At 46.0% G+C, this 288,358-nt stretch overlaps 1 protein-coding gene across 16 annotated transcripts; it reads left to right on the top strand.

Annotated features, from left to right (window-relative positions):
- Positions 1-85,870: 85,870 nt before the first annotated feature.
- On the top strand, positions 85,871-250,082 carry adgrb2 (adhesion G protein-coupled receptor B2). Of its 16 annotated transcripts, none has more exons than XM_069195386.1 (33): positions 85,871-86,901; positions 126,170-126,932; positions 151,445-151,525; positions 154,220-154,417; positions 161,016-161,180; positions 170,051-170,215; positions 171,926-172,090; positions 173,385-173,486; positions 173,965-174,071; positions 175,696-175,890; positions 178,252-178,320; positions 180,684-180,792; positions 181,032-181,178; positions 184,583-184,658; positions 188,102-188,204; positions 193,129-193,172; positions 209,868-209,994; positions 217,927-218,030; positions 219,513-219,615; positions 221,333-221,483; positions 222,454-222,523; positions 223,396-223,462; positions 225,062-225,147; positions 228,486-228,584; positions 230,804-230,975; positions 232,726-232,821; positions 234,514-234,553; positions 236,624-237,282; positions 239,996-240,031; positions 240,967-241,068; positions 244,316-244,367; positions 246,359-246,412; positions 247,395-247,487. In XM_069195386.1, the coding sequence occupies exons 2-32, from the start codon at positions 126,185-126,187 to the stop codon at positions 246,394-246,396; spliced, it is 4,476 nt and encodes a 1,491-aa protein (XP_069051487.1). In that variant the 5' UTR covers positions 85,871-86,901; positions 126,170-126,184; the 3' UTR covers positions 246,397-246,412; positions 247,395-247,487. The 16 variants fall into 16 exon arrangements, 15 of the variants coding, with proteins under 15 accessions (XP_069051487.1, XP_069051485.1, XP_069051482.1 ...); XM_069195384.1 differs by lacking the exon at positions 244,316-244,367 and adding an exon at positions 243,196-243,265; XR_011190951.1 differs by lacking the exon at positions 244,316-244,367 and adding an exon at positions 249,887-250,082 and having other exon boundaries at positions 85,874-86,901; positions 247,395-249,572.
- Positions 250,083-288,358: the final 38,276 nt, after the last annotated feature.

Raw genomic sequence — 288,358 nt, 5'->3', positions numbered from 1 at the left:
ATTCCAATGTGGCCAAACAAGTGTATTTGCTTTCCTGTGCTTTATGCCAATTTCACTGTACTGTGAGACTGGCATCTCTTTCTACCATGGAAGAAGGTAATGAACCTTCATTAAAAGGGTGTGAGGTGCAGTACTAACAAAACAATGGTACATCTTGGATTACCTGCTGATCACAAATGCAGTAAGATCAGACCCTGTGCTATGAATATGGTAACACATGGACAGAAATGTTCTACTACGCAAACGGACTTCACGTGTCCTGGTTTGCCTCTTGCATTGTCATTGGAAGATTCTCTGGAGCTGCACCTCCTGCATGTTGGGTTTCATTTACTTTTTGAAAGCATCCGCAACAGCTTGGCTTGCTGGTGATTCGTCCGGTGGTATGGTTTCACTTGAGAGGGGCTGACGCGAGTGGGCACTCTCAGCCGCTGTTAATTAGAGAGGGCCGTGTGGTTTGGCAGCCAGCGAAGTGGAACGTAAACAGAGGAGTGCTGTGCTCTGTCTACCCCGAAGCAGGTGTCCCAGTGGTCTGCATTTTGTTTGTGCGAAACCGCTTCGCTTCACTTCGTGGGTCCTTTGTCATGGCCGTGACCAAGGCTCCAGTGTGTGCTAAACGTGACCCAGGCGAGTAGGATAGAAGGCCTTAATTTCTCCGCCGCTGCGAGTGAGGAGCAGTTTCCATGGGAACTGGTGTGCTTCTGATGAGAGAGGGAACTGTAGAGGAGGGAAGGAGGGACAGAGGACCTGGCAGCTCCTGGGGACTGCTCTGCGTCTCCACGGGCACACTTGGAGCCCAGTACGGGTGGCACCTCACCAGCACAGAAAACCAGTTCACCCAGTGTCGACTCTTCTCTGGGGACGGTGCCTTTTAAGACACGCCGTGGATCTGAAGATACAGCTGCTCTGTTTGTTTTAATTTTTGCATTTGTGCATTCATCACGTTTTTTTTTTTTACTGAGCAGAGGAAAGGCTTCAGAAAAAATCCAACACCCCGTCTGAAGGAAACCAGCACAAATAAATTCTGTTTCATCTCTCTCCCCGCCCCAAGCTGTCCTGCAGTCTTATGAATTTTATTGAATGTATATTTTTTTCATTAATCTTTAATGTAAAAGTTTTGAACAACTATATTAATAGTTATTGCATTGCTGCTGCCAGCTAGGTTATACAGTATACTGTATATCCGAAACTAACATACAGACTATCAATTTAAAACTTAAAACACTACTAACCGCTGAGGATAGAAAAGCATCTTTTCTTCTGGGAAGTGGTAGTATAGAAGGAGAATTGTGTTATAATCCTCATGTAACACTGCCTGCAATCTCATACTTAATTAGAAGGAGTTTATATAATTATCACTTTGTTCTGTCGCCATGTGCCATTGACTTCAAAGGCAGCACTCTTCCTCCCTGCTCAACAACCTTTTCATAGAAGTCACAAATAATGTTGAAGCCGACACAAAGGAAAGTATGGGAGGTGATTTCTGTTTTCGCTGCCTCTGGACAATTAAGGTAAAAGTCGGTCTGAGCTTTCAGTGTGAGATCACAGGCTTCATCACCCCTAGTGCTGGAAATTGTAGCATTGTTATAAGAGCTTTAGATTATTATAAGAAGAATAAAAAGCAAGACCAAAGGCGAAGGCTGTCCCATGATGTTTATGCACAGCTTTCTGGGATACACAAGGCCCCTTAACATTGACACAACAGGGACAGGTAAATACAAATTAACACATTCAGTTAAACACAAATAATAGTCTTGACTGCTTCGCAAGATCTAGTACAGTATGAGCTTGGCGATCATTCCTGTCATTAGAGTGATGTAACAGAAAATGTGGAAAGATGGGATTTCCTAGGATTCCGATTCCTATCTTTGGGGCTGAATGAAACCCAGAGACCAGATTTTTTAAATGATCTTTGCAGGTTTATTCGTATATATTGTACAGGAGGTGTAGTACTGGCACAAGGATTTTCTTAAAGGTCACCTTGAAGGCCTGCATCATTAATTTGATTGATGCTGAGTCCTGGTCAGATTGAAAAATCTCCAGGAGTGTGTTTTAAAAAAAAATAAATGAAGTTTTTGTCATTTTAAATTCTTTTCATGCCTCCTGTCTCAGGTGCACATTGTGTTAGTGTTACAAGCTCTGGCAAAAAAAAACAGAGTCTGTGGATCTGGGGAACTTCCTGCCTCTTGTTTGTGACAGTGGAAGACCTCTAACCTTTAGACTGCTGCATCTGCATTTTAATTTAAGACAAAACATGTTTGATCGTAGGCAATGACAGCGTGTATCTTAACTTTTTAATGTACATTAATTTCGAACATACTGTATGGGAATAATGCCACCAGACATTTCTCAGCACTCTACCAGCTGTGGCATCACTGGCACTGCCCTGTGTCGATGCACATTTTACCTCCCACCAAGGTCCTGCCAAGTGCAGTACCATGGAGAGGAACATTTTTTGTAAAACACACAGATTGTCAATAGGCATCCCACAAGGCTCTGTACTGGGGCCTCTCCTCTTCTCTCTGTATACCAGTTTACTGGGCACCCTGACATGACTTCTATGTGTCACGCCCTCTGCAGCCAGAGGGCGCTCCTTCTCTGTCCTGTCCCTAGTTTCCGGTCTGCTGTCCTTCCTGTCCCTCTCTTTCCCTTGGGCTATATATTTCCGGGTCTTGCACTCTGTCCTCGCTCAGCATTGAGGTTCGGATGTCCTGAGACCCGCCTAGCACCAGGGCGCCCCACGTCCGTTCCCTGAGGGCATAGGTTTCTATATGGCACTCCTGAACTCTTTGCACTATGAGCCCGGGCCTTTTTCCCGTCTCGCCGCTACGCATATGGGTCTTTTTCCACTCTGCTGCTCCCCACGGTTAGTCCCTTTGGACGTCCGTGACACTATGGATGATACCTACAGTAATTCCAACTTTGTTTCCCACCCACTGACCTCCTCCAGCATCACTGGCCTCCTCCCGCATCACAGCATTCTAAATACATTGGAAGACTATGGGTGCACTGCGGGATCATGCATCTGTGGTGTTATCAGGGCTAATTGAAAGATGTCTTAGGAGAATCTTTCCATTGCTCGAACCACGGAAGTTTTAATAAAATGTACATTAACCACTGTACCAGTGTGCTATTGCAGCACAGAGCACAATGAGCAGACACAAAACTGGGGTTTCCACTGTTCTCCTGGGGTGTTTCATTCTCAGTGTCCACTTTTCTGTTTGTGAAATAATCTTTACGTGCCATGTGGCATGTATTTTTGTGTTGAAGATGGTGACTGAGCACAGTGATATAAATGGCATGGAAGGTATTGCATTACAGCTACTGTAGGTCTTAAAGCTAGTTAATAACTAAATGTAATAATTATCTTTTCCAAATGAGCACAGCTTAGTTTTAAATGCTAAGCACGTGTGAGATACCAACATTTTTCACTGGGTGGGTCATCATGGTGACTTTACAAGCAGGGCGTTATTTAACCCACAGAATATCTTGATTAATTGACTAATTTGTGATCCTCTTACCCTGTGGGACGGCTTTAGTGTAAATGGTCCTCTTCTCCTCTTCACAGTGAGTGGAGGAAGGGCCTTCAGCAGAGGACAAGGATCAGGAGTGTGACATTGTCTGCTCATCTGGGCCGTCATGGCATGTTCACCAAAGCGTGCCAGCACGCTGTATGTGAGACCACAAATTCCTTCTTTTTCCACCTTCAGTGAAGTGTCAGCTGAAGGAGCCTACAGTGATTGTTTCTGAACTGTATTTTAATGAGTGACAGCTAAGGACATAAAGTCTGTAAATGAGAGAAGCCCTGGATCTCTTTCTGATGTTTCTTGAAACAAGCCAGTTAAAGGTTTAGACGTTGCCTGTGCTCAGGGCACAGATCTGAGTGAAAACTACAAATGGTTGGAAGATTTTTTATAATTATAAAGTTGCACTTGAGTTTGTTTCTCCACTTTAGAATAAGTGAAATGTATCCAATGCTACTGTGGTTGTCCTCAAAATCCTATCACATTTTTACTTGTACTTCTCCAGGTACATAATAGTTACAACAAACCTATTTGGAGTCTTTGTTTTTTTTATGCTTAGGAACATTTTTTCATCATTTCCTTGGTAATCAATAGCTAGGTTCTTTCCCTGCTGTGTACAGCACTGCCTTAAAAATCAGAGATAAAGTGTTGAAGATGATGACTGAGCACAGTGATATAAAGCACATTCACATACAGTAGCTCTTTTTTTTGTCCATCAGAAATTCCTGGATTTAAAATTCTGTGGAAGTGGGAAGAAAACTTTAAGATTTTTTCCAAAAACATCAGGTGAACATTTTACCCAGGAGCAAAAGGCAAGTAGCAAAGCTAAGAAGTGACAGCACACATAATGAAGTCAGGAGCCTTGCTGTAGTTTGTTACAATCACACTGCGATTTCTGCATTAATAAGATACTGGAAACAGGCAAGACTGCCAACACAGCCCCCCTCAGTATTTAGACTTATTCAGTAATGTTCTTACATATCACTTCCAGGTTCATTGTGTCATTGGGTGAACCAAAACTTCAAAGCCCCAGAGCTGAGCAATGAGGGTGTGGTGGCTCACAATTTAACATTTCCACCTTTCTTGGAGGGGTCTATGCATCATCACTTTCAGGAATTCAGCAGGCGAGAGGCAATGCAGGAGAGCTGCATGTTTTATTTGTGCTTGCATGATGTACAGCACACCTCAAGGAGACGGTGTTTGGTCTCATCTAACTTCACGGGATCCACAATTACACAGCGACAGGCAGCCTCTGGAAATCTCGTTTTTTTTTCTTATGAAAGCCTCAGTGGGTCAGGACAGAGAGTTTTAGCACGATTCGTTTTATTAAAGCAATCTCCAGGTGGCTAAAACAAATTCCAACAACACAGCAGTGAAAAGCACATTTTAATATACCTGAGAGGAGAGGGGTTCCCTGTTGGTTTGGTCTGTGCTCCCAAAAAGCAAATTTATTTTCTTTTTAATATATTATCAAAACCAGTTCTAATCATCCATTGCCTCTATTCAGTGTTTGGAGATTTATAGACGATGTTCTCATCGATTTTAAAACCGCTTTATTCTCACTCTCATCACAAGTCTCCATGAGAAACGCTATAGAATGGGGGTGGTAAAAATTAAACAGGAACTTCCTGAGAAATGGCTAATAAAGCAAAAAGAACGATCTCAAAAAAGCAAAGGCCAATCTCAGGCCCAAAGACAAGAGTTGTTGTGGCCCATCTGCCAGCATTACTTCATGGCACAGCCTGGCAGAGACTGCCAGGTACTGCTGGGCAAACCTCATGTGCAGGTTCCTACCATTCTCCTGTAGGGCAGCAGCAGAGCATCAGGGCTCACAGTGCAGAGCAGGCCTGTTGCTCTTATCACTCAAAGGTTCCCGAGTTCTCCAGTGTCAGGGCGCTGGCGCCTAGGAGCTTCTGTGGGCTCTCAGAGGCATTCCTGTAATGACACTTTTCAAATCCAATCAGCTTCTTGTAGGAGCGGGAGTCTGGAACAAGGTACCCAGCCATGTGATTAAAGCCAATACTCTGGCTTCCTGCATGGAAAGGCTGGATGAGATCCTGAGATCAGTGAACTACTAATAACCTGCTAATGGGCTAGTTGGGCTGAATGGGCTCTCTTTGTTTGGGTTATCCCAGGAAAGCACACAGACTACCGATGCTATTAGCAATAGAAGAGCCCAGCAGCCAATCATCCCTTGCTGTACTTCATCTATAATTTCTGTAGGAGCTATGGACATATTCTAAATGTTATTCTTGAAATGACTGAATATGAATTTTTGTATTTTACTCACTCACCTGCAGCTCTTACCGCAACAAGACGTCTGATGAGCCTAATGCTGCTCACTGTATGAAGTACTTCCCTTCAGGCAAGTGTTTTGAAAATAATCCTGTCCTATTAAATGGTAATGGAGGAGCTTGGGCTTCCACAATGCGGTCCAGCTCTTTTCATCCCTGCCAGGTTCCCTGTAACAGGTTATGCATAAGACAGAGAATGGACTTCATTACTGCATGTTCTGTAACAACTTTTAGTACATCTGAGGACAGATGCACCCACAAGAGTTGAATTGAGGTTAGAAAAAAGCAACACGTACTGTATTTGTACTATTCTCATTTCTTGTCGCTTATGGGAAATAGGCCAGCAAAAACTGCCATAATAGCGGCTGCAGTGAGCACAAATGAGGATGACCTGCAGCGACCTCGAGGAGCTCAAAGGAATGAGAAAATTAAAGCAAGCCGTCCTGTTGTTCATGCTGTTGCTGTTGTTAATAATAAAGCTATTATTACGACTCGTCTTCTAACTGGAAGACACCCGAAGTGAAAGGCAGCACAGAACTGGTGGCCAGTTAACTGCCAACTGCTTAAAGCAAGATGACTGCCTGACCTTCACTCCGCGGTCAGCTGTCGTGATCTGTCGTCTTAGGAAGCCCTAGATCTGCTGCCCTGAAACATTCTAGTCTGCCACTTTGCCATCTAGTTTGCCCTCATGCTGTTATGGCAAATGGGAACTTAATTGGAAGCCTTTCAGAACTGTTTGCATTTTTTGTTAAATTGTGTTGATCGTGATAATGAATATTGCACTTTCCCAACAGTTTTTTTTACTCCATTCATACTTTGATCACCAGAATATGTGTAACATTTTTCTTTAATTGATTCAACCACGAGCTCCATGAATTCTTGTGCAGTCTTGATAAATCCTTGAGAAATTGATCTGACTCGGCGAGTGCAGGTTGTTTTTCTCAATAGAAAACTCCAAGGTTAATGCTTCTTGCACAAGGCCAGGGAGATAAAGTCTCTCAGAAGGCCAACAGTGCCAGGACATTGTAAGAGCATGGGAATAATTCCAAAACTGATCTAAAAGTTCGGGACACTAATGTTTTAAAATCCATTTTGGGGCTTTTATGAGGTTCAACACACTGCACCCAGATCCTTTGTTCACTTCAGCCTTCAGTTTGTCTCTCAGATTGGCAAAGCTGCTGTCTGGCTGCCTGGGGAATGAGCGGATGGTTCCAGACCAGTGCCTGCACACGTTTTGCAAAGGATGTTGTGTTAACATGCAAAACAATACGCTGATTTTCATCTAAAAAAAAGGAGTCTTTAATATTGTGGAAATTTCTTTAAAAATGTTTGTGCATTTAGCTTCTAGGATGTTATTGACATCTTTTTAATAAGGGTGTAAAGTTGTCTTTGGGCAGCTTTGACACAGTACTACAGGAAGTAGAACTGTGGTTTACAAACTTGAATTGTATTATGTAAATTCTGTAAGTCATCCATCAACTGGACATATTACTGGCTTAATGTTAGGAATCCCTGGAGAGAAGATTCACGGATCCTGTGCAGACGCAGGCACGGGTGATAGCTGAGGCAGGCGAACAAACCAGAACGAGAGGCAAGGTCGTAGTCAAAAGGCGAAAGGCAAGTCGTAATCCAGGAAGTTCACCGGTAGCAGACAGTCCGAGTCGAGAGGCGAGGTGCAAAGTCGAAAAGGCAGAAGGGGAATCCAAAAACCAGAATAACCGAGGTACGGGGAAAAACGCCAGGTAGAGCTCTCAAGGAGTAGACTCAATACCGAGCAGTGGGAAGCAGGTGAAGATGGTTTAAATAGCAGTGCGCACCGCAATGAGTGTGCGCAGGTGGTTTAACTCATGCGGCGGCGTTTGTTAATAATCACCCGCTGCTGGGTCTGATTAGCTCGCTTACGCTTTGGTCTTGACTGCCTGGTGGTCGTGACACTTAAAGCTCTTTCTACGTCATATATAGTATGTATACTGGATTAAAGCAAAAAGTATGTTGGATATATTGGATAACACAATACATACAATATAGAGCATGTGAAGCTCATGAAGAAGAAAAGGAACAAAACTATACAGACAGAGGTGTGGAAGTGACATAATTTGTACATTATTGTAATTGAGATTTTAGAACAAGTAAAAGGCCCTAAATGAGTTACTCTTCTAAACTGATGCCCTGCTTTTCTACCCCTTGTAGTGTCTCTTTCCAGGGGACAGTGAGGACCTCCGCTCCCCCGGCCAAAGTCTAAACTCGCTCTTCGTCTGTTCTAAAACACAGTCAATTCCTGCCAAAAGGGGCAATTGCTTCCCAGCCTGAATTTAGGTCATGGAGGGGACGGTGTGATTTCTTTTTTATCTGGATGACATCTTTGCAATTACTCCCGAAACCCTGTCCGTCTCAGGGGAGAGATTTCCTGCTGCCTTATCTGTGCTGTCAATTATGTGTGTCACTGGTTAGTGACATGTCTACGCCTACAGATAAGGTGTGACACAAGTGGTGCTTCTCAAAGACTGCTTGTAGCATTCAAATGGTAACTGAGCAGCTGCAAGAGTTGTGAGCACACCCCCGTTCAAGATCCTCTCTCGCCAATTTAGCAGTGTGGCTCTACAGCTGTGCTCTGAACTACTGCATGAAATTTGGGAAAGGCAGCACCTTCAAACCTGCACTGCAGTGAGAAGAAATTAACTTCTGCTCATCGAAACAAAACGAGTTCACAGGCCTTATGTTGAAGCAATATGTCGAGTAGCAAACACAATTGCTCTCCAGGTATGTAGTTTTACAAGCAAAGGAGAGACATGGGCTTTAACCACATTCTTACAGAACAGTGTCTGTGGTGCATGTGGAAAGGGAGGTGGACGTCACTTTCAGGATGCAAATCTATAAGCGAGCCTAAGAGATGTGGTGAAGAAGAAAGAGCAATACTGCTTTCACTCTCTTGCAGTGTTTGCATACTTGTGTATGGCGCTGTACACACTAATAAGTGTGGGTGTGCTGTGTAGGTGGCGTTCTGGGAGCCTGCTTGTTTAGGCGACTAGATGACGGACACTGAGGAAGGAAAGATGTGCGCTCTTCGCCCTGCGGGACACTGGAATAGCGGAGGTGGCTTCTGTTTAGTGAAAGAAAGTTACTGCCACAGATGGTGACTGGGGGGGGGTGGGTGGGGGGAGCTTTTCATTCTGCTGGAGCTACCCTGGAGGGCATCACGTCCCAGAATGCCTTGCAGGTACCTTCTTCCCCAAGGTGACATTGAACAAACTCCAGTTGCTGCGAGGAGCTCGCAGGGTATATTGAATCAGAGCGGGGAAAAGTGATGGCTCAGCACAAACAAAGACCAGGAACCCAACAGTCTCTCATTTCACCCTCAAAACGTTAATAATCTAGTTGGCATTTCTTCCTGAATTTTGAATATGTGCTTTTAGGACAATGGAGCCCAAGTACCCCAGCTGGCCATTGAAAACAGAAAGATTTATTTTAAATTGCGTGAATCACGCTTGAATTTGTGAAGCGGCCTTTTTCAATTTATTTTCCTCATGCTTAATAGAAATATTCCTGTCATTTGATGGTGATTAGACCTCAGGCAAAGCTTAGAGGACTCTGCTGCTTTCCTTGTAGTTTGCATACCGTGTGACCAGCTCTTGTCCTGAAACTCGAATCAACCTTTAGGTTTTTTTCACCAGAGCTTAGCGCTTCGCCTTATGTAATTCAGTTACTGCCCCTGTGAACTGCTCAGAACAGGTCCGTCCAGTTATTGATCATGTGAGTATATCTGTGAGACCAGCAGGAAAGACCAGCACAGTTACATAGTTTGGAATGCGAACTAAATATCTTTATTTACACACCTAAACGTGAATTAAACCTGACTTTTTTTTCCAGATTAATATTGGTGGAAGCTAGGAAATTGATGACCTTCTATCTTTATTTTTCATCCCTTTATTCTAAACCACAGTCGCAGGTAACTTATTCTCAGTGGCTAAAAACCTGGGGATACAGTAAGTGGCAATTTGGACTAATGATTCTTTAAATATGTTTGCGTCAGGTGCAGTGAAGCTCAGTGAAAACCGGAGCTTCAGTTTTGCAAACCCAGGGTGAAGGATAGAGAATTATGAAGAATCATGTTCAACCCCACAGGAGAATTCAGCAGTGTAAAGTAAATTAAAGTTTACAAGGACACCAAATTGTAAGGAAAATACTGTATGCACAGTATTTGTAAATACAAGCTTGATGGGTCAAATGGCCACCTCTTGTTAGAAATCATTGAATGTTCTAAAGTTCACAGGGAATCCCTGCTAACATTTTGAAGGAAAATCATTATCAGATTTAATGAGGCCAGGAGGAGCTGAGAAGGAGATTCTGTGGCTCTCCAGCTCAAGGGGGTCTCAATTCTCAATGTTCTAATCCCACACACTGATCTGGGACTCAGGTTCTATATCCATATGATAACAGCCTATCAAAACCTGTTAAACCGTGATCTGATTTATTCCTCCACTTTAACTCCCAGAATGAGCCACCAGCCTGAATGTACTGTATGTGAACTGCTTTTCTCTTTTAAAAAGCCACATGGCATACCTGTGCTGCATCTTTAATCTTCCCTCGATCAGACAGCAAATAAATACATTCTAAAAGAAAGGTCCCATTTGACTCATGTACCTCCTGCTCAAACTCTAAAGGTTTAAAATGGAGAATAAAAAGAAAATGTAAAAAAAAGCACCAGGCAGAGGAATTGATTTTACTAGAAGGTTTTATCAAAATTCTAATCCCTTCAGAAAAAGCACTTTTCTAATCAGCTGTCTTCTGTGTCTGGATTAATGGCTTTTGTCACGGCATTCGGAGAGATTTCTCCCAAAGACCAGGCTGCTTTTTCCCTTGTTTGTAGTCTAGATAAAATAAGACATGTCTCTTATTAAATATCGGGCTGGCTCTGACAAAGGGAGAGCAACTCTCAGTCCTGCTGCAGCAGAGAGGACAGGCAGCCAGTGCAGGTTACAGCCAGGATGATCACACTAAAGCCAGCATACAGCTTTCCTGCTGTCTTCTCTGATTCTGCTGCTGCTGTTTTGCAACTGGTGAAGGGATGAGGTGACCAAAATCTGCTGCATTCATTTTAAGGGCAAAAGAAGATGAGGGTGGCATGAAGTTACTCCAATTATCCCTTAATTTATGTTGATAAATATAGACCCACCGGTGAATCTGTAAAGTATGTCTGGACTGCGCTCTCCAACTCTCTCTTTTCAAATTAATTACCTCAATGCAGAAGTTTAAACTGATGTAGTTTGAGAGCAACCCCACTGCCTACCTAGAAAGTTTAACATAAAAAAAGCTTCCACCCTCAGTCTTTGAAACGGGCTCCGAGATCTTGAAAGGAAATCGTGATCTGTGTTTGATTTTAGTTGTTACAAACGTGGTCTTCACTCCCCACGCCACTGCGGAATCTCTCCGTCCAGTTAGTCCTCGTTTCTTCTCCTCCACTGCTCAGTGGCTCTGGGGCTCATTAAAAACATCGGGCTGAAGGAGGAAAGGTCTGCTGCTTCTTATCAGCCTCAGCTAATGATGTCCAGAGGCAGAATTATTGAAAATGTTGTTAAAATTTTGCTTCTTTAAAGTAAAAAGACTAGACAATCTGGAGCAAGACCAACTGCACACAACGGATGGAGGCATTTGTGAGCATGTGGAGATGGGTAATCTGTGCTCAAAAGAAGAGCATAATTAGTGCAAGTAAAATTTTTGGGGTATCGAAGAACCAGGGGGTTACCGTGACCACTAAAGGCTTCATTTTGAACACAAACAAAAGGAAGAGCTGTCTTCTCTTCGTCAACAAGAACAACAAGCCTTTCAAAGGAGAGCTTGGTACTGCCCAGACCAGAACTGAACCTGCTCTGTCCCTGTGTGGAGACCATCTCTGGTGGAAGAGTCAAATGTTCTCTTCTGGTGGCAAAACTGCCTAGAATAAAATAAAGGAGGAATGAAATTGAGGAATTCGTTATGTTATCACAGAGGATGAAGAGGTTTGGGATATGATTAGCATATGGCATATATATGGCCCGGGATGTTTTGGATTGTTCTGTGTTAGGTTATGCTATGCTCTGTGAAGCTGTGTTGTGTTGTGTTGTGTTAATGGCATTGCTTAGTTCAGCATAAGTTTTACACACCACCGTGGCTCTGTTTCTCTAGAGCGCTTCGGGATCAGATAGCCGTGGGGGCAGCCTTAGAGCAGCCCCTATGTTTTACCACTCACAGGCTTCCCCTGTGCCCAGGCCACCGTAGAGGCCATACACATGGGCTCTCCTTCAAAAAGAGTCAAGGAGGCATCAGGCTGTTCATGTCAGCAGCCTCCTTCTCCGCACAGCTCGTCGGAAGAGATAATACATTTCAGCCGGAGCCTAGCAGTGTGTTGCTCCAGGAGCAAGCGCTGCAGTATTAAATGCCGTGTTTGTCAGTGTGTTTCAGGAGTGCTGGATAAAATCAGCCTTCCAATGTGCCTAGAGAGAGCACTACAATCACGCACACCAGACAAGAGGTATAGCTCACAGGACTTTAGTGCCGTGTGGAGTGGTTGAGCACAGAAAGGGGTGATGTAACATGGTTAAAAACTGAGAGGTTTGCTGGTATCAAGTAAAGATAGAAAGATAATTCAGTGTAAGCATATTCAATCCAGGAAAAAAAATGCAAAATGACATTGTTTACCCTTATAAATGCCAGGAGTTCTACTATATGCTTTTCATGAGTGCATCCCAGAGCACTTTACATTTAGGAGGGATCCCCTTTGCTCCCACTGCAGTGCAGCACTTACCTGGGAGACAGCAGCCATCCTGCACCAGCAGGCCAGGGGGAGGAGTGGTGACCTGCTTAAGCCATTGAGTTCAGAGGGAAGACAAGCCCAGAATACACTGTGTTGCAGTGTTTTCCATTATGTGTGCTCGGTTTTAAAACACTCGCTAGCTTCGTGCCTACTGTATCTCTCTGGCATGAAAGCTGTGCTCTGCATTTGGGGTTAATGTCCATTTATTTATAGTGCAGCCTCGAGTGGATTGCAGCTTTTTTTTAACGTCTTAAAAAATGGCAGGAGCACAACCGTCATAAATCTGCTGAAACAATTCTACTTCAGTCAAGCTGTGCATTAATACCTAGAACAGTGGTGGGCAGTGATAGAACTGATTGTAAAACAAGAATGCAAGCATACTCTTATCACACACCTTGGGATTTAAAATATTTCCTTGATGTAGCTGTTATTTTTCACTCACTAAAGGACCTTGTTATGTATAAATGACTAAATATGAGATGAACATTTCTCAATCAATTGACCATTGTTATTTATTAGTAAATTGATTAGCAACGCAATTCTTTGAGTTGACATATTGTGTATTATAGTAAGCCTTTGCAGTTAATCTGCTTTATTGATCTGCCTATGAGAGATAAGCATATTGCTTTCTTTCAAAAGGCTGATTTAACAGTCTCAAGTTTAGAGAGATGGACAACAAGATTCTTTGCTCACCCAGGTGTCAGAGAAGCTGAAAAGGAGAAGTGGAAGTCTGTCTCTGACTAACTGAGGTTATTCATTTGCAATCTTCAAATATGTAATATGAATACAGGATAATCCGGAAATAATACAGAAATCAACCCCAGGCCCTTCAGATCAGGACACAGCAGGATAGAATTAGTCTGTGTTAGCCTCTGCTATTTTTCTTAATCCAAGTGATCATACTGTATATGAACATGAAAGAATAACATTTTGGGATTCCTTATTTTAAAATGGAAGTAAAGGGGTATTTGCAGACTATTTCGAAATGCAGAAATATGAAAGCGGTGCGGACATTATTTTTAATTTGTTTTATCTTTTTTCATAACTTGAATTATATGTAGAAGTATGTGCCCCTGACAATATTTTTGTTTTGAATTGTTATATGTACTCTTGTTTGTATTGTAATTTTTGTTCTTTTGTTAAGCATAAAAAAAAAATTTGGGATTCCTTTTTTTTGCCGTTTCCTGGTTTGTCCCTCAGAGTATCATGATAACAAAACAGTACATAGAATTAAGAATGTTAAATATAATCTTGAAGCTCCAGAAGCTAGTCATTAAGGGCTTTCGTAGTTTCAGATTAGTCAGGTATAGTAGAAATCACCTTTTGGACATCTAAGACAAACTAAAGGAGAGGAAGTAGTTTTGAAAACAATGACTAGGAACACTTCACTTAGACTGTCACTCTCATTTTTCGGTTTTCACAGCTTACAGGTAAGATTTTAAATTACTGTCTCATAGGTGAAAGCATTATTATCAATAATATTTTACAGGCAGTACGCAAAAGCAAGCAGTGTGGTACTTCTCAAAACCATGAAGACAGCTATGCTTATTATAAATATTTATGCAAGTCAACTGCAGCGTAGATGGAGAGATAGATCATTTCTTAAAATCTCATCTCCGTATTATTTTGAAACCTTTGTGCGACAGTACAGTATGTCCTACGCTGGCTGCCAGCTATATTACAGTATTTATATTCATAGATTCCATGTTAATATTTTAAACATTTATATCAGAAACAAGTCAGACACATGCTTCTCTCCAGCACCTCTCATCTCCAGGGTGGTATGAGGATCTCATTAAAAGATATTTTTCCTACATAGTAGAAGAGCAATAATTGATGGTTTTTTTCCCCCAGAGATACTACCTGTAGCCTAACAAGCCAGTAGGCATGGAGTATGATCTTATGTTGACTTGATGATAAAATGCTTGTAAAAAAGGTGCCAAATAAGGGATATTGATAGAAACACCGAAAAATGCAGATAAATCGCCAGTTTATTTTTATAAAGTGTCCTTCATGCAGAGGTGTCTGAGAACATGCACAAATAATAAAACACACTAAACAAACCTCCTCAGCAAAGTGTGCAGCTGTTACCATCAGTCTCACACACGCACTTTAGTAAGGACAGGTTTTCCGTCTCGAGTCCAATTCCTAGTTTTCCACAGGTGAGCACTGGAGACTCTGAGGCTCCGTCCCCAAGGGACCTGGGAGCTGACCTGGAGCTTGTGACCCCAGAGAAGGACCATGCAGACATGGAACCTCTGAGAGCCAGCTTGTCTCTTTGAAAGCACAAGCACATCAGATCACACCTAAACGCTGCTAATACTCTCTTAAAGACACCTACAATACCCTTGGGACTTAATGTATTGATTTGTAGAATTATTATTCCTATTACTATGGTTCTTATCAGCGCTAGTCGTGCTATTACTATTAATTGCCATGAATAAATGTCTCACACCTTGTGTGACCTCCAGAGCTGTATTTAATAAAGTCTCCTTACCCCCCTCTTGTGGAAGTGGGGCTGTGTTGTAACAGGTATCAGGTATTGGGAGTTATTATTCACTTAACCATCAGGACTGCATGTGTTACATTTAAATTACTACTTAAATGGCCGCACGCATCTCCCATCAATATATTAATACTGTAAATAGACTGTGAGCATATTGAAGGAATGCATTTAGAAACCAGCAAACTGTCCCCTCTCTGTCACACTCCTACACATTTCACTAGGCAGGAGCCGTGACAGAATGCACCAGCTTGAGATGAGAAGATGATGTCTTGCCAAATTTATTTATTTTTTTCCACTTATTTAAAATTTCAGCTAATGTGTGAAATGTGGCGTGCTCGCTCCTGTCCAAGATGCACGTGTCCGAGAAGAGCTGAAATTAGCTCTGATAAAAGCAGATTTGTTTTGTGGGGGGTGGAGGGAGAGAAGCAGCACCTTTAACCCAGCCTCCCCCTCCCACCCCCACAAACACAGACACCTTCAGCCATGCAGTGCAGGTAACCCTGTCAACAGTTACTCCCACTTCAGGATTACTTGTGCTCAGTCTTCACAAGCTGCAGCTCAATTGCAAATATGGGATCCTAGTACAGCTGTCCATGACCCCATCTGATCAACAGCCCCTGACTCTGGCCTGGGGTCATGTTAACCAGACACCTTCTGTTGTGTGTGACACCTCAGAAACAGCTGAAAGGTGGGGGTAATATTATCAGCAATAGCCACTGAGCCAGAATGGCCAATCATAAAAATCCCATCTATGTTAAAAACATAGTTACCAGAGCTGTACTTGGCCCCTAAACGATTTGGTGACACTGCTGTAATCCGGGGAGGTGTGAGAAAACAGCCTTGTGTACGTCTTCTCCCAGTGTTTCTCCCAGAAATGGCTGTTTTCTTCACAAATAAACTCATCCCAGACCTTCACTTGTTTCTTTGAGGGGTCTTCTTGGGTGGTTTGGTTGATTGTGACAACCCAGGCCCTTGACGTTGTTGTAACAGACAAATAAGTTCTGGATCCCGAGATGAAGCTTAAACAACCGAGCTTTATTGCATGCAAGGAACAATAAGACCGAAGTATTGTTCCAAATACAGATACAAAACTTCCAGTTTATATAGCCCTTATCGGCCGCTTCTGGCGTAGTTCGTTTCCATGGTAATGGGGAGAGGTCACGGTGTCAGGTCAGTTCCTAGACTTCGACCACTCTTAATGGTCAGTTTTAGGTTTCCTTCCTTGGAGGGTTTCTAGCTGGCATCTGGAGTCCTTAACAGTTATCCCGTTTTCCTGCCATAACTCTAAGCCTGGAAAGTCTTGTGTCACAGGAAGTCCGGTCCTTGTGCAGGAAGGAATCAGTTAACCCCTTCTTCACATCTTATATCTTTCTTCACCTTGAAACACAGTAGTAACATCACACGCCTCTTTGTCATTTGACTGCACTATGACTGTCTGCATCCCCACAGCTCCGGCTGGGATGCGAACTGGATGAGCCCTGGTGTTTGTTGGATTGGGAGGTGTGGCGTGGGCAGGAGTTCAGTGTACGGAGCAAATCGGAATTATCGATTATCCTGGCTTTAGCACATATGACACAGTATCGACAAGGGTGCCCAGATTGTGCTTTGAAAGTCAGAACCCAAGACACACTCTTCTGTCTCTGAAGTACAAGAGGGACTCGGCCAGCTCTTTTCAGCAGCTCACGCCTAGGATGGAATTCAAAAAGAGGCAACTGTGTTTTTTCTCTACCGTCTGACACGACACTTCCAATCTAATATACAATATCTCAAACTGAGACAAGATAGGCTTGACCTCTCAATCAAAATATGACAGACTGCAGTTGATTTCTGTTGTGAAAAAAAAGTCTTTTGGGATACAAAAAAAAATAAGATGAAAGAACCAATTAGCATTTTGAAAGCACTGGGAGGCCTTGGCAGCCAGAAGATTTAACCGGTATGTTTAGCACAGTAAACAATGGAGTCCAAGATGATTTTTCCCATTATGTACCATAATGAATTTTTACCAAAAGGACAGTCGTTCTTTACACTGGAGGAAAGATACAAAAATAAAAAGCCCTTATCTGCAATACAAGTGAGGAGCTTGGATATGTCCTGCTTGTGATGACAAATTGCTCACTCGTTATTGTGTGTATAGAACAGGCCAGAAAGAACTTCAGATTCAATTATGCTTTGTCAGTACTTTCCTGACAATTAATAGCAGATTCAATAAGAATAGCAATATGTCAATTGTCAGGTTTAATCAGTCCCTGGTGACTGCTAATTGCTTTGGAGGAAACCCTGTGGGACAGGAGACGGATATTCTGTAAGGTATACACCACGAGGACTCCTGAAGAATGCAAACAAAAAATCCAAAGACTGCAAATAGCTCAAAGTCCTAAAAGGCATGCTTTACTGTCTCAACACGAGAAGTATGTATTATTAGCCTAATGGACCTCATGTCTTCTGGGAGAGCAGGGAACTTGAATGGGAAGGTGTTCATTAATTACACGGGACTGCCCAGGGAGAAGGTCATTACTGTTAATAAAAAAAGGTTATCTGAAGCAACCACAGGAAGGGCCTATGTTCCCCTGCTGCCTCTGCTGCCCAACACTCCACCCCTCTGTATAAGATAGTATATACTCCCATATACCGTCTGTACTGCTTGGCTTTTCAAATACAACAAGTATTGGAACCAGCAGCATTATGTGTCTACAGTGTATCACATGTACTGTTTACAAGTTCATATAAGAAACTTTGTTTAGTTCTTTCACTAAAATATCTCAACTACTGCCAGGATGAATGAGTGCAGTAAACACAGGCTATCAGACAAGTCTAGTTTAATAAATATTATTAATCACACCTGAATATAGTAAGAATAATTACTAGGCATGGAAAGTGTCAGTACTAACACCTGTAACTGTAGTTACAAACGATTTATATTATTGAGAAGCTATAAAATATTTAAATATGTATAATATTAACACTACTTCACAGACTCCAAGAACAGAGTCAAGGTGAAGAGTAACAATCTCTGGTCCCTTTTCAGTTAGAAAATGAATCTTTTTAATTGCTACGCAGCTGCTGCAGACGTACTGTGTGCTGTGAATGAACACGTGTGACTTAAAAAAGACTGACAGTTAATTGTGGGCAATTATAGAATAAATGTACTTCTAGATATAGTTGTCAAGCACAAACCCAGCCTTACAGAACTGGTTTTCCAACTGGCTCTGGTTTAATGACTGAAATAATGGGCTTGTGTTTTAAGGGTAACCCAGTGTAGATTGTGTGGCAGACATGCTACATGATTAGATGTGTAACCAGCTTTGACAATGAATTCACTTAAACTCCTTCACAGACAGTCAAGATTATTTGAGGAAAAATGTGTGTTTTAACCTAGCTTTCTTCCCTCTCTTAATTGCACAAACATCTGGAATCATTTGCACAAACCTGTTTTGCGAATCTCCCAGAATGCACGCATGCTGCGTCTCGCGCCAGGCGGCTGCGCAGGTGCCTGATGGCCGCTGCCGTCGCTGGGGAACTTCGGGGAGCTGCAGATTCCTGCATCGAGCAAATTGTGCTCTTGAGGACAGAAATCTAAAGAAAGGCTTTGATAACCCATGGCTAACAGATTCTTTTGTTTTACTGAAGGCCAAATACAGCTTCACCTTAGAGATGGAAATATGCTTTAATTAAAGACTGTCTGACTGACAGTGGAGAGCACAAAGCTTCAAGTTGGCTTAAAAGGTCACTTGTAACAGTTGCAAGGAGACTTGACTGATACCTGGCAGGCCCAAAGCAGTGATGATTATGGTGTGAACATTTAATTACAAATGCCTTAATTATAATCAGTACTGTTGGTGGTGTGTTTAGGGGTGAATTGTATGCATTAATTGGAATTTGCAAAACAATGTTTAAAAAGAAGAACCCTTGAAATGACATGCTGTGATCAGTTTAAGCCAACTGTGTGGAGCATGGCCAAAATACGATAATTAAAAGAGGTCTGGAAGACAAATAAAAAGATTGGTTTTAAATTGATATCTCCAGATTTTTTACAGATATGGCTGACTTCCAGGCTCAGCTGTGATTTCTGATTGAAAGTGTGCAAAAAATAAACAGTTTCGGGGATGAAAACGTGTTCGCTTTTGTGCTTGGTGCTATAATGAATTGATTTAATATCTGGTAAGTGTGAAAAGAATTTGGACAAAAGGTCACTAAAAATGAAGGTTTTTGCATAAAATCCATAATGACTCTACTTCATTTTCAATTCCAACTCATTTCCAGCACCCTCAGACATATATTAATATTATGTGTAAATATAATACTATGGTTCTTTCCAAAACATATTATCAAGTTATTTTAAGCATAAAAAATGGATTATTTTTTAAAATACCTCCCAGACCTATTGGCAACCTAGTCTAAAATATCAGTTTTTATTTAATTGTTTTTGTGTTTTTCTCTTTAATGCTAGAGCTCAAATCCAGAGAGCTTCCTCTTCCAGTAATCCATGATAGTATATACAGTATGATGTGCATGTCAATTATTTCCACTGCTAGCAAGTACTGGAAGCAAGGCAGTAAGTCCCTGCTTTACTGTTAGCTGTAATTAATATATTTACATACATTTAATTATTCTCTCATTCTTGATAAGCTGGCATAGCAATCACTCCCAGTCTCGACCATATCTCTGCCTGCAGCTGTTGAATACTCTAACACAGGGCACCCAGAGGGATCAACTGCTATTAATCTGCCTGTGATTGATGACTTTCATTTACCGGGATTCAGATGTTCATAGCCCATTCCTCTGGGTCTCACCAGGTTCTGGTGAGCTTTGAAGTTCTGGGCTGGTAATTGAGTTTGATACTGCATGATGTACAGTGGCAGCATTGCTACGACAGTCCTCTTTTAAGGCAGTGCAGCTCAACAATGTAGGTCAACAGCTGTGATCTATCTGTCGGTCTGTCTTTCTACCCGTATGAACAGAAGACAGCAAAAAAAGGAAGTGAGAGAAAGAGGTAGGCTGATTTGTAATTACGGCGCTTGTATTGATCTGGAAAAGTTTAAATTGGATATTATGTTTGCATGCTGGACATCACTGCATAGGGGCCTTCTCTAAAGAACCTGGGTTTTTTTAAGTAGTTCTAAGGCTTAGCTGAAGTTTTATGAATCAATGAGAACATTCTGCTTGCTTTAGATAACTCTTGTTTAGCGCAGCTGCACATGAGTTCATCTTACAGCAAATGTGCAAATAAGATAATGAAGTGACAGAAATTAACAGTGGTACTGTACGTGCTCTGTTGGAAGCATGCTTGTCAAAAAAACAATATTGTCCATTGTATGTGCTCTATAGCTGTATCCTCAGTGATACCTGTGATTCAGCCTGTGATGACAGATTTAGATCTATCTTAAATGTTCCCCCTGGGGATGAACAAAGTATGTTGAATAGAATTGAATTAAAAAAACATTCAATTTCTTGCATGACTGGGAGATGGAAACCTGCAGCTTGAACAACAGAATGTTTTGTGAGGCTGGGCTGTTTTGTATTAATGTGCCGCTGAGAGAATAGGATCAAAACCCAACAGGTGAAACATCTCTGTTGGGCTTTTTCCTTGGAAATAATTCAAAATAATCTAGAGATAAACTAAAAAAACATCAAGTCATGATATATTTATTTATAAAAAAGAGTATTCCCTAAGCTTCAGTGTTGCAGCTGTTAAAAGAAGGCTGAACAGCCTCATTAAGTCCAAAGTGCATCCTTCCTTTCAGATGGCTGTCAGGCTGGCATTGAGCCCCCTGGGTATTCTACCCTCCACACAGGACTGTGAGCAAAGAGAATCACCAAAGGACAACAGAAAATATTAGAAATCTAGTACATCACCCAGAGCCTCTGTGGAGGTGATACAGAGTGCAAGTTCAGGATTAGCCTATTTAAAGATTCAAATTGAGATAAAGAAACCTAATACCTGGAATGAGCATGTGCACAGCATTGGTAGTTATAAATTGGACCATATCGGGGTTATGACAGTACTTGTTATCTTTAAAGAAATTAAAATAAGTATTGAGTATTGAAACTCAAAGTATTGAAAGGTCCATTTCAAGGTGCTGTTAATACTTCTCTCAGAATGTGTTGCATTTCTGAGAAAAGTGAGAAAGGTGAATATGTATGCAAAATTGTGATTGTTGATAATCAAATTTTTACTTTTAAAGGAGAAAATTCTGGTCACTTAGTGAGGAGGAGGGGGTCGGAAACTGAGACTCGTCTCCAGTCCCAGTAGCGCATGTTGCCTGCGTTGGTCTAGGACCTGCAGTTTGATGTGCGACTTGCGTGAATGGGCACGGACTTGTGGTTAATGGGAGATGCCCAGAATTTTGTGGTGTCATGGAAGACCAAGGGGGTCCTGAGATTCCAGTGTTAAGCTCGGACTTCACTGGCTCCTGGCGGTTTCTTTCCATTTGGAAAACAGCTGCAAAGAAAGACTTTCCAGAGCCCTGGCAGCGCTGCCACCGATGTGCAAAAAGCACGCATGAGACAAAATGGCAGCAGCCAGCAGCTCTGTACCTGGCTGTGCACCAGAATGGGCTCTGAGTGGGGTCTCAGTGTTGGGGCAAGAGCATCGGGAACGTCCTGTGGATTATCCACCAGCTGACTGGGCATAAACTGTGAGACGTGTGACCCAAGACGTACTGATGTTTCTTCTTGCATTGTGTGTCATTCCCTTCTGCCCAGTAGGACGGCGTTTCAAGTCGTGAAGGTGGAAGCAAGTGAGAATAATGGTGGTGTACAGGAGGAGGTGTGAGTGGAAAACCACAGCACTTTTCACACTGATCAATCAGACAGGAAGAACCTCCTGCTTCATCGCATCGAAATGCTCAACATATGTGTGTTGAATGGACTTCTCTGTCCTTCTTTCCCTTTTTAGCTCCTGTAATGCTCATGCATGATGGCAAAATACCAGTCATCAATCTGCCAAATTACTCCATGATTAAGGACTTGCCAGTATGCCATGATGTAGAAAACACCCCCATCCTAACAACAGTTGTCAAAAGGCTTCACACCATCTGTTTGGAAGTTTCACTCAGCTGACAAGGGGAGCATTCAGTTGCCTATTCTTATTGAAAATTGGAAAAATATTAATTTTGTTTGAAGTAAGAAGGACGGGTGCTGGGTTGGCAGTGGCCTATGACAAACACGCTGTGGTCTAAGCGAAAGATGGAGGTCTGATTTCTCATCGCCCCAGGGTGTGGGGGTCAGTGTGCCCAGTGCTGCTCTCAACAGCTGGCCTTTGTGACAGGTTGCTTTCACACAGTGGTACCAGCACTCAAGGAACACCTGAAGGAACACCATCTCATCTGGGTTTTGCTCCAGCTGAGTTTGTTACTACAAGCTAATTGATTTCTGTTTTCTACCTGAGTTTAAATTTGCTTTCAGCATTTAAAAGGTTAAGAGGGATATAATTCAACCCTGTAGCAGTTTTTGAGTTTCAGGTGTGCTGCCCAAATGACTGTCTAACATGACGCATATTTTTACTGTAGAAGAAGGCTCCATGGCCAAAACGTTGTGTTTTCTTTCTTCTTTCTTACTTGTTCCTTTGCAGCCTACGCATGCTGACGCAGCTACCCACCTCAAGATATTTTTACTGTGATAAAACTCTGTTCTTAGTTATAAATAACATCTTTTTAATTCATTGTGCATGTTGTCCTCACCAGCATATGTTTTATTTTAAACCACTTTTAGTACAAATGTACTATGAATTAGTTAAACTTGACAGTGATGTAAAATCAATTCAAATATGTAAACACATACTCTGTTTTGTTGGTTATTCAGATAATCTGTCCTTCATTCACCCTTTTCATGTGGTTTTGTAAAAGAAGTTAAAGTGAATGAAATGTATGAAGGTAAATGTACAGTTACCTGTTCATTAACTGACATGAATTAAGGTACATCAACACATTTAATTGAATCCAGTGGGTTCTTTATTGTTATCATGATTAAAGAGCTTCTCCTGGGCTGATGGAGCTTGCTCTTGTGTGACTTGGGTGTTTGCGTCTAATAAAAAAGCTGAGCACTGGCATCACTGTTTTTCACAGTCAAATCTGCTCTTATGCAACAGCTGAAGTTGATAAGGATTAGGGCCTCAGCAACAATCTCTAGTTGTGTGGTTTCAAACCCTGTTCCATTCCCAAAGTTTACTGTGGTAAATGTGGACAAGCTTTCTGCAAGGCGCCATAAACACAACGTTGCAATTTCCTGCTTTTTGTTTCATGCAACACCTCACTACTGTATCAGTGTAAAAGCGTCACTCTGTGTATGCGCCACTTGAAAAAACAACTGCAAACACGAAGACCACTAGTTGCACGAGACGTCCAACTCTTTTTTGGCATGCAAGGGCCCTTTTCAAACTACAACATTTCATCCAAGCTTCTTTTATTGCTTGAGACTTCTAACATGATTTCAAAGCCAGCAAGCCATCTTCACCTTACAGCATTAGGTCAGTCAATGACAAGGGCTGCCTTTGTCTTCATCCATCTGAAATGAACAAAGAATCCGCCCTGATCTTTTTAGACTAAAGTTTCGTATGTATTCAAAGCAATGAATATTTTAAGCTTTTTTCGTGCCCAGCACTCCAATTATCTCACATTGCAGAAAGAGGATTACTTTCAGCTTTGCAAGATCCCATTTAGATGTGTATTAATCTGTAAAATATTTGATTGAGGTTCAAGTGATATTGTAGAAAGACCTTCGCATTATAAAGCCTCTATCGCAAAGCTGCTTGTTAAATTACTCTAATACTCTTAATAGTAAAAAAAGACAATAATAATAAATACAAAAAATATGTCTGTTGCAAATTTTATATTAATAGCCTTTTTATTTATAATGAATAGAATTTGTCACACTTCAATTCTTATAACAGGACCATAATGGCACAATGTTACATAGATTCAAAGTGCACTGAAACTGATGCATAGTGTAACATACAATAGGGGTTGTAAACTACAACTGCTGTTGGCATTTTCTGTGACATTTAAATCATAATTGACTACCTTGGAGGATAGAACAGATTAAAACAGGAGCTCCAGTCTTGCAACTCAGGCAATGCTCTGTGAATGTGAGATTTTTACACTGTAACTAACACACCCAGAAGGCAAATATGCCCTTATTCTCTATCTGTATCACTTTCATAGATAGCCTGTGGGTTGGGGTCATGAATGGGAGAATTGTGAAGATGAGACAGAACGGGGAAGAGAAAGAGGCTGAAAGTCAGAATGGGAGATACAGTAGGTTGAGGGGCGAGTTTGTTCCACGCAATGACTGAGCGATTGAAACAATCACGCGCTATGTAAGAGAACATTAATGAGGTTGTAGATGAGAGGAGGCCATTCTGCCCATCGGGTCATTGGGATGTTAGCAGCAGTGATGGGATGTTGTGCTGCCAATGCCTGAAGATGGGATACCAGCTTCAACAATGTGGCTGATTAATTTCTTCCGTCCGCAAGGCTTTGTGAAGAGAAATGGCCGCTGTTCTCAGACTTAAATACACATCCTCTCAATTTCCACATTTCTCTGTTGCTTCTGAAAAAGGCAATTTCCTATCCAATATCATTTCCATTTTTACTACATGCACATAATATGAGCTTGTGATGGCTGGCTGTGCACAATTAGAACACAATAACCTAAGAAGAGTTATGAAGAGGTTGCATGAGGAGGTCATTTTGCCCATATGGACTGCTAGATTGCTAGGTGCTAATTGGTCTGAGGATCTCATCCAGCTGTCTTTTGCAAGAGGTGATGGCTGGAGAGCCCGTTCCATATTCCATAACCTCATCTCACTTACTGAACTTGTTTACTCACTGCATGTACTGCACTTGACAGCATTCTGTGTCACCTGTAAAGGCAGATTTCCAGTCCTGAATTTCCTTTGCTGCTTCCACAAAGTTTGCCACTCCTTTTCTGGTATCTGGGTCTGGTTCTGTGAATTCGACACATTGCTAATCAGAATCTAGGTCATTGGTTTAAATTAAGAAGAGCAGGGACACATTCCTGATTCCCAATGGGTGTGAGGAGTACAGGCGATATTCTCCAGCCAGGAAGCCGATCCTTGAAGCTGTGGCACCAGTCCAGTTATCGGAGCACTGGGGCAGCTGCACACCAGACCCCCCATTTCTCATGTGGCACCCATCACTCTTTTACAGGCTCAGTCCACTAATAAAACTGACAGCCTAGCAAACACAACTTTGTGTAAGGGCTGCAGCAGGCATATGCACTGTTAATTTATTCAGGGAAGAGAGAAGGAGGATGTAAGTGAAACACGGAAGTTGCAGTGGACGTGCTTAGACACGAACCAGCATCTCCAGAGGCCAGTGATGTGGTGATGCACACAGTAACCAGGCCTCCAACCAGCCCAGCGCGTTCATGAGTTTTGGACCAGCAGCGCTGCCAGGGCTTTGCTGGGGATTCTGCCACCTTGCAGGAGCGTTTTATACCGAGCACGCCCCTATGCTCAGGCACCATATGTTAGTCCAAGACCCCATGACGGCTACCACTGTGGTGTGTGTGCAATGAAATTCTCAATTCTGCGGCAGGAACAGCCAAGTACCTAGATGCAGAAAAAGCATCCTTCACGGATCACGCCTCTTTTAGAGTTTTATTACTCCCCTCTCAAAGAAAACTCAAACAGATCCAAACAATAATGAATTATTCCTGCAGGGATTTTCCAAAATACCCTCTCCAGTTCTCGTTGGGGTTAATCCATCTGTCTCACTGCAATGAGGCCTGTGGCAGCTCATTAAGTCTTAAATGATGCGACAGAACCTGGCAGAAGGAAGGGCTGGCTGCGCCGTTATCTAGTCAGCCAGGCGGAGTGTAAGGTAAGAGACTCTGAGAGCCGAGCCAGACGCCCCTTTCCTGGTGCTGGCTTGCAAGACCCATTCAGCACCTTCCCACCTCTCCATCGCAGGAAACAGCTGCGAAGAACACCAGCTGTCTGAGACACGGACGGACGTGGAGCCCTTGTGTCGTCATTCTCCAAAGCCTGTCCCGACCCTCCAGTGGGGCCTGCGGCGGCGTGGGGGAGCTCCAGAATGACCCTTTCCCGATCCTCCGACACAGATTGTGTAACGAACAGTTCTTTCCGGACCCTATGCGGACGACACAGTCCGACGGAGTGGGAAACACTAGGGAAACGTCATGCAGGAAAACGGGGCTGAAGACAAGGGGGCGTGTCCAAGGTGCGCTGGTGCACGGGGGAGGTGTGGCCGAGGCGAACAATCCGAGAGAAGTCCTTAGGGAAAATCCAAAACGCAAGGGTAAGTCCAAAACCGGGAGATCCATCAGAGGAAGGAATTAAAAACCACGAAGGCCGGGTCGGAACCGGCGGACGGGGAACAGGAACGGGAACGGGAACGGGAACGGGAACCGAGGTTAAAACCTTAACGGGACCAGGCGCTTCCAGGTCCCGGACTCGCACGATACGGAAATCAGGTGCAGAGCCCGGATGAGCGTCAGCGCCTGGCTTTTAAGGTGGGCTGGGAATGTGAAACAGGTGCACCGAATACAGTCTTGAGTGAAAGGGCTGGAGCACCCTTAAAGAGGGGGAACCAATATCGTGACAGATTGATGCTAAAGATCACCTGAAGGATCCAGGAATGTCACGGTAGCCTTGTCAGACTCCCGTGAAATGCCCTATGCGTGACGGTACAACCCGGAAGTGTTTGGAGAAGGACATCAGGGAAGACACAGCAGGACGAGGTCGGGTAGACAGACAGGAGGTGGTGACTGCGGTGATCCAGGGCTCGTGGGGCATGGTGTAGGCAAACGGGTCCAAGGAAGTCCAATCAGGGCGCAGTCCAAAATTCAAAAAGCCGGGAGGTCCATCCGTGACGGAGACAGTTAAAAGCAGGGATCGGGGAAGTGGAACCAAGAACACGGAAGATCAAAAACATAACGGAACAAGGTGCTCCGAGCCCCAGACTCAGAGGTCGGGACGCCGTGATAAAGCCTGTGCCCTCGGGCTGCTCCTGAGCCGTGGTAGGCGGGCCTTCAGATGTCCGTCTTCCAAAGCTGAGCCCAGAACTATGGAGACGCTGGGTTGAAATAACAAAAAAGGGGGACAAGACGCAGGTGAAGGTACTTAAACTAAACGTAATACAAAGAGGTAGGAGTGCCCTCTAGAGGAGGGATGATGATCGTGAGAAGGAAGACGTACAGTATAACACTTCTGGGAGGACGCTGGAGATTGACATCATTCTGTTACGGCCTTCTTTTATACAAATAGTATTTCAAATGAATATATTTACATTTTTTGTAGGTCTAGCTCTTTGTAGTTCAAAACTTGATTCTTACCTGCCAGAACTGCAAGAATATTTACCGTTGTGCAGAATACTGCAGGGCTATCAAATGGTAACACATGCAGTAGACATGTGTGAACCGCATTGTACTGATGCCTCCATCGGCGGCAAGAAAAGCTTTAAAGGGACTTGTGATCTTCCAGGTTTTCAGATGTCTGCAGACCCAGTCCCATTCCTTCCCTCTAGCATGACTGCCTTTAGCTCGAGCTGTGACCTGGCTGGTGACCTGTAGGACTGAACTGCTTCTTCAATGAGTTTAAGTTTTGAGATCTGAGGGATTTTTCTTGCCACTGAAAATGATGGAAGTCTGTCTTGCATTCCTCAGGCCTACATAAACATGCCTGCCTTTAAAAGGGTCTATGGACTTAACTGTGAGAGTCCTTAAAGAGTTCTGCTCTGCTTAAGCAGTGCACTCCATACAGCTGTAATCCCTTGACTCTGAGTCACAGGTGCCCAACACAGCAGAAGAGTGATTTGGGAACTGGTGCACTGGTCACACTGCTGTACTCTGCAGGTTTACCTGCTCTTCCCTCCACAACAATTTGCTTTTTACCATAGATCTCCAGGCTTTTAATTAGCCGAATGGATGATAAGTTCTAACTTTTTTTAGCACAGAACTAACAGCTAACATTAATTATTAAGCAAAGTAATTAGAATGCAGGAGCTCTTTGGCGCTCACCGGCCAGCCAATAATTCAAGTTGGAGTCCGGATGCAAAAATGTGACAGGACAGACAAGCCTTACCTTCCCTTTATCCTGCGGATGTGTTTCATGCAGCACCTTCAGAGGCAGGGACAGCCGCCTGTGAGCAAGTCCAGGCATTCGGGTTATGCATGAATCCACAAAAGAAAGCCTCTCCCAGGCTCTTTCATTACTCGTGCATTATGATTAATAGACTGAATATTACGTAGTTAATAAATTGCAATAAAATATACTGAAGTTTTCAACTATATTTAGTTTCACTGAAACTAATCCGGTGTGTAGTGTCGTTTGTAGCTTGTGTGTTTGTAGTTGGCAGAAACATTGATGAAAGTATGACGCTTCTGGAAATCAGAATCAATTTCTCAGCTCTGTAACCTTGTTATCCTGACTAATTTGATTTTTTTTCTGATGCTGTCTTTTTGTTGACTGGTCTGCTGGGTTCTTCACTATGTAATATAAGCTCAGGACAAAAGTTGCATGTTTAATGCAAGGGGCAGTTAGAGAACTCAACCAGCAGCTTTTGGGATTTCAGGTCAGATGCTCTCTTTTTCTCCTAGATGCCCAACCGGTGTGTCTGCTTTATCCACCAGATGCCCCGCATCATACCTGCCTTTTGTATAAGATGCCCCGCCCCCTGTGTCTGCCTTTGAGGGCACATGCTCTGTCCACCTGGTCCCTGCCTTTAGGATGCTCTGCCCCCTTGTAGGGGCACTGAAAGTTGAAAGGTGAATTAGCTTCTTATATTCACTCCATAATAAGCAACACACATACACAGACACCTAATTACAACTCCTCTGTTTTTTTGGGACATCCTTTACTTAAAATAAGTCATATATAGTGAGAAGTATTTCAAGAAGGGAAATTTTTTGGTAACCTGGTGTGAAGGATGGTTGAGAAAAATGGCTCCCCTCCAGGCCACTAGATGGAGCTGTAGAAGCAGACTGTCTTCCATTCAATCCCTTTTAAAGTCTGTGTTATGCATGTAACCTTTGGTGAGACCACTAACCTGTGTATTAATACATATCCTGTATATGGTTTTGACATGTGTGGGAGAAGTCAATTGTTGGGAACCCCAGGGGGATATACAGGGGCAGACACTGCCAAGAGGTAAGTGTGCACATTTATTTCCGTACATCACGATCTGCACAGCCTCCCGCACAGGCCTGCACTGCTGCTGTGGAGGCTTGGTGTGGCTGTCCCAGCACCCTGTTACACAGACTCTTGCAGCAAAGAGAAAAATTGAGGATTTATGTCTGTGTGTGCAAGGGGCAAGATTTTGTGTTTAGCTCCCAAGGGGAATCTAGTTTTCTTGAGCACCCTGAGCATGGGTGATACAAATACTGCGCAGGGCCACAGTCCACACCTTGCCTGTTGCTTGGCAGTACAGATGAGTCTGCTACTGCATCAACAGGGGGCGCCTCTTAATTTTCTTCAGGGTGTAAAGGATGAATTTTAGGGAAATAATGGCTCAGGGCGTACATATCAGGGTTTTGCAAACAAGTCCTCTCCTTCTTGTTGAGGTGCAGTTCAGCACTCCTCATGACTCGGTGTCTTTGAAACTGTGAGTTGTGTGTATTGTAAGGTGCATCAGTGAGACTGTCCAGCACTGAAGCACCCAGCCTGGGGCAGATCAATCTACAGTATACTGAGTCATGCAGCTTAATTTACAGCGCTCCTTAATAGCTTTTCTTTTTACTTTATGCACACTGTGAGAAGGGTGCGTTACAACCTACTTACTCAGCTCAGCTCGTTGCAAAGAGCAGTGATGATGATTATGCAGTTTTTATATTGTAAGTAATGATAAGGAACAAGTAATAGGTTTATTCCATGCTGAAAAGAAAACACAACTTTTCAGCCATGGAGCCTTCTTCAGGACACATATTTTTACTGTAGAAGAAGGCTCCATGGCCAAAACGTTGTGTTTTCTTTCTTCTTTTTTTCAGCATGGAATAAACCTATTACTTGTTCCTTTGCAGCCTACGCATGCTGACGCAGCTGCCCACCTTAAGTAATAATAAGGTTTATAAGAATCCTGAGGCTTCAGAGGATTGTAACATTTTTTTTTGTTCTCATGATCACTAACAGCTACTTCTGTATTTACTCAGAAATCAAATTTTCTACTTTAATTTGAAATCTGTCGTATTTTTATCTATGAAATATAATAGAGGCGTGGTTTGCATGTACTGTGTGCCGGCTTTGTATTTGGTTACAGGTGGATCTGGCAGTTGGAAGCATGCCAGTTTTATAAAATGCACAGCCAACTGTATCTTTGAAATCCATACAGATGTTTAAAAGGATTGATGAGCGTGTGTAGCACTGAAACTGCCATAACTCTTCCCTCATGCTTTTCACTAATTTGTTTTTGCTGTCTAGTGCGCCATTTTTGTTTTTACTGCATATTAAAAAGTTTAAATGATGATATACCATGGGTTTATTCGAGAGATTAATTAGATTCTGCTGCACATGCATTCAGGAAAGATGACTAAGAACAGTATTCATTTTATACTCCTTCTGCACTAATTTAATGAACAGTGCAATATGTCACTCATTAAAAATAATGACATTTTGCTGCATTATATTTGATTGTTTTCTCAAGAACAATAAAGAATCTCATAAATATGTAACAATAACAGAAGAACATCAGACTGTGAAAGAGGAAATCTTTGGCATTTAGTTTAAGTCTGCGCTAATTACACCACCGTAAATGAAACATATCATTGGATCCAATGGGTATTTAATAAATAGATAATAATAAACCGCCAGTTGTAGTCACTTCTGACAGATGGTTCTCTGCCCTCTAGAAGGAGGGAAGAGGCCTTGTCTGAAGAGCTGGGTGTCCACGCCTTGTCCATGACAGTACGGCAGTCTCCACAGCACATCCTGCCTGCTACCAGCCCGCCGGAATTTCATGCCCCCGATAAGGGATAAGTTGCTCCTTTTTTTGCAGTCGGTTTGTATGTCATGCTGACAGATGCTGTTGGAATTGAGACTCTTGTGCTCCACAGATTTGTGAGTGTGATTGTGCCCATTTGCTTACTAGCCCTGGGATACCCTGTTCTACAGTGTGTGCAGTCAGAAATATTCATGTACATTACCTTGTTTATTTCAAGTCTATTTTTTGTGTGTTGTACACAGTCCCATCTGGTGGCTCATTGATGTAACTGCATCTTCATTTGAAACTCATCATGGTTATTTTTCGTGTGTGTGCTGTTTGGCTAAATTTAGCGTCAAGAAATGGTGGATGGGTTGCGTGTTTTTGACAAAGGGAATTTCTGGCCAGCTTTTATCAGCACTGCAAAGTTCAGTGCATCTGTTTTCCAGCCACGGTCTTTCTCCTCAGACGAGGTCATTAAAATGCATAAAGAGCGACCGATAATTTAGGAGGGAAGTAAAAGTGTAAATTGTTAATTAGGAAGCTGACAAAGGCATAGAGAAAAAAAGACCCAGTCTCATTAAGCTATATTGCCTTTTTAAAAGCGGACCACCTGTTGCCATGTCTCTCCTGTTAGTCGATTATTTGAAAAGGTCTCTTCTCTGAAGAGAATTTGCCAGGAAGGCTGATTGAAACCAGCTTTCACACTGCTAAATCTCCAACATGACCAGGTCTTTCCTGTCTCTGGGCTCCCCAGCAGACTGTCAGACTGTCCCCAGTCAAGTTCGCTTTGCCAGACGCCTCTCATAAGTCATGCTTTCTCATGCTCAGTTTGACCACATAAACTCACGTTGACCCACAATCAGATCTTCAAATCAGCTTTGACGTGTCCAGCATCTTAAAAGACCTTGCAGGCGAAACCAGGAAGCTCTCCTCGTCCCGAGCCGCGGTATCAGTCATCTCTCCTTCGTTTCTCCATCTGTCCTGTTGGAATAATGATTAGCCTCCTTCTGAGAGTGTCTGTTGCTTGTGTTGACCTTGCCAGGCGGCTGTGACTGAAATTGGGCTCAGAGTGCCTGGACAGTCCAGAAGGCAGCTGCTCCACTGAAGAGTCCACTGATGCATCAGAATATGTTACTTACATGTTGAATATAAACAGACTTTACTCTGATATGAGATACAGTTCATGACTTCACATTCATAAGAGCTACTGTATCTAGAGTGTGCCCTCAACACAGGAATATCAAACCTAGTGTCTCAGGGCTCAGTGTCCTCTTTAAAAAGCATGCTTCCTCCATAGTGGTAAAATAGAGCCATGTTATAAACCTTTTCCTACTAGCTTTCTTTCAGAATTTATCAAGCTCTTACTTTTTTACTCCACCTTCCTGGGCACTTTTGCCATCAGACCATGGCTTGGATTTGACGGACAGCTTTCAGAAAATGAAATACATTTCTACTATAATGGCTTTTGCAACATGTCTCCACGACCTTGAACAAAGAGAGAGAAGACATTTGTCAGCCCTGGCAGATTCGTGGGTCTCCACTCTCCTAACTGCTCACAATGTGCTGCTGTGAAATGGAACCTGGTCTTTTTTCACAGGTGTTTATCTCGCACATTACCTGCCTTTATTACATTCGGCTTTTATATGTTCTGTGCTGATTCAATCCAAAAAGGCATAATAGCTGAATGCAGCAGGCAGCAAACATCGTATTTGGTGTGAAACACAGAGACTTCTCTCATTAACCTCTTCTGTCCTGGCCCTGGGTTAGGGTTAGCAGAGTGTCAGCTCTGTTCTCCAGCTTCTCCATGAGCAAACAAGACAGCAAGGAACGAGAGAGAGAGAGATGTCACTGTACTGACCACAAAGTTCAGAAAAATCTGCTGTGAAATTTGATGTTACAAAAGAATATAACTGTATTATAGAGCAGGGATACTGAACTCACTTTTTATTGATCAGCAAAGGGACGGCAGTCAACGAAGAGATGAAGGCACTCTTGCCGGTTTCCTTGGACTAACAACTAACATTTCAGTGCCATTGAGGCACCGTTGTCAGAGAAAACAGATCGCAGTGGTCTCTTTGGCTTCTTGAACTGCAAACTTGCATGTTTTTGTATAGTGTGCGAACGCCCCACTGTAATTCAATTTAATACAGAAAATGCTGCAATTTCTGGCGAGCTGTATCCTTAGTTAATGCAGTAGATGTGAAAGTGGTTTCACATGTTGCTTGGAAGATCTGAAATATACATTTTTACACACTTATTCGGTAATCCCCCACTCTGGATGTGAAAATTGGCTCCACCGTTAGGCCTGCTTTCTCTTCAAACAGAATTCAAATGTGCCCCCTTCACAGCTCTTGAATGCGCTTCTCCCGTCACAAGAGAAGAGATGTCGAGTAGACAGGCTGGATCAATACCTCAGGTGAATGTGTTTGAACAGAGCTGAGATTGAAAGCTACTCGACCGTGATTTATAAGGTTCCACAGGAGCCAGACTGTGCTGCGCTTTACTGAATCCCGAAGATAGACGCTAGCCTCAGTAATGGAAAGCTCATGTGGACAGCTCTTTTAGCAAAATGAGTGTGTGTCTATCGGTGTGTGTATCTTAGTATCCGTTAGATGAAGGTCTTATGAACAGTATACCGAAATCTGCCTGCCCTCGTATCAGTAAAATGCAGTTGTTCTCAAATGACACAATGTGCTTATTATTAATCTTAGTTTTATCTGCCTGCCTACAGTATGTCCATCTAGCATATTTATCAAAATCATTCTATTACAGTATGTGAAGTTGTCAGTTTTACTAATGGATCACAATTTAACTAGGAAAATTGGTCTACTGCTTTATTATACTCATGTCCACAAATTTTCTGTGTCTCCTGAATTATTTTAATCAGAAGTCAAGAGGCTTTACAGCCCTCTCCAAGAATCTCTTACAGGGCTGATTTGAATGTACAGCAGCCATCAATCTCTAGAAAAGGGCTTTTGCCAGCAATATAAAGGGCACAGGTTTCTTCTAATGACCTAATGGATTTACTGCATGAAATTTTACTGCAAATGTCTTGGGAATAAAGAGCTTTACATTCCTTCTGCCAATGTTTTAACACAGTCTTTCTTTTCATTATCAGGCTTGTAAAACTTTACATGAGGCAGATATGCCACTGGGTGAGCTCAGAGCAGGTGGTCTTTTCTGTGGTTAATTCTCGTTTCCTTGATTTCTTAGTGTGTTTCTGAACTTTTTTTTAACATAGGGGTTGCAAAAATGTTCATATTTTCATGTTGCTTGCATGTTGCGGGTGGAGAGTATTGATGTTTCTCAACAGAATCAAACCAGTTGACTTTTTTTAACCACTCGATCCCACCAGTAAAACATGGGTCTGGCAGAGTCTGAAACTGGAGTGTTTTTGGCTGTGTGTTTTCTAACAGACATTTTCATAAGCCATTTTTTTAAATGTCCCAGACCGATCAAGGCCTGTTCAGGCATCTGAAGTCAGAGCACAAGACATTCTTTAAAAAGTAAGTTATTCAAGGTAGTGATCTGCAAAGCGGACAGCTCAGTTTCCACCCTGAGATTTCATATCTCAGACACATCAGAGGCAGCATAAAAGCAGAACAAATAAGTTACTAAGTTTAAAATATGCATTTATATAACACACAAATATGAGAATAATCTATTATTAATAAACATGCAGCTAATTATTAGAGGTTAGTGCTTGTCAAGGTATCGATTCTCTATACTTCACAGCTTATGAAGGTTTTCTCAAAGGAATTTGTAGGCTCTAGTCTACAGTACTACCAAACTCCCTCTCCTTCCTGGCTGGCGTGTGCAAGCTGGAACTGTCCCAGAGCAGCAGGAACAGTCCCAGTCTGCTCTCCGCCTGCCGGTCTGAGACTACGATCCCACATGAGCCCCGGCACACCAGTACCGGCCCGCCGAACTGCAGAAGAGCTTTAGAGTTTCCTGATCCACTTCGTCTAGTATTCTTTTGATACCGAAGCCCATCAACACAAGAAGATTGATCAAGCTTGGTCTTTAATATACCTTTGGTTGGTGCCATGTCATGATCGTCATCCCTCCTCTTAAGGGCGCTCTGACCCTTTCGTATTTTAGTTCATTACATGCACCTGCGTCCTGTTCTGTCTGCCAGTATTTAAGCCTGGCGCTCCCACTATTCCTGGCTCAGCATTGGGAGATGGACGCCCAGAAGCCCGCCTACCACCGGGTCCAGGAGAGACCCGGCAGCATGGGCTTCATCACAGCGTCCTGACCGCCTGAGTCTGGGGCTAGGAGCGCCTGGCCTCGTTACCCTGGTTTTTATTCCCTGTTCCTGTTCCGGATCCCGTTCCAGATTTTAACCTTGTTCGAATTCCCGGGTCTTGGACTCTGGACTGCGCCATAGATTTCCTCCTTGGTCTGTCTGGATTTGTTTGCCTGCATCACGCCCCCCTGTCTGTCAATGCCTCCTGATCCTCTGCGTCTCTTCCCTGTTGTCCTTCTCCACTTACTTCCGGATAATACCATCTGCATAGGGTCCTGAACTATGCCTCATGCCACATGCTTCAGAAGTACCCCCTTGCCAGTCCAGGTTCCACGATCTCGGGCATCACTAGAGTGAGAGGTCATTATGGTGTCTGCAGAGCTGTGGTGAACTCCAACAAAGGTACAGACCTGATCAGCTATCGGCTGCCCCTGTGACCACACTTGACAAAGGGGCATAATGGAGAACAGAAGAGTCATTCAAAGATTTGAGCCAGGGAAGAGACAGGAGTAGACAAGATACAGACTTCAGCCCACTTTCTGAAACCCATCAGGCACTGAGCTCTGAACAGACATACTGTATTCTCGTACTTGTGGAACTGCTTTAGTTTCCATCTGAAATCCAGCAAGGTGAGTTTGTCGCTCTTATTAGCATCAGTTAGTTAACAGTAATTCACACCAGTAACCCATTTTAACTGCTGTTGTCTGCTTTGTGGCATCAGTTTAGAGAGCAGGCTCACCAGTGGAGGACTCCTTAGTCCAGCACAACTTTTATTCTTTGGAAATATATATCTGCTCCTGGGTATTCAGCTTTAGGGACTAGGTGGGAGAGAGCTGAGCATTCGATGATGGACTCTTCCAAGTCCCGCCTGTTGCAAATGCAGGGGCTGTGAAGCAAATGGCAGTGTGGTAATTATTGTGTAATAGACACTCACCTTTTCAGCTCCCACTTGTTCATTTCTCCATCACCGTGCTGCTCATGGAAGATCCATGAAGCCATGAGATCCCTCTGTATTCCTAGGCTTTGGGGTGATGGGGGGGGGGGGGTAGAATTGTTTATCCTCAAGCTGGTGTCGGGACTGACTCAATTATTTCTAAAAAATGTAACTACAAACCTCCCTCAGTTTGCAATATTACATACATACAGTATATCTGAGAGTAGTGTGTGTGTGCATATAACAGGGTGGAGATTAAGACCACTGATGAACTTGGCAGTAGCTTCTCAGCCCTATTCCCCCATCTCATTTGCTCAGCTGTTTTTAGCAAATGTCAGTTTCCAGTGTTTTGGGTCACAGATGCCTCCGTATGGTGCATTCCGCCTGTGCGGAGCAGATCCTCCCTTCCCCTCCGGAACAGAATCCGAAGACAGGAGCAGTCTGGCACCAGGGCGAGAGTATGGAGCTGTGGGGCCAAGATTTTGTTTCTTTTACCCACTACCTATTAATCGCTCCCCAAACACCCAAAACAGCACAGGAGACCAGCAGACAGATGGGATTGTGGTCCTGGTTAGGAGGGGTCTGGGGCCACACTGTCTCTTGCTCTTAAACCTGGATCACACCAACTAATCCATTTTACACTAGAACACACAGACTCCACCCTGGGCTGCACTGGCAGCTCCAGATGAAGACAGATTCTTCAATTGATTGAATGTCAGAGAAGCACCTGCCTGCACAAGGTCGGGGAGTGTCCTGCGATCGGCCCCATTTGGAGGTACAGGACTTATGTGCTCTCGGATGCGAGTGTTCCTTCCCGGTGATTCCCAGCATGCTATGAGCATTCAGGCACAACTTGTGTTGCCAGCCCTTCTAACTTCAGCACAAAATGTGCCCTTATGAGGTTTGGTGGAGTGTGAGATACCCTTACATCACACTTGGTTGCCTTTATTTGCAGATATCGTTCTTATGGAGAGACGTCTGGCTGCCCTATATATTTCTAATGGTGTAACTGACACTGTGAGGCTGGGGATCACTGATCTGCCATTGAAGCTTTTTTTGTTTCATCTATCTTTTATCTTTCACTCCATTGAAAAGCAGGTTTTCTAAGTCTTTTTAAAAGCACAAACACCTGAAGAGCTTTGAAAAGCTATTTAACTGGTCCAATTAATTCAGCAACCACAGTCAGAGCTTTGCAATCCTGCGTGTGTGAAGAGGGGTTACCCACACAGATACCACCTACTGAGGTTTAATTGCAGGCCTCATTGTGCTCAGTGGCCATTTTCGTTATAGACGGGATTAATTAATTAGAAGTTTCCTTGGCAGATCTCACCTCTCCTCTGGTCTTCAGACACACCCGCTACAACTCAGGAGCATTCGGAGGTTCTCCGCTGTGCGCCCCACGGCGTCCCACAATGTCCCACTGACGGCCACTGGCTCTTCCTGTGTCGGACGCACAGCACTGCTTAATTAGATCGTTGCGTTAGCAGAAGAATACCAGGGGCCAGCTGCTCAAAGGCCGAGCGCAGTGAAAGCCAGGAGCAATTAAACATGTAATCAGATGCATTAATTTCTTAATTAGCAGCTGTCCTGTGGTGAGAGAGCCATTCTTCTGGTTCAGTGTCTGTTCAGGTGTCCATTTTCTGATTTTTTTACATTTTCCGTTGAATCGAATTTAAGACAATCCCTTTTAGTTTTGTTATGTTCACAATTTAAAAATACATACAAACTTTTTTATTTCAGATGTGGATATCTGGACATTTGTTCATAACTTTACTGCATGTTTTACTAACTGTTAATGCCATTAATCTAAAAGTCATTGTACTATACATGTTAATACAGCACATACTGTATCTCAAGTAAATGACAAAATGTTACATTTCTATTCTACACACAGTCACACAAGCAGACATCTGCTTCGTAGATACTATCTAAAGCTGCACACCTAGGTAATGGCTCATCTTAGAAATCTCAATTCTGTTTGCTGAACTGCTTGGTAGAACTGAACGGCATCATTAATAATATCGTATCGCTACCAGAAACAGGTTTTGATTTTATTTTTCATCTTTTTTTTCTGAACTGATATTGTAGTACAATACCCTCTTCACAGTACACCTTTGCAAACTGAGACCCAGTACAAAAAAGCATCAGAACCCATTGATTCATTTCAATACTTCTACAATGCTACACTTTGGCTCTTGCTACATGAAAAGCAAACTGAAAACTAAGCACTGTATGGTAATGTGAGGATGTCCTGTACCTTCAGATAGCTTTGCTGGTAAGCTTAGTTTCAGGACAGCTGGCCATTCTGAATGTTTGAGTGTATAATGAAAAGAAAACTGATGATTCCAAATAGACAAAATAAGTACAGTAAGTTGGCGAACTAACCAACAGCAGAGATAGCTGGCAGCAGAGAGTGCATGCAGGTAGGAAAGGGTTATCTAGCTTCAGTGCAGGACTGTATTTAGAGATGGGTGGATGGAGCCTAACTGGCTTCCAGGGATCTCTGTGGTCCTGACAGCTGAGTGAAAGGATGTGATTGGATCAGGTGGATTAATGGAAAAGCCTATTCAAGTACTGGCATGCCAGGACGGTAATGCTCTCTACGGAGAGAGAGCACAATAGGGGTGCTTCTTTTTTTGTGGAAGAGATAGATGCCAGTCTGTGTGTGCTTGATGCACAGACGCAGGCCTGTGAAATTTGATTAAAATTTGAAATACTGCAGACGATTTATGATAAAGATTGCACACGGCTGTTTCTGAGAAAGCAAAACTAGAGCCTTAATGGCACAGGGGATGCAAATAAAATGGCAAACATGCTGAAACATTATTTTTAAGCACTTGAGCACTCACTGAGTTCCTGATTTAAAGGATGTGATACGCATATTGAGAAGGTGCTGGACTGAACCATTAGAGGTTTAAATCACCTTATTAGTACAAAAAGTGAGAGTGTAAATACTGCTGTTGGTTCTCGACTGATGCTGATGCCCTTTTCCAAACTGTACTCACTTTCTCAAAACATTGGCATTGAAGAACATTCTCTTGAGTTTGATTATAAAAAAACACAGTTGCTTTGCACTCCATACACAGCACTTTCTACCTTAGACAGCTGGGATGATATACAGTATGTGGGTGACAGACAAGCACAACAGCACAACAGACAGCCAGAGATAAAGACAGAAGGGGGACCTGGCGCCCTCAGATTGATCCTAAGGAGGTGCTCCCAGAGGCAGCTACTGTATGTCTGAAGTTCTGTGTAATATTCTCTGATTTTTTTTCTGGTGCTCATTAACATTAGCGCTGCTTTATGGCTCAAAATGAGCATCATAATATTTCCGTTCCGCTGCAGTGAACAGCAGGCAGTTGATGGAGTGGAGCGTAAGAGGGGGGTGCTTTCTAATTTCCTCTTTCGTACTAACAACGCAGCTTACATAGACCATGGCAGAGGTGCATTAAGCTGGAGAGATGATTAAAAACACACACCGGACAGAATAAGTACAAGGCAAACTAGGCATCTATGACATTTTTTTCCGCTTTATCCACTCATCCTTTTTCTAACAATACAGGAGCTTATTAGTTTAAGAGCTGCTGATGAAACTGCCCTCAAGCCTCCCCTGTTTGGAGTTAATAAAGGGTTTGCTCCAAGATGAAAGCAACCTAAATTTCTCACTGCTACCGTTGTTAACTTGTTGTTCATTGATGTTATTGTTAAGTGATTACTTCTCTTTTGGAAATACATCAGAGACCAAACTAGAAAACACTGGGCAAATATTTTGGAGATATTTTCAAGGGGGATTTTGATGCTGTTCACTTCTCTGATTTGACCATGTGACCGTTTTCTAGGGTAAACTCAGGATGTAGTTGAAATAATTTGATTATGTGCTGTTTGGTGTGCATAGGGCTTTCTTTATCAAGGCTTGGTGGAGTATGCCATGATAAAAACACATACATCACATGTTACACTTGCATGCTCTGAACGTGGCGAAAGCAATGGAATACTTCCAAAACACGGGGGCACATGTACCCGGTAAGCTTACACAGGGGTCACCGGACAGCACAGCAATCCCTCGCCTCTCGGTGTTGCACACCAGCACTGGGAGCAGGACAGCCGCTGAGGCCCTCAGAAACAAACCCCAGTGCAGTGTGAATGAAAACTTTGCTGCTGGATCAATCGGTACATTAGACGACTTAGACAGAATGATTTGCCACTGAAGCACTACCCTCTGAAGTTGTGCCGGAGTAAAGCTGCACTCTAGTATTTGCCATCTTCCCTGTGCCATGCTTATACAGTAGCACATGCTGAATGTACAAAGTAGATTTACAGTGCCTTTGTATTCACCAGGTGTTTTATTGGATGAGGTTCCTTGCACTCTTCTCACTCTGTTTAGAAGGCGGGCGGTATCACTGCACAATGCTGGGCAGAACCAGGCTGCTGGTCACCTCTGAACCTCAGATCTGCTCACAGCTGGAACTGGGGTCTGAGACAAACAACTTTGAGGTGGCCGATTGCGTTTGGTTGATTTAGCAAAGTCATAATATATTTAATCCAAATGGTATCAACACAGCCTTTGACATACAGTAGGGAGAAGGTCCCCAGAGCAGGAGGTGCAGTGATACAGTACTTGCAGGAGATGTAGTATTGGAAACAATTATAATAGCTTTACTCTGCGAGAAGTTTGTCAGTTGCTCCCAGACATTGTGCTGTAGGTAAGTGGGTAATGACTGGAATGAGGGAGGGGGACATAACACAAAAACATATAAACAACGCAAAACAATAACATAATGCCGTTTAACGTTCCAGAAAGGCAGGCGAGTGGGAGTTCAGGCCCGATAACCTGGTCTGGTTCCAGCGTCGGTCACGGCTCGCCCAGCTGAATGGCTCAGGTCTCCTCTCCTGACTGTGTCACAGTTCACTTCCGCTGGAGGAAGCTGGGAAGTGGGCCAGGACACCATTGTGGCAGCAGCTGGACCTTGGCCAGCCACCCTGGAGGCAGCGGACCCTCTCTCCTTGGATACCAGGAGCTGATGCATCTGGCTGCTCTTCTCCATTACTAAGAGAGGGTGGAGCTAGAGCAGGCAGATCCACTAAGATGGGGCTTTATAGCCCCCTGGGTCTTGCTGGGAGCTTTAAAATGGCAATAAGCTGAAATGCCCCTTAACTGTTAATAATTAGGTAAATAATAGAGCTAATGAAAATTTTCTAAGGCAGATCTCCAGAAGCAGGGCCCGCTGATCTCCCAGCTGTGGTCCAACCACCAGCTGAGTGTGAGGGCACATGCTGAAATGATTTTCCCCCCAAGCTGACACAAGAATGAAGAAGGAGGAACCAAGAAGGACATGAGGTGAGTTTGGCCCCTTACCGAAAGTTCCAGATGTCCATGTCTCCCAGGGGTTTCAGCCTGGTTCCAACGTCCTCAAGTCAAGCTTGCACCTCGATAAATAACATATATAGCACATGCAATACTTTGGATCTCCAGTATCCTCTAAATCCAGGCATTACATTTGTTTTCACAGCAGTTAAACTATTTTTAACAAACTAACATATCAATAGGAACAAGTAATAGGTTTATCCCATGCTGAAAAGAGAAGTCAGGAAACACAACGTTTCGGCTTTGGAGCCTTCTTCAGGTGTGGAGCCACATTGTTGTTTCCTTTCTTCTCTTTTCAGCAGGAATAAACCTATTACTTGTTCCTTTGCACCCTACACATGCTGACACAGTTGCCCACCCTAACATACTAATAACACAGTTATTTTTTTAATAATGTAATGATACAAAAGACTACACTCAAACCTACAGCCCTTTTCAAAAACGTTGAGAAACAAACTCAAAACACAACAACTACTGTACATATTGTAAGAAACTAGACAACCTCTCTTTTAAAACAGTGTATTTCAGATCCCAATTTTGCATTCATGGAATGTAAAACCATTTTCCTGATGAAACCATACTGCTAATTTGTAATTTTTACAGAACAATATCATTACAAAAACACTTGCCAAAATATAAGTAACCCATCATCCTTACTGTGAAGATGCAAAGTATTACTCAAAGTATTCAATTCACACAAAAAATAACATACCCAGAGATCAAAACAGAAAGACAAGAGACACATAGGTCAGAGGTCAAACTACAGACTATGCGTGTTTAGCTTTTTACTTCTCTGATTGGTAAAACAAGCTGAACTAGCTGTCAATCAGTGAAATCTGACCATTGAGAGATTTGGGGGAGAGATTATTGGTGTTAAGAGTGAATGCCAAGTTTTATTTATTTGTCTGCCTGTCAATCAATACTACTACTAATAATAATATAATGGGACTTTAAATATTTATTATAACTTCTTATACTGTATGTTTACTTTATCTTTTGGAAGGCTAAGAACACTATGTTAGGACCTGGTTTTATAAAACCTTGTGCAGACTGTGTTCTATCAGTCTCAGATTGGGTATTTACATATGCTACAACTTCAAAAAATTACTTTTAAATGTTTGCCTTTTAGTTAGAAATCTTCATTATATAATTGACTTAACCATCACTCAAGCAGGAAATTCAAGATTCTGTGGCATCAAAGTGGAGTTTTGAAATGCACTGTACTCAACATCATTGAGAGCCCAGGGCGGAACAATTTTTGGGTTTGCCACACTTGGACACGTACTGTATCTGAAAGGACCCATGAACGCATTAAAAAGGTTTCCAGAACTGAACAGAAAACCACTGAGGACTAGCGAGGAGGCTGCCTTGAAAATGATAAGGATTCACTATCTGGTTTAGTCTTCTTATAGAAGGCTCTTTTGTTCTCCTGGAAATATGAACTGGAGCCTGAGCTTTGAAAGTTCCTACATGGCAGTTCATCTTAATGAAGTGTTTAAGGATAAACATATTTGTTTTGTACTCTAAAAGCACGCTGTTATAAGCAGGACATTTTAACATTCAGCGCCAATGGATTGCTGAAGGGATTACCATATTATTATACCAGGTTTAGTAGGAACAATCTGTTGACTGGAAGTATTTCATTTAAAAAACCTGGAGAAATGACTTTAAAGCAAAGAGAAGAAAAATGATAAAAATGTAGGTAATTTGAAGGTCATATCCCAGTACTGCTTTTTAATGTAAATTTACAGGTTGTACATTCAAATCACCTGGCGCCAAATGAGCATCGGATTAGCATAACAGAGAGCAGGGATTGTAATAGACGTCCGCAGGGTCTGAATAGAGATTTTCAGTCCTGTTGTCACTGTGCTGTAGAAAAAATGATTGCGATTGCCAGGTCTAAAGAATTGTCATAACACACGGAACAGCTAGAAGCTGTTCCTACAGGCCACTGCAGGGCAAGTCCACTGGAGAGCAGAGGGGCTGAGGTACTGGAAGCAGGTGCTCGGGAATCTTCTGATTACAGAGTCAGGAATGTCCAGTCCTGAGGAACTGTTGTGTGCAAATCTTTTTCTTTTGTGAACAAAAGAAAACATTGGAAGTCAACTGTATACAAAGTGTCTTCCGAGTTTGGACTGTCCCTAATGTATAACGAGTTGTTTCCTCATTCCAGCCTGGTATAATTGTATTCATCCAGGTAGCTAAGCATGTTGAAATAGCAGAGGAGGGATGATTGGTGGTGGTAAACAGGTTGGAAACTGTCAAATAAACGTACAGCAAGGCTGCAGCACACGAGAGACGATGATAGTACAGGGAAGTGGAGAAAAGAATAACATTTCACTATCATCTGATCAGTGCAACATAACCTAGCTCGGGGAAGCAAATTTATTAAAAAATAAATATGCTATTGCTCACAGTAGCTTCTTTGTATCTGTCTGGAAGACAAAGCTTGGCCCAGATTGATATATGAGCCACAGAAAATGAGACTTTCATACTCTGAGCGATTGCCTACAGCCTATCAGCGTTATGGGACTTAAATAAGCCTTGTAAAAAGAAAGTGGAAGAGAGAGAGTGGGGTGGAAGAGGGGAGAGGCAGAAGAGGGGTATTCGTATCTGCCAGTTTCTGGCAAAAGGAGAGGAATGTATTACTCTTTCATCTTACATGAGAGGCACAGCAAGGCCACATACTGAGAGAGAGAGTGGTGAGGAAAGAGAAGGAAGAGAAGAGAAAGTGCTGGCTGTATCATCACTGCTGCTGCCACTTCACTTTCATTTTTTTGTAGTGCTGTTTTGAGCTCTTAGGCAGCTCTGCTCCAACATGAGAGAGGCTGGGAATGAGAGGCCTCTTGGGCCCCACATGGTACAGCGCTCCACTTGGGATGCAGCAGGTGATTGATCCCTCCCTCTTCTTCATGGGGCTTCCACAGCATGGCTGGGCGGCTGGTTCCAGACTCCTTCAATGCCTTCTGTAAAAAAGTGCCCGTTTTCAATACACTTTTCCCCATCGTTTCCACTTGTTTCCTCTGGTTCGTGTCTCTCTGGTGGTTCTGAAGACATCTAGATAAGAGATAAGATAAGATCACTTTATTGGCCAGATACAATTTCTTGCATTAGGAATTTGTCTTTTTGCAGACCCCAGCTTGCTCTCCAAGAGACACACAGACAGGGAGAGAAGCTGGGGGTCGGAGCACAGGGTCAGGCATTTAGACAGCACCCCTGGAGCAGCTGGGGTTAAGAGCCTTGCTGTGATGATTAAACACCTTCCTCATGCTCCCTTCTGCTGTCTAGATTAATCTAGACTTAATCTCTTAGAGCTCTCAGTGAAGTCTCAGTGAAGTTTGTCGTAACTACAAACGTCTGGTCACCCACAGTCTTCCATGCTAAATGTTCACTAAATGTTCTGCTAAATGTTCTGCCAGGGTCAGACAACGTCCAGAAACACCTTCATCAAGCACGCTGGACTCCTTCACGTGTTCATTACCAAATCCTTTCATGTGAAGGGTATTGCAGAACTAACTCCATGACATGAAATGTGTATCGGTCTTTGTAGCGTTATTGCTGGGAGAAGGAAACCATTCTTGGTGATGAAACAGTATTTCTTCCGTGGGAACTAAGGCTCGGGCGTGTTCAGCAGTAACTTTTTTATTCTCCAAAAAGCACTAAAGAAAACAGGGGAGGGGAAGTCCTGCCTGGTATGAAGGGTATTAGCATCAGTTTCTCTTAGTAGAACAACAACAACAACAACAACAACAACAAATAAATAAATAAACAAATAAGTCCCAATAAATTACCGTGTTAATTGTTTCATCGAAGCTCTGCCACTATTTGCAGGTTTCAGTAGTTCCAGATCCTCTTTGACCTGTTCATACTAAAACTGTGTGACCTCAGGCAGTGGTGAGGAGACCCCCCTTACACCCCCTAGTCTGATTTCACCCACACCTGAGAGACCACGATACCCCAATTTGTCACGACGAACTCTCCTGCCAGACCGCCTGGACACTAAATCCACAGAGGCAAAGATCCCGGAGCCAAGAAGCCTCCCCCCCATCTGAGTAAATACAAGGAGCAGCAGCATTCACCTGGGTTTCCAAGTGTCCTAGAAACGTCAATTCTTGTTTCTTTTGTGTTTCTTAAGCAAATGTATTTTTTTTTTGGTCAAAACGCTTAAATAAAAATTATTGGTATTCATGCTGTATATAAAAAAGATAACACATTTTCATTCTAGATGATATCAGCCATTCACGTGTGAAAACTTTATGGAACGCTGACGGATATTCAGATTTTTTAATTGTATATTGTATATTCAATTGTCCTTGTGTTAACAGCCCTGCCAGCAGTGTTAAAGGACCTGCCCTGCCTGTGCTGCCAGCAGACAGGCATATTATCCCTTTCACAGAGAGCAGAGAGTACAGTGATAGACCAGGACTGAGAGTGAACTGAAGAAAATTATCTGTTAATAGTACAATCTGTCCCTAAGGAGCTAGGAATCATTCTGCAGTCTTTTAAACCATCTCTACTAGCTTCCCCCAGAACCTTCTCTATCTGAATTGCAAATAAGCCCAGCTGAATTTGTTTCCTGCACAAATACCTAGAGGAAAATGATAGGCCATCTCAATTTTGAGAAATTAACATCGATAAGGCTCCACAACAATAGCATCGTATCGCAAGAGCCGTGGGGCTTCTGGTGTTTTAATGAATGCACGCTCTTCTGAATCATTCAGAAATGTCTGAATGAGAGTCTCGAAGGTTGACGATCTCACACAATGCAATGCGACAAGACAAATATCCTTGGGCATGTAGACAAATGCGAGTTTGTTCATTTGAAAATGGAATGTCACAATGCAGAGCGTGTTTTCATGCATCTCTAGTGATTTCTCATCCAGGAACACTGAGTCCGATATTCTAACAGTTCCTGTGTTTGTCGTTTTGTCCGTGCGTCTGTGTGAGTACCTGCACTAGGTAGAGACTATTTAATTCTAACTCATGCGGCCAAGATTCTCTACCTGCAAATTGCTTTTCTTGTGTTGTTTTGTGTTTCTTTTGATCACTTCCCTCTCTCCTTCATTATAGTCAAAAGATGTGCAGCACACAAGCTGAAAACACAAATTACCAGCATCCTCTCTTAACCGGTGATTTAGAAATAGTGTCTCCTGTTTTGTCAGAAGCGGGCATTACATTATGGAGAAGAAAGCAGAACAGTGTTTATCGAAGCAGATGTTTTCACAGAACCTCTCAGTTCCATCCTGAAAACAAATGCCATATCACAACTTCATTGTTTAGACCACCGAAGTTCCACTGAAGTGTAAAAAAACTGGAACAGAGTTTTCCTTTCCACTTAAGGACTATTGATTTGTGTCAACAACAGTAACCTTTTCCTGTGAATTGCTTACTCTTGGCCTATTTAAATCACTACAAACCATGTGCCTTATGCACTGACGTGATTCTTAAGGAGGTGGGGTGGGGGTGTGGTGCGAATGTAAAGATCAATGCCAGCCCAAGCGATGCTCATATGCCTGGAAAATCTGTAAAAAAAAGGCCAGGTGATGCTAACAAGGCATCTCGCCCATCATAAGACTTCACGTCTGGCTTCACTCTGGCTTGAAACTCCAGCTTGAACAGGCTGACTGCACTGTAAGGTGATGTACTGTATACGTTGGATACAAGCTTCTGTATGGTTGTGCTATCTTTAACCTTTTCTTATGCATCTTTTAAAGTTTAGAGTGAGCATTTCCCGAAAAGATCAGCAATGAGAGCCGCCTCTCCAAGCAGCACTCTGCTTGCTCCCCACAAAGCTTTGTTTGGTCTCTGTCCCTTGGGGCCACAGGCAGGGCCGAACACTGGAGTTCAATCATTTCCATGAGTGCAAATGCGTCCCCCAGTCCCCTTGCTAATACAACAGCATTCTAGAGCTCCTCTCAGCTTTTTCAAGCTCAGAGGTGGGAGGAAGACCCCTGTCGGCTCACTGTGGTGGAAACACTCCTCGGCCAGGAGGCTCACTGGAGAAAACAAGCTGGGCAGAAAATCCCAAGACCTCTGAACGCTTATCAGCACGTTAGTTTTTCATGACACCACTCCTCAGTGGGACTGATTGCATAATGGCTTATACACTGCTCCAGCCGGGAAGCGTCATCAAATTTTAAACTAGCAGGCACTGTTCAGCAAAACGCTAATCAGGATGAAAAACTTTGTTCAGCACTTGTCTCCAGTTCTGGAAATCATTGCTGTAGGGAGGATAAAATTGTCAGTGATGGCTTCTCTCTGCTGGGAGGATTTTCTCTGAGGCTTTAGAGTAGGGACGTGCGCTCCTGTATGTGCTCGGAGCCCCCAGGTGACCAGAATCGAATCCCAGCAGGAGCAGGGAAAGCTGCACTCGTCCCATGCATCCGTGAACCTGCTATGTAATATTGTGAGGACAAGGTTATTACTTATGATATCTAATAATCTGTTACTGGGAAATCAAACCACTGCGCAGGATGGGTTGTTTATGTTTAAAATTAAGAAGCTATGCGACAAGTAAACTGGAGCCACAAATTTAATACCAGGAGTAATTAATAGCTGTGGCAGGAATGTTTAGCATAATCTAAATTAAATAATGCAAATTTTGCGGGTGTTGGCAGTTTGTTAGTTGAGACTAAACTTGAATCAGTTCTAGCAGACCCCTTTTAGATTAAAACATAAATAAAATTGATTTACCTGAGACAAGCAGAGCTAAATAATGCATACTGTATTTTAATAACCAAGCTGGTTTGTGCAGAGCATTATACTTTAGGGAAGAAAAAAATGTTCAAATTATGAAACAAAACCAAACCATTAACTGGAAGGGATTCTTACCAGTATTTCAAAGTTATGGAGAACTAAGGGGTGAAAAGGTGAAATGACAGTCACGTTTGCAGCAAAAGACTTTACTTTCAGACACCAGCAATTCATTTTCTTATTCCATGGAGAGAAAAAAATAGCATATAATTTATGGCATCTTAAAATGTTTGTATTTAAGACACCTTGGAATAAAATGAAAAGGCACTGACTCTAGAGCCCTGCTTGACAAATACTGTTCATCACTTCTCCAAAGACACCAGCTGCCCAGTCTGCCAACGAAGCATCGCTGTTTCTTTCACCCTCAGCACATCAAACTACAAAAGACGCAGAACTGGCTTTATCCTTCTTATTATTACCCTTATCAAATAATCTTGTCTCTGCATTTTATTTTATCCTGACCAGTATGGAAAAGACATTTTATTTTTCCTTGAACCCGAGTCAGCTCTTCAGAGGCCTCTCCGCCTGAGAAGGCACAGGCAGACTGTGGGTGGCAGGGGCACAGCCTGTGCCTCCAGGGATTCATGAAAGGCGTCATCCTCTGTGTGGAACTGGAGGGAGTGCAGAACACTGCAAGGTGGCATGACATGTTCGTCTGACTTTGGGGAGCAGGATTACAGCGTGTGTATTCCCCAGGTGCAAAAGCAAAGAAGCGCATGTTTCAGAATGATGGATGTGTGGCATGTTGTTGGGTGATTGATTGATAAGTTTCCCAGAGGCGCTTTCATGCATTAAATGTGGCTTCTGATAGGAGGCAGACACCCAGTATGGTGGAGTTTAAAGATAACTAGAGCAGAGACAGCAATGTCGTAGACTGGTGTGACTCTAGGAACTCGGAGACGTGAATATGGCAGAGCAAAAAGGAAGTTAACAGTCAAGCCTGTCATTACATGCCCTAACAAGTGTCTGTGGATCACCTGTCATTCCAGGAGAAAGAAAGACTTTCTTCCTGCAGACTAGGTTAAGATCTGCGCATTGTAATGTAACTTTAATAATCAGTGTCTTTGCGTGGAAATGACTGGGAAGCTAACCTTGCCCAGTTTCTAAGTGGATTCCTTTTCACTTGTTAGCTCTACATCGTCTGGTTGTGGAAAATTAATCTATGTATTATTAATCTCCCACTTTTTAGGTTATTGACTTGAAATCGCGTCCCCCTTGTTGCAGGCAGTAAGTCTAAATCAAGGAAAATAAAACGGTAATAACTCTCACCCCTCCCTGCACAGCCATACGCCAGGAGGATTTATGGAGGATTTGTTGTTTGTTAGGGGTAACACATCCTGTTCAAGGTGCACCAGAATGCATGCCAGGATTAGGACTGAGCAGAGCAACAGCCACTCAAATCCTGACTCAGTTTTGTGTGAGAGAGGCTAAGAGCATAATTTTATAGGACACTTGCCAACTAAGATTTGATGCATCCTCTCTCGATTTGGGAGCTGTGACAGCAACACATGAGGAAGTTAATCTGGAGCGAAGCCCCTGAGTTCCAGTTGCAGGGTGTGCAGCGATAAGCAGGACACATTAGTCCAGAGGCATCGGTGAAGAGAGCCATTAATTGATTGGCCTCCCACACACCAGAAGTGTTGTAGACTAATATATCCTCTTAAACTGGAGAGCCACGCACTGAGCCCACAGCTCAGTTTGGCAGGGACTGCGTGTCTGACTAGCAAGGAAATATTGTTTTTCAAAATGGCATTCAGAAGTGAAATATTGAGTTATCTGTTAAGATGTATTTTAATGATTTAATTGACCGCATCACATTACATGGTTTTGCAGAACAATTTGCCTATTCTTATCTAAAGAAAACACAGATCACATCATACAGCTTGTGGCAGAATGATTTCTACATTCGTGTTTAGGTCCACAGCCTTATATTTGGATAACAGGCACCTTATCAGCTTCTGTCAAGAGAAAAAAAGACGGATGAGATCCTCAGATCAGTTAGCTACTAACTACCGAATGAGCTAGATGGGCCACACGGCTCCTCTCATTTGTAACCTTTTTTCTGTTCTTATGAGTCATCGTATAACAAGAGAGCCTAGTGAAGCAGAGAATGTCCCTATTCAGAATAATGGATAAGAAAGAAGAGACTGTTTACAGACTCAACACGGGGCCCCCTGGTCAGAGTGGGCACAGGGAACGAGGCACTTGCCTCATATGATACAGTGTGTGAGGGGCGAAATGCACTCTGTCTGCTGAGGATTAAATCTCACGATTATGTTGCCATCCTGTATCTGCCATCCAGGAGTTTGTCTTCAATTGACAAACAGCTGTAAGATCTCTGGATGGGGGCCCAGGGGGCTCCTGGAGCCTTCTGGGAAGCAGTGGGAGTATGTAGCCTAATGACTTGATGGGCAGGCCTGTCCTACCCCATTACCGGAATCAGAGGGAGAGGTGTCCTCGAGCTAGTCTCTCGTGCGAGGCAGGTGGCGGGCTGCGCCTCCTCGGAAGGTAATGAATTCATTTTTGAGGATGGAGCCTTTCATGTGTTTTTTCTCGTTTTTTTTCCTGTTGCTTTGATGTGAACGAGACCTCCTTGTACCAACCACTGGGAGTACTACTATTAATGGCAGCTCACGCCGAGCAGTTTTCTCTCTCCCTGGAAAGGACATGGAAACTGCAAGACTTCCATCCACATGCATTAAAGGGCTGACTAATTAAGAAGACCGTGCATGGACAGTCTGTTTGTTACTTGTGTTCTAGAGACTAGCCTCATGTACAAGCTTTATCAATCAGGTGGCTTCCTTAAATCAGGTCTGATTTCGTTCCCTTCTTTTGTCTACATGCCATATGCCAGCAGCCATATCACCCTGCAACTCTGGACAACAACTGGCAGCCCTCTGAAGCTCAGCAGGTGTGAGCCTGGTCAGTACCTGGATGGGAGACCTCCAGGGGAAAACTAAGGTTGCTGCTGGAAGAGTGGGGCCAGCAGGGGGCGCTCACCCTATGGTCCATTTGGGTCCTAATGCTCCAGTATAGTGATGGGGACACTATACTGTAAACAGGCGCCGTCCTTCGGATGAGACGTAAAACCGAGGTCCTGACTCTCTGTGGTCATTAAAAATCCAAGGGCGTCTCTCAAAAAGAGTAGGGGTGTAACCCCGGAGTCCTGGCCAAATTTCCCATTGGCCCCTACCAATCATGGCCTCCTAATAATCCCCATCTCTGAACTGGCTTCATCACTCTGCTCTCCTCCCCACTGAGAGCTGGTGTGTGGGGAGCGTTCTGGCGCACTATGGCTGCTGTCGCATCATCCAGGTGGGGCTGCACACTGGTGGTGGTGGAGGGGATCCCCATTACCTGATAAGCTCTTTGAGTGGAGTGTCCAGAAAAGCGCTATATAAGTGTAAGCAATTATTAATTATTACATGTTAGGAAATGTTGAGAGGATTGAGGATCTTGGCACATTCTAGGGAGAAATAATTGCACACTGTTTAAAAGGATGAGACACGCTTGTAGTGTAGACTTAGTAAACTGATGACTCTGAGCTATCCCCTTAGGAATGATTACTTACAGTGTGAATGATTAGAATTTGTGTAGTGTGCTGCATAGTTTTTTCATGGTTTTCCTTTTTCTAAATTTTGAGGAAATGATTGTTTTTGCACATGGCACACACCATGCAAATCCAAGGCCCAAGCAACAGGCTTATGGTCATGGTACAGGACTCTGTGCACAGTTTGACTTCTGAGTAAATCCGTATTTATACCAGATACACTTCCAGGATCACAGCCGTCTCTTACACTGGCAGGTTAAAAGAACTGTGTCGCTGTCATCTTGAACAGAGAAGACCACGATTCTGATTCAAGTATTGATTCACTGTCTCAAAGACACTGACAAAGACAACCCAGTGGCACCCACTAAACAGAGGACGCAAGTGGCTACTATGAGGAAGAGCATTTAAAACCGCACCCAGCAGGCACTGCTTTACGGAAAGGGTTGTGGGAGTCTGGAATGTACCACCCTGCCATGTGTTTGAAGACGATACCATACCCTGGCTTCCTTCAAGAAAGGCTGGCTGAGTTTCTTCACATCAATTAGCTACTAAAAATTAAACATGCTAGATGGGCTTAATAGCCTGCTTTTACTTGGAACCTTTCCGATTTCCTATTTTTTCTCTGCTAAAAAAGTATCTCTCTCACAGCTGACGGATTAGTATCTCGCTACTTAAGATCCATGAAAAGAGAAATGATGAATAAGATGGGAGCTCTGAAAAAAGGGATTAACCCTGCCTTTATTTTGAAAAATAGCTCCTGGTTTCTCTGAAGGTCAATTTAGTCCTCCAGGCACAGAAATCGTATTGTGTCAAGAGGTGCTCTGGAAAAAAAGGGACTGTTTACAATCACACTCTTTTCCCCCTGTTCGGCAGTAATGAGACTCAAGAAAATTACCTCCCCTCAGAGTTTGTTTTGCTGTTTTTTTTGTTTCCCCTGGTGGTTCTTGATTCATATTACAGCGTGTTCGGTAACATGTCACAGCGGTCTGGCCAATTTAAAGTGAATGGCAGAAGCAGAAGTAATTGCAACTTCATGAATGCGACGCGTCTGCTCTGAGTTCCTAGGGCAGGGTTTTTTTAACGTTTACAAGGCAGGGCCCTCTAATATGGGCAGTGAAGCTAAAAATATTGCGGTGTAATTATACGCAGTAGTAATTACTGTGTAATGTGTGCAATTGTCATCTATGGCCGTGGGAAGAACAAGCCATGAGCAGGTTGTATGCCCTGTCAGCAAAAGCGATTTTTAGAATTAGCAAAGTACTAAGACACACACTCCCGCTAGCTGCTTCTTTGAAAAGCCTATTATGAAGGCTGTCATTATTAAAGACGGCTGTATTGACTGTGTACTGTACATGTAAGGCTGCTTTCCCTGTTTAAAGAAGCGACAGACGCCTTCAGAGAGGGAAGACAGCCAGGAGCAGATTCAGAAGCAGATATCCTTTCATTTTGCTTTTCTGGTATTAAAGAAAAACTGGTGTCCAGTGTGCACTGTGAATGCTGTTTCATAAAGATCTCCAGAGCATTCGCCTGGGAATGTTCTATGAACAATAAAACACAAAGAATCGTTTTAGCACTTTGAGGAAAGTGCTTGCTGTCTTTTGTTAGCTAATTTCCCATGCTCTGAAGTTCCCAGTTACAGGAAAGCCATTTTTCATCCCCTCTTGTCCTTTGTTGTGTTATGTATATTTGTCTGTTCTGTTCTGTAATTATTTTTTATTTTGATTATTTTGTCCAGAAGTGTGATTCACAAGGACATAGCCATATGTGTAAAAAGAAAAATAATAGTGCATGTCTTGCTGCATCTTTCTTTGTGGTACTGTAAGTGACTTGCAGGTGGTGGATGAATGGAATACTGTATTAACACATTTCTTCATTTGTTTGTTAGTAGTTTGCAATAAAGTATATTTTTGTTCTCTATATTATCTTAAAATTGTATTTATTATTATAGAGGGTGTTAAAGAAGGAAGACTGCAAATAAGATAAAATCTTGTATATTAGATCCCAGAGTCATGTTCAGTCTAATCAATGCGCAAAGGGTTTCAACTGCATAAACAAAGAAATGTCAAATCAATTATGAAACCAGCTCACCTGTTTGCAGTGCAGCTACTTCAAAGGTGTCAGATCAGAAGAGCTTTGCAAAGTGACACCTTCCTTTCCACATTTGAAATATGCTGCGGTCTCTCTGATTAACACACAGCTTTGTTTTGAATCTGCAGACTTTTATGACCTTATTTTTTGTAGTGTACAACCCTAATGCCACAATTTAAGCGTAATAGCCTACAGTTCTGTTCATTTAAATTTGAGCTGTTTTTCTCTTTTTACATGGCTTTTTGTAAGATTTTTTAAAACTTAATTAATACTGTACATCTGAATTTATTTATTACAGCATATGGAAAGCAAGTACTGTAAAAATGAAGGCTCATGTTGACATCCAGTGTCAGCTGAGAACAGAAACATGGCCTTATGTAATTGTATTTTTTGGTTCAGGGTTGTAGAACTCAGGTTAGGCTTTAAGACTATTTCAGGGTTAGACAGGAATGAGAAACAGTTTCATTCTTTCACTACCAGCTACCACAGAAAGACAACAACTCTATAGTTACCTGACAGAGGTGCTGTTTGATGACCAAACGTCTTTTGCTTCTAAACTGTGGATCATCGAAAAATCAGTTTGTAACGTGTTACTGGTGAGTGGCTCAGACATTTGTAGACTGGCACATTCTTGCCAGAAGTCAGAAGCAAAGCAGGGCTGGGCCTTGTCAGTACTGAAAGGTGAGACCTACAGGGAGAACCAGGCTCTCCACACTAAGTGGTGATGGACCAGTAGGTGTTTCTCTTCCCACTTGGAGCCGAATTTACAAACCATTGCCCTAGTATCACAATCTGGGTCACTGTGATGGGATGCTGCTCTTGCTTGGTCATTATAGATGCCATGGAACTGTTCATAAGAGTAAGGGTGTTAACCCCAGTGTCTGGGCTGAATTCCCATTCCTTTAAATTCTGAGCTTGAAAGTCTACGTCTTTCAGCTGGTGAGGTGGTTTCTCCCTCCCCCTCCTGCTCTGTCATGTGTCACCCAGGTGGGGCTGCTGTTCAGTGCTGCATGAAGTGGGACCCATCCTGTGTGTGAAGTGCATTGGGGTGGAAGGTGCTTTGAGATTGCAAGGAATCGCATCGTTCTCCAGGCATAGAAGACTGCAGGAAGAGCTAGTGCCATCGTGGTGAAGATGCACATAGAACAGAGACGCGCACAGCGGTGTCTGGTTCTGATTTGGTGAGCGCAAATGTTGCATACACTAGCCGGTAAGCTCGTGTCTGCGTCCCGCGGCTCTGTTGTGTCGTGTCATAATTGAAAAGTCATTCCGCAGGGCACTCGCTCACCAAATTCAGAGCCAGTCGTCTCTTACTGTCAGAAGGTTTGCCAGTCTTCGCCATTCCTGCACCTTCACGCATCAGACAGAAAAACCAACCCTAGAAGTAAAACCAGTCTCCAGTCGTGTCTCAAGGGCTCTCCACACGCACATCTTGAAAGGGCTTTACATGAAGTGTCTGTTGTAGAGTCTGTCAAAGGGAATGATCAACGATAATTTCCATCAGGCAGGCAGTAATTAATAGAAAACAGATGATGTGATTATAATACACTCACTGTATTGCTTAGTAATACCAGTTAAAAATACTGCCGGGATTGAAGAGAAAGCTACACTGTACTACAAATGTGGTGACAAAGAATTTGTAGCTGTTAACTACACCCCGGCACAAAACACAACAGATACTGTCTTAAGCAAGTGCCACTAAATAATGAGCGCTTCATGATTGGCTATTCGGGGCCGAGAGCTTGGCTTTGTGCTCCTTCCCACTGGAAACCCGCCATTGTGTTGCGGTGAGGAATGGGATTGCTCTCTGGTGCCGGGCCCCGCCGTGCACAGCAATGGAGGAGGGAAGATCCAGAGACGTACAGTCCTCCTACAGAATCCCTGTATCCCTTTTTCTGCTTCTAATGGGACACCCCCTCCCATTGGAATGGAAATAAAACACACCCCTCGCTTTCAGGAGCGAGACAGCAGCGGGTCGACATACAGTATCTCTGTCCATCACAGCAAGCCCCAGGGAGGTAGGCGTTGTTTTCTAATTAAATAAAATCTACATCTGCTGCCCTGCATGGAGAAATGTTTACTCCACATTCCACTGTAAGGGTGTTAAAGAAATCATAACAAACTGAAATTCATTCAATACATTCGGTAGTGTTACCTGTGACTGATCTGTGGTTTATAATTCACTGTGAAGTTGGCAATATTATTCTGAAACTGCACTGATAATTCAAATTCCTAAGGGAAATTCAGAGGTCTGTATTTCACAGCTAGAGATTGGATTCCATTAAGAACCCCCTATGGCTCTTAACAAAGCATTTTAATTCTAAGCACAAGTCTCAGTGTTTTTTTTCACAGGGGAAAAAGCAGTCCATGCTATCTGCAAGTCTGAATGGACTTGAGATGTACAGAGTGAGATTATTCAGTGAATTCCATGTAGCTCCGAAAATAAGATACTATAGTTTATGCAAAACTAGAACAAGATTTTTGTACTAATCTAAGTAATTGATCTGTAGTTTATAGAACAAGAAATTGACAATTTTGTTTGTTTTATCACTGCACCCAAGTTAAAAAAGATTACCTGAAACATTTAAAATAAACCATACTACCTCTATGAAGATAAAATCAAACTGTGATGGCCACAGTATTTAAAACCTCATTACAATAAACTGTTTAATATACATTACTGTTTGTAACACTATAAGTTATGCACATGGTATAAATATCTACCATTCGCCCATTATCAGAAAGCTGCTTCATTTTGGCAAGGTCACAGAAAGTACAGTACTTCACTCTGGGCAGGACACCAGTTCACTACAGACACCCTCCTGGGAGTTAACCCAGGAATCACAACTGGCAAAGATGGGAGGAAACCGTGGAAAACCCAGGTGAGCACGAGGAGGAGATACAAACTTCACGTAAAAGGCTTTCCAGTCTGGAAATGAACCCAGGCCCCAAGAACTGTTAGGCGGTGGTACTAAAGTCCATGCCTCCACGATGTTCCACATCACCACTGTAATCTGTATCTCAGAGTAAATATCCCATTGTCAAAAGGTAGTCTCCGCATGAAATATCAGAGTGAGGACAGAGGCCACTGAGAGTCCACTCCCATGGACATTTCACTGAGAGACAAAGGGAGACCTGACACGTTAGGAATAACTTCTTAATGAAAGAGATGTTTCTGTTCTGCCTTCTGCAGCCTCGCTCTGCGGTACAGTGACGCGCAGGACCCCTCTGTGAATGTGAAGGAGCTAGCGCAGGGGCTCCTCGGCGCAGAAGTAGGCACAGCGGCTGTTCTACCTGGTGTGAGATCCCCCCAGGGCCTGGAGCACCGGCTCAGACTCCCTTGTTAACAGGCCACCCATGCATAAGTTGTTGTCAAGGTAACCGTACTATATTAAGGTAAAGACAGGCAGTCTCTCGTGACTTTGAGCTGAATTTCATGATGCAGCTGAAATCCACCCCCCACAACCACACACGCACTGACACCTAGAAGAAAATTACTATAATTATTACCAAGACTTAAAGCTTTTTTACCATTGTCCCTAACACACACACTTAAAAGTTCTCCTTTTAAAAGACCTCTTCTTTTAAAAAGGGATACAGTATGCAGGAAGGACCAGACTTGTAATTTTAACAGTCTTCGTCCCAGGTGTGTGTGAATCTTTCTGTATTTGCCCACTCTGTGTATGTAACATGTAGATTTCCTTAGCAAATCAATTTCTGTTAGTTTTTTTTTTGATTCAGCAGACATTTACTCATAAAAGTGTTCAGTTTGAGCATATTTAAATAAATTCACTTTAAAACCATATGTTAAAAGAATATGTTTACAACATGTGTAATTCAATAAAATGGAACATCATTGGATGAGCTTGACTGTTTTTGCAAAGCACTGAATGTATATTTCTAAATGATTCTAGCAATCTGTAGATGTACAGAATATAAGTCTCACACATAGATAAGAGAAAGTTTTGGGGAGCTCAATAGCAACTGACTAAACACAAGCAATACAGTAATACATTTCTGTTGCCTGTTAAAATGGTGAAAAAGAATCAATTTAGGCCTTGCTCACAAAGACCCGTCTTTGTCTCATTTTAATGAATGCAGGCACTTTTTCTCCCATTGTTGAGACTTGGGGCCCATTTTTCCTTGTGGGAAAATTGCCCATCTGATTCTTTCACTGTGAAGTGGGAAGTTTGCGCACGTCTTGCCCACAGAGCAAAAACGTCTACCTGTAGGGGTGCTAATTATGGGAGCTTTTTGTGTGTGTGTGCTCCCTGCGCACATGGATGATAGTAACAGGTGTTTCCGAGATGAAAACGTCAATGCCTGTGTTTACGCACTGCATAACAGTCACATTCCGTTACATATGACGAACAAGGCCTCGGTTGCTGTGGTATTTAGAGTCCCGCAGGGAACATACGATCAGGCTCCACGCACAGCACTGCATAAAGCATCGACTTTATATCTCCAGCAACTGACTGATGGCGTGGTGGTAATTAAGCAATGAAGAGGCTAGCATAGTGAGGAGTAAAAGGAATGTATTGTAATTGAGATTAATGAGAGTGATGTGCAGAAACCACCGGGCTTTCCAACGTGCTTCAGAATAACTTTAAGGCCCGCTTTTCACATCACATGGTGGAATCTGGGGGTTGCGGACCTTGGTGGGGCTGCTCTACTGAAGGGAGTGAAGAAAGGAAACGCCCCAGGCCCAGCGCAGCTCTCCGCCTGCCCATCACACTGTCGAGTCTGCTGGAAGAGCAGGGTGATATTTTTAACAAACAGACTAAGCCGAGACGTGTTGGCGGGGAGCACTGCAGGGCTGGCCTGCGCGTTCTGGAATTATCAGAATAAATATGGGAGCATAAAAGCCAGCATGACAAACACCTTTAGCAATTTAAAATCCTTTTTTCACTTCCCAGCTGTTAAATAAAAAGGAATGTGAAAAAAGACATAGTCTGACCTCTTTCTTATCTCTGCTCATGTTCTTTGCAAAATAACATTCACATACTTGAATGCACTTTTGCATCGATATTCAGAGGGGTTTAATCCATCCTACAGATGAGAGTCAGCACAAAAGAAATAGGAGGAGAGGGTGAACTTGATCTTGGTCCTGCTGTAATGCTTGTGAAAGAGAAGACTTTGCCTTGTGTTGGTGGTCCATCTGGGGGCAGCTGGGCTGAATATCGACCAGAGAGGATCCAGTCTGTCATTCCTTCTGCATGGGTGCTGATCCAGGCATTGTTCGCCCACCCTCTACTCTCTCACACATGCCTGCAGACACCCCACAAAACAATAAGACATTTCATTCGGTCAGATTCCTCTGTTTCCGTATTTCCCAATGGCACTCCTTTTTCTCCTGAATCCATTCCATATTCCAAGATGGGTGTGGGCTGGGATTGCTTCCGTGTGCCAGTCATTCCAGGAACTAAAGGAAAGTCTGAGAAGGCCAGGATGGAGAAGAAACGGTGTGCATGGGACCGGCGCAATGGATTCTGGGTTCAAAGGAAGACATGACTACGTTTTTCATGACCTCCGAGAGAGTGCAGGGGAGCTGAGAGCACCCTAGTCGTGGTGGTGGAGACGGTTCTGATGGACAGCATCCCTCGACAGCACTCTGAGCTCTGCCGGCAACAAGCCCAGGAGGGGAAACCCGCGAGAGATGCAGTGGGGTTTCCAGAGACCTGTTAATGCCGAGCCTTGCCAAAACCCTTATTAGGAAGCTCAAACCAGGGAAATATATTTAGAGAGAGAGAGGGAAGACCTGAAAGAAAAAAAAATGAAGTGCCTTTGAAAGAGCAGTCCCACTAATAGCTCCCATCTTTATGAATTACGTTTAATCCCGCTAATGGATCATTCACTTAGAACTAGCTGGCTTGGTTAAAAGCAAGCGAATGACTGAATGCATAAAATAGTGAAAGCATGAAATGTACAGTATAGTGATTTATGAGTGATAAACCACTGTACCTCTCATGAACCTCTGGTTTCATATACTTCTGACTCTCTAGAAACTAATCAACAATGCACTGACACTGTTTTCTGTTAGGCTTGTCTTGTTTTCAGAATGCACAAATACGCTCTCACTTTCTCTGTTTTGTTACACTGTCTTTTTCTGTCCTGCTCTGCTTCTCTCTAGACTATCTCTCCTGCTGTCTCTCTCACGTGCTCTTCCTCTGTTATGCTCTATGTCTCAGCAGGAAGGGGGATGTGACCACAGGTTTATGTCCAGATTGAGCAGTATTTTCGCCCTCTCTCTGCCCACAGCATTCCCTCTGCAAGCCAGTCTGTCCTTCCAAGAGACAGTCCCTGAACTGTTGTCGCTTCACTTAAAATCAAGCCATCTGGTCGAGCTCTGATGGAGTGAACAGTGTTCTGGCTTGAACATGACGCTTTAATGCCACAGATTTTGAAATATTCAGTTTAACCCAATAAAAAGTCTTTGCATAGAACATGCTTACTGAAGCATTTCACCCCAATTAGCATGGCTTCAGTTTGACATACAGCAACATAGTACAGTATGTTCTCTGTCACACTAGTCCATTTACATGTATTCTCTGTGTAACCTAGTCAGGCACACATCATTGGTTCTGAGTGATGATGCCCTTGAAGTGGGTTCTGAACACCCCCTGGAAATGAGACAAATCACATCCCACTGCCTGGAGCTTCAGCATTGAAGAGCACTCTCTCTAAATTCACCTTACAACCTTTGCTCAGGCGGAACCTGACTTTAATCCTCCTAATCCCTGACCCAACCCTAATCCTACCATTCAGCTGATTTGCACGCACTGCAGACCTGGGGACAACACAATGTTGTTGAAGAGGTTATACTGTGAATGGAGGCAATCAACAGGACTGAATCGTTTGCTTGTCGTGTGGATTCGTGTAGTGGCTCTGTGGATTTTCTTAACTCTGGTCCTAACGCCTAAATCTACACCAGAATTCGATCTTCTGTGTGCAAGCACCAGAAGACATTAACATGTGGATACTTCTCTTGAGGCTGTAAGCACACAGACAATGCCAGGCTCTTGGCCTAATGCTCAGCTGGGGAGATGATCACTGACACAGTGGTGCTCCTCGTGAGTCAGGCAATCTCCACAGTCACTCCTGAAATACAGATGCCTTGGGGACAACCATCTATCTCGTTTCTTACAGTTTCATTCAATACAGCACCAGGCCGGAGCAACAGGTACAAGGTGGGATACTCCCTGGACAGGACACTAGTCCACCGCAGGTGTGGGGACATTCCCACACTATACAAGGCTTTTTTTTTAAATAAACCACACAGTGGAATCCTTTAAATAGTAAACGTGCCAAACATGCATTCAAACAGGTCACCTCTCATTCCTGTGTGGCATTTGATTTCAGTGGAGTAAATGTGACAAGCGCAGCTCTCCTCTGACCCTGCAGGGGCTAAAGCCTGGTCTCTTGCAAGCTCCAAGCAGGCACAGCGCCCCTCCATGGACAGAGCCTCACACTGATCAGTTTTCAGAGAGGTGACATCACTCCAGCGACTCGCTCAGTGCACTGAGCCCTGTTACATACAGTACAGAAGGGTCAGTAAAATATCATGAGAGTCAATGGGAGGACCTCACATACAGAGTACTACAAACGTCTGCAGGTACTACTGAATTAGTGAGGACTGAATTTAGAGAAATAGACCTGAGGACTGCTGATCAGTTCTGAAAGCTTCCAAACAATTTTTAAGTTTTGAATAGTACTTACAGTACAAACAGAACAGAGTCTAATTGGAAGTTCTCACAAGTATAGAAACAGATTTTTTGTATGTTACAGCTCTGAAGGTCGATGCCATTGTGCACTGGAGAAAAACAACATAAGAACGGCTTGTTTCAGTTATATATTCTTAATGCTATTGAAAATCAGCTTACAGAAAATATAACCTTAACCTTAAATTCTGTTTTTTAGAATATCAGTGTAACAGCCATCAACCCATCCTTTGTGAAGTGAAGGTCTAAAAGGAAGTACTGGGTGAGAAGCCAGTCCAAAGCACGCCAGCACAGTGTGGTTTCATACTGTACCTCTGCTGCACATCACTGGCATTTCGGAAAAACACCTTGGCTCGCTCCACCTGTTAGTCTTGTCCGTGTGCGGAGCCTACGATCCCTTCAGCCAAGCAGATGAATGCCAGAAATATTATAAGAGGCCAGTCTAGCAATTACAAAATACTCAATATCATGGCCCTGTCTCAAGCCTTTGTAACTGACAGAAACCACCTTGATTTACATGCACTGACTGAGCAATCATTCATGAAAAATGATGCTGCAAGCCAGTTCTTTAGCTACCCTTACTGTACCAATGGCAAGCAGAGGAGAAATAGACTCCCCCCTCCTGTAGCCTCCCAGAATATGAAAATGCAAGCACTGCCATTAATTATTAAACAGGTAATTATGCAGGAGGTCAGTGGTGTCGCCCAGTCCATCAGTAAGAGAGTTTTCATTAGCCAGCTTGTCACGGCGTGGGCTAAGAATTTCACACTTAACACAGGCTGTCACAGAGCCCCTAACTTCTGTGACTCGATGAGAAAAGAAACGAGAGAGCAGATCTAACGGATGAGCTTTCATCTCTCTCTCTCTCTCTCTCTCTCTCTCTCTCTCTCTCTCTCTCTCTCTCTCTCTCTCTCCTCTGAAACAAGGCCCCAGAGAATCACAATATATATGTCAAATGAAATTGATTGGGTTCAGGTTTTTAGGAGAATTAAATTAGAAAAATCAGGTCTGGGATATTAAACCACTACCATAAAGAGAGAGGAAATAAACTCGAATCTCTGAAGCTTGGCAGAAGACAAAACAACGGAACTCAAGGCTGTTCTTCATTTAGCCCTTGATGACTCTCTTTGTGGAATAAGTCTTGCGGAGAATCTCATCTTCTTGATGTCTGCCCCTGTAGAGGCACCTGTTGCTGCTTTTACCTGGTCTTGCTTAACCACGGCACTTCGAAGGGTTTTGAGTTAAGCTGTGCTTTTTTCTTAAGCTTCTTGGACTGACTAGTGACGTTCCAGGGGCAATGCTGTAATCTCTTTTATTACAGCTCCCATCTCTTTAGTGTGCTGTTCTTTACAACCAGACTCTTCACTCTTTCTCAGTAAGATGCATCTGAACTGTGGCAGCTGGGAGACCATTCTCTATCAAATTCAAACTTGGCGTCTACAGATGTCTTACACCGCTTACAGGAACACTGGGACAATAACTCTGAATGTTTAGCAGAGTTGACGATACAAATCTTTAAATTCCCACAAAGTATTGACAAACACAACTTTGTTGACTACTTCAGGACCAGCAAGGATCTGAAAACAAAAGTGAAAAGTAAGCCTGTGCTTCCCATTCAGGAAACCTCAGAACAGATCACTAGATCGAATTAGGAGGATGGGCTGAATTGTCTCCATTTTTTCAGAATTTATTTCTGTATCATGGTGACTGGTCACATATGGCCCACACATTAGACAGGTTTAGAAGCTTTCATACGTTCTAAGGCATTTTTGCCCATTGAGACATGGAAAAAGCAAAACAAAGAAAATAAAGTATATTTTAAAATGTTCCACAAAAGCATGGAGGCATCACCTGACAGTGAGTTAATTCTTTCTTCTGCTTGTTCAAAAGCCTTTTGTGTAGCAGTAGATCAATCAGGCCATTGATTGGTAAGATGCTAACATACAGTATCTGTGCAAATTGGAACCCCTGAAGCTTCCGAGCCACATGACTATGAACTTTGTTGTAGAACAAAACTGGGAATATCTTGTTAAAAGCTTCAACAGCTGGACAGTACTGTAACAAATTATGCCAAATGCACTACCATATATCAGAAAACACTATGATGAGTCATATTAGAAGGCTTTTATTGTTGTTGCCTGCCTGGACTTAATTAAGCATGCATAAGACAAAGGGCTTGAAGATGTATTTCCTCTTTGTTGTAGCGGCTTACTGACAGGCACAAATTGCCCCCATTTGCCAGGTTCCTTAAGAGGCTGAGTGTTGAATTCACCCTGTCCCCTCTATACAGAGAAGCCACAGCCATCCTTCTCGAGAGTGGAGCTCTCTGAAAGGGCCCAGGCCACTGCAGAGAGAGGATTTCCTCCGAGCTGCTTCTTTAAGACCATAGTTTCCCTAAAATTTATGGAGAAGTGTTAACCGTTTCAAATAAGCGTGTGGGCGGATTTTCAACCGGGGTTTCGTCAGTTTAATTGCAGGTTTTACAGTTAACACTTTTTAAAATTATATTTGCAGTCTCTACACTGCGCAGTTATCGCATGTTGCTAGCTGATATGAAAGGTAACTGAAGTCGATATAATGTTCAGAGAGCTGTTAACCAGACCCATGAAACTCCGCAGACGCATTGTAACATTAATTCACCAACCCAAAAATCACCTGCCAAAAACAGGAGAACCTGCTGCAACACTACATTGCAAAATCGTGAACTGGTCCCATTAGTACGGGCTTCCGTACATGATGACATGAAAAATACTCCAGCGTGATTGGTCAGAATCTGAGTTTCCGTTGAGACCATTTACACCACGCCTATTAAGCCAACGGTTTACACAGGTGATAGGAGATGCTACAGGGAATTTTTTAAAAAACAAGACAATTTCAAATTGATGATCGAGGACAAGCGGACGATAGCGACAGCGACGATCCGATCTGCGTTGCTGGTGGTGACGTCAGCTCTGGCCTCTGTTAGAGCGACGGACGAACTGCGGGTGAAGTTTCCGGATGAGAAAAAAAGTAGGTGAAACAAGCATATACATTTTGCTCTTTACTGAAATACAGATTAGCCCTGCGAGGACCAGTGTGCGGTCCGGTCCGGTCCGTATCCCAGCCCTGCTGCTGCGGGTCATGAGGAAACACGCCGCGGACAGGCAGCTTTGCCAGGTGTTCGCCAGGTGTTTGCTCCCGCACACCTGAGGCTCAGGCTGAGAGAGGGGCACCTTTTCAGACACAGGCAGGGTGAAAACGAGCTCGGGTCCAGTGGCAATCGAATCGGAACCGGTGCAGCAAACAGGTTTTGACATCGTGTGTGATTTTTCTGCCCTCGAAAGCGGGAGAAGAAAAGAAGAATGATTTACTGTATACTGTAGGTGCTTCTTATTGTTTTGATTTTTTTATGTTCTACGTTTTATTTCTTTGTTTTATTTTCATGTTTCTATGATTCTTTACGTACATTTGTTTTTTTCACGATAACCGTTAAAGTGCTGGATGATCAGCGACGACACGGTGAAACTCGTCAAGGTACTTGCTTTGCTGGTACTGTTTTCTACGGACTAAGTCACACTCCCCCTGATCTTGGAGACGCCTCTGTGCCCCCAGGTGTAAAACCAACAGACTCGGGAAATCTTTCATTCCCACTGCAATCACACTCTTCAGCAATGCAAAGTCACTGCCTTGTCTCTTGTTTCTTTTCTCCTGTAACACTTCTGTATTCTCTTCCCATTCGGTGATGTTTATTTGTCATTGTGTTGTGTTTGACTTTGTCGTAATTTCCCCGGGGGGACAATAAAGCTTGACTTGAATACAGTCTTGAGTAGCCGAGTCCGTACATCCTCTGTCTCACTGCTTGTTCAAGTACAGGGCTGCAGGGGAGCCTGAACTTATCGGGCGCAAGGTGGGGTGCCTCCTGGACTAGACACCAGTCTACTGCCGAGTCACAGAAAAATAACCTGGGGCTTCATGATATTTTAAGTATTGTTAACTAAAATAGTTTACGGCTTTTACTGTACAGTATGTGTGTGGTGTGATTTCTTCAGTACTGCTTGGACAAGCTTTTTTCCAGAATCTTCAGCATCTGTTCTAATACCATTCTGGTTTGTATGTTGTTTGGGTGTGTTATGATAAAATAAGATGGTTTTTGAAGGCTGATATTGTGCTTGTGTGGTAACTCCGAGTTCCTATGATTGCTACTGCTCTGTTTTCAATGGGTGAGACTCTAAACAGTATAGGGACTTTCATTAAAGCACTGTTGCAGCAGCCACTGAGGAACAATAATCCAGGGGAAAGAAGCAGAAGTTTTTGTTCAGTGAAGTGTATATTTTTGCAGGTTACTGTTTTCAGTATTTTCATGATTGACGTAATCAGCTACTGTACATCGAGCCTAGGCACGCAGAAACACTTTTTTGTTTCTATTTAAGTGGGATGTTGTCTTTTTATTTTATATCCTCAAGCTCAGAACCATCTGTGCAGTTCAGCAAAAAATCAGAAACAGACTGGAAACAGACAAAATTGGGAAAAAAACTCATCCTTTAACCCCCCGAATGCATCTTTCTAGTTACACGTGTTGCTTTGAGCGGTATATTAACTGCGGGGGATTGCTTTAGAAGTAATTTCCCTGGTCGGTATCTTAAGAAACGACCTCCACTTAGCTGCCTGAATGTTAGTGCTCTGTGTTTTCAAGTAAATAAGCTCCCTGTCAGTCACTGCTTTTGTGGAAGGGGGCCAGTGCCTTGAAACGCATCACTACAAGCCCCTATCATTCTCCACTTGCAAGTGTGGATGGTGTGCACACAGCCTAGTTACTCCCAGGAGTGCTACTCAGAACATCGGAGTCTTTCCTTTATTCTTTAAATGTGTTTCTGGGGAGGAGCGGGGCTTGGGTCCTGCTAGGCATGCTGGGGAAGTAACAGGCAAAACCCCAGTTTCTGTCTTCATGCCCTGGGCTGCTTCTCGTCGGGTGAATGTCAGAAGGGTCCAGATAAGGGCAGTCCGTTTGGCCTTGCTGCTTGGACGTACTGTACTGTAGTTTCTGTGGTCATTCCACAGAGCCCTTCCTGACCACATTAAAAGATGCAGCTTCTCTTGATGTTTTAAATCTCACCTTCTAACATCTGTTTGCATTGGCCATTTTTTTTTATTTCTCATTTGTATCTGTTTTACTGTAATTTCTGTTTACAGTACTGCTTTTTATTGTATAATCTATGCATAATGCCTTGGGAATGCTCTGTGTTCAATATTTATATTAACCCTACTTAATGTTACCCAGGTGGCCTGTTTTTTACACAAACCAAGATGAAAGAATTTGTCTCCTTTTTTTCTTGCTTTCTCTCCTGCTTCCATTTCTCATGATGAATGAGAATAAGGCACAAGTGTTTCTTAGCCTTATATATATTTTTAGGATAATTAAGATGCAGGATAGGGAGTCACAAAAGCATTTCTGGTTGAGTCTTTTGACATTGAGGCACCTGTGATGTTGAGGTCACACAGAAATTCTCTTGAGTCCTTATCTGTTCAACTTGCTTTCCAAATGTTTTTCCTGCACTGCCAATAGCAGATGTCTAGACATTGTGAGAATAGCACTATATGAGTGTAAAGCTAAATAAATTACATGAATTTTCAAGGGAAATCTAAGGTGAGAACAAAGTTTCCCTTATTGTATGAATCGACAAAGCAGAACGGCTTTCACTTTTAAAGTTCAAATGAAAACAAATTGCTCGCGGATTGTTTCTGTGTTTATTAGCTTCAGTGTGCCAGAGCTTTTCTCATCTGCTCTCTGAAATGCAGCTGTACTGTCACTGAATTGCATTTTAAAGAGATGCAGTCCTGCACATGCCCAGCAATTAAATTACAAACTGTAAACCGGACTAAGGTGTAAAGTGTTTCTGAATGTTGTTTAATTAGCTCACTAATCAGTCTTTTCTATAGGGCCCTTCCCTACTGATGGAAGAGATTGCGTAGTAATTCAATTACTAGTCTACCTGGGTATTCTGTTATTATTTCCAATTGATTTCCTGTGGTTTTACTCCTTTTTTCCCTGGGGGCTGTTCTTAGGGAGCCGTTGTTATGAGAAAACAATACTGGGAGGGATAAATTAGTGCGTGCATGTTCTCCTCTCACTAATTATCGTAAAACTGTTGTAAAAGGTAAAAAAAAAAAAAGGCAAAGCGGGCATCCGGGAATTACTTTAAACGATGTCTATCCCCGTGTATGCAGATCACAGGGAGCAGAGGAAAGGGCTCTAGATCTTAGTCCGTTATTTCCAGTTTGTCAAAGCGCTTGGCTACGCACACACTACAGCATGCTAATTATTACCAGGCCCTTCCAATATTTCCTGCACAAAGAGGGGGTCAAGTAAAAGATTTGCTCTTATTTAAACATTCATGCTGATGGCATGGAAAAGAAGCAACACTCTGCAGCTGGCTAGGGAGAGACAGCCCAGCTGTGGATGGGGCGAGAGATCTGGGCAAGAGGGGGAGACACGGAGCTCCCGTGCTTTTTCCCAGCAGCCCGGCCCATGGGCCCCGGACTGATCCGAGGCTGCTGTGCGACTCTCCCGGCGTGCTGGTCCTGTGGAGGAAAGAGGAGTCTTAGCAGGCTGCTTTGTTAGCGGTTGCAGTTCCAGAGTTTAGAGCTGGTCGCAGCAGCACACGCCTGAGGGCTCTTGGGGGCTGGCTTGGCTGTGAGACTGGGGGGGGTTCAACTATTTTGTTCTTCCCACAGCCCATCCCTGTTCACCCAGTGCTGAGGTACTCTTGAGGTGTGCAGTCAGTAGATGGCCATTGCCAGCTTCACACAGGAGTGAAAAGCAGCCGGGCTAGACTGGTGGTTAAATCAGTCTTTTATGAGTTCAACGGCGCTGTACCGTTCCAGGTCTGGGCTGGGAGGTCCAGCTCTCCCCTGCTCCTCTGTCCCTGGCGGAGCGAGAGACAGGCTGGCGCAGGCTGCTCACTGATCCAGGAGCCTCCCTTGTTTTCTGGGATCGGGATGCGCTGCACAGTCTGGATTGAAGTCTGCCTCGCATACCCGACGTGCTTTGAAGTCCCACCCCCACCCCCACCCCCAGCACCCTTTATCCCACTATCCTCTTAACTTCTCCACATGTTCAGCAGAGATAATTTCTCTGATTACATCCCCTGATTAAAAACAGTGGTGAATGTGTCGACTTCAAGCTATTAGTTTCACACTTATTTCTCCCTGATTAATCTGCTAATTAAATGTCCTTTTCAGTGAGTGTCTTTGTAAATGATGCCACTTGTCAGTGTGGGGGTTGTCATCTGCGTGACTGCTGCACTTCCTCGGAGAGGAGCTGGAGAGCTCTGCCGCTAACCGGAGGGCCGGGGAGGAGAGGGGACCCCGTTCAACAGCAGCAGCTCCGAGAATGGCCCGGGATACATCCTGCTGTTCCTGTGCTTTCGGAACAGTAGGCAGTGTGTAGAATTGATATAGATTCATCTAGGCTGCTGACATGATTGAACCTATGAGTGACTATATGTCCCACAAGCAGACTTTTGTGGTTAGTTCTTCATTTGCACCATTTTGTTCCAAAAAAGTAATATTTTGTTAATTAGCCCTGCAGCACTGGCGTGTGCAAGATCAGGTCAGACGCATGGGAGCGCGCGTCTTACATGTTTACTGTCACACCTGCTCGTTGAGGGTCGATCTTGAGTCTTCTAGTTCGTTTCGGTATTTCTGTACTGCCCTTTGAATTGTGGTTTCCACAGTAAATAGCCTTCATTTCTCCCAAAACAGTGGGCAGACACTGTGAACAAATCGACAGAGAGAGCCCGACAAACAGATCGAGGGACAAGACAGAGAGCAAGGGTGGGATAAAAGTGTTATTGCCATCCTGGCAGAAGTATAACTTCATTTAATGACCCAAATGAGCTTTCATCTTGCAATTATCTTTTAACTGCCGCAAAAACTTTCTTCTCTATCTGGTCTAATTATTTCATTAGCCCAGCACTTGTCTGCGTCTCACATCCGTTCCTAGGAAACCGCTCTGGCATTGGTGAGATGAGATGCTGACTTTCAATCAAGCGCTTTCACACATATGGTCTCCTGTCGCATCTTTCCACACTCTGAAAGGAGCCTGAATGTGTCACTCCCGCTGGCCTCTGTTTACTCAAGCAATTATTTAATGAATCAGTCAGTCGGCTAATCGGCTGCTTTTTGTATACAGCTCTTAATGCACGACCATCCTGGAGCATGTGCACTTCACAGCTTCAGCCGGGGAGCTAAATTGAGCTTTAAACATCACAAAGAGTACTTTTCGAAACTGCCGCTACCCTCTCACCGAGCTGAAGAGCTGAGATTCCAGTGTGTCACCTGCGGAGCCCTTGGCTCGCAGGAGCGTGGCGCCTCCTCTGCAGGGAGCCGCAGGGCGCCTGTGTTCGAGTCCGCAGGGGCATGCCGGGGTGCCAAGCGTGCCGACCTCACTGCTCCAGGGGAGCCCCAGTCCCAGCTAGCGGACTGGACTGCTGTCTGGACCGTCGGAGTCCCCGCTCTAGAGCTCCGTCCACACTCGGAGCCGAGCAGTTCGGGATCACGCCGAGGGGATCGGATATGTTACACTGTTGTGTTATTACACTGTTATTGTCATTGTGTTACTGTCTGTTGTCTCATCTTCTGTTCTGTTTATACACTGCACCTGAGTGACTAATGAGAAACACTTTTTACTATACTATGCACCTGTGTAAGCATAATGACAAATAGTTGAATTGAATTGAATACAGGCGGCCCTGTCTCTGTCAACAGTGAAACACGCCCCACAGCACACAACGTGTGTTTAATAACAAAGCACAGGAGGCTCGCTTTTACCAAGATGGTGGTGGAAGTATGGAACAAGCTCGCCAGCCATGTTTTTGGAGCCGATATCCTTCAGAATACAGCTGGCTGAGATCCCGGGATAAATTAACCACAAACTAGCACCAGGGCTAGAAGGCCAAGTGAGCTCTTTCCACTTCTAACCTTTCTTGTGTCCTTATTTACCAAAGGCGGTCTCAGTGCTGGTTTATCCAGTGTAGTTTTGGCTCAGCTTTTCAGGTTTTTGTTGGTTGTTTGTGCACATTTTGTTTCTGGAAGCTCGCCATTTACAATTTCAAGTTAAGCATTGCCACTACAGCACCTTCTTCGTCTTCCAGGGTTTCCAAAACGGTTTTCTTCCAGAACGTGCAGCAGTGGGGGGGGGGGCGTAAGGACACACCTGATAAGTTGCGTCTCTGAAGGAGACACCTGTGGAGACGAGACACATGGGCTTCCTTTTAACACTGATTCCTAATGATCTGATTTCAGGCTTACTTAGTTCAGAGATCACAAAAATAACAACAAAACACGAAGCACTTGAGCGGCACGGGGAAACTCTTTGTCCTCAAGAGACTCGTCTGCAGGCTGGGAGGACTGGAATCCGCCTTCTCTCATTCATCACACTGAACTAAATCCTCCTCCGAGGGCCTGCTTATTTCCCCTATGTTTTGCGCAGAGCCAACAGATAAACTCGGATCAAATACGTCCCCAGTCCATTTCGGACAGTTTCTACAGCTTCACTTTCTTTTGTTGGCCAGGCTCCCTCTTTATCCTTTAATTGGGGGAGGGTAACGTGGTGTTCTGCTCTGTACACGATCAGACTGTTTTGTCCTCCGTCCGAACCCCATCGTTTTTTTGCCTGACTTTGCACTCGGTTCAGAGGGGTAGCATGTAACAATAACACATCTCCAGTGGTGGTGTTTGTCCATTTGCCTGTTGTTTTTCTATTTCCCTGTGAATCGTAATTAGTGAACTGTGGAGCAGCGAGATCATGGCTCTCATTAAAAAAAAAAAGATGTATTAAATCGACTTCAACTTGCTTGAGTGTAAAAAGGTTGGACAGCCGTAATGAAGTCCCCTGTGCCCTGCATTTCTTAGGTATGGTGTGAACATTTATTAATAATGCATGACTTGGGAAAAAAATACTGGGGTGTAAAACTTCATTTGTAAGGGAGGCTGATGATTGAAGGGGCAGAAGCAGTCACAAAACATTGACTCTAATCTCTTGACGTTTGCCCAAATCAGTCATTTCTGCAGGGAAAACACCCTGTGCCTGCATGAGAGCTGCAGACTGTTCCTGTGCCTTCCCTACGCCCAGGAGAGTGCCAGAACAGGTGTCTATAATGTCTACGCATATCTGCTCAGTGCTGACAAGGCATCCAGATCTGCATGGGTTCTTTCCAGTGAGCTTGGCTCCTAAGAAGAATTTCATTTTCAGATAGATTTTCCTTTTTTTTTTACCTGTAGTAAAAGATGTACTTTGCACATATATTTGGTTATGAGCTACAAATCTGTGATCTAGGATGTGTGTGGGGGTTCTTCACATTCTGCCATTGAGCTGCTTCACTGGGGCGACGGGTCGATCACAGTCAGTGTCACCCCTGCTTTTCCTCACTGCCCTCCCCTCATTTTCATTGGATGCTGCCCTGTGCCTCCCAGCCTAGCTGCTGCTATTTCATCTCCTCCTAAATACCTTTTCATTCCTAAATTACATTTTTTTTAACATTCATTTATGCAGTTACTGCAGGGTGAGCCACTGGGGAGTATGGAATCTCGGGTGATTAACTCACTCCTTAATTCACTAATCCTGACACCTGGGGCTTTAGTGCAGATGCACTCACAAAGGCACTGACGTCCTCCACCCTTGCTCGTGAGATGTACAGTAATAATGGAGGGCCAGGAGGCACAGTGCCCATGCCGGGGCTGTGCTGCTGGCTGCTGACCCCTCTCCTTCCTGGCCCTGTGGGTGCCCCAGTGCCCCTGTCTCTGCATTGTAAGTTTTTCTGGCCTGGAGGTGTCGCACTTCAACAAGAGGGTTCAGGCACAAGGTCTGCCTGTGTCTGCAACAGGCTTCCCAGCCCAGGCTGGGCTTCTTCCAGAAAGGCAGGTGATCAACTGATTAACTCTGAAGAGCTACAGTACATGGGCAGACCTTGCTCTTCTGCTTCCCCTCTCTCAGTATGGTTGTCCTTTATGGAGAGTGTTTGAGCTGACCGCTTTGCATTTAGGGATTTTCTAGGAGAGGAGGAGAGAGAGAACAGGAAAGCAGGCTGGGGGTAAGGGCAGACGAAATAAACTACTTCTTTAAGAGCTGGCAGGGAGAAGCTCTTCCGGCAACTGTGACTTCCAGCCGCTGAGCTGTAATCCTGCGCTGACCAGTGCAGTCTCCTCCGCCCGAATTTTGGCCCGCTGATGGATTCGTCTAATTCAACCAGGCATGGCTGACCAAGGCAAATAAATATCCATTTTTTTCTGTTCAAAACCGCTTCATGTCACGTATTTCTTATTACATTTATAAGCACTATAGTGTAGAAATTGTGTGCAATGTGCCATTTAATCATGTATTTCTTATATACTAGAATGACGTGCTAACAAGACTGTTAGCCTAACATACCTTACATTAAACATCTGTTAGGCATTTGCAAACGTTGATGTATGGCGCTTGTCAAGTTATTGCACTATAAACTGCTCCTCGACATTCGTATTTCTGTGCATCAAGATGTTTTATTTTTAATCAGATCAAGAGTCACCTGGGCTGAGCATTCATCATGGGTTTTAGGTAAGAGAGGTAAGATCACTTTATTTGCCATATATTTCTTGTATGAGGAATTGATCTTTTCTCATACCCCAGCTTGCTCATCATGAGACACACAGACAGGGAGAGAAGCTGGGGGTCAGAGCACAGGTTCGGCCATTTAAATAGCACCCCTGGAGCAGTTGGGGTTAAGGGCCTTGCTCAGGGGCCCAACGGAGTAGGATTCCTCTGCCAGCCGCGGGATACGAACCGGCAACCTTCCAGCCACAGGCGCAGATCCTGAGCCACAGAGCTGCCGCTCCGCACTTGTTTGGGCAAACAAGCCAGCAACCTTGACCTGAGGAGCCGGCACGCCTTGCTCTTCTGCCCTTGCTGGGGCCCCGTTAGCCGAGAGGTTTCTCCGGACTCGCTCTTTCCCTCTAAAATTCATCACCGCTTGGCTCGTCTGCCTCTCGGCTGGAGTCTATCTGCCTTCGTTAACAACGTTATGTAAGGGGCTGGGGGGGGACAAAAACCTCATGTATATATTACATTACTAATCCCTTGTAAATCACTTATTATGCAGTTTTGTAAAGCAGAGATAAAATGATTAGAGATCTATTGAGGGAGTCATGATCTGATACTCCAACCTTGCAACATGATTGCAAAGTAACGTTTAGCATTGCAAATGACTGGGGTGCTCTTTACTCGGGGGGGGGGGGGAGAGTTGGACATGGAGATGAGGAGTGACCAGTATTTATGTAGGCAAATGCATTCTCTTAAAGCGCTTTGATAGAGTGCAAATCATAGCTCCAAGGACACAAACAGAGCTGGTAATGCGATAAACAGGCTGGTTTATTAGATTTCGATGAAGCCTGGTCCAAGTCAAACATGCGTAACGTTTCGGTTCACTTGATGCAATCATCTTGCACCCTGTGTTTGCAGAAGGGCTCGGAAAACACCTGTTCTCAGCGTGCCCGCTTTAAACTTTAAATCAAGAAAAAAAAACGTGATTAGAAAAAAAAAACTTGTCTTCTGCACCTCGATCAGAACCCGGCTGAAGGCAACCATCAGGATGAGGCTACCCCAGTGCTTATGGTATTGCACGACTTTGATCCTGCCATTACAATAACTGCTTAATTGACCTTAAATTGGCTCTGCTGCCGATCATTTCAGTTATTAATAATTAAAGACTTGAAGTTAATTGGAGTGCAAGTCTTTGGATAGCAAAGCCAGTCTAACCATGCCTCTAGCGGGAGTTCCCAATTCCAGAAAATGTTAACTGTCTGCTTTGCACGACTGTGAAGTAGGGATAAATTAGTCCAGTTAAGCCTTGATGGATCAATTAAAACACTGTTCCCAGGAGAAGAGGTGGTTATAACTTGAGGAAAAGCTGAAAACCCACTGGTCTCTGGGCCTGGATGGCTGGCGACCAGTAGACTGCAGAACACAGAGGTTGAGGGGTGGGTTCTGCTTTCAGGTCACATTAGTTTTGTTGAGCTCAGGATCAGCTCTTGTGAGGGAGACAGACCCCACTCTTGTCCTCACAAAGTGAGAAATACCCAGAGATGCCAAAGGCAACAGAGTGTAGAATAGCCAGTCAGCCTGTCCAGTGCATGTTGGGAAGGTGGGAAGAAACCAGAGCACCTGGGAACAGAAGAAAGTTCTTTCCACAAAGGGCTGTAGGAGTAAGGAAACGAACGCTGAGGCATGCTGTTGAAGCCCATACCCTGGGTGAGATCCTGGGATCGACTGGTTTCTGTGCAACTACTGAGCAAACTAGATAGGCCACATGGTTCCACTTGTTTGAGAAAACCCACGCAAGCTTGGTAAGAAGAGCTTGTCACACAGAAGGTGCCCCAGTCTGGGACCCAGGTGCCGTGAGGTAGCAGCAGTGACCTCCACGCTGCCCTGCATCCCTCACTCATTCGTGTTTTATTTGAAAAACTCCTACAAGCAAAAAACAAAAAGATCGTCTTACAAAACTAAGTACGCCAGACATCTTCAGTGCTGTCAGCCCACTGCACGATCATGAGCTTTTTTTTTTGGCTTTAATTATCCTGCAGGGAGTTCTCCATTCGGGCTTGGGCACTTTAAAACTCCATGTACAGATGGCTTTGGTTCTTTCTTAAGCACTTTCTGAATTGTTCCAAAGTATTTGAAAGGTGGGATATATGTCGCATTGACTCGCATTTTAAATCTGAAAACTCGAACAGGCTATTAGCAGTTTAATGAAATTGCCTTGATGTGGAAATTCTGTGATGGATTCGAGAAATGTCCAGAAGCTGCCCCTGCGGTGTGTAAGAAGTGATGATCATTTAAACTAAACAAGTTTCCTCAGCTTCTGTGGCACTCCAGGTATATACAGCCCTGAGAAATATCCCTTTGAAAATATTGAGTGCCTTTAATACAAGTGGAAATTGCAATTGGAGCCATCAAAGAAATTCAGAAAAGGAGATGGCAGTGAAACAGAGTCCAACAATCCGGCTCATTCGTCAGTCATGGGAAGCCTTTCAGAGGTTCTCGGTCACGTCTGCAAAACTCCCCGTCCAAGCGCCTGTCAAACGGCCGGTTGTGAATCAGCTTGGCTCACTCCTGTAACCTTCCCACCAAGGAGGGCCAAGGAGCCTGCTGTCTCCCAGGACGTGAGCATGTCGGAGCCGCGTGCCAGCGTTCACGCTGACTCTGTCCCTCAGAGACTTGGAGCAGATCGGCTCTCCCCCGCAGCACTGCAAGCGTGCAGGTACCCAGGCAAGCCACAGGGGTCGCTGTTGAGCAACAAGCCGGGGACGTCCTGCCCAGAGTAACCCTGCCCAGTCCTGATGGTAGAGCAGCGCTGAACTGGGGGAGATCTGGGGGAGCGAGCCGGTGGCTCCTAAGCATCATCCCAAAGGGCCCCCGTGTCTTCCGGTTTTTCCCTCACCCGATTTTTTTCTCTCCAGTTTCACAAATTCTCACAAATTCATCAGTTTCAGTTTCAGGACTTGTCTGATTCAGGTGGTTTTTTTATGTCTGAAATGTCTCACACTGGGGACAAGACCCGCCTGGTTGGACTACCTGATACACTGTCTGCTCACCAGGAGTCCCCTGTGAAGATGAGACCGCTTAAGGTTCGGTACGCTGAAAGCAAGCAGATCAGATGACGTCATCAATTGGCGCTGGAGATGCGGAGCTCCGGGGGAAGGAAAAGCCCTCTGTTGCTGGGCACCCCAGAACCAGGACTGCGGACCCCTGAGCTGCTGTTACAGCCTGCGACAGAGCCCAGTCTTCCCTGGTTTAATTGAGGTCATCTCTCCTGGGTGTATTAAAATCCCAAGGCCACTTTATAATAACACGCCTAAGCGACAGTATCTTTATTTGCATTCCATTAAACCTTTATAGACCTAGAGAAAATGAAAGATAATAGCACACATTACAAGTTTACAAGTGTCTGGAATAATGTTATTTGCATATGGATACGTGCTTATCAAGGCCATGGTACGGCCCCTTTTCAAAAACGTTATTTTAAATGAAATTTAAATTATCCAGTCGTTTATTGTAAAGGACTCTATTGCTTATTGTAGTTTATTAGCGGATAGGAAGATCAGCAGGATTCTCGCCTTCATGTTCTATTTAACATCTGAAACCATCTTTATGTGCTGGTTTTCAGGAAGGTGAGCCCGTGTGTATCTAAGCAGCACATTCTCTGCAGTGTTTTAGTCTGACAGGATCGTTTTCTGGGGCTCTGCACGCTAGCGAGCATGGCCTTTGTGCTGAGCGACCAGGATACTTTCCTCATGGTAAGTTCAGCTGCACGTAAAACCCTCTCGTCGGTCCAACAGTAAGGTTCTGTGTTCCGGCGAGTTTCTGCTCCATATGGCAGGAGTGAGCAGCTCGGTGAGTTCGCCCCGCAGGTGCAGGAGGTGGAGTGAGGTGACGCCGGGGCGCCCTCATGCCGTTCTCACCATGAAAGCCAGCCTCTGTGTGCCATCTCACCAGTCCTTGCTGGATCTTTAGGTTTTATTATTTTTATTTCCTGTGTGTTTTATTTTAATGTCTGAGCAGTACAGTGCAGGGTAATGAAATTATAGCATAATAATTTATCAATTTGTTAAAAGGCAATTCTCTCTCTAGTGTTTCATTTATTATTTAATGTGCTGTAGATTTTAAGTGTATGCTTTAGTATATTTGGTTTTTAGTCAAATTATAGTTTTTTTTTTCATTGCGCAAACTGTTTTCATTTAGAACTATCATGAATGGTAATTTCCCTATGTTTGTTCAGACAATAGCAAAGAAAGGGTCTCGCCTAACGTGTGTGAATTGGGGTTGTGCAACAGTTGTGGTACAGCACACAGAATGGGTGCATATGTGATCAATGTGTGTAAGGGGTGAACACTACATGTACACCCCTCTCCTGGCTCACAATGTCCTGTATGTCTCAGTCTCCCTCACATGCTCATAATGTGGACATTCGCTGTGCTAAAACTCCGGTATGAGGAGTCCACTCACACAGCTGTCGTCTCCCACTCCCTCCTGCGCTGTCGCAGTGAAGTGTCTGGGCCTGAGTATTTTATCATTAGACTCTCCTTTTTCTTTTTATTAATGTTTGCTTTTAAACTGCAGATCGATAGCAGAGACTGTCAGGAGTGTCAGCCTGAGTTCAGGCGCTGCGCTGCTGAGCAAGGTTGTAAGAAAATTACATATACTGTATATATTTTTCTGTTTTTATATATTTTTATTTTAGTAAATAGGTTGTGTCACCAGTGCTTATGGCACCATTTTACAGCCTTTTGGCTTTCATTTCACCTGGATTCTTCATGTACAGTAAGTAGGGACAAACTCCGAGCCAGGCTCTTAAATTCAAGTGATAAGCAGTCTCCTCCCTGTCCTGCACCCTTACTGCAGCTCCCTGGCTCATTCCTCCCAGCAGACAGTGAAGTCGTCTTCGTTGACCGGGGTGGTCGAGACCGAAACTGTAACAGTCCATAAACTGCAGTATCCAGGGGTTCGCTGATGCTCCTGTGCTGCTGCCGCCAGTAAGAACACCTGGATCTTACCTGGGACAACTCACTAGCATGCCTGAACGATGCTCAGAAGAAGCATCAGTTCAACATAAATATGGTTTAGCAAATATTGTAACGAGAGGCATTAAAAACACAACAAAAGAGTTTTGGAAACAATAGCACTGGTTGGGCTTTTTAATGCCTCTCAGTATATTATATTCATTATGCTCGAGGAATTTGTTGTGAATACTGTAATTTTATTTTAAAAGTATACCAGTACGTGTGTTTGGCTGTACTGCATCTCATTTGAGATAATTATTTGCTCGGTTTGATCAGCATAGTCCTTTTTGCCCAGCGTTTTCAAGGTAGTGTTAGACAGTTTCCGATCTGTGCACATGAGTAGTTTCTATACCTGGCTTCTCATTGTTTTAGGATTATTAGCGTGTCTCTCAGCACTTTGAACAGCTTGAGCCAGAGAGGATCGCTGACTCTGGTCTGGACCCCTGACCTGCAGCAGATGTACCAGAAACATGTTTCTGGCACAAGTCCTTCCCCCTCTTTCAGTCGTCTGCCATGATCAGAGGGTCAGAGGCCCCCAGCGGAGAGGGAATCTTCCTCACACTGAGCTCCTGAGACCGATGCAACTTTCCAAATTTACAAATCAGCTTTAGTAACAAAGTTGGAAATGAGGTCCATAAAAGTATGAAATTATACAGTATGTCTGCTGAGGTAGAAGATGCTCGGAAAGCTATAGTAATATTTTTTTTTATTTGGGGCTGTGGGCCTCCAACAAACAAACTTTAGAATGAAGTACTAACTATTCTGCTGATGTCTTTGAAATATTTTGTTTCCTCTTTGGAAAATGAGTCAATAAAGTGCCTGCAACCAAGGTTTTGAAAAGTAGCAAGATCTTCAGGTTGACATTCCAGCTTTAATTAGTTTAATGAACCAAAGGTTGGCTTAATTGGTCAAGATTTACATTCACTTTGGCCCCTAATTGATGACTAACTTCTAGAACTTCCAGGGCTGGTTGGAATCCAGAAGTAGGGCTAGTGACCACTGGTGTCATGGACTTTATAGGGCATCATGTTTCTCTAGTATTTGTAAATGGTTTAACTACGTGTTTCCTGTGATTGTCTGCTCAGAGCTGAGAAGGGTTTAATGGTGTCAGAGCTCACTGGAGCATCCCAGGATGATTTATGAGAACCCCAAAATGAAGCTGCTGTGTTGACTGTGTTATTTATGCACTCAGGTGTTCATTAAAATAACCCCCCCCCCCCCCCCACAATAGAAACTCTTTAAGAAGTGTCACATCTCATCAGTGAACTTGTCCCTGGCTGCTCAGAGAGCAGAACGGTAAGTGTGCAGGCAGGGTTACAGTCATTTCAGTAATGGATGCTTTTCTGTGTTTCTGGGATTTCAGAAGCTGTGAAGAATACTGGGACTCAGGGGTTGCAGACTGTACTTTAATTTGTCAACTCTCCTCCACCCATTTCTGGTGAAACGGTTTATATTAATGCATTACCTGCACCCACTGAATACATCAGAGGAATGCAAGATTAAAAATAATTTTAAAACTAGAGGTGGCCATTCAGCTCAGTTCATACTGTATATACCGTACATGAAGTGTTAGAACTGCAGTAGAGAACAAAGAAAAGAGGATATTGTGAGCATATCTTCAGTCTGTAATATCCCTGTAAATCAGTTCGAATGCAGAACCCTCACTCTGGTTCACCTGATGTGAGTCGCTCTCACCCACTGCCCAGAGGAGTTTTTTTCACGAGCAGGAGCTCCAGCACGAGCATCCATGTCAGGCCATGCGCGATGCCAGGCTGCCCCTTGGTTTCTGGCACTGCATCCGCCACAGTAGAACCCTCCTCTTCGCCCAGGCCTCTCAATTCTCAGGCGAGAGAGAGAGAGAATGACGCTCCGTCATTCCTCAGTGCTCCACAGTCACCTTATTCCGATGTGCTCTTCACCTTTCAGAAGGTGTGCACTCCCAACTAGCAGACAGACAAAACTCTTCCGGGTTTTACAGGGACAGCGGTAAGAGTTTAAGACTGACTAGGCAGGGCTGCTCTTGGGGCTCACTGACAAAGCATATAATGATTCATGCAGTTGGTAAATGAGCAAAAGATAAATCCCCCACTTCTCTCTGTGCCTTTCTCGTGTGTTTGATTGATTTATCTTGCAGTAATAAGAGCACTAAAAGCTATATCTTGAACCTGAAGGCTCAGTTCACATCTCATTATAAGAGTGGCTGGTAGTGTTCTGACAAACTCCCCTCACTGCTCGCTGTGGGCACAGGTGCCTCTGCTTCTGCGGGGTCAGAGGTCAGCCGGTACTGCCTGTGTTTGAGAGGAGGCGCCTCATGAGAGTCACACAGGCTCTCTGGAACAACGCTGCTTAGAGCAAGTGAGGGGATTCCGAGCTTTCATTGCTTTGAGTCAAATTATGGCTCATATTTTTTTTTTCTGACTGCATTGGCTACATGATTACCATATCATTCATTAGAGCAATGGAAAATAAATTATTATGTAAAAAGAACTGTGGAATAGTTTCTCAGCTCTGCTGAAATGATATGATGAGCCTTTTTATTTGTTCTTTCCCATCTAATTATAATTTATTTCTTGTTATTTTCATATATGTTTATTAAACAGTAGTGGAGGGTTATTTTTTTTTCTTTTTTGCATGGTATTGACTGGTGCTGTGTAACAGACAGGACCCTGACTTGAGATCTCTGCACTGCTGTTGTCCCACTATGGACCTGTCTCCAGTGTCTGAGGGGAAGATCAACAGCTTCACTAATGCTGGAGTGGTCAACTCCAGTCCTGTGGAGCCACAGTCCAGCAGATTGTATGGGTCAACCTTAAATGATCAATTAAAAAAAAACTGAACAATTTCATTCTGACCACTCAAGCAGGTGAAAATGAAATGAAAAGTCTCAACATCCTGTAGCTCCCAGGGACCACAGCTGACCTTTTCCTGATTGTGTTAAATCAATTAACTTTTGAAATCTGTGATGGGCTGGCATCCTATCCAGAGTGTAGTCCCCCTCCACATCCAGTGTTTCTGGAACAGGCTCTTGCCAGGAAGAAGAGGAGCTCTGATAATCAGAATTAAAACTTGCATGTTCAGGCACCAGGCCTGTACGCTCCTGGACCAGTTGATCACAGCAGAGCTCATGCCTGGCTTACTCCTGGCTCTGTTCTCTCGTTCTGTGGTCCATAGCGAGAATTGGCTGAGGACCACAGAGGGTCAGGTGGGCTTCAGTTAGCGAGAGGCTCCTTGGCTTGGAGGACAGAAATGTCTCCATGTGGTTTCCTGGGCTTCTTATTTAAAAAAAAATATCACAGAAAGGCCAGGTTGTGGTTTTGAGGCACTTAAGCTTTACAGAAAACATGCAATGGACATCCGAGCCTCACAGCTGATTTGAGGCCAGGAGCCATACAGCAGGGGCTGGTCTTATCAGCCTGACAACTGCAGTTCTCTCCTCCATGCTGAAAACAGTCCAGCTGCAGGCTGCAGGAAGGTCCGTTTGTTCCTTGGTCTTGATTGCTTTTTAGCTGCTGTTAACCAGGCTGTCCCCATAGCTATCCCATTACCATGGCAACCCACTGAAGATGGGAGCCTGGCCAGCACCTGGATGGGAGACCTCCTGGGGAAGCTCAGGTTGATGATGGAAGAGGTGTCAGTGGGACCAGTAGGGGGCGCTCACCCTATGGTCTGTGTGGGTCCTAATGTACAGTAACCATATAGTGATGGTGTCGCTATACTGTAAAAAAAAAAAAAAGCACTATCCTTTGGATGAAACGTAAAAAAGAGGTGTTTCTCAAAATGAGTAGTAATGTTAACCTGTTTCCTGGCCACATTTCCTCCCTGGCCTTTATGAGTCATGACCTCCTAAAAATCCCCCTCTACCTGTTAGATGAAAAACGTGAAGTGCTTTGAGTGGAATATCCAGAAATGTATAAGGATTGTTGTTGTTGTTGTTGTTGTTGTTGTTGTTGTTGTTGTTGTTGTTGCAGCAGTAGGCCAAGGCCACGCTGGGGGGGCTCAGGGGTAACAGCGAAGGGAGCAGCAGTGGGCTTGGCGAGCCGCACCACTCGCCCCATTCAGGGAGTCGGGGTGCTGCGGGGCTCGCCACACGCCGCGCACATCGACACCCTTCTCGCCCTCTGCCGTGTCCGCACAGGGGTCTGAACGGTAACGCTCAGCTGACCGGCAGTTTGCAATCCCCAGTATGGAATTAAAGCCCTTTAATGAGAACCGTGCTGCAGCTTCTGTAAATGAAGCACATTACAGGTACCCATAAGTGGCCCCCGATTTTCCCTGGAATAAAATGTTCAAGTGGATTTGAAACACAAAGCCGATGTCTTTTTCAGCGAGGATGCTGGCTGATGCTTTGAAAATCAGGCGCAGGAGCCCAAGATCACAAAAGCCATTACTCTGAGAATATTATAAATAATCTCCAAGACGTACATTAGCTTTCAAAGTGCAGTGTGCATTGTGCAGCTAGAGCTCTGTGGTTATCAGCACATCCTGCATTAGCGTCAGTGAACGGTTCTATTGGTAAATAAAGCATTTGTTCTGAAAAAGAGAGACGCGCTCAACATGAATTTTTATTTTGCCTTATCACAAAAATCTAGAATTTCAAATAATCCATATGTTCCCAGTTTTCGTTGATTACACAGCTTTTCTTGTTTGTATTTTTTTAAAATTTCTATTCATACCGCTCAATGGATGTTTTACCTATTCACCATCAGAACATATGTTTTGAAATAAAAAAAATAAATTAAAACAAAATAAACAAATTAAAACTAAATTTTAATCTGGTTCACAGAGATCCTTACAATTGTCCTTACAATAACATCCATGTGTGACTGTGTTTAGATTCTACAGTAAATAATATAATAACCGTGATACTATCTTTTCTTTTTTTTTTGGAGGGGTACTTAGCATGTAAAATAAATGAGGAGGGGATACAGTGGTCTGGAGGAGGAGGAGAGGATACAGTGGTCAGGAGGAGGAGGGGATACAGTGGTCAGGAGGAGGGGATACAGTGGTCAGGAGGAGGAGAGGATACAGTGGTCAGGAGGAGGAGAGGATACAGTGGTCAGGAGGAGGAGGAGAGGATACAGTGGTCAGGAGGAGGAGGGGATACAGTGGTCAGGAGGAGGAGAGGATACAGTGGTCAGGAGGAGAGGATACAGTGGTCAGGAGGAGGAGGAGAGGATACAGTGGTCAGGAGGAGGAGGAGAGGATACAGTGGTCAGGAGGAGGAGGAGGGGATACAGTGGTCAGGAGGAGGGGATACAGTGGTCAGGAGGAGGAGGGGATACAGTGGTCAGGAGGAGGGGATACAGTGGTCAGGAGGAGGAGGGGATACAGTGGTCAGGAGGAGGGGATACAGTGGTCAGGAGGAGGAGGAGGGGATACAGTGGTCAGGAGGAGGGGATACAGTGGTCAGGAGGAGGAGGAGGGGATACAGTGGTCAGGAGGAGGAGAGGATACAGTGGTCAGGAGGAGGAGAGGATACAGTGGTCAGGAGGAGGGGATACAGTGGTCAGGAGGAGGAGGGGATACAGTGGTCAGGAGGAGGGGATACAGTGGTCAGGAGGAGGAGGAGAGGATACAGTGGTCAGGAGGAGGAGAGGATACAGTGGTCAGGAGGAGGGGATACAGTGGTCAGGAGGAGGAGAGGATACAGTGGTCAGGAGGAGGAGGAGAGGATACAGTGGTCTGGAGGAGGGGATACAGTGGTCAGGAGGAGGAGGAGGGGATACAGTGGTCAGGAGGAGGGGATACAGTGGGCAGGAGGAGGAACAGGGTCTGCAGGAGAACCATCATGGCAGTCTGGTAGCGAGCAGCACTGGGATGTCAGTGTTTTCAATAGAAAGGATTTTTTTTTTTGGCATCTTAAAGATGTAATTGGTACTGTGAGTAACCAATCAATGCGATTGAACTTTTCTTAATGAAGACCAATGACTGGTTAAATATGTTGTTGAATGTATAAAAAGTTATGTTGAGGTATGAGTTATGTTAATTGTGTAAGCTAATACATTTTACTCTTCACACAGTGCCGGGCACTACAAAGACGACAAAACTTGATAATAAGGCCAACTGAAAGAATTTTCAAACTCACAAATTAAAATCCTGTTTTTTTATTAGCAGTCCAATTAGTGTAAGACAGTTGTAAGTACTGTATTTCCCTCACCCCTTACACACAGAAACATGCACTTGAAATTGTCTGCTTTAAACCCTCACTCACTGGATAAAATACTAGAAACTAGAAACGAGTAACATGCTGGGCATCTGAAAACCACTTACTGTCCATCCATTCTCCAGCCCCTTCATCCAGTTCAGGGCCACAGTGGAGCCAAAGCCCATCTCAGCAAGAACAGAAAGAACAGGTTCTGCTTTTTGAGTCCTTAAACACTTTTCACCCCACCCAGATATCAGGTGGGCAGTGAACAAAGTGCTTTCACGTCAGGTAGAGTTCCTTCAGTTTGCTTGACATTTGGATAAAAACTAATGATTATAAAGATGGCACTGAATTGCACCCTTTGCTAGTGACATTTCTTGAAACCATTGGTTTGAAAGTTCTGTAGAAATAATTGAAAAGGTCCCTCTATCTTGAAGCCTTTTAAAAGTAAAAATACAGTTTCCATCCTTCGCCGAGACAGATTGAGATAAACTGTCCATCTGTTTTCAGTGACTGCACCAGGGTGCACTGCAGTAACCTTCTGTGAGGGAACACACTGTGGAGGAATACTATGGGTTATCATCCATAATGCGGTGGATGTACTGTAGGTGGAACCTTTATATTAACCTTCCGAGCTCTTTCCTCCATATTTGGCATTAGAAATATACCCATCTGTCTGGCCTTTGAGGGAGGATTTGAGGATTTGAATTCCTGAGGGGATGTCATCCCTAAAAGTATTTTTTTACCCCTCCTCCCCCCCCACACACACACACATAAACGAACTTCACTTTTCCAAGTTCTCCCTTCAATGGGAATGCTGACACCCGGCTTGCGTTTAACTGCTTCTGGCTGGTAAATATCGCAAGAGCGTGGCATGCCGGTGTATACTGTAAGTATATTGATTGTGTGGTTCTACAGTATATATTTCAGCCTGCCTGCGCCGCCGCTCGCACTGGAGCTGCTGTCGCTGTGGGGCAGCGTAAGTGCCGCTCAGTCCCCCTCAGTCTTCCTCACTCTTCCTCATTCCCCCTCCGTCTGACATGTCGGCAGGGGTGCGTGTGGGATCGTGCTCGGGGTGTGTTCCGACCAGAAGGCGGGGGGGCTTCCGAGCAGCCCCGGAGTGCAGAGTTCTCGCTTCACGTCTGGGGCACTGCCCTGTAGACCACAGCCTGCAGTACGAATCGTGTAGAGTACTGAAAATGTTTACAACCGCGGATAAAAAAAAAACATCTTCGTCGTGTTTGTTTTAATATAGGTCCTAAAATAAACACAACAAAGACGGTGAAGACATTGTACACAGAACATGACAAGATTCAGATGAATCGCATGAGCTCCGCCAACTTCTTGAAGGCGGAAGCGTCACCCGAGTAACCTGCGTCTCGCAGCGGAGTCTCGAAATTCACAGCGACACTTTTTTTTTTCTTTGCAGGGCGGGCGATGTTTTAGAAAAAGAATGATTTCATTTCTAAACGCTGTGAGCTAAATGGATTAAGATTCGTTTAAATGAAGTAGACAAATGCATAAAACATAACTGTAGCTGTATATACTGTATATAAATGTGATATATTTTGGCGACTTCTTTGCTTTTGCGCTCATCTAGTGTTTATTACTAGGTGTTAGTGTTTTATGGGCTGTACAGATTTACTCCTAAATCTTAAGAAATCTAGATGTCTTAAGTACAGACCATATCAGTTTCCACTGTCTAGTTTTGCGGGTGACAATAATGTAGCGGTTCCAATTCCACTGCTTGGGGACGATGCCCAGGTAAAAGCGCACTCCCGAGAGCACGAAATGCCTGCGAGTGTCCGTGCAACCTGGGCGCGCTGACGTCAGGTAGACGGTGCGCGTTCGCGATGGCCAAGAGCGGGGGGGGGCACGCTCCTTTCCCTCTCCTCCGCTGGCCGAGGCGTGCGCTACCAGCAGCTGCCTGCCCGTGTGCGCTTGCCTGTGGATGTCTTGAACGCCAGTGTAGGAAAGAGAGAGTCACGGCTCCTGCTGCAGTTGTTGTAAGTGCGGCTGTCTTCAAGCCTGGAAGACCCGAGATGCAGACTCTTGGAGTCGCGGAATAACGCCGGACCGGTTTCGCGTCACGGCGGCTGGAACGGAGACAGTTCCTCAGCAGATGTGGAATACAGTGCGATAGGCGATGGAGACGCTTTTTGGATTTATCAAATCTCACTACTTCTCCAGTTTTTGAACAAAACCGTCTTTTTCTAAAAACAACAACAACAACAACAACACATTTATTTTATTTTTTTTACCCCCGATTGCTTTCTTAGCTATTTTAATTCCCCGATTCCGTTTCCCCCGGTTGTTTTATTTTCTGTTGTGTTGTGTCCACTCGTGTTTCGTGCGTGCTGCTGGAGAAGACACGGCGCTGCACTCAGCTGGAGGTTTGTGCCTGCGCGGGTCTCCACATCGTTTTCGCACTCCACGGCGGAGACGGGTCAGGCATGGGAAAGTTCATTTGGGTCTACCCATCAGACCGAAAAATACCCAATAACTACTGCTGACAGCGATCAGGTAAGGGGGCACCCGCTCCTGTCTTCCCCTCGTTAGTGCAGTTGTTAATGTGCAAATTAAACAGATGCACTCCGTCAACAAGACGGGCTGCGATGCCAGTTTATTAATGCCGCGCTGTGTGCACTTCAGGCACATTGAACAGAGCGCTCGGCCACAGGGCTGCGAATGAAGCGGAGAGGCTTTGCAGGCTGGGAGGACGGAATGGACTAATCACCCGATCAGTTACTCCCCCGTGTCCACAAACTTGCCTCGTCTGTGTCTCCCTGGTCAGCGGCGGCTCCCGGGGAAGGAAGGGTCGCCCCTGGGCTGCCCGGGCGGTCATCCCCTGCCCACCGAGTCGCCGGGGATTAACTTGTTCATGTCAGGTCGCTTATCCGCCGAAACCGTCATCACCACCGCGCCGATTTCGCGTGTGCTGCCCTGGTGCTTTGACAGCGCGGCTCTTGCGGTGCCAGAGAGGTGTGATTTGGAAGATGTACTGGGCTGTACGAGATGGGCTGTTAAAAGTCTGGAGTCTGAAGTCCGCAGAGCCCCCTCATATCAGCGAGAAAACAAGTGCCATCCCCCTTGTCTGCTGCTACAGCCCGGTTTGAACAACACACAGAAAGAAAAGCGCCGTGACCTCGCAGTGGGTGTGATCGATGATGCCGGGTGCGAGGCCGGACCGCCGGAGATTCAGTTCAGAAACGACGCAAACCGCGCTGCGCGTCTTGTCCCGCAGTTCATCAGTCTTCCTTGAGATCGAGCTGCTCGGTCAGGGAAGATGCGCAGCGCTCCGCGCTCGTCTGCCACTGCAGAAAGTGAAGGGGGGGTTGATTCAGTATAATAAGCGGTTGTTCATAATCACAGATTTAAGATAGTGATAGATGCCCCATCCGCAATAAGGCCGTGTCACGGTCCAGCGTGAGAAGGGTAGCCTATATTTTAAGGTTCCGCGGAGGGCAGAAACGGATAGTTAGGAAAGGTGTGTGCTCTGGCGCCCACTATAGTCATTCCAGACAATAGTTCTAAATAATTTCAGGATGTTAAGCGTGCTGCTCCTCTCTGTCAGTGAGCCGGCGATGTGGTTGTACAGTATATCCTGCTATCCTGATAAGGTGTCCTCTCCAACTGCCCAAGAAAGGCTTCCAATAGAGAATAAATGCTGAACTCGCATTTAATTGTATTAATTTCTTATAAGGTATCAACACCCTTTTATACTACAGGTATTATTAATGATAAAAAGTGTGAGAAGCTTTCGGGCTGCACGTCATTTTGAGACTTTCTTGTCGCTAGGTTACTCATTATCGCGATTTAAGTCTGGAATTTAATCAACAGTGGAGTCCGTTTTTTCTCATCAGGGCGTGTGAATTTTATTCCTGTTTCATGATGCAGAGTTTACAGATGTTCTTGTTTGCTGCAGTTTCAGACTTGAAACACATCCGTTCACATTCCCATGGAGCCCACCTTATTCCGAATTGGACGGGCTAAATATAAAAGTACAGCAGGAGTATCTTAGTGACAACAGCAGCACCTCCAGGTCTGCCACTGGGCAGCTTGTCGTGAAAGTGTCTTCCCAGTTAAAGCTGTGCTCCTGGTGCTCCCAGCAGGAAGGGCTGCCGGTCCAGTTCAGAAGTCTGACCATCGGCAGAAGTACTCCTGGAAATGGAGAGCCTGCCATTAGAAAAGATTGCCTTTTGTCACCAAGAAAACACTCTAAGCATGCACCCCCCACAGGGGAATTGAGACCGTAGAGAGAGGCTCCAGTAAATAACTGGTCCAGGCTCTCCCAGGTTTTTTCCTCTTGAGTCTTCAGGTCGGTGCCTCACTGTTCATCTGCTGGGTTGAGTTTAACGCCTTGCCTGCATTCCCTTGTCACCTGTAGAGTCTAAGTGTGTCTAATTGGTGATGCCTGTGTGGGTGTGTTCTCTGTTCTCTGCGAAGGGCTGGCATGTTGGCCGGACTGGGCTCTGGCGTCGTGTCTTCTGCAGGAATAAGCTGTTTTCTGATGATGGATCAATGGATTTTTTTTTATCTCACAAAATGCTGGTTGTAGTTGAGCACAGTGTCGAACATAGAGGGTATTAGATTGCTGCCTCACAGCCCTGGGAACCTGCATTCAATTGTGGAGATGGGGTGGTGACTGGATGGAGTTTGTATGTTCTCCCTGTGTTTGTACAGGTTTCCTTTGGGTACTCCAGTTTTATCCCATGGTCTAAAGGCATTTATTTATTCAGACAACTCACCTTTGTATTCAGAGTTTGGGAGGTGTCTTGTCCTTGCAGAACAAAAATAAGTTGAACTAAGAGATCAGGACTGGTGCATCCTTGGACTCAATAACCTGTCCACCAGACTGACATATTATTAATCTTCTTAATCTAAACTCTCCTATCCTCTAGGAAGAGGTGCCAGATCCCCTGTATAAAGATTAAGGACTAAGACTAAACAGCAGTTACCTCCTTTATACCTACTGTAAAAGCATTCAAAGGTTAAACAGTGAAAAAATGTTTGCAGATAGGGATTTCTTTACTGTATTATTGTTTTTCTATTCTTTATGAGCTAATTGTCTGATTTTGAATCTTATGTTACTGGAATAATTCTGCCTGAGCGATGTTGTTGAATGTTGCTATATATAATGGCGTTGTACTGTTATTGTATTGTATTGTTATCGTATACAGTATGTTATATGTTTATGGGCTCTCAATGTACAAGACAAATTCCCCTAGGGACAATAAAGGTTAATTCAATCCCATTCAGATGGCTTTTAGGAAAACTGGCCTTGGTGTGCGTGTGTGCGTTCTGGGTCTGTGTGTGTTTGTGCCCTGTGATGGGCTGGCGTTCTGTCCAGTTCTTGCTCCAGTTGCTTGCTGGGATAAGCTCTGGCTCCACCAAGACTCTGAATTGGAGGAAGCAGTTAGAAAATTAATAAATATAATGTACTGTATATGAAGCCTTGATATATATACAGTATACAGTACAGCCTACTTCATTTATTTTTGCAAAACATTGAAATGTTATACAGTGCCATTCATAATCTGTAAAGAATGTTGTACTCAATGTTTTAAAATACAGTTTGGACTTCAGCATTGTGTTAAAATGTGGATGAAGACCTTTGATTTACTGTAAATGTTCAGAAAACAGTAGTTTATCTGACATAGGAACAAGTAAAGGTTTGTGTTTATCTGACATAGACTCATGAACATCTGTTAAATGAAGATTTCACATCTCAATTGTTCAAATTATCCTTAAGATTAAGTGGAGGGGCAGGATCAAGTCTCTTGTGAGCAGCCTATGTAAAATAAATATTACTAAAATAGGAGGGCATTGCTAATTAATTAAAGCATTAGACTCAGCAAAGTGCAGGATAGCCACTGAGGGAATATAAAAACTAATTGTTTGGTGTTTCCGAAGAATACACAATTTGATTTAAATTTATTCCATTAGTAGAAAGTTACAGAACAAAACTGCATAAGAAGTACAGTATACTCTTAATTCATTTTAATTGTAATATATTAAAGAAATTTACTTGTATACCAGTAAATGAAAAGCTTTGGCCTTCAGTGGTTTCAATAGACTCAACAGCTATTGAGTGCTCTTTTTTTACTTTGGATCATTGTTTTTTAAGATGTACTGTATGTACAGTATATTCAGATATTCAGAACCTTTAGATCAAATTAATCCTTCACCATATGCTTTCCGACGTCTATCTGATCTACGTTTCTGATAATCACATGAAGTTCTGTTGATTCCTTAAGCCTAAGGTGGTTGTTGAAAAACAGCTTTAAGTTTTGTTGTGATTTCACTGTCACTCAAGCAGATGGAACAGCAGTACATTCAGAACTACCTTCCGTAAGCGGAGAGGACGCGCCCCAGGCCCTGCGTCTTATCTGTGTCTGTGATGGAGCTGAACCACCTGGGTTCAGTGTGGCCAGGGATCAGTCTGTACGCAGTTACATGTATATGTATACTTGCAAATCCTGAGGCAAGTCCAAAGGGCCTCCTTGAGAGTCAGTGCTTGTCTTCGTTGAGGAGCAGGAGAATTCCCACAGGAGCGGTGGGGTAGCGGGGGGGTCACTCTGCAGTCACACTCCACTGCCCTGTTCATGGCAGCCCATTCCTCTGGAGCTCTGGGCGGACCTGAGGCGCACCGTCGTCGCTCACACAGCCCGCTGGTCGTGCTTCCTGATGCTGTGTCTGCACCTCCTGTCACCCAGCCCTTTTGTTTTGTTTTTTTGAAAAAAGATTAAAGGTGCTCAGAGCATGCTCAGAGAGCTTTGCTTTTCCTTCTAAATGCGTTACACCTGTCCAGATGCCGTGAGTGACCCCGAGGGATCCAGGGATTTGGGAGATGAGTGCAAACGTCAGGTTTCCATGGACAGCTCTCCGAGACGGGTTCGCAGTGCTATTGATATTCACTCACCAAACGGACTGGCTTTGCAAGATGGCTTTAAATGCACCATGACATAAGGATATCAGAGGATACGTCAGAAATGAAAGGGGGGTATTTGGCGCATCAAGCTCGTTTGGTATTACTGTAAGTAGATAATAGATCTCAGGACCTCATCCTTCTTGAAAGAAACCAGGGTATCAGCTTCAACAGCTTGGCCTGTTCTCGGTTGTTAACGGGCATCCACATAGATTTCGCCTCTGCCCTCTGGCTTCAACCTGTTTCAGCCCAGACTTTACAAGAAACAAACGCGGAAAACATAGCATACTTGTAAAAAACAGTTATAGATTATCATTAAAATTGATCTTGGATCATTCTTTTTTTAAAATAAATGGCATTGAGACCTGCATAGTGGTAGGCCTGTTTTCTTTGGTAAAAAATATTGGTAGAAATTAAAAAAATACTGCAAAGAAATACTGTATGTCCAGGGTTTTCTCTTCCCTGCTCGCTGGGTTTTGTCAGTATGCAGAGTGGTGCAGGGATTTACAGTAACCAAACGCCTATCCAGCTAAACAAACACCCTGTGATTGCATGCAGGTGGTTTTGTGATCAGCCTGTGCTGGAATGCTCAATTAGCCAAACTGACAGCGCTTTGACTTGAGAAGCGGCCGGGGTTGGTAAATTGGTAGTGTGTGTACAGTCACCATGTGGTTGTGTTGTCCCCTCCTGCTGTGATACCTAGAGTATAACAGTTCGAATTGAACGGCAGCTTAAATTGCAGTGCCCTTGATTAATCAAACAGGGATTGAATCGATGTGCTCTTCTAACTTGCAATTCTTTGCTACTTTTTTAAACTGCTTACTGTATACACTATTTATTTTTCCAAGAACATCAAGGACAGAATTGCTTTGAGTTTCCCTTTTCTCTCCTGAATGCAGTGAGAGAAACAACGGTGAAGTGTCTCTTGTTCTTTTCTTTGTCTGATGCACCGAGATCTATCCTTTTCCAGACTTTCTCAGTCTGTGCCGGGCTTGTGATAATTTCACACTTTCCTTCACTGGGAAATCAGTAAATATTTTCTTAGAGCAGCAGTGACAACAAAATAAAATGGCCTCAGAGCTAGAGAGCACCCTGTGAATACTAAGAATAAGGCCAAAGCAGAACTCCAGGGGTTGCTCGGAAGAGCTCTGACAGGAGAGAAAAATAAGCACGTCCCAATAATGTACTGTGCTTTATGGCGTCTTTCAGTAGTGATCGTTCTGCTGTGTCATGTTTGGCAGTAAAACAAACCCACTGCTTGGCTGTGTTAAACGTGATGTGATGTGCTAGCTGTGCACACAAGTCTGTGGCGTTAGCTCTGCAGTTTTAGCCCCAGTCCTGGAAAAACCCTTGAAGTGTGGTAGCTGTATTGAGATCTCGGCTTGCAGCTGAAAGACAAAGGATTCGACCTTGTAATCCCTCAGCAAGGCCAATCGACTGCAAGCGTTTATCCACCCAGTTGCTGTATCGGACAGCAGCAGCAGGGTAAATTAACAAAGGCACCTAATTTCTCTATTTCTGTTTCATCTCCAGGGCAGCTTTGTTGCAGGGAGATGTTCCCCTTTACGAACCTTCCCAGTCCTGTGTGGGCTCTTGTGTCTGTGCCCCTGTCGGGACCGTTGTGCCACTGTCCTCGGGCTGGCAAGCAGGCTGCTGTGTGCTGTTCACCAGCCCGGGGGCAGGGGTGTGGGGTGAGGCTACGACAAGTGCAAGCCGATCGCATGAGCATGGCGTTTAAAGACTCTCGGCTTGCTCCGTAGTAAGTAAATGCTCTTGCTCTTTGTATGCTCTGGGTCATACTGATGGCATGCTTGAAAGTAGTTCACACTGGCACTGCTACAGGGTCAAAGCTGGGGCATTTTCTGGGATCAGAACTCCCATCTGAAGTGAACCCCCTGCGGAATGTAGAAGGGGAGTCAGTTCCCCCCTCCAGAATATTCCTGGGAACGGAGTGCCACTGCCAGAGGCGGAAGCAGAAGTCCGAAAAGAGCCGTCAATGTGATAAAGAGGTGCCCCCACTGAATGAGAGGTGGTGGTGGCCCCTGTGTTACAGATTCAGTATTGAACACGTCAGTTTGTGTCCATTGTTTCCCAACCCAGTTAGATGGCAGATGAATGACAGAAAGAAGAGCCTGCAGAGGGTATTTGGGGGCACTCCTGTGTCATGATGGGAATCTGCAGGCTGGCAATGGTGATGAGTTGGCATTGAACGCCCCATCGGGCAGCATATCAGAGATGACAGATGGGTGTGTCTACAGGTGCTCCTTGCCCTCCTCGTTCCGGGTCTGGGAGTCAGTGCTGGCATTCTGAATAGAACTGTAGGTATCTTAAATAATTTGGCGTTCCAGTGTTTTTTTTTAACTTAGAACTGCTTTAACTCTTAGATTAGCATCCTGAACTTTGTTGTTGCTCGGAAGAAGATTGCACAGGTAGGAGGTGGGGGTCTTTTCAGAGTAGGCTGTGCACAGCAAAGAGGCTTGACTCCAAAGCACTCAGTCCTCAACTATTGTGTTCGTGTTTAAAAGTAAGACAGTAACAATTTTTAACATTGATTCTATAAGACCCGGTTTCCTTTCTGTATGGTTAACCTGTTTTTCTTTTTAGCTTTTATTTAAAAAAAAAACAGTGGAAGCATTTAAGGTCGGTATTATTATATTATACCAGAAATGGTGCTGCAGAAAATAAGTATTTCCAGAGCAGGAAAAGCCACATCTAAACACAAGGAGACATTAATTACCAGACCACATATTGTATAAGCAGACGGCGCAGGGAGGAGTGGAGCTCAGATTAGCAGGCAGCTGCCGAAGGGAACAGCAGAGAGGATCCTATGATTGAATCTGTTGTTCTATAATCAGTTTGCTATAGAGATGCGCAGAATTCTTCTCTAAGACGAGACGTTCTTTTATTCTTTTATTTTCTCATAAACTCTTTACACGTAATGATAGTTTGTTAATTAAGGTGCTGGTCCTGGCCAGCCTTCCGAGGCTTGTGTTGGTTTTAAGGGAAGCTTAGTCAACAGTGTGCAGGAACAAAACAATTAATCAATACCCGGCAGGAAACAAATTATATTGAAGAACAATTTATAATGCGCCGTAAAGCGGATCGTAATTGATGGGCTGCCGGTTCTTGTCCAAGCAAGGGATCTGCTGCAGGTTAGGTGCCCTGATTTGAGAAGGGTCAGGCTGCTCCCAGCGCAGAGCTTCGTGATCACAGAACAGCAAATTTGTCTGAAATATCATGGGGGCTGAAGCTCCCTCCCTGTTTTGCTAAATAAAATAGCAGGAATGAATGCAATCTCTCTATCGCTAGAGGTATAGTGTTAGGAGAATTATCATTCAACACACAATAGAACCCAGACAATTCTGCCACTGCTTCTTTGGCAGTCAGGCACATTATCTTTAATCAAGACACCAGGCTGCGTCCGACTGTATTCCTGGTTTCTTTGGGATTGAACGTTTGTTCTGTGTTAAGGCTGGACGCAGGGTGTCAAATGTCCTATCCCCCAGGATGGATGAGCAAAACGAGAGAATAAATAACAGAAAGATGAAAAAGGTAATAATATGTTACATCACACATTGTATTAATCTATCTGGTCTCCCAGCATGGCCAATAAATTGGCACAAGTGTGCTTGTGCCACATGCCATAAATATTTATAACCGGTATTATATTTTAAAGGGCCCCAGTAATGATGTTGTACGACAATCTGTGGAAGCGCTTGAACGCACGGCTGGTTTCTCTCTCTGTTCCGAAGTGCGGTGCCTAACGAGAGCACGAGGAGACCACTCCGTTACCCCGCTTCAGTCTGACAGCACGGCGCACGGCCCCCGACCCCTTGTCAGGCCCGGGGGGGGCTCTCTGCCCACGCAAAGGGCCCAGTGATCCGTTTATGTAATGCAATATAACGGATCAGGCCGCTGATAAAACTGTAATTACCGGCACTTTAAAATCTTATTAGCTGTTAAAAGGCAGGTTGGCAGGGGGATCAAGGGATTTCTTTATTTAATTCACCGGCTTAACACCACCGGGATAAAAAAGGAAACGAGCTGAAGCAACGTCATGGCTCACGTGAGCAGGAATCTCCCCAATTTCGGTTCCTCCGAGCACTCATGTAAGGAAATTCTTCTAATTCTGGTCTCCTCTCTGCGCCCCAAGCCCCAAGCCACTCCACAGTCTAGGGGTGACAGGGCCTTCCCCTGTTAAGCCTCAAAGCTCTGGAACTTTCTGGTCACCTTCAAATCCAGACTCAAAACCTTCTTCTTCAGAAGAGCCTTTACTGAACTGTTCTGTTCTTTACCCCTCTGCTCCTCTGTATTCACTGCCCCCTCTACTGTCTCCTCTCATTGTGCATGTGTTGTGTATTCTTTTATTGTTGTTGTCGTTCTGTAAAGCACTTTGAGAAGCCACCTTTATAAGAGCTATATTAAATAAGGATTATTATTATTATTATTATTATTATTATTATTATTATTATTATTATTATTATTAAGAAAAGGAATTTCTATGCCTTGCTCCCCCAGAGATTCTGCTCCTTCCTGCTTTCCCAAGGCACGATTTTGTTCTCTGGTCTTCTGAGCATCAGTCATCCATCTGGTACGAGACACGCTGGCTCACGGCTCTTATCTCTGAAAAGAAATAGGGTATCCTCTCAATGCCAAGTCACAGTCAGGTGGGTTCGATTGCCCCGAAACCACTGTCCCACTGCTCTGGGCGACAGCTGGAAGTGAGGGGGGCTGGGAGTCTGTGTTGCCATGGCAGGTCTCCGGAGTTCACTGGCTTAATCGCTCTGTCGTGTGGGGTGGGGCCTTTGCGATGATGACGCCTCAGGAGGCCTGGAGAGGGTGGTCAGATCTGAGGAGGATGATGGTATGTCTGGCTGGAGGGAGGAGCAGGGATTGGGTGGAGAAGGACAAACTGGTGGCCAGCTGGAGGGAGGACGGGATTTGATGTGGTTGCCTGCCTCTGTAAGCAGGCAGATCATTGTAATTCCAGAAGGCCGCACTTTTCACAACCCCTAATAAAGCCTGCGGCGAAAAGTCTGATGAAAGCTTTCTCTCTTTTTTTTTTCAAGCAATATTTTGAACCTTTCCTCTTGACATGGAGACTGCCAGTCACAGAACAGTACAGTGGGAACAGACACTGCAAGTTAATCATTCCTAAAGTCTAAAGCGTCGCGGTCGCCAGGGTATTTGCTGAAAAGGGGCGTCTGCTGTGTGGAGACGGAGGTGTGCAACAGTGTCAGTGTGTGGGAGGGGAGAGGGAGGTGAAATCCGGAGGTGGGAGTTTATGTAGTGCTTGTTCCTCTGCTGTTCTGCTGCAGGTCACAGTCAGCTTGGCAGCTGCAGCAGACTGGTTGCAGGGTGCGAATTGTCAGAATTACACTGAGCACTGGGGACCAGTCACTGCTTTCCTTGGTTCAGATACCGGGCAGCGACTAGAGCCATAACCAGGTTTGATCAGCCCGAATTGTGGATGCCAACTATAGAATCACTACGGGATGAAGCTGTGGGTTAGGCTGGTTATAAACAGTGGGGACTGGTATCACTGGTAGACCACAAGGTAGCTGATAGCATCGGATTCTGGTACTTTCAAACAGCAATGAGTTCTCCTGTATGCTGTACATCCCAATAGAGGCTGGATGTGGCTTGGTAAGTCTTCTATTTTGTTTGTATGATACTTTTACCTTCTGAATAACTAGAGTTTTATTGACCTTTTTGTTTCTGCAATAGAGGAATCTTCTCCTTTGAGCTACAAAACTCATTGGGGTTTTGTTTGGTCTTTTTTGTTGTTCTCCAATAGAAGTGACCAACAATGGTATTTCTAAATCTACAGACTTTGGAAAGAAGGTCTTTGATATGATCTGTTTCTCAAGGACACTATGAAGCCTGACTTTAAAGGATTCAGTAAATATGATAGAAGACCATTCTCTCTCCTGGCCGGATTAACTGTGGCTGAATCATCTAGCCCTCTAAGAGTCAACACAGCCCAGAGCCTGTCCCGGATCCTAGACAGAATGCCAGGCACTGTAGAAATGCCAGTCAACCTGGCCATGTCTTTGAAAGGCCAGAGAGAAGTAGAGCACTGTGAGAAAAGCAATGAGAGAATATCAACAGAAGGCACCCCAGCCCAGAATTATACCCAGAACCCAAGAACTGTGAGGCTGCTGCATGAACCATAACATAACAAATTCTGGTTGTTTTTGGAAATAAAACAATTCCAGCATTTCATCCAGAATGCACAAAGCTGGGGGATAGATTTTCTTGGACCGTAATAGAGCCAATACTACAGCTAATACTGGCTGTTCTATTATGCTTCCAATAAGGGAGGGAGATGTTTTTGTGACACTGGGAAGTTTGTTTTAGCTTCTGAATTGTGATTTTTGTTTTGATGTTCATTCATGCCGTGCTTTTGAACTACATTTCATCATTGTACAGTCAGTTGAACTAGACTGAGAATTAAGTTGGATACAACAACAAAACCCTAATGAAGTCAATTATGAGCTTTTCACAATAAGATACCCTAATCTGACCAAGGTTACTATGCTTCAAAATGTAGTTTACCACTGAAAAATGAAATGAATGATCAATAACAATTGCAAATTGTTGCCATCATCCCAGAAGCAGAACAACAAAAACAAAAAGAAATATCAGCGCTGCTAAGCAGGTATTGAAGAAACCCTGTATCGGTCTTTGCCGCTGGCTTTCTGAAGATTCAGGTCAAGCCTGAGAAAGAAGCAAGTGTAAAGAGATTGTAGGGCTCCTCGTTTTGAGATTAATTTGGAGCTGCAGACAGTCAGCAGCATCAGGCCAGACAGGGGAGGTGTGCCTGTCTGTGCGCGGAGCTCGAGAGACATGAGCTGACAAGGTAGTGGGCTGCGTGTGTGGAGGACCTGCAGCACGGGGCAAGTTCCGCTCCTCCTGTGCCCTTCTAGAAGGACAAGCAGTTTGGAGAAGACTAATACTACAGTCATTTATAGTGTCTCAAACCCTTTTCCCAACACATCACAACTTTCAAGCCGTAATCTGTTTTGAAGCAAAGCATTTAGAAAGCAGCCAGGTGACTTTGCAAGTTTCTGTAGTGTAATTTGCAAACCATGATCGTGTGTGGAAGTGTTTTTCCATCCTCCTCTTGGATGCCTGGAGCCCACGGAGGAAGCTTTGGGTTTCTTTTCCTCCTTCCCTCTGAAAGAACAGTGCAGATCAGAGTCCGGGTGTGATAAATTGTTCCAGTAATGTCCTTTGTGGATGGAATCCAGAACTGTTTTATTTTCCTTTTGCCAGCCGTTGGATATTTTCAAGACGGACGTGGGCTGTTTTTGCGGATTACTGGAACGCTTCGTGAGATTCATCGGTGTAATGGCGGTTTGTAATGCAATGGATGGCTCTGCTCCAGATATCCCGCGTGGATTCAGGCTCCTTGTCACAATTTACATGAATGCAAATCACAGCGCCTTGCTTCAGTTCAGTGCTGCCTTATGGGAGAGGATGCCCTTCACAGGCAGGAACCTTCCAGCATCCCATTATTTACAGAGGAACCAGGGCTGAGCTAAAACACTGTGTGTGAGAAGCAAATGCTCAGGATTTCATGTACATTTTACAAGAGCTTGAACTATAGACTCGATTGTTCAGAGGGTGTTTCCTAGGACGGAGGTTAGAAGAAAAGACCTTTCCTGAGGACAGCTGGCGCGTGGAAACTGCTGAAGGAGCTGCTCCTGATTGATCAGCACTTTTGTTTGGTGGAAGTTAACAACAGAGTGTGACTTTGTTGTGTACAGTTGTAAGGTTACAGGTAGATTATTGCTGTAGGATAAAGAGAACTGTCTACGCTTTCCAGACGTTCTCAGGTATTGAATCTTGGTCTTGATCAAACGTAAATTCCCAGTAACGCGTGGCAAGCCAAGGAGCTCTTCCCTCGCTCTCAGAAACCGAACCTGTAGCCACTTTGTGCTGCTCTGTCCCTCTGTGTCTGTGCATTAGGAGACACGTGATTATGTCACCTGCTCATTCTAACTCTACCGACAGGTCAGCTCTCCACTAAACCCCAGACTGATGGATGTTGATGAATTATGGGAGAAAAAGTGCAAATTCTTGAAGCTCTTTCAATCAAATGACCTACTATGAACAAAACCCTGTTGTGTGAGCCCTTTCCCATAATAAGTTAAGAGTACCTTTACAGTGTTTGCATTTTTTTCAGCTTTACCATTTGGTTTGGCAACAGGGATAGAAAGGAAAGGTGGTATTGTATACTAATTATGTATTAATACAGTAGGTACAGGAAGATTATGTTAAATGTAGCAAAAACACTAGGCAAGGTAGCCAAGTTTATTTTTTAAAGCTTCATATTGGAGGATTTTTCATAACACACTGTGCTACATTTATTGCAGTCTCTTGAGTCATCATTGTCCTCCTCAGGACAAGGAAGAAAAACCAACAAAATGTTAAACCAATGAATTCTGCTACTGGAGAGCCAAGCTCTAGCAGGGCTTGTAGCCCTTCCTTAAATCTGCACTTTGCAGAGACCTGAAAAATGGTCTATATGAAAAAGATTTGGTATCCTGCCTAGTTTGTATCCCTTTCTGTGCCTGTTGCTTGCTGGGATAGGCTCCAGCTCCACCGCGACCCTGAATTGGAAATGGACAGATGGACAATTTCCAAAAGTACTTGATTCAACAAATCATGTTCCTCTGTGGTCGAAACAAAATTGTTCCAAGGGATTAGAAATTGATTTAGAGGTGACCCATAAAACCTGTGGCATTGTGACTTCTCCGAGTCAAGACTGACCACCCCTGGTATAGAGTCACGAGCGCTGAGTGAGTTTAAATCGAAGGATGTGTTATGCTGATGATTACAGCGCACAATTCAGGCCTCAGTTCATACATTAGATTGTGTTAAGTCACAAAGTTTGACAGCGTCATTCGAACGGGCTTCAGCATCAGCAGTGAAACCGCCTGGGCACACCAATGGGAATGGAGTAGCAGGACTTTGAGGATCAAAAACAGAAGGCACTTCTCTACACAGAGGATGTTTACAGTGTGCTGTTATAGCACAAACCATGTGGTCTTCTGATAAACAACTAGGCAAGATTCTGGGATCGACCACCTAAGAGCTAACAACTGTGTCCACGAGACACGGTTGAGTGGCCAGGTGGTTAGTGGTCTTATAGTAGCATAGTCTAGATTTGAACTAGCAGTAGTATGACTTCCAGCCTGCATCTCAGATGGACACTTTTGCTGCCACTGGTGCATGTTAGATACTGGGTAGTTTGTTTTTGTTAAGAGGCTACAGATGACCAGCTTTTTCAAAATGCAAATAACTCTGAAAAGTGAGTTTTTAATCAGGGTTTTAAATACAATTTAGTGTTCATTGTAAAACAGTGTTCCAATTATATTTTATACGGTATTTTTGAAAAACCTGAGGTAAAAACCATTTTATAGCAAAAGCTCCCAATCTTAGTGAAAGGTATTCTCTAACACGTGCGGCCAGATTGAGTGGCGATTTATTCTAAATCTCCTGTCAAACAGGGCTTAGTGAATTTGTGCTACATTTAGTTTGATATAATGGGATTTGGGATTGTTTTTTTATGGGAGAAAGGGGTATTGTTTTTGTTTAAAGCTACACATCACAGAAATTTTCATCCTTTTTCTTGGCGTGATCTTTATTTTGCTGTCCCAGGTGGTTGACCAATCACAATGCACGCGTGGCATGTGTTCCCACACTCTGTCATGGGCTTGAAGACCCTGTGCAAATTTCCCCCTGTGTTTTCTAGCGAATGCAATGGAGATTCATTCCTGTTGTCACTGCGGCTCTTTCTAGTGAATTTGAAAGAGCTCCTGGCCTGAAGTAAGAGGTTGAGTAATGAGCACACACAATGCTAATTGTCACCAGAGGAACATAAAAAGAGGATTAAACAGATGTAACTTCGCATCGTCTCAATTATTTTCTGTTTCTTTATTGCGTTCGAGAAAAAAAGAAAATAATTGCCAACCATTGAACTACTGCTGGTTTATTAAACTGAAGCCCCTGTTGGTTAATTAATTATGGTTTCTAAAATAACGAAGGTATTTCTTGTTCGGAATGTCTCCTGCCGCTGTCATGTCACCATTTCTTTGCAAGATCCTGCTCACAACATGTGCACTCTGCTCCACCTTGTGGAAGGGGCGCAGAGAGGACCCCTCTGATTTAGTCTGAAACAGAGGGCTGCTTGACAGGACTTAATATGAGTCCAAATCCAGTTGGGCAGCAGCCTGCTCCATGCTCTCCAGTTAAACAAGGAAGACAAGATGTAAGGAAACAGGAGATGCTTCATTACACAAAGGGTGTTGAGTGTCTGGATCACATTTCGAGAACATGCTGTAAAAGCCAGTTCCTTGGGGTCTTTTTAAGGCATGGCTGGATAAGATTCCTGGATCAATAAGCCACCGATTTCCAAACGAGCAAAGCCGGTCAGAAGATCCCTCTCTCGTTACTGACCTCTGTGTTCTTAGGGGAGGCTTTTATAATCCAGCCTGTGGGTTGAGGGTTTGGTAATGACCATTTAGGAATGTATCTTCGATATGAAACAGCCATTAACCATTAACAATGGGGTCATAGACAAATTTAAAGTGTTTTAATTAAGAGTGGATATGACTGCTGCATGAACAAATTTCCCTATTATTATGCAGCAGTATAGCTTTATTATTTCTTTAAACTCCTATTCCATTCGTGTTGCTGAAATGTCTTTTTAAAAACTTCTAAACCTGCGTGAGTGTGGCCAAGTGTCTCTCTCTCCTTCTCTTATGTGGTTTTAATTAGGAGATGTCTGGACTTCGTTATGGCTGGGAGGATGTTTAAGTTTAAATAGCTAATGATGTTGGCTCTCCTGCGAATATTGCTGCTGTGGGGTTTGTGCTGTACTCGTGTCTGAATTTTGGGTTTTGGTGGGCCAGAGCACCAGATGAAAATGAGCTTGTTAAACCCGAACGGGGGCCTTGGCTTATTAACTTCCATCTTCATTCCACAAGAGAGAGAAGATGTGTGCGGCCTGCAGTGAGAGGAGGGCCGGTCCAGACACTGCAGCGGAATCAGAGAGCCCTTGTCCAGTCCAGCTCATGCTCATGCCTTAGTCCAGTGGTGCAGTGGGCTCAGGTCACTATCTTGAGTGGACGCCAGGGGGACAGAGCTGAGGAAAAAAGCCGAGGGAACAGGCCTTTGAGTGCTGCTGAATTTTTTGGGTTTGGTTTTATTTTTCTTCTTACACGGGATGAACGATGTTCTTCATACAAATAGTCCAGCCAAGCTGTTTCTTGATCCCTCCCGATTGATGTTCTGCTCTCGTAGATCTATCGGGCGTTTACTGCAGGAGACCTTTCAGGTCCGCTGTGAGGTAGTGTTGTCTGGGCAAGAAGGCTGCAGAGCTGAAAATGCTTTTTGACAAGTCGACCGCATAGCTTCAGCTCGTGCAGGATCTCTGTGCTCTTGCTTTTGTCACAGCGCGAGGGACATTGAGTAATTCATGCACTTCCTAGAAGTGATATCAATCCCAAATAAATCTGTAATAAAAATGAATTAAAACATAATGCTTTTTCAATGTAGAAATTAGTTAAAACTGGTCATGCAGAAAAAAAAATCTTAGAACAAGAAATTGGAAGCATGTTGGAAGAGATCTGTAGCTACAGTCACTCTTTCATCCATGAACATCCCACATGCCTCATCTCCCTCCTAATGTGTCATTTAAATGGAAGATTTCTGCTTAGCTGGGTATTGTAGCCACGTTTCCCCCGCAGAGGAATGAGTCCAACATCTGGGCAGCAAATGCAGGTAACAGGTAGTGAGTACATCACAGCAGAGGTACAGAAGCTAGTACTGTACAGTACGTGTGCAGCCTGGGGACTGATGAGTCACTTCATGTGAACAGAAGGGGGCTGCAGCTGATCGGTTTAATGGGTTTCAGGACAGTCGGTGTGATTTGTGTGGCAAACAGATCCATCCACCTCTGTTCCCCTGCTGCCTGCTGACTTAAGAAACCCTGTGTCAGACAAAATATTCGAGTAGAATGACCTTACTACTAGGTAAACGGTTACCTGAGCCATTTATGTCGTTTTGTAGTATTTTAAAGTGATTTAAACCGTTTAGAAAGGCAAGGCTGACAGGCAAAGACTGGAAGCCATTCAGATCTGTCATTTGAGAGCAGGTTTGAATAGCAGTTACAAGTGCAGGTTGCTGGGTCCTCCTGGGAAATCTTGTTTGGGACAATATTCTGCAATGTTGGTGATGGCGCTGTGCTTATTAACTGCTCTCTGCTGTGCTGTACCATACGTAGCTCTGTGAAGGGTGATAGCATCGCTGTTTTCTGTCAGCCGAGTCCAGATGGTCAGATGTTTATATATCAGTTGATCTGCTAGTGCCAGTGTAGTACATGACTCTCCAAGACGTTGCAGGCTCAGCAGTTAGGAAACAATGGTAGCTTCTTCTCAGTATGGAGGACTTAACAGGTTATATGCCAGGCCTGGGAAGCCCTCTCAGCAGCCCGCGTTCATCAAGAGCAGGAACATGCCAGCACTACTTTACTGTCGGAGAGCCTGTGAAACATCAGCTTCCTTCTTCCTCTGTCCCTGCGACAAGGGTCATCCCTGGGAAATGAGATTGGATGCAGTGCCATTAGTTTCCTGAAAGCGCAGCGCAGAGAAGATAATACAAGAAGGGGCTTAGTCTGCTAACAAGTGCTTTGGCGTCTGACTTCAGGGTTACATTATTGAAGAATACGGCTGTCAGAGAGGCAGTAGGCAGACTGTTCTCTGTACTTTCCCGTGTGTCAAGGTGACTGAAGTTGCAGATCACATGCTAAGTTCTCTATCCTGAAATGGAGAACAATGCAGCCAGATCTACATCTGCTATTGCCATCAGACATTAAGGGGATGGGGGACGGAGAAACGTGTGCATGGCAAACAGTGACAATGACAGGTTGCCCAGTGTTGCATGCAGACAGAAGAAATGCTAATGATGCAAGAATGGGAAAGGGCGACAAAATGGGAAACATTAAATCTGAGTATCCAGACAGTGGGAAAGCATTAAAAAAAGAAAACAGTATGTTAGGATATATAATGTACAGTAACATATAGGATTTAAATCAAGGGATGGTCTGTGAAATTGTACAATGCACTAGGAATATCTCATTTAGAATATTGTGTACAATTGTGGCCACCCAGTTTAAAAAATGAGATTGGTGCTCTGGAATCAACCCAGAAAAGAATGGTCAGATACATTTCAGGGCTTAAAGAAAGAAAAGGATTGAATCTTTTAGTCTTTAACAGAGAAGACTGCGAGGGGACCTGATTCAAGTATTCAGAAACATGCAAGGCCCAGACGAAGTCAACCCATCCAACTTCTTCTGAATCAACAGTGAAGCACACACCGCCGGTACACAAGAGGAAAACACAGGGAGGGGGATTAAAGCCACTTCTTTACACAAAGGGTTGTGGCAGTCTGGAGCAAAATGAAACCCTGGCTTCTTACAAGCAATAGCTGGAATGAGATCCTCAGATTAGCTTCGAACTATAAACTGAGCCAGTAGCCTCTCCTTCCCAATGCTCTCATGCTGGTCCCTCAGTCATTGACACAGACTCGCAGCAATGAGGCTGGTAGCCCTGGGGACAGGACAGCAGTGTGGGGCTGCTTATCTGTAGGCATTGCGGCATCCAGAGGAACACAGGCAGATCTGGTCAGACAGAATTCACGCAGCAGCTTAATGTTTTAATTTCTGCCATATCCTTTTCATGTCAAAGTCTCTCCCCAGGGGACAGGCTTCAAAGAGATCTGTGGTGGAGACATCTAATACAGCTTAGCAAAGCAGAGTTGACCAGGACTGTCTTTGTTTGATTTTGAGAGCTAGAGACGTAGATGTGTTGCAAAGCAATTATTAAACAGCACTGTCCATTGCATGTAGTATGATATATTAATATTAATTAATGACAATAACTGTAATTAGGCATGAAGCTGAAGACAAAGACAATGCATGAATGGTGAATTAGCAATTGTTGAAGGAGAATTATAAGCAATAAAATGGGAGTTTGTCTCCTCTGAAGTTCAGGGCAGATTCAGTAACTTTTGAATACATAACACCACCTTCATTCAGTGTTGCTCGGTATGTTGCAGCTGATAAGTGGGGCGAATGGTAGGCTTGTGTGGGTTTCCTGAGGTGCAACTCTGCATTTGTCTAGCTTGCAGATCGGAGACTGCAGAATCCCCTGAACTGCTCCACTTACAAATCATGCATTGTATGAAAATGTCAGTCCTGGGAAAATCAAGCATAACCTCTTGAGTGTCTTGGGCTTTTGTTACTCTAAAAATGGTGTATAATATTTCCTTTTCTGCACGTTATCCTGTAACTTGAAAAAACCTTTTGTTAAAAAGACTCCTTGTTACAGCGTTGACTTTGGCGTGACCTGCACAGTTAACGTGCTGTTTTACAGCGCAGGAGCCAGATTGCACGCTGATGAACTCGAGCCCGGGCCTGCACACGTCTCTCGCGCCGTCCTGTCAGAGATTCATGTCCTCGGCGCGTGATCAACATGCACTGCAGCCACTTCATTTGCAATGCCCTTTTTCACACAGCGCTGATTGCACATGTGAGGGCACAGTCAAAAGAGGCATCTCTCCAGAGGCGGGAGGCTTGATCTAAAGAACGTCAGGCCTTTGCTTTTCTTTTTCATCTGCCTGCTCTTTTTTCTTCTTCCCCTCTCTTCTGGCTGTGTGCTAGGAGCTGTCGCAGTGTCTTTAACGTAATCTTTAGCTCACGCGCTCCAGCTAATTAATCTGCCGAGGCACAGTTTCAGGTATCTGAGACTTTCTGCTCAGATATGGACGCACACATGGATACTGAGTGTAATGCACCTGTAACACGTTGTTTCCATGATGCAACCTTGAGTTAGTTCTGCCCCCTCCATAGACACAGCACTGTCCCTGCGTGTGCGTTGGTTGTCTGTTACTCTGTATAGTTTTTTTAGCGTTTTTTTTAAAGCATACTTTAGTCACAGTGAGAGACAAGACATAAACACTAGAGAAAAATATGTTCTGTGTTATCTTCCTCATACAAAATCCTTTAGACACCAGCAAATCATCAGAGTTCTGCTCTGCTCTAGATCAGGTTTTTCATTTTTCTGTTTATCAGCCGAACATAAAGTTTTTTTTTGTTGTATTCTGATATCAGGCATTTAAAATGAAAAAAAGAGAGAAGAGTAAGCTGGCAGCTGAAGAATTGTGGTGCGGAGTCCTGAGTCAGTGCAGACAGCTTTCACAGCTGAGGCTCGAAACTCTGGAGAGTTCAAAAGCAGAGGTGGGAGAGGATCCTGCTTTGAAATGTGGATTCTCTGGTATGATATTAGCAAGATGGATGCACATCTTAACCCTTAAAAAGAGTGAATGACATCAGTGGACTTGCACTGACTCAGGAGGGCAGAGTCTAATTAACAGCCATTGTCCCTGAAGGACCGGGAGTGTCTCGCTGTGCAGGTAAACGCTGAGGGCTCTGTCATGTGGAAACACAAGGACACGCCTGGCATCCGTTATTTCATGCCCTTAAAAGATTGGAAAGCAGCAGTGTCCGCAGTGGGCGCCTGGCCTCGGACACGCCGCAGGGCCGGAGCTGCAGGAAGCCCAGGGGCAGCTCCTCTGCCCGGGCCACTTGACTAGGACAAGAGCGCCAACCATGAGCCGCAGGGAGATGAATTGAGATCCATTAACCAGAAATCACGACACTAGGAGAAATGATGATTGGTATTGCTTTGGCATTTCCGGAAAAAAAACGGAGAGCCGCCCACCAGTTCTGGCCTCAGATGGGTTAATTCGGAAGCCTGTTAGCCCAAGGAAGTATCTTTGCAGCAACAGAATGGCGGAATGATCAGCCAGCTGTGCTTAAGGATATGAGGCTGTGGTTGCAGGATCTGCCCATTAATCTCGTGGCGTGTGAGTAATTGTTTCCCATATTGAAACCCGTGCTTTAATGCTGTAGGTATGGTTGTACAAGGGGGATCTGGCATCCCATACATCACTGGTTTCAACTAAACGTCTTTTTGTGAAGGTTGAATGTGAGCAGAATGTAATGAATGCATATCCGAGTGGAAACGAGCTTTTATCCAGAAGGAAGCTGCCGCATGAGCTGTCAGCATGGCGTGCTGGTTCGGCATCAGTCTACTGGGAGTAACGGGGCTCCTGCGGTCTCCCTCCTCAGCGCTGTCCACCCCTCTCTCGTCCCCTCCAGTGTGTGGTGCTGGGGGGTGTTGGGGGGTGTCGGGGTTCGAACGGGTGCATTGGGGGGGAGAAGCCCTCTGCGCACGGCCTGGAGAAGGACTGCGGTAGAGCTGTGAGACACGTGATCCTCTCCCTGCCAGGGTTCGAGCCAGCAAGACACTGGGGCAGACCTCCACCACCAGCGTTCTTCACTTTTTATTTACGACTACTAAATTCCTTGCATTTATAGAGCTCATTTTATCCCAAAGGATCCCATAGCACCTTAAAATATATTGTTTAATTTTCCGATTATTTTTTTTACTGTGAACGAAAAAGCCGTCGGAGTGATACTGGATAGGCGTCAGTTCAAACAGAAGACCTGTTGACTGCGTTCACTTGTACAGGAAAACTGGATAGGAAAACAAAATAAAAATTGTGAGCTTTATTTTTTCCTTCCTGTAAGATTAACATCTAGGTAATTAAATGCACATTCATTAACTGGACTGCATCCAGATGAGCTGCTTAAAGTGTTAGTTATTCAGCCATCATTCTCAAGACATGAATTCATGATGAGACAATATTTTAAAGCAGCACGAGTTTGCCTTACTCAAAGAGTTTTTTTTTAATTTTTCAAACTTGCTTCTTAATTGAATGCTTCCCCTTTTCTCTGGGTGATATGAATCTTGATGAGGAGTGAAATGGGTGCTTACGGCTGGTGTTTAAAGCAGAGCTGTTTTGCAAAAGGCCAAGTGTAGAAGCTGACAGGGCAGCCGTGCGCCTGTGTCACTCAGAGCTCCAGCCCGGGCCCTCGCAGGAGACACAGCACTGCTCTCCCGCCGAGCACCAGCGCAGTCAGCCCTCAGTCATGGAACTGCTTCTGCTTGCTGGTCCAGGAGTGAAGGAACTGTACTTATTTTCTCCTGTTCATTCTGAAGCGTGGACGCTGGCTTTCAATAAAATGGAAATGTCCCCTGTTTTTATCGAATAAACAGCTTGTCTCTTAGCTTTGAATAACACTTTTAGCGATTGAATAACACTTTTAGTGTCGGATGGTCCATTTTTTTTTGCGCTGACCCTGACTGCTTCTTTTTTACCGTTTCTTTTACTTTTCCAGAAGAGGCACCTTTGAAACCTCAAGGGAGATCAGCAGAGCTTAACTGTCACTCCAACGTCCGTTCCTTTAGACATTTTAAAATGAATAATGAATGAGAGGGTTTTTTTCTGTGTTCTGGGGGAAAAAGAAAAACTTTTTTCTTGTTATCAATCGTTAGTTGCAGTTCAGATTCGATCACAACCCTTTTTCCAAAGTGATATCACCGTTAGGTTCTGTATATATCCTTATGTGTATCATGTCCACGCGGCCTGTGCTCAGATCTTCGTGCTCTCCCTGCTTCAAGAGCTGGATGTGTCCTCCAGCTGTGACCCAAGCCCTTGTACTGCAGTCTTGAAGGTGGACTGCCAGACCCTTGCCTTTTAAGATTGCTGCGTTCTACTTTCATTTGATTGTTTTTGTTAGGTAACTTTACATTAAAATAGCGTAACAAACTGCTGGATAGGACACAGTGGTACGATTACATTGATCCACGTTTCTGCCGTTACACTCCGATTAGACTGAAGCCAGGAGCCTCTTGACTTTTAATATTTTTCCATGCATTACAGCTGGGTAACTGCAAACCATTCATTTAATTTCTTTAAACTGCCTTCATTTATTAAAAAAATTGAGTTCTGCCGTGCTTTTTTTTAACACAACAAAAGAATCCTGCTTCTCATTTCGTTTCACATTTCTCTCCAGGCCCAGTGCAGAAGGCAAGCTATCAGGTTTCTTTTTTTCTGTTTTGTATCTTAAATGGAGGAGGTTCATTAGTCCTAACCTGAAAGCTCGTGTCGGAAGCAGAAGCAGAGATTAGACGCTTTTAATGTGAGCTGTGCAGAGTTTAGGTTGCGCTGTACGCGAACCCGGAGGGAGAGGATGAAAGGCAGCAGGCTCATAGCTTGCAGCCTCACTGCTGGCGAGGTTTTCTTCTAAAGCCTCAGGAAAAGAGGAACCTTAAAGCTTCCGTGAAGCCTGGAGAGAGGAGAGAGGAGAGAGGAGAGAGGAGAGAGGAGAGAGGAGAGAGGAGAGAGGAGAGAGGAGGGGCGAGGGGCGAGGGGTGAGGGGCAAAAGAGGAGAGGGTAGAGAAGACAGGAGAGGGGACATACAGTAGCAGAGAGGGAGAGGAGAGAAGAGAGCACAGAAATGCGTTTAAAACCCTCCTTTTAATCCCATAATGTCTCCCCGCTGCTGTGTTCTCCATTTCCCAACAGCCTCTGCTGCTTCAGTGAGCTGTGTCCCCACCTCGTCCGGCTCGCAGCACGCAGACAAGAATACCTCTCAGGTGCAGAACCAGAACGCAAGCTGGGGCACCGGGCTTCGCTGAAACTGTGCCATGTGTTCAGCGTAAGACAAACCCCCGCCTAAACCGCTGGGGCACTCACACTCCCGTACGCGTCAAGGAGCAACAGCCACGCCCCCTTCGAGTGGCCCCCACCAGTGGGCTGGTGTGTTGAGTTGGCTCAAGAGATTGCTCAGGAGTAATGCAAAGAAAACTGCTCTAACCTGCATTGATTGCAGGCGGGGAGTGCTCTGGGGAAACATTGGATAAACCTGTTGTTTGAAGGAAAGGTTCTTAGGTTTAGCTCCACAAAAATCAATTATTCTTTAGCCCAGTGGCACACAGGCCTTGCCTAAGCTTTGTAAAAACCTCTGTGTTTTCTGATCAAACACTGTGACAAAAGGAGTGTACTGCAGAAGTTCCTTGTGGTGACCCCAGCGCATGGCCCTCATAAACACGGCCGCTCTGCTCTCCCTTGCAGGGCCGTAAACCATTCTGATGCATAGCGATAAAGGCTTTTTCCTCTTGCAAACCGGGCAGCGTGGCTGTGAGGCGATAACTTAAGGGGCTTTGATTTATTTCGCTGTGTCTCTCCCGAGACGGAGCGCCGATGACCCCTTCGTTTGGTGCTGTCCTCTCGGCACCCCTCGTTAAAGGAAGCGGCTGTCTGGATGTGGAGGCTCTCCGCTGGCTTCACTGAGCCCGCAGCTGTTCAGACAGGCCGTGTGTGTGTGCGCGGAAGGAAGGGAGAGGGTGGAGGATCACAGATTCTCTCGGGGGCCGTGAGTGTCCCGAACAAACTGCCCCACAAGCTGTGAACTGACGTCCTTGGGTCCTTCAAGATGGGGGTGGAATGGTCTTGTGTCCCAGAGAGAAAAAATCCATTGCTTTCCATTTGATTGCAGTGGATGACATGTAAATGCATTTTAAACCCGAGAGCTGGGGGCACTTCCTTACCCAACGCCATGTTGATGGAGCTGAAGCCCTGGTTTCTGTCAGGAAACAGCTGAGTGAGATCTTTGGATCAGTTAACTACCAGGTACCAAACAGGCTGGATGGGTTGAGCTTTGTGGCCTTTCTGAAATTCGGTAGGATCTCCTCCTACACTCCACCTGTGCTGGCGTGTGTTCTCTTTAGGAAGAGCAATCATAGGTTAGTAACCTCATTCATCTCAATGTATAGGCCTGTGATCTAATAAAGAAAACTAAACAGAGCTCTGTTTAGGGTTTGGCAGATGGAAACAACTGAATATTTAAATAGAATATACTCTATCCTTTTATTTTGTTGGTGTTTAAGTCAAACCAGATTTTTCTTTCCTTTCAATTGAAGTAAAGACCCGTGTTTGGTTTTATGCTGTCAACCCAATACAGCCTTCAGATGTCTTTAGATCAGATCGTATTTGTCTGTTGGTAGATTAGATGGAATATTGTGTGTAAAAATAATCCGAGCTGGAATAGAACCTGTGGGCGTGATCTTTAGAGCATTCCCTGCAGATTTACTCTCAACAAGTCTGAAATCAAGAAGATTGCCATAAATATTTATAAGATGAAAATGCACAGATATACACGTGAATAATCTTAGCTAGGTGAATTTTTAAGTTCCAAACGATAGCAGGAAGAGAAAAAAGGCTAATCAGACAGTGAAGATACTGAGAAGGTAGGGTGCTACACTGGAAGAATTGGACAAACACCGGAAGTCATATCATTCAGTGGTTCTTTTGCATTAGTGCAGTGATCGGGGAGGTTTGGTGTGACTAAGTGACATTTTGTTTGATCCCTGTCTTTTATTAAAGTGCATCCTCTTTCATCAGCACACAGATCACTGAAATGTGCTTTTCAAATGGGACTTCAATTATACACTGCGTTGAAATGTCTAATGATTATGGAAAAGAAGAAAAAAAAAGAAAATGAAAAGGCAAAAAAAGCCCCCACATGAAAATGAAAGGTCTTGTGGATTTAATGCCTTCTGTCTGCTGGTATTTGCAGCAAAATTGGTGTTGATCTTTGTGATTACAACCCAGGGCTCAGTCTCCGTGGCTGAAAGACGTGATTCTGTGCAACTTAGTAAAGGGCAGAGTCTGTGCAGAAATAGACTTTTTCTTGGTAACAACTTCTTCTGGTGGCGCAAAACATGCATTTCCCCAGCATCAGGAAGTTAATAGATTGTAAATCCAATCTTATTTGGAATCAATGTGGTTTAATTCTGCAATCTAGTTGAGGAAGCACATCACTCTGCCACAAAAGACTTTATACATGAGATTGTATTGCAGATAGAGTGTTGCAGATCTGTAAGAATATATGTGCCATTGATTAAGAAGAAAGATTAAAATAATTATATTTAATGTGTTGCATATGTAGTGCTTGTAGAAGCAAAGAGCAACAGAAGCTCCCTCTCTCTGTCCTCCACCGGCTCAGCACAGTCTCACACAGCTGGTCGGTGTGAAGGGATGCACCACATCGCTCAGGGGACAGGGGCTTTGTTTTTCTTTCAAAATGTTTTTTTATTATTAGTTTTGACTTATACGGGCTTTTCTCATGTGTCCAATCTATTTAATGCTGATAGGCATCATGTCTCTTCCCAGACAGAATCTCTTCGCAGTTCTGCTGAAAAAGTGAAGTTGTAAAAACGATGGCTTTGCGTTTCTGCTCTCACGGAATTGCTATTTTCTGGGCTAACATGAAGACCTCCTTTCATGGATGGATTTTCTGGCGAATTAGAGCAGATTTTTACAGAATCTGCTCAGTAGTGAGGATGCTGCAGCACAGGCAGGGAGGGGAGCAGAGATACTCCTCTGAGCTCCAGAGCTTGGGACGCTTCTCTGACAGCTGAGAAGTAGATAAGAGTTCATGCATCTGATCTGCAGGTCCCCCCTGCGGCCTGGTTCAGACCCCTCAGAGCGTTCAGAAGCCCAGCCTGGTTCGGACCTCTACAACTCGAGGGCCGGCCTGGATCCGACTGCTCTGAGCTGAGGCCCAGCTTGGTTCTGATTGCTTAGACCTAAGGCCCAGCCTGGCTCTGAGCTCTCCGACTCGAGGCCCAGCCTGGTTCAGATCGCTCCAGCCCTGACTGATCTTTCACGGGCGCACACTCGTGACAGTGTCTCAGGAGAAGCATCCTGGATGAGCCCTATCCCCACTGCCCCTCTGTCTCGTGATGATTTATCGAGAGTATTGTGCTAATGGAGCCCTGCTAAGGGGGCATGACCGTGCTGTAGTCGACTGTATGGGAAGCTCGAAAACAAGCGAGGTCAGCTGTTCAGAGCAGATAAGGTGCTGACTGGGTAGGTGAGATATAGCACAAGGTCAAGCACCAGAGCAGAGCTGGATCAACTGCATTTTACCTGAATCTGAATTCCATCAGCCTTGTCAGCAGAGGCCTGTCTGCAGTACTCAGAGAAGAGCACTCCGTGGTTTCTCTCTTTACCAGCTTATTGCAAATTTGTATTTTCCAATATTTAATGTAGATTAATTGCACTTTTAATATTGTTGTTTGAGAGCCTTGGGCTATCTCAGACTGAAGACAGCGAATACAGCCTCATTGCCTTACATTTTCTCTGCTGTAGGCTGCAATCGCATTCCTTTCCCTCTATTTCAGTACAGCGTTGTGAGGTTTTCAGGAGCAAGCGGGAGATTATCTTTCTCTGGTTTCATGGCTGAAGCTCAATTAGGCTGGTTTGCAGTCATATTAAGGTAAGCCGAGCTAGCTGCAAAAACATTTTGAGTGCAACTTACGTGGTGTTCTGTATTAAATATTCCAAACTAGAAGGAGAAGGGCTGTTCGTCATTAAATGCAAAGGGCCTGTTTACCAGTGTAATCTTTTTCCTTGAAGTCAGAGCCCAAGGGTCAGCAGGCTGGCCTTGTTCCATTTCCTCCCGGACTCTCCTTCCTGTGTCTGGAGGAGCCCTGTGTCCTAACCTCCCCACCTTGCGGCTGACCCCTGTGTCCTGGCGGCGGTCTCTGGCTCCTGCCGTGTCTGGATGTGCAAGTTAAATAGAGAAATAGCGGCGCGCCGTCCTGAAACATGCATGCCGTGAAAAGGTAGAGTGAGCTTTATGAGCCCAGCTCCCAATGGCTTTATCTGAGGTCTAGTTAGACTTTATGGATCCGACTGAGCCATAAATTCAGGGCAGGCTCAAGCGCCGCTCTGGCACAAGAACGATGTGCTCTTCCCTGGGCGCACGAGGCAGGAAGGAGCTTTGTGTGCCGGAACGGATTCATGTCCATTCCTGTTGCATGCATTTGCTTTCCATTGTTTACTGGACACCCTGGACATTCAGAAGCCGTTGTGCTACAGTAACAGAGGGGCTGCTGGCGCAAGGACATTGGGACAGCTCCCATATTTCACTCTGACCAGCCGACCGGGGCGACGTGGTGCGGCCCAGTGTGGGACCAGTCTGCCGCTAGCAGGCGTGACCCAGAGGGTGCAAGCGGAAAACCACAACAGGAGGCACGACTTTACCCAATGAGTGGTGGGAGTGTGGATCAAACTGCCCGGCCGTGTCTTTGAAGCCGATACTCTAGATTCTTTCCATCAAAAACTGAGTGGAAATAATTGTTTCTGGGCCAATTAGCTGTTAATTAGCAAATAGACTAGAGGGGGTGAACTCATTTGCAGCCCCTCTTGTACTTCTAATAGCAGACTCGAAAGGAACAGCGGCCTTCATGACATTCCAGCCCTCATCTGCTGGGGGTGCTCTTCTTGGCAGACACCACTGGTCTTAGTGCAGCGAAGCAGGAAGCTGCAGTTCAACCAGGAATCACTGTTCAAAGGCAGCATTAGAAAAGTTACAAGAAGGTTAAATGATGTAACGGGACACACCTGAACCCTGGGACTGTATCTACTAATGCAGTTAATGGGTTAAACGTGTGAAGAGCAGAAGTCGCATGAATATTTTGTGCCTTCCTTACAACAGTTAAATTGTTTTCCGTTACTGGTTTCAGTGTTCTTTAACACTGCTTGTAATTTGACAGGTTTGGGAATAAGGTATTGTTTTACACATCGACTGCTGTTGCTATGGAGTTGTTAACCGTGCCCGTCCTCGTGGCGATGCTGTTCCAGTTCGGCGCTATCGGCGGCCATGAGCTCTGTGTTATGATCTCTGTTTGAGGCCGGGGAGCAGGCGGGGTCTGGGGGCTGCGGCCTGTGCAGGGTCAGCAGCGGCACCTCAGATTGCAGCCGCCAGTAAGCGCTGCCAGTGCCACCAGCTCGTGAAGGTGCAGGGAGAAAGAGAGCAAGTGGTGTGAGCGTGTCAGCGTGTCAGCGTGTGTGCGTGTGCGTGTGCGTGTGTGCGTGTGCGTGTGCGTGTGCGTGTGCGTGTGCGTGTGAGCGTGCGTGTGCGTGTGCATGTGCATGTGCATGTGCATGCGTGTGTGTTCATGTGTGTACAGGTGAGTACAGTTGTATGTGTGCGCACACAGGAATGTTTCACTTCTGCGAGACAATTCAACCCGTTACATAAATATTCCTGCATTCCTCATCCCTCCCCGATAATATCCCCCCCATTAATCCAATGAACCGCTTTCTGTGGATCATTTACCGCTATCTCCTGGTTTTCTCGTGACATGGTATCACATTTTCTTTTCTCGCTACCGGTCAGTATGTGAATGCAAAGAGACGCAGCGAACCAGAAAAACAGAAAAGGCAACTAGCCAGAAATTCGGCACGGCTGAAAATTTTGGCCACTGCTCACTGTAGCTGCCAAAACAGTCTTTTTCCGTGTTTTGATCTTTAAATCTGGATGGGTTTTTGGAAATGTAAAGGCTTGTCACAGGGTTTTCACTTCACAAAACCAGAGAACAAGCTAGCAGGACTCCCATAAGTCTAGAGCACCGACAGCAGACTGACAGACAGAGGGACAGAATCGCCGTCTTTAGGACAACACACTTCACAAGGGAAACTGGAAGCTTAAAAACCAACCGTTAACAAGGAAAGAAGGGGTAATTTGGCTTTTATTTTTCTGTAGCTGGGGTGAAGGGGTTGACTGTGTTGCTTGTAACATTGCAGCAAAGGGAAGGGCTGCAAATAACAGTGAAAGGCACAAATCTAACAGGCATTGTTAGAAGCTCTTCAAAAAGCTGTCAGTCCGAGGCTCAGCACTTGGCAACGAATCGGACGCCCCAGGAGGATAGGAACTTCATTGTTAGAAACTGTCGGTACAGAGTCAAGGAGTCTGAGAAGTTGTCAAAACACGTTACACCGTAACTGCTGTTAAACTTAATGGTTTTGTCCCCTTTCCTGAGGCCACTTATCAGCCAGATTCTTCAGCCTTTTTCCATTCGAGTTAACTACACCTGGGTGCTTGCAAATCCTCTTGCTGTTTTAAAGTAATGATTGGATTAATATATCGCTTTTCATCCCAGAGGATCACAATACACTCCACATCACCTCACTACCACTGAGGCGCAGCCACACTGCACAGCAGATCTGGGGGGAGAAACTGCTGCACCAGGGGGAGCTTCAGGGAATCCAACCTGCTCCCCTACAAACATTGCCACATCTTTAATCACTAAGTAGTCAGTGCCTCAGTTTACCATCTGAAGCATGGCTCCACCTACAGCACATTGGACTGGAAATAGTGGGCCACAGGGAGGAGTGCCACCTACTGGTCCACCTGTTACAGCTGCCTGTCACGTAGTGTCCTGTTAGAAATCTCACCTGTGATTTCAGATCAAGCAATGAAGGGTGTCTTATGGAAAAACCTGGAAGAACCTTACAGAGCCCTGACTGGCAGGCTGGGTATTTACCACACTTTCTCGAAACTCGCAGTCTTCCTTTCCCAGTGACACAAAATATATTGGTTCTCTCTCCCATGTACCCCCTGCTTTAGATGCCTTACTGTACTTGTTGAGCAGTGACAGACATAGACAAACACTTTATCTGGAGCACATTATTGTGTGTAGCAGTTGATGAGTAAAATATGCTCTTGATTGTCCATTATTTCTCTTCCAAATCTTCCACTAGGAAATGGTAGCTAAGGTTCAGCTCACTTCTTGTAGTCAAGATGCTGGTGCCTGCAGCAGTGTGTGCAGTGTGCATTGTCATTGTCAATGTTTGGTCCTCAGGGTGTGAGCAGGTAGAGAAGGTCACAAGGTCTCCAGACCACATCTCTGGCACTGTCAGGATTCAGGTGGCTGCGTTGGTTTATTACGTCCAACATAACGTCAGGTTGGGTGCCCTCATAGTCTTCTCTGTTTCAGACTAAAAGGGTTTACTGTAGTTCTTTCAGGCTGTCCGTGCAGGGCATTCCTTTCCATTGGAGGATGCGCCTGGTCACTCTTCTCTGGAATGACACCAATATCCTTTTGGTATGATGGTGACCAAAATTCAATATATTGAATATTAAAAATGAAATGAGAGAACATTTTTTCATTATAGCATATGAAATAATAGATCTTGTTTTCGGTGCCACACTCAACTATATATCCTGAGACTGTTTCCCTTTTTTCTTGGTTCTGCACTTTGTAAGATGAAAAGGTGTCTGCATTAACACCCACATCTTTCTACTAAGCAGCCACTTCCTGCTTTGTATTTCCAGTTTTATGTCTGTAGCAAGCTGGTGGGATACCCTGCACTATGACTCAGGGCAGGAGCTTTGTCATAGTGTCTGAGCTTTGTCATTTGTCTCCATGCACTGTGTAGGCTTCGCAATATGTTGCAGAGACCCCTGCTGGCTGGGATGTCTTACAGCATGGCCGTCAGTGCATGAGGACCCTGCTGACTGACCTTAAAAAAAGCAAAGCAGGAGGTAAAGAAACTAATTCCCAGTTTGGGTAGGAAAGAAATCTTCACACAGATTTGATGCTTTCTTATTAGTTATTATTTTAGCAATAAATTCTTTGTGCTGCTGCACTCCTGCTTTTAACTTCCTCTTGAGAAGAAAAAATGAAAAGATAAGTTTTGCGGTTGGAGATTTAAAGCTAAGTAAATGAAATCAAATATAAAAAAACTTAAATGAGATGAATGACTAGAGCTGCCCAGCGTAGATGCAGAGATGGAATAAGGATGCTATCGATTTGATGTCTTGTCTTGCTCAGAGCAGATCAAACAGAAAGACCTGCACAGTCAGCTCCGCACATTTCAGCTGAAGCAACTCAACTTTTAAGACTTTGGATTGCTCCAGAAAAAAGAGAAAGAGTGAAGAAACATTCTGGCAGCACATCAAAGAGCTGCTTTAGGAGAGACGGAGTGCAAGATAGAAGGAGGGGAGGCCATTTCTAATGCTTAAGCCTTGTGTCTACTAAAAACAATACGGCACAGCATTGGTGAAGGTGAACTTTTCAAAAACCCATCCAGGCATTGTGTGTGCTGTGGATAGCTCATGCAGTGAGAGTCTGTACACTCCTCTGGCTGGAGTGGGCATGCAGGGCGCAAAAAACGCTAGTGCTGGTCTGCCTGTTTAATTAAAGCACATCTGAACAAGTGCCTTTGTGAGAACCGAACCCTTAATAATGGCATTGGTGGGTAACTGTTTGTGATTAAAGGGACGTCTAGAGGAAAAGCACGGTTGTAGAGAAGGTATGATTTGGAGTTTGCTCTTTTCAGTAAAACATAAAGACGTTGCTTGCCTTCATACAAGTACTTTTAAATGGCATTCATTTTCCTGTTGCAAGTTGTTTAAAATTTACACAGTGCCCCTTTCCTAGAATAAGGGGGTTCCTTCCCCAGAAGCTCAGCGTGGCTCATCGTCAGCGGCCCCCAGCTGAGTGAGGGACAGAGGACAGCTTGTATTTCCAATCAAAGGGCTCCAGAAATGGGCTGCTGGCATGTAAACTGCTTTTGGCCTCTGTAAAGGCTAATGATGGTCCTGCTAAGAGCTTTTTTTATTATTATTTTTAAAGATAACGCTAACCAATTTGGAAAGGGGCTATAAGTTGTTTGCTGATAAAATCCCTGGCTGGATGATGGAGGTGAGCGTGCAGTTAGAGGAGAGGGTAGGGAGCAAGCTTGTGACGTCAAGGGAATCTGCAGCTACAGCATTTAACGAAAAGATCCATTTAAGCTTTATTGCATTTCATTTCTCTCAGAACCAGGGATAAATTCTGCAATCTATGTCTGCACTCTAATTTTGCCCTAATGTTAGCCAGTAATTGGTTTCTCTGAGCTGATTCATCTCACCCACTCCTCGCTGAGCTCTGTGCCCGTGAGGAGATGGAGCTGAGGGGAAGGAAAGAATGAGTGCAGGTGAAGTCTGAAGACAATGGGCGATAAACTCAGAGGACGCAGTGGGTCAATACTCGCTGCTAAAATAAAATTCCTGGAGAACTCAGAATATACCTGTATCCATAACAGTGCATTTAAGAGGGATCCTCCAAATTCCCCCTCCCTCACCCCTGGATAAGATTCCTCTCCGTGCCAGTTTTACTGCTGTAGTCCTGGACCCTTGCACACATGCTGCTGGGGATGCCGTAGCAAGGAGCTGTGTCCCTGTGTGAACTGCAAATATACAAGCAGCAGTTAATTCTACACCAAAAAATACAAACTCACAGTTCATAGTTTAGATTTAATCATTTTACACAACAGTAAAGCTCACTCACAAAATCAGACTTTCAAAATGCAGTCTTTTGTTTCATTGACAGGACAGAACACTCTTTGCATACCTCTGAGGGGGCCTCGCCCAAGCTAAAATACATCCCCGGCTGTGACAAGCCCAGGGGAAAATCCTGTTTCCTGCACCACATTCCTCCCTTCCTAACCCAGCACCCTTGTGATTCCCAGGGGCATCAAAGAAGGCTTGTTTAACAGGATGACCCTCAACTGGAACCTGTTTGCCAGACTCAACAATCATCTCAGTACCGCCAGCTACCGGCCTTGTCCTCCGTTCTCTAGTCCCCCGTCTAGGCTCATGTCCACGACAGGCATTTCATGGTGTCACACACTGCTGCTTCTCTTGCAAAACTCTATCTAGTCCCCTCTGGCCTGGTCCCCCACAGGGCATCAGACCTGTGTGGCTATTTCACACAGGAAGTGTCCGGCCATTTACATCAGTGAAGAGGGAAGATTGTCCACCACTGAGGCACTATTCCCCACGTCACTCTCCCTGCCACGATTGCTCACACCTTGCTGGATCGAAAGGCTCTGGTGCTGGAGAGACAACACACAGGAGACCAGATTTATCCTTGGACTTGGTACAACCCCCTCCTCCAGAACTCAGAGGTTGACGAATCGCCGTCCTTCTGTCCTTTCATCTTCCCCTCCTGTCTCCTCTTTCCCCCTCACGACTACGCACCCCTGAAATATTTCACTCCGTTTCATTCCGAGCGAGGAATTAACCTCTTGCTCCTTTACACACCGCAGATAGGTATATATAAACGTTCGAGAATGATGAGGAATAATTTATATATGTACATGTATCCATTCAACCAATAAAGAATATTAAAGGAGCTTTAGCATAGGGGTGGTTAATTCCAAGTAAGTCGATAAATCATATTGAATTACTGGTGCGTAAAGATTTTAATGTTCCCCGAAGGTGGAATTAAGTTTGCACGGAGATGGATTAGCACGGCAGATATTCCGCGGCGCAGGATGCATATTTTAAATTATCCCTGACTAATTTCCATTAAATTAAGATGATACCCATCCTCTGTTTCCAGCGCTGAGCAAGGTCAGCGCCGTATGCAAGTCGCCCTGCCACGTTTTTGGTTTGTCTGCGAATCGAGGTGTTGTGGGGAGTACGCGAGGAAGGCTGGGTCCTCATGGCATCCAGGAAGGGTGACCACAAAGCGTGCTGGTTTTGGACAGCCTGGTCTGCGTCGTGCCCTTGTCATTCCTCGAAAGAAACACGCGGCACTGTCATGCGAGGCGTGGACCTCAGAAAATACCCCCCACACAATGACGATCTTGGTGCCAACTTTAGTTTTTAAACTGCTCATGGGTGCTTTATGATGAGAATCTCACTTTAGGAATGTTTAGTAGAACCTGTTCTGAGAAAAAAAGATAGCATGGCCTCTGTAGGATCATACGTGGTTGTATTGCCTCTGTAGTAACAGGAAGTACTGCCGTTACTCATTTTGCAACACTGTGAAATAAATACTGAACTGTCACAGATCCAGCAGGGTTCCAGACAGTTTTCTCTTTAATCCGTAGGAGTGCGAACATTTCCTAGATATGCAGATCTGTGTTTTTTCAGCGCCGCCCCTTTCACAGGGGCAAGATTGAATCCGGTTCCTGCACACTAGCTACCACGTGCTCTCTAATGCTTTCCAAATGCACCTTTCTTAAATTCGCAATTTAAAAACGCCAGGTCTCCATGGTTATATTTATTAACATTGAATTGTTTGTCTGCCCTGAGCTGGAAATACAACTGAATAAAATGGTATCAATTCTTTTTTTTGGTTTTGTGCATAATTAATCAAGATTTATTTTGTTATCACATGACTCTACAAGTTGCAGAGTTTCCCGATTTCTTTGGCAGCTTTCTTACCATTTGTTTTTTGCCGCTGCTCTGTTAGAGAGAGCCGAAGCAAGGCTGCATGTACAGTAATGGGTCGTAATTGTTCTTAATAGTCCCTCACAGAAGTGATTGTTCCATCATGAAATGGGCCATTCGAGAAGCCCAACAGGTGCTCTTTGAGCAGTGGAGGAAGAGAGCTAATTCTGTGCTGTGGGTGTGGTTATGGTGGGGAGGCTGAGGATGGGCTCTTCATTTAAATAAATTGACTGTAGGCAAAGAAAGGGCTTCGCAGGCAGCGAATAAAATGTGTGCATTAAAACACCCACGGTAGGCCTACCTAAGCTGAGCCCCGTTGCTGAAAGCCAGGGAAAAAACAGGAAGACAAACAAGCAGGTCGCTGCGATTAGTATTCAAGCTCCGCTACAGGGGGAAGACGGCCTTTTCTGCAGGTCCATTAGCATTTCCTTCAGAAAGGTCTTCCCACTCTTTCAACATCGCTGGCGGAGAGCAGACCTCTCCTGACATTTCCAGCCTTCCCAGTGCAGCGGAGGCTCGTGGGCCGCGCTGCTCATACCTGCGGTGTGAGTGGGAGGCACAGGCTGCAGAGGGGCAGCGAGAGGGCGGCGTCAGTGCTGTGGGCTGGAGCCGGGGCGGGGGTCGGGGAGGGGTCATGCACAGATGAAGCCTGGATTCACATGAGCAACAGAAGAGGGAGAACAGAAAGATTCCCAGTGCTGGGCTGGTGTGTCTGTCTATTCCCTCCGTCGTCGCTCGCTGCGTTTAGACTGCAGCTCTGGAAGAACGTCTGCAGCGACTGTGGCAGAGCCTCCAGACTCCCACTGGCCTTGTCGTAATTTCCTGAAATGAAAAGGAGGTGCTGAATGGCAGATGAAGACATGGGTGGGTAGGTGAGTGAGCAAGGAAGTAATATTGCCCCAGTGCTTTTATTGCTATATAAGGAAAGGAAACAAGTAAAAATAAATCCTGAAACAACAGTAAAGGAAGTGCTGGCATGAGTGTGGTTCTGATGTCTGTGTGTTTCCTCGCTAGCGCTCGTCTGTTCTTGCAGAGGTGCCGCTGAGTCCCGGCACACAGCAGCTCGGTCCCCTGGCACTTCCTCGCTGAGCCGCCCGCTCCAACCACAATCTCAACTCAGCCTTTAAGAAAATTGCTGTAAAATGAGCTACACATCAATAAAACAAGAGCGAATCTCAGCATCGCATCTGTCAAAGCGCAATCACTCATGTTTTGTTTGTACTCCACAGCTGTAATGCACACAACAATTGAGGCCACTGTTGTTTATTCCTCTGCTGTAACGATCCGGGCTGAAAGTGTCTGGTGAAGAAGGGCTGCAGTGAAGTAAGATGAAACAGTTTGTTAATCACACAATATGAGCAAGGCTAAGAGGAAGCCTGGGACTGTGAAGATTCACACAGAGGACGCGGGACTGAGCCAGCAAGTAACTTTTCCTCAAGAAGAAAAACTGTTGACACTTGAAACAGTCGCCTTTAGGAGAACTGCCCACCTGGTTCCCATCCAGGCTATCTTGGGACGCCTTTCCTGAGGCAGATCTGGACAAAAAGCCACCGGGGACTGGTAACAGGATAACAGGATCAGTAGCACGATTAAGGATCTGGCTGTACTGAAGCACGGTGATGGAGAGCAGCAGAGGGGCTATACTGTATGTGGACCGCAGTGCCTGGCAAGAGATCCTTCACTACGAAGCCCTGCAGTTACACAACCCAGTCACTTCCAGGACTGATGAGGACTGGGTGTATTTGTCCAGAAGATCTGTCTGACAGTTTGGGTGAACTGGCTCAGGGTTGTGATTCTCTGTTCTCAGTTCAGCAGCGACCTTGTCCCCAACTGTGCACAAATCGCTCTTTTGCCCTGTGTGGCTCCAGGGATTAACCCAGTTAAATGCAATTGTTCTGTCTCAACGGATAATTAGCCTAGAGCCGTAATTAATAAACACACGATGAAAGAAGTGCAGTAAGTCTAATAACCCACGCAGAAAAGCAGACAGAAATATGTCTAATTGCAGAAATGGGTGCGTGCGACCCTGGAGCATATGCAAATTAGGCTTGTGAAGTTTGGAATAGCTGGACACAGGCAATTAGGCAGTCAGACACATAAACCCCATCAATTCTCAGAGCTCACAGCTGCGTTTCTGAGTGATAGATGGGCATCGGTCTTGTCAGAAACAAGTATTCGAAGGCCAGCCTGTTTAACCCAGGAGAAAGTGAATAGACATTGCCATTATTATTTGCTGGGGGAATGTTATTCAGCCTGTCATACATGTTTAATTGTATTCTTGAGAAATTGCTCATTGTAGATGGAGTCTTCTGTGTGTTTAATTACATGGGCTTGTTGCAGAGTAGCCCGCTGGTATCTGTCAGGGGGAGGCTGGTCCAGACCACTAGTGCCTCAAACTAAATCTTCCTGTAAAATCAGCCAGTCAGTCAGTTTCATGCCTGTCCTCTTCACTTTGAGCAAAATCTCAATCAGCTTTAGAAAAACACATAACCATTGCAAGCAAGCAGTACAATAGATATAGAATGTTTCAATTAAGCAAAAATAAATACGATTTGCGTGACCGGGTCTGGCCGCTGGGACCCCAGGTGCAGCAGCAGTCCAGAGACTCCCTGGCGCACAGCGAGAGACCCGTGTCTCCAGCCTCCGAGAAAGAGAGTCTTCGCTTGTTTGAATCTTCAGCCCACTTCCCCACAGCACACCTCGAGGTCACGCTGGGTACACACCTGAGGCTGGAGAGGCGATAAAAACGGTCAACTTGAGAAGAGAGCGGAGGGGCAGTAGGGTGACTTTACTCTCATACTGAAGCAACTGTATCCCAGCGTCAGACCTCCTCGTTTATTTTTCTGTGCAGGACCGAAATAACATTTAACAAGCTAAGAGGGGCCGCGTGCTTGCTGTGAATGAGTTGACGAGAAGTCACGTGTCACTTCAAGACGTCCTGGCTGCTGCGTCCTTGGATGCTTTTAATAAACCGCCCAGTTCAATCAGCTGAAACAAGGAGGCGGAGAGGCCTAATATTAATTCCTTCAATAAGCAGGACCTTTGCAGACGAGTGTATTTCGTCTCCCATGCTCATTCTGGAAGATGACTCAAAATCGCAATTCCTATACAGGATGCTGCACGCACTTCTATTTTAATGTGGTTCTCCCAAGCAAACGGTGACTGAATTGCACTCTGAAATTGAAAAGGCGGAATTCAGCTGCACAAAGTGGTGTAGGTTTTGAAGTTGCTTATTGTAATACCTGTGAAAACAAACCATAGAGATATTAGGAAAATGTTGTTTTTTTAATTACTACTCATTTTATTTTCTTTTTTAAGATGAACAGTGCCGTTTCAGAGGTTGATTACATTAAAGTGAAGGAGGGTGAAGGATATGTTTGAAGTTACCTTGCGGCGGTCGTGTAAAGATCTGTGGACATCAATTGGATCTGATCTTTTAAAAATTTAGCTTTCAGACAACGAGAAAAGGGCCAGGGTTTTTGTACTCTCTCTTTTTCACATTGCTGTGGTTGTGCTTAATTAGGGCACCATTTGGGAAAACAGAAAAGCAGTGGAGCTGTGGAGGAAAGAGGCAGTTGGCCGCTTTTAAAATTGTATCTGTGCTGTAGCAGTGTTGAGTGTGCAGAGCTCCTCCCAGCCCACTGCTGGGGAGGCCATGGGTGTCCAGTCCTCGTTCTGGAGCGCTGGTGTCTCTCCGGACTTTCATTCCCGTTCAGATCTTAATGAGCTCAACCAGCAGGATCCTGACTTAACTATACAATTTGAACAGCTTGTCCCAGCTCTTAAGATGCTTCTGCTAAAAGAGACTACTTAAAGAGACCTACCTGTAGCACAGGTCCGCTTGGACTGGGCCCCCTGCACAGACACACCAGCCCTCCTGGGCTGGACAGCCCAGGCGTAGATGCTGGCCATCCTGTGAGTGCTGCTTGTTCGCAGTCAGATCTCCCAGCCTGCAGTGTGTTTGAAGAGTAGAGCTCTGTTGAGTCTGGACTGACTGTCGGGAGGTCTGTGGTGTCAGTAGGGTCAGGAGCACAGGCAGGACAGTGGGTTTTATATAACCAAAAATAACTGCTCCCTTTTCCCTAGCTTCCAGAAGAGAGATTGCTGGAATTAAAGATTTCCTTATTCCTCAGCCTTAAGCACTCATCCTTTAATCTTCCAAATCCTAAAATGTATATGTTCATTCTCTTTGCACCTCTATACAGTACCAAGCACGCATACTTTAAAAAATCATGTTTATTCAGCAAGGCAGGATCACTGTGCAAGGAAGTCCATTGGCTGAGCTGGTGCTGCTCTCAGTGCTAATGTGTGATTTGAAATTTGGTTTACACATTTAACTGAATATTTTTTATGAAAGTTATATATCATAATTTGATTATTCCATATAGGAATAAAGCAGGTGAAATAGGTTTTATCTGTAATAATGATTTTAAGACCATGAAAATGGTTACAAGAAAGAGGAGAGCATCCGGTCCATTATAGCCCTCTGGTAAGCGACCAAGTATTAATTTGTCAATGAAATGGAGTGCCAACTTAGCCTTGTTTGTGCCAACGTGTCCATTATGACTGATCTCACATCTTTATTCGGCTGTGTCTGACTTCACTGCTTCTATTAATGGGAAATGTTTTGCTCTGCTGAATGAAAGGTCCCGCCGAGCTGCCTGAGGTGTTAACCCCGATGTCTTGGCTTCGCTTCGCTTCGCTCTGGCCTCTGCAGTTCGATTGGCGAGGCAGTCTGTCCCCCCGCCCCTGGTGTCACCTGGACGGGCCCTGCACTCGGGGGACCCCCGGGAGAGCGGCCCGAGAAACTGGAGGATCTCGTGGCACTGCCCGCCTCATGCTTTCCTCTCCCCTTTCCTCCGCAGGACAAATGACATAGGATGAACACTGCTCGTCACCTCTTTCTGTCTGTGCTGTCGTCTCTTCTTGCGCTGGCTGCGGGCTCGGAGCTGCTGGGTCAGAGCACCGCGTGCTCGTCGCTGGTGGCCGGGGTGCTGTACGGCTCCTTCTCGGTCAAGGACCTCTTCCCGCGGCTGGCGGCGGGCTGCTCCTGGACGCTGGAGAACCCCGACCCCACCAAGTACTCGCTCTACCTGAAGTTCAACCGCCAGGAGCTGGCCTGCCGCCGCTTCTCCCCCATGGTGCTGCCACTGGATCATTACCTCTCCAACCAGACCTGCACGCAGCTGGACGACATCGCCTACGAGGGGGTGGAGCTGTGCCAGGCGCGCGGGCCCTTCGCCTTCCTGCAGTTCGACAAGAACTTCGTGCAGCTGTGCCTGACGGCCGAGCCGCGGGCCGCGCAGCCCCCGCCACGGGAGGCGCTGGACTTCCACCTGGTGGAGGTGCTGCTCATCAACAATGAGAACTCCAGCCACTTCACCTGCGGGGTGCTGTGCCGCTGGTTCGAGGAGTGCCTGCGCTCCAGCGGCACCAGCGAGCGCTGCGGGGTCACCCAGACGGGCTGCATCTGCCCGGACGCCGCCCCGCCGCCGCCCCTGCGGCCCGCCACGCCGCAGAACGACACCGTCTCCAACGTCATCCTGTCTCCGCCCAGCAGCGACTGCTGCGTCACCCAGCTGCATTCCAAGAATGCCATCGCCGTCGCTCCCAGAGACGTCCGGCAAGGTAAGCCCGGGCAGACGAGCTCCGGGGCTGCTGTGCATCAGTGCAGGAGCCTGTGTTCTCAAAAACGGAGCGAGGCTGTTTTTCCGGAGGAGCTGAGAAATTAAGTGACTGTGACTGGTCACTTCATTGCATTGTCTTTGCGTGTGCAGGGAGTTTCACAGCTGTGTCTTGGATTTAAACTCTGTAGCGGTACCGGTGTGCTGAAGACATTGCAGCCCTGCTTGCAGAGTGTAGACAGGTATTTTTAGCAGCGAGAATCAGCTATTTACAATGCCAAGAAGGAGGAGAACCGTCTCTCGGTTCACACTGTTTACCCACTTTTCATCAGCCCTTCCCTGCTGTTCAGCTGATTTCCAGGTTATCTGAAAGCTTAAGAGTCTAAAACAACTAATAACCATGTTAGCAAACCTTTAAGAACCCAGCGTGATGCCCGTGTATCACTGGTGCTCGGAAAGCTTTCTAATTTGTCGGCTCAAATCTATGTGAAATATCCAGTCAAGACGTGTGATTTACTCCGAAAATACCCCCAATTAACTCAAGGTAGGTGATCAATCCAGGAATCTTCCCAAGTGCTGTGACACCGTGCTACAGCCACGTGAAGCTTTTTAAAATCATCCCGAACTTCTGCAGCTCCAGTGTGCATGCTGACTTCACCATCAGGTTTTCACACGGGTGTGGCTTTGGACCTGCTTGTGGGCACTAATCTCACACCAGGGTCGAGCAAGCTGAAAACAGGCTTCGCTCCTGCTAGAGGGAGAGCTCTCATTGCGGCAGGGTCACCCTCTGCACAGCTGAGCTGGAAGCCCTTGATTAGATTAATAGATAGACAGATGGATAGGAGGAGAGGCAGCTTTTATTTTTCTTGCAGCTGAGGTGTGAAAATTGTTCTATCAGATTAGATTTGTTCTTTGTGCTTGTCATTTTTCAGACTGCGTGGAGGAGCGCTATCTTCATGGCTTTTTATGTGTGATCTGAGGCTGGTAGGTGTCCATGAAAATCTTTGAAATTCAATTAGTGCAGAGTTTTCTGTGGAATCAAGAAGAGAACTGAATGCAGCAAAAATGAATCCAATTGGTGTTTTTCTGTGCTGCAAAGCTTTGGGAAGCCTTTGCTCGCTGGGAGGAAACATTGGAAGAATTATAAACAAGAGTAGGCCATTCGTCCTAACTAGCCCATTTTGGAGTCAGGAGCTCACCGATTCCCAAATCTCAGCTGTCAATTTTTGGAAAGAAGCTAGGGCATCGTCTTTAAAAACATCTAATCTGCACAGTCCCCTCTAATCCCCTGGAGTAATGACATACCACCATCAGTTTTAAATGGTGCTGTGTTCTACTTGTCCTCTGGTCTGTGTCTCACTCTGTCCGTGAGAGAAAGGACTGAACTCACAACTTTGACAGATTCCCAAACCAACATGCTCCCTGCTGTACTGCTGATTACTGGGGTATCGTGGTGGAGTCTGAAGACATGCTACTGTAGCTGTTCTGAGAATCGCCATGTGTGTGAATGAGGGTGTTCAGTTGTTTGATCCAGCTTTGAGACACTTCTACAGAAAATGTGCTTTCAGTTTTGTGTGAGATCTCTGGATGCAGCATGATTTCCACCACTTGTTTTTTTATTATTTGTATTTAACAAAGTGAGAGTGGAACTGTTCGTCTTTCTCGGTGAGGGCAGGTGGATCTTCCTGTCGTTCAGATAGCCAGGGGTGTTTGCTTTTTACTTCTCTTCCTGGAGATCCTGTGTGGTTGGTGGACTGGAGTCTGGATGAGATCCTTGCCGAGGGCCGAAATTTCGGAGTGCTTGAAAGCCCAGAGCAGGGTCACGTGGGTGAGAGCCAGCTATTGGATATGCTTCAGCCTGGGCGATGTGTCCCAGCTGGGTTAAGCACTCGTAACCCTTTAAAAGGCTGACTTCATTGATGATCACTGGCCTTGTCCCCTGTGCCATCGAGACTGGTTTAGTCAGATTCTCTTATCAACAGCCTACAGCCATGTTAGCCTTCATTTGAATTAATCTATATTACATGTGTTCTTGCTGTTCTCATTGAAATGAAAGAAACAAATACGCACAAATGGTATTAAGCTTGTATTAAATTGTATTTTTTTTTACTCAGGTGCTTGATTCGATCGAGTGCTTTTCAGGTTTTTTCATGTTTTCGGTTCAGCTTCATGATGCTTGACGCACAGCTGGATGGGAATGCGTCACCGATCGGGAAAGATCCCAGTCGAGGGCTGTGTTTTCACACCGCCGTCCCGCAGGGAGTTTTGTTATTTATTGGAAAAGGGTGGTTCCCTCCCTCGGACAACTCCCCTCCATCACCTGTCAAGGAGAAGATGGAGCAGAAAGGTTAAGACAGGTGGCTGGAATCCAGAGGGTGACGGTGGAGATTAATTCCACTCATCGGCTATGCAGATGCAAACCAGCCTTCTTGGGCTGGTTTAATGGCCGGGCACCGAGATGAATTGTTGCAGTTAACCCTTGGGGACCTCGTTTTTTAATGAACACGGCTGGATTTATACAGGTCCAGCCAGACCGAATTGATTAGGCCTGATTGAAGCCCGCTCTTTGTGCAAGAAATCAAGTCTGCAGGTCAGCGGCCTCTTCACTGCGCTAAATATTAGCTTGAGTTCAGGCTGCCACGCGGCGCCTGCGATCCGGCAGGAATTCTTTTGCATGGTGGAATGACGCAAACATCTGTTCTTTACTTCCCACCACAATGAAAATACTCCACAAGGGGTCTGATCCTGTTCCGATGCTTCTATGACACCGAGCACCCCCTGACTGCTGAGACCCTGAGACGAGGTGTTTTTTAAGCCTCCCTATTCTTTCTCTTCATTGCTTCTGCTTTGAGCCTCCCTCTGGACTCGTTCCTTGTGGCTCCCAGGTGATGGACCGTGGCACGATAAGCCCTGGGCCGTGGGAACTGGCGCTGTGTGTATTTAACGCGCAGACCCAGCTAATTTCCAAGAGCTCTGTTTTCACAGGACTACTCTCTTTAATTCATTTCATCCACCATTAATTCACTTGATGTGCTTCCCATGTGCCGGGGCTTCAGCCCCTGGAGGATCGCTGGGGGTCCTGGCTGCAGCCCCCCAGCTCTGTCTGTAGGCCTGGTGCATTCACTTACGCCAAGTCGGGGGTTCCTGGGCCTGGAGGCGTGCAGGTACGCTGTCTCTACAGCCATGTACTATGGTGTGCACATGCACGCAGACTGTCATGAACTCCTGCACAGGCCGACACTGGTTTGCAATAGTTCACTGCTGTAGGTGTGATCAACGTGCTATCAGCCGACTGCCAGGAGTGCCGCGGGCTCATCCAGTGGTTAAGTGGTTAAGGACTCGTGACGCAGATGCTGTCGGCAAGTTGCTTAGTGGGTTCTATGGGAATTGTAGTTCTCAAGCCAACACAGTGTCTGCGAGTGATCAAAGCTACTGGCTGGCTCGGATAAGTATTAAGTCAAGGTTTCAAAAGCAGCTGCCAGGTTACAATTATTACCTTTGGAAAAATAATTTCCGCATTCCCTTTTGAAGTCATACTTGGACTGTGAAAGCTGGAAAAGAGAAACCGTCCTTCCACGCGCGGAAAGAGCTGGTGTGCCGGGGGTTTGCAGGTGGAGATCGTCTCCTCCTCGTGTCACGACCACCGCTGTCCAGATCGAGCCCTGTCCTGGCTCCTCGGGACGCCACCACGTCTGCCGCAATGTCCTCAGATCGGCGCGCGGGGAACGCGCCGTGTGTGTCAGTGCCACAGGCTGGCCGATTTCACAGACGATCTGGTGTGACTCTGCTCTGCGGAGGGCTATGGTGCGCTGGCTCAGCAGGGGAGGCAGGTGACAGGGTGTTTTGGAGGTTTTCTTCCTTATGGCTTGTTGGGCCTGTTTTTTTTCTGCTCTTCGCTCTTTTCCAGTCCTGCCTCGAGGAACAACAGAGGTCCCGAGCCCCCCAAGGGAGCTCCAAGCGCACGTAACCAAGCAGAGAATTATTGTTTTATTACCTCTATTGATTCAACCCTGCGAGGCGCGAGAGATGAAAGCAATCTCCCCCAAGAGCTTGGCCATGTTGCAGCCCATTGTGTATTTTTCTCATGTTTCATTCGCTTGCTTGCAATGACAGTATAGTTTCGTATACTGTTTCCGATGTCCTGGTCCACTGCAGCACCTGTCCTGTGAAGGAAGACAGTGCGCACAGGAGTGGACTGGATGGACGAACACTGAGTCCCCCAGGAGCTCCTGCTTCCTTCCTTGTGTTGGGATGTATTGATGGGAGGAAGATGCACAGTGGTCTGTTCTCTCTTGTGCTTCGCCAGCTGCAGTGCTCTTGTACAAACTGCACTGAGGGAGCAAAACAGTAAAAAATATAATAGGATAACTTCATGACTACCCAGTCCTTGGTGTTGGCTTCTATAAGAGCCAACAGTTGTCAAAACCCAAAAGAAATGGACAGTGCCCTGCAACTGTAGTCTGATCGACTTCCCCGTAGTTAGCATTTGTTCCACTGCATAAAACAGACCTAAAATCAAACCAGCCACAAACACTTGAAAGCTCTTTTTCTTTGAAGTTTTTTAAGCAGGGCAGAGTTACTGTATCTGTCCTTGATATTTCCACTCCTCCCGCCCGCCACGTTTTCTTTGGTGTTGCAGATTTTAATATCATTCTTTGACTGTGAGCTAGCTTGTCGGGGGATGGCCGCCTGCCGTATGTGCAGAAAGTGTCGAGGGATCTTGTTGAGCGGAAAGCCGGTGTGGACCTCTGCGTGCTGCTGTACGGAGAGGAAAGCGCCTCGTGCAAAAAGCCTCTGTTTTTATTAATTCCTTTCATTCTGGTCCTGGCAGCTGGACTAGTTTTTACCTACTACAGTGGATGTGAGCACTCCCTCAGCAACGGTGTAAAACAGATAAAACGCCTGCACTAATTTGTTAATTACTCCTATTTCTAACTTATGTCCGTTTTTATTGCTGTTGTACATCCGTGACATACTCGTATCAACGGAGCCCTCTGCCCTCTCACTGCTGTCACCCCCTGTTCCTGCCCCTGTGGTAACAGTGCATGCCTCTTCTGCCTGACCTTGCGTTTCAGTCCCTGTGTGCTGCCCATGGCTGAGCTAGTGCATCAGGAGGAGTTTGTGTCTGCTCTGTTTTGTGCTGGGTGTTTTTTTTTTCTTTGGTGTCATTGAAGGGCTCAGTTTGGAAAACATCCACCAACCAATCAAACAAAATTCTCTTGCTGGCGAAATGCTGGTGTGACCCAGCTCTGGGTTGCTTTCTGCAGGAGGGCATCAGCTTGGCCACCAGACAGGCAGGATGGCTAGTGTCCCTTGATACCAGTTACAGAAGCCTTGCTGAGACTCACGAGCCCCTCCCTTCAGAGCCTGTCTGTAACCAGTGTTTTGTTTTATTAATTAATATACTGAAGCGAATAAATGCTGAGAAATCAACGTGCAGCATTTGAGGCCATTATCCTTCCCTTACATTCACACCAGAAGAGATTGCAAGGAACACAAAGGAAGAGTGTGGGTGTCTTTGTTTGCCCAGCGGGGGACTTTTTTCTGCCCTCCTGGAACCCCTTGATCACTGAGCCGCTGGTATTTGGCAGCAAATGGGCGACTCAAAGCTGTGATTTGATCCATTTGCTGCTTAGCTTTGCAAAAGCCCGGAGACCAATTAGGTGCAGAGGGAGGTGTTGTGGTTCTCCTGGTAGGTGGGACACCTGGGAGTTCAAGTACCAGCTGTGGGGTCTCCTGCCTGTGTAGTTACATGCCCAGAACTTGAGAGCCAAGGAATGACAACAGGAGCCTTCCTCCTTTCTCTTGGAGGAGAAACCCCAGACTCCCTGTAGCCAATCACCCTGCAAGATGGAGGGGAACAAGGACACATAGTCGACACCCGAGGGGACATGCAGACTCCACACAGACAGGCACAGAGGGCATAAATTGGGGCTGTGAGACAGCAGTGCTAAGGGCCCTGAAGCCATGCTTTCCCAGTGCCTGATATTACTGCCTTCTAAACCTGCTTGTTTCGCTGGGCTTTACACCTTGAAGTAAAGTGCCCCAAACTGGTGTAATTAACAAACGAATTAACTTCTCTGTACAGGGATTGATGACAATAGCAAAAGGCAGAAGAGAAGAAGGACAGGAGCCAAAAGCCATCCAGTGAGTCAGTCTGTTCAGTGTGTACTGGGGGACAGTTGTTACAACACACACACACTCCCAGATCCAGAACAACGTGTGTGATTTACAGTCCATTTCACAGTTCAGGGCGCTCTTAGATAAACAGTTCGTAAATTTAAGCAGTTGGTGGCCGTTTTGCTATGAAATGGGGTCTGGTGCATAAAGAAGACAAGTTTAGAGGCGTTCACCCTGGGATGGATATAAATCACAGCTAGAGACCCACACGGTACTAACTGCCCAGGGTCTGAGCAAGACAAATGGTTGGCTGTAGCAGCAGTAGAAGGGTTGACTTCTTCTTACTAATTTATTTTTCTGCATGCACACGGCAGTGTAGAGCTTTCAGAGATTCTCTCTTGTTTTGCACTGTTTCCATCTGCATGCAGAAACACAACTCTGTTGAGCCAGATGATGAGGAACCACTGCCTGTGGGTCAGCTGGGCAGCTCCTCCGCTGTTTGCTTCAGTTGTTGGGCTCAGTTCGCGGTGAATGAATTGATTGTTGACAATGCCGGAGACTGTTGCACCGCAGTGTCCAGTATGTGAAGGGTCTGAGGTGCAGGTCTTCTGTGGAACAGTGTCGTGAGAAGATGTCCAGCACAACGATGAGAAGGAGCACGTTTGGGGATCAGTTCACTAACTAAATCGGTAGTTTCCAAGCTAGTGTTTGCCTGCAAAAATCTCATTTTGTTCAAAAATCTTTCTTCTTGTTGTTATATAAAAACTTGCATAGTAGGAGTAGTGGGACTGCTGAGATCGACGGAGATCGGCAAGATGCGCTGGAAAGACACTGATGTTGTGTCTGGAAGACGTCCTGGGCCAGCCTTGAGATTATTTTCCTGTTGTCGAGCGTGTTTACGCAGTAGCCTGGCCTGTGGAGCCAGCCTTGCACCTGGCGATGTGCACTGTGATTGCTACCGAACAAGAGAAACAATAATCAATCCTCATTTACAGTCCTAGCTGACACGCTGCAGCCCTCAGCCTGCACTCTCTCAATTACACGCTCTCTGATTTTACACATCCACCCTTTTGATGTAAAAAAAATATGAAATGGCTGCAATCAACGGGTTTGAATACGCAATGAAATGGAAGCAGGAGCACATTTGTGCATTGTTTTCATATAAATAGCTTGCATCTTTTTGTCGTCTCTAAGCAGCACAGAGCAATGATATGAGTAAAAAAGTTAATTTTGCTCAGCTGAGGTAGGTAATTTTCACCAGCTTTTCTAGAACAGCTCGTAGTCCCAGTGTTCTCTTGAAATTTTTATATCACATGTGACTTTTTTCATGTACGTCTTTAATGCTACTCCTTCTCTCCACTGACTTTTCTTTGAGTGCAGGCTCTGTTCTTTGGCAACAGGCATTGGAGGATCCCATATGCAGTACGATCCAGTCTCACTTCAAATGAAGAACACAAAGAGCTTTTCTGGTGATCTATAGCCTCTTTATGCAGATGCAAAACAAGGCAATTCTGTAAAGACTCTACTCTTTCGAGGAAACCTGGCTCTAAGGCCTCTGACATTTTGCCATTAGTACTATTAGCACCTGAAGTAAATTATGCACAAACAGTATTGTGGAAATTGCAGAGCTCTGCTCTGTTTGATCTGGGGGAACATTAACTGACGGGGAATTTAAAACCAGGCTTCTTGTTCTCATCAGTATCCAAGCTGATCGGGGGAATGCTTGTCTGCCAAGGAGGGAGAGAGGGGAGCTGAGAAAAGAAGCGAGAGTCTCACAAAGGGAGTCGAGATGAAGAAAGTGCTGGTGCTTTTGATTGCTCCTGGCAACCTGGATTAGTATTCACCCAGCGTCGCTTTTCCTCGCTGTCCCTTCCATACCCTGCTAAGTGCTGAGAGGGTTTATGAGGCGCTTTCATTTTCGCAAGCCTCGGCCTTCCCAGGGTTCCACTGCGGAGGCTTTGATCTCTCAAGGCAAGGAGGCTGTAAGAGCTGGGGCAGCCCCGTCCACCCCGCCCTTCCCGGTCAGCCCCGGTCAGGCCTGGCCTGGGTTGTGTCCAGGCGCTAGAAACAGCTGGACAGCTGTGGCTCCCTGCTTCGAGTTGTGCACTGGCGTCTCTCCGGGGGTGTGCCACAGGTGGGGTTCAGTTTTACTGGTACGAAGGGCATCAGCCTTGGCAGGAAGATTAACGACCTGACAGAACCTGACTAAACCCTCAATTCCACACTCTAATCACTTCCTATTCCTGAAACAAATGTCCAAACTGTAAAGTTACGGCACCACTTCTTAATGAACAGCAATGTTCCATTTCATTTCTAGGATGAGACAAGGAATATGTGACGACGCACTCGGAGGAGCTGCCTTAACATTTACATTTTTATTCAATTCATCCAGAGTTAATGAAGATTTCAAGCAGACAATTGCAGTTTCAAAGCTGTTGCAAACCTCTAGGCTATTGATCGGTTCTTCTGGCGAAACGGGTCTGGGCATTGCAGAGAGATTCTCGTGTTTCTCCTTGCCTTTTAATAAATCCTAAAAGAGCCCACAGCTGCATTTCGAAACACAGCAAACAGAGGGCAAGGAAGGAAAGGGGAGCAAATGAACATCTGAGAGTGAGAGGAGCTTTTCTGCTTGAACATTGAAAGGTAGGCAGCTGGGATTGGATTACAGTGCCTGTTGCAAGGGGATTACTTCGAAAACTGCTTCAGAGCAGCACGTTTCCTCTGTGGAAACTACAGAGATTTCTTTGTGCCAGGAGAACATTACGTGATTTTTCTCCGTCCTTTGCCTGACATTCTCATTCCAGTGTGCATCCATGAAAAATTTGATAAAATAATAACGCTCTCTCCCTGCAGTGTATTCAGTGGGCTGGGTGAAGTACTGTATATTGCAGAATGCAGCCCTGGAACTTTTTTTCTGGCCACGTGCCTGGCTCTCAAAGTGTTGGGATTATAGCCCCACGGTCGGCAGGCATCGTTATTTCTACAGCTGGGCTACTGGGCCTCAGGGTGGCTTATCCCGAATTTGGAGCTGAACAAGGAATGTAGCGACTGATAGGCTAGGTCAACGCCCCACGACACGGCCCTTGGTTTCTGACCCTGCAGAGGGACAGAGAGAGTTTCCTGCCCACTCACGCTCTGTGTGCTGGAAAGAGAAGCCCCCTGGCTGAGGAGCAGGCTGCTGGACTCACTGGGGACCAGGTCCCCAAGGCCTCCACCACGCTGTCGGCCTGGAGTGAACACCTTCCCCGTGTGTTCACAGACGGTGGGGGTATACAGATCACATCTGTCTGCCTTGTGCTGTAAATTCAGATCGTTATTGTCATCAACAACAGTAAAAACATTTTAATTCCCTGGAGCACTACTGCTGTGCACTTGTCCTAAGCCATGTACATGATTTTAACAAATTTTAAAACAACAACATAAAAGGGATGAACGTTCAGCACAATAAATGTTAATCCCACTCTGAGAAAATATCTTATTCCACAGTGCCTGTGCGTAGGAGTTTTCCTTTCAAAGCGACAAACTCATTATTTTCAAGGCTAAGCAAATATAAAAGTACAGTGTTTCTGGAATTAAAGCAGATTAAAGGTTTATTCTGAATTGGATATGGTATCTCATGGTCCATTATAAGAAAACAGGACCTGGTGAATAGGACAACATTACATTTTGATTAATCGATTTCAACGCTGAATGCTTGCGTGTTTTCTTGGACTTTGTTCCTTTAAAAATTTTCTTCCACCATGAATGGCATCTACGCGTCAAGCCTGCCAATCTACCTGATGCAGACCCTGCATCGTATACCAGGCACATTTTTCAGAATGTAGTCATTTTTTAATTCAGCCGTCAGTCTGAAGTCTCAGCAGGTCAGGCAGCGTCCTTCACCGCAGTCACATCTGTTGGACTCGCACTCAGGTCGTGCAGTTTTAGCAGCTCGTTTATGTTCATTTATTCTGACATTAAGTGGATTTTTCCCAATCTGTTTGCTACCCAGAGCACTCCCTGATTGACAGTGCTATTTATCATAATACCGAGCAGGTTTTCAAAGTCAAGAAAGGCCTTCCTGACCGTGGAGAGGATCCGAGCTCTACTGCAGACAAGCCCCTGCACCGCTAACGAGCGATTTTCCAGTGTGCATGGGTTTTCGATTGTTGAGCCTTTCTTTCTCTGATTGAATGAATTTGCTCTCTCTTCCTCACTTTACCCCTCAGGTTCAAGTACCAAAAGAAGCACGCAGGCCTATTGGAAACCTGTTTAATTGCAATCTGAAGAGGGGGGATGAGTCATTTTTCCAGGCTGGGTCCTGTAGAAGGCAGGTGAACATGGCTCAAAGGAGTGTCGTGTTACACAGGTTCTGACTGTCTTACTTCAGCTGTGGTAACGCCTAGTTTGAACTGCAGCTATCATTGTACACGTTCAATTACATACCGTCGAAAACAGCTGAAGTGTGTTGTGTTTCGAAGGAATAATGCTCTGTTGTAATTCTTGCTGTTGTTTCTGCATTTGGCTTATTTGATATTGGTTCAGTAAGCTTGGTGATCCATGTAGCTTGGAAAATATATAGAGCGCCAAGTTTTGCTTCTGGGAAGGGTTCTGTTGTTTTTGGGCTGATGCGCGGGACAGAAGAGCAATTCGAAGCCAGAGACTTGAGGACCCACCCCAGTATATAATTAGGGAACAGAGGGGAAGGGGAACAGCCGATACTACACTGATCAAGAAACACCAAGTGGGTGTCGATCCCTGTTTCTTCAGAAGGCCGAGACACAATGGTGGGAGCTGTTTTTTCACCGTGGGAGGTGTTGAGAGGAAGTGCATTTCCTACAAGGCTCAGGAAGGAGTTCAATGAGGGTCTCATGGAGAGTTAAGACCCCTCTCTACTCTGAGTCAGAATGTGTTTGATCACTCACCGTTAGGAGGCGCCCCAAGGATATTTTGGAAAGTTTGGAAAAGTTCAATCTGGCAGCAAAGAAGTCTTCAGCACTTTCCCATGAGATGTTTTAAAGAAGTGAACCATCCCTCCTCTATTCTATCTACGCCTGTATTTATAAATATCCTGTTCTTGTTGGTACTGGCCTTCTCTCTGCACTGTATGTACTGTATGTGTACATCAGTGACAGAGCAGAATCATGAGCTGGGGTTCAAGTCTTTGAGTGGTGGGAGAAATTCCACCCCAGACCAGATTTGAACCCAGCACCCTGGAGCTGGAAGTGGCAGTTCTTAGATGACAAACCACTGTGACAGCTTGTACAAAAGTACTTTGACACTTAATAGACCCTTCAGCCTCCCAGGCATGTGTCCTCATAATCTAGCTTTGTTACTCTTGACATGAAAATTGGCTTTGAAGTGTGCTGGACGGGACAGCCTGCCCATCTGGGTGTCCTCTGCTGATCTGAGGGCTGAGTCTGAGCCTGAACGAGGTTTTTGAGACTGGACAAGACCGCGGCCGCTGTGAAGAACTGAATTTATAGAAAAGGCAACAAACCGGGCTGTAGTTTGCTTGCTTCTGTATCTCACTGAGGGCTGCGGCTGAAAGAGATTGCTGTGATAGGCCCAGACTCTCTCACTCACCCTGAGTGGCGTGCTAGCTCTGCTGATTAAAATCGCATGTGCCCAGAGTCTCTCCACGGGGGGCATTGGTGTAGCGGTCTGAGTTTGTGGCAGGCCTTGAATTGGTAAATTTTTGGGATCAGTCAGGGCCACCCTGGGGGGCCAATACTTGATTCAATCGGTTTAGAGTCCATTTAACTCACAGTCTCTTCACCCAGGGGTTGCTATGAAACGAGACACCAGCTGCAGGTTGGCAGCTAATTCCCGCCCGTGGGGCAGTTCGAGGTGTGAGTTCTGCCCCCTGCGTGTGTCGGCAGACAGGCCTTTGGCGGCTGCACGAGGGGAGCGGGGGAGGTCCTGATGCTCCCGGCTCGCGCTGCGCTGTGACCAGCTACATTGGAGCGATCCGGTCCGATCCGCGTGATCCAGTTCGTGCGTGCCCCTGCCAGCCCCCCCGCACTGCGAATCCTCCAGCCTGCAGAGGGGGGAGCGGGGAGCAGGAGTAAGTCAGATCGATGGGGGAATCACAGAAGCCCCTCCAGGTCTGTGTAACAGCCCTGCTGAGGCCGAGAGCCCCGTCGGCTCTGGGTTGTCCCCAGTGGCTATTTAACGAGGATGAATGGCAGGAAGCGTCTCTCTAATTGCAGCAGAGGTCTGCTGACCTTTGCCCTTCCTTCAATCACCCTGCCAGCCAGGATTGTGCCACTCATCGCCCACGCTCTCTCCCTTAAAGAGCCTCTTGCTTGTTATACTGTCTACCCTGGTCTGATCTTTTTTTCCTGTGATGGGAAATCTGATTTTTTTTTTCTTTTTTAAATGCAAATGAAAGTGTCTCCATCAGGAACCGATGACAGGATCTGTTGAAGTTGGAACTCTTTTCTATCACTGTCATGCTGTACTTCCACGCCGTTTTTTTATTGTAATTAAAAATGCAGATTGCTCCACAAGCAGATGGAAAACGTCCATTTTCTCCTTAGCTAAGGAATGTCCCATCTTGGTCACGGAGAGTCTTTCTGGGTTTGAGCGGCAGCGCAGTGTCTGTATACCCTGTGCCTGCTGCCCTTCTTTAGAGAAGCAATCCTCTTCATTTCTTCTGGAACGAATCCAGGCAGTATTTTTCTTTAGTGCTTTTGTACAGTTCTTTGAAAAGCGCTCATCAATAAATTTGAGTTGCTGTTATTATTGTATTCTTTCCTTTGGGATGTGCCAGGATCCTTGGGATTCATTAACCCTGTGTAATAAAACAGCCTGTCGAGCCAGCGGAACCTGCAGCACCGCGTGCGGAGAGGAGGCGATCCCACCTGAGCCGTCTGTGTCCAGCTGCGTCTGAGAAGGAAAGTTGGTCTGGGGTGTTTCCGTCTGGAGAGGTGCTCCTCGAGTATCTCTGGTATCAAAGACACATCCTGACAGGTTCATTTGCAGCTTAAATATGTCCAGGGATAGAGCTGGAGTGGAGAAGCAATCCCGATTCCCTCTCTTCATTTCAAATTTCATTCCTCATTCATTAGAATTAGAGCTGTGGCAGCTTTTCTGCACCTCAGAGGTGCCCATTCGGAGACCTGAGCAGTCCCATAGAGTACAGTACCTGCTACACATGCCCTCAACACCTCAGATACCTGCACATCTCGTCTCCAGTGGCTGCTGGAGGGCGCCTGGCGCACCTGTTTTTGAAAAGGGTGTTTACTGTGTTTCTAAGACTACCTTCAGCTGTGCAGGATTTGGAGTCTCTGTGTGCAAGGCTGAGATTCTGATTATGGAGGACGAAGGAATGAGGAAGTGCTTTTGGGAGAGTGATGCAGTGTGAGTACTGGAGACAGAGTGGCTCTGAGGTCTGAGTCTTTCTCTCGGCTGGGTGTGTGTGACCGTTCCACATGTGGCAGGGCGCCTCAGAGCAGGGGGTGGCTGTGAACCTTTGTGAGGTGAAAGAAAAATAAATCTCACAGTCTTCTCCGTGCTGGACACAAGTCCCTTCACGTGCTGTAATTCCCTGAAGAAGTCAATTGGAATGGGATTTATTGATATCACAGCATTCATCACTGGCTTGTCGCAGCTGGCTGCTCTGTCACAGGGGGAGCTGTATTCAGAACTTTTCATTGTGAGCGTTCTTGTTTTCCAAACTGCTTCAAGGACAAATCTCTTCTGCAGAATTTTATTTTGTATTTTAATTTTTCGTACTCGATAAAATTAAGGCCCCATGATTTTGTGTCTCTCCTCCTGGCTCTCCAGTTAATTGTATGTGCATGATTAATAGATAAGTGTAACTACAGTATAATTTCCTACTCTCAGTACAACTTAATCATAGATATCTGTAGCCTGTCACTCATGCATCTAATAGGAACACATGGCTTGTTAACAAACTTCTTAATATTATACCAGAAAATGATTTTTCAGTGAAAACTATTCCATAGTTATGTAAACATGCATACAGAAATCACCATTCTTAATTGTCTGCCAAAGTGGTTCTTCATTAAATTGAATACTGTTTGGAGCCAATTTCCTTTACAGCCCTCCACACTGACATGCAATCCTCCTCATATTGCCAAGTCCCTTTACTGCCTCTGACAGCGGGTAGGGAAGTAGATGTGTCTTGTCAGTGACTGACAAGGGCGCTGCATAGAGCTGGAGACAGGCAGCCGCTCACTGCGGCTCTCTCTGTCTCGCCTGTTTAGACATCATTGGCTCACGTCCTCCGGCTTGTCTCTCAGAGCAGGCATTTCAGCAGGGCTCGCTTGCGCCCTGTCACTCTGTTTGTCACAGTAATAGGGAAGAATGCTGCTATTTTTTCTTCCATTTTCAAATGGACCTGCACATGCGTTCACCTGGTGTGTGTGTGCATGATCCTGTGCACTGAACCCCTGACCGTGGGCTTAATTTAAAAGCCCTGGTGCTCAGGCACACAGGCACTGGAGAGTGAAATTTCTCTCCTGAGCAGGCTCCGCGGGGCAGGCAGCACCCTCCTGCATACAATACGATCTCTGCCGCTGGACCGTGAAGCTGCTGTCTCTTCCTCCCACAGTCTGTATAATCCGTATTGCAACGAGAAAGAGCAAGTCATCCCGACTCATTGAAAACAAAGCCCCATGCCAGCACACAGCAGTTTAACCTGATGTGGTTTTGGGAGGAATTAAATGTCCAGAGGAGGCAAGGATGGTTTTGCAGATGAGTCGTTATAAGAATGTAAGCTGGAAAAGAAAATGGACGCCGCTTTGGTTGAAAGAGCCCATGTCAATCGCATCTTTACCAGCTTTATTGCACCTGTGTTGCATGAGTATTCATTTTCCCGGCTTGACTGCAGTAGTGCGGCACCTGTATCTTTATTTTGAGTTAAAACTAAATTGAAATCGATGTTTTCCCTTCTGCACCTTCAGTCTGTAGCTCAGACAAGCCGGAGTGAATGAAAGAGCAGTGGGAGTGGTGTTCTCGCTGCGTGGCCGCTCTCAGGCAGCCGATACAATGAGTAGCGCACAGATACTGATCAAGATGCTTCCCAGTGCCTCTCCTTCAGGCCTCCAGTGCCAGGCTCTGCGGAGGGAGCTGGCGCTCTGATCCTGCCCTGTCAGTGCATCATTAGCCCGGATAGCCGCTGTAATGACTGGAGGGGCGCAGGAATGCCAGAGAGACCTCGGAGCTGGCTGTGGGGCTGCGGGCCTCAGAACCATTGATCAGGAAAGCCTGTCCAGGAGCTCACAGCAGCATAATGAGTACCGCAGGGTCTTATTCAGCTGGTTTACATAGGAAAACATCAGCCTGTGCCAAATGGAGTCCTGCATTAAACCTGGAGAAGGACTTCAGAAGGAAAACAAAACTGACTAAATAAAACAGACGTTCGTCAGAGCAATTTATTTGCCTTAAACGGGCAGCGTACCCATAGTGTGACACAATCTACAATTCCATAGTCTTTCAGCCTCTCCAAAGCGAGGTGTTTATTGATTTTGTTCAAATTTAGTTTCTGTAGCTGGAATAAAATCGTGTTTTGTCTCTGCTCTCTGTTCTGTTCTGTGGGCTGGGATAAACAAGCATTTCTTTGTAAGTCCATTGACTTCGATACGTCAGGCTGGAAGATGTGTGAGGTGAGGTTCAGAGGGCTTGTCCTGGGGGCCGAGGAGGTGGAGAGAGGTGAAGGGGGCATGTCTGGCTGGCGCAGATCGATTTGTAATCCTGAATGAAGCGCTGTAGGACTGATAAGAGGGTGAGGTCATCTCACTCTAATCCCTTCCTTTGGCAAAGGCACTGAGCAGCAGTTACTATCACAAAACTGTCAAAACAACTTTGAAATGCAGTGCCTAGTATCCCTGTAATGAATCCCTCCTGTAGTGCAGGACCCCTCCTGTCCTGTTCTGCTGCCAATATTTACAGAGATTCCCCAGTGCAGTATTAGTGCAGATCAGAGCCATCGCACATGGCAAAGTGATGTGTGAGTCACTGGCAGTTCTTGCATGAATCATGTGTGTTTCAGGTGTGTGTGCAGCTGGTTCAATTAAGACACCCCACCCCCATTCCGGGTGTGGCTCCGACACAGGCCTGCGTCTGAAGAAGTCATCAATCTGGTGTTGGGTCTCTGGTGTTGGGTCCCATCAGAGAATACGTTATTAATCACCAGGAATGGAGTAGAAAAGGCAACTTTGCTTTTTTTCTGCAAAAAAAAATATTTTTTTTTACTTGTTCTTAACAACCAGCTCGTTAATTCCAGTTAAAAAAGGAGAGGTCACTCAGTTCCTCAATCATCAGGCCAGGATTGCATAAAACTCTTGAAGTGGTAAATATAATGGATGCCTCTTCTCTTGACAAGGGTACAGGCTTCAGAATCCATGTTCTGTTGCTCTGTTCCACACCCTTAGCACTAAGGGGAACGTCCTGTGTTTTTCTCCACACAGAGCTGTTTTGCAGGAGCACGCTATTCTGTAGAAAGGGGCAGGGTGTCATCACTTACCTGAACGAATTAAGCCACTAATTAGTTTGGTTAAGCAATAAAGAGCTTGGATGGAAGGAAAATGGCGGACTTCTCTCCAGGTCCAGGAAACCCGCTGTCCTCCTCCCGGCTGTGCTGTCTGTGTGCGCGGCGCTGGGAGAGCTCCCAGACGGACTGGCTGCAGTCCCGTCACACAGGGCTGCTCCACTGGGCTCATGCCACCTGGCGGGGGAGGTCAAGGGCTCATACAGTACGACCATATTGAGATGCAGAGCGGAAACCAGGCGCTCTTCGAGAAGCCCTGGGTGTCACTCGTGAGTCCAGCCTGTGAGCCCGCGAGTCACCCCCGGCCGTGCGGCGATGAAGGTCCGGATCCGCTGCGCTCCGCGCTGCCGCCCTGCTCCCGCCCTGTTCCCGGGACTCAGAGGTGAGCACTGCTGCGACCTTTTGAAGTCTTCTGCCTAGACTCTTTTTTAAGCCAGTCACCAACGGGTCCTTGCAGACTGGCCCTGAATCAGTGGTGCTCAGCTGCAGTGAAAGTCCACAGTCCACAGGGCGTGCTGGAGTCTCCCTGTGTGACTGAGGACTGTCCCAGGACGACAGCTCTCTGAACAGTCTGCTGAAATAGAAACCACAGGATTCCCCAGGTCTGGAGCATCTGACTTGTTCCAGCAGTTGTTCCAGCTGAGCCACATTTCAAGAGTACTGCACACACAAGGAATCTTCTCCAGTGTTGAAGAGATCTGACAATGAGGGAGAGTGGCATGGTGGCTCAAGCAGTCCGTGGTGCAGGCTCACAGCCCTGGGTTCGATTCTGGCCTGGGGCAGCTTCTCTTTGGAGTTGGCCTAATGGGGTTTCTCCAAGTGCCCTGGTTTCCTCCCACTTTCCTGGGACATGCTGTCCAGGTTAATCGTCATCCCTAAACTGTGTGTCCTGTGATGGACAGGTACAGTATCATCTCCAAGGTCCTGCCTGGAGTCCTGTGATGGACGGGAGTCCACTCCATGGAGTGTCCTTGAGTGTCCTGCTGGGTTGAATTCTGGCTCACTGCACCCCTGTGGTGGACCCGGTTGTTATTGAAATGATGGGTGGTTCAAGAACAAAAGCTAAAGCTCAGATGTTTCACACTCTTGCACAAAAGCTCACAAACTTGTAGTTTGCAAAATGGTCACTTGCTGTTGCAGCTCCTGAACTTCAAGTTCACCATCAGGTTTTTTTGCTTCCTCATCAGCGTGGCTAAATATAGCTGCACACGCCTCGCCTGGTGCCTGTGTGATGCATTGCCTGCTTAGCAAAATTTGCATACAATGCAAACTAGAATTTCTTGCTTTATCTAGAAGATAAAACACTCGATCTTAACATCTGTAAAAGACAGAGGGAAGAAAATCCTAGACTAGAGAAGCACTTCAAAAATTATCTAAAGTGGTTCAATTTTCGGGGAGATGAAGATCTGACTTCTAAGCAGAACCATTTGTCTCAAAGAGCGAACAGTCTGTCTTCTGAAGCTTGATAAAAAAAGAAACATTATACACAATATCTGAGATATGTAATTTAAAAAAAATCAAAATTATATATAGAGAGAGCTGGTTTGTGAAATCGGAACCAATGGCTGTGGCAACACTAGCAGATTGAATATGACAGATCAAGATCAAGCATATTTCTAAAGCACTTTGTGGGGAAATAAGTGCAGTAATTTAAATGCGTTAACTAAATATTTCCTGTGATTGTCTGCTCAGAGCTGAGGAGGGTTTAATGGTGTCAGAGCTCATTCTGCAGGCTCACTGGAGCATCCCAGGATGATTTATGAGAACCCCAAAATGAAGCTGCTGTGTTGACTGCACTCTTATTTATTTACTCAGGTGTTCATTAAAGGGGCTTCACCGGCTCCCGAAAAACTCTTTAGGAAGTGTCACATCTCATCTGCTCGGCTGTCCCAGGCTGCTCACAGAGCAGAACGATAGGTGCTCAGGCACAATTACAGTCATTTCTATAATTAATGGGCCTTTCTGGGATGGTTTGCTCTGTTGTATTTCAATTTTTAAACGTTATAAAAAAGGGGTGAAAAAACAGCTTCTGTTGGGAAGGCAGTGTAGCTGAAGAAGTGAGCGTCCTCACTGCAGCTCCAGCACCCAGGTGTACCACACGGTGTGGGTCTGAAGCCCTCAGACAAGCGCTGTTCTGCCTTTTTTCCCCTTGAATAGTGAGTCTATTTCATGCACATCCCTCTTCCATGTGCTCTTGTGACCCGAGTGATTAGAACTCAGTATACAATGGAGTCCAATTTAGTCCAGAATGTTTAGCTGCAGGCAACTCTGAATTAATGGGCTGAAACTCTCCCAGACAGCTGGCAGATAATGCTATTGGCTTTTCAGATGGGTTTGGCCAGATGCTGTGAGGCAGTGGAGCCATGTACAGTATTATTCTAGTCCGATTTTGCCACTCACTGTTCGTCTCTCTAATTGACACGGACTGGCACATGTTACAGAAGACTATGTCCCCTTCTCCGCAGGAGCTGATTCATTTCTGAGTATTTGCAGGTGTGATATCACATTTTGCCGGGTTTCTCACTTTAGCTCTAAGTGTGAAACAGGCACAGAAGTTTTCCTGAACCAAAGTTTTATGCTGCTCTGACTGACATTTTGAATTTGTGTTGCTTGTAGCATTAGGGTTTTTCTTTGTTAAGGCTCTCTCTAAGTGGTCTGAGCCCTGGTTCAGTACCTGTGCACACTGCCATCGAGTTTGAAGCTGTGAGTGTGACTTTGATGATGCAACACACACAGTGGTGCCTGAATCCAGTGTTAAGACAATGTTTATTAAAGGAGAAATGAATCTGTGACTTCTAATCGCATTCCTCAAGCACTGATGTGGGAAATCTGTTAGGAGAATTTGACTAATGTTTTCTGAAGTCAGGGATGAATTTCAAAATATCTTGAAATTTTTATGGAGGCTGAATGCAAAGCACTTGGCCTCCATTTGTGTCTTTTGAAGGAACGTGCTTTCTGCTGTCGTATCTCATCTTTGGTGCTCTGTCTGTGCTGTTTGTTACCCAAATATGAGGCTCACTGAGTGTCAGGGACAGGGTTAGCGTATGAACAGTGATGTGCATTCACACACAAAACTGCATCTCTGTGATTTGATCATGAAGAAGTGGAAATGTTTCCTTTTGTAAAAATATAAGAGACATCACAGATTTCAGGTTTCATTCCGACTGGCTCGCCACCCACAGTCCGGAACGCCTCTCTCAGAATCCCACAAACACCAATCTCCATCCTCCTCCTCTGTAGCTAAAAATCTGATTCATGCCCAAGACAGAAGTCAGGTGGTTACCTGGAGGCCATGATTAGCATTGACCTAAAACCCTTACTCTTCTGGGAGACTTGAGTTTTGTTTGTTTAAATGCAAATATGCAATAAAAGCTGGAAGTGAGAAAAGGAGAATTACATTTAAATGTAGTTATCAAAGAATGGTGATGAATTAAGGCTCAGCCACCAGGGCATGCAAGTGCACCCCTGATCTGAGACTGACACACTGCTCACTCTTGTTTAGTTACTGACGAATAGGCTCTGGTGTCATGCCTGTTGGTAACACTTAATGAGTTGGTATTGTAACCAAAGGAGTGGAAGTCCTGTCTGCTGTCTACATATTTAAAATATAACAAACAAAATCAAGAAGTGCTGAGATAAAAAAAAAGAGTTAAAAAAAAAATTATTGTGCGTATCCACTCACAGAACCTCTGGTTTTGAGCTTCACTCTCAGCAGCCCGCAGAGTCAAATGGGAGCTATTTCTATCGATCTCAGACACAACACTGGATTGGCTTTGGAAAAAAACAACAACATTGCTGTCGGAGAGTAATGGACAGTGCTGTACACTTTTCAGAAAATCCATATCAGCCGCATAATACAATGTTATCATATCAGCAAATGACCGCATCTTGCTTTAGTGGCCAGGGAGTGCTGAGCCTGATCAGAAAAGTGCTGACCTCTGGGCCTGAGGGCTGCAGGGGAGCTGGAGAGCCAGTTTACCTGCAGAAGACATGCCCTTTGCAGCGAGGCGTATGTAGAGGAAGAAGAGACTGAAGAGAACGTTTGTGCTGTTTTTTTACTCAAGACAGTATTTTAAGAATGCAGCACACCAAATGTTCTGTTTGAAATGATTTGTTCTTGTTGTGGAGTTGGCCACCAGGTGTTGTGCTGTTAACTGCCCTGTGTTTCTCAGGCGTTGTTTCGTTGTTTCCACATCAAATGGATTGTCTACGTGCGAAAATGCACGTGAGTGCATGCATGTGCAGATGTGAAGTTAGGAATAGGTCCAGGCTCTCTTAAAATGCAGTACCTGTTAGATAAGGTCTCACTTGCCTTTCTTTTTTTGTTAGTTTTCTCAAATTCATTATACTGTACATAAGGCAAAAAAAACTTTCCTTTTTTCATGTCTCTTATTGTAATTCCTCTGAGAGGCTGCACATCTATAACCTTCAAAATCCTGGGCATGCCCAAGCAGTGTAGCTGGTGAGCAGTGTGACGGAGGGGTCAGCAGTGAGCTGGTGAGCAGTGTGACGGAGGGGTCAGCAGTGAGCTGGTGAGCAGTGTGACGGAGGGGTCAGCAGTAGTGAGCTGGTGAGCAGTGTGACGGAGGGGTCAGCAGTGAGCTGGTGAGCAGTGTGACGGAGGGGTCAGCAGTAGTGAGCTGGTGAGCAGTGTGACGGAGGGGTCAGCAGTGAGCTGGTGAGCAGTGTGACGGAGGGGTCAGCAGTGAGCTGGTGAGCAGTGTGACGGAGGGGTCAGCAGTGAGCTGGTGAGCAGTGTGACGGAGGGGTCAGCAGTGAGCTGGTGAGCAGTGTGACGGAGGGGTCAGCAGTGAGCTGGTGAGCAGTGTGACGGAGGGGTCAGCAGTAGTGAGCTGGTGAGCAGTGTGACGGAGGGGTCAGCAGTGAGCTGGTGAGCAGTGTGACGGAGGGGTCAGCAGTGAGCTGGTGAGCAGTGTGACGGAGGGGTCAGCAGTGAGCTGGTGAGCAGTGTGACGGAGGGGTCAGCAGTGAGCTGGTGAGCAGTGTGACGGAGGGGTCAGCACTCCAGACCGGAGGTTCTTGGGATTGTGTGCTGTTCCCCCTCCTGGGAATTCACTCACAGGGCTCCAGGAAAGGCGCTGCTGTACCTGGGCCCCCAGGTGCTCATTGTTCATGAGAATTTTGGGTTGGTTTGCAAGCCTTGTATATGTTAACTCTCTCCTTCTCCTGAATTATAAAATGAGCTGTTTTTCTCTTTTATGACCACTGTGCTAAAGGAGCTGACTGGACTTTGGAAAAAGAGTGAGAGGTGTGTGCCCAGTAAGTTTTTTTTAAAGTATATCATTCATCATGGAAAACAGATGGCTGATTAAAAAAGTGCCAAAGTACTGAGAGGCATCTGAACAACTCTCTTCTCTAGAGCGGATTACTACAGCCAGCTGTTAGATACTGTTTGCTAGGACAACAGTGCTAATGCACGGCCTCCCCACTGAGAGTGAAGTGTAGCAGGCACAGTCATGATGCTGGCAGCTGAAAGAGTGACTAATGGTTTATTTGTGACCTTATGTTTTCTGCTCCTACCATATTGTAAGGATGCAATGTGCTGGTGCTGTAATGCCATTGTTCTGTGCAGAAGGGCCCCATAGCTCTCTCTCTGGTGGCTGTTCAAACGCTGTTCCTGATGAAGACCTGGTGATCCCCAGAGAGGTGTACCCCTTTTTCCCTCTTGATCTGGAGGGAGGCTGGGGAGAAGGTAGCAAGCCCAAGATTCATGTGTATTGGCTCAGCACAAGCAGCCCCATTGTATTTTCGTTTGCTGTGCATCGTCTGTGTGGGTGTTTGAAGATCTGTTTCTCCCAGAACAACTGTCCGAGGCTGAACTCCCTATTAATCTGAGGGCAGCACCTGCGCCTACTACAGAGTGAAACAGTTTTATCCGATATCCTTACACCCCAGTGTTTCCCACTCGCATAATGACCCCTAGTATAAAATCATTTGCACGTTCTTATCTGAAAGTAACCAAGCACTGCTGTCGAGCAGTTTCATCAGAACTCTTTTCAGAATGATTTTGAGGCCAGGGAACTAAAAAAGGATACCCATCCGTCTCCAGGGCTGGTGTAGGAGGAGGGCATCCCCTGGTGACCAAGAGAGTTAAATTGTATTCAGCTGAGAAGCGAGGAGCCACAGGCCCATTGCTAACACAGCTGGAAAGGCTTTTCACCAGCAGGTGTTGCAGAAATATTTCATGTGAGACAGAATCTCAACGCTGAGCCTGTTGTCTGAACGTTTCTGGGTATTACTTTAACAGCTTGACTTTAAATCGTATGCATGCACAGTAAATGAAACATGGACACAACCTGTGCAGAATCTGTTAGACTTATCTATAAAATGTTTTATAGAGAAGGAGGCTATTGGTCTGATGAAACTGAGGAATTAAAAGAATAACTTAGTTTCCTTCAAACGTCTGGGGAGAGAGATGTGCCTTCTAATCAAACACTTTCACAGTCTTGCCTGCCATACATTTCAAAACAAGGTAATGAAAATGGGATCAAAATAACATTTCTTTTGTGGTGTTTACTTCTTAATGTATTTTTGATGCCGGGAAAAGATGTCTCTGAGGTCACCATCAGCACTTGGATTGCTGAAACTATAAATATAAACCGCATAAACTTTTTGTACCTGCGTTGTGTATGTTCTCCATACATTAAATACGGCCATCAGTCCTCTGTGTTGAGAGCACCTGGAGTACGGTTTGTACGGTTTTCATTGCTGCACTGTAGAGCTGAGTGTTTTACAGGAAGTGCTCAAGTGTGCTGTCCAGGCACCAGGCTCGCAGAGAGGGCGCTGTCTCCTGGTGTGCTGCTGTTGTCTGTGTTCGCTCTGTGGTCAGAATTAGCCAGGCGGTATCGATGCCTGTTTCAGCTTTCATTGCTCGGTTAACCCACAGTCTGCGTGTGCAGGAGCTTCCAGGCCTTTTGACCGATCAGTAACGGGGGAGCCTCCTAAGCCGTCTAAATCGGGTTCAGATGCTTGACTGCAGCCGCGCCATGAGCCCACTCCTGCTTTTGATCAGCCCGGTGTGGTGAGCAGCGCAAGCGTGTGCTGGCCTCCCCAGTGCCGGCCGTGTCCTGCCGTTAGAGCCCAGCGGACCCCCGGCGCAGTGCCGCCCTGCTCCGGCCGCTCGGACAGGCGTCGGAGCTGGGGTGACCCCCAGGAGCAGGTTGCCAACGTCACTGCCATTCCTGCTCTCGCGGTTTTTGATCACGATGTTGTTTTTATAAGATGGTACAGCTTTGAACACAAAACAATACAGATACAGATGCAGCCGTGACAAAGCATTTACGTTTGAGAAAAACACAGGGCTGTTGGGCATATTTATATGCTATTTGTTTATTGATTCCTGGACTCTTTTTTTAACAAAGCTAAGGGGAGATTTATTAGTTCTGCATATTAAATGTCTGGTTCCAGCCTTCTGCTGTATATTAGCCTCTGCCTCAATCTCTGTCGCTGTACACGACCAACTAATTGTTTTGCCTATGCTCTACTTGAAGAATGTATAAACAATGATTAAAGGAAAATATTTTTAGACTGTGCTGTCAAAAATCACTCTTCAAAAACACTCAAAGAAACTCTCTAATGATTGTGTTAATATAAGCTTTTTGAATGCGTATGTGAAACCCTGAATAAGTGGCTTAGTGATACAGTATGTGACTGTCTGAATAACAATACTGCCCATGAGGTTAATGCAGGCTCCAGCAGACATTTTCATCTTTCTGACTTTTACAGAAATGGCCCAAAACAGTCACTGCTGTCAACAAAAATGACACAACATTGCGAATCAGCCTTGTAGGGGGTTGCAGGTCTGGGGAGCACGTCATCTCTGGTACGGGCTTGCTGGGGTCCTGGGCCTGAACCCCCCTGTGTTCCTGTTCCTGCAGATCCCGAGGATGATGACCAGAAGGTGAAGACACAGAGGCCCCGGTCCGCTGATCAGCCGGCCGTCTTTCAGGCTCAGACTGGTGAGGCTCTCGCCCGTGTTGTCACCTCGCTCTGTTGTCTCCTAATGTACATTTACATACAGTATCCTGCTGCCCTAGCAGGTCACGTGGACAGAAAGGCCTCCGAATTCAGGAAGTGCTGTCAGAGGAGCTGCCTCAGTAAGGTCACACAAAGGAGCAGGTCATCAGTTCAATCAAGGACTTCTGTTTCATGCCATAGTTAGAAAGCTGGGAGAACGTGCACAGATGTAAACATTCACTTTCAACTATTTCACAACTGTTTATATACTGCATCTACAGTCCGTACCAATGTGTGGAGCAATCCCACGAGTTCAGTAGCAGTGCAGAGGCTGTGCAGCTAATGAGGACAGCCAAGCAGTGGTCTGGCAGTGGAGCTGAACCTCGGCTTCTCGTCAGGGACCAGTCAGTCAGAGCACAGGAGACACCTCTGAGCCGAGTGAGCCTGTGAAGCCCCTCACACCTGGCCCACGCAGGCTGCGTCTGACAGGCACCCTCACAAAGAATGCATTCAGCAGTAGAAACACCATCAGGAGTAACAATAAAGCTTTTGAATCCTTTAATTGGCATTTAAATTCAGCACATGGGCTTCTGTGCCGAGCACTTCTTTCTTCTTTTCTGCCTCCCTGTCTTTCTATTTCTTTCCTTCCTCCTCTACCCCCCCTCCCCCTCTTATACAGCTGTGTGTTTCTTGAATGTGTCCTTCCTCTTTAGTTGGAATCTGAGGGGTGCAGGAATTGTGAAATGTATTTTGCACACATATCTGTGCAGACAAAACTAACCCACCAGCAGTGCCGGCTGAGCAAAGTCTGTATTCATTTGTAACGTCAAGTAATTGCAACGTGTTAGAGTTGTTAGATTTCTTCACATCCTGGTTGTAAGATGACATCTGTGATGTCACAGGACCTGGGTGAAAAGCGTGAATGGGGACAGAAACAGGGTGTTGGGATGCTGGGGAAGACGAAAGAGGTAAAGGAATTTTACCCACCCACTCCTCCAGCTACACTGATGGAATTAGCTTATAGCCCCCCTCCGAGGAAACGTTCCAAGCAGAACCGTGAGCTCTTGGGATGATGGAAGTTTCAACCTGTTTGCTGTTCGCTTCATTGTTGAAAATCCCTCTGTCCCTGCAGGAAGCTGTACAATGTTGCAAAAAAGGATTTTCCATTGTTGTAGACTCCTTTTGGTTGTCACAACCAGATGCCGACCACATCTGCATTTTGATTTCACATCTGAATGGCGATGAGCCATTGACTTCCAAGCGCAACACAATTCTAATTCTTTGCACGTCTTTCAAATCCTCACACTTCCACAGTCAGCACAGGGTCCAACTACACATCACCTGCTGCACAGATGGCTACCAAAGTCCATCAGATGTCTGAGACATGATCCATCTCTAACACCAAGGCATTGGTTGTTTAAAGGAAGAAAATGCTCTATGTGCTCTGATATATTGAAGTACATTTACTTATACTGTATAGGCATGGCTCTGTCACTGTATGCCTGATTTTAGAAATGATTTGCCTCATACAGTATGTTACTCTCTCAGTCATAAATGACACATCTGAGTGCTGCAGTCTTGGCCTGTCTGATGTCCCTCTCTAACACAGCAATGCAACCAAAACCTTTCTGATTGGAGAAGTGTTTTGACAAATCCGCAAGTCCAGCAATGTTTTAGATATTCAAAGGTAAATGTAAATGTTTAACAGGTGATTTTTTACAATTGTATAATCTTATTACATCCTGTCCTATCCCTGGTGGGGATCCATCCCTTCAAGACAGAAGTCAGGCAAACACTGTTATCCTTGTAAAGACAGCCTGCTCCCAGGGTGCTTCAATGGGTGGCTGGCCGTCTGAAAAGCTCATTTCACTGGAGCTCCAGTGTGTGCTCTTGTTTAGAGGACAATTCTGCCTTCAGAACCCACTGCTCTGTAAATAAAGCCCCAATCAAGGACACTTGTCAGCAGAATGTGCCCTTTGATACTTTGATCTGTCTGATTATCTTAACTTAGAATTTCCTGAATGGATTGTTAGCTAAAAAAAAATCCATAGCTGAAAGATTTATTAAATTAATCCTCCGGCTTAGATGATACCGCAGAGTGTTTGTGAATATTACAGATCTAAATGTAATATCATGTTTATGCACAGCACCTCTGGAAATGTGGTGGCCAGCTTTTTAGCTTCCCCATATTTTGCGAGAAAGGGCTGATGGGGTGATGGTCGCCTGTCTTCTCCATATCTTACAAGCCCTTGGTCATACAATACGAAACCAGTCCCTGCGGAAAAATCTGCAAAATGCTGCAGGAGGCTCGGGGTAAAAACCAGAATCTCAAAACAGCATGAAATGCAGTTCTGCTACGGTAGCTCATCTGTCCAATTCTCTTAGCATTAAGATCTTCACGGTGGCGAGATCAATGAAATAAATATGCCCGTCAGGCTTGACTGATCTTTCTCTTTCTTTCTTATGTTGCTTTGTTTCTGTCTCTGTTTCTTTTTCCTCTGTGGCTGTGTGGGTTTCTCTTTATTTTTGGCATCATATATCTGTCTGTCTGCTTCCCTATCATGGCGGCTGTGTGTCCTGTGCTCCTGTCTCTAACTGTATCGTGCGTCTGCTGCGTGTCCTGTTCTTCTGGCTGTGACTGAACTGTGTGATCTGTGCACCTGTCTCTCTGACCATACGGTGTGTCTGTGTGTCAGGAGACCCCGCGGCAGAAGAGTGGTCCCAGTGGAGTGTGTGCTCTTTGACTTGTGGTCAGGGCATGCAGGTGAGGACGCGCTCCTGTGTCTCCTCTCCATACGGCACCCTCTGCAGCGGCCCATTGAGGGAGACCCGGCTCTGCAACAACACTGCCACCTGCCCAGGTAACCACAACACTCCCACTGCCACCTGCCCAGGTAACCACAGCACTCCCACTGCCACCAGCCCTAGCAAACCTACTGACTCCTGCCCAGATAGCCACAACTCTCCTACTGACACCTGCCTAGGTAACCCCTGCACTCCTATTGACACCTGCCCAGATAACTCCTGCACTTCTACAGCCACCTGCCCAGGTAATGCCTGCACTCCTACTGACACCTGCCCAGGTAAAGCCTGCACTCCTACTGACACCTGCCCAGGTAACCACAACTCTCCTACTGACACCTGCCCAGGTAACCACAACTCTCCTACTGACACCTGCCTAGGTAACCACAACTCTCCTACTGACACCTGCCCAGGTAACCACAACTCTCCTACTGACACCTGCCTAGGTAACTCCTGCACTCCTACTGACACCTGCCTAGGTAACTCCTGCACTCCTACTGACACCTGCCCAGGTAAAGCCTGCACTCCTACTGACACCTGCCCAGGTAACCACAACTCTCCTACTGACACCTGCCTAGGTAACCCCTGCACTCCTACTGACACCTGCCCAGGTAAGCTCTCCACTCCTACTGACACCTGCCCAGATAACTCCTGCACTCCTACTGACACCTGCCCAGATAACTCCTGCACTCCTACTAACACCTGCCCAGGTAACCACAACTCTCCTACTGACACCTGCCCAGGTAACTCCTGCACTCCTACAGCCACCTGCCCAGGTAACTCCTGCACTCCTACTGACACCTGCCCAGGTAATGCCTGCACTCCTACTGACACCTGCCCAGGTAATGCCTGCACTCCTACTGACACCTGCCCAGGAAAAGCCTGCACTCCTACTGACACCTGCCCAGGTAACCACAACTCTCCTACTGACACCTGCCTAGGTAACCCCTGCACTCCTACTGACACCTGCCCAGATAAGCTCTCCACTCCTACTGACACCTGCCCAGATAACTCCTGCACTCCTACTGACACCTGCCCAGGTAACCACAACTCTCCTACTGACACCTGCCCAGATAACAACAGAACCCTCTAATGATCTGTCCAAGTGGCTCCAACATTCCTACTGACACCTGCCCAGGTAGGCTAAACACTTCTGATGCTTCTTCTACTGCCGAAGTAACCGCCCGTTAAACTAGCACTCTCGCTGATCCTGTTCAACTTTGTATCCCATAGATTTAACTGACACTTTACAACGCCACTACACTGTTATTGAAGAAAAAATATGATGCAACATAGTCTCTTTGTGTAACCACAACTACAATCCCAGAACACGGGAAGTCCTGTATCATTGTCACTGTCGAATTGCTACTGATTCACCAGACCAGAGGTGAAGGCCTGTACGCACCTGTGCTGTGGCTGTCGTGTCACCACACAGGTGCTGTCTGTTCTTTGTGAGGCCGAACATGCCGCTGTCTCATGAAGTGCTCCAGTGGACCCTCTTCCTAGTCTGCAGTTCATAGTGTTGACCAGAGGGCATGGAGGTAGCCTATGCTGCTGCCCTGTACACACTGGGGTAGAATACACTAATGTCAAGAGTTGCTGCCACCAATAGGTAACCCACTCACAAGAGTAACCTGGAAGTCTTTGAGTTCCCGTTTCACTGGTGAGTTTGTTTCTGTTATTCAGCTGCTCCATTGACACCCTATCCTGGTCCTGTTGCTGTGGGCATCCCACTTCTTCTAGTGCGTGTCAGGCAGGTTCTGTATCTGCAGGCCAAGCAATGCTGAATGGACACTTCCTTCCTTTATACAGTCCTTGGTGTTACAGTTGGATTTTGTTGAAGATGTTCAGTATGACGGATGTCAGCAGCAGTAGTTTGCGCAGTGGTTGATTTATAGTCAGGCACTGTGCTAAGTGTGGACCTCATATTTTTGTGTTTGTACCTAGAGGAGATTTATATGATATTGGTGTGAGGAGGTTTTCTGTGAAGTGCATAAAACGATCATTGTGCTCTCTACACATTTACCATTTTGTAGCAATTACACGTATTTTGGAATTGAACTTTGTTTTCTTGTGCATTTCTTGTACATTGGGTGACACAAACAGGAAAGTGAAGCCCCACAAGCTTGAGTGAAAGTACTGTATAGGAGTTGCTCTCTGCTGTGCTTAATTAATACAAAGATACAGGCAGGGTCTGTTACTGCCAGCACGGGGATTTCAGAAATAGCACATGCATTTTACAAGCTCTCACTATTTTAAACCTGCAAGAAAATGTATCATTTCCAGAAGGAGTGAGAGTCCACAACAAGACCCCTTTAGGTTAGTGGAAGTGTGGAGTGTTAGCAGTATACAAGCACGTACACCACTGCCCTGCTCAGAGTTTATTATTGACCATAAATGTGAGTGCATTCTTGTGTTAACAGTTTTAACTGGATCAGAATATGAATGAATGAATTTGCACATAATCCTGAACAGTTGCACACCATCCTCCACGCTGTGTGACAGAGCTCACTGTGCCAGGCAGGCAGGGCCACTCTCTCCCATTCCAGTTCCAGCGCAGGCTCTGCGCCCAAACTGCGTTTCCCGGGATTGATTAGAGAGAGCAATTATGCAAAGTTTATTTTGTAAGTAGCTGGCTGATTACTCAGAATTGATTAGCTACAGCTCCAGATTAAGAAGGAACATCGAGTTTTTGTTTTGTTTTCTTTAATATATCTCTCGTAATGCCTCATCAGTTTCCTTTCCTAAATGACTTAAAATCCCCTTTTTTGTAAAAGCTTATATCAGTATCCTATTCCCAAATTTAATCATACAAGTTAAAGCTTTATAAGTTCACCCAACATAGACTGGCAGTCATGTGCTGCACCATCTGATAAAGCTCAACTATGCGTTTCTGAAAGCTGTAATCTTTACACACGTGGAGGTTGTAAAGGGACAAGGGACATTAGTGTGTGACTCTAGCAGTAAGTCATTCAGTTCTTTGCAATGGATGATGCTTTGGTAGCTGTTATTTCTGATTTGTATCAGTGTTGCAATGTCATTCCTCTTCCGATAAATAAACCCCACCAAGGAGCCTTGTTGCTTGTGAATTATATTTTGCAGAACGGATTGAACACCACAATAGGCTGAAATAGTATTAAATTCCTTTAAAATAAAATCAAAGCAGTATATGAATTCTCACGTATAATATGATGGAAAGACTGTTGCGATTCTGAAAATGACGGCAGTGTATGAAAAAAGCTTTCTTGGGTGTCCACTCGGCTTTCCGAGTGATGTTTAGATAATAATCCCAGCTCTTGTTTTGTTTTTCACAGGCATGAAAGTAAACTAGTAACCCACTTATAGTGTTTTCTATGGATAAGTACTGGTTTCTATTTTCCCCACATCTGTGTAGTGTAACCTTCTCTCTCCTCCACATTCCACACACCCAGTCCCATTCGGTCTCATTCAGTACCCCCACCCCCCCCCCGCCCCCTCCAGTTGTGTGAAATACTGTACTGCTGGCGCTGCAATATTTGTACAGCCACACCTGTAGCAGTGAGGTCCAAGAGCACAAAGCTGATGTTACATCGCTCGGCCATAAGGGGGAGCTGTGTGAAAGCACCTACAGCAATGAGAGGGCAAATAGCAGCACTTTGAGTTAAGCACTTTATCACAGCTGGTCATTGGATTACTCTGGCACATACAGGAGGCACAATCTCCAGTCCAGTCAGCTGGCAGTGTTGTGCAATGTCCATTCATACCCTAACAAGAGACAACAGTGGGGCACAGAGAAGGGGGGACTTAATAAGCTGACTCTCCTGACAACATTGATGGTTGTACTTGTCACTTGCCACTGAGGGGCATGCACACTCTCTGTGCATTGAGTGCTGTCATGCAATGCAGAGTTTATGAAGATAATGACACTGATGCCTCCTGTCTTATAGACCCTGAACATGCTGAAGTGTTACTGAGGGAGTTGTTAATTGCGCCCTTTCTTGAGGCTGGAACAAATGAGCAGAAGACATATAGACCTTAAATAATCTAAAGATCTTAAAGGCCATCAGAGAGGAGGCATAGTTCTCATATTCAACATGCAGCGATAAACAGGCTTGGAACCTGGATGGAGAATGTTGGTGATACAGGACAGAGGGGAAGATGGGTGAGAGGAGAAAAGGGATGCTTTATTAATACTGTGCTTGTGGTTAATTGCATTTTGTGGAGTCCATCTCCTGCCGAAGCTGTGGGACATTCAAGAGTACTGTTTGCGGTTTAAGTGTGATGAGTCTTCTGTTTTGTCTGCGGATGTGTTTTCTTGCTCTTGTTGCAAGTACCTTACGATATTCTCTATTTGATGTTGCCCAGCCAGGCTGTCAGAACCAGCACTCTAGCTTCTTTCAAAGAAAGGCTGGAAGAGACCCTGGGATCAAACAGAAATTTACAACCAAACGCGCAAGACAGGCCAACCGGCCAGCTTTCGTTCTCAGTCTTTTGTGTGTGCTTATCAGCAATGAGTCGTGTGCACTGTACTGCAGTGCTTCATCTATTATTAAGCACCATGTATAATTCACAGAGCTACCGCTGACACGCAACCCAGCACCAGTCTCCATCCGGCGAGTTTGCACTTCGGACCTGGATTGTAAATCAGTGCATCAGGCTGATGCAGTCAGGAGTCCAGTGCAGTGTTCAGTTCTACATGGTGTTTCCAGGCAAAGGAATACTCATTAATCAAGTAAATAAATACTTGATATATAATCAGGGGCACCATGCTGGATTTTAGTCGGAGGGGGGAGATAGAGGGTTTTAGATACAGTATATGTGTTATTAATATATACCTCTACATACAAAGCTGTGTACATATGTAGTACATATTCACCTGTGTGTACTGTATGATCATAGGGGACTAATGAGTGTACGTGCAAGGCTTTGTTTTGCCGTAGGGCAGGGGTTTTTAAAAGCAGCTCAGCGCAATGCCTTTCAGTGGGGCTGGGAATGTTAGCTCACCATGTGGTTTACCTTTTGATGCTGATTCCAAAGGAAAGGCCAGGGCCTGCCTGTTGCTGGTGTCTTCCTTACAGTATGATGGTAAAACCTACAGAGTGCAGTACTGTAATAAACAGAGCCCATCTCCAAGAACTGAAGCAGAATCTCTGCACACTGACGCTTAAATAAATTAATTAAATAATGAAACAGTCTGCCCCATGGCTTGCAAAGCTGCTCTTTCCTGCTGTGGTAGTAAAAGGCGACTGGCCGCTCGGAGAGCTGGGCAATGCACCTGGACATTGAGCTAAGGTGTGGAGCCGCCCTGCAGGAAAGACACTGCTCGCCCTTGCTCTCACAGATCGGGAGCACAGTCGCTCCTGTGAATGTCAATTTCAACAGCTCACCATTACTGATAACGAGCTGACATTTGACTTCATCATTAATAACTCATGATATCTGACTTAGAACTGCAGATACTGTACTGTGTGTTCTTTAACACAGCACTTTCATTTAATAGAATCATAAATAATTCAGACTTCACACATTTCAACAGGTTATACCAATTATTATTATTATTATATTTCATGTAGTTTAATTAAAGGAAGCACATTGCTGTGTAAAGGCCATGAAAGAGATAGAAAAGACTGAGTGGTTCAGCTAAACTAGTGAATTTTTTATTCAAGCGAGAAGAAGAAAAGCCGGTGGCTTATGGCACATGTAGGGTTTCACACATACAAGGGAGACGGTGAAGAAACCATCCCAGAAGTAAAAGCTAAGACTTGGGTGCAGAGGAACAGAGCAGCCTCGCAGTGGTGCATCGTGGGAGGTGTATGCCCTGATCGGGCAGGTCAGTGAAATGGAAACAGATGCACAAACAGCACATTTCTGATTGGACAATAATGAAGTTGCATGAAAACTGACGGGAGGGGGGGTTGTCACCCTGCTATTCCTAAATGGAGCTTCTGCAGCTCCCAGGTTTCTGTATTCTTTATTTAGCCCGTCATGTAGATTGTGAGCAAGATCTCATTTGCTGTGGTGACCCAGAGACCCTTTTGTGGAGCTGCGTTGTGTGTGGGGTAATCTCAGTGAAGTTTTTCTTGCCAGGATAATTTTGATTCTCTTCTTCAAGTACTGTAGCTCGTTTCTCACTCCAGCTGTGGCCTTTCAATCAGCTGTAAAATATCCTTCCCTTGCCATGTTTTACAGAAAATACTCGAAGTAATTTTAGAATCCATTAATTTTTTGTGAATGATACACCGGTTTATGTATTAAGTGCATATTTCATGTTTATTGTCCAGTACTTGTTCACATATTGATCTTGATTTGTGTGCAAACCTCTTGCACTGAATCTTTTCTTTTCAAGGCTAACCATCCATTCACTCATTTATCCTGCAATTATTTCTTTGAAAGGTGGTAAAAAATTGTTAACATTTAATTTCTTCTCATTAGGGAGATTAACTTTCCAATATGCCTTTATTGAAAAAAAAAATCTATACTGAACAAAGTTAAGATTAAAAACAGTTTGAACTCATATTTGCGATCGAGACATGAATAGATACAGTATGTAGTTGTGCGCATGTAGTGCTTTCGCACTGTTTCCAGTGTGTGTTGTGCACGGAGGAAACGTGCTGCCCAGGCAGTCCTCCCCCGCTGTGTGTGTGTGGGGCGGGCACTGTGGTGCATGCGTGCTGGTGACCGCCCCCTGGTGTCTGTTGTGGTGTATTGCAGTGCACGGGCTGTGGGAGGAGTGGTCCCCCTGGAGTTTGTGTTCTGCTACGTGCGGCAGAGGCTTGAGAACCCGGTCGCGGATCTGCGTCGCTCCGCAGCACGGAGGGAAGGGCTGCGATGGGCAAGACGTGCAGACTAAACCCTGCAATATCGTAACGTGCCCCGGTTAGTACCATCGCCCCTCCTCCGCTCTCTCCTCCTCTTCCTCTCTCAGTCTCTCTGTCCCTGTCTGTCCCGTACTGTTAGGGCTTGTTTACGTCTGCGTCTTGACCGTCATTTCTGCCTTAATTTGCACTTCTTTTGTTCAGGGTGTTATCAGCTTTCTTGTGGTATATATAGTAAGTTGATATTTTTTATGTGGTCTTAGTCTGTTTACTTGTTTGGGCCAAATCGCCTCCTCAGTTTTGTAGCCTTTTCACTGTGGTGCCAGTAATCGCCATTGGTTTCTGTGACATACGGCTCCGTGGCAACAACGCCTGTACCTGCCTGGCAGAGAATGAGGCATATTGACTTGCTCTTCTGACATGCCCACCCGCAGGGCTGCTCGTGGTTCCAGAATGCCAAAGGGAGAGGCAGCGTGTCTCTCACTGACATTACTGCAAGGCTGAAGTCACCCAGCCTTTTCCAGTTTCCCCTGTTATCAGGTGCCGAGAGATCAGGACTCCCAGGGGACCGCAGTCATCGTCAGCTAGTGACGAAATGCACACCTGACCCAGAAAAGCCTGAACCATGGAGTTCAGCCTGTGCTGTACAGGCAGAGCCACTCGGGATCCCCCCTTTTCCAGCCTTTCTTATTCTCTTTGAATATTCAGGACAATACATGGAGAACGTGATGCAGTCCTCATTCATGCCCCCATGTTGGCTGTTGACAAGCAGTGGCAGGTTAAAATCAGATGCTGTTCCTGTTGCTGGAAACAAGGTGAAATCAGTCAAGCAGGAAGGTTCTACGTGTGAAGGATCCTCAGAGGTTTCCTCTCACACCAGTTGTATTTTCCTGTGTCGAACTGGCTTAGAGGCTGTAGTGAATTAAGCTTGTACATAGCCTTGCTGTACCCCTGCCTACCAGCCATAGGCACCGTGAGTCGCCCTGCTTAATTGTTTTATAGTTAAATGAAAAAAAAACACTCATCTTCCTCACTTCCTGTGTAACAGATGTTCTGAATCTGTTTCTGGTCCAGCCAGGAAGCCCAAATATACCTTTCTTAAGAAAAAGGATGGCGTGAAACAAAGCATACCTAAAAAAAAACATGAAATCTTTTTGGCAGCATTGTCTTTTTGGTGGTGTATTTAAAAGACGGAATCAGAGGAATCTCTGACCTCAGGCTTTTGCCAGCATCTTCACTTTAGCAAAACATAAATGATTTTATAAAAAAAACACCTGCTTTAACAGGAAAAAAAATATTTCAGGGGCAGTGGTCAAGAAGAAGTTCAAGTAGGTAGCTGCGTCACATGCGTAGGCTGCAAAAGGAACAAGTAAAGGTTTATTCCATGCTGAAAAGGTTCAGAGCATGACCCGAACCTGACTGAAAAGCATGTTTAATTCCATTCTCTATTCAGCATAGAATAAACCTTTACTTGTTCCATAAATTTGAAAGGCACGAAACTCCATGTGGCATCCATAAGGATGCGTGAAATATTTTTATTTTGCTAGTTATTTTTGTGTGGGGGGTCAGCCTGTACTTGTACTTTAAAAAATGGAGCACACATACGCACTGGAGCAGAAACCTCATGTATGATGCAAAAGGCATGATAGAAAAAGAAAAATCACTAGCAACCTGGCAAGCAAAATGGGCTTAATGGCCCTGTCTTGTTTACAACATGCCTTAAGTTCTTTTGTAGAAAAAGCCTTCCATTTAGTCATGGCCTCCCCAGAGGTTTCCTCTCGCATACCTACACCCAGGGGTTTTTACTGGTAAGCTGCAATGGCCAATGGCTCTTGTCAGTGTGAACCGTCATCTTCCCAGCCAATTGCTGACATGATGCTCCAGACACAGTGGGCTGCAGGGTCATGTTTATCCAAAAGACTTGGGTAAGAAAAGTCTTCACTTGAGCTGCTAGAAGGCACAACATGAGTATGGTGCCTCTGGAGCCATAGCATCAGAATTTTATGTTTGATTTCCAGTGGCTGAGCTGTCCAGTGATTAGTGCAGGAGCACTGGAGGAAGAAAAACACTATTACTTTCAACAGGGCCCAACCTCTGTGTTTTCTGCACCTCAGAAGAGATCAAATCATGCACCGACAGTGTGTTTGAGCGTGAGCAATGACCTGACATACAGTATATTAACTGACACCCTGCACTGGGAAATCCACTGACCCTAAATTTCTGTATATGTTAATCTTTCTTGCGATGCGCATATTCTAGTCTGTCTGCTCACCTGTGTAAGTCTGTCTATAATCTCAGTATCTTATTTTTACAGCCATCTATATTTTCCTTAACTATGTAAGCAAATGTTGGTAAACTAAGGAGTTGAATAAATATGCATATGATCTCAGTGATTTTCTAAATTGCTACTTATTCATACCACCTTCTTAATATCCATGATTCTTTAATCTAGGGATGAGGGGGGTTCAGTGTGTCCCCAGAACAACCAGAAAAGATTTCATCCCCAGCATGTAAAAATCAATACTGTCACTCAATAATCAGGTTTGCACTCATTAATGGAAATGCTCTTGATTAATTCATCATGACGCTGTAGCTCCTGCAGCTCTCAGTTTGGTGCTATTATTGATGTTACTGTTATAATGATTGTCTTTTTGGTGTCAGGGTACAATAGGAGAGCTCTGTGTTTGAATAATGAACAAAACAATATTACATTGTTAACTTTCCCTTGATTTGTATACATATATTTTCTTAATCTGCTTAAATGTCTTAATTATTTTAATTATAAATCAAAGATATTTAAAACTTACCAGAGTCTATGCCAAAATAAAACTTGTGTCTAAAAAAAGCCCTGAATAATTCCAGTAATCACGCTGCTGATCCCGCGTCACGCAAGCCGGTTAATTCTCGGACAGGGATTGTGCTCGGTGGCTGGCGTGCCCTTGATGAGTGAGCGGATTAGCTCTCCTCAGAGCCGGCCTGTGCTCTGTGCACGCAGCAGTCGCTGATAAGAGGGCTTGTACAGCACTTCACACCTCCTGCTGGAAATGAGCTCTGGGAGACTTTTGACTCTGTGTCCTGACCAATATCTGATGTTCCCCTATCATCAGACATCAGAGAGAAGCCTCTGGCTAGGAGAGGTTTGGCTCCGGGTGTCTTTATTTGTTACAAGAGCTATTTTTTGCATGAGTCACCAGGGAAATGGGGGTGGGAGATTGAGCCACAATCACAAAGCCAGAGAAAAAGTGCTTTTTTGGTGTAACAAAAACAACGATTAATGAAATGAATCACAGGCTAAGAATATTTTGTAAGACAATACTATTTCCGTCATACAATCTCGTTCGCTTAATGCCTATGTTTATTGTAGTGCATATGGAAAACAGGTATTAAAAGATTCATAAATGTGATATAAGGACATAAATATTACAAGACGATTTATTGAAATATGTTGTTCTACAGTTTACACTTTAACTGTGGCTAAAAGCGAAGAGAATATTTGATAACACCTTCATTTCTTTATCGGTGCTGACGCATTGACTTTTCTGTGTGGCTCTGTTCTCTGCAAGTTTTACATTCACTTTTAAAATTCATAAGGGATTCTGAAACCCAATTGCCCCTGATTCTCCACAAATGCTGAATATTTATCTGTTCCATCTGAGGAGGTGAAGTGGCTTAGATTGCTGAGGTGCTGCTGGTCTTGATACAGAATGACTCAGTCAGGTTAGCAGCACATTATGTGTTGCAAGATGCATCATTGTGGAGATAACAGCTCCTCTCTTGGCAAACATCAAACAAAGAGGGAAATTGAAACTCTGACTGTGCAGCAGTTTGAGCCACAACCTGGGCTTTTGTGTAAGCAAGCACATAGCGTATCGTGTGCTCGTTACCTGAAAGACATTGTGCAGGCGGGCAAAGGGCAGGAGCAAGGCACTTCCTCCATGATATCTGGACCAGTGGCATGCAGTGGGCGTCCGGAATGAGGCAAACTGTATCCGTTTCTGTGTCTACTTGATTAAAGAGGACTAGAGAGCAAAGCACTGTTCTGTCACCGCAGAGATACCAGCCACTTCTTGTAAGCGGTCAGTCTCTCGGTCTGGGGAGGGAAATGTGCTCTCTTCCTCTGCCCAGCAGATCACCTCAGTATTTGCTGGGTAGAAGGTGCAATGTAGCCGCACCAGAGTTTGACAAGTTCAACATAAAAGCCCAATTTCAAACCTTGTTAAACCAAACCAGAGCAGATTAATGGCCAAGTAAGAGACCTGAAGTGCTGTCTGGATTGGCCTTGCCTGCAGGAGTCGGGGTTTCCTTCGCAGGTTGGGAGGATGCTGTGTGTGGGGGGGCTCCCATCACTGGACAGTGCTGCTCTCGAATTCTCCTGTTTTCACCTGTGGCAGTGGGAATGTTGCAGGGAAGTGGCGTGCTGCGCTTGGGCAGAGCACTGCGGAGAATCCAGGGCAGTGGAAGAAAGAGGCAGTCTTATTCCACGGGAAGAGAGAAAAACTCCTACTCTAGACACTGTTGCATGCAGACAGTTCATCTGCAGCGCACCATGATGTATCTTTGTACAGACTCTCTGAGAGTCTGAAGCCATGCTGAGCCCCTGGCAGTGGAATCGTGTGTGTGGGAATGGCTGTGATCCTCTGTGAGTGAGGGTTTGGGTTGTTCCACCCTGTTGTACTTTTCCTCACACTCCCATCTGTCAGCATCTCTGCTCCTTACAATCAGGCACCTATGCAGGCTGCACCACTAGCCTGTCTTGCATCGTTCGTTCCTTTATTCAAAGAAACTCACTACCTGCTGTGATACTGTAACATTTTGCATGCTCTGCAAACCTCGAACAAACCGCGGCTCAGTTTTCTAACTGGTGTTACTTCACCAAACTTTCCGAACCGAAGTTTTCATGTAACTTAAAATGTCGAAATCTAAAAATAGTTCAAGGCAGGCACATACTGTACATTTGATTTTAATAGCCAAAGGCAGTGCAGATACGTCATCAACTAATACACCGAGCTAATGATCAGCATCGGGCTGTAATTGCAGAGAGGATTGTGGAGAGCTTTCATGGGGTTTCAGCCAAACGAAACACTGCATTTCAGCACCTGACTTGCTGCTGCGCCGAGTGTGTTTCCTTACCTAATAAGTTTGTTAATGCAGCTCTCTGTGCACTCTGTGTTTTCCCTGTTTTGAGGTGCATTAGGAGGCTGTATTCATCCTTCTGGGCACCCTATAATCACATTCAGGGCTCAGCTGGGCAAATTACAAATCAGCTGGTTTTAAAAGCTTTGTGTTCCCATGCAGTTTGGTAACCAACCCATTTATGAAAGGTTTTTACTCCATTAATATTGCGTGTGAATATTCAAGACAATACAGGGAGAACTGACGTGATGCAGACCTCATTCATGCCCCCATGTTGGCTGCTGACAGGCAGTGGCAGGTTAAAATCAGATGCTGTTCCTGTGGCTGGAAACAAGGCAAATCAGTCGAGTTCTGGCGGGTGATTGAAAACCCGACGTTCTGCTTAACGGCTCTCGAGCAGCAGTGCGTGTTCTCGCTTCTGGCATATCGGTTTGGATCAGGGTCATCGGACACAGTGGCCTCTTCCCTCCCTGTGTTTCTGGGTGTGGGCAAACTGTGTGCTCAGATGGTGTTTAGGAAACAGTTTTGTTCTCCTCCAGGCCTTTCCACCCTCATCGTGCCACTTCGATTAACCACTGCTCCATCAAAAGCAGTGCATTGTAGGGAAAAAAGACACTTCTTTTCCACAGAACGCATTCTCTGTCAGCGTTGTAGTGATTGCTTTCGTAAAATCCCCCATCTCGTCACAGCAAAGACTCCTGCGGGTGCAGGGAGAGTGGAACTGTCCAGCAGCTCCATTGTTAACAACATGCACTCCGCTCTGCTGCTCTCCAGACAGTGGGCTAAATAATGCAAGACACAGGCTGCACTTTTAAGTGCGGTGTGCTCATGGGCTAATTAGAGCTCCTGCTCTCTGAACTGTAGCCTGGGTCCCCGCTGCCATCAGAGTGGTAAGAGATGTGACTCAAGCTGAATTTGTCTTTTCTGAGGGGGAGGGGTGGAGGATGCAAGAGTACTGTATGTGCACAGAGCTCATGACAGGAATCATGCTCGGGCTTGATGACAGGGGTGTTCGTACAGATTTAGTGATTGGTGGGTTTGGACAAGTTTAATGACAGGAATATTTGCACTGATTTACTGATAGGATGTATAGCCTAGATGTATTGACAGGAATGTTTGCACAGATAGGATGTATAGCCCACATATATTGTTGAAAGGGTGTATAGCCAAATGCGTGGACAGGAACATGTGGCGTGCTGTGTGTGACAGTGCAGAAGGGTGGAGTACAGGTTACGCTGCAGGGTGCTGCCTTATGTAGAAAAGGTACTATATGACACTTACAGTACAAACGTGCTGCAAGCTCAGCTTTAACAGGAGCAAGAAGAGTCATAGACTGCGTCTGTCACTGCCTTGTGCTTTTTTAAAGTTATAGGACACTGCATTACAGGGTCTATAAAATAAATACAAATCAAAAGACCCCCTGCACTGACTATTCATTCTAGATATGTGTTCTTCCTGCCGTGCAGATCGGAGCTGTCCACTCCCACGCCTTGGGTGTGCTCAGCTCCAGACATCGGAAGAGCCATGTCTGCAAGAGTTACAGTACAAAGATCCTGCTTTTGGTTATGGCTTCTTCAAAGCTCTGTTTTGGAGACTCTCTGTTTTTTACATGGAGGATTACACTCAAGAGTTCTTTATCACAAAACAATAAGCAAGCTGAAGCTTGGTTTATAAATAATTGCTTCCAGACTTATTTTATCATGTAAAACAACAGGACTTATCATTGCACATTCTTAAGGTGTCTTAAGCAAGTTTTCTGTAGTATTTTAACACCTGTAACTAAATAGCTCATTGTTGTTCCAAATGTTTCTGCTGCAGAGTCACAATGCCTGTCAGTATGCACACACTGTCACAGACACGCCCCAGTGTCTGTCACACACACACCAGTCTGTCACACACACCTCAGTGACTGTCACATACATCCCAGTGTCTGTTACACACACACAGCCCAGTGTCTGTTACACACACACAGCCCAGTGTCTGTCACACCCACACACCCCAGTGACTGTCACATGCACACACCCCAGTGTCTGTCACATGCACACACTCCAGTGTCTGTCACATGCACACACTCCAGTGTTTGTCACATGCACACACCCCGGTGTCTGTCACACGCACACACCCCGGTGTCTGTCACACGCACACACCCCAGTGTCTGTCACATGCACACACCCCGCTGTCTGTCACACCCACACACCCCAGTGTCTGTCACACACACACACACACCCCGGTGTCTGTCACATGCACACACCCCGGTGTCTGTCAAACCCAAACACCCCGGTGTCTGTCACACCCACACACCCCAGTGTCTGTCACACACACACACACACCCCGGTGTCTGTTACAAACATACACCCCAGTGTCTGTCACACACACACACCCCGGTGTCTGTCACACACACACACATACCGGTGTCTGTCACACAATTACTATGGAATTCAAACCAATGTGGTATCTTTTATTTAAGCAATTCTGTCGTGTCTCTCACTGTAATTTATCTTCCAGCAGGATAACTTGCATCAATCCACTCCTCAAAGAAATCTGTTAGATGTCCCATCACACGAGTGGTCTACTGTATGTTGCTTAATTAATCATTGCGTTACAGTATGTTCAGTATGTTCAGTTCAGAATTTTTACTTTTTTCCTTTGCCATTTCGAAAGGTTTGTTGTCTTTAGGGTGGATGTGGTTGATGTTTTTTGTTCCCCTCTCAGATTTCAAAGCCACATTATCTTTCTGTGATTGCTTTGAATTGTTGCCTATAGACAATTTTCAGCCTAAACGTAACATCACTAATGAACTAAAACATGAGAAGACATCTGTCTCTGGTCTCCATCGAAAAAAAGGCCGTGGTTTTTGCTGGGGGTTTAAAGAGACTCTGAGGTGTAGGTGCCTCTGAGGTGAGGGTGTAGGAGAGATAGAAAAGACGGCTGTGGTATTCGACCAATCTAAATGATCACAAGCAGACCAGTGCAGCTCTGCATCCTTCAGAATGGTTTGACGTTCAACCAGCTAGCTGTGAGCTTAGCGCAGGTATCCACAGAGCAGCAGCACCACCAGTGATTGTCAGTCATTTTGCTGCTCTTTATTCATTTCAGTTTTCTTGTTACTGGAGCTTGGCAGAACTCTATGTACAGCCTCGTTCACAAGGCATGCCTGATTAGCTCCCCAGAGAAGCATGTCCGAGCACTAAACCCCTGACTTAGGGAACCGCATCTCCTTACTCACAGCAAGCCCACAGCATCATAGCTCGTCCAGAAAGGGAAATAAATTCAAGCTATTGGCAGACTGATTTACTAAATGTTGCCGTAGCCTTGCTCTCTTAGCTCAGTGAAACTGTCAGGGGCCGCGCTGTAACCTTTCCAGCGTCCATTATTCCTGGACACTGCGCCTTTCTGTCTGCTGCTGCGATGTGTGACTCCTGGGGCCCCAGAGCACCGCGTGCTCACACGCAGCAGCTGTCTGTGAGGGGGTCATGGGTTAAAGCTCACCCTGGGTTTGCTTTATATCCATAACTTATGTGGAAATACCAGGGTGTCCATTAAGCCCATAAATTCCCCCAAAAAGTATTCCCCGAAAAATTATTTCAGATGTTCTCCTGCAAGAAGAGGGCAGGCTTGTCTTCCTCAGGGTGAGACTCGACTCTTCTGCTCTTTCAAGGCAGGGGGTGAAAGAGAGAGCAGAGGGGCCCCTGGGTCCTGCTGCATCAGGGCTGGGGCCACAGCGGCGCTGCGTTAGCACAGCCCGGGCGGGCACTAACAGCGGGCGCGTGCTCCGTGTGTGTTCTTGTGTGTTGGCAGTGGAGGGGCAGTGGCTGGAGTGGGGGCCCTGGGGCCACTGCTCTGTCACGTGCTCCAGGGGCACGCAGCAGCGCACGCGGAGGTGCAGCGTCTCCGTCCATGGCTGGGCGGAGTGCAAGGGGCCCCACACGGAGACGCGGGCGTGCTCCAGAGCGGACTGCGCAGGTACGTACGCCCGCCAGCTGTAGGCTCTGCGGAACCCCGCCCACGAAGAGGCTTCCGTGGGGCGGAGCTTTGTAGGTCCACCCCAGTCCGCCCCAGATTAGCCTATTGACGTCCACATGCCTGGGGCTCTGTATGGGCTGTGCAGAATTCAGTGCGGTCCATACTGGGGTTGGGGCAATGGCACTGGGGGAGTGGAGAGAACGAGAGACGCAGCAGTAGGAGGCAGGGGGAGTTTGCATCAGTGTGTGTCTGTGTGCGCACGTCTTTATCGTTCATGTTGAGTCTGGAGTGAAAATGTTCCCCTGCATTATCTTTTGTTCATCAGTTTCCCTGTGGTGACCAGCTTCATCAGTTTCCCTGCGGTGCAGGCGTGGATAAGAGTTACTAAGCGCACGTTGCACAATGACAAGGAGAGGGCCGTGAGAATTTCCTGTCATTTCACATTTCAGATGCTTTTCGGGATCTGTGCCTGTATCTGAACCCTGGGCAAAATAGTAAATGCAGACCCATTGACAAGAGCTGTGTCTTCTTATTTAACTACAAGTTGGGCATGCCTTTAGAGTCAGTCTATTCTAATGGGTTACTTTGCTTCTACTAAAGACCCCAATTTTGTGCAAAGTAAGGCATTCAATTAAAATAATCTCTCTACTGCACAAAATACATGGAACAGAAATACTCTGTCCGCGGTGAAAGAACAGTACAGTCAATTATAAAACGATTGCATTTACTGAAGATGTCTTCAAACACACACTAGGGAACACAAGTGGAAACTAGAGGTACAGTAAGTGCATTTCAAGCTGGGTACAAGCTACCCAGCCATGTTCTTGAAGCCGATACCTGGGCTTCTGTCAAGAAAGAGCTGGGTGAGACTCTCGGTTCAATAAGCTGAAATGGGCTAGATGTGCCGAGTTTGCCGAGATGTGTTCTTGGCCAAATCGTCGTCCGAGTGCAACTGGGAATCCCCAACCTGTTTCAGACAGTAGGTCAGGATCGGCCAGTCTTTCATCAGTCAAGCCTACAGTGACGTAAGTGAGGGACACACTGTTCCTCCAGTCCTGTCCGGCGCCATGGAGCTCGGAGGGCTCTGAGGGTTGGGCGTGTCAGGTGGGCCAGTTGGAGGAGCATGTCTGCAGAGCCTCATTCTCTTGGTGCAGTATTAAGAGTCGTACAGTTGTTGATTCCTTAAAACACAATATGAAAGAGAAAAAGTGTTGAAACCTTTGTTGGCATTTCATTCAAGTGTTTTCACACAGATTTCCCCAAGGGCTTGTGCATGGATGCCTGATGTGTTGAAGGAGCTGTGTGAAAGTTCTTCATCTATGAGGCTGTGTCCTGCCCAGGCTTATGAATAAAGCATTGTTTCAATGTTTTTGAGGAGGAATGAACATGAACCCAGTGCTTTCAACTGTTAAAACTCATTAAATCAAGTCATTAAAAGTGATTTTTTTTAAATATATAAACAGTGTTTTCCTTCTTTTGGAATGTTAAGAGTGGTGCAAATATCTTGCAAAGGCTTTGCAACTCCCGGCTGTGGTGTTCATAAATAGTTTACCATTAAAAATGAACAAAGTCAAAAGCAGTCATTAATACACCATTAATGGCTTCTGAGACATTAACAATTTATCAGTATATTTTGAAAAGCATCTCTCATCCGCCGTGCATCTCTTGCTTTGTGCCCTTCCCCTGGTTCTCTCCCTCCCTCTCCTGCAGCAGACGGGAAGTGGGGTGCGTGGAGCCACTGGGGCTTGTGCTCCAAGACATGTGACTCGGGCTTTCAGCAGCGGTTCAGGACGTGTCAGGGCACAGGGGAGCAGGGCTATCCCTGTGATGGTTCAGGGGAGGAGTCACGGCCCTGCAACGAGAAGAAATGCCCAGGTGTGGTGAGCCTGTCTATCTCTGTGTCCCTCTTTCCCTGTCTCTTCCTCCTACCCTTGCTACAGTATCTCTGTGCCCCGCCCCCACTCCCTACATGCCCCGCCCCCACTCCCTACATGCCCCGCCCCCACTCCTTCTGTGCCCTGCCCCCACTCCCTCTGTGCCCCTCCCCCAGTCCCTGAGTGCTCTGGCCCCAGGTCCAATGTGCTCCGCCCCCACTCCCTCTGTGCTCCTCCCCCACTGCCAGTGTGCCCCGCCCTCAACTCCATTGTGCTCAACCCCCACTCCCTCTGTGTTCTGCCCAATTTCCTATTTACCCCACCCCTCTCTCTCTTGGCTTGTCTAAAAGTATTGCAGGACTTGGAAGGGCATCATACACTTTGATAATACCAGCTTTTGATTTTAGAATCTGTGAGTGATGCTTAAGAATTTGATTAGAGGTTTTGATCTGAAATGAAAGATCAACATGCACATGATAAATGGTCAGGAAAAGTATTTGTAATGGAGAGAAGAGGAGTAACAGGATTATATTAATAAGCCAGAGGATCTTTGATAACATCATCTCACAGGCTCTCTTTTTTCAATGCTGCAGAGCACATGGACAGTCAAGAGTAGTGTACCCAGCCCTCAGGGGCCAGTCAGAGTACTGTACCCATTCCCCAGGGGCCAGTCAGAGTACTGTACCCATTCCTCAGGGGGCCTGTCAGAGTACTGCACCCTTTCCCCAGGGGCCAGTCAGAGTACTGTACCCATTCCCCAGGGGCCAGTCAGAGTACTGTATCCATTCCCCAGGGGCCAGTCAGAGTACTGTACCCAGCTCTCAGGGGGCCAGTCAGAGTACTGTACCCAGCTCTCAGGGGGCCTGTCAGAGTACTGTACCCATTCCCCAGGGGCCAGTCAGAGTACTGTACCCATTCCTCAGGGGGCCTGTCAGAGTACTGTATCCAGCTCTCAGGGGCCAGTCAGAGTACTGTACCCAGCTCTCAGGGGCCAGTCAGAGTACTGTACCCAGCTCTCAGGGGCCAGTCAGAGTACTGTACCCAGCTCTCAGGGGCCAGTCAGAGTACTGTGCGCAGTTCTGGGAAGGCCAGTCAGAACACTGTGTCCAGTCCTGGAATAGCTGGTCAGGGCTGTGCCCATTCCTCAGGGGGCTGGTAAGAGCACTGTACCCAGTCCCTGAGAACAGGGCAGGGCCACAGTGATGTGGACCTGTGGTTGTTGTTTTCGATGGGGAGTATTAACAGCCCAGCAGCAGTGTGTGAACCCCTAATGCTGGTCCGCCTGTATCCCCCAGCTACCCATGAGATGTGCAGGAATGAATACCTTGTGTCCATGACCTGGAAGAGAACTGCTGCTGGAGAAACTGTTTACAACAAGTGTCCATCAAACGCAACTGGTAAGTAATGCTTTGTTCTTATTTTTCCATGACCTGCTCCACAAACACAGATTCCTGTTCCGTCCTAAACTCAGGTTGTGTCTCTTCCCAGCTCCATGATTTCCCCCCACTGTGCAGGATTTCTCTTTACGTGCTCGTCAGGGTGTTTGGTTACACCCTGCAGAGGGTGAAGGTTCCCGATTGATACTGTGCTTCCTGATGTGGAGAGGTGATTAGCTCAGTAAGGCCCACTAGAAATTACTCATCGTGCAGGAGTTCAGACGCAGAGCTCCTTACAGCACAGCAGCACAGAAGACAAGTGTACAGTAGCTCTGCATGGCCAGTCTCTTCAAGCCGGTTCTGCTGTTAGCAGGTGGTCTCTTTTTCTTGTTACTCTCATCTCTGTCTTATGTCTCTCTTCGACACCTTTGTACAGTAAGTCTTCTCCCTGCCCTTCCAGCGCTGTGACTGACAGCCTGTCCTCCTCCTGTCTCCGCAGGGTCTGCTAGTCGTCAATGTTTGCTGGACACTAATGGAGTTGCTTACTGGGGTCCTCCGAGCTTCGCCCGATGCATCTCACTCGAGTACAAAAATTTACATATATCAGTAGGTGCACATTTGCCTCTTGCTCTCTCCTGTCCCCCTCCCTCCCCCTCTCTTTCCCAGAGCCACAGAGCACCGCTCCTGTTGTCCAAAACAAGTGTTTCCTTTTACCTTGTGTTCAATATTTACAGCACCTTATTCATGGCCCTGCCCTCTACAGGAGTGATGTATGGTGTGTACTCACGCGTCAGATACAGAGGCCAGTTGTATCCAAGGAGTGGTTCAGAGCACACTGGCGGTGTCTTCTGGTGCTGTCGAAAAGGCCAGTGGCTGTACACCTGCTGAGCTCTGTGTCCCTCTGTACTGGGAGCTGGAGCAGAAGGAAGGGTGTGCAACTTCAGTAAACTCATACAGTACGTGCCAGTATAAGCAGGGGGAGAGAATTGCAAAAACAGCAGCCATTGCTGCTTAGGCCGTTGTTAATGTCCAAACTCCCAGCTGACACCTTTAATGAGAAATGATAGACTTTGTGGATTTACGTTGTGATGCTGTGAATGAGTTATTCAGTCCGGCCTGGCCAGAAAAGTGGGTTTTCTAATGATGCACAGAAAAGATTAGTAATATCATTTTGCTGCATCGATAGCCTGCGTACACTGCGTGTGAAAATGTCAATCTGGGATTGATTTTTTTTTGCAGAAGCCTGACAGCTTCCCAATTGAAATGTGAAATTTTCATTTAGCTCTTCTGAGTAGAAGGCATTTTTTTTTGCTGGATTTTTTTTCATTCCATCTCCAGTCCAGTCCCTATAAATTCTGACAGCCTATATAAATGTGACACTACCCCATGAGCAATGCTACATTGCCTGTTATTTTAGTTCCCCTGTGGAGACGGTTCACTGGGGCTTCATCTGTAAAATAGAAGTTTATTGTATTAAGAATGACAGGGAATGCTGCTGACATCCCCTCTCCACCTCACTTAAGTAAAATGCTTCTGTTTTTTAATGTAAAAGATAGAGACTTGTGCTGGCATTGAAAATCAACATGTAATTCTAGGCCTTTGCTAACGTTTTTCAGCGGAAAGCCCAACCCAATCAAATAATCAATCCAGCAGGAATGCAGACACATGGAGAAGGACTGAGAGGTGGAGGAATAGAAGATTTCAAGTTGAATCCAAGTTGATTGAATTGCAGGCTGAATTCAATCAAATAAACAAAACAAGGGAAGGGAATGACAGAGAGGGTGAAATTGCCAGATCACTAGTATTTTACTAAGAAAGATCCAGAAAGTGAAAATGTGTGGTATTCCTTTGATGCACTGGTGACTGCAGCCTAAATAATCAGACAAAAAGATTTCAGAATCTCACAGTTTCAGTCAGACTTCCAGGAGCGCAGAAGGAAATCCCTGGGAATGTTCCTGAAAGACTGGGCAGCTGGCCTCTGTAACGGGCATGCTCTGGTGTTCCAGCAGGGGGCAGTGTGGATTAGCTGTCAGGCTCTGTGGTCGTTCCTGCAGCTGTATCACTGGGTACCCACAGAGTCTACCGCGGGGCTCAGGCCCGGGAGGCGCTGCTCTAGCTTTGCAAGACCCAGAGGGGCTCCCGAGTGGCGAAGGAGCCCGCCCAGCGTGGCGCTGTGCCAGTCCCGGCCTCGGGTTTTAACCTGGGTTTCTTCTTCCCACGTCTCCCTCAGCTTCGAGAGCATCTTGCGAAGGGTCAGAGGATCCTGGCAGGAGAGGGCATGTCTCAGATCGTGAGGAGTCTCCTAGAGTTAATGTCCCGGAAAAGCTATTACAGCGGTGACCTGTTATTCTCCGTGGAGATTCTCCGAAATGTGACAGACACCTTCAAACGAGCAACCTACATTCCAGCTCCTGACGACGTGCAGGTGAGGAGACACGGGGCGGGGCTGGGGGGCAGGGAGGGCTTCCTGCTCACATCCTTCCAAGCCTTGATCCACATTCTGGACCCCCTCCTCTGAAACTCCGCATGGGACAGAAGTGGGTTTAAGAAGCAAAATTTGAACAGCACTGCCTTTGTCTATCAGGGGTTACTGTATTGTACACGAGAATAAGTCAATAAAAAGCTTGGACTCGATCCACGATTTGCTCAAAGCTTCCACTGGTGTTTTCTATATTATAACACTCTGACTGTTATTAATACAGCTCAGTGTGGTTGAGAAGAAGCCAAAATGTTTTTATGTAGCATCTTTAATTTACATTGATCACAAGTGGGGGGAGGTAAACTGCGCTGGAGCAGCTGGTGTGAAGTGCTGTAGCTGCTGATCCATCACAGCTCCCAGTCAGGTCTAATTGACTCGTTGTCAGGGGCTCCTCGTCAGGAACATCACCCGTTCCCCTCTGCACAGCCAGCAGGCTGAACGAGCTCTTCTTGGGCTACAACACACACATCCAGCAGGATCACCTGGCAGCTTAAAGGAAAAAGGCTGAAATTTCAGTAGACCTTTAGTATTCAATTATGATGATTAGAGCAGACTAATGCAACTTCTACTTAAGTATCTGAAAATCCAAAGTATGGCAAAGAGTAGTGGGAGTTTGGCCAAAACTAAATCATTGTGCTAGAGGAAGCAGTGGCAATCATAAGGGATGCTGAAAAGTGTTACCATCAGGGGCGTAGTCAGAGGGGGACATGGGGTGGCAGTGGCCACTGCTACACTGTATATGGCTTTGCCTCCCCATTTTAGGCATAACCTTAAACTCCACATTGTCTTAAATTTACCAGGAAAAGAAATTGTTAATGTAGGAAACAATTACAATGCATCTTGAATGTTTTTTAAAGGGCCGGTGTCAGCAAATATGTGGCAGATCGTTGTAGATCCAACACACAGAAACTGTCACCAAGACATCACGGTGTATTCAGAATTATGAGCTTTTATTGTACTTCATTTAAAAAGCTCTTTAAGAAGATCTCAAAATATGAAAAAACCCAGTGGGTATAAGGTAAAGGGGTATAAGCTTCTGTCCTTGCGCAGAAGGCTCTTCAGAGTCGTGTCTGGTGTGAATACAAGCTCTGAGAAAACGTGCTCTGCTCGTCTGGATGTGAAACCGGGGTGAGCAGTGTAACTGCTGCAGAAGGAAATAGCAGTACACTTTATAACACTACATCCTATTACAGACGGCAGATTATCTCAATTAAAATTACCACCCCCATAGATGTCCCTGACACCCCAAATATGAAATCCTGGCTACGGTGGGATGTTCCCCCTCTGAACATGTCCTGAAACATCCAGGAGATATTGACACCTCTGGAGTCGCCTTCAAGGAACGTACAGATAAGAGCAGCTGCAGGGACACTTTCTGTGTGTTGAGAGTTCATTAAAAAACTACCATATAACAGAATCACAACAGAAGTGCAACTCCGGCTGTCTGAATTTCTTCCCTGTGTTGCTCCCTGGCGGGCATTTAAAAGGCTTTCTTTATCACCTCTCATTCCTTGGAAAGGGCTGTTCCATAAGTGAGAGTAATGGGGTTCGTCACTAATCGCAGTAACGTCTCTGTTGGGAGCTCAGCCTGCATGTCCCGATTTTAGGATATGTTAAGTGTGAATTGCAGTCCCAGCAGGCACTCTGTTCTCCTTCCTTCTAATTTTCCCGTGTGCAGAGTCTGGGATTCTCCTTAAGTGCTCTATGCTGTCCCAGGCTCTCTGGTCACCACAGGACGGGGAGCTGCAGGAGAACCTCCAAAGTAGAGAAACTGTTCCTGGTTCAGGATTATCACACCCATGAGCAGAGCTGAGCTACTTATAGTGTCCATATCAGACGAGGCTCTTTAGGGGATACAGTTGATTACCTGCCTGCTTCTGAACAATGAAAAGCAGGACTCGAACTCAGCCAAGAACGAGACAGTGGGCAACAAGGCAGATCAGTGTAAGGTTGCGATACAGACCATGCCCTTGACCATGGCACGGGACAGTTGCACTCATCAGTATTTGTCACAAATTGCAGAGTATTTGCCCATCTTGCATGTTTTATCTGAATGAGAGAATCCTCAGTAGATTCCCAGCAGAGGCTGGGCTGTAGAGAAGATTTCCTCCCCAGGCCTCGTTTCATGGCGTTTCATGGCGGGGGGGAGGCTTCAATTGTGGCATAACTCTCGAGGCTGTAGTTTAGGACAAAGGCTTGCAAACTTAACAGAAGGTTTGACCTTTCCAATGTCACTTCCTGCTTGTATTAACAAGGTTCGTTTGTCTCTCTCTTTCTCTCTGCTGTTTGTTTCTGTCCGCCTGCCAGAAATTCTTCCAGATAGTCAGTTACATGTTGGACATTGAAAACCAGGACAAGTGGGTTGATGCACAGCAGGTGAGCTACTGTGTGCGATGCAGCAGTGTGAGTCTGCATGTCTTTGTGTTCTGTGCTCAAGCACGCCAATAGGCTCCTGCGTAGTATGCTACAGAAGTGTGTTTTATTCCTTAAGATAAGATGCAAATTAATGTCATAAATACACTGCACGTTCATTTCGTGCATGTGTGCAGATCCCTGCCTTCAAGCAGTGAGCTTGGCTCCTCCCCCGCACTCCCTCCAAACAGGGCAGAGTTGTCCTGTTGTGCCGCAATGTGTTTCCATGCTCAAAGGTATAGCAATGAGCTGTCTGCATCCAGACATCCCTGAGAGGGGCGTGCGTGTGTCTGCTACAGTTTCTGCTTGGTGCCTTTGTCCAGAGTGCTCATTTTCAGGCGCTGTATACTGTCCGTGAGGGCCGCCAGAATGTATACAGTTGTAATCGCAGGATGGGGCTGTTAGACATGTATAATAGCCGTGTGTCTCCTGGAAGTCCACAGCTTTAAGATGACTATTTGGCGGTATGCGCATGAAAGCACAGTGCACACAGAAGGAATACGAAAAGTCCAGGATATTTCCCAGCTTTGAATGAATAAAAGAGACCCAGGCCACCACCAGTCCTACATGCCCAGTCTGATGACTTCTCTCCTAATCTATCCTCTCCCCAGGTCCCCCGCCACTGTACATACATGTTATCTGTCAGTGCATATATATAATCTGGTAGCTGTCGCATTGTGCCACAGAGAGAGAGTGTGCTAAATAGCAAGTCATTCTGCTCCCTGACACTTCTGAGTGCTGCCCTGGCCATAATCGCTCCTCTGATTCCTTTACGATCGCGGCTCCCGCAATAAAAAGGACAGGAGACGTATCGATCACAGCAGGGGCTGATCGGTCATCAATGGCAGCTCAGCACTCCAGCCCATCTGTAAAAGGCTGACTGACGGGGGGGGGGGGGCGCTGCGAGGGCAAGAGACCGCCGGCCCTGGATGGAGAGCAATCAACGTGAAAAAACACTACATCTCACTCCTAACAGACCCCTGAGTTCACGGGTGCTGATGACAGATACGATTCCTCCCTTCCCCTCACACGCCGTGAGATGCTCTGCGTTTCTTTAATCCCAGCTGGACCCGGCGCCCGGTCACTGCTGGTCTGGCGACAGACAGATTGATTCCCTCGCGCTGCTCTGTCCCCCGCGGGGCACCACCTTGCCGCTGGGCTCCGCTGGGCTCCGCTGGGCTCCGCTCACACGGTAGGGTCTGCTCCACAGCCAGTTTCCGAGCGGCTGGGAACCAGACACCCAGGCAGTGCCAGGCAGGGGTCCACGTCTGACCCTCTCTGTTGCTGATTTACTCCAAAAGGGTTATCAGCCAGGTCAGCGTCTGGGTTTGTCTTCCACCATTCTGGCTGAGGAGGCTCCATGGCTTGTCATCAGGGGGTGTCCTGTTTGAAGCCCCCAGGCCCTGATCCAGCCCCTCCCTGTACTGTCCCAGGAGCAGCCGAGCTGAAAGAAGCCAGGTTCTGTTGTCCAGGGCTGTACAGAGGTTGCTGGTCAAGCCATAGTTCACCACTTGGTCTCTTTTGAGAGACAATCATGATAACGCCACTTGCATTAGGAAAGCTGCAGGTTGTTGCCATGTTGTTTGGTGGGACACCTGACTTCCTCTGGTGTCTGAGCTATCATTCTAATGATGGTGATAACAATCATTTTAATTTATCCTACGTGTGTCCTGTGCCTGTTTGCTGCTGCTGTTACTCTCCTCTCAGCTCACTGATCTGGGTTTAAACAAGCGCACCGAACAAACGCCCTATTAGCAACTACTAAGAAACACCTGCACAATTAAGCAGAGCAGCAGCACCTGCTGAGATATAGAAACTTTTTTTTAAGATGTTCTAAATTAGTCACGCTCATCTCCAGTGCCTAGGAATCTCATGTTTTTTTTATTATCATTGTTCCATATGTGGATTTAATTATTCAACCACAGTATAGACGTGCTAAATTTGGCCAAGTGTGCTAGTTGTATCTGAATGTAATCCTGCTAATTCTTACAATGTCACTTTGAGTTAAGGCAGCCTGTGAAGTTCAAGTCTATCCTGCACTACAGCTGCACTGACCACAGAAACACTCTTCACATGAGGTGCACTTCAAATCCAGTGGTTTCATTTCAACTAAGCTCCTGATCACTTAAATGAACTAATTATTCACTGATCTGAACCAGTGTGACTCCTCTTCCAAGTGGAAAGCAGAGGGTGATTTAAAGAGACTTAGTGTGCTGGACCCTGCTCAGCCTGGCTGTAGATGTAGGACAGAGGTCTGACAGTGACTGCGTCAGTGCTGCTCCCTTTCTCCTTCTTTCGTTCATCTTGTCTCTCCTGTGCTTCTCCAGGCCTCTCCCGGCTCTGTGCACCTCATGCGCGTTGTGGAAGATTTCATCCACCTCATAGGGGAAGCACAGAAGGCATTCCAGAGCTCCCTGTTTGTCACAGATAACCTGAGTGAGTTTTTCCAGTCGGCTCCACTGGCTTGAGTCCACACATCGAACCAGGTTCACGTTACTGCCTATAACAACGGGGCTGCGTCCGTCTGGCGTCTGAGCGACCAGCCTCACTCCATTCTGAGTGAAAACAGCCCTCCGATGGAGGAGCCCATTTCAATTCTCTCTGTCACTTTCCTGCTTCCTCTCCATAGTCACTCTGTTTTTCAAGCTGTGTCTGTGCCTCTTCCTCCCGCGCAGTGGTCACTATCCAGCGCGAGCCCGTGTCCGCTGTCTCCAGCGATATCAACTTCCCCATGAAGGGCCGGCGCGGGATGAAGGACTGGGCCCGGAACTCCGAGGACAAGCTGTTCATTCCCAAGGAGGTCTTCACGATCTCTTCCGAAGGTGAGCTGCTGTACGCTTGGGGAAATATCAGACTGCAGTCTGAACTTGGTCAAGGACTGCACGTCGTTCTAAACAGACCTTCAGGGCTGCAAATACCCCCAAACACAGCCAACTAAAAAAACATCCAATAAAATAAACTACTTAAATTTCTTCAGATATGTTTGACCTGAATGAAAGACCTTGATGAATAAATGATCCCACACTAGTGTTAACAATTGTGATGTAAGGCGCACGGCTATATATCCTATCATTCATTAAAGATGAACAAAGAAGTAAAGACAGAGCGGCAGGTGAAAGATATATGATTATGCAGTGGGAGACGAAACGGCTGTGACTCGGTTCTTGTGAATTGTAAATGAGTTGGGATCTATTGAAATGCATGTTATTGATCTGGTCTTATGTTGTCTGTTGGCTGCTATACATTTGCCTAGAAGCCTGTTGAAGAATGTTCACATCAGACAGCACATCCATCATGCGGTTTTCACTTTCGATTAACACCTTGCCTTCAGGTCACCCAGCCATCCTGTTGCTAGCTCCACTGCTGCCAAGCTTTCCAAGAACCATGCCTCTGGCCCAGCAGGCTCATGCTGAGCTTCGTTTCCACTGCCTGAGCATCCACGACACAGCGTCACGCATTTGTCTTTCATGAAAGCTCAGCCAATCGAGCAAGATTAGATTTGGAGAGGCAGGGGATGGATGGAAGAGTGGAAAGGACATATACTGTATATATGCATTTTTGCTAAAAGATCTGTTTATCCAGCTCACTGGAGGAGAGGGGTTAGCAGCTAAAACAACCTATAGAAGATGAATTCCTTTCAATAGGCCCATTCCGACCCAATTTATTTCTGCAGCACTGTATATCCTCCCCAGTGGCCAGGCTAGCCGCCCCCGAAGCAGAACATGGGTCATTTAATCCTGCTGTGCGTTGGCCAGGCCTTAGCCAGCACTCAGGACATTACCAATCCTTCTTATTCCAACTTAATGCACTGGCCACTGAGCTGAAAGAAAATAATCACTGCTTACGGAAGAAAAGCACTGCCCGCAAAGTGAGAGCTGACTTCCCGTTCTGACCTTTCTTCGCTGCGTAGCTGAAAGACGAGAGCAGCTGGATTTGTCTTGAGTGCCACATCCCTTCATTCCCCGAGGCTTGATAAAACCCATGGCACTGCCTTCTGAAATGGGGACACGGTGGGAAAATACATTAGATGTCCCAATAGTTTTTGAGTGTCTCGCTATCCTGGTGCACCGGTGGAGGGGAAGCAAGGGCGGTAAATTGAATTGGCCTCAAAAATGACCGCTTGAAATATAGCACAATATAGGAAAGGTTTTATTCACTTTTTTCAGTGAGTGCCGAAAGAAAGCATAGTGAAACAGGAACAAAAAGAATGCACATTTCTATCCATGGACCAGTATGGAAATTATGGAAAACCCCTGACTCTGGAGAGGACAGGGAAACCTCTGGGGATCTAGCTCTAAGCACTTGGTTTTTCTAAGGTTAGAGAATTAATTAAACATGTCACCCACTCTGCTGCTCCTAAAATAACTACAGGCAATCTCCATCATTTACTAATTAACTTTAAGGAGCAGAAGCAGACTGAATTACTATTTTGTTACGCCGAGCAGCCCTTAATGCAGCACGTTTTCAGACACAGATTTGATTGACTTTTCTCGAATGCACAGTTCACGATTTCGGGAAGGGGGAAGGGGGAACATCCCGCTCACCAGTCACAAATGTTTCGAGCCCAATCCCGTCTTCTTTTCAAGACAGCGAATTCTGGCCTTTTGCAGTTTTAATTGCGATTTGTAGTCAAATGCTGATCTTACTTTCCGAGCTCTGAAAGCTCTATTGATTTTTCCAGTCGCCCTGCAAAGGCCTGTTTGATAGAGGCTCTGACAGCTGAGCTTCAGACGTCCGGAGGGGACGGAGCTGAGAGAGAGAGACTGAGGGAGAGCAGAGAGAAAGACAAAGCAGGACCAGGCTCTGCCTTTCCATTCCTGTCACTGCTGCCGACTCTGACTTCTGCTGAAGCTGCTCTGTCTGCAGAGCAGCTTCTGTCACGTCGGCTGGGCTCGCTGCGAGCTGGGCTGGGCTGCCCTGTCTGGCTCCTCCGAGACAACCCGCTGAGAGGTGCCAGACAGGGGACTGGCGCCTGAAGCCAGAATCAGGAAAGAGCATGTGCCAATGAGCCAATGATTTTCTTTAACAATCTAAAGTTGATATTTAAAAGAATGTGGGTGCAGTCTTAATTGTTGATGCCACCTTTGACATGTACTGTATATCACTAACTGCTTCAATCTTATTCTTTCATCATGTTCTCAGAACACTCATCTCCTGCGACTTAGCACAGAAATCACGAGAAAAAAAAGCCCACTGTATCGATGCAGCTTCCTGCAAATCCAGCCAGCTCAGCAAACAACTCCTATTAGCAATCTGTCACACACACCGTGAAGCAAAATGAAAGCCTTGGCATCTCTGACCGGCTCTCTCTCTGAAATGAAAATGCCCTCTTACCAATGTGTTTGGGAATTAAAGGGTTTTGTTGCTGGTGATGGCAGTGAAGGCACCATGGCCATGGATTCAGGTCATGGTCAGGGTGACTGTAACTTTGCTGAGGAATCCTGAGGTGCAAGGGTAACCGGGCTTAATGCTGATGAATGCAATACTTCCTCGCACACATGAAATCACTGCTGCGCTTGGGAAGAAGCTCCCTGAGCCATTTCCACATCCCCATGTACTAAAGCCTGTCTGTTGTGTCATGTGTCTTTGTTCTCTTTATTTTCCAATGTGTCCCTTGGTCCTGTTTTTCCCTGCTCTTAATTAGTTTTAATTAGTGAGGCGCCTTGATTGCATTTGTTCTCTTAAGGACTTTGATGGCATTTAAACCTCGCTGAGAAAACATGAGGTGGGAGTGTGGAGTTTAATGAGCAGGCAGTTTGTTCACACAGCAGCATTGTCAGAGGTGTAACAAAAGTACGGCAAGTCTTAAAAGATAGCAAACTGCATCATTTTGTAAAGGTATGCCAGCAGAAGGAGATACAACCAAATGGCTCTGCTCTGTACGGGAGCACATCTAAAATTAATCAAGTCCACAGCTCAGAGGAGGCCATTCAGCCTGTTTCATTCCAGTAGCTCATCAATCCTCAAACTGTTACTGCAGCAACATTCCTTTGCAGCCTGTTCCAGTCAATTCCCACTCTTTGTGTGGCAACGGTGTTCCTTTTTTTTTCAAACCGTACCCAGTCTAGTTTCCCACCTGTGAAGATCCCTCCCCATGCCCTCTGATCATTGCTGAGCCTGAAGTTAGTCCATGGTGCCTTAATCCGTACAGTTCAGCGGGAAGTGAGTGTGAGCAGGCTGTGATTTAGATCCGGCATCAGTCTAATTCGGATGTCTTGCCTTTCAGAGCCAGAAGACGCCACTTACTTTGTGATCGGGGCGGTCCTGTATCGTACCCTTGGATTCATCCTTCCTCCACCCAGGTAAGACGCACCTGACTCATTGGCTTGTACCCAGTCCCCAGTGACTCTGCTGTCCTAGACACCGGAGAGCGCAGAGGAGGATTGAGACAGTTTGTTTTGTAAAAAGAACCGTTTACTGTGTTTGCATGCTCTATACAGGTATTGCTCCTTGCGTGAGGAGTTGAAATTCAGGTCATATGAATAGAAGATTGGAATTCATTTGTGCCCCTGTCAGGCTGGGACAGGTGAGAGGAGGGACAGCTCAACGTGCCGCTGGGTGACCCCCAGCTCATTTCCACTCAGTCCCCTGTACCTGAGCCCCCCTGTGGCTGTGCACAGGGAGAATTGCACCAGGTGTCTGAGGAGCCTTCCGGTCACTGTCAGTCACACTCACAAGCGTGTTAAGCACTTGAAGAAGAGCTCCACTAACGATCAGTCAGCTGGCAAATGAGACACTAAGCACTGACCAAAGTCTTGCAATTCTGTTGTGGAGCTCTAAAAGATTTCAGTGCTATTTCTTAATAAGAGCCTTGGTCTGCTACAGTATATTGCTCAATAATACCTCAGAAAATAAAGGCTGGACAACACAGCATCATTTAATTTAAAGATCCTGTTCTTTTTATTTCCAAATAAAGCCCCTGGCTCTCCCGGCTTCTCCTGTTATCATCATTGCACTGAGAACGTGCAGTTGCTTTCTGTGGTTTATCCCCGGTGCGGAGCAGCACAGAGACTGAGCCAGCCACCCCCTCCTGTAGCCTTGAGGAGGAGGGGGTCACACTGAACCCCCCTGGACTGACCCTCCCCCTCTTTGCTGCATTCCCACTCCTGCTTGATCCAGATCCAGACACACAGGTGATCTGGCCCCGGAGAAACTCTTCAGAAGCATCCATCTCTCTTTAACCCCATGGCTTGCTGTGCCCTTCCCAGCAGGGGAACCTGTATGAAGGCAGATTAGTCTCTGATGCTGAACCTGTATTTCAGCGGAAAGGAAATGGCTGGGACAGAACCCCCACTTACTATCAACTGATAATATCAAAATAGTAGGTATTTGCTATGTGAGGGGATTTCAGTCACCAGATTCACGACCTAAATTCCTCCACTTATAGACAGTGGAAACAGCGCTTTGTCCTGGAGATGTGTGTACTGCAAACAGTCAACAACCCGCCTGGCCGAGGCTAGAAACACAGGCTCTGCTAATTAAGGAAGTCTCACAATGGATACAGCTCACAGCCAAGCGCTCTGATTATAGACTAACAATATATAGGGATAGCAGTTTTAATTGCATAGTGTCAGGCTCTAATTACAGACAGTTGTTTTTAGCCACTCTACATAAATCCCTGATTATCAGGGATTTAATCCATTTGTGTCTCAGAGAGTTTTTGTAAACAGCTAATCTGGAATATCAATAATTGTTCCCTTGCAGTCTTATCCTTAAGTAGCTTATACCCTTAGGTGGATGGCCTACAGTATGAATTGGTATTCCACTTCACTCATTGTGTGATTCTGTAAATAGTTAATTCTCCGATTCTCTGACCTTAACTGCAGGGCTAATTGCTTTTTGGCCTCCAGTTCTGGACAGTGCTCTATAAGTAGCTCATTCCCCTCATTGTTAAGACCTGGAAATAGTTCGTTCTCTAAGCGCGTGACCTGTGAGTGAGTAACTCCTTCCTGGGCTCTGAATAGCACAGTGCTCACAGAAGGGCCCGTCACCTGCTCTCCTGTCCTGCCCTGTGTTGGGAAAGCAATCCCTCTGAGCTCCTGCTCCCTGGGAGGTCCCAGCTGTCCGCAGCGCAGTCTCTGACTCCAGTCTGCAGAGCACCAGCTGCAGAGCCTTGACATCTGGAGGAGCCTGATGTTGTCAGTATTGTAAGGACTCCTCCTTAAGGGAGCGTCTGGGCTCCTTCTCTCCTCTGTCTGCCATCAAAGCAAATTTGAATAAGTCCACGTGAGCCCCATGTAATCAGGCATGCGAACAGCCAAAGCATTTTTTTATATATATACAGGTATATATTAATGTGACTACTTTTTGCATGCAATCTGTTTTTTCTGGTCACTTGTCTTGTACGCGCCTCATTACTGCCTATTCTTGCATATTCATGGGCGTTTGATTGCCTGTTGCTGTTTGTGTTTCAATTAAGAACTAAACAAACCCAGGTGCCCCCAGCGAGGCTGTACATTGTGTGCCCTCACCCTGACCTTCGGTGGAGCTGATACAACGCCAACTCACTCTCAGCCCGTTCTAATCGCTCAGTCCCTGGAAAGCTTCAGCTGGAAATAAATGCATTTTTATTTTTTTATTTCCTTATAGAAAGCTGTTTTTTACCCCAGTGCTGCTTTCACATCAGTGTGTTCTCAGCAGTGCCAAGGTTGCTGGGTCAGTCTTTGCCAGCACTGCCCTATAGAATTTCTCTTTCCCATTGTCATGGGCTCGTCAGCCCCTGAATTAGTCACGATGGAAACACAATCAACTGCCTGGCTTTGAGTCACTCCTCACGCTGGCAAGGGCTCGTTGACGTCTGTCCAGAGGAAAAGAAAAATGACCTCAGGGCTGGAAATCTGTGTCTGCGGGAGACAGCTTCTGGAGGGCTTCTGAGCTCCAGCATGGTAGGAGCAGGGGGCAGTGCTGTAAATCCAGGCTAGTCCAGGGGAAAGCACGTAGAGATAAAGCAAAGCCAGACACAAGGCGATAGGTGAACAGGCCAGCACAAAAAAAATGCTGGATATCGGGCTGGCAGAGCCTATAAAAACTACAGGAGTTTTATCTCCCGCAGTGAAGTTCTTGAGAGACAACCCACAGACTATGTGATTCCTGTTCCTCACAGTCCAGGACATTCCCATTGAGAGGTACAGCTGGCAAAGTGTAGCTGAGATCCAGGATCAGGGGTACCAGTTCATATGCTACTGTAGCTGCTGTGGGTGTGACGCTGTGTACACAGCATGTGTCTGTTAGCTGTCTCAGTAATTTTTAATCCCTGATACTGAGAGGGAGATTTTACAAGCCAGGTGAAAATTTACTTTCCATTTGACTAAGACATAGTTTGCTGGATAGCAATTATTGCAGTCCGTAATTTGCTTTTGTCTCCGAAGAGCACAATTTCGGGCTTCCACCAATTGCATGCTCTAACGTTCAAGCCAGCCCCAGGTGCTGAATATTCCATGGCTGTTGTCTTTCAAGTCAGGAACAATTGCATAGATGGAGGCACAGTTAAAGCATGTTTTCTGGTTCATCCATGCAGTTGATACTGTAAAAAGCCGGCAGCCTGTGATGGCTTAGACTGAAGGGGCTCCTGCTGCTCTGTCACAGGAGTTTTATACAGCCAGAGTGACATTTAGTCAAAATCACGGCGAAGCAGAGAACAATATAGTACAAACTGCCAAAACAAAGTCAGTGTAGTTCTCCAGTGTGAAATTCAGATTGTAACTCTTTTCTGAACTCTCACAAGGGTGTTGTCTTGTCTTTGCAGGAGCCCCCAGGTCATCAGCTCCAAGATCCTGACGGTGACAGTGCGGCCGCTGCCCAGCCTCTCTGAGCCCATGGTCGTGGTGGAACTCTCGCCTGTCCTCAACGTGAGTCAGCATGGAGTGGGCGGGGCATGTGTGGGGCGTGGGCGGGGCATGGGTGGGTCGGTGGGGAGGAGTCTAGGCGGCACGCTGCCTCAGTGATGACATCACCGTCACCTGTCAGTGTCGAGATCACACGGTCCTCCTCTTAACTCAGCAGGTTACTCCCTGAAAATAACAGCAGGCTTTCTTCTTGACATTTCTCCACTGCAGAACTGCAGATAAAGAAGCTTCCAAAGAAACAAACACCAGTTTCAATCTGGGGATATTTGCATGTTCCGTTGATCCAGAGATTAGGATTTTAAAATACCAGTTGAGAGGCTTCAATTTAAGCAGTGTTGTATACATTTTGAAAATAAAAGAAGAATAAAGTAAAAGCAAAGACGCCATAGTGGCAACAACACCATTGCGTGTCAAGGTGGATTTACACAATGGTTATTAAAGTTGAAAGGGTTGATTTGGAAAACACTGTTCTGATAAGCTGCCTGTTTTTCATATTTCAGTTTATTGTGAAGGTAAAGGACAGTGCAAAAGGAAACACTGGTGTCTTGGGCAGTGAAATCGACTCCATAGTTGTAACTAGTTTTTATTTCTTAGATGGAAAACAAGGAACAAAGAAAAGTAAAGCACTTTCCTCAAGGTTCAAGGTTAAGAGAAGACACCTGTATTCTCTTTTTCACCCTCAAGCTCCCCTTAGTCATTTAAAAATTGGTTTGCAGTCTGCTAGCACGTTTCACTGTGCTTGTGCTCGTGAATCGCCATGAATTTTCAGATATTGAGAAATCTGTGTGCTATGCATGGGAAATTCAGTGAGTAAGCTTTTTTTCCCCTCCTAAATGATTGTAATTTGCATGGTCTGTACAATAACTGCATAGTAATGTCATTTGTCTGAAACACTTGCTTGCAAGTCTAGTGGTGTTCTTGATTCAATGCCACTGCAGGTGCAAATACATTTCCTGAAACTGATCTTTTATCCCAGCCTGATGCACAGACGTGGTCTGCGTGCTGCCAGGCAGTGAGAGCACTCACTCTGTGTGTGGATGGTTACATTTCACAATGCTTCAGCTGTCATTGTGCGGCTCTGGCGAGAGGCGAGATGAAGCCCTGTGGACAGGAGATGATGGACGTCTTTGGCCTTGACTATCCAGACCACTCCCCTGGCCTCTCTAGTTGCCTCATTAAGTAGCCCTGCTCCACGGAGAGTTCTGTGAGGACTGGCTCTAATATTCACTAGACTGTATGTGTTGACCTCAGTATGTATGCAGCGGCCTGCTTCTGACCCTGGGCACTTTAGAAGGGTCCCAGGACGAGGTACAAAGCCTTATATTAGTACCTTAGTCTGCGCATTGACGTCCTTTGAGTCATTCCTTGACCGTCCATGAAAAATTTAAAACTGCTAGGTTTGCTGCTGGTTTGGTTTTGGCGCTGTGAGTGCAGTGGGGTGTACTGTGTCGGGGTTTGGGGGTTCGGAGGTTTGGCAGCTGCTGAGCCTGCCAGCTGGAGCTGCTGACCTTTCAGCAGCCCACAGGAGCCCAGATGTTGAGCGAGCGCTGTGGTGACAGATGTGCCGAGGGCTTGAGCAGAGCTTGTTCTGTGCCCACACAGACAGGCTGGCTCAGGTTGTGGTGTGCCAGCAGGGCTCTGCGTCACCCACAGGCCTGGATCGTACCTCAGTGCCAAGAGCGCCAGGGTTGGGGGAACAGCATGTGTGCAAAAATGAGCAAATAGAATTTAAAAAATTAAAAGGAAGTTATTGAAGCCAAAAACAGGAACAGATCCGGTATGCAATACTGATACTCAGTGTACTTTTCAGAGCCCAGCCTAGCCTGGGTTGCCAGAGTGCCATAATGTAGGTCAGGACCTTTTACATTTAAACTCTTTCAAAGGGCTTGTGAGTGTTGTCTTGTGTTCTAAACAAGGGGTGTCCATCTCTTGTTCTGGGGAGCCTCTGTCCATAGGATTCTTGTCTTATAAAGGCAGAGCAGAGCTGCACTGCAGAGTGAAGTGAAGTCAAAATCATGGCAATGCAGTGAACAATGTAGCACAAACTGTGAGGAACCTGCCAAAACAGGCAGTATAGTTGTATAGGCCAAATAGGCAGCATACAGTGAGATACAACAAAATTCAAATCAACAAGTCCAACACATTGGAACTGTGTTGTTCTGACCTCTGAAGCAGGTGATTTGATCAACGAAGGTGTTTGGAGATCACCTGAAATGCCAGCACTCCGAAGCTCTCTAAGACTACATCTGGTCATTTTCAACTTAATTGAATCAATTAATTTGCTCAACTGATTAAAACTCTCGTGTCCACCTTGGCCTTTTTAAATTGAAGGGTGCCCTGCTGGAGTGAGGCTCTCCAGGGCCAGCGGTGGACACCCCTGCTTCAGACCATAAACACATAAACAGCCCAGGAATGAAAGACAGGTCTAACCAGTGCAGGCTGGAAGAATATTTGCGGTTCATGTGAGGGCAGTCAGTTGCTTCTCTTCTGTATTAATCTCATTTAGTGATTTAGAAAGGAAGGCGGGTGCACTCAGCGTGTTTGATTGGTGGTATATGCTATTGTGCCTTTTTATATTTTATTGCCTTTTTTCCCTTTGTGATCTGACCTTTGAGCTTTTTCATTCCATTTGGCCCTTAAGCCAAATACGCTTATGATTTCAGTTTAATGCCCACTATGTTAAGAGATCTGCCCTTTGTGAAAGCTGAATTTTGATGTATTGCTGGGTCTGCTTAAATATTTACTCTGTAGTGCCTAATGCTAAGCATTTCAGCAAGCCTGTTTTGACATGTTCCAATTTTGGTGCAAGACTGTGCTGTTTCAGGAACCTGAAGTCTAATTTTAATGCACCCCCCATTTTTCTGCTCCTCGCTGCATTTTGTACAGCTCTCCTACTCATTTCACAAAGGTTCTAGTGTGATTAGAAGTGTCAAAGTCAAAAATAAGGGGTGTAAAATGAAACGCAACACATCCTCAAAGAGCAATTAGATGTGTGTGAGAGCCTTACATAAGCGTGCAAACGCATCTAAAATTCCAAAGATTTTCGCGTAAATATGCGAAACCCCTGCCGACGCGATGCAGGCGATGCTTCTCGGGAATGAAGAGCAGGCGTAACGAGTTCAGATCCTGCAGCACAGCCTGACTGTGGAAGCACAGCTCGCACACAGGAAGAGGAAGGGCTGTGTCCGAGGGGAAAGGACCCTGATACCCAGTGAGATGCAGACACGGCGCTGCCTGCATGGGCTGTCACTGGAGCTCTCTTTCATGCTCACCAGTGCTTGAGCTCAGAAGTATCTTGCAAGTCCTCCCAATCAAGCACTGTGTCACTGTCATGTCTGGGGATAGAGTCGCCGCAGTGAGGCAAATAAAATACTCATCTCCCTTTCATCCCAGCAAGTGGAGCTTAATAAGATGATCAAATAAACCAATTTAACACAGTGCAACAGTCGTCTGCGGCTTTATCGGCTTCTTTGTAGACCCTTTTAACTACTACTTGCAAGGATAAACTTTTAACTACCTGTTGCAAGGATAAACAAATGTGGAAGAAGGAAAAACAGAAAATGAATCCTAGACAAGCCAGTTCAACAAATGACATGACAGTATTTATGAATGTTTCTGATAATCAGGACACTGAAAAGCAACTCATTGCTCCGGTGTGTTCATGGGCCCTCCCCCATGGATGTTGTGGGACCGCTGCATCCCCATTTCACTCCAGGAAACATACGCAGATGCCACACACCCCCACCCCCCCACCTGCACCATCACAGACACACCCACAGGAAGTAGGGGACCATGGCAAACCCCATATGAACTCATCCAGTCGTACTTGCCTCCCTTAAGATGCACTTTGAGTTACCCTGCTCATTCTGACCCTCAGTATATACTGTAGCTGCCCTGCTTCTTAATCTTTACAGAACAGGCAGTAGCCTTTCTCAGCACATGTTGAGTCATAGGGAAGTTGTTGTTCTCCCAGCAGTCCCACTGAGGATTGTGCCATCACCAGCAGGGGGAGTCTGGTGTTCACAGGCAGCCCTGTGTGAGCAGGGAGCATTCATTACTGTCCTGGCACTTAGCGTGTGGGGCTGGAGCTGTCTGACGGGCTTCTGCACCCCCTTTCAGAGCGGGAAAGAGGGGTACTCGAACAGCACCCTGCTTCGTGTGCAGCAGGCCGTGCAAGACAGTGATGAGCCAGAGTGACAGAGAGCCTGCGCCTCTCGCCCTGCGAAAAAATGAGGCCGTTAAGCTAAGCGGCTGCCGAAGCTGTAAAAGCTACTGCCGCATTGTCCTTCCGCTTGGCAAGGGTGCCATCCCTCATCCCCACCACTCTGATTAATGGCCTAGTTTTAAGGATCAAACAATAAAAAAGAAATACCTGTCACTTTTCAGAATGCCTTAGCTGTCATTTCAGTAGCATCTCCCATTCATCTACTTTGATGTTAAAAGCAATTAAAATCCCTGAATAATTAAGATAGCACATTTTAGCCGGTACCCTGTGCCGCATGAATGTTAAAAGGTTCAGGAACATGTCTCTTCAGTGCTTTTTTTCCCATGACAGCCAGTAACCAAGTCAGTTCACTTCTTTATGTTAAAGGGTGATCTTATCTCAGTGGGGCAAGTAGTTTCTCCCAGAAATGTTGGGATGCAGTGATCCTGCTGTCTGGTCTGATTTGCTGCGTAATCTGCTGAGAACAACAGTTCTTATAGGCAGCCAAGTGTTTGACAGACACCTGTCCATAGCTGTCCAAGCTCTCAGGGCTCTGAAACTGCTCGTAGGCTCTTAAAGATGTAACAGACAGGGCGTGCAGACCCACAGGGCCCGTCTGCTCCCTTCTGCAGCGGGACAGGACCGTGTCGTCTTTCCCAGCGCCCCCTCCCGTGACCCCCTGTGAGGTCTGCTGGCATTAACTGTCTTCTCTCTCCCCCGCAGGGCACCTCTGACCCGCTGTGCGTCGTGTGGGACGACTCCAGCCCGTAAGTCCCTCTGCCGCGTGTGTGCTGTGTCCCTGGGGGGGCGGGGGTCAGTGCTGTACTATCAGGCTCAGATCAGTCCAGTTTAAAGTCCTGCCCCCAACACAGACCTCTGTAGCAGCTGGACCTCTGCCTGTTCTCCAGAAGGCCTTCCTTCATGCCCTGCATTCCCTCATTCTGTCACTAGCCACTCCGCTGAGCCTGCAAGGAGCACAGCATGTAAAACTGTAGATCTGGAGAAGGTGAGCTCTGCTGTACTCGTTGTTTGAGAGTTTAGAGTGTGGAGAAGAGTCAGAGTTTTTATTACTGTTTTTTGGGGGTGCATGAGGAGAGCAGGCTGTCCATGTAAGGGCATCTCATTCGTTGTCACTGGTTAAGTGAGTGTTTGCACTGGCCTGGCTACAGGGGGCGCTGTGGAATACAGTAGGGCTCAGGCTACATTCGCAGAGGTGCAGACTCCAGTGTTCTGTGCATAAGGGAGGAACAGGGGGTCACCCAGGCCCTCCCAGAGGGGGAGAGAGTGCCGCACTCAAAGACTCACAGGCACTGGAACAATTTCTGAGCCCCTGAGCTTGCATAGGCTCCTGAAGAACTTCAGCAAGACAGACCGATTAAATGCCCACCATGGCTTCGGTTTCTGTGCAAGGCAAGCCAGGCTTCTTCCTCTGATACTGGATACACTTTCAAGATAAACCCTTCAGAAAGAGTTCCTGGTTTCCAGCCAGCGCTACTCTGACATCTCCAGGAAGGAGCTGGGCTCCAGACTGCAGGGAGAGCTCTCCTGCCCTTGTGCGCCGCTGTGAGGCTCTGGAAGAAGAGCAAGGAAACCTGTCGATCGGTTTCCCTCACCTTCCCTGGAATTCCCGGCCTGGGAAGTTTGTTATTGCTGTGCGCGGTGCTGGCTCCCGAGCCGGGGCTGCTGTGTCGACGCCCCTGCCTGCGCCGAAGCTCCACTGAAGGGAATCAAGCCGACAGAGGGGCCTCCCTGTTTCCTGTGTTAGTGTGTAGTGGAGCTCTGTCGCAGCGTGTGCATTTGTTCCAGGCTTAGTGGAGATTAGAGGCTATTAGCTGAACAGACCTGCCCACGTGATTTCTGTGCTGCTCCTTATCCAGACTGGCCCCATGTCTCCTGCAGCACATGCCCACGGCAGGCCTGTACCGCAGCTCTTCCACACCAGTCAGCAGCTTCACGTCCTCAACTGCAAGTGGGAGTTCCACACTCCAGAGCTTCTCTACAAATTAAGATGGAAATTAATTATAAAGGGTGGCATCTTAATAACAAAGGCTTTGATTTCCTCTGACTTCTAGTAAAAAAAAAATTCGAGCACAGTTTTGCTTTCTTATTGTCAGAGATACTGGGCCCAGCCTAACAGAAAAACTGCAGGCAAAGAGGAGCTAAAAGCTTGATTAGAATGAAAATAAGATCAGCTAATTAGCCGCACAGAAAACCCAATTTAACACACCAAAGTCGATTAGCAAAAAAACAGATTACCGTGTAGACAAAATTAAATTAGAATAATTAAACAAGTGGGAGAATGGGTGATTAAAAGTGCTGTGAGATGTGGAGGAATTTGATTGTTATCAGAGAATAAACTGCAGACAAAATATGTAAAGGAGGGAGATAATGCTTTTGAAACCCTTAAATGTCAAGAGATAAGAGGTTTGTAGCCTCAGATTCTCAGACTCCGAAAGGGCAAGAAGATGAAACTCCATGACAGGAAGGTACAGGCTGTTCAGCAGCTCACAGAAAATACAGTATGTTCACAGACCCACTTTGTCACTTGGGGCTTTGAAAGTCCCCTGCCTTAGATCAACATCACATTCAGTGGGGCCTGCTGAAAACATCCAACTGAAAATGTGCAACTGTTTCTCTGTTCATCACATAAAACATCTCGCTGAGAGCTGGGTTGCCCTGATTAGGTGCTGTGGTGAAGAGCTGACAGAGCTAGGGCTGGCAGAGGAGGGCAGAAGCTGGTCCTCTGTCTTCCACTGCGTCTGCAGGCTGAACTTTAAAGAAATCTGCCTGCCTGAAGCAGCACAGAAAGAGCTGCCATCGTGGCGATTTGTCCAGCTCCTTGGTGCGGAAGAATAGCGCAGGCGGACAGTGTCTTTATTATACTCTTTAGTGGCAGCACAATATTTAGTACAACTGCAGTAAATAAGCCCTTGTTTCAACGGCGCTCCTGTCATGAAAGTTTAATTTCAGTGTCATTTTATTAGCCAGCTGGCTCGCAGAAACACGAACCAATGAGGTTTTTTATGAATTAGCACTTACCCCTTGAAGCAGAGACCTTTCTCGCGTAGAATCACTTTAAACCGTGCTTTGGCTCATTTTATTCCACTGCTGAAACGGCCCACAAGTTGTACTTAAGTGATTGGCTGATAATAATTAATTGCATTTATAAACTGTAGCTCTTTCCTTCCCAAACCACTACGCCTATACTGTAGGAAGGGACCCATTTCACCCATCACTGAAGGGCAGGGGAGGAGGGAGAATCTGCTTCAGACAGAGTCACAGTAACACTATGATGATGGTAGAAATGAAGAATCTGGGTCGCTCTATTGTTCCAGGTTTTGGGGGCGTACAGTTTGTTTGAATGTTTTAATGGAACGTGTAATTACTTCCCATTGTAATTGTTAGTTGCTCCTGGCGCTCTGAAGGGCTGCCGCACAGTAAGTGCCCGTCCTCAAGGGGGAGCTCCAGGTGTCTTTCCAAAGCCCATGCGCACTCCTGGCAGGCAGGCTTTTAAAGCTGGAGATGTTGGAGACTAGATTTACTGCTGATAAACTGTCGAGAATAAAACGAGGTCTCATTCCTTGAAACAAAGAGGTATTGTAACAAGTTTGTGAAAAGGAAGTTCTGAATTTCAATCTCTACTGCTAAAGAGAAGAATTATAGGATAAAACATCCTCATAAACACAGTCCCAATGCACAGCTCTGTGATTTAAAAGAAGACGAACCTTAGGAAATTCCATTTTATCAAGATTTACTGGCATTTTGCCCCAGATGTTTTTCAGCTTCCGTCAAGCCAGGAGAAAGACAGGCAGTCAGGAGAGCCCGGAGGCTGACTGGGTAGACACTGCGGCTCAAGGTGACTGCCGTGTGTTCCTGGCCAGCAGGGCTGACAGAGACGGATGTGCTGTGCACAAGCTGCATCTTTGAGGAAGGGGCAGCTCGTAAACTCGTTTGCAGCTTTCAGAAGAGGGAACGGTCTGCACCAGTCGAACACGCGACGCGCGGAAGGGCTCGGAGTGAATCTCCGAATTCCAAGTGCAGGGGGGTGAAAGCTGGTGTTCTGTGGGATGTGCAGGATGTCGGGAATGTTTGGTTTGAAAAGCTGCTTCATTAAATCTGTGACTGACATAAGGGATTGTAAGGTATTATTGTGCAACCTAGAAAAAGAAATAAGCACCCTGTTACTATTTCTGTTTCTGCCAGGACTGGAGGCTGTCCTACTCCTAGTTTTAATAAGCTGGAGGTCCGTCTCCTTATAGCTGCTTGTTGGTGTGCCTGGCAGGCAGGCAGCCTCTGGTTCCGGGTGCTCGGACACTTGGGGCTGTGCCTCAGGCTGCTGTGCTCTGGCTGTGCTCCGCTCCACGTCTCCGGCAGATCAGTCTGTAGGCCGGCCTGTGTCTCCCAGTCCCCCAGATGGTCTTTGTGTGTCACAGTCCACCCTCTGGCTGCTATGGTTCTGAAACTTTAAGTGGTCGCTACCTTGAGGGGGCAGCATTTTATTTTCTTCTACAAGTAAGGACTATTTTCCCGCGTTTGTTTGGAAGCCTCCTGGGTCTTTTTGATGCAGACATGCTTGAAATTATATTGTACTACGTAATATATTATTGTATTTTACTACACACAGCCAATGGAGGTTTGCTGGTCATTCCCACTTTTTACCTACTTATTGGTATGCGTTTTTAAAACTTTCTCTTAGATATCTCTAGTGAGCTGTAAGTCTAATCCTGCTATTGATTTGTGCTGAGGTGCACAATCCCCAAAGTGAAACGATGGTTACAAACCGCTTGAAACCACTTGGCCCATACATACCCCTGCAGGCTGCTAGTAGCTTATTGATCCGAGAACTTCATCAAAGCTGTTTATTGAAGGATCGTGCAGAAACAGCGTGGCCAGCACCGGGCTGGAGATTGCTGTACTGCATTATTCGGCAATGAAATTAGATGCCCGCAATGTGTGATGGGGCCGAAGGGAGTGTTAGAGCTGGACAAGAGCCCTGCGATGATCCGCTGCAGGGTGCAGGCGCAAGCAGTGCTCTGTACCACTCAGAAAGCCTCTCTGAATGGATGTTCAAATATCCAAAGCAGAAGTAGCCAAGAGAGTGTTAAGGTGCGGTTGTGTGTTCTGCGAGGCTATAAGGTGTGCAGCACGGTGGCGCAGTGCTTTGCATTGCTGCCTCTGAGCACGGCGGCCCTGGGTTCAATTCCTGGGGCACTGTCTCTGTGCGGTCTGTATGTTCTCACTGTGTCCGTGTGGGCTTCTTCCCACAGTCCAAAGACATGCTGGTAGGTGAACTGGCTTCTGGGAAAACTGGCCCTAAAAAGAGTGTGTATGCCCTCTCCAGGGTGTTTCCTGCCTCGCACCCGTTGCTTGCTGGGATAGGCTCCAGCTCCCCTGCCACCCCGAGATGGACGGAGCGTTTAGAAAACGGATGGGTGGGCTGGAAGGCGAGGCGGGATTCCTATGTGGAAGCGCAGTCCCAGACGTGCTCGCGGCAACAGAAATGCCCCTTGCTCCTGAGCAGCAGAGCAGGGCTCTGCGGGCGCTGGGCTGTGCCAGGCCTGGCGGGCTGGCAGCCATGCCCTGACACAGGGCGAGGTGACATATGCCTCGTGGGGCCCCAGCAGTGCCCAGCCACTCGGAAGAGAAGTTTTGACTGCTGATGGTCAGACTCCCAACCAGAGAGAGAGTTTTTTACAGGTGGACTAGGGGGTGAAAACAAATAACAAAATTAATTGGAGAGAGCCGCCCGGTCTTGAGTTCAGGAAGCACACAGCCTTTTTTTAATAAGTCAGATTCTAGAAGCTCGGAAGAGAGAGAATCTAATGAAATCTGAGGTGAGATCGAGAAGCAGTAATTGAGCTCATGCCCTCAAGCTGCAGCAAATCCATGTTGTGCATTTTTCACGCTGAAAAACAGAATGTATAGAAATAATTTTCCTTGTAATTCCTTGCTTGTATATAGTGTTTTTGATCCCCGAGGATCTTAGTGCCTGAGGTTCAGCCCCACCTTGGCGACAGCAGCAGGTCAGGGGAGGATCAGAGAGAGAAACTGCTTCACCAGTTGAGTTTAGTGGGAACTTTAGGATGGTGAGGTTGTATGAGTGGCGGAAAGCCAGGACACTGTTGCAAAGTGCAGGGCTCTTTAATGAGCACGAAGGCAGGTGTTTGTGTGTAAAGTGCCAGAAGGTGGCATCTCTTACAGCACAGTGTTCCCGGTCACCATACTGGGGCATTGGGGTGGGAATTGTGGTCCCAAGAGAAAAGTACAACATGCAGGTCTACCTCCTTGAGTTCTGCCATTGCAGTCCTGACATGGTCCAGCTGTCATGAGCTTCTGGGATTGGAAAAGATCAGGTTACCAGCTTCCAGTGGTTTCAAAGTAATCACTTCTGTATTTTCTATCATTGGCAGTAGTCTTGAGTCATTCGTAATCTTGAGTGACTCCTTCTCTCAATGGAAGGACAGTGAGTGAGAACTGGCAAGCTGTGCTGATCGGAACGTACCACACAGTGCTCCTGACAGCTCCTCTCTGTTCATCCGTCCCTTTCCTGAAGAACATCTGTCCCATCACAATCATGTCATCGGAAAACATGTTGCAGGACATGGACTGGTTTCTGTGTGCTAACAAACAGTGGACATCAGTTCAGCTCTTACAGGAGATTAGATGACCCGCGCATGTCTCAAGCCTGAAGCCTGCGGCAGAGACTCTCTTGTGCAGGGATGCAGTGTGCCAGGATGTGTGCCACGCCCCGTTTTGTGTGCACCTGCACATAGTCACGCCCATTTAGAAGGAAAGGTTAGATTCCCACACAGGAAGTCAGAGCTTCTCGGAATTGATGCAGAATTTTAAAGATGCAAAAAAAAGCGTTCTCACCCTTTCCAGAGTACTTTTACAGCACGCAATTTCTGGAGTTTACTTGGAAGTCACAAATGCAAATTTCAAATAATAGCAAAAAGCTTTTAAAGTCACCCTGTTACTTGAAGTAAAAAAGGGAAACATCAGCTTTTTCTAAATCCTCTCAGCTCTGACATTCTTCTGCTCCTCTGGTGTGTACTGTAAGACAGTTGTCTTTCAAGACACTGAAGCAGGGTGTCGATGAGAAGTGTCCAGCCAGTCCTAATTCAGCTTCTGAACACCCATACGAATTTCCGTTTGCTTGTTGAATGTCGAGACGCAGTGATTATTCTGCCAGTGTCAGTGGGCAATTGGGGTGTCTCCCCCAGGCCAAAGCAGTTGTAGTAGGAATCACAACCACAACTCATCTTTAATCAGTTTTTATTACCAGCGATGTTGCAATTCCATTGAATCGCTAAATTTTAAGTGAATCATGTGTATCAGTTTCAAACATTTTAATCTCCTGGATATGAGCCAGGGCACAGCATAGTTGTTAATAACTGTGCTTGTGTTGCATTTCTTCCCTAGTGCATGCTAAACTAATCCTAATGTGACTGTCCGTACTCTTTTTAAAAGGGACACATGCGATTTTGATGGAGGCTCAGGCCGGGAGAGTGCTGTGTTTTGCCCACGGTCTGGTGCAGTGCCTCCTTATTTAATAGGGCTGCTGGCTGTGTGCCAGCCTCACCTTCGCCATGCTGAGTCACTGTCTCGCTGGCAACACTTCCAGTGCCCTCTCTCCCCTCCCTTTCAGCTCGGGGCTCGGAAACGATGTGCGAACGTCACAGGACACCCTGCTCACAGAAACTTTCATTTGTCCAGGAACATTTGATGCTGCCAAATGCTAACCAGGACACATTCATAGAGACACATTTTAGGTTCCAAGGGTGACCCTGGGTCCTGGGTTCGATTCCTGCCTGGGACTGTTGTTTTCCGCCTTGTCCACTGTGCTTCCGGGGAATGTCAGGAAAGAGGAGCTTTCTGGTTACTGATGGATTGACGTCTTGCTGATCCCCTGCTCAGGCCTCGTCAGGCCCTCGACCACCCCTCTGATCCCCACAGCGGGGGTCCAGGACTCTGGCGCTCGGTGATGAAGAGACCCTGCTCTCCTGGCGCTGCTGCAGGGCTCTCTCCTCTGTTGTGTGCTGTTTCTGTAACAGAATAACACGGACAGATGTGACCCAGTTAAACCCCTCTTGTCATAGTTATTCGAACCTCTGTTCGGTCCCTGAAGAGCCTGCTTTGCAGTGTCCCGCTGTTTTATTTATTTTTTAACTTTTGATCACTGACAGAGTGTGTAATTGGAATTTGTGGGTTCTTTGTGGATAGGAGTCCCAGCTATTTTCGTCAATATCTAATTTATCTGCCAGTCTTGACCTTCACTGTGTGATATATGTATTCCTCTGGCTCCCTTTCTCTCTTTTTCAACCTCCTGTCTCCTGCCTTCCATGTTTGCATCTGTGTGGTGCCTTGGGAGTCCACGCGGGGCCTGTCAGAACCTGTTTCTCAGCTCACAAGACACTTTGCATTTCAGAAACTTGACTGGCTCCCAGATTTGCTTTTCTTCTGGTCTTGCCTCACTCTTGACCACTATAGCAAGCGATCCTGTTATCAATCAGGGGTCCCAGGTGAGCCGCCAGAATTGTCCCCAGAAAGTGTTTCAGCATCAAAGGAGACTCAACTCACCTGCGGTTTTGCTTTACTGTTTTAATATTCTAAGCTATGATCCTTAATCTCCTTAATAACTGGAAATACCGCAGCCCAACACAGGTGGAAACTCTTCAAAGGAGCTCGTAGCTGATGATTCACCACAAGAGCCTGCCCACGGTTATTGATTCGATTATTACTTACTTTGCCTTGGAAATAGCGCATTTCTCGCAGTTTAAGTTGTTGGGTTCAATGCTGTCCATACATCCTCTGCCTCATTTTCACAGAAGCAGACATCAGCGTGGACAAGCAACCTACATGAGGTGGGACAAAAGTGATCAGAGCAGAGGAGCGGAGCAGAGTAGGTCTTAAAAAACCATAGCATAGCACGCTGTGAGGTTTTGTACAGCAGGAGAAGACATTTCATTTACTTTTTCTGTTCATAAAGATTCCTTGTCAACATGGCTCGACCTCTGCTTAAAGCCCTTCTGAAAAAAACATCCTGATCCTTAGCTAGGTTTGGAAAATGTATCCTGTATCAGAAAACGTGGTGTCAAGACACTTCTTTTTGTAGCGGTCTTGAGTTGAGGGCTGAAACAAACAGGAGGCACCGTGAGAATCTGAGCAGCAGAGAAGCGCTCATGTTGTGTAACTGGACACACTGAGACACCGCACCGCTCCCCCGGGAACACGGAGTGTTTCAGCTGATGGAGCTGATAAAGGAAGAGACGGGGAAATGAGAAATAGAAGGAAGACAGAAACGGAAGCCAGGTGTTTGTTGAAGCTGGATGGTGAAATTCGGCACATGCTCATGAGTTGGCACCGATGTGGGGAAGGGCCATGCCCAGCAAAATCTGGCTGCGGCAGAGAAATTAATTGTTCCTGTGGGTAATTTCCGGGGATGTGCAAATCCCTTCCAAATCCCCAGCTGGTCCCTGGCTTGAGATTGACAGGAGCCACACAGAAGCCGCTTCTGGCTTATCGGAGCCGCGCACGCTGCTCCTTTCTCCCAGCGCATCGCCACAAGAATCCCGCCAGCTGGTCCGCTCGACAACGCTGCCCCCCGCGTTCCCCTCCCTGTGCCCCGGCCACTCCTCGCCCCCTCTGCCCCGGCTCGGCTGCTCTCCGGTTCCGCTGATCCGCCGGCTGCATCCCTGCGTCTCTCTCCCCCTCCGGGTCTTTGGATACGGAAGAGAGTGAGGGAAGGAGAGGAATAACACCGGTAAACAAATTACTCCTTTGTTCAACATTTTCTTACTATTATTGAACCCCTGCTCACTGTCTCTTCTGTCGGGTTACAGATTGATTAAAAGTCCCAGATAAGATCCCCCAGGTATCCCCCCAGACGTGCAGTGATATGATGATGCTGGCAGATTTTCTGTATCACAGACAGAGGGAGGGAGAAACGTTTCTAGCGTAGCCTCCAGCGGAGACATTTTTCTCATCCTGAAATGATTGATTAGACCGGGAATACAATGGACTAGCACTATAGTCATTCCTTTAAAACCTGAACGCATCCGCTCCACGATCAGGAGAGCCAGAGGAAGGAGGTGTCTCCAGGTGTACGACTCCACTAGATTTATGGCTGGGACTGTCGAGCAGTATTCACCGGAGACGAGCGCTACTTCCGACATTCTCCACACCGGGGGGATCCGTGACAGTCAGGATCCATCCTCCGCGCCTTCTGATTTACCCATTTATTCCACGTTGTGAAATTGTGAAACGCATCTCTGCGAAAGCAGCTCAGAGATCAGCGCCCAGATCCAGCAGCCAGAAGCAAAGCCCGTTTTCCTGGGCGAGGTTCTGTCAGCCTCTGGGACTGGTCAGCAAGCACAGTGCTGGGACAGGGACAGGAGCCCTGGCATCCTGGGAGAGCTGGAATAAATTAAAATGAGCTGGGCAGTGTTACAGACAGTCTCCCTCTGCCCCCTCCCTTGTCTCGCCTAATTTAACAATGATCATATCCATCTTTCCATCCTGACATATTTCAGGATTGCGTCGGCCGGCCAATGTTGTGTTTATCCCGCCTTGTTCTCCAGGCCCATATGCCTGCTCCTGCTGCCTGTCAGCCACCGATTCGCTGGCGGCTTCGTGGCTGCATCCTCTCCAGCCGGAGCTTCGGTGGCGGGGATTAGAAAAGAAAGCCTGTTCCAGATCTGTGTCTTTAGGATCTCCCAGAGAACCCGTATCGGATTGACTGAACATGCTGCTGGTGTTCCGGGAGGAGTCCCGATGGGAGAATTTACTCTAGCAAACAGAAACGCAAGGTGACCTCAAGGAGAGTCTGGGCCGCGGTGCCCACTGGCTTTGCTATGGCTTGCCCTGTTGGCTGGCCAGGGACACCATCCTGAGCTAGAGGCCAGCTATCCTGCAGTTGAGGTCATATGTGTATCTATGATCATGATCAGCAGGCCAGTGCTTGTTGCCTACTTACTGCTGCTGTTGAGGAGCTAATCCCAAGCCTCGTCTAAATCTCAGACACCAGATCTCAAGGATACCGAGCCTAAGCCCCCTTCTAACCCCATTAGAAAGCACAGCGGCAGCCACCACTCCTGCCAGTTCTTTCTGGCTGGCTGGAGAAGGGGCACGTTTCGTTTCCTACTGGTCGGATGTCAGCAGCTTCCTGCCCTGCGCCCCTGTGTCTTCCCGTTGCCAGAAGGGGGATTGGAGTCTGGCCCTTCCGTTCCGTCCCACAGCAGGAGTTTGTCACAGCCGGCTCGTCAGCAGTTTGGTTAGTAGATCCTTAATTCACGTTGCTGCCTGAGCCCAGGTGGGATTCCTGCAGAGTTTTCCTGTAACGATGTAACACTCGGCAGCTGAACAGCTCCAGGAAGTCCTGCCTCGGAGGTGTTAATGCAGATTTGGGCTGGTCAGTGCTGCGGTTTCTATTCTGTGTGCAGTATGAAGGTGCACACAGTGACTACATATGAATGAGCACATCGAAGTTTAACCTAAACCCGAATAATAATGTGCATCTTGTTTTAATCTAGATTTTATAATGAAGGCGGTGATGACAGTGACAGTTTCCTAACCCTCCGTCTGGAGACATGTGCCTCTGCTGTCATTTTTCACCCCTGATGCCACGCTTCCCTGCCTGCTTCTCTCCCCCTGCTTTTAATGCATTCAGACATTAAGCCTTAAGCATCTTATGTTTAAAATGAGCTGAACTGGGATAAAGTGCATCTCTTTCTCTCGTGGCATTATCTTCGGCGCGGGGCTGGCGTGCTGCATCTCTCCCTGTCTCTACAGCAACATCTGCGTTCCACCTTATCCTCGGCGTCCGTGAACCCTTTCCCTTCGCGCTCCGAGGGAGGTATGTGAGTCTGCCCTCTCGCTGCCCTGTGCTGGTGATGCCTCCTGTTCTCTGGAGCTCGTGGGCTGCTCTCTGTCCAGACGCAGACGGGGAGCTGGGCAATGGAGCTGTGTGGATGCAGGTGTAATCGTTTCCCCTCAGTCCTGTGCTGCTGTGTTTTCAGGGCTGGGGCTCTGCTGTGTGCGGCTCCGGTCAGCCTTGCTCTGTGAAACGGTGTGGTGCAATTCAGTGAGCTGCTGAGCTCTTGGATAAGTTTGCTTTAAGAGGAAGTGGGGGGGAGACCCAGCGGTCCGGAGTAAAAGTGCCGAATTGCTTCATTTGCTGATGTTATTGCCTCGGATTAGTTTGTGAAAGAAAAAGTTTCCAGCGTGAGAAAGTGGGCTTCTGGCGCTCTGCGCGTTAATGTATCTGTGTGTAGACAGCTGTGCTGTTGCTAAGCGATCACTGAATGAAGAAACAAAAGGTGATTGACCCCCCCCCCCAAACCCCCTGGAGAGCAGGGCACGGAGATTTGGGGGGACTGGGGGATGCTGGCATCGCTGTCCCTGTTGAGAGAGGAGGAGGGGTCTCGGTTAATAGTGCCCCGCTGCTCTTAGAACCTACCAACATCTCCTCACAGGCGCCCGGACACCCAGGCCAGTGTTGCGTGAGAGCTGGCTGTGGGAGAATTTGACGAGATTATTTGTCCCCTCCGGGGGAACAGTGCGTCCTCCTGCCTCTGTGTCTTTCCGTGCGTGCACCCCACTCCTGGGACTCCAGGGCTCCCTCAGGATCGGGAGGGGAAGGAGGAGAGAGAACTGCTGTTTGACTTCCACATGCAAAAAAAAAGGAAGGGGAAGGTGGTCCCACTCTGGGTGGCCTTGTACATTATTTCAGAAAAAGAGGAATAAAAATGAGCATCCTCCAAATGGCTATTTTGTGAGGAATTTCAGAAACCTTTTTCCAAAACTGTTTAATAACCCCCCCCCCCACTGCAGAGCAACTAACAGTAGGATCCCCTGCATTATCAGTGATAATTACTGTGCAGCACACAGACCCTAATCCAGTACGAACCTTCCAGCTACATTAAGCCTCTTTTGTTAGCTGAAAACATGATTATCTTTTAATGTTGGTCACTGCAGAAATTGAGCTCTCTCTGTTCTGTCTCACAAGAGCCTGATTAATATTTATACGTGTAATGCCGTTTAAGAAAGGCAAAATAAAATAAAGCTTAATCATGTCTCCTAATCCTTCTGTAAACGTTTCAACAAATACCTCTGAAAAGAAAACACTTTATACTGATAATCATCCTCACAATCACAGCACCCCTTCATGGCAGGGCTCTTGCCAAGCGCCATGTGCCTTTTATTTAAAAGCTGGGAAATGGCAGGGGTCTATAAAACCACAGGCTGACGCCCCATTAGAGCAGCTCTTGCAAGATTGTTAGAGGACCGGCGGTGTTACTAAGTTGGGAAATGTGTAGTTCCACTCATTCTCTTCTCTGCTGGTGGTTCTGTAACGTGGGAATTCTAGAGCACACACTGCATCATCCTGCTCAACCACCACCCCGCTGGAATATTACTTTAGTGGTGTTTTTGTTGTTTTTGGCACTTAGGTAGGTGCCTGAAGCTCCATACTCTAGTTGTACAGTAGGTGTAAGTGCTGGCCATCAACACAGGTTATTTAGCACAGCAGAGAAGAGCAAAGCAGCTCAGAAGACATTGGAGAAACTCAATGATAAAATCAGAGCAATAAGTCAGCGGCATATTGTGTTATTACATCAATTAAATAGTGGCTGATTATAATAACAGAGCTTGTTCAACCATCTTTAACAAGTGGTCCAACATGAAGGTGTCTGTAGGCTGAAAGGAAGTGAGAGGGGCACAGTGTGTTGGATTTTGGACCCGGTGCCACTTTACATCAAGCTGACTGGCATCTGTCAGTCAGAGCCGCTGTCTCAGACCAGCTCCCCCTCCTGGTGATCAGTGGCCACAGGCTCTCTGCGTGCCCCCCGTGAGGCAGCCCCTGGACGCAGCAGGGTCTGTCCTTCTGTGCCCACCCCTGGGTGCAGGAGCTCTGGGGCAGGTGGCAGCAAGGCCAAGCCAGGAAGCTGATGAGACAACCAGAGTGAGACCCCTGTGAGAAAGTTGTGACAAGGCTGAGGGTTATAGAAGAGCTGGTCCTGCAGGAGTGTCTATCTCTCGGCCTGCCTGTCGGCTTCTGGCGCGAGCGCTTCAATTCTAGAACCGCCGGTCCGCTGTGCCAGGCCGGGGCTCAGTTTAATTACATCTCCGAACCAGTGTTTTACTAAGTAATAGCAAAGCTAATAGCAGTTATCCTCAGATTTCTTTTCCCGTGTGTTTACAAAATCGGCAATATGGTCTAGATTACAGCACAGGAGTAAAACAGCTGTTTTATTTTCCCCTCGAGTTAAACTGGCTGCTCCTGAGCTCAGACTCCTCGGCCGCCGTTAGTATTCTGCTCTCAGAGACAGGCAAAAAAAAGAAAATTTGCAAAGATGAAAAACTGTGTGAACATGAATGTTGTTATCTCAGCCTTTCCAATTTCCAGGATCCATTTAGACCTACAGAATATGGTAATTGCAAAAGATATTGCTTATTACTTCATAACTTTGAAAATTGTATTTAACCTGAGCTGAAAAGATTGGATTGCAGGTGTAAATTGCCTTGTTTATATAGCACACCGATGAAAGACCGGGGAAAAAAATGCTGCATTTATTTTTTTCTGTATCGAATATCTAATTAATTGAAGTAGTGTAATTTACAGCTTGAATTTAGTCATCGTTTTTCCAGAAATTAAGCTCTCTTTTTTTTGGAATAATTCCAGTCTCTCTTCACCTCCTTGAAGTCTTTTTGAACTCAATAATTTTTGTACCTGCTTAAATACTTTATCCTGCTGCAAATTACAACAAAGCAGAGTAGAACAAGTCAGCAATCAGGCAGTGGGGGGCTCACAGCGAGTGAGTGGCACAGCCAGGACATGAACTGGGAACCTTCTCATAACACATCCTGCCCCCTAACCTTCGGAGCCCTTCCTTATTGTGTTGCTGAAACGTGTGTATAGTACCTGTATGTGCTTCCCAGGAAAGGGCTTTGAATTCCTTCTGATGATAATATTAATAATAAACTTTATTTTGTATAGCACCATTAAAGGTGGCTTCTCAAAGCGCTTTGATGTCAGCTCCTCGAGGAAGCTGGATCTCCAAGGACCCTGTCCTCTCATTAAATTTTCCATAGTGTTAGAGCAACGATTCCTTGCATCGTGAGCTTGAATTGTAGACCCGGCCCGCGTTCAGGCTCAATTGGTATGCCAGCCCTTCACCCACTGCTCCATCAAAGCTGTGCTCCGTGGCACACTGCTGAGCGTGGAAACAACCATCTCGTTAAAGATTCAAAGACTCGTTAGCATGTTCAGGATAAATAATTAAGAAATGAATAGAGGAAATGTTTTTTTTGCCCTGGAATATGTAAGAAAATAACATCCTCGTTGGTTTAAAGATAAATACCTGCTTTTCCCCATTACTAGTTGTCAAGGGGCACAGTCCAGGGTTTCCGGAGCCTCTTTAAATCAGATTGAAGTTTAACCTTATAAGCTCCACTCCAAAGCGTTCTTCAGCAGTCACTTACTTGTGCTTATCTGGGAAGGCAGTGGAAACACGAGCTGTCTGTGGTTAGTCTCTCACTCCAAACCACAACAGCTTACCAGAAAGTGCAGGGCCATCACCTGCAGGCTGTTTCAGGAGAGAGAAGCCTTGCTGTGTTGATGCTCAGTGCTTTGAGCAGAAATACTGGAGTCCGGAGGCAGAGCTCTGTCACAGCAGTGTCATCCGGCTCCCCTGGTCTTCAGTGGACTCAGTGGCTCAGCAGAAGAGCTCGGCAGATGGACAATGTCACTCATGAGACATGAGACACGCTGCGCCACAAATGGAGGAACTTACTCGTTGTTGTAAAGTACATCCAAAGTGTAGGAATGAAAGAGATTGCTCTGCAGCTGTCTTCGGGATTCCTAGGGTCTCGTCTCTGTTTTTCAGTGCTCTCCCAGTTGTGACAGAGCTGTCATCAAAGGACGAGCAAGCAGGGGGACATGATGCCAGCAGCCAGCCTCCTGATCCCCCCTTTTTGTGTGAACAGGCAGGCTAGCGCAACACTGGCTCCCTAAGCAGGGCACTCAAGTTTCTGACAGCACTAAAAGTCGAAGGCCTTGGCCCCAAAAAGCTCTAGAATCGTGCTGTTCAGAAAATGTATGCAGGTTAACAACAGTCTGTTGTTTGAAAGGAGGTGTGGTTGGTCCTCATGCTGGTAGAAAAAGGGCCAGGTTTAGAAATGAAACCCAGAGAGGTGTAACTCAGAGAAAGACGATGGCTAAAAATAAATGAGGTTTGACTCTCTAACCTACTTTTTTGCACCAGTCCAGCAGCCCTTCTGGCGCTGCGCAGTGGGTGTGCTCAGTGAAAATGTAATTAGTATAGATCGGCTTGATGTTGGTGCCACTAACCAGGCTTTACTGCCAGTCCAAAACAGTACTTGATTGACCGAATATGGGTCTGAACTGGCTAACAAGATCTATTATTCTCCCTCTCTTGCCCCCTGGGCTCTCCATCACACAACTGGTGTTTCTTAGTATTATTACATGACTGATTTGCTTTCTAAGAAGCTTTGTTGATTGTGTACATTTAATGTGTCCTGATTTCTGTAGTTGCATAGTACTGAAGAACCTGTTAAAAGTGCTCTTGGAACATGTGATGGCAGAGGACCCACGGGGAACAGGCATGTCGCGCTGAGGCATCTGTCGGAGCTGTTTGAGCTTGATTTGGCCCTTGTGCCCCTGCATTTAGAGCCCTGAAAGCAGAGAGTGCGAGATCTCTGTGCCACCCAGCCTTGTGAGGCAGGCAGGGCACAGCTGCAGGACTGATGTGCTGACAGAGCAGCTCTGCTTTCTCCAGCTCTGGAGCTCTGCCAGCGAGCAGGGAGCCTCGGTGCCCCCGAAGTCGTTTTTCTTCTCTCCACATCGGGAACGTCTCTCCCTGGGGAACCAGGGAGCCAGCTGTGAGCATCTCCCCTCCTGCCGACGAGTAACACTCTGAGAGCATGGCAAAGTCACACAGCCCAAACCCCCTGGACCGACCTGAGCCCTGACCCTTCTCCCCCAGCTGCTCTCACTGAAACTCAGGTTATCACACCGTACCTTTTCGTCCTCTGTGCAGCGATCGCTGTCCGTGTCATCATACTGAGCAGGATGGGGCAATGGGGCAAATTTCTAAAAAAATTGCTTGCGGACGCACGGTTTGCTCAGTATACTAGCAAGTATGCGCTGTACCGCTGGAAGAAAATGCAAACCAAGCAAGTCAAAGAGAAAAAAGTGAGAAGCTAAAGTCAGTGGTGAAAGCTGGTTAGAGGAAAGCAGTGGGGGCATTCGCCTACTTTGTAGGCACAGCACAACGCAGTACAGCGCAGCAAACTCACTGCAGTCCTTGGAGGGTTAATGGAAAGAGAATGTAGCCAGAGTATAGGATCCATGTGTCTGTCGACTGCCGGATCATTTGAATATCTCTCACTGTCTTTCTGTGTGTGTGTCTGTGTGTGTGCGTGTTTTCTTTCCCGTTAATCAGAGAGGTTGGCACGGAAAACTGGGACACAGAGGGCTGCCAAACGCTCCAATCTCAGTCTGTCCACACCAAATGTCTCTGCAAGAAGATCTCCACCTTCGCAGTGTTAGCTCAGCAGCCTAAAGATCTGGTAAGTCAAACGTTTCATGGACACAAATGGAAAACGGAACCAGAACTTTACAAGCGCAGCTAAAAAAAGACATGCTCTATGTTTGTTGGCTTGATGTGATGGGGGTCCTGTTTCGGAAATGGTGCGTGTTCTCAAGGTCAGAGACAAAAGACCAGCACAGTGGCAGTTAAAGGGGCAGGCAGCCGCGCTGAGCGCCGAGCGTTACTGTTGGTCCCGTCTGCCAGCATGAACTTACGGGGACGAGGGAGTTGCCGTGAGGTCTCTGGAGAGGGGAGAGTTACAGGACAGCTCCAGACACTGCGGGAGTGTCAGGGGGAAAATAACGACTTTCTCCATCTCTTAATCGCTCTACTTAAATGGTCTCATTAAAGATGCATCTGTTAACCTGTGAAATTAATTCATGGAGTGGGAGCTTGTATGTATGAGCGCTGGGCTGCAGTTTAGCAAAGTTCCTCTCCTTCCAGGGGATCACAGATTGCATGTCAGAGTGCTGGAAGCTGTGACTTCCTCATTAAGGCACATACTCTCTGTTTTTCATGTGCTGTAGCTGATTTTTTTCTTTCTCATTAGTAGTAATATTTGTAGCATTGGAGCATAATAATTTTGCATAATAATTATATCTGCTAGTAATTTTTATAACCTCTGTGATCGCTTTGAAGCTTAAAAGGGGTGGTTGTAAGGACCACAGGAGGAATGTAAGGTTGTGTTTGGGAAGGATAACCAATAGAATGAGTACATTGTCTGCACAGCTCCAGCTATACTTGTGATTGTTCGCAAGACTGCGCTTGTAGTTTAATTAGATACTCTAAATATGTCCTCAGATGTGTAAGATTTCGATTGGATGCTGCTGAGGGTGGTGTTTGTTCAGCACCATGCCTTAATATGTCAGGTTATCATGCCACTGTTCATAGCATGTTAAAATTGTCTACCGTTACTTGAATCCCAGCCCCTGTTACTGTGTGCAGAGATGCCTGCCCTGCGCGTGAGGGTCCCTGCTGATGGCACGGAGCTGTGACTCTGCTACTCCTGCTAATGCAGGCTGGAGCTGCGGCACAAGCGCATGTCCTCTGGCTGGGGAGAAGTGGCTCTGACATTGTCAAGCGCTAACAGCCAGAAAAAAAAGAATCCTTTTCTTTCCATTTCCTACCGCCATCAGCCTCCTCCCCCTCCTATCCTGCACCAGTGTCCCCAGCAGGCAGACTGGTATTGACCCAGATTTTCTGAATGCCCCCCCCCCAACTCCCCCAAACTCCATTAGAGTGATTGATATGCAGGGAGGGAGAGCAGTAGGCCGGGAGATGGAAACTGCCCCTGAGGAATGAGCGGTGTGGGCTGGGAAACAGACGTACTCCCAGCTGGGCCCAGGCACGGCCACAGCCACCAATCACCCCTGCCAACACCCACTCCCTCTCCCACTTCCTGTTGACCACTTCCTGTCTGCGTTGGAGCTGGGAGCTGCTGAATGGACCTGCTGTGGCCACAGCTCCCCTCTGAAGTGGCTTGTGCAATATTCTGGAATGTATCTGTGTGTGTGCAAATGGCACAGGACCCCTTTATCTATCCAAAACTGCTCTGTTGCAGGTTAAACCTGTTAAAAGTGCAGTCTACCTGCAGGTCTGAAAAGATTAATATCAGCTCAGGTGTGACAGGGGCTTGCAGCCCTGGGAGAAAAAAAATGAATTAAAAGTTAGTGCCAGTACAGTACTGCTGGAAATTACATTCCTGTAAAGGAACTATATTATAGGAAACAGGCAGGAAGAGCTGAAATTACAGAATAAAGCGAATCTTGGTATTTTGACCCCTGTAGCACGACTGAAAATACCTTGAAGTCCAAACCTTTAAATAAGAAATGTTTCTAGAGATTTACTCAAACTACACCATGCTTATACTTTGCTTGCGTGAGGTTTGGATCATGGCTGACCAGACTAACTGTGCTGGGGATCATAGACAGGTTTGTTTTAGACAAGTGACACAAAAACTTTTCTAAATTAGTTATTTGCATTAATCGTAGCCTAAGCCCAAGTTACATTAAAACTTTGCCCTTTCGGATAAACCCCATGGTTCCTGGCTGGGTTCTGCAAAGCGGCTTCAAGAATCCTCTGGAAAATATCCTGTTTGGTTTGTTGTTTATGGCTGGAGAGCAGGCAGCAGTGAAAATCAGATGATCTAGATCAGTTTGGTTGAATCCAGGTCGAGGAAAATAAATGTCTAGAGGAATGAATGGCAGATGTGAAGGTCTCGTCTGGACACCAGCCAAGAATGAAATGAAGTCAATTCTGACCAAATCGAAAGTCTGACCTGGACCCTGGCAGGGCAGAGCCAAGTGCAGGACATCCTGCTGGGAGGCAGCAGCGCTGGAGGAGAAGGAAAGCGCTTAACCGCAGCAGGGAAGCACTTTGATTCGGGTGCAGTGACATGAGATCTGGAAGAACTCAGAGCCTGAGGATGGCTTCCGAAGGCCATGCCAGGTGAGGCGAGCAGAGAGCCGTCTGCAGGGGACTAGCAGCCAGCGCCTGAGGGGGAGCAGTTTGTCCACTTTCAATCGGGTTGTTTTCTTGCGAAGGAGCAGCCGTTCTGGGAACAGAAAAGGGAGAGCGGGATTCGTCTGGGCAGCTGAGCGTTCTTCTCAGGGATTCACACTAGGGGTCCCTGGGGTGTGATTCAGCAAAGTGACATCTCCTCCCTGCCCCCATGTGCCCCTCTCCCAGGGACAGGAGAATTTCCTGTGAGTTCCGGCCATTACCTCCAAACGAATCCCAAACACAGGTGGCCCTAAGTCTCACTCTGTCTCAGTGGACTCTAAACACAGTTTCGGAGTGGAGGAGGTGGCTATTTTGCTCAGAAGGGGGCACTTTCATTCTGAGCACAACCTTTAAAGGTTTGTCTTGAACGCCTACAGCTTGATCACCCCGAACACGCAATCATGTGATCTGGAGGCTCGTATGAAACGAGCAGCCGTTCAGAAAGTGCCTCTCGGATATTGGACACCTCGGTTATCTGGCTGTCACTCTGTGAGTGGGTGCTGGAAGGTACAAGGGAAACAGGGTCCTTTCCTGTGGGCAAACCAAGCTTTTAGCTTTGGATGCCCGGGACAGATGGATGGACTGTCTTTGAGGGATCTCTGCTGCTTGGGATCTGGTGTTATCTGGTTTTTCTGTACTTGGCTCTTGATGGAAGAGGGAGGTTCCATTCGAGGAGCCGCAGCTAAATTCACTTTCCCTGGAAGCTTGATAGACCTGCTGTGAGGCCACTGTGAGGAACACTGTGAGAACTATGGCTGTACAAGTCTGCAGGACCCTCACTCACTGATTCCGGCTAGCTGTTGCCTGGTTTCGGATGGGGAGACCAAACACCAGCTCCTCCGGGGCACGAGGAGGGGCTGGAATCTGAGGTGATGCAGGATTAATTTTGTGTTTGATAGAAGGGGTAAGCCTGTGCTGTTATTATAAGCAGGCAGCATGGAGACCAAAGCCTTTATTACCTCTCTTATCCCCTCTCACGAGAATGCAACACTTACACTTACCGTGGCTGTGATTTATTTATTTCTCTAGCTGATATGTGCGGCAGATTTCTTGGTCTGCATGACTAGTCTATCTGCACTTTGTGTTTTTGTTCTTTCAGATCAGTAATTGCTAACTCTACCTTAATTTTCAAGTATACAGAAAGAAAAGGACTGTGCAGCTTTTTCCAGCTGGGACAGACTGATAGACTGACTGCCAGACTTATAGTTATAGAAACAGACAGATCTTTAACTGTATATATAGGTTTCTTAATTAACATTAATTCCCATAATTTGTAGCAACTTTATAAAAATAATTCCTTAAATTTATATAGTGCTTTTCTTGACAGTCCGCTCCAGGAAACTCCACTCAGATACATCTGTCTAATAAAAATAGTTTCAAGCCTTGTAGTGATAAAATGAGCTGGACAGGTGGTTTCATCTGTTCGGGAGTGTGGTGAGAGGAGGAGTTGGACTAATGAAATTAAGGAGGGCACACTTCCCATAATCAGTACTTCTTGGGCTATACTGTTGCGAGAAGAAGGCGAAAATTCATGAGCAGGTACGGTGTAAACATACAGTGCATCTCTCACCTGCATCTCCTTCAAAATGGTGAAATAATTGGACTGCGAGGGAAGATTCAGACTCACCGCTCACTTGAGTGAAATTCACCTGAGATTCAAAAACATGGTCTGGTTCTCGATTTCATTTCAGGATTGCTCTGCTGTGCACAACGTAATGCGGGATGATTTAATAAGGGTCAGGTGCAGACAAGTGCATGACATGCGCCAAGCTGGGGCACTGCTGGTGGGGCACACGAAGACAGTGCAGAGCAGGGCGGGTTGCGAAGAGCCCTGCCTGCGTGGCGCTGGAGGCGTTTTCTCATGCGATTTCCTCTGACAGAATGAATTATTGCAGCAGGGGGGAAGTAAATCGTACGCCATACCATTGGTTAATAAAAACGATAAGTAGGTTAAACCTGGGCTTAAAATAGCTCCACACCGGAGCTGTCAGGCTCGCTGGAGCTCGCAGGAGCAGCAAAGCCCTGTGTCGCTGTGCGACATTTCTGTGTGTCCCCAAACAAAACAACGTGTTTCTGTTCCACCTCCGCTTGGTTTATGAACTTCTTTCAGCTACTTTAATTTAATATTTGGACCAAAAAAATGCAGATTTGCCAAGCATCCTGGAAACAAACTTGGATGTTATGTTACAATGCAGCTACAAGCCAGTTAAGAGACATAACCCTGTTCTAATACATACTGTAACACAGAAGGAATCCGGTCCACAGTTATGGATTTCTGTGTAGGTAAATGTCATCACGAGTCTGCCACCCAGATTGGGCTCTGGAGGGGAGGAGTGCTTCTCCTGTTCCTACAAGAGAACAGCACTGCTCCCCTGGGACTCAACCTGGCTTTCCCCTGGGGTGCTCCATGCACTCAGGTGTCATGATCCCTTGTCCCTTTGTGTGGCAAGCGTTTTGTCTGCGTTCGCCGGTGGTTGTTAGTCTGGGCCCAGTTCTGGCGGGACCACGGATCCTGTTCCACAGGCCCTTTCCACGGATTTGTTCTGCAGGCGTTGTTCTGGTGGGAGATCTCCTGGCGATGCGTCCTGACACTTCAGCCGGTCCAATTGCGGTTCGGCCCCTGCATGTGGCTGTGTGATCCCGATCTCACTGGAGGTTCTCCTGGTTCCTGTTTTTAGCCTTCAGTAAGTTATGACTGTGCAGGCCCTGTAGCATGCCAGCTTCATTCACATTCTGTTGTGAATCCGTAAACAAAGTTTTAAGATTAAAAGGCTTTAGCCGGCGTTGTTCTGGCATTTGAGTATCGACTTGCTCTGGATTATTTAACAACACTTGGAGCGCTACCAGCGTGGCCTGCCGAGGAGGTGAAGAACCTGCAGATTTAACTCAAGGCTCCGTTTTCCCCTTTCACCAGCAAGAGGAAGAAGCTCTGAACTCCAGGGCATGTGAATCATTCATTTAAAGTCTTCTTTGAAGAGCTTCTAAAGAGGGGATCTCTTTACAGCTCCACGATGAAAAATTGCACTGGTTATTGAAATTAATGAAACCGTTAAGGCAACAAATTTATCAATAATTCTGTAACAATAATGATATGAAAGCAAGAGCCAGTTTACAATGAACAGCGATATTACAGTATTATAGTGAGCAGCTTTATTACAGCCTTGTATCCTGATCTTGTTGTGTCAGCAAGGCTGGGCAGGGTCACTGGGCTGGGAGACCTCAAGGAAAGCCATGTGACTGCTGTGGCACTGGCAGACCAGCAGGTGGCACACTTCCATTCCAGTGCTCCAGCATGATGACAAGGGACACTTGTCATTGACTACTGGTCATTAAACGGATGTGTGTAAGCCTTCTTAGAGTCGCTCTTGAATTCGACCTCTCCCCCTGATCTGCGGTGCAGAGGGGCTGCTGTGTGTCGCCCAGGTGGGCCTGCACTGCAGTGGTGGATGAAGTGGGCCCTCTTTATGCATGCAAAGAACTTTGGGATCCTTAGGGATGACATGCAAATATTTATTAATATTCTTTCCAGCTGTTCTGACTGTGGAGTAACAAGCTGAATGTCCAAGGACATCTCGAGTAGGGGGTGCTTAAGAGTTTGAAGTCTCATCAATAACACAAGCCTCCACACACTGGAAGATAATCTCTTTTTTTATATATTTTGCCTTTGGCAATCAGGAAATATTTGTCAGTTGGAATTTGTTGTTTTTTTTCCGCAGAAGGACATGAAGCAAACACATTGAAATAAGAAAACACTGGCACACATTTCCCATGTTTTCATCTGTTTTCAACATAATCAACATAATCCAGGTGGTTTTATAAACAGTTCATTCCTGCCCATCATCAGGATGTGCAGAGCAATTCAATAGAATAAATATAATCCATTTTACCATTGCCAGTTTAGTATCCTGTGCCTTCACTAACCTCTTGAAACTGATCAGCTCTCTGTTCGACTCTTATTCACCCGGCTCTGGGCACAGACCAGACTGTTGATACTAGTAATTAAAGCTCCAACTGGCTTGCTGAGTAATGCTTGATAAATTAACAACCATAAACCTCCCACTCGCCTGACACTCACCCCAAGCACAGGGAGGGGTTGAGCGTGGGCAGATTCTAGCCATGGTTGACTCGGCTGTGTGGAGGAGGAAAGAGAAGGATTTCTGAGGCCTCTGTACGACACATGACGGTATTTCTGACTTGGCTGTCTCTTGTGTCTGGAGACCAAGGCCACAGCTAAAATAAGCCTCCTGGTTCTGAGAGAAACCCCCTCCCCCATCTCCTCCTGCTTCTCTTGTTCTGGTTCTGAGCACAGCCCACAGACTGACAGGCTGACAGGACAGGACAGGTCTGGACTGCTCTGCAGAGTCCGCCTGCTGGACATCGAGAGGGGACATGACAGACATGATCCACGCCATTTGCTTATTAAGGGAAAAGGCCCACTGTCATTGTAGTCATGCTAATCTGACATTAACTGGCTGTTCTAGGTTTAATTAGGCTGTGTGTAAATGCAGTAATTTAGCATAAGCAGGAGAGAGCACCTAGAAAAAAGATAAGGAGCAGTCACACAAAAAATAAGACAATATACTTCACAGAGCCTTACCTTCGGCCCTACGGTACGTCTGTATTTTCTCTCTATTTTATTGTCCTGAAGTTCCTAAGGTTTGCGATTCCCTGCTCTGCTGAAGGAAGTGGAAAAGCAGCGCCAAGGCTGGTTGGACAAGCTGTGCTGCAGCGAGGCTGTGTGCTCTGAGCTGTCCAACACAGTCAGACAGTGCCCCCCTGCACTCTGTGAAGACCCTCAGAAGAGGAGTTCGGCAAGGGCCATCAAGAAGCCATGGTGTTTATATTGATAACAAGAACGGTACAATATTTTAAAAGGTTAAAAATTTGGTCCACTTTGCTCTTCTGCTGCTAGTGGCTGACTTGAATGTTTCAGGAATGTTCAGGCAGTCTCTTCCCAGTAGCTCTGTGACTCCTGCTGTTAGATGCATCTTGTTCTCAGAAACCTTGGTTTCCGATGGGGATCCCCAGTGCAGATCTTGTTTGCACCGAACAGCTTAAAGAATCCTGAGCTTTGCAACGCTCTTCCTACTTCCAGGATACTCTCGTTTCCCATCAGTTTCAATGTGAAAGGAAAAGAAAAGCCACACAACGTTTCACCTGAAGAAAACTCCACAGTTGAAAAGTTGTGTCTGTTCTCTTTTCTTTTTAACATGGAATAAACCTTTACCTGTTCCTTTGCAGCCTCCTGACGCAGGTCTCACCTTGAACTTAATGAAATCAGTTTCAGGATGTCTGCTCCCACGGTGCTGGGAACTCTTTCTGTTCCTGCTGGGATGTGGTGTCACGGTCATGTGCAGGCTGTTCACGAGGGGGCAGTGTGACTTTTAACACTGCTGTCTTTTCTCTGCAGGAAATGGGTCCGTCCGGAGTGCCATCAGTCCCCCTCATGATAGGCTGTGCCATCTCGTGCATGGCTCTCTTCACACTGCTGGCCATCTATGCGGCCTTCTGGAGGTACAGTACGCCCTAGAGTGACTCAAACCTGCAGTATGGGAGTCCTTACAAAACAGGGATGGGCCAGAATTCAGAAACTTGTGATTCTATTGTGCGTTTCCCTGCAGTTAGGAGTCTGTGCAATTCATTAATACTGAGTTCTGGAGTTACACTGCACTCTCTCTGAATAAGGATGGATTAAACTGTTAGACATTCCCCTACCCTTACAGCTTCAGCTGTCTCCACACCCTTACACAGTAATCCAGTCTCCATCTCTATAGTGCTATGAATTCAATGTGCTGGGTGGAATTGCAGAAGAGCACCACATGCTTCCAGCAGATGCGCAGGGTGCAGCAGAGGTGGGGTTTCCCAGACTAGAACATCTGAGAAAACTGAGAGGAAATGAAACACTGATGAACATAAAACTCTGGTCAGACTTGATACCGGTTCCCTGAAACGTGTTACACTGACGACTTTCCCCGGCACCCTGTCATTCAGTGGCTCCTTCTCTCTGTTTGCAAACCAACAGCATCTCCTTTCACAACAGCTGCTTTCCCTGCAGGGTTCCTCGTTTTATCGATATTGTCATTTCCATTTTAAAAGGGTGTTCGAAAACGCATTTGTAGACAGGTGGGCTCTTTATCGTCTACTTGGAACACAGCCACATACTCACACACATTTCGACAGAGCAGCTCGGTCAGCTGTGCACAGAGAGCGGTTTGCTGTCACTCATCTAGGTCCAAGGACAGACACACTGAAAGCCGCCATGACAGAAGACACAAAGAAAGGCAGGGACAGGATCCAGCAGGAACAGCATGAGGACTCACGGCGTGCATGGGCATGTTAATATTTGCTGTTTAACAAATGGCTCTGCCACTGAGCTAACACAGAGAATGAGAGTGCAGCTCAGGCACAGGAATCAGGAACAGATGGTTCCTCTCACATGACTACTTATTCACTCCAAGTGCTGCTCCCAGTTATGACAGCAGACAGGCCCACTCTTGGGCCAGAGTGGGGACAACCGCCTCAGCACTGGCCAGCAGGAAGCAGATCAGTGGAATGGGGTCCATGCCCAAGCCACTCACAGTGTCCTCGTCCACAGCTGCGAGGGAGTCAGTGCTGCTTCTAGTGTTCGATACACTTTAAAGCAATGTTTGACCAGTGTTTGTCTCTCAGGAAGAATGCAAAGCAGCTCTCCTGTATTTACCTACTCAGTGTGAAGACATGTTCAATTACCTTTATGAGCAACCAGAGTAAGTATTCTGGCCTAATGTACATAATATACCAACATCTTGCATTGAAGATCTAAAGTTAATGCTAGATGTTTAATGGCCAGAATTTCAAAAAGAATCCTAGGGCACCTGCTTCTTTCTTATTTGTTCGATCCTCTGGTATGTGCTCAATTTAGCCAAGTTAAACAACAACAAAGCCACCCATTTGTCTTCTGAATCGACTGCTCTGTCAGTTTTGACCTGATGGTGCTGTGTGCTGGGCTCCCTGCAGGTATATAAGGTCAGAGCGATCCATCATCCTCCTTAACTTCTGCCTCTCCATCCTGGCCTCCAACATCCTCATCCTGGTGGGTCAGTCACAGACCCTCAGCAAGGTACGTGCTGGAGCAGGTCCAGATCTGCCTTCGCCATTCAGAAAAGGGAAGAGTTTCAGGGTCCATCTTAAGGAAACAAAGAACAAGACTGTCTTGGAACAGCCACTGGGCAATCTGGTGAGCCCCAGATTTCCAGGCAAGGAGAACCATATTTCTCCCTGGTTCACTGACACCTGAGAGAATATCTGAAGACAGGACTCCCATTGCACAGTAACTTAATATGCTGCAGGTTCTGCCAGCTGCAGGGTTTATTCATACTTAAGCCAACGGCAGGCTCTGAATATTCCATGCTTGCAGACTTGATAAATATGTATTTGCTTTTTTTGGTTTCATTAGTATTGTTTTAGCAAGATGCCTGTAGCTGGCAGGACCTGAAGTGTATCGATGTGCTCTGCAGTGAGATCCATGCTGAGAGCCCTGGGCTGAGGGTGGTCAAGGTCTCCCTGACCAACCTATTGACTCTTTCTGCCTGCCTCCTGGGTGAAAGAAGGCTCTCAATCAGTAAGATCAGTAAACTTACTTGCAAGCTGTTTGGCCTCTTTTTTCTTCTTAACAGATTTGCTTCAGGGTATTTGTTAGGCACCTGCTGTTGATGTCTTACAGTGCCGAGTGTTATTGATAAGAAATTAGGCCTATAGACATTAATATTTAAACAACACTCGCAGTTGGACCAGTAGGATTTAGAACAGTCCTAGTTTTGGATTTGTTTTTTTGTTCTATCGAATCCCAGTCATTCCTTTGTAGAAACCAGAATGAGACGGTTTGTGTGAACACTACCAGCCCGATGCATTCATGAAAGACTCTCTAAACATTCCAGCTGGATATCAGTTAATAGAAAGTAGAAATTCTCCACTGTGCTAAGAATTGGATGCATTTGCCATTAGAAGCCTTTGCAGTCAGCATACTGAAACCATAACAAAACCATTTACACTTTGACTAGATATTTATCATCCCAAAAACAATTCAACTTCAGATGTGTGACTTAGGGGAATGTAAAATATAGAATTGCTTTTAACACACAACAGCACTTCTGTGGCATTGCAATGCTGACACCCATCACAGGCCTCTGCTGTGCCTTGTAGAGGACCTGAGTAACACAGTACCCCAAAGTGAGAACTCTGCATAGCATGGTCCTGGGCTGGAGGGACCATCAATGTGTGCAAGACAGGAGCTGTCAGGCTACATGTAGTGAGAGAGCTAAACCGTGTCTGATAACTCTCTACCAGTCCGGGGACACATATCTGGGCCAAACCAGTGTGTCTGGCTTGACTGTTTTTCTGACGTTTATAATCCTCGTGTCCTGCACACGCAAGGTCTCTGGTGATCTGCCACATGTGTTCGTGCCACATCCTGCAGCCTTTACCTCAGTTAGTTCTCATGATGCTCCCGTGCTCGCACAGTGCTTTGTTGTGGTTTCCTGCAGTTTGTAGAATGGTTTCCTCTACATAACTGGATTTTACTAAGCATCACTGTGATCAAGCCACAATAAGGGAGACTGATTGGTGGGTTGTCTGATGTTTGACAGATTACAGGTTTTGCTTCACAACAGTAGCATATTATGTGCATATTTCTGTGCCCTTCCTAAAAGCACATTGTGCGTTATGTGATTCTCTTGTAAAGTTCAGTGGTGGTAAGGATGGTTTAAACATGGAAAAAAAGCACCTCTGTCTGCTTCTCTGCAACTCTCCCTCTGTCCTGCCTGCTCTCTGCTCTGCAGGGCCTGTGCACCATGACTGCTGCCTTTCTGCACTTCTTCTTCCTGTCGTCGTTCTGTTGGGTGCTGACGGAGGCGTGGCAGTCTTACCTGGCTGTGATTGGCAAGATCAGGACACGCCTCATTCGCAAGCGCTTTCTGTGCCTGGGCTGGGGTATGGCTTCTCTGACACACTCAGACGCAGCAACCCATTGCTATTTGTCCTTAAGGTGTCACATAAGTCAGAACATAGAAGAACGTTATTTTCTTGCATCATCTCTGTTCTGCAGAGGACTCTGGATATTTAAGTACTTATACAATGAGGAAACTCATTATGATGTAATGTTTATATACATTATAATTTATAATGTACAATAACATTCAGACAATAAAATGAGTTGCACATAATAATGATTCAAATCTAATTGTAGTGTATAATAAGCACTATTACCATTATTTAATGTGATTCTTATGTGAGAACTAGTGCAGTACGATAATTCATTGTGTGACTGTAGCTGATGCCTTCAGAGGTGGTATGAGCTTCCAGGTAGTAATTGGTTAATATAGTGTAGAAAACATGTCATCTTGTTTGTGGTACATTTGGATTTTTTAATTTTGTTATTACCTCTTTTTTGTAATTAATTTTTCCTAATTGCATTTAATTTGCAAAGTTAATCAGCATATTGTTAATTACATGAATATTTCAGAGGAAACTCATTAGCTATACTGAAGTCTAAGTCGTGGTTTTGAAATGAAATCTAATTGATGCAGCTAATCAATATATAATGAAGCAACTTTACATGACAGCAGACACGCATTAGATGGGCTGCGATGCAAGAGAAGTTGTAAATGGGAAGATGGGTGTGAAATTACAGAGGAGAAAACAGTTTTTAACACATCAGAGCACAGCTGAATGCTGCTTGTGACTGAATAAATAAGTGTAAAGGAGTAAGAGAGGCTCCTTTCATGGAAGTACAGGAAATGGGAAAACCACTTCAATTAACCCTCTCTATACGATAACTACAGACCGATCTTTCTCACCACTGTTGATTTTAAAATGATTTTTTTTTTCAGGTGATAAAACCAGCATTAACAGTAAATTAGGTGCTCCGGTGCTGATGGTTTCCCTGCCCTCTGTCCCCCAGGTCTGCCAGCATTAGTGGTAGCTGTATCTGTGGGCTTCACACGAGCCAGGGGATATGGAACGGCGAGCTAGTGAGTGCCTTTGATTTGCTAAAGAAGCTGACAAACACAGAGGCCTTTCATGTGGATGCAAATGAAAAAGAAAAGTTAATAACTAAATCGGTTTTCAGGAAGAATACCATGTTCTGCAAGCTAAGAATCACCAGTTCTCCTACAAAAATGGCTTAATTATTTCAGCTCTCTGGCAGACTACAGGGTTGCAATCAGACCTTGTAATGCTTTATATTTTTAATGGATTTTAGTTGTCTCCTTGTATTTCGTATTGTGTGGGAATTGACAGCATTCTTCCCATTTTACTCTGTATGTGGAAGAATGTTGTGTCTGTGTTTGTGTTTTGTGAATTCCACTTGGGGGCACCTCAGAGTGATGGACAAATGGCAGAATGGTGCTGACCAAACACAAAGGGGACCAGGGTTATGCGGCTGTCAGGTCCTGTTTTTTATAAATGGTCATTGGTTATAATCACACTTAAAAAAGAGCTAAGAGCAAGAATGACATTGGGAAGTATTGTAAAAATAAAAAGGCTAAACAGTCATGTCAAGTTAGAAACAAAAGGTTTTAGTGACTGTAATGTGATTATAGATTCAAATAATGAATTGCTAGCCATGTAAACAACACTGTTTTTAATTTGTGTCTAAAGTGTCTAGGTGCTGGAGCTTCTCTTGATTTCTGTATTTCCCAATGAACTGAGATTCTAGCATTCCTATTGGAAGAGGTTCTGCCACACATGGCAGGTCGATGCTCGAGCACGAGTCCCTGTGCCTCCTCAAGGATGCAGCTGTTTGTACCGGAGAGCTGAGCTCCGTCACCCTGTGTTCATGGGCCCCGAGCCCTTAGCCCTCCTGCACACTCTGCATGACTGATCCCTGTCTTTCCTCTTCCAGCTGCTGGCTGTCCCTGGAGGGGGGCCTGCTGTATGCATTTGTGGGTCCGGCAGCTGTCATTGTGCTGGTAGGCTCCTCTTTGTGCATCTGGACTGGAAAGCGAATACATCCTGCCAGAAGTGTTTGCCATGATTCTCGGGAGTCGTGATTCATAGCTGTGAAATCAAACAGTTTAGAATTATTTCAAAACATTGTGCATACTGTATATTTACATCCAATATTCTTGGTAATGCTGTTTGTTTTTCTGAAAGGATTTACAGACTATTTTCCATATGTCTGTCTTGTCACATATTTAGAGCTGGAAAGGAGAGCCCCTGAGTATTTATTTTCAATACAGATCCTAACAACTATCAGCCATGCCTATAAAATGATGAGTAAATCTTAAAATTCTCCAGTTTAAAAGCTGGGGCAGTTTAAACTTTACAGCAAGAATCCAATTTCCTTTTATAAATAAATCCAATCTTCTCCATGGAGACCAAGTTACACTACATAGCAGAATCCTTCAGTAAGTACGTGCAAAAATACACTGTAATTAAATAACAATAAACTTCTGAATAAATGAAATCCTCAGGAACAAACGCATTAAAGAAGCAATTTTAGGATGTGTTATGAGTGGCTGCCAGTGTAAGGTTTGATGGGGGCTGTTTGTTAGTCAGTGTACCTATTGCTATCCAGAAACAGAATGGTACTGTATGTGCAGTCAGGCAGCTGAGACTGAAGCCAAGCTCTGGGAAGAGTAATGCAATTAATGAAAAATAATGAATCCCCTCTCAAAGGCAAATGGCAGAATAACAGCCATTGCTGTTTGTCATCCTGCTGTTCTTGACTGGAATGAGAACAGAGTTTTCCTCCACACCCGGTATGGATGCAGTTGGAAAGATGCTGTTTTTTTACGTCTCTCTCTTGGCAATCCCAGAAGGAGAGAGCTACAGGACATGAGGGAGGAGTGGTCAAGGCAGGCCTGTGTTATTGGCCAGCATGGAGAAGGGCCACTGTGCCGTCTAGGATTGTGGGGCTGGAGATGTGGCATAATCACAATCAAACTGAAGGCCTTATTAAAGATGTGTTGACAAAAACACAAGACAGCATATTAGGGGTTTGATAAACTCCCCCCTTCTCCCTAAGAAAAGACTATGTGCTCCAGGGAAGAAAGGCAGTGGAATATGTGCTGTAGAGAAATGTGTTGTGTCATTTACAAAGAGGCTCTGACTCACTGAATGACATACTGTAGTACAGTGATCTTGGGGCATACTGTATGACAGTCTCCTTCTTCAAATCAGCTAAAGATGCCCACAGACAGCTTGCATCCCTCAGCCCAGGTCTGCAGTCCTGGGAACTTTTGCAAGAGAGGAGATGTCATGACTTGCAAACCCAGGCTCACATACTGTACTGTAATCAAGTTGGAGTTCATCTTACAGGAGTGTACTAAAGGTGGCTGTTACATGTAGTTCGAATACTGTGCATTGCACTGCCAAAAAAAGTGGATTAAACTCTCAGAAAAAAGACTGTGACAAACTACAGGTGACTCAACCCTACTGGGTTATTAACACCCCCATTGCTGTATTCCTGGATCCAAAGGGTTTGCTCGTGGAATTTGCAGTCCCCTGTGTTAACCCTGAATTCACTGAGCACCACCTGAGAGTGACGGCAGGATCTTTCCCTCTAGGTCAACATGCTGATCGGCATCGTGGTTTTCAACAAGCTGATGTCCAGAGATGGGATTTCAGATAAGTCCAAAAAGCAGCGAGCCGGGTAGGTACAGTGAAGGCACAAGGGAGTGAATTGAAGCCATCACGTCATTTGTATGCCCGAAGAGTAGCGCACTAGTGAGAATTGAAAAGCAAGGAGGGTTTAAAATATCCAGGGCCAGTCCTGGCCACTGACAAAGCTTCGCAGAGTTTGTTTTTAATCTTGGATACATTTCACCATAAGCTCGTTCTTGTCTGTTGAGATCGTTGCATTTTTGATGCACCACTAAGTAGGTTCTGAGCTATGCTTAGTGTCACAGTAAGTAAGTAAGTCACAGGCACGTACTTACAATATTGCTACCAGGCAGCTGTGACCTTTGAGAATACAGTCTGTTTTTATTGACTCAGATTACGGTCTGCTATGGACAAACTCACTTGATATAATATTAAGGAGCTCGGGATAATGATGCCTTTTATGACAGATTTATTAATGGAATATTATTGATTGGTTGTTGTGTTTACCTTGGGAGCTGTATAGAAAATAAAATACTCTATTCAGTTCTAATTGTGGCATAATTACTCTTATGTGTTTGCAATAAAGCTCTGATAGGTCCATTTAAGCCACTCAATTGAATAAATGACTCTGTGATTTTCTCTCTGTACTCACACACAGTAAATAAGTCCATCATTGTCATTGGCTGAGTTCACTCAGGTCTTAACTAATTTCAATGACTGAATTGATTTTACTCCAGAGTTATATTTAGGTGCAGACTTTTTAAGCAACTCAAGTTTGTTTGTGAGAGGAGGACATTTGCCTTGGTGCTCATGCAGTGTCTTTGGACGTTGAGAACATAAAACAACCTCATGAAATGTTAACGCTGGTTCTGTAGTTAGATCATTTTTCCAGCCGGTAGAGATCTGCAGTGCTGTGCCAGCACTCCCCAGTGCCTCTCTCTTCATTTTGACTAGATTGGACACTGCAGCAATATTTTATTGCCTGTTTTATGTCAGTGCACTCTCCTTCGGCAGCATCACTTAGCTTTATACAGGTGTTAAGAAGGAACAAAAAGCTCATGTAATCAGCTTCACTGAGTGATTTCAATTGTCCCCTCCAACTCCACCTGCTTGCGAGCCAGACTGGTGTTTCTGTTCCTGGATATTTGCAACTTTCCATGCCTGCTGTACTGTATATCCGTGTGATAACTGTTAGAGGTTTCTTTCACGTCTAATCTAGCTGATAGAACCAATGTATTGGGGAGCTGCAAAGCTTAACGATCTGACCTTCAGTTGTGATATAACCATTTCAGATTTATCCCACTTTTCAAATAAACTGGTTCTACAATGATAAAATAACAATACATTTATACATTTAATGGAATTTAATAAGAAATCTTCTGAAAGCACTTCGTATCTGAAGATGTCATCAGCTGTATCCCTGATATTTGATCTGGAGTCAGTAATAACGCTACAGAAAATAAAAACCATACAGAGGCACAGAAATGTGTAATGCAGTATTTTGAGCAGGAGGAGGATGCAGGCACTGTACATACTGAACTTGTCATTGAAAAGATTAAACTCAGCAGCTTCACAGAGTTAAATTGTCTCACTTATCTGGAGGTTACGATGTAAACAATAAACATACAATCAAGATATTTTTACTAGTCTTGAATTGGACAGCAGAAAATACACAGTGTCAGAACTGTTTCACCACAGGAGGCTCTGTGGCTGCCAGCACCCAGCGGTGTGACTTTCCTTCAGATTCAGGCATTTCTTCAGGACGTTATCAAAAGGCTGTTTCAGAAATAGCTGAATTAACCGGTGCAGCATTCGTTTAAAAAGCTTCTTTTAAGTTTCATCACCTCATCTGCTGGGATCAGATACAGTATATACATATATAATTTTGTGGGCAATTTCTTTAATGAGGTGCTTCCGGAATTTTGACAACAGCTCTTTAAAGCCTTATCTCATCTCATTTTGTCTGTTGATGCAATTTGCACAATTTACAGCTTTTGATGTTCCAAAACCCTCTTGAGACTTAATGAGGCTGGGTTACCAATCAGTGCAGATATTTTCCTCAGCCTCACTGCAGCACTCCAGTCAGGCTGTTGATTTTATTTTATAAATCATGTTTGGCTTTGAGGACTGGAGTTCAGCTGTGAAGCGTGCCCGAGAGGTGACCGCCTGCACTCCCATGTCAGCCTTACCTCCTGTTTTCCTGCTCTCTGTGTGCTCCAGTAAGACAGCTCACTAGCAGGACAGACCTGACAGACCCCAGTCCCTGGGTACACCTCTCTGGAGCCATCACTTTGCCCACAAGCAACTCGGCATTTCCCAACAACCTGCAAAAGGCCAGGAACAGAGCCTCCTCCTGTCTTGTGCTCTTCTCAATTCTTCCTGCTTCCATTTGTTTTTAAATTCCACCCCAGGGCAGAAGGCTGGGGAGGGAAGGGACAGAAATGCCCCTGGTTCTTTCGTATTCAGTCATTCTGTAAACGATGAAAATAAATTTCAGGCCTGCTCTGAAAGTTTGCCCAAACCATTGTCAAACTGTTTTGGACTCGCGTCAGGTTTTTAGGTGGAGAAAATGCCTGTGTGAAGCAGCTCAGCTGTTCGGGTGACCTAAATAGTGAAGAGAGACAGATTTATCAGACACTCAGTCCACATTGTAGCGATTTAAACCTCCGTGATCATTTCTCCCCTGTGATCTACCAGTGATCAAGGCGGGCTGGTTTAACGACATGTACCCAGTGCACGGATGACTCCAATAAGAGAGCCATGACATAATAAATGAACAGGCCTGATGCTGAAGTGAATAAATCTGTTTACAAAACTAAGAACAAAATAGATGAGGTTCAAATGCCTGTAGCATTGCTCGCTTGGTATTCTGTACAGAAGACTGGACTGTCTTTAGCTCATTTTAGCTAGGGTCCCCCCTGAAATTTTCGAAAATTGTGATCTCTGAAGCTCCTTGAACACTCCCACCCCAGAGCTCATGGGCATGTCTATTCTCCACACACATCCGGCGGCCCTGTCCTGGGTCCGTGCTCCAGGGACCGGATTCTTCCCAGCGTGAACTAGGAATGTTACTACTTTGCAGCTCCCTCGTTACACATTTCTGCATGAAACTAGAGCTTTGCTCTTCTATTATCGATGTTCTGTGATTGGACTCATGCTCTTCTCTGCTGCTTTGTGCATTGTATTCTCACTGGCTGGGTTTCCTTTAAAAACATTTTTTCTTTCTCATTCTCCCTCCCTGTCCCTTCCTCGGATTGTTTTATCGTCCGTCTCGTCTGTGCGTCTGTCTCCCCCCCACGTGTGTGGTTTTCTTCCTCTCTTCCTCCCTCACTTTCCTTTCCTGTTTGTCCGTGTTTCCTTGTTTTCTGTGTTTGGGCCGCTCTGAAGCCAGGCGAATGAGCCGCGTAGCAGACTGCTTCTCAAATGTTCCAAGTGTGGGGTGATCTCGAGCACAGCTCTGTCCACCTCCACCGCCAGCAGTGCCATGTTAGTCCCATTCCATCTCCTCTCTCTCTGTACCGTAAGAAACAGCCTCCTCTTCAAAGAGCCGGGCTGGCACTCTCTCTTCCTGCAGACAACAGCTCAGACTGAGAGCTCGTGTTGATTCTTCATTTCGGATTTTCAGATTAGCTGGCACGGCTGTGTCTCCTGTGTGCCAGGTCAATGAACAAAGAATTGAAAGACCGTGAACAAAAAAAAGACCCAGTTGCATGTGGAGCTACAGTACGTGTCCTACTACTACTGCGGTTTCTGCTGCTTCTGCTGATGCATCATTGCGTGGTGTCAAGCTTTCATATTTACAGCACAGCCCAGCGTTTTTTCAGAAAAGGCTTGACCATTCTTCAGCAAAAAAAAGATCGCACAGCGGCAGAAAGTGCAATACTGGAATAGTCTGCGGATTGAACATGAACGTGTGTCAGTCTTGACCCAGAAAATACTCTGCCTTTCGCTGTCATGCCACCTTAATCAACATCACGATGTGTCCACCAGTCAGCCGCACGTCTGTGGTTTGCTCAGCTGACTGGTTCTGCAGAAAGAGAAGCCCGTTTGCTCTTTAAAGAGAAAAGAACCAGACGGGCTCTCTGCGGCCCCTGTGGCTTCTTTTGCACCTCAAAGTACCAGCCACCTCCATGGCTACATTCCTAGCAGGGTGACTCTCGCACCCCCCCGGCATGCAGCCTTTCCGCAGCGCTCCCGTTCCGGCCTGCCCCCCGGAGCTGAGAGCCGTGTGCTCGCTGGGCCCGGCCGCAGGGAATCGCTCAGGAGCTGGGCGCTTCTTAAGAGCTTCCCAGTTACGGCTGTCGGGGTAGTGAAACGCAAGGTTTCCAGGCATGTCGGTGCTTCTTCGGCTGTCTGGCGCGTGCCAGGGAATCTGCCTATCGGCCTGTTCCATTAACACTATGGACTGGGTCTCCTGCTCAGCAAGCTGTTCCCATTGTAAAGTGGTATTTAGACATCTGTTGTCTAGTGCAGGTTTTCCGAGTTGTGATATTGCTGTAGTTTATTGCAGTTTCCCTTGAGGACACCCTATCTAAGCATAGAGTTGTGAAGGATTTAGAACTAAAGGTTGTGGGTACTCTGTGAGCTCTGCTTTGTGGGAGTGATCTAAGCTCCCAGGCTGGATGCCTGAAATAATAGCTCTAAAATGTAGAGATAATAGATAATAGATTAAAAATCATTTTTAAGTGTTTTCTATGTCCTGTAGGAAGTTTTGAATATTCAGTTCAATTTCACAACAAGGTTGCCCCAAGTTGCAGCCATTGAATGCTGTTGCTTTTCCTAGTTTTTGATTCCTAGTTGTTCCCAGATCCTGACATGAACTGTGCTGGAGGTTTCCAGTCCATGTGCTAATGGAGCTGTTATTCCAATTAGTCCAAGTCTGGGAATTATCCGCATGCATCACTGTCACAGTGGAATAACGCAGAGGTGTTACACACAGGAATGTGGAAGAACCTTTTACCGGAGCTGGGAAAATATTCCTCACTCAAGCAGCGTTTATCAGCACAGAACTGAGCAATCCGACGCTCATTAACAGAATGTTAAGGTTACACCTAACTCATTAGTTATTTATCCACAATGCCAGCTTGAATGCTACACAGAAAGGCATTGTGCCTAACTGTGACACCAGCACAGTGAACCCAATTTACACGTTTGGATTCGGGATTTTGGAGAAGGAGAAGAAGCTGACAGATATTCCAAAATTTGAATTTTAGATAGAATTAGATTTACTTTTCTTTTTTTTACTCCATGTTTGTTACCTTGTGTTGGTACCACGTGATGGTTAAGCCACATCCTAGGAGCCAGCTGTAGGGGAGTTTTCTTCCACAAATTTATACAGTCTTGTTAGAAAGAAAGAACTCATTATTATCCTCAATCTCTGCTGGATTCAGAATGCATTCCTGGCTTTTTCTTGCCTAATTAACTTCAGGAGCCAGGGAGAGTCCCAGTCCAATCTAATAACGTGAAAGATTCTCCTATCATTGTCAAATTCTCAATTGCATACCTATGTTTATTTTTCCAGCTTCAGTAGAGTCTCTCTTCAGCACAACCTGCTGCTTCAACCTGTCTTTGTCTTGTGTTTGTGCAGTAAACAGGTGCTGTTGTGTGCGAGTGTGAGTGAGTGCTTTACAGAAGGTGTGATGTCACTTAGCCCAGCGGCTCCCTCTGCCTGTAAAGGGCTGAAGTGCGGTCTGGTGTCCCGGCAGGGCGTCGCTCTGGAGCTCGTGCGTAGTGCTCCCCCTGCTGGCTCTCACCTGGATGTCCGCGGTTCTGGCCATGACGGACCGGCGCTCCATCCTCTTCCAGGTGCTCTTTGCCGTCTTCGATTCCGTCCAGGGCTGCGTCATCATCACTGTTCACTGCGCGCTGCGCCGAGAGGTGAGAGGCTGCCCGACGCTCTGTACGCACAGGACGGGGAGGCGGCCCGGCCCAGGTGCTGGCCTGCGCTCCGTGTCAGACTTGTTGTTTCCTCTCCTGCCTGCTCCTTTGTGGTTGGGTTGCATTGTGGGGACGGATTTGCAGAATCAGGCTGGCGTCTGCCTGGTGCACTACTGGTCTCCTGAGCACCTCGTGGAAGCACTTTCATCTCAGAATGGTTGCACACGAGAGCCGGCCCATCCCGTCCCGTCCCGACCCGGCCCCAAGACACTAAAAGCAAAGCAGAACATAGAACATTACACAGTAGTTCAGACTGAACATGTTTAATAAGAATTCTTTTAGAAGACTTTCTAAATATGTGGCATGTGGTGCAAGCACAGTCTAGTGGGAAACATGCTGAGAGCAATTCCTGAGGAGGCGTGTCTATGTAGGGTTTTTGCTGCAATTAAAGAGGAGGAATGAATAGGAGTCAAGCTAAGGGAGACAGGTATCCATTTCAGGTTATAATGATAATACAACATTACTTTGAAAATGATAAGGCATTGGTTAAGGAAATTTGAATGTGAAAGTGGTTAATTAATCCTGTGAGACACAGAGCTTTGCCATAGACTGTGTGAAAGATCAAGAACATTGCGGCTCAGTGTGAAGAGATAATACCCCAGGACTCACATGGCAAAGCAAACTGAATGCACAGAGCGAGCTTGAAAACTGGGAACTTCCCATGGCGGACAGTTGTAAGGTCAGGAATATGTTGAGCAAAACATTTAGTTTAGTGGGAAATATTTCAACATTGCACATGCCCCTAATACTCAAGGCTTTAGCCTGCAGCATTCCCTTTCACTTTAATAATCTCTTTAATAATGACAGAGACTCCTGCAAACTCTTAGATATTAAAGTTGTTTCATGAGGGAAGCTCTGCTATAGCAAAGCCCAGCTTGCAACCCTGAGACACACATTGGAGACCGGAAGTCATAATGAAAATCAGTTGAGTTTCTGGGGCAGGTTTTTTAATCTGGGGTTGACCTGCAGGTACTGTATCATCATGAGGCTCGTTGACAGCCCTACAACAGATCTGAAGTGAGAGACCAGAGTAAATATGTTTTGTTTTTTTGGAGGGGGTGGAGGTGGATATTTGATTTCTTTTCATTAAAGCAGTGAGGTTGCACACATAAACACAACATTAAAGAGCAAGGCTGGCGCTCGCTGGGTAGTCACGACATGATAAAAAGGACCAATTCCAGCAGGACGTGCTGAGTTGGACAAATTACACGCAAACAGAAGAAGGAGGTGCTTTACTCCAGAGTTTAAACTCATTTTGCCACGTTATTAAAAACAGATATTGCTGTCTGTGACTAGAGGCTTAAGCCAAGTGTACAGGGCGCGAGCCTGGCTCATCCACTGTCACTCTCTCACGTGTGCACGCTGTCCCCTCAGCTGGCCTGCTCTCAACGCAGAGACGCACCCCGCACTGACAGAGATCAGGGGGGACCCCAGTATCCAGAGACGCCTGCTGAAAGCTGGGGCTCCCACCTGCTCCTTTAACTGTGTGCTGGGGAGCCCAGCACTGGCGTGTCCAGCCTGCGGGTGCAGTTGGCGGTTCTGAATTTACCTGCCGCAGTTCTTGAGCAGACTGGGTTCATGCCTGTCTAGTTTCTTGTCATTTCGGCAGTGGACTCCCCTGCCGGTGGGTTTTATTGACTCTGAATGGCGAGAGTAGGCTGGGCTCAGTGCACTGTGCTGTGCTGTGCAGGTCCAGGATGTCGTGCGGTGCAGAATGGGGATCTGTAAAGGAGACGACAGCGAAAACTCCCCAGACTCCTGCAAGAACGGCCAGGTGCAGATCATGGTGAATAACATGTCATCATTTTCCTTTCCTTCATTTTCTCTTCTTTTAGTCTCTTCCCCTCATTGATCCTTTCCTCTCCTTCATCTCATTCTCTGTATGATTGTGTTTCGTGCAAAGGAACAAGAAGAGGTTGATTCTGTGCTCAAACGTAAGATGAAAAAGCCCAGTGTTTCAGCTGCTGAGCCTCCCTTTGCAGCCCACTCAATATCACAGCACCCATCACCCACCTCGCACCCGTGTCCTGCTTTTCTGCTTTCAGGGACTACTGTGCAGCAGCTTTCTGCTCCAGTGCACCTTCTCCCAGGCTTTCATACACATTGCTGATGGTGTCTTTTGTGCATGAATTGACACTACTTTTTGTAAAGAGCCTGTCTGTCAGACTTTGGATCTGATTAAAGCAAAGCAGGGACTCGCCTCTCGAAGCCAGATTCTAGAGACGGTACCGGTACTGGAGCAAACAGATAGGAGCACTTTCACCTTGCAGCTGGAGAGGGAAAGGGTCCTTTGTCCTCGTCTGCCAGCGAGGAGCAAGGTTCTGGTTGTTTTGGCACGTTCCAGGCACAAAGAGCAGTTCCAGTGTCCTAACCTACAGAATTAGAAGGCTGAGTGGGTTGACACACCTGGGTCTGCATGAAAGGAGTCAGAAATGGATTTTAAAAGCTTTTTGATTTCTGCTTTTCCAGCATGCTAAAAAAAATTGAAATTGAAATCAAATACTTCACAAAAATAGTATCATGTGAATCTAATTTTTTTCTGATTTTTGAGATAATTCAACTGCTATTTGACAGTGGAAATATTAGTACAGTATGTATGTTTAGTCTCAGAATGACAAAAGATGTTTAAGAAAGTGTGAAAGGAAGTGTGAAAAGTCATTCTTGAGGGCTGAAATGTTAAACCAACAGAGTTAGCTATAGTCAACAACTACAGTGTTGTCTGTAGCTAGGTACAGTGTTGTACAAAGTACAAACAGAATTATTATATTAGCAGCACCCATTCCCCTAGTGTCTGTGATGAAACAGCGCCCCCTCAGGGGTAAAATGGGATGCTTAGCTGTCTGCTTACTTGAGAAAACTTTTGGCCTTGTAGCTTCGCCCTGTGTGTCCTCAGCTCTGCCAATTACTGCTCCACTCTGCTTTAATGGCTTTAATTAATGTGATTGTCAATCAGTTCTTTCCCAGACAGCAGAGGCTGCTTCCCAACAGAAGCGTTCTGTTGCTCTGTTGTGCACAGCTCAAGAAGTGTGGCTCTTCTACCTGATAATCACGGCTAGCACATTGCAGATTGGTGTTATGTTCTACTTGGATTGCTGTTGTTAATTACTTCTTATGTGCCCTTTTAGATTCACATTAACACAGCGCACAGGTGTACACAGATGGTCTTGACAAAGCATTCAGCCAGGCTCAACTGCCTAAACGTCAGCCTGAGGTTCAGATTTGCAAACAATTCAGTGCTGAAAGAGTTCTCATGCTGGACATAGAAGAAGAATCACATTGAACTGTTTGAGGGGAGGAAATCCATTTATCTAAAACCATCGCTATTCAATGAACGAGTAAAAGAACACTTTCTCCTAATAATTTTCAGGGTGTCCTGATCAGCTACTGTACAGTAAACGCGAGAATTAGGGTAGAAAGCTTGTGACCGTCTTTAACTGTTCCTCTGTGTTTAAACCTTCTGTTTCCTGCCTTCATATAGACAGACTTTGAAAAAGATGTGGACCTGGCTTGCCAAACAGGTAAGGCTTTTTTTTTTGTTCAGTTTTTTTTTTTAATCAAAGCACACTCCAGTCAGACATGAAGAGCACAGGATCAGTGAACTCCAGCACACTGAATATGTACTTTATGATCAGCAGCACACTGGCTCGGTGGTCTGCCTCCCAGCTCTGGAGTGCACTTCTGGGCTGGGGCACCCTCTTTAGACTAGATAAGCAGCCCGCACATTCAGGTCTGACGGGAGACCTGAAAGCTCTGCAGTTTAAGAGGCTGGACCTTTCAGATGGTGACCAGCAGCTGACGGGGCCAACGTGATGTGGTCCTACGTAAATACTGTCTAACAGGAGAGATGAAGAGGCAGACAGGAGAGAGTAAGTCTCCATTCTGCATCTGGATTGGCAAACCAAAACCAAAAAGAGATGGGACCTGGAGATTTTCACATTCATGGAAGTATTTAAATCTCCATTTTAAATCCAGCAGGCTGAGCCTGTTACTCTTGTTTGTATATCTGGGTCAGTGTAAAGGGCAGGGTCACCTGTGGAGGTACAGACGCACTTCTGAGCACAGAAGGTGGCTAGAGATAGGAATCTAGATTGAATGTACTGTGATGTGTTGGGATCTAAGACCTCCCTGATTGTAATATTGCTTCTTGTATCAGTAGTAAAATATGACTTTATTAATCATATACAATTTCTTGCATTAGAATTTTGTCATTTCACATACCCAGACTGTCTGCTTCTTTCATGATTATTTTGCACAGAACTATGTCCCACAAAACCCTCAGTAGCACCGGGGCTACTAAAGTAGTGAGTCTGTGCTCTACTCCCAGCTTGGTTCTTTTATTTTGTCTTTAGGTCAAGTAGCTGTTTTTCATTGAGAGGTTTATTCTAGTCTTAAAAAATGTATTGCTGTTTTTATTTTCTAAATCCGTTCAGAAAGAGAGAGTCCTGGTAAGTTGTCAAGCTGTGCTAGGTTTGTTATTTGCTTAATAGGTACCTTAGTCTTTTCTAGTCTAGCAGTAGAAAATACTGCAAATCACTTAGCGAAGTGCTGTGCTCTTGCGTGACTCAGTTGCACTCACTCTAGTCTAAAATGTCCATGAAGGGCAGCTCTTGCAATGCACAGTCGAGCTGATTGACTGGAGACACTGAACTAAACAGGTGCCAGAGGTTAATCTGATGGTTTCTGTTTGCAGTTTACTCATGCACGTACATGACAGTTATACAAATATCAATAAAACCCTTTATACCCATAGCTAGCTGAGTTTTAAGTAGGAGTTTTTCATTGGATCTTGTTGCCTCGAAGAGATTTAATGTCTTAATTAAAGGCCGCAGTGCTCCCAAACTCCAGCCCCGGGAGTCCACTCCTGTTGTTCCCTTGAGCCCGTGGCTCACATGGCTGAAGTCGAGGCTCAAGGAGGAACTGCTGCTCAGTGGACTTACCTGGTCACACAAAGGAAGGTTTCAAAAAGTAAATTTGTCGCATTTCCTTCTCTAAAATGACCCTATAATGTTATTAAAACTGAATATGGCTGAGTTAGAAATTCCTCCACCGACAGGAACCAAACCAGGGTTTCTGCACTTGACACAGAAGTCCTTTAAGATATTTAACTTGAGTTTCCAGTCTTAGTGTTAGTGGCCACTGTTTTGTTACTTATCCTGGTACATCTTTTTGAAACTCCGTCTGGAGAGAATTTGAATCTTGTGTGCTTATTAAAACCAATAAATGCCTTGTGCTTTTTATAACTGTTTCCTGAAAGTAACGCACTGCCAGTGTACAGACATCTTCATGTCTGTACTGTACAGATTTACCTTATACTTCTTCCTTCATGCTGAAGAGATGGTTACAGGCTACGAAGGACCAGCTTTCCCCTCTGTAGCGGTCAGGGTGACCAGATGCTCCATTCACCTGTAATACAGTAGTGACGTTTGTCTGCATCGCTCAGTAAACAAAGAGATCAGCCAGATGTGAAGGGTCAAAGCATCCCCCTTCTTTAACTAAGAGCTGTCGATCCCCCATCTTAGAGGTGGAGCCCTGGGCCCTGCCCCACCTGGTCCCACCCCTCTCTCTCTGCCTGCCCCTCTCTCCTCCAGTCATCTTTAAAGAGGTGAACACCTGCAACCCCGCGACCATCACTGGCACGCTGTCCCGCATCTCCCTGGACGACGAGGACGACCTCAAGCTCAACGCCAACCTGGAGGGCATGAACTTCGCCAGCCTGCCTGGCAACATCCCCCCGCCCAGCCTGCTGGTGCCGCCGGTGAGTGGGCTGAACGAGCTGGGCGAGCCGCCGCTGAAGAAAGACGTCAACCTGGAGCAGCAGCATCAGCAGCAGCACACGGGGCCGGTGTACCTGTGCACGGACAGCGGCCTGCGCTCCGTGGAGCTCGGCTGGGCCCAGCCGCGCGAGCCCGGCGCCGAGGGCGACTACATGGTGCTGCCACGGCGCCACGCCAGCCTCCGGCCCCAGGGCAAGCCGCTCAACATCGCCGTGGACGACGCGCCCTTCCCGCCGCCCCCGCCGCCCCTCGGCCTCCACCCCGCTGAGCCGGAGAGCTACCCCAACTTCGTGTCGGTGGACCACATCGACGTGAACCTGAACCAGCCCTACGGCACACTCAAGCACCCCCAGGGGCTGCAGCTGAAGCCGCACCCCTCGGTGCGCCAGATCCTGGCCTCCGAGCTGGGCGACCGGAGCAGGACCATGCCGCGCAACATGGGCGGCTCCACTCTGTCGGTGGGGTCTCTGGAAGTAAGTAGAGAGACAGGCTTGAAGGGTCACCCCCCTGCCCGGCACTCATTTCACAGCCAGCTGCCAGCCCCACAGAGCAGGGCCCGGCAGAGAAAACGGGTTCCACAGTATTGGGGCGTTTGCATACGGGCCAGGCGCTGTCAGGCCTCAGGCAGGCTAAGCAGAGCTGGCCGTGTGAGTCTGACAGCAGAGGAGAGTCAGCTGGTCCCTGGCACACCCCTGTCCTGGAGGAATAGCTGGTGTATAGCTCCTGAGCAGCTCCTTGCCCAGTACCTGCGCGGTCTTTAAAAATGCATGCATGGTGTGAAGACACCTGGAGGCCCTCCTGCCAAGCTACCCCTTGAAGCTGAGGGCTGGGTGTCAGATTGAAACCTCCAAATGCTCCGTTAGGGAACATTTACCGTTGGCTGTGATGTCTTCCACTTCCGTGCGGACCTGCGGCGAGAGAATAGTAGTAGGGAAATCAGACCCATTCCCAGCTAGTTTGATCTCCAAGCCAGCCCCTCTGGGAAATGGTGGAATTCGGCTGTTTCTAATAACAACGGTAACTATGGTGATGGAGCTATCACCTAGCGATGCAGGTCTGCTACAGCAGCCCGCTCTGCTGAATGAGTGATTCAGTACCAGGCCAGCCGTGGTCCTGCGAGAGGTGGGCCACTGGACTTGCGGTCGTCCTCTCAGTCCGGCTTGTTCCCGGGAGAGTGTCTGTTCGAAGCCATCTCGCACGCAGTCTGTTGCAGGTTTGTGAAAGCCGGCCCCTGGGGCAGTGCTGTTCGTGCTGCCAGGGAGCGGTCCTGTAATGCATGGCTTGCTGCTCCTGGAGTCACAGTGATCCCGTTCTGCGAAGTGGTGCCAGCGCCCCCTGTCTCTGAAGGGGTTGCAGGACGTTAGCCGCGAGCGAGGGCAGTGAGCCTCGGCACTCGCACCCCACGCCACTGCAGGGTGGGGGAGCTCCCAAGGAGTTCATTACTGAATGGGATCGTCATTGGTGAGTTCACCCAGGTGTTGAAGAGGGCTTGGACCATTAAGGGTCACTCTCCCAGTGGAGTGGAGGTGCCAAGGAGGATGACCCCTGGCTTAGAGCACAGCCATTGCCCAGAACGTGGCACCGTGTGCAGGACACAACTGGCGGTCCTGGCGAAAGCCCCTTCACGGGGGTCTGGTGTTTCCGATGACTCAACCAGATGTGATACCAAGCCGGGCGCAAACACAGCGGCGGCTGGCAGCCTGGCCTCGGGCATCAGGTAGGGTGTGACACCAGCGCGTGTGCCGGGGGGGCAGGTACCCAGCAGGGGGGTCTGTGGCACGGAGGCCAGGCGGGACCCAGTGAAACAAGAGCCAGCAGGGGGTGGTGACCCTTTAAGACAGGGAGGGGGTGGACTCAGCCTGTTTCTCTCAGGGAGGAGGGCAGCCGGCTGGCAGGTAGGTTGTGCTGTACCTCAGACCCAGCTGTGGGAACAGGAGCACGTCCCCAGCCTCCTCTCAGCTGGATCCTGCTGTTCACCCTGGAGTACCGGGGTTGAATGTCCTCTTTCCAGGACGATCCAAGTAAAGAAAATCCCCTGTATCTAAACAATAGGTCACTTTTTTTATTTTTCCAGATTTTTCTAAATAAATAAGACTGAGCGGGGAGGGGTTGTGTTCTGTCTGCCTTACTGTGCTTCTTCAAGGTTCTCCGAAGAGCAACTAAGGAGACGGACTAAACCCCGCCCCCTCTTCCCCTGCCCCTGTCCCCGCCCCTCTCCCGGTCGGGCTGTAGCCCTGCGTGTGCTTTCACACTGCGGGACGTTACCATAAGACCAGGGAGCACTGAAGGTAAGTGTGTCACCAAGGTCACTGTCACAGCCTCTCACCTTCAAAGCAGCATTAACTCCACCCTTTCAAACTCTGTGTAAAGACAAGAATGTTCATTTTGGTTTAAAGTGGAACAATAGTCTGATTCTGTCTCTGAATCTGAGAGCAGTGTTATTTCTTCCTAATTCAGTGATGCTTTGTGCATTAAACACGCATGAACTTAAAGTCATCTGCTTCTTAAGTGGATAAACGTCCATATTAAGATGATCTCTGCTTTGATCAGGTGAACTGATGCAACGAGGAAGTGTTGCACAGTACTGGCAAATCTGAGATGATTTCATTACTTCTTTTTCCTTTCTTAAACTCAAATAACTCCAGATATATCTAAGATCCAGGCACACTTTGAATATTAGATTTTAAAATGGAACAAACTCCGAACACAAAGCTCAGTGTCAGTGACCAATACTGCAGTGATGCAGGATTTTTCCAACAAGCTTTGGAGAAGTAAAATCTGATACTAGTCATTGATTTGCCACAAGAGTTTGAACATAAGTAAACTACATACTGAATATACTGTGTACACACACACATGACAGGTCAGCTCCACGACATCAAGGATCAGCCTTGTTGTCATGATTGTTCAGTTGCAACAGAAAACCCTTTGCTCAAAACAGAAGACCGACAGATCTGCATGTGGCAGGGCCTGATGCAGATGCTCACGTGGACACTGGATATTTGTAGTTGAGAAACATGGGTGGATCCCTGGTGGGGTGGGCCAGGAAGTGCTGCCTGAAAGTCAGTGGGGCACAGTGCTCCCCAAACTTGGAGAGCTTCCTCTCCTGGAGGATGTGCTTTTTGATGATGGTCATACACTGAGTGAGTTGCTGTCATTGATAATGTCTTCTCTCCCTCCCTCCAGAGGAAAAGAGTACGATATTCTGACTTGGATTTCGAGGTAAGACACGCCTGAACGAACCGGTTCTTGAGTCTGCTGAGTGATTCTGTGTGCGAGGGGCAGCAGCCAGCACAGCTGAGCCAGTTCAGGACAGGGGGCACAGCGCCTCGAGCTTCTGCTCCCCAGACTCCTGTGGCCAGCCGGGCTTCCTGCTGAGCGCGGGTGAGCCGTGTGGAAAGAGCAAGCAGACACTGGGGACTCCACTGGCCTGCTGGCCTTGGGGATTTGGACACCAGCCTTTTGTTGACTGGAGACATACCCCTGCAGACAGGCACTGGCACCCCATATGCTTAATCGAGCCCTCTAATCCACCACTTACTTGGAGTAACGAGTGGTCAGTCATCTTAAGAAATGTGTCATTGACAATACATGTGGTTCAACAGATTATTCAGAATTATCTAGTGAAAGGCCTTGCTCCAGTACTTGTGTCTGTCAGTGGCCCAGTCCTCTGCCCTCTGAGGCACAGTGTCTTCTTCAGCACAGGGCAGCCCCTGCCTGGCCCTGCTAGAGCCCGGCTCCCTGGACACACACTGTCAAGGGTGTCCCTTTCCAGTGCTAGGTACAGTAATTACCTCCTGAAGGATGCAGGATTAGGAGAAATGAATACCTGTTTGGAGGAGGAATGTGCTGGTTCTTGGTTGATGAAGTGGTAATGAATCTTTGCAGGACTACGTTGACTGTAATATTATTTTGAGTCAGTGTGTCGGGATTCGAACCAGCATCCACACACACATCTCTTCCTTCCCCAGAATCCAACCACCCACCCCCTCACCATTTCGACAGCCCCCTGGCCCAAAGCAGTCCCTGTCCCCAGCCCTTTCCCTCTCCTAGTCTTTCCTGTCCCCTGTCCCCTGTGCCCTGTCCCTGTGGCGCCGCGCTCTCGGTCCCGTGTCCTCTCACCCTGCTCTTGTCTTCTCGCTCTTCTCCCGTCTCAGAAGGTGATGCACACTCGGAAGCGCCACTCGGAGCTGTACCACGAGCTCAACCACAAGTTCCACACCATCGACAGGTACAGGGAGCCGTCCGCCGCCTGCAAGGTAAGACCCGCTGCCCCGCGTCTGCGGGCCGTCCCGAACCACGGGCAGTAAGCCCTCTGTGCTGCGTCATCCTGTGTTTCTGGTCCTTGTAAATCAAAGGACTGGCGACCTTTTCTTTTCAACCAAACCTTTGCTGAGGTTGAACGTGCGACAGCGCTGTTAAAATCAGGTTTGGTGTTTCTCCTTGGGGATCTCAGGCTGAACTGCTTCCCAATCACCGTCCTTCAATAAGGCATCACTCCAGACTCCCGCCACTCGTACCCCAGAAAGACAAGTAAAGCACATGAGAGCCGGTCTCCCTGTAGAAATGAAGAGGCTTCCTTGTCAAACAGCTGCCCCACCATGCCCCGCTCCTCTCCGGTAGCCAGTTACTCGCTCTGGGATTTCAGATCTCTTTCCATTTGAAGTCGTTGACTCTGAGCGCTGATCCAGCCCCAGAGTATCTTTAAAACACTAGCTCAGTGTGTAATTAATTTAAAGAGTTTGCTCTCCTTTTTAAGTCTGCCCTTGCTCCTGATCGAGTCCGATTGCAATCTGCGCCTCGGGTGGTATAGATTTCAAAGCAGGGCAGATAGCAGTTGATGACTTTGCGTGTGCTTCCCGCTTGGCGAGCGAGGGGTACGCACTGCCCAGCGCTTCACTGCGCTGCACCCTGAGCCCCGAGCGCCCTGAGCCCCGAGCGCCCTGAGCCCCGAGCCCCAAGTGAGGCAGCGCTGCCAGGCGGAGGGAGGCACCATACTGCCATGGCCGAGCGCAGGGGTTTGAGATGCACAGCAGACAAGCGAAACCACAACAGAAACAAGCACTGAAAAGCAGATTAGAGCTGTACAAATGCCCTGCTAGACTGATGTCAGGGGTTCGTGTGTCCCTGGTTAGTGTCGCCCTTAGTTCTGAAAACAGGGTAAATGATAAAAGGGGAGAGTCTTTTCCCAGCAGTTCATGATATACAGTATACTACTCTAATGTACTGCATATACTAAAGTATATGTATACACCACAGTATATGTATGTGCTCCTTAGCAAAATGACTATCTTCATCTTAACTGCAGGGAAACAGAAATGCTCCTGTTTGAAATCCTCCTCTAATTTTGCCAGGGTTAGACAATATTCTCTCCAGTCCCATTGACCTTCTCTCATGCAGCAGATACAAATTAATATTCTTCTGATGGGTGAAGCTTTCTTCTCTCTGCCAGAGAACTGGCCTGATTCTCTTTTCAGACATGGTGGGTATCAAGTATACTGCAGTCGAGCCTCATCCAGCAGCACTGCAGGACAGAATCACTGTCCTTCATTCCTCTGACTGTGCCAGAGTCATTGTTCACAGAGTTTGCTTGACCTCTTGGGCCTGTGGGGGGATGTGTTAGCATGATAAATTTTGATTACATCTCATTGTGTTTACTGCCATTGCTTTAGCCCCGACAGACTAACCTGGGGGCACTGAAAACATCCAAGCACATCATTAACTCACACTTCTCTTCCACTAAACAGAAACGCTAGGTAAAAAGTTCCAATTCTAGTTCTAACAAACTCTAAAAAGGTTATAATGGACTATCTTCATTAGTGGTTTATATGAGCATTGAAAAGCTGCAAACAAGACAGGGTCATTCAGCCCATCTTGCTTTTTTTTTAGTTTAGAAGCTCAGAGAAACTTTGTGTACAGAAATGTTGACTATTCTCTGGCCAAAATGAATTCCCTTTTTGTTTCCAAATGTGTAATAAGTAGATGCAGTATACATAGGTTGTCTTTCATTTTCTTTTGATCTTGAAAATAACGTGAAAACATAAAAAGGCGTGAGCTTTTAGTCAGCGGAGCCCAGAGGAGGTGGTGATGTACAGTAGTGCCAAACACAAACATTTCACTCCCCCAGTAAAGGAGCCGTGTTTGTGGAAGACTCTGTCACACGCTGCTCTCAGACTCCTGTCTGCTTCCGGACCCCCCAGTGGGTCCTGTCTGTCATGTGTGCGTTCATAGCATCTGAATGTTTCTCGTGATCTCTCATCTCATCCCGACAGCGCTGGAACAAACTCAATTACCTTCCTCCCTCATTTAAAAGTGTCCCTGTTTCCCTGTGACGTGTGCATACAGCCCCACAGAAAACTCTCACTGGCTCAATATTTGCTGTGCAGGTTACACCTCCGAGACATACAGAAGTCCCAAATAAACGAAAAATGACCTTCATTTATCAAGAAAGCCAACGTAAGCATGACGCACCAGTAGAGAAGTTTAGGCTCCTAAAGATGTTGCACAGATAGTCAGTTTGTTGTTTTTATAGTAGAATGAGTGTGGTACTGTATGTACAGTGCTTGTGTAATTGAGGTGAAAAATCAGGCCAGTGAGCACGAGACCGTATTGGTAGTTTTTGACTCAAAGAATAAATCAATCTGTTTTAAAAACTGACCACAAGGAACTACAAAGCCTGAACAACTAAAACCAATCCTAAAATTAAAACTGTAGCATCCCAAGCCCATTCCATCAGTTACTTTTGCAAACCATCGTTTTGTTTCATTTGAATATTATCCTGTCTTTTTTTAATTGCATCATTCTGGTTTAGTGTTACCGCGGGAGTCCAGGTCTCTGTCTTTCTGGCAAGCTTCCTCTTTCAGAAGAAGCCATGCGGAGTCTCTCTCCCCTGCAATCCTGCCCCACAGCAGTAGCGAAGGCTGTCTTCTCATCGAACTCTGTGCAAAACATGATCACAAGAGGGATGCAGGCATGATGGGCCCTCTAGATAAACGTTCTGTTGAGCTGGCGTGCGAATCAAAACTGCCCTGCAGTTGATACTTAACATGACTGACATCAGTCTTCAATACAGTGCAATAAGGGGATGAGATTTAAAATTTCCACAGCACATGCCCGGGTGTGTGCCTGAAAGCATGTGTGCTCAGTAGTGGAAAGAGGGCTAACTAAACGTATCAACTCATATGACTATAGAAAGCGAAACGATTACACAAATTATTGCAAAGATATGATGGTACTGTATAAGTCAAGGGGAGAGATTGCTGAGCATCAGTCAGGGCTGATCGGGAAACAGTGACAGAATCGCAGGGGAGAGGGAAACCGCGTGTGGGCATGAGGCCCACTGTCAGCAGACTCACTGTGCCACCCGGGCGAACAGTTCAGTCTCCAGTGCTTGCTTGCTTGTTCTGTCCAGTAGTGTGTTTTTTTAGCAGTCTGTGACAGTGTTCAAGTAAACCGTCTCTCTACTTCTGGATCGGTTTCGTTCAAATTGCATGTTTTCTGTCATAGTTTGACTGTAGCCAGGCAGTCAGCCGGCCCAGAGGGAGCAAACTAGGAAAAGGTAAAAAAACACAAATAAATTCAACGAGTACTTTTCTAAAACAAAAAATAATCAACCGAAACAACAAGATCCTTCCGTGTTTCGCTAATCATCCCTGTAGAGGTAGTACAGAGAAGGAAATCCCACCGTAGCATGTCTGTTTGTTTTGAGCTCTTGAATTTGCAAGTGGTAGCACGGCTTCTGAAGTCTGACCCAGCTCGTGACGTCCTGTCTGTCTGCAGTGTGTAGTTCCTCTCCCCCGATGGCTGGGAATGATATAGACCAGAGCTTCCCAATCCTGGTCCTGGGACCCCCACACCTGCTGGTTTTTATTCCACCTGCGCTCTCAATTACAATAATTGGACCCTCAGTAGACCTCATAATAGGTTTCATTTGAACTCTTTAATTGTGTTTAGTTCCCCAACCTGCAGGGAGGTTACCTTGTAGCTACAGTGTTTCATAATTAATTTAAAGTCTCCGACCTCTGAGCAGAACAAAAATTGGCTCCAACCAAGCACCCTGTTGGTTTGATTCAGGATTATATATGTAGATGATCTACAGTACGAGAATTCAGGATTTCTAAGAAACTAGAGCTCAGCTGCAGTGAACACCAGGAGCTGAGGCTCCCCTGGATCTGGACTGGGAACCCTGATAGAGAGCTCCCCTGTGTTTCCTGTTGTTGTTAAGGGGCAGAGGAGCAGGACGGCGGGGCTCCCACTGAGGTTGGCTGGGGGATCCGATTAGTTTCCCTTTCACTTCTGAGACGGAGGTTCTATGGGATTTTAGTGAAAGCGAATCTCACAGGTCCTGCCTGGCACTGAGCTCCTGGTGGGCACACGAGGACTCAGAGCCTCAGGACTGCCTGCAGCCCTGACTGCCCTGAGCTGAGGAGCTGTGGAAGATGCGCTGTAAATACTGTACACGTTGTGCACAGCTCAACCGCTCACTGAACCTCATTAAATCATCCAGTCGAAGAGCCCCGAATGTTGCTCCGGACAGGGCTGCTACAGACTCCCCTGGTGTTCGTCTCCTCTGGAACAGAGGCACTTCCTCAGGGTGGCTGATGTTCCTCACGTTCCATAAGCCCACAGTCTCTTCAGTGGAAAACACCAGAAGACAGCATAGATTAGTAATTTGAAGGAAACAACCTCTTAAGGAAATTTCATGAGAACACCTACAAAATATTGCAGGAAATATCAACCCAATGGCAGCCCTGTATCTGTGAGTTCAGTATCCCATGCTCCTCTGCTTGAAATGACTTTGTGACTGGTGTTAGTCCCAGGCGTGCTGGAACCCATCGGATTACTGTAGTAGGGACAGCTTGCACTGCCGTGGTGTGGAAAATGAAACAGCGCTTCACAGTGAATCAGCATAGGAGCATGAAATCTTTCCAGATGCCTCGTGCTTGTAGAAGTAACGCACATCACTGGGGCCCAGATGCACCACTTCGAGAAATTATTTATTAATTTCTCTAAACGTTCACCTAAATACACATTTCCAAGAAACTGAATTGAAGTAAAGCACTTTGAAGTCACATTTAAGCAAATGAAATATGGCAAAGAATGACACAAACAGAGTCAAATGCATGATGAAAACTGCACATTTTCTGCCTTAAACTTTCCTGCTATTGTTATTAGTATAACAATATACAGCCTGTGGTATACTGTAACTGTAGGGACGGGCAAGAGTCTTCGGCCAAGCTTCATTTTGTTGCTCACTGTGCAGCTCCACAAAGCCACAAGTGCACAGCTCCAGTCCTCCAGGGTCACAATCCAGTTCTCCTTAACACATCAACAGCTAAAGCCCTTTGAAAGGTGCTCACCAGGTCCAGAGATGGTGATAATCAGCTCAACGAGGTCATTAAGAGTAGAGCAGGGAGGAAAATCTGGAGGTGTGGTGGCCCTCCAGGATTGGAGCTCCACTGCTGGGTTTCAGAAACCAGAGCATACACTTGCCCAGGACTGGTCTGCTTTGTTGCTGACTACGATCCCCTTCATTTTTTATTGAAACAGAGGGAAAAGCGATGGAGCATTTCGTCAGCCGGAGGTGAAAAGAACTCTTCGAGTGTAAGTAGAAAGACTACAGGGGATGAGCGGGATGGGCACTGGCAGGCAGGCAGCAGTGCCGGGCTGCAGGACCTTGGCCGAGGAGATGCGGTTGTGTCCTCATCCAAACACTCATCCCACAGCCCAGCGTGTGCGTCTGTTGTTACATCACCAACCTTCTTAAGAGCCTTGTGCGGCGAAGCATGGGTGAAATCGTGGTAAAGTCCTGTACATCGACGTATGGTACAGACCTTGAGCGAACATTGCAAAATAAATGCAGGGTTAAAGGATGGGAAATCATGGATAAACCATGACAATAACGGTGCAGCTAGCGGAAGGATTACTGAAGGCACCATTGCACACACTGAAGGGAGAGTCTCTGCAATGACCTCTCTTACTGCCCCTCCTCTGTCATTCTCCGCCAGCTGTATCTTTTATAAAGTATGTGAAAATGTATTGTTCATCTGTTACTGCCTCCTGGTGGCAGAGGTTTGAAGTGCAGCTACTGGGGACTCGCTCCAGGTTTAACAGCCTGTGAGTGATTGATCAGGGCCCAGCCTGTCCTGTGTGAGCTGTAGTTCGGCCTCATGCCCTGTGTGTGTGGCCTAGGCTCCAGGAGGCCAGGAGTGAGCGCCTCTCTGGTAATGGAAGGGTGATGAAGGAGATATCTGTCCTGGGATGGTCTTCATGCTCTTTAATAACAGGGCTAGCTTCTGTTCATCCCTTTTTAACGCAGCTGCTCATTTCTACTCATCAGGAGAGTTGTCCTGTGGGCATGCATGGCACAGGCTTGATTTGTTTAATGTGCTTGCTATCACAGCCTTGGTGCTGACGTTACTCCGGCTGGGGAGCAATCATCAGTATCTCAAAAGAATTCGAATGTAAAACTGTTTTTTTTTTCTCCTGCTCACTGATTACTGTTTATTGTGCACCGGTCTTGAAAGACAGCTTACGATTGCAGATAAAACGGATAGTCTTGAGCTCGTTTTTTTTTTCTGGGCAGGACAAGTCCACCCCTGATGACCAGTCCTGGGACAGTTTCAAAGCGATGACCCTCACCCCCGCCCCATCCACACAGAAAGACAAACTGGAAATGCACAGCAAGGCCTGGAGCAAGACCTCCAGCCACACCCCAGACTCCTCAGAGGGAGACTTCCAGACCGAGGTCTGAGACCCTGTCTTGAAACCGCCACGCCTGCAGCTGGGAACGAAGGAGCTGAAGGGCGAAGTCAGCGCCGTCGCAGATGGAAGAGCAATCCCGCGCACGTTGTTCCTGCAGACAGGACGGGAAGATGAGGGCAGACTGAGCTCTGCACTTTTGCACTGACTGCCACTTCGACAGGAGGGAGGGGGGTAGGGGTAGGGGAGGGGGACAGGGAGACAGGCTTTTTAAACATGGTTTTCTGAAAAACGTCTTGATTTTCTTCCGGAGGATTCCCTTCACCGGTTTCACACACAAGAATGGGAGAACTGCAGTTTTTTTAGACATTTTCTCACTGATGTTGCACATGTCTTAAGCCATTTAGAGTTTCGTTTGGCTCCTTTCCTTCCTAGGGGGCGACCCGAGTGTTCCCTTTGAGAATTCGTTAACAAACCGGTCCCAGTCGCTGCGCTCCGCCGCCCCAGGAGCACGGCTTCACTCTCCTCTTGCTCTCCTCTCGCGTCGCCCAGAGATTCTTCTCTTTGTTTTGAAGTCGGGGGAGGGGGGAGGGGGGGGCTCTTTTTAGTTTTTCGAACTTGGAATTAAACCTCAGCCAGTGTTGTGGCTGCTTGACCTTGGTTTGGCCTTTTTTCAATGTTGGAATAATCATTATATTTCTGTTTGTTCCTTCTTTTGTTCACACTGAGAAGCATTTGGAAACCAGCCTGCATTCCTCTGAATTGAAGCCCCTAAGAGCAGTTTCCCCTCATGTGTGTGCTGCAGATTTCGGCACAGTTCTTTGGGCTCGAAAGTTACCTGTCCACTCCGCGGGTAAGAAAGCAATCACAATGCCCACGTTGTGGCAGAGGCCCTTGGCAGAGGTGTCCCACGTCCACCACGGAAGACCAGTCGAGCTGCTGTCGTCCTGGACACCCCGCCTGGCAGGAGCCCGACCGGCCCCTCACAGATACTCCGCCGTCCTGTTCAGAAGCCTACTGTTGGGCGACGTCTGTGTTTCTACCGAGTGATTAATGCCGTGAGCAAGTGGCTCTAAAATATCACTAGGCAGGCCCTATACAGTACACCCCATTTAAATTGTCACCCATGTTATTTAAGATACTGAGCTGAGATCAGCCTCAAGTTCGTAATAGAGTTGTATGAAAAGCTCGCCAATGGGACCAGAATGAATTACCTTGAAAGTTTACTAGTTTATTGAAATGCAATGGTATACAGGGTTTTTTATGGTCTCATAGTCTTTTCCACCACCCCCTGCTGCAGCAACAGAAAAACACACAATACACAACACACACAATACACACGTTGGGCTTTGAGAGAACCACTGGGAAATGAATAACACTGGCGTTAGGCAGCTTACTTGTCAGATTTTAGCTAACAGAATTCAGAAAGCCACTGGAATCCAGGCAGTTAATTAGGACCCCGCAGGCAAGAAGTAAAATAGGAGATCGCCATGGGCAGAGCAGCTCTGTCGCTCGGCCCCACTCCCAGCAGAGCCTGCCAGGGATGATGGAGGTAAGTATGTCCTGAGCAGCACAGAACCCTGACAGAAACATTTGTTTTACTTCTTTCTTCCCATCCTTTGCAGTTTTTAAAATGCCATCCCACTTGAGTGCTTCTATACGCATTTATTGCCTGATTTCTTTTAACTTGTTCTCTTACTTGTGCAAGTTTTCGTATTAATAGTAGTGCGTTAGCTTCCCCGCTTGGCTGATCCGCTGCTGGAGCGCAGAAACTCTGATACCTATCTGCTCGTGAGCACCAGGCCCTTCAGGGGAGTGTTCCTGTCTCTGACGAGCGTCCTGCGTGTCTCATCTTTGCCTGGGGTGGCTCTGTGGCGGAGCAGGACAGATCAGGCGATCCGCAGGCTCATTCCAACATTGTGACGCAGACTCTGGGCCCGTTTCATGACAGAGGTGGACTCCTGAAGCACCGATGGACTAAAGCTCCCTGGAACCAGGAGAATGGGCCTTTATACCGACTGAAACCCATCCAGCATTTCCACAGCCCCACCCCTGCGCTGAGGTACGTCAGCCTGCCTTACGAGCTGCACTCCACCCCCGTGCACACTGTGGACTGCGAGCTAACAAGAAGCAGCTTTGAAGAGCACTGGGGACTGTTGTGCTCTTAACCTGCACACTTCTGCCATTCTGAAAATCCTGAAAATCCTTCACAAGCAACCCAACCGTTCATGTCCTGTAGGACATATCCAGTTAGACGAGTAGACATACTGTACAGTACATTGCTGCAGCTGACAGCCTAACCCAAGCATTGGCTCTTCACTCTCTAGGGGACTTGAAATCCTCCCCCTGTTTGTTTTTCCTATTGCTTTTCCACAGGACCTCAACCTCATCCCATCTGAAACTCCTGATCCCCGTCTGTCACAGCCAGCTTGCTTCTGAGGAGCCTGACACTATAACTTCCTGTGAAAACCTTTTTATCTGTCTGTCCTTTTTTACACAAACCTGTATGAGTAGTGTTTTATTGTTTTCATATAGTATTTTTATGAGAATAAAAAAATTTTCTGCACTGTCATTTCTTAATATGCGAAGAGAATGAAACTCGTCAGTGTTTTGTATAACGTATAACAGGAGTGTGTTTTATGGAACTGGGGGGGCAGGCGGAAAGAACTTCCATTCTCTTCTCTGATTGGCTGGGAGTCGTCTCAGCCTCTCAGCCTCAGCCAATGACCAGTCCCGACCTGGTCCCGGCCTGCTGGTCACACCGACACAGTAGAGTTATCAGCGCATCGCAAACCCCTGATTCATTATGTACCCTGAGCTACTTCCTCTGTGCACATGACCCGTTATAGGATGACAGACAACTGGAAATGAACGTTTAAATATTTACAGCACCACAGTAATCAAATACATGACTTTCCAATCCATACAGCGACAAGACTTAAGAGTGTAAGGACACTGACAAGAGGAACCACTCAGCCCATCTTGATCCTATTTTAGCAGCTAACTGATTCCAGGATTTCAACCCGCTGATTCCAGACAAAAGCCAGGGTTCCACCTTCAGCAGTATGGCTGGGTAGGTCTCCCAAGACCCCTGCTAGGTAAAGAGGTACATCCTGTGCTCAGGTTTTCACTTGTGTCCCCTGGCTGGACTGCCTCCAGAGCAGCTGTACCGCTTATGTCCGTTATCTGAGTGGCCCGCTTGCCTGATTTGTTGATGATCAATTCATTTACATCACTGCAGACCAGGCAGTGCTAAAAAGCAGACTGGAATGCAATAAGGTCAGCTGACTGGCCAGCCCTGCTATGTTCTAACACCTAGTAAGACTGTGATCTGTGCAGAAGAAACTATTTCTGAATGAGACTAAATGTTGGTACTCATATTATTACAACATAACTCCTGTATATATGCCAGGTGAGTTGATTGGCTTCCTCTCTGATTGAAGGGGGGTTGGCTGGGGCTGGCGGGGCTGTGTCCTGGTTTCTGGGCCAGGGAGGGTCCAGAGCCCATGACAGGCCTGCTAAGGGGCAGGTCAGACCGGACACTGCCCGATACTGGACAGCAGGCCAGTGGGAGGGGGGTTATGGGTCTGCAGAGCATGGCGAGACAGCAGAGTGTGTGACGCTCTTCTTTCTGCTTCCTGGGTTCCTGTGTCTGTTGGAAAGAACAGGGCTGCCGCAGTAATTGAGGTTTTGCCATTTTTCCTGGTTGAGTATTAGGAGTGAGAAATCACACAGCAGGTACAGTTTAATGAGCTGTCACACATCAGGCCGGGCGCGAGAGCTGCTGCCCAGCTACAGTACGCCACGATTCATCCAGGAAAATTTCTCTTTATGCTGGTTTTCCTTCCAACTCCAAATTTACATCAGTGTATGAGAGAATCCCTTGACCCTGCGTGGAAGCTGAATGTGTCCAGTCTCTTCCGTGAGCACTACCGAACGGAGTCCACAGCCTATGCTGGAGAATTACATCCCTGAGGAATTTGATCTCTGTCAAAGAGCAAAGTCCCCTACCTGTAATTCCCTGAAACCAAGAGTAATTCCAGTAAAACAAGAAGGACTGGAGGATCATGCAATTCTTAAAAAGCTTTCATGTCCTTTACTTGCTAAAGATTTGCTCTAATTCATTTCCCGGTTATCACTTTAGCCTTTTGTTTCAACAACTGCACCATCTGTGCCATCTCATACGCATGGGGGCGCTCTGTGTTTTACTGGCAACTGTTCCCTTAATTCCGACATGTTTCTATTTACAGTTTTTGGAACGTTTAGACAAATGGCAGACAAACTCTAAAATAGTCTTGTAAACTTGCCTTGGTAAACTTTCGGGGGAACCCGGGACTTGTGTCAAAGGCTGTCAGCTTGCAGCTCCGATCTGTCACATAGGAACATTTAATCCCCGCGCTGCTAGACTGAAACACTCCGTCCTGGTGTTTTTAATGCCTTGAAGGCATTTCTTAATGTAAGCCTTCCCCCAGAGTGAGTCAACAGTGCTGAGGAGAGCTGCTGCGTGGCACAAACAGGACCACAGTGGCCTCTGCTGGTCAGCTTGGGTAATGCACCAAGGTTACAAAAGAGAGAAGTCATTGCCACTGCCTGCACAAGAGGTCCTGGTCTCATGCGGCACCATAAAGGACTCAGTCAGAGCCCAGACATCTTCAGAAGTAACGTCATTAGCACGGATTCCTGGAATACGTAAGTTCTTTAGCAACAGTTAAACTCTGCTTTGAGGTCCATCAGACAAAAAAGAAGGAAAATGGAGACCTTGGTGATCAGGGGCATGTCAGGCTGGAGGCTGGGGTCTTAGTGTGATTGTTTTCCGAGGGGTCTCCTCCCTCCACTCTGAGGACTCATCAGCTGGGCCCTGAGCGTGCGGGGGCCCGTGAGGGACAGGGGCAATCCTGTGGTCCCCCACACCAGCACACACAGGGGCACTGGCAATGGAAAGTAATTTAATCAGTCTCTCCTCCGTCTGGCCTGGAGTGTATCCATTAGGAATTTCTATTAGAAAAAAAACTAAGATGCTGCCTCAGAAGAAGACCCTTTCCTCCTTTTTTTTCTTATTTACAAATTGGATTGGTTCAATAATAAATAAATGCTGTAGTCTAAATTGATCTGCTGTTCTTTCTTGCATCCTTAAAATGCCTTTGGTTACTATAAATAAAAGCAGATGGAAAGGTGCATGTTTTTATCGGGCTGAACTGACACAGTAATGCAGGCCGAAATCTCCCCAGATTGACAGGAAGCCCCATGCTTCTGTCGGACTCTCAGCTGGAGCTTCAAACTGTTCCAATTCTGGGGTGTCAAAATAAAGAAAACTACCTTTTCTTTAGAATTCAACCAGAATGACCTGGTGCGTTTCAGTATCTCTTTTCTTCTCTACAGGAGTATTTTGACATCTTGAAATGGAGATGATATTCACACAGCTGCATGGTAATTAGAAAGGTATTCCTAACAAGTGAAGTTAAATAGAGAAGTGATGTCAAACACTGTATCGCTCAGAGCTCAGGTGCAATTACATCACTCTGAATTCACACAGGCAGCTGGCTTAGGAATTCGATAATTGATGCTCTGCATTTTGCTCTGCTCACTCCTCTCTGCTTTTAAAAGCACAGGAAGAATAAGGGAAAATGTTTTAAACTAATCTGCAGGTGCCATTCTTTTTTAACCATTAGGGTTTTCTTTTTAAGCTTTGACCTTCCTAGTTGTAGTAGACTCTGGTTTAACAAAGCAGCTGGGTGATTAAAATAATGGCACTACACTGCTAAAACATTTTACAGATGGCAGCACAGAAAGTGATGTTGACTCTTAACACATCACAGCTCAGAGCTGATCGTCTTGTCCTGTGAGTGCAAGTCTGTGCTTGATGGCTGTTCTTCAGCTCTCAGCTCTGCAGCTGTGCAGGACCTGAATGTTTATAACACCCCTTCAGAAGGGTCACCTTGAACAGGGCAGAGCACCAGTGAAAATCAGGGTTCTGGGGGGTGTGGAACAGGGATAATCCATTTTTGCACTTTGATTTTAGCCCAGTGCAAGTCTTTACACTAATCCTTATATGGTCAAATGGTTTATTTAAAGGCAGGATTGTACTGCTTCTGATGCTGCTTTTAAGTGTTTTCTAGGTAACTGGTCCCTTAATGAATTGGGTGTTTTGAGTAATCAAGTGGAAATGACCTTTAGAAAAATCCTCTATAGGGTCAAGAATTTAATGAGGTTAATTGCATAATTGACTGCTCAAGATGAAACAAAAACCAGAAGACACCAGGCCCTCCAGGAATTGTGTCTCACACCCTGCCTTGAATTGGCGATGATCAGAGGTTTGGAAAACGTTAATTTTTTCTAATTAAGCAATTGATTGATCCAATTCAGCACTCAGCTGAAAAAAAACACCAGAAGCCACTGTGGCTCTCAAAGACCAGGGCTGCAGTCTCCTATAGTAACCAACTTCGTCCTCCTTCAGACTGGAGGACATGGGGGAATGTTTTCAATTAAGCCAATTATGTGTCCAATTAGGTAATTATGATAATTAAGCTGAAAGTGAAAAAGACGACTCAGCTGACTGAAACAATAGAATAATGGTATCAAGCTGAATAAATGAGATTATGGAGCACATTTTGTTCAGGATTAAATGATGAACTGGCCTTTGTCACACACAAACCCCAGTTAACCGCTCCCACTAGTGCCCCCACTAGGCCTGGGTGTTTTCTCAGAGACACCGGACGCCTTTAATCAAAATCAATCTAATGATAAACAGTCATATAAAAATACTGTTTGCTCAACAGTTTGGAGATTCAGCATATTGACGATGGGACCTGTATATGTTGGATTAGTTGCCCTATGGCAGTCTTATCTAATTGGTTTAGGTGCCACATTCTCTGAGAGCCATCCGCAGGTCACGGGCAGCGCGCCAGATCCCTCTCGGCCAAGGGGAAGCGAAACGGGAGCTCATTCGTGTGATCTGATCATGTCTCCCGCTCACGTCCCCTTGTGCCTCCTGGCCCCAGCCCTCCCACGCGCAGCGGTAGTCTCTCTCCCCTCGGCCAGGTCGAGCGATTCATAACTCCCGAGCTCGCCCACGGATACCGCCCAGCCGCCTGCGACTTTTTCAGCAACACCGCTATCGTTGCGGTTAAAGGAAATCGTTCTCCTGTGGAAATCATGGCGATTCAGATCAAACTCTGTTCAGCTGTGATCCCTGTGCAGGAAACTACTGACCTAGAAGCAAGTGTGGTCCTGTCATTCATTGAACTGCACGGCACATCCTTATCAGATGAACTTTCCAGTTTTTAAACACATTTTTGTGACGCATTGTCATATTTTCCTTTGAGTGGCTAATACTCTCCTAATACATATTTTAAAAAAACTAGTCCACAGTTCCACATCAATAGACTTTAATAGACCATTGTACTGTATGTGTCTTCATTGAAGAACAGAAAAGCTCTGTCAACCATCACACGATCTGCACTAACCAAGTCAAACATCTAACACTAGCGCCTCGTTTGAGCCTTGAGAACTCTCAGTTACCTTTATCCAGAGATCCTGACCCATCAGGGGCCATGCAAAAACACACACATACAGTACTGTTTATAAAAATAGAGTCCACGTCAAGTCTACTTCACGATGAGTAGAGACCGCCAACGAACTGAGAGCAGCGTACTGGAGTTCAACCCAAATGAATACAGAAGTTTGTCTTTATTAGTAGCCCTATAGAAGCTCATGCATGTAGAGACCTTAGTATGCAATAGTGAATTTTCAGATATCTTTGGGTTTGAAGAGAACTCAAGTTAATATACTGTATATTTGAAAGGGGTGTAAGTCTTAAATGTGTTCTGTCGGGGTGTTAATTGAACAGATTTCATTGTGATGGGACTCCAGAATTGTGTTTCTCGAGGAAATGCACAGATATTGGGGCTACAGAGAATAAGTTGTGTAGGCAAATGTAAGGTTATGTTTAATAAAAAGGTGTTATCGTCATTGTTTTAAAAGTGATTATTTGAGACAGTTCCTCGGCAAAGCGTCGCTTCTCGTACCTGTGGCTGAGGTCCAACAATAACGGTGGAGAGACAGCCGGAGTGTGCCGAGCGCCTTGGAGGCAGAACAGGAGGCTCATCCAGTCACAGCGAGGTTGGGAAGGACTTCCGGTGCCGCAGTGACGGTGCTTTAACGGACCGGTACCCAGACCAGATGAGAGGCGAGCACAAGTCCAGAGTCCAAACGCTCACAATTTGTTTTTGTTTTTTAATTGTAGATGATCCCATATCCCAGCACTTTATACGTTCATTCTGATTGCTCATGCTATTGGACATTAGCTGGTGCTTTTGTAATGATTCTCCAACTCCATTGTGAGGAATATGCAGCTCATGCCTTTGTCGGTCATCTCTCAACATACCATGAGCTTACTCATCTAACTCACTACCTCAAACGGAGAAGATCCCAACATATGTAAACTAAAACAACTCTTATTGTAGATGAAGTGCAACAAATATAGCCCCTGTAAATGCATAACGCTTATATTTATACTATGTCAGACACAAATGTAGCTTGCACATACAGTAAAACCAAATAGCAATGTGTTGGCTTATTCGCAGGATCTCCATATGAATCTAGATAATTTATCAGTGGAAGTAAAATAAAATCAAAGCGACTGTATTACGATACATGATAAACCCCGCTCCTGCTGTTCTAGTTTCTTTCGTGTCCAATAGCAACTGAGTACCGCATTAGCAGTTACCCACCCTTGTCTGGTATATTTTAACATATATGCCGTTCTTAAATAAAAAAATAACATTAAATTACCAGGGACATTCAGTTACATACTATCCCGAGACATAGATAGTAATAATTCTGGCCGACGTGAATTTATTGATGAGCTTAATCGAAATGATCCGATTCGGAGCCCCAGCAGTTCGTGCTAATCAGAAGAACAGCAATGCTGCACCACACCGAGCATAAGTTCAGCTTTGATCTGCACGGTTTTTCACTGCAATTGAGCTGGGAGCTGGAGATGTTCTCCAGATAGTACCACATCATCTAGTACGCAGCTGTGTACTAAATCCAAAAAATTAATTGCATTTGACCTATCGTGACCCAACCAGCGGTATGCAAATTAAATCTACGTGATTGGTCGGATTTTCCACTAGACGCTAAACACCTGAGATCGTTTTTAATTACCATAGTACGGATCGACATTATAGTGAGTGGAGAGGATAAATGGGTAAATTAAACATTCAGAAAGGAGGTTGGTGTTGGGGTGGGCTTCTCTGTAAATGATAGCGACTAAAGAATATTTGAAAGAGATGATCGAGGACAAGCGGGCAGAAACGACAGCGGGAGAGGATCGATCGTCGTCGTCGCCCGTGGTGACGTCAGTTCCGGCGGCTGTCAGGAGGACAGAGCGACGACTCGCGGGTGGAGCCGAAGTTTTCCGGTGAGAAACATGTAGGCGAAATAAGCACTTTTAAGAACTTTTGCTCTTTACTGAAATACAGGTTAGCCCCTTCACTTGAAATTATTCCCGGCCTCTGGTCATAGGACAGGGGGGAGGACCAGTGTGCGGTCCGGTCCGGTCCGTATCCCAGCCCTGCTGCTGCGGGTCATGAGGAAACACGCCGCGGACAGGCAGCTTTGCCAGGTGTTCGCCAGGTGTGTGCTCCCGCACACCTGAGGCTCAGGCTGAGAGAGGGGCACCTTTTCAGACACAGGCAGGGTGAAAACGAGCTCGGGTCCAGTGGCAATCGAATTAAAGGGAAGTTATGCTTTCTGGTTAGATTGTATCTGGGGTTTCAGTACAAGTTATATACTATGAAATATAACTGAAATGCTCCATGTGCTGTATACACAGTACAACTCGTGTAGCGCTCCCGAATACGTGACGCCTTTGCTGCGATCGTCACAGTGAAGCTGAGTGCGAAAATGAATACAACCTGTTTTGTTTAAATGGGCATCCTGCTTAACTGTATAAAGTGTGTTTCTCTGACTAAAATAACTTCTGTCTCGAGGCTGTATGTTCTGTGTTTATTCTTGCTGATTTCTGTACACAACGTGGTATTTTTCAATACTGGAACGGACACAGCTGGTCCTCAGGAGTCTCCTGTAGCTGTTTTTCTTTAGAATCTTGCTTTTATTTTATTTTTTTACTTTTGTTGTGACACTTTTTTATTCTGTAGCATGTATATTTTTGCACATTACAATAACTGATTTTGGTATTTCCACATTTTATGTTATCTGCCACAGCTTCCCAAAGCACACACTCGACTCACAGTATTTATTATATTTAAGTGGGTTGTTGTCTGTTTTATTTTGTATCCTCAAGCTCAGAACCTTCTGTGCAGTTTAGACAAGTATTTAAAACAGACTGCAGGAGAAACTACATATTCATTTATGAAGAATTACTCAGAGTATCTTTAATATTTATATCCGGTCCCCTCATATGTTCTGTTCAAGACTGAAACTGAGACTCAGTTCCTCCAGCCTGTCAGTGTGGGACACTCCCTTCAGACTGAAGAGATTCAGTTCCTTCAGCCTGTCAGTGTGGGACACTGCCTTAATCCCAGAATGTATCCAGTTATTTTTCTTTAGACTGATTCCAGAGGAGCAATATTTATGACCACAGTCGTATACAACATTCTATTTAGTGCATTATAAGATAACATCTTATAATACTGTAAGCAGTGGTCAGGATAGACAAGCCAGGGTCACAGCAACCTGTTTCTGCAAATTGCCTGCTAAACTCTTACTTTGGGAGAGTATTGGTTATACACACTACATGCTGTACATGCAAGGGCCTGTTTGAAAGCTTCTCTTGGTTATTTAGGGACCCCCAGAGCAATGAGTGGAACATGACCCTATATCCACCCTCGAACAGGCCCACACAAATCCAGAATGTCATGGGATAGAGAAGCCTCTCACTGCTGTGTTGATGAAATCTGGCTCATCATCATCATCGTTATAATAATAGTTACAGTAACAATTGTGTCTTAGAAGGTTGTTTAGATGATGTACTGTATTAAATGCCTTTGCCTTCATGGCTCCTGGCTTTTGAATATTTTATTCTGTTAATAAAAACAAAGTAGTTTAGTCTAAATACTGTATGTATGGAGAGAAAAATATCTTTAGTCTGGCTCTCTTAATTACCCTGCAGCCTCTGAGGAGAGCCATGTGTGTGGTTCAGGAAGACTCTGCCTCCCACTTCACTCATTCTAATGCACCGGACTCTTGGAGCAGCTCAGGGAAGTCCGCAAGGGATCCAATGTGGGCAAGAGCAGAGCCCTAAGCTGGGTGCCTTTGCTCATGGGTGGGCTGGCAGAAACCCCCGAGCTGGGCATCTCTGGTGACGGGTTTGCAGAACCCCACCGATCTGGGTCATGGGCTCACAGAGCCCCCACACTTGGGCACCTCTGGTGAGGGGTTACAGGCCACCTCACCCGGACACTTCTGGTCATGGGCTCACAGAGCCCCCACACCTGGGCACCTCTGGTGACAGCCTTACAGATTAAGCCTGGACTTCCTGATCTTGGGTTATGGAATGGGTAAATGGTTTTTATTCTGACTTAATTGCTGTAATTTGATATATTCCCTGCAAATAACTTCAGTTTTCCCTAGCTTTGTCCTTGTGACCTCAGCATTTACTGATACCCTGTATAGGATAGAGCAGTTTGAAAATGGCCCGGAGGACTGTTTACAGTGTTGCACCGTGAGTCCCGCTCGTTAGTCTCGGGGTGTTTCAGTGAGGAAAGCTGGGCAGTGGTGGGGTCCTCTTTGCAACATATTCAGCAGCTTTAATTTAAGAGTCTGTGACAAGTGTCAGAACTGCATAACAAAGCTCCCCCCTCCTGATTGGTTGGATAAATTGGACAACCGTTGCACTTTTCCTGAGTATTGTTTAATTGGATGAGACAATTTAATCTCTGCTACTGTGGCTGTCGTTTCCATTTCACATGACTTGAGACAGATGAAATGAAAACGGCTCACTGATTTATTTATTAAACACGGTGGAGAATGAACTCGCATTCATACACACCAATCTATCTGATCTATTTGTGTTTAACCCAACAAAAGCTGTTTTTTTACCATATTTGTTTAAGCTTGTGCTTTTGATTTTACATGGGGGAAAACATGGCAGCACTGTCCAAGGTTCGCTAAGCAACATACTTTGCTCCTGTGGCTGTTCAGTAGTCTTTATAACTTCTCAAACTCTCTATAATTTTATAACTTTATAATTTTTGAACATTGTCTGTTCTAAATGCTTGATTTTGTTGCACATATCAGCAAAGATGCTTTACAAAGGAATTATGTGTCAGTGAGACAAATTAGGGGTTTTGTTTTTCAGTACAGAGCAGCCATTCTGCAGCTCTAAATGCCTGTCAAATATATAGAATGAATTTCCCTGCCAGCATCGATCATCCCCAGGCAGGCTTACATTTGGCTGTCACTCACAAGTATTGGCCAGTGCTGTTCTTCCAGCTGATCCAAATCATACGGTTTCATGACCAGGATGACCGGGGCATTGGAGACGCCTGAGCAAGCGCTGGCTCGGCCCCTCGCACGTCTGTCTCGCTGATGAGACGCCGCGCTCTGGAAGTCTGCCCGGCGGCCTGACCTCTGGACAGTGACTGATGGCCCTGCGCTCAGGCTCTGCTAAATGGGAAATGTGTGAGATCAGTTTCAGGTCACCAGCTCGTTCTTGGTTCGGTCGTCGGCGCTATGTTTTTGCCACAGGCGGGAGAGGAGCTCTGTGGGAACCCGGGTGACAAAGCAAAGGGTCCATTAGCTAATGGGATTGCACCTGGGACCCGCGGCCACCAGGGACAGACAGCTGGGATGACGCACTCTTCAGTTATTTTCTAAGACAAGTAAAGTTCAGCTGGACCTCATTTTAAAACCTGGTCACCGGTTTCTTCACTTTCTCTGTGAAAAGCAGCATCAGCTATTTGTTTTGAGCATTTAGAAAAAGATAGGTCCGGTCTCTGGTCCATTGGCGCTGGGTTACAGGTATTGTCTTCTAGAATTACCAACTTGACACCAGGCTGGTTTTGGCATAAATGGAATACCGCCTTTGAGCAAAACCAGATAACTAGCACCTTGAGAGTTCCTGGCGCAGCGAGGTGGGGATGTGAAGAAGAGCGTTCACTGTGCTGAACCCGAGGAGCCGACGCTGCTGGACAGAACTAGGCCTTTCACCGCTGTCTTGCAGTCTGCTAGCTTTCTGCCTCCCTTTGGCAATTCTTCTTTCACCACAGTGGACATGTCAGACACTACAGAAGAGTGAGAAACAGTGGCTGAGACCCCACAGTAAGTTGCTTTACACAGGCAGACGAAGGTTCCTGGGTTCACAGTGGCCTGGTTTGAAGGGCCTTCCTTGGTGTACTTTGCTGCTGCCCCTGAACGTTTGGGATAAAATTCTTTGTGAAATTAACACTTGGAGCAGAATATACAGTAATTGGTCAGGATTCCCACTGCATGAAAACACCCGTACACCTGCAAGATTGGGGTTTTGTGGAATGAATAGCGGAGATTGCTGTTCTAGAGTGCCTTGTGTGCAGTGGGAATTCACTCTTAATACAATTCTATATCTATATACTGTAGAGACTTACGTTGGCACAGTGGTGTCTGATTAAAATGAAAACAGTTTTGCACAATGAAATTCAGTAGAACCTGACATTACTGTAGAACAGTGTTTATCATCATTTCTTGCTGATGCAGGGTATATCCTGGGAATTTGGCTCTAATCTATTGGCAGTTTTTTAGCCTGTAAAAGCCTGGGAAATAGAGGCATGAAAGGCAGTGTGATAAGTCACCTGCTGTCATCCTATCCTGATTTGTGGTCCGAGCTGGGGAGAGAAAGTGAGAGAGTCACGGGGGCAGAATTCTTCCAGAGAGGTAGACGTATTGATCACTGGTGTAGTCAAGCCTGCAAGATCAGACTTTCTCTCTGCTTCAGTAAGGAGCAGATTGCTGTCCGGTTTGGTGGCACTGATAATTACAAATGTGGAGAAACTCCATTTATTGGGACAGAGGAATTGGTGCCTGTGCCAGGTAATGAGATCTCCAGTCTGCCCCTTTCTGAGACGATAACCCTCCCTCCTGCAGCCCCAAGACACCACAATCACAGACTCACAGATGGAGCATCGACGACAAGCACACAGCCACTGTGTTCCTGCCTGTGTAATTGGATAAACAGCTCCATTCAAGCTGCAGTCCAATCAATTAAGCTTTAATCAAAGAGCTGGAGGACGGGGGACAAAGAAGGTGGAATTCTTTTATTTCCGTCCAGAAGTGTTTGAAATGTTTGGTGTGTTAACTGTGAGTTGCTGTTGGTGGCTTTGGACCCCATTTTTACTCTACTGTGATGCAAGAACAAGAAAGAGATTTGAAGAGGGTTCCATTGTAATGTTATTAAAAATGTCCCATGGTTTAGTGTAGTAAAATCAAGGTATTGTGTAACTGGATTAAACTGTTCTTAGGTGTGGAGGTTAATGGTAAAGCAGTACACACAATATAGGAATCTGTGGAAAGGTTAGGGATTTAATGTGATAAACCCAGGAAAAATTACAGTGCGGCACTGCTCTACTGTGGCACACTTGTGAACTTCACTCGTGTATCCTCGTTCTTTGGTCTTTGAGCCCCGCTCAAGTGCTATGGTTCTGTGATGAAGGCAGTTCAGGGATCTACTTTTATTCCTCTGGGTGTTCTTCACAGATTAGAAGGACACCCAGAGGACTCAGGATTCGATTCTCTTCATGCAGCTTGAGCACCAGATCCAGTTTTCAGCCACAGACACATGGATCAGAACATCTTTTCAGATGAAGTCCTGTCTGAAGGTGCTTATTTTTCATTGTTTACGGGGTTCTGTTTAGAAATACATGAAACAACACAAACGCAAAAATTGCCTGTGCTCATTCTTGTTCAAGAGAGCGGGAATGTGTGTTCTTTTTGCATGTTAAATTAAAAAACAGACGAGACATCTCATTGATTTAATTCTTGACAAGGCCCATATATCATCTGTGGATGAGTTGCTGTTCTCTCTATGAAGAGTTTTTAAAATTATTTTACATTTTATTTTTCCATCTGACTTGCCAGAGGGCTGTTTTGTTTCAGTGTTTCCTAAATCTACCCAAGTAAAACAATCATTAGAGCCCTGAGCTGCTGCTCGATCCTTCGTAAATAACTAGATGTGGATTATTACACATGACATTCCTTGAATACGCACAGAAAAAGACTGGAACACAAGACACAACTGGAACCTGATGCACGCAGAAAGAGATTTTTCTGGAGGCCAAAGGAAAATGAATAGGAAAATACTCCTGTGGAATGATTGCTTAAATTATATTGAACAAAAACCTAAAAAGGAAGCCTTCATTGGCTGACTCCTGATGTACAGTACAGCTTCCCTTTGAGAAAATACGACATGTATTAAACCAGTATCCACAATGCTGCCCGTTGACTTTACTGACACTGTGTAGAAACGAGCAGAGGAGCCACTCTGCTCCTGGGCAGCTCATAGTTCCATAACTTGTAGGGAGCCCAGAGTCCAAGCACCAGGCTTGGCACTAAGCTTAACCCACCCGGACCACTTGGTTCCAGGCACACATTTGTGCGTTAGTGGCCTGTTCTAAACAGTTCTCAGGCCAGAGGCAGCTGTTACTCTTCGCACGATTCTCTGATTCTAAATGATCATTAGAAGTGGTGTAGAGAGCAGGAGGAACTCGATCCCTGGCATCCACAACATCTGGAGCGCACCTCGGTCCCATCATCACGGCCTGGGCTCCCAGAAAAGCTTCCATGTGAATGGAGCCAATTAAAACACGAGGGAAGTGAGACTTTTTCCGAAAGGAACAAGAGACTCGCTTCTGAGGGGAGAATTGAGAGAGCCCGGTTCGCCACTTCATCCTTGTTTGCAGCGCCTGCAAGAGCTGATCCGGCTTGGACACTGGCACAAATACGAGTGACAGTCAAGGACACAGTGGTGCACAAGAGCCCCCTGGGATCCTTGAATCGGTCCTCGACACTTCCGCTCTTCCCAGCCGCCGTGATGGACGTGGGCGGATGTCTTATGTTTTATTTTGAATGTTGCAACGTTTGGCCCGAGAACCTCTCTCTCTGAGCAGCGCCAAGGTGTTCATCTTCTCCCAGGGGCCACTCAGTCAGAGAGCAAGGAGTGAGGCAGCCTAAACTTCAGCTGAATAAACTCCCCTGGACTAGCTGGTGTAATGATCATACTTGAGGACAGCAAGGAATAAAACACATCTCGTATGAAAGAAGCAGGAAGGACTGAGGAAAGGAACCCTTGAACTGGGTGAAGTCTTGAGGACAGCCTCGTACAGAGAGATTTGCAACAGAACTGGGGCAAGATTCCCCTGGCGTCTGACTAGAATCTTCGCTGCACTCCCAGGAGCTCCAGCTTCTATAGGCGTGGGGAGGCTTTAGAGGGTCCTCAATTCCCACTCGACCACAGGATGGCCTGAGGCAGAAGAGCTTTTAGTGTTTATCTGAAACGGGACGAGATGAAAACGCTCTGCGACAGAGCATCGTGACGTGTATGAAACCACAGCTTCCATTCGCTCAGCGCTCAATCTGGACTCTATTCTTCCGTGCAGCAAGAGACGTTGCTTAAATCCAAGATCTGACAGAGCGCCATACATTCCTGGCTTGTGGTTCGACTGTCTCCTCAAACAACATTAGACAAGTTACTGTATATGGAAGCCCCCAGGAGGGATGTTTCTGAGCCTCAGCCTCACTCTGCCCCGGCATCTCGCGTCCATTTCCTTGAGTCCGAGAGCTGCCCAGCAGTGATCTTAAACACCGCGTGCTCATGCTCATTTTAAGACAACTTGGCAGCACAGTAGGCAGTCAGGTCAGTTTTAGGTGAATTCCTGAATCTTTAAAGACAAAAGGAAAAAACATTAAACAAGGCACTCTGGAATCCCCCCTTTTCATGTTAATTACCACAAAAGAAATTACATCTCATCAGCTTTAATTGTTCAATTAATTCTGATCTCAATTAGCACTAAATAATTCTCGGGGTAAGAAAGGGCCTGAGGCCGGGGAATGTGATAATTAGTATAAGAATGCAGTTAGAAATTCAAGGCAATAAAAGTGCAGTTAATAACTTGGAAAGACCACCCAGAGACTCTGTCCTTACAGCTTCCTTTCTCCATCGCTCTGTACAAAACGGAATCATTTCTTCTGTTGCTGGAGATATTATTTTGTTTCGTTTTTTTTATTTCTCTAAAATGTAGCTACTTTATAAATTGAGAATGTTGTACAATAGCAGATTCGACTGGGAATTAAGCTGTTGCTGTGAAATTACCAGTTTATGATCTAGGTGAAAAGTATTCAAACTGTACTGGCCTGCAAGATGTCAGACACGACTGTTTCACTCAACTCTGGGTAGATCACATTGACAACTTGGGTTATCTCCTGTTCTGACTAGTTTTCATTCTGTCTGGGTCTCTGTACCGCATGCAGTCTTTCAGAAATTAAACGAAATGAGAGTCCATCTGAGAATGTGTGTTTGACTCCTTAAAACACCACCTGTAATAAATATTCTTCTGACCATGTGCAGCTCCTCAGTGATGCAGAAAGGGAGGACTGCGTGGCCTGTGCTGACTGGTGGCCTGTTTGTGGCAGGCCACCAGTCAAGGAGGAAAGCTTGATATTTTTATCTTGCACAGTAGTTCTGTATCATGTTTGAATGTTCAGTGGAAGATAAACTGGGGAGGAGCTCATCTCAGTAGAAAAAAGTGCCTTTTGTTATTCAGAAGTCTTTTTTTCTTTATTTTTCCATCTAAGTGGAGTGGTAAGGAAGCTCAACTTTGGCATCCTCATGATCTGGTGTTATGGGATGAATGCAGTACATAAAGGTAGTAGTTTTATTTTCACTGCCAATAAAAGTTTAATAACAGATGTCATAACAAGCTGTGAGAAGGTGGATGTTTAAGAGCGTCTCAGAGATTCCCATCTAGATATTTGTCAGCTTGCAGTTAGAGAAGAGGTGGGTTCAGCAGACCCTTTGCTAATTTGGTACTTGTCTCATTTGAGAGTTTAGCTAAATTTATCTTATTTGGTCACGGTAAGACATTCTTTTGAATACAGGCATGTACCTGTTTGCTCTTCTCTAGACTGATTCCTGATCTTGTTAGAGCATAATTCATTTTTACAATATTCTAAATGAAGCCATACCCATGAATTGCACAGTACAGGTTTAGCTTCTACTGAAATTCTGACACAGTTTTGTCCAGAGAGATCCCCTCATTTCAGTCCTTTTCATTTGCCCTTGTTACCCCAAGTCTCGGGTTTCATTGCTGAATCTCAAGATTGCTGTACTGTATATACATGCCCTTTGAGGACCATTGAATTGACAATCTTCTCCTCTCCAAGACCACAGAGATTTTGTTTCTTCAAAAGCAGTATCCTAACTAGAGTAAATTACAGGTTTGGTGCCAAGATCATATCTGCTGTCTGAGCCACCTGCCCCCATTCAGGGCTGGTTCACGTGATGCACTAAATTAGCAAACCTGTTCAGTTCTTTGTGCATCAAACCTCTAGCAATGAGATAAAAAAAAAAACCCTGAAAGATGCCCAAGAGCTGCTCTGGGAATAATTCATCAGGAACGGTGGCTTCGTCTGGTCTATTCCTTCTGGTGGCTCCGGGAGGCATTGGATCTGAAATCACATTTAATTACTGGCGCGGCTGTGGAAGTCAGGAGCCGGGGCCGAGGGGTCTCGCAAGAATAAACAGTACTGATTGCGAATCGCCACGGGGCTGTCTGTCACAGCGCTGGGGTCGGTGCGGAGGGGCTCCAGGCTGGCGATCGGTGTGGCTCCTCGCTGATAACTTCTTATTTATTCTGCATGGAGTCGCTGCTTCCTTCCTGCTGGCCATTCACAGAAGCATCCCTGGCCGCAGCACTGGGAGCTGGATTGTCAGCCCACCTTCCTCCCCTCGCACCAGGCCAGAGAGGGGGCGGTTAACATCCGGCTCAGGCATTGTCCCCCTGAGCAGGACACCCCTCGGAGCGTGCCGGTGGAGGCATTGTTATATAAATGGGTCTCCAGGTGGTCTTGCCAGATAAGAATTTATTCTCATCAGACGTGTTTGGGTGACTAAAGCGTGGTTCCGTGACGCAGCTCACTGGACACTGTGCAGAACGTCAGATGCAGGAAGCTCACGAGTTTTGTTTTAAGGGTATAACTTCACTGTTCATCTTTTCACCTCAAGTGCCTGCCCGCAGGACCATATTTGGGTAAGTTCCCAGAATTAGGGGCTTTTGTCAAAGCTGAACCTTGTTTTAAACCTTTGTTTGTGATATTCTGAGCTTGGGAAGACATTACTATTCCACTGCAAGCCTTCAATGCAATTTGAAATGTAAAGGTAATTGGAGAAGGACTAGCTGATTGTGCGTGTAATTAGATTCTGCAGGATTTAAAAAAAATGCTCGCTGGGCACACAGTCTGGCAGCACTGCTGCTTCCTTTGGAAGAAGGTGTCCCATTGCCTGCTGCCATGACCTCTTCAAGCCCTGAGAAACTGATGCAGACCCCATGGGGATCCTGGTCTTCAGCAGGGACCATGTGGCCCCACTTCCAAAAAGTTGGAACAGGTCTTAAAAGACAAGGTGGCATGGGACATACAGTAAAGACAAAACAGAAAAAATATCTGTAAGTCTTTTGATCTCTTGTCTGTCTTTGTTTAACAGGGATTCTGAAGGCTTTAGCAGAGTGCCATATTGATTCGGGCACCGTCTTGAATATCATATCTCAATTAAAGTACCTGTATGCTGGAATTGTTGGAATTGCAAGTTGTCTTAAGGGAGATACCTCTTGGTTCTTATTTGCAAGAGTGAAATTAACCCCTGCCTGTTTGAAGAGTAAACTCTATGACGGCAAGAAGATTTACTGATCCCTGGTGCCAGACCGGAGAGTGGGTGGAGACAGGTGAACCAGCCCCCCTCTCTGATGTCACCATAGGCCTGCAGGTGCGTCATAAGTCAGAGGAGTTGCTGTTGGGCCTAGAGCCAAGACGACCCTGGCTGTCCTACCCCAGCCCTTCCTCTTCGGCTCCCTGCTAGTTTCTGATGACATGGTCTGTAGTTTCAATCAGGAATACCCCTGGTGATTACTCAGCGCAGTGAATTAACTTCCTTGCTTCTCCTGCTTTTAGCTTTTTACAGCAGTAAAGATATTAACACTTCATGCCAAGTCACAGGCTCTGGCATCGACTGAGACACTTTGTGAACAGAAATTACTATTGTTTCCATGGAAATGGTGCCTGGTGCAGTCTGGTCTGTTGACAGTCTGAAAGGCTATCCCTGGATCTCAAACAAAGAGCTGGTGGGCAGCTGTAGTACATCCCAGTGTTCAGAGGCAATGTGACAACCTGATAAACCTCAGATACCTTTGTGAGATTAAGTGCCTGCATGACTCGCGTCCCCAGTTCTTCCTGCTTTGCAGTGTAAGGGTCACTCCAGCGCAGGGAGACCAGCTGGATCTGTGCACTCCGAGCATCAACAGGCTGGATTCAGCCTCGGATTCTCAGCTGGTCTTCTGATTCTTCACCCCAGCCATGCAGTGCCTGTGCTGGTAAGCTTGTAGCGTATTGGTCTCACTTTCACAGAGTGTTTTTGCTTGACATGAAATCAAGGTACTGCCCACCATCCCGCACTGTGATGAGAGTGACCTTGTCTCTTCTCAGGGTTTGCTCCTAGATTATAAGGTACAGTACTTCACTCTGCACAGAGGGGATCATGGCAAGACCCTGAAGTATATGGATTTGTATTTGTATTCAGGCAGCCAGCTATGTGTAGGAAGTCTCGTTCGGTGTGAGACCAGACTGTGCGGGAGAGAACAAATACAGATGATTAAGCACTATGTGCCACACCCTGCTTATTTCAGAGAAAAATGACTGCTGGCTAAAAGAAATTAATAATGAAATCAGTAGTATTATTTTCAGGAGTCTGATATTGAAATAAATTGCAAGGGAATTTCCTGAGGAACATCAATAAAGTAGAATTTTCTCATGGTTGTTTTGAAATGCCTTTTTTTTCCTGCCAGTGAACTTTTTTTTTTTTTGGCACACGAGTCAGAGCACCGGCTTACAGAATAATATACAAACAGCAATATTTTAAAAATGACGAATGCAGAAGTTCCACAGAAACGTTAAACCAGGCTTGTTTATGCAGAGCTTAAGCCATTAATCTCCTTCTCCCTGTTGATTTTTTTTTTTAAGAAACGGCTTTCCTGTTATGTTGCGAACTCAATTTCGTCCACGTGGTAGGGCAGGAGACGGGGTTCAGAGTGTCCCTGTTAGGCATGCGCCATTTATTCCAGCATGTCATCCAGCACGGCCTGCGCCTGTCCTGCTCCCCTCTCCCTGCCCGGCTGCTGGAGGAGGAGAAGGGCTGCCTGTGGCTGTGCTGTGCCATTTATTGCGACTTTGTCACCTGCAATGTGCTGGCGCGCTGGAGATCCAGGCAATCCGACGCCCAGCCGGCCTCTGGGGCTTTTCCCTGCTGCTGCTCCTGTTCACAGGCAGCTCCGCTTCTTGGGAGGGGCAGGCACTCCGACCCTCTTTCATCCCGGGCTGGATCCCAGAACCCCTGCCCCATGTTGCTGGCCGAATCTCTCCTCTTTTCTGAAACTCCGCAGTGCTTGGTCTTCAGAACCGTTTTTTCTGTGCATTTTAATACTCTAAAACCTAAATCAAGGTTCTTGTGTGTTATGATGTCACGGATCTTGTGGTCTTGACACTATTCTTCCAGTTTCCAGAAGAATTGTAACGGATCACCCAGTACATTTTGATGGCACTGGTATCTTTTTGTTGAACGCAACTGTGTTTTTTGGCAATCAAGGCACAATGCAGGACAGCTTTCCCACAGGTTCATACATGTCTCGCTGTTATGTAGTATGAGTACAGGCCAAGGACTGAGCTTTTAGAGAAATAATCTCCTGAACATCTGACTTATCCGTTTTGTAAGCATAATGAGAGCCAAGGGCTAATTTGGATAAAGAGGAAACATTCTGACAAGTCTGAAGGGCAGCGTGTTTCTACAAACAGGGGAGGCCCCTGGGGCTGGATAATTAAAATAAAGTGCTGCGTCTTATTTTTTATAAAATGCAGTACAGTAGAATTGTAGTGTAGACACAAGGATTCCAAGGTAAGAGGAAACATGATAACAGACCTGACAAACCAATGGACATGTGTTGGATTAGCATGGGAAGCTAAATAAGATGTGGAATGAACTTCCATTATTCCATTAGGAATTCCTCTGCGATACTGCAATGCTGGCCTGCTGACCCTCCCCCCAAACCAAAAGACCCAGGAAAAAGAATGAGTCGATGAGATCAAGGACAAGCAGAGAAGATGAGAGGTGTTGAGGAGAAGACCCTTGAAAGAAGTGAAGGCGATTGTGCCCACCAGAGAATGAAAAAGACCCCCTTCCCCCAAAGCAAACAGACTGATAAAACCAGAGAAAAGCCAGGTATAAATGAGATCACACTCATACGCCCCTTGGTGCTCTTTGCTATTTCGTCAAGCCCAATCAACCCCCCCACTGCAGAGGGGGGGCTGGCTATCTGGAAGCAAATTATCTCGTTTGTTGTGATAGAAGCTACCACATTAGCAGGCAATTACAGTGTTATTAGACTCACAGAAACAAGGTTAACTGAAAATGATGGAGAAGAATGTAAAATTAGTGGGTAAACTCGATTCCAGACAGACGGAAAAGATAGAAGAGGGGGAGGTGTAGGACTGTATTTGTGTTCGTTTTCTTCATGCATGTACTGTCTCTCACACACTGAGGACCCAGTTTCTTTGTTGTTTTTTTCTAAATTGTGAAGATTACTTAAGCTGCTAATGGTTTTTCATCTTATGCATGTGCAGTATGTTTCCTATTTGTAAATGGGCTCATGTGGTGTTAAATGTATTAAGTCTGTCTTATGTCATGTACCTGCCTGCAATGCAAATTTCCCATCTGGGGTAATAAAGTATATCAAAAAGAGTAATCAGGCTCAAGAACTTAAGCTAGAGGAATCGACAGTCCCTGAATCTGTATGAGTGAAATTCAAACAGCCCATAGTGAACTGTGTGCTAAGGATCACCGTCTGCAGATGCAGATATAATCCAGCATTGTATAGTAAAGTGAAGAATTTATGTGCAAAATAAGTTTTTTTTTGTGAGACTTTAAAACTTGGGAAGACCTTTAGGAATATCAGTAGCACAAAACCACGATGGTGTACTTGGTAAATGACAGCTTTCTTATCCAGTTTATCGCAGCACCTATAAGAAGAAATGCTTCTGTTGTTTTGGAATAACTGCCTTAACTTTAAAATAGAGATTTTTTTTTCTTGGCTTCTGTCAAGAGAAATACTATTACTGTCCATCTGTTTATTTGCTCTTTTGAGACCGCTTAATCTCTTTGTTTAAATTTTTGTCCAGTGCTACTTTGGTTAAGCTTATTCATTTTATAGACTTTCTAACAGTAGTCATGAAAGAAGAAAATTTTGAGGTAACAAATTACATTTAGATTCCATGCTTAAGAAAATTGTTGCTAACTGTTTACAATGTGTACATAACTTGAGCTCTTGTTTGCATCTCAGTATTTTCATTAAGACGACAAAACACTTGACCAGCAAGCCTTGATTCTAGATAGGAATCTATTAGCTTTTGGAGAGTTAAAGACACCAAAACTCAGCGTGTACGGCAGGGAGCTAATTCTTTCAGAGGTGTTTATATTTATTTTGTCATTGCTACTCATGTGTGCTAATAGTTTCTTAATTAACAGTGCACTCACGAACCTGTACTACTGAGGCAAAGCTGTGGCACCTGTCTGGATACATAAATTATTTTTCTACTGGTCTGAACAGGGAGGGGGGTAATCTACATAAATCATCAAACTACCTGAAGGCTCTTGATAAAGTCTCATGAGAAGGAGAGAGAGAGACCTCTATTGTCTTTGCTCTGCCTCCAAACTATAGACCTGTCATTAGAAATAACTAGCAATAAAGCTGAAGGTCTATTAATGCAATTCCCTTCATCTTTTATGCAAATTGTGAATCCTTCCCCGGCAGTTTAATGTGAAGCGACAGTCCCCATGGTATTCAGAGCTATTCTTCCATATTTCAGAGTTCTCTGGACGTAAAGGAACTCGTCCACAGTTTCCCTCAGAGTTATGGTGCCAGATATAATTCAGTTCAATAAAACCTCACCCTGCCTAAAGCCTTCTTGCTCCAATCAGTTCTCAAGTCTGTTTCCTTGGCTTATATTCGCAGGTTATTCTTTACACAAAACATTTAGCCTTGGACTGAGAAGGCCCCTGAACCAAGTATTCAGAATCTTCAAAGACACTGACAAAGTCAACCAGCAGACTTCTTGAGAATGAGCAGTGAGTTGTGAACCACAGGACGCAAGTGGAAACCACAGAGAACAGGAGGCGCCTCTTAACCGAGAGGGTGTTGTTGAAGCTGAAACCCTGGCTTCTTTCAGAAACTGGCTGGACCAGATCCCAGATCATTTAGCTACTCCCACCCAAAGTAGTCTAGATGGCCAAAGTGGCTGTCATGGCTGTCCTTGTCTGAAGCCTCCTGTTCTCATGGACAGGTGTTTGGAACAAGCTTCCCGGACATAAGGCTGCTGCTCTGGGATTCTGGCCGGGACTTGGGGATCGGCTACCTTCCAAACGGCTGAGCTGGAGTTCTGAGCCGCGGTGCCGTGTGTCATGTCCTGGCAGTGATGCTTTTCCCACCAGACAGGGGCTGTGATTTGCTAAAAGTCCTTCAGCGTGGGCAGAGTCGTATCCAAGACGGAGTCTGCCACGGAATTCACCTCTGGTTAGTATCACCCGCAGACTGTCAGGAGTGTGTCCCCATTTGTAAGCGCAGCTATTATATTGATTTGGTTGATGGATAACTTTCAAGTTCCACGTGTGGTAAGAAAACATGCCACCGGAACCCACCCACCCCCCCTCTCCTCTCACGGCAAACGTTGCATTGTGGGGAGTTAAGGAAGCAGTTTCCTGGAGAGCACCGGTCTAACGAATTCACCCTCGATGCCTGAAGGACCACCTGATTTTCCATTAAACTCCTGTTTAATGAACATGATGTTTGGGGAAATGTCCTGCCTTTATCCCCTTGTTCAGGATGATGTGTCACGTGAAGCCCGACAGTGACGACAGCCTGTGTGAGGCGCTATGGGAAAGACTTTCAGTTACAGTCGTTGTGCAGCCTCAGATAATTTATTCTCGGACAGTGCAGAGCGGACTGAACGAGCGTCCAGCTGTGTAAGGTCGGCACCTTTCATCGCTCGATGTACTGTACGTTGTCGGGTACAAGCCTTGCAGACCCAGAAAACCCATTGCTTTAGGATGTGGTTTTTAAAGTAGTTTGATGAAATGTGAGTTATGCAATTTCCTCGTAAAGGTAATCCGCTGCCTGTCCTGCTGGAGGGGGTCTTATTAGCCTGGGCCTCTCTGAGAAAGAAAAGAGAGGCTCATTAACTGGACCCGTTCTTTCAGAGTTTCCACAACCTGCTGGCTTATTTTAAATCAATTAAGTTACTATGGGCCTTTAGGAAGCAGCAACAAAAGGTGAAAGTTTAATGTGCTTGCTGTAGCAGATACACCTGTGACATTTCAATCCTGTGTTTTACAGAAGCTACTTTAATGGGTCTGTAAACCCCATCAGTACGAGTGCTGAACGCACCGCCTTCAGCTGCTGTCTGGCTCTTGACATGAAAAGGCTATGGAAATGTCTCCCCCTAGTGTCATCATGACGGATCTGCAACACAGCCCCTGACCAGCTCTGTGTTTTGAACAGATGATCATGAAGTACTTTAAACCCATGTTAATAGTTTTATAAGCCAAATTTGATCATCATAATGTCATAATAACGTACCAATAAGAGTATTGTCCAAAAAGCTCTCTGCTAACAGATTTGGATGTTAGTGCTGCAGTATATCCAGAGCATTCACTGAACATAAGGTTACAGGTGTAAGGAAGCCATTAGGCCTGTCTTTCCCTGGTGGTAGTTGGTAATTAATTGATCCAATGTTCTCATCCAGCATCCAATTAGGTGGCTGGGGGGCTTTTTTCAGACTCCCACAAACATCTGGGTAAAGAAGTGCCTCCTGTTCTTGGATTTAACTGTACTTCCATTTAGTTTGTGTGCCACTGGTTATTCTGAAGAAGTCTGTTGGGTTGACTGGGTGTCTGTGTGGATATTGCATCCTGGTATTAGGTGCCCTTTTAATCTTCTCTATTCAAGACTAAAAAGTTCTGTTCTTTCAGCCTGTTAATCAGTTCCAATGTCAGTGAACTGTGGTCCTAGTACAGATTCCTGTGGTACTCCACTAATTACAGTTCATCACCCCAATTTGCCTTGTACTGTATGTATTCTCCGTTTCCTGTTTAATAATTAGTTCTGAATCTACACACTCATGTTTCTTTTCCTCTTGCAGTCTGAAAATCAGTTCTTTATGAGGAACTTTTTATCAAACGCCACCTAAAAATCAAAATACGCCATCATAGGCCCTATGTGTGTTCATTACTGTCGTTGCCTGTTTAAAGAACCAGTCTGTCAGGCGAGACCTATCTTTTTAGATCCATGTTGACTATTTCTCCAATATGGGTGAGAAAACAGAATGGCCAATCAGTCTGCCTTTTACTGCATGTAAGGGCCATTCTGTTTTCTCACCCAGGCTATGGATGGGTATTACTCTGACAATCCTCCGGTCCCTGACTTGGAGACAGTAGTCCTTACACTGCAGCTACAGTATTACCTCTGTATCATCTGTGTCATTTTATTCATGTGTACTGTTACAATGTATAACTGATAAGAGATCTTGATGTTTCTCTTTAGCAATGGAAACTTTTCTTGGTTTCTAAAAAAAACATAACCCAGCTCTGCAGACATCTTTTTCAAGCCAACATAAATAATAGTGTTGTATGTGTGTGCGCTGCCAATCCACAAATAAGAGCTCAAACCTCTTTGTGCAAAACAAAGCACTTAAAGACTAAGTAATTAAATGACAAAAGAAATCTATTGTCATTTCACTGGAGTCAGACACATCTGAGTTTCAGAATGGTGCTAACCGCCAGGGTGACTGGATTTGATAGATGGGACGTTTTAAAGACGACAACGATCTAACAACTCGATAAAAAAAGGCACGATTTATTGGAGAACTCAGGAATGCTGGCAAACTTTGTTCCTTCCATTTCTGTCCATCTGTCGCCGTAATACATCTGTTATGGCCAAAATAAATTCAGAAGGGATGAATTATGATGCTGTGAAATCTGTTTTTATACCTGCTGTAAAAGAGGAATTCTTCATTCTTAAATGATAAACAAATGATGATCACTAACTACCTAACAGGCTAGAAGGGTCTCGTCTTGGTTGTAACCTCTTCTCTGCAGCTCAAGTGCGTGTGGGTGGGACGCCTCTGAGCGGCTCCAGGTCTATCGCAGCACATGTGGGAGCGAACCGGCTTGTGTTTGTCCGGGTCCAGCTTCCTGAATAAGAGCCCAGGTTTGGCCAAGGGGCTGTGTTCGTGAAGGAAGTGGGGCTTGTGCTTACGGAAGTGCGGAGTGCACTTCTGAGCCCGGAGTCTTACTTCTTGCCACAGTTGGGCGTGAACAGTCTGGTCTCCCTGAAGTTCACCCTCAACCGTCCCGGAGAATGAGCCTCTCTCCCTCCTCTCGCCTGCCGTGAGGTGGGGCTGCACTTCAGCAGTGGGTAAAGTCCTCCCACGTGCAGTAACAAAACCAGGAAGAAAACAAACGGATAAAGTAAAAATGAGAAACTGGCAAGAGGAGGAACAGCCAAATGTCTCGGCATTCCTGCCCAACCAGAACCAGAAGCACCGATGTGTAGTACTGTATGTGAAACACTTCAGGAGGCTTTGGGGTGAGAGGTGCTATACGGGGAAATGATCATCAGCCTCTCCCAGGCTGTGCTGATCAGCTTCCTGGTAGTGTTTTCTTGGGCGGATTACAAAGGCAACAGAAGCCACACACTCAAAACTGCAGTATAGCACTTGCATTCATCTGATATGCAGCTAGCAAAGAAATTGAAAACCTGGAAATCGGAGCCTTATTCTTTAAAGACTTTGGTGGCAAATAAAAGGGGAGACATTTGCACTGTGACTGAAATTAATTTAAAATGAATTCAATAGGATATCGTGAGCTCCTGCACAAAATGTATAATTACTTTGGAATTACTGATGCATTATAAATTGTAACTGCCTTAAATTGTCCTTTTTCATTCTTCACAGGGGTACTGATCTTGTCTGAGAATGACAATTATCATCTTTTAACAGCGGCCTGAAAAAAGAGGCCTGACTGAAGCAGTCATTGTGCAGACTGGCTTCCTGAATGCTAATGTTGGCCTCTTTCTCATAACGTCACCTGCAGCGACTCAGGACTGGGAAATCTAAGGCCCTCAATTTTAGTTATGGGAAAGAAAACTGTCAGTGAGCCCCTGTAAAAGGACATGGGAGCCAGATATTTTGAGAATGAGTCAGTGGCTGGGCTAGCACCTCTCAGCATATGTCAAAAATAAAATAGAGGTGGTATGAGACATTTCATTTCCATTGCTTTATTTATTCAGTTCAAGGAAGAATATTCACTTTTGTTCCCGCTTGCATCTTCAAGCCCCACATGCAATTTGCAAGAAAACAGGAAAAGGCATGAACTTATCTTTAAAAAAAAAACTACAAGTTTGGCAAAGTCTCATTTGAGTAATTTGGAGTAGCAAATCTACTAATCTAGAACCATCTGTCACGAAGAATGAGGTGACTGGAGAAGGCTGTAAATTACAGCCTATGACAAAGTGATTGCAGCCAAGATTGAAATGTTTATCTGTCTGCATTCAGAGATGGGCGACGCTCTCCTGGTTGCTCGCTGCTGAGATAATTAGGAGGGCTGTGATTAGTAGGTGTTTGTGAAGGAGTTTATCCCAAAGCAAAGGCATCCAGGCGCTTCAGCCACCCAGATGGCCTGCGCGCGTGCCTCAGGGGCCTTGCCTTGCAATTAGCAATGTCAGTCAGCGCTGTCAGGGCCTCCCACGCATGAGCGCGACAGGCAGCGATCCCCAGGTCTGAAGACGGGTTGGCTCCGTCGTTCCTGCGGCGATTGGAGGAGCTGGCATCTTCAAGCAACGCAAGAAACGACAGACCCCCCCGACTGTCTGACCGCCCAGCTGCTGCCCCTTCACAGAAGCGGACGCTCTCCGAGACCCTTCTCACTGGCTCGGTCTGCCGCGGTCAGTACACCAGCCTCCAGGCTCCAGGGGTGTGTTAGATGGGGCAGAGGGCGAGCGGGGTGTCCCCTCCTCCCCTGCCAGACAGAGGCTCTGGTTATTGCTCAGACCTGTGTTCTCCAGCTCCTCCGCGCTCAGTCATCTTTAGAAAATCAGTCTGATCAGCTGATCAGATCGGCATATTCATCTCGTTCCTCTTCTGTGTTGGGGGGAGACCAGGAGATTCCTCTCCTTCCCCCATGCAGAGCTTCACAGTGTGAGGGGAAGGGCTGCCCTATTGGTTTGTGTCCCTGGATATTTTCTGGGCTCTCCTGAGGACCCCCCCCCCCACATGGGCACCCCTCTCTCCCAGAGCGTTGTTCGTCATCTGAGCTGGCCAACTCCGCTACCGCTGCCACCGCGGCCCCAGAGTGAAATGCTCAGCAGCACGCCGGGTTCTTTTCAAACCAGTTTGATCGACAAATAATGCACGGCCGTGTGATCATGCGGAGATGAATGTGATATTCATGAGCTCATCTTCATCACTCCCTGTCACAGTGCTTGCTCTCCTATTTTGAAATGTTAATAAAGTGAACTAATGCTTTACAATGGTTTCCAGATTTACTTACTCTGACTCTCGGCTACCCAGAGACTAGAAATAATCTGCACACCAGTGAACGGAAAATCCAGCATTAACTGGAGGATAGATATCTTTTGATCTAACTCGGCCTTTAACGGGGAAGATACTTGTGTTTGTTAAAGAATCCATAATCTCCTTACTCTTCTCCTGCTCAAATGGCAGGAAGAGGAAGAGATTCCAGCTGGGATCACAGTCCGAGGAAGAGCTGGGGTAATGGGAGTCCTCTGATGAAGATTTCGCATCAGGATTAAGGGACAAAAAGAAGTTAAAGACTTATCATCTTTGGGTTTTCCTCCTGAGATTAATTCAAACAGAGGATATCCTTCATCTTAATGTATTCAATGTGTGTTTTTAAGTGAGCTTTCAGGCCCCGTTTTAGATTTAAAGTCTGAACTAAGCACTTTCACGCAGGTCTGTGTCTGTACTGCTTACGGCTGTACTCTGGGACCTTCTTGTGTTAAAGGTCTTGATGTTTGCTCTTGGCAAAGAGCCTTGCCAATTTATTCACTGTGGAGTGGGCATCCTGCCACTGTTTGTCCGAAGGGAAAACAGAGCCACAGCCTCAATCTCCTTCTGGATTGATGTCCTCTCTAAAATCAACACCCAGCAGGAGGGGAGCAGAGGGCAATGAGGGAAGCACAGCACGCCTCCTGAGGAATCCTGCTGTGATTTCCAGGCACGTGGGGAAGGATAACTCTGGGGTCATGCAGAATGAAGCTGGGGATAACCATGTGGAAGGAATGCCCAGAAGGAAAGACGTAGACATAACCTTAACTGGAGAAATACCACAGAAACCCACGAGAAAGTCCTTCGTGATACCAGGAGCAAAACTGTTCAGAACGTGTTTACACAGCCTGGCCCTTGCCCAGAACTTACTAGCGAAGAAGAAAAGCCAAAATATTTCATTTCATATAAACTGTGCACACCTACTGTACATACAGTATTACTTATGACAAACCAACAGGCTTGAAATAGCAGCTGATGTTGGTTAATTTTGGAGCCTGCAGGTAGCAGGACCTGAAATCCATCCAGTGACTACCCTGGGGGGCTGACCTGCCATCCTGTCCACAAGCAAAGGAGCCTGGAAGCCTGCAGTCGGTATGTAGTGGATGTGAGAGGGTGGTCTGATGCCTGATGAGTGCTGTTCTGTGGGCAAATTAAAAGCTTCTAGCAGCCCGCCCAGAGCATGAGTGAGTCTCTGGGCTTGTGTTTGACAGGTCCGTAGAGCCGTGAATTCACAGAGTCCGGAGTCACTGCAGGAGGGAGAGCAGGGACACTCCTGAGCTGTACCGTACCGGTGGTGTCTGGTAAACTGTTTAACTGCAGCTGTTCCTCTGGAATGTACAACGCCACTTACTGCGCCATTGACACAAGCATGCTCATAAATCTGGTTCCCGGGTCACAGGTCGAAGACACTCTGTGCAGGAAGACTGCACAGCTCTTAACCACTTAGGGGACACAGCTTTTTCAGAGTGAAACAACCTTTTTGCTGATATGTTGACTTTTTTTCTCAAAAACAAGCATTTGTCAAGGGAAACTCCATGCTGCGAGTGAGAACACAGGATTGTGGTGCTCCCCATGTTAATAGGAGGGCTGTGCAGTAAGAGATGTGAGAGGCAGAAGGGTTTCTCCGCGTCTCATGGAAAAGAATGTTTCCCAATCTGCCATTCTTCCCATTGAAAAGAGTGAGGATACAGCTGCACAGCACACAGCACTCTTCTCCCAACAGCACTGCTCCTTCAACTTCCAGCTTTGCTCTGGGCCCTCTGAGCCCAGACTTTCGCCTGGACTCCAGAGCTGAATGACTCTGAACACTCAGCTGTACGTGGCTGGGCGAGAAGGCAATTCATTGAGAGGATTGGAAGGAAGAGCAAGGGCCTGTTTTATGTTCAGTGTTGAAATAAACCCTGTTATCACGTCTCCAGACAGAGTGGCAGCTGCCTGTGGACCAGTGTGCGCCACATGTCGAGCTGTTGCCTGACAGAGTGCAGAGTTTAAAGGAATATGGACTTTGATGTCGTCCGACTTCTTGAGTTCGATAGGAATCCTCATTGCATTGTCACAGCCTGTTTGCATTTTCGTTGACATGCTGCGGTTAATTCCAGTTTTGCTCTTTTAGTCGATCAGCTCTTCTTGAGCAGATTTAAAAGCAAAGCTTGGCAGAGAATTCGCTCATTTCACTATTCAGATTTCCATGCTGGTAATTTTTTTTTATTTCTTCTTGTGGTTTCAGGGTTGTTTTCATTGAGAAAACTGAAAACATGCCTGAATCTTCCCTTTCCAATCATCGGAGGGAAACCTGTCTGCTGCAGATTGTAAAAAGAGGTACATTGAAAAGTCATTTGTTTCTTTTCCGGTCTGCAATAGCTGTTGAGGCCTTTGGCCCAGTACAAAAGGTTAAATCATGAGAAACAGAGCTATGTATGTACTCTATGTGCATTCTGTGTAAGATCTGCCTCCTCTCGGTATCCATTGTAATGCAATCAGACAAATCCTAAATGCAGTGATTTGAACAATTTAAATATCACTGTATACAGTAGAAATGCTGCAGGATTTTGGTGGCACTTGGGAACATAGTCGGCAGATGTAAGATGTAAAAGGCCTGCCAAACACAGGTTCCGATCCCAACAGCTGATGCTGTATGTGCCAGAGGCTCCTTCTCTCCACCCAGCAGAAACTCTGACCCGAGCAGCGAGAGGGCGTCTGTGATGAGAGGGTGGGAGAAACCTCTGTTTTAAACCCAGACCTTTGTCCCCTGAAGAGGGGATCAGGAATTTACAGCTTCTCCTCCGCGCTGTAATACTAGCGCATCTGGGAAGGGGCTGGAGTGGGTTTTGTTCATTATGCACTGAACTCAAAGCCGGATTTAGAACAGTAATAATAATCTGATCATGTAATTTGTAAGTCGCTCATGATTTTAATGGATTAGAATCATTCTTTATCTCTTGATTGCAAATAAGCTTTTAATATCCCAAAACAAGCATCTTTATAGTATTTTACCTACTTAAACATTTAAACAAAGTATTATCATTTTTAATGTCTTAATAGCACCTTAAACTGAAAGGTGTGAGTCTCTCAACACCAGTTCTGCAGACACGTGCTGCAGGTCTCTCCCCCACCGCCATGTGTGGGTCGTTAGCTATTCATAACCCAGTAAAGACAGATCCCATTAGCCTCCCCAGACAAGGCTTTGGGAGAGAATTACTCCCAGCTTTGATCAGATCCTGACAGATGTATTATAAAAAACAACAAAGACTAGTGTGACTCTGACACATTTTGTTTTCTCAGAAGAATTTTAGAGATTCGTTGCAGTTATCCCATCGACTGCTGAACGAATGTTCGGGGGCTTTTCAAAGCCGCTGTCGAGTCCCCCAGAAACGGTGCAAATCACTCCTGAAAGCGGGTACAGTTTGACTGCGCGTGCGGCAGTGTGTGGGTGGACGCACTGCTCCGTGAGGCAGGGGAATGTGAAGTGTGCCCCGTTTCCCAAACTCCTTCCATTCCCTACACCCGACTGCCTCTCCTGCCGCACAGTCCCTGCTCCGCCCTGGGGAATTCCAGGGCCATGCAGGTCTTGGCACTCTCCCTCAGCAGGGATCGGAGCAGGGCATGGCATGGGGAGGGTATGGGCACTGACATCCCCAGGGCAGGACTGTGTGGTTTCAGGAGCCAGGCAGCTCTTCTCAGAATTTGTTCCTTTGTTTCATCGTGTTTCAAGAGCTTTTTTAAACGGTGAAATAGCTAGGCTGTCACGTGATTTTACGATCAAGTTGTCCGGTGTGTTAAGCAGGAAGAGGCTTGTTCCAAACTCAAGCCCTGGTTCTGCAGTGGCTCCTGGTGACCTCAGACCTGTGGCCAGCACTCTGCTGTCACTGCTGACGCAGAGCAGCTACAGTACTGACAGCTAGTATTGTTCTTTAGTAATGAGGTGAAACTGTAGAAGAAAAGCTCTACAGGTTGTGTTTGATAAGGACACACAACTGGCAAGAAATGAAAGAACTCAACAGCACGATTCTCATTTCTCCCTCTTTGGGGGAGTAGAGCAGCTTAAAGAATGAGATGTAATAAAACCCATTTCCTTGCATTGTAAAAACACAACATGGAGCAGTAGTATTTCCTTCACCACCCCACAGGGCTGCGTCTGAGATCAGAGGGTGAAGTACTTCCTGCTGTTCTCCGGCTCAGTGTTAAACTCGCAGGAGCGACCCAGGTGAGTGCGGCCGGAACGGCGGGCATTGGCGTTAGCTGTGATTACAGAGAGCAGGAAGGTCCGGCCGGGGTTTGACATGGGTTGGCATGGGCCGGTGACGGGCTGTGCCAGAGGCAGTCTCTGTGAGCAGTGGGAGTACAAGAGGTGTGCTCCTCCGCCAGGCCTGACCGCAGAGAGGCCGAGGGCTCAGGAGCCCATGGGACTGAATGACTTTACCTGCGGGGTGCATTGCGCTGCATCAGTCGGTTCTGTGCAGACAGCACACTTAAGGCAGCAGGGCATCTGGCAGTGCTGTGGCGCCACTGATGAGAGGGGGAGAGAGAGAAAGGAAATTGATGCCAAAAAGACTTCATAGGATGCAGAACGTGTTATCAATTTGGATTTCTTTAATTTACTTTTAAACCAAACTGCTTCCCCACCTGAATGCAATATAGAATCTTTCTTGTGGCATCAACAGCAGAAGTCCCAGTGACTCGGGAGTACCAGCGCTGCTAAGAGAGCAGAAGGAATCAATGATCACTCCAGGCTAAATGAGTGTTTGTTTTTAATCTCTATTATTAGTGTCTGTTCAAGTGAAGTGACTGAAATGTGACTTATCATTCATCCCAATGAGGTTTGGGTCCCTGCTCAGCTCCACTCTTTGTATTTCAAAGACCAGCACTAAAGACAGTGTCGACCTGTTCTCCTGGCAGGTGTCCTTTCTCTCTCTGCATGCAGTCCCACCTCAGGCGGACTGAGAGCAGAGCTGGTGCTTCTGTCTGTCTCGGCTTAAAGCCGTTTCTCTGGACCAGCAGGCTGGCGGTGCCAGAATGCTGACACACGCGTCGAGCTGTACTGTGTTTATCACGTATGAGTGGAATATCAGCTGCATGCTGAGTTCATCAGCAGGCATGCAGCTTTTATCACTGGGGTATTTTGTTTTAGACTTCAGATCCAGAAGTCGTATTTTTAAATATTGCTGAGTTAATGACTACATTTAATGTAGTTGGTTGATACAAGGTCCATTTACCATCTTCCTCCAGAAGACAGATAATTCAGAGTTGCTTAGTCATGGTTTTGCCATTTATATTCATTTCATTTTACTGTCTGGGGGAAGGCAATTATATGTTCGTGCAAGCCTTACCTCCCAGATTTATGTGGCACCTGATGTGATAACCAGCACATGAGGCTCTGCTGCAAAAAGAGATGAGACATAAAATTTAGCTAAAAGCTCTGCCACACAGAGGGGCTTTCATCTCTCTCTCTTGTCTAAGGTTTAATAAAACTTCCTTAGGGAATTGCTTGCCTCGAGTCACATCAGATACTGTGATCTGTAATGAGAGAGGAACACTTGCCCACAGCCTCTTCCAGGACCAGCCTGGCTGCACGCTGTGCTCAGGAAAGGAGTTCCTCTAGTGCTTCGGCTCTTTGTTATTGTGTTCTTTCTTACTGTTATTATCGTGTGCGAGGCAAACATCTGTCTCCCGATTCCAGCTGTTGCGTTACTGTGGGCCAGCAGGAAGAGGAGAGGAGCTCTGTGTGGCTGCTCTCCAGTGTATCTGGAGAGGGCTCAGTAGCCCTCTGCAGGCTGCAGCGTGCTGTGTCAGGGCTTGTCGTAGCCAAAGCAGGGTCTTATAATCCTGCCACTGCTCCATTCAGTGCACATGATTGACAGGGGAGCTAGAGAACCGGAAGGGAATCCAATGAAGTACAAATACTGCATGGATCCCAGAGGAAGAATCCCATTGTTTAGACTTTGATCAGTCTCAGGATTTACCTAATGGAATTGAGCTGCGGACTGGGTTTGGGTACAAGCAAGCCCTTAGCCCAGACATTTAGGAGGGACCCTGTCAGGTGTACTAATTGTTCATTTTATATTCCAATAAATTTGTCTTTGATGAAGAGCGAAGAGTGAGCAGTGCAGTAGATGAACATGTACCCCAGGATCAGGCTGGGCAGTGGGGTCAGGGAGATGCAGGCATGAGCAGGCCGGACCAAGACTTTGCCGTGCTGATTCAGCGTGCTGAATCACTGGGTCTGGGAAGTCCCCAGTGCAGCTCAGCAGGCTTGGTGGGACAGCAGAGCAGAGCAGCGCAGCAGGCAGGGAGTGGGAATGAGGGAGAGGGGCGGATTGTGGGATCTACAGGAAAGCACACATGTGAGACCAGGGCCTCACAAAACCCTGACTCAGCCCCTCCAGCAGCCAGCCTGCTCAGGACATGAAGAGCCTCTGCTCACCCCACAGTGCCGGGTCTAATGCTCAGGGTGGAGCCAGGAAAGCTACGGCCAGTACCGGGCCGGTGCAGTTTTAAAAGAACAGTGGTCTGATCAAGTCGACCTCGCCAAAGGGAAGCTTGGTGCCGCATTACGGTCTTTGGAGAGAGAGCTTCCGCAGTTCTAACACACAGCAGAGTGGAGGAGCAGGCGGTGGGAGTACCGAGTTAAAAGGGGCCTGTACTATTCAGAATTGTTTCAGTAGGGGGGTAGGGCATCCTGCACAGATTTGTTTTCAAGTCAGCTGGCCGCAGTCTGCCGTCTGCAGCAGAGAACAGCAAGAGAAAAAAAAAGAGAAAAGTTCCAGAGGAAAATAGCAGCGCTGCCTGTGTGAAGTGTCTCGCGGACAAGGAACATCTGGTACCAATTCCCAGCCTTTATCACTCCCTGGCTTTCTTTCCACATGGACTCAGGGGCCGAACCCAGTGGAGGAGCCCCACACATCGCCAGTGTGGGTTAACACCGGAGAGCTGGCTCTCCGCCACCTTCTGCTGCAGGCTGGGCTGAGCTGAGCTGCTTCCCTGCAAACACAATCAGCTCTGAGCTCACCTGCTTTCCATTTTGCTTTATTCTGCCAAGCCTGGACCCGTTTCTTTGCTCGTTTCTGTGCAGAACCTGTTGACGGAGTGCGATAGCATGGCTGTTGTCCAGCGCTGCCTGGTGCATCAGCCAGTCTGCTCTGAGGTTCTGGGCGGGTTTGTTACAGCAGCAGACCTGTAGAGGAATGCGAGAGCATGATGCTGCAGCTCCATACATATCCCCATCGTGTGCTGTCTGTCAGCAATCTGTCAGCGCAGGGAAGAGCAAGCGGAGACGCTCCCAGGCTTCAGGGCATGTCTTACCAACAGGCTGAGAAAACCAGAACTCCTGAACTCCAGAGTCCTGAACAGAGAAGACTACTGAACAGAGGAGGCCTGAACCAAATAGCAGAGCCCTTCAGAGGGCTGAAGCGTAGTCAGCCTGGGGGACTTCAGAAGCAGCAGTCGAGCATGACCCAGAGGGACCAGGTGGAAAGTACGGTGAAGTACGATTGAACCGAGAACAGCAGGCACTTCTTCACACAAAGGGCTGTGAGACTGTGAAATAAGCTCCCCGGCCTGTTTGTAGCCTGTCCTACTGTATTTTCCTACATCTCCTGGCAGCACAGAGCTGCTCCCTCATGGCTTGAAGAACGTCTGCAGCGGTTCTGGTTCTGAGCGTGCTCACGCCTCGCCTCCTTCCTCTGCTGAGCTCAGACCAGGCCTTCGCTCACTGGCTCTAATCGAACCACAGCCAGAGGTTTTATTCAAGGAGCAGAATCACTGCTGGGCGCCTGTTCCCTGTCCTGTCTGCATTTACACCACTTGTATAGAAGTTTGCATTGCTGCTTCTAGCCCTGACCCACCCCAGGCACGTGTCTCCGTTCTCCATCTAACGCAATGAATAAACACGCCGCAGTGCTTCTGCAGGAGCGCAGGACTTTCACCACCGTAATCTCGCAAACCAGGCTTACTGGGCTTTTTATTTGCTGTGTCATGCCAGAGGGAGAGAAGTGTGAGGAAACAACGTCTGAATTCCTTTTTCTCCCTTCTCGCATGGATGGCAGCGATGTTCCCCTTTCTCCAGCGGGTTCACAGGGCTTCGCTGGCGCTCCCTCCTGTCCGCGACACCAGCGTTGTGTCTGCTTCTACACCAGACACTGCCTGCGTGGGTGAAGTGTCGCAGCTCAGAAACGTGCAGTGATCCCTTAATCCCTGCCTGTAGGATGTTCACACTTCCTTGAATCAGCCAGCACTTCCGAACTGAATTCGGGGGGAGCGGCCCCGAACTCTCCCTGGGGTGCAGAGCTCCACACACACACACACCAGCAGCGCTGTCTGCGGCTCCGGGGTGACGCATCACCAGACTCCGCACACTTTCTTTTCTAAACTTTCCACCGATTTTAGTTCCAAGGGAGGAGAAGGCACAACAGGTTCCTCTTTTCAGGCAGATTTCTCTTTCGAGCTCGTGAAGTCGTGCGTTGGCAGCCTCTTCCCAGACGCTGTGTTTTTTGGCGAATCCAGAAAAGAAAAAGAGAGGGGAAAAGAAACAAAATCGAATGTTAACATTTATGTTACACATTCCTTTCCCCCTGTTCTTCCTGCCTGACGAGCACGCGCCGGGCCTCCCTGGCACAGGCACGGAGTGGGGCGCGCACCTCAAGAGGCCCTTGTCCTCTGGAAACGTCACTTCGCTGCCCTGCGTCTGTGAAGGGATTCCAGCTGCAAATCGCTCGTCTTTGTTTCCTTTTTTCCCCTTGCGGCTCGGTTTCATACTGCCTTGCGTGTAGAAATTGCAATGGTAGCGCTGCAGCTCTTTACACAAAGGGTGGCAGAAGTTTGGAACAAGCCACCCAGCCCTATGGTTGAAACCGATACTCCGGCTACTTCCAAGGAAAGGCTTAATGAGATCCTCAGATCCACTTTTCTTGTTTGGCCTCTGTCTCGAGTGTGTTATGCGTTTGCCTCACTGTGTCACCCGCTTCCCTGAGATGAACAGCACCAGAACTCGCACGGCACGGTCTCCCAGATCTGTGTCTTTCGCTTTGCGCCACAGGCCCAACCCAGCAGCTCCTCTCTCCAGGGCCTGTGCTTTCCAGCCCTTCGTTCTGTTTACTGTGGTAAATTGCCTGGCTGGTGTTCGCAGGACGGCCCAGAATCCACGCTCCATCCGCGTGTGTTCCTGATACTCCGCTGTGCGCTGCTCCGCTTTCACCTCGAAACCCCGCCAGAACCCGGCACAAAGGAAGAGCTGACCCAGCAGCAGTGACTCTAACAGAACCTTGCCCTCCTGCGCTCGTCTGGGGGCTCCTCTTCTCCGAGAGCGGCGCTGATCAAGTCCATTCGCCGTGACGGATGGGAGAGACGAGGAAGAGGCTCGTTTTCCACTCTGTGGCCTCAACACAGCACAGCTCCTCTGCCAGCTGCAGGGTACAGCCAAGTCGTGTTAACCCTCTAAATCCCCTGGCGGGCGTCCTAGATGGAAATCTGTTTCCAATCTCTAGAGCTCGTTTCTGAGTGACTTGCTGCCTAAGAAGCCGTTATCTTCCATTATCTTCCCATGCTCTCAGACGCCTCTTTATGAAGCAGCTGGACGCTGACGGGCAGGGCGGGGATGAGCCGGGTCCACTTGGAGATCCAGTCTGGCTCACCTCTGGCGCCTCGTTACTGCAGTTAAACCAGTAAGGAGTCAGCTTGTTACCAGTTGGATTGGGGTGCAAGCTTGTGACACGCAGCCCTGCAGGACCGGAGCTGGGCTGCCCTGCCGTGTGGGCGGTGTCGATTTAGAAGAAGAGAGCTCAGCTCCTTCGTGCTGGACAGTCCTGCTGCTCTTCTTTGTTGATTTTCGTGCCGCCCTGGTGTTGCTGGGAGGTTCTGTTGCTGTTTTTGAGGACTGGGCTCATTTTCCATCCACAAGATTACAAAGTTTCTTAAAGCTCTAATGGTAAAACTAGCCACTGTATCACATCTCTTTTTAACAGAAATTAACTTCCTGTCTGTTCCTTCAAAGTTCCAGAGCACAGATGTAGTAAAATTACTAACGTTCCTGCATTTAGTGTTTGTGCGCGTGGACCAGTAACAATCTAACATACAGTAGTTGAAAGTGTCTGGACTATTAATTAATAATAATAATTAATTACACTTATATAGTGGAGCGCTTTTCTGGACACTCCACTCAAAGTGCTTTACAGGTAATGGGGATCCCCTCCACCCCCACCAGTGTGCAGCCCCACCTGGATTGATAAAAGCCCATGGGAAATTTGGACAGGACACCTCTTTTCGAGAAACACCCCGGGATTTTTAATGTGAGAGATTCAGGATCGCTATACTGGGGCATCAGGACCCACACAGACCGCAGGGTGAGCGCCCCCTACTGGCCCCACTAACACCTCTTCCAGCAGCAGCCTTAGCTCTCCCAGGAGTCTCCCATCCAGGTGCTGGGCTGCCAGGTGGGAGGCAGGGTGCCATAGCTGCTGGCCACATTGTTCTTACAAATCCAGAGGAAGCCTCCCTCTCTGGAGGCAGCTCGCCCCTGACTTTCTGCCCGCGCTTTTCCAGCTGGATCGGAGTGTGCTGGCGACGACATCGCTCCTGCTCTCCTTGGCATCCTGCACGTGTGAGAGACTAGGGGTTAGCCGTCTTCTTCAGGAGGGTGTCTTTAGTGGCCATTTATTCTCAAAAAGGACGGAATAAAAAACATTTAGGTATTGAAATGAATAAAAGTCATTTACAAGCCTGCATTGGGACGGACAGATCCATTTTTCCCCTCTGTGGGCAAACTGCCCTGTCCTCTTAGTGAATTAGCTGGGCAGGTTGCCCACAGTGGAAAATCAGACCCAAGCCTTTTAAATGTTTGTCAGAAGTAAAGTACAACAAGAGGAGCCTTTGACATGTCTGCGGCTAGCAGAGCAGACCGTGTTTTAATGGACTGACGGCTCTGTGGCTCACAATGCAATGTACTGGACTCGCTGAGACGGCACTCGCCAGCTGTTTATCGGGGCGCGACCT

This window comes from Lepisosteus oculatus, chromosome 11 (assembly GCF_040954835.1).
Source record: "Lepisosteus oculatus isolate fLepOcu1 chromosome 11, fLepOcu1.hap2, whole genome shotgun sequence".
Lineage (NCBI taxonomy): Eukaryota > Metazoa > Chordata > Actinopteri > Semionotiformes > Lepisosteidae > Lepisosteus > Lepisosteus oculatus.
Note: the sequence above shows the minus strand (reverse complement) of the source record. Positions and strands in the feature narration are given on the sequence as shown.

Coding starts and splice junctions, on each gene's coding strand:
- adgrb2 (XM_069195378.1), top strand. CDS start 126,185: ATGAACACTGCTCGTCACCTCTTTCTGTCTGTGCTGTCGTCTCTTCTT. Junction 181,179..184,582: donor CTTCACGATCTCTTCCGAAG/GTGAGCTGCTGT, acceptor CTTGCCTTTCAG/AGCCAGAAGACGCCACTTAC. Junction 184,659..188,101: donor TTCATCCTTCCTCCACCCAG/GTAAGACGCACC, acceptor TTGTCTTTGCAG/GAGCCCCCAGGTCATCAGCT.